Here is a 279,875-nt window from a genome sequence, read left to right as displayed (position 1 = left end):
AATCATAAGTTAGAGTCCTAAACTCCTTTTTCATATCGCAAATCTAAATCTATAGCAAGGATGCTGAAGGGACTTGACTAACGGGACCAAACGACATAACGTCAATAAAAAGTACAACTTCCCTACCGGAATGACAACAAATAATTCTAACTAAATCGGCTTCATATTGAAATATGAAGCAACAAAGCAAAGCAGTAAAATTCAAAAGGCGTATGCCGGCCAGCACTGAATGAATGGTGATCGATTTTCGTGCCGTTGTTTTTGTATACCCCTCGGTTAGGTGAGATTGATAATTACGTTGCGCAGCTGTAAAGCTATAAAGCTTTGTATTGCGCTTGTCAACGCCTTGAATCCCAAAGAAAACTTTCTGGGTCGGAGCAGCCTTTCATTCACATAACAGACGGTATGCTGATGAGCTGTATGAGCTTGCTAGGTCATGTTATGTGACCAGCCATGACATGACCTAACCAGCTTATCAGCAAACTACATTCGGCACTCGACGTTGACGTCAGGGGAATAATCGTCCTTCGTCTTTGGATTTTAGTCTTTCGCACAAGTACTACATATAACCTTATATGCGATACCAATTAGACACTGTAGTTGTCTAGCTTTGCGGTATTGTCTTTAAGATTTGCAAACCACACTTAAGTTCCAATGTGCAGGACTACGCTTGTCTGACCATATTGGAAAAAGGGTTTATACTTGCCGATTATTAACTCTGTGACTCAGTGTTTGAACAGGTCGCCTGATAGTCCGTTGTTTTCCAGAGACTTGTGAGGTTTTATGCAATCTCACTTTGCCTGTAGGATTTTTTTTTTAGCTTCCTGGAACCTTATGATATCCACAGTCCATAGCGTAGGTATGCAGTCTGTGAGTGCTGCCCTTGATCATTATCGTCAAAGATGATGGTTAGTGGCGAGATGTAACATCCGAGTCAAAACGGCTCCGACATTCGAGGTACATGCCTTTTTTTTATTTTTTATTTTTTTTTATTTTTTTATGTAGTTATTAAAACGTTTTGGCGCGGTACTCATCATAAAAAGAAGATCCATATGTGAAGTTTTTTGTTACGTTGAAATCATTGTCATATATTCATCCCCAACGTTTGCTGGGGTTCTGCATAAATGAAATAATGCAAAATATCCTACGCACTCGGCTGCATTTGATATTCATGCAGTTTTAGTGCTAAACGCATAAATAAATTCAGATTTACATTTTAATGTTATTTCTTTCACATTTTCCATTATGTCCTTCAGGCATATAAATGCATCCCATCAGTTACAGTCACATTAAATACAATAAACTGCGTTAATGTCGCCAACAAAAACAAAGTGAGATGAATGAGAAGACCAGAGGATACAACTCATATTAAATGAAAATGGCGGGTAATGGTATTCGATGAAAATGTTCCGCTGATTACATTATTATTATTACAAGGAGCAAATTCGATAATACAATCTCTGGGCCTCAATATGAACCTTTCGAAAAGCGCCATCAATACCTTCATCAGAAGAAGGGTCCAACGCGGCTAAAATCAATAACATTAGATGGTGTGACTTTGGAATTTGCAACAGATGTAAAACACTTAGGGGTGTATTCGACAACAAGTTCTAGTCTGAAAGCAACACATCGATGTCCTGTCAACTAGGGCCACTAAGTCCATAATCGTGTGTAAATGTGTTCCCACAGTGACGCAATCATCAATAAAACGCCAACGCCTGGCGTTTGTCTGTATAACAGGGGCCATGCGCATATGCGTGATAGCATGTTATGATGTAATCCTCGGTCTGGCTCCACTACTCGACAGAAAAGAAGTACACACACAGTACAACACTGCTCACTGCTAAAGAGAACCCTTGTCACATGAATGAGTTGGAACAAAAGCAGATAGTCTTTGTGAAAAGGTACAAGTGGAACTGGGAGGCAGATTAGGCTAGGTTGAACTGAACCATAATGTTACCAGAATTTTTTTGATGGAAACCCCCTAATTAGTTACCGGGACTTATGTTATAAAATAACTCCGTCCCTTTGGCAAATACAAGAAATTGTCTAGGACGCAGCTAATTGTAGCCTTGAAATCCGACAAAACAGCTGCTCCCAGTAGATGGACACCGCGGGCGTAGGCTACGAACGCAGAACTTGACCAAATGTTTCCACCTGCAGCCCGCACTTCCTACATGTGCTGCTATTGACGAGGCCTTATTTATAAGCATGTACCCTCAAAAGTCAAAAGACCCATTATAAGCCTTAAGTATTTTCTTTTTAGAGATATGAGCTCCTTTTTAAGTCTTATATCGTATGATTTGTAAATGAACTTAGACATTTTGCAGCTCCACGCCTTTCTGCTTGACGAGTCAATTGCAACTCCTTTGATTTATTCCAAGCGGATTAGGACGTCTACCGTAGATTCATCCTCCTTTGCCAACTCACCGGCCTTTTAGTTATATTCTATTTCTATATGGAGCGGGAACCCAGTATAGGTATATGGTCCAGCCTGAGTAAAGTGTATCCAATGCTTGTTTACATTCTAGAACACTCCTTGATGAACTAATATGTGATATTATTGCCTAAATGGCCATCTGACTATGAATTTATATGTTAACGCTTCTGCAACTTTAGCACGCTTCCTCCAGAATTTCAGTTGCTTTAGAGTTGGGTCGTTTCGTTCTGAACTTGTTCAATTACCGGGTCTCTCAACTGAACAAGTGAACTAGATCTTCGATTTCGGTTCTATTTGTTCCTTTAGTTCGTTTTATCTAATGTTATTCTTTCTCACTTCTCGTTCGCGAACATTGTAAATTCATACATACATACCCAGAAATTCTGAGCACGAATGTCGATGATGCCACTTACACTAAAGATATGTGTGGTCATCTTTGTGTGTGGCACTGCTACAAAAATATATGTATGGACTAATTATGAAAAACATCTTTTGTAAGAAACTAATTACATTTATTAAACTTGAAAAGATCATATTTACAATTTGTGTCTGTACTCTTTCAATTTCCTGGATCTTCCGAAATTTGTAACTTTTTTTGAAGTTAATTAAACATATATGTATATATTAACTTATTTATTCATAACACATTTAAATATACCTACACAAAGCATTGCTGCATACACACCCTCATCTATACTTGCAAAAATTTTGGAATATAAAGATGTTGCATGCGCGAACTTCGGTGGAAAGCAGCGGAGCGTAACAAAATTCTAGTAGGTCACTTTCACCACACCAAAAACTTTAACACAATTTTTAACATAATTTAAGCACAGAAATACACTGATTGGAGTTTTAGAGAGTAAAAATGTGAATTCTGAACACATTAGATGAATAAAAAGTGTACAAATAATTGTTAAATAACAAATACAGACAGTGGTAGTTTAACAAATTCTGCTGTGGTAAGTGGTGAATGTGACCTACTAGAATTTTGTGAAGCTTGCCTCACACGATTTTTCGTCCATGCAATGTCTATATTATACCGTTTCTGATACTTGTTGGCTTTTTTCGCGGGTGCAAGCAGCAGTGAACAAATTTGCTTGAAAACAAAAAAGAACAGATGAACAAAAAGAACAACTTGTTCGTTCATCAGAAAAATAACTAAAGAATCGAATCTCTGAAATGAACGAAAAAAGCACAACTCTAAGTTGCTTTATTCACGGTTACAATTTCTGCCTGAAAGACACTACAGTGGTCCTGTAGCATGTTGGATCCAATTATTTCTGGATTGTATAGTAAACAGCAGACCGGACCGATTTCGTTAATTTGGAGCCATTGGTAAACACGTGTATAATACGTTCTGAATTTTGCACCTTTGCACCGATCCTCCGACTCTATTGTAGCTGCAAGATATCTTTCGAAGCTCAGTCTTTTCGCCCTATATTAGATGGTGCTACACTGCTATGGCCCTATGACGTTCATTCAAGCCGCCCGAGCACTCAAGCCTTGTTGGAGTTGTTAACGCTATAATCTGGGCTCTTAGCTATGCAGGCGGAATGTTAAAAATGGCATGTAATGCTGCTGTTGGCGTAGTTGGCTCACGTTATGCTAATCATTGATAACTGGGAGACAAGTCAACATGGAATGCCATAACAATGGATATCATCCACCACATTCAAAATCGTATGGTATACGGGCCAAGGCAATCTTGTCATATGGAATAAAATATCTAGTCCTGTAGTGTGAAGATAGGCTGAACTACATGGGACAGCTCTAAAAACCCGCCAATGTGCTAAGTACGCCCCACTCAGTACGATCTTGTCATGTAATAAAATCATCACTTGTCCTGGAGTGTGGAGAGAGGAGCCCACTTTGTTAATAAGCCAAATATTCACCCCTATTCTGCATTTCGATTACGTTCCCGTTCTGCGCTTCGCTTTAATCGAAGTTGGGTATTCTGCATTACGACGGAATCGTAACGAGAACAGGAAGAGCAAATGATTTTTCGAAATCAGCTGTTTGTACGGAATGTGTGAACATTGGAACAAAATAAATTAAAGAAAATTTGTAAAAAAACACTGAAAAACGTTTATATTTTATTATCCACGCCATTTTATACAAAAAAAAAGCAATAGAATATATTGCCTTTTTGAGTAAAATACTTTCATAATTGTAAGGGTGTTTTTGTCGTTCCTTTGGCCAATTCCCTGCCGTGGCCACCAAGTGTTGTTAAAACGGATTCCTGCACGAATATAGTTGACATTTTCTAAATTTTATGGATGCTAATTTCATTGCACTGGCCAAAAATACTTTATGAAGATTTATTTATTCTTTCCGCAAGGATTGTTTGCGTTTTCGCTTCACCTTCCTCTACTCCGGCAGCTTGCTTTGGCATATAAGTGGACCCAACGAATAAAGCTGTCTATTATAATGGAATCAATAGCCGCGGCATTATTTGTGGAGTTGGAAAGCAACGCATACCAAAATGGCCAGGCGAGAATGGAAAGGCAAATATTGCAAGTTTTGTGTAATCCATTTGAGATGAGTGACGAATTGTAAGAAATTGAACTCAAAAGTGGTAAAGTTTAATGACTTATTTTCTTATTTAGGTGCAAAAAAAACTTTCGATTTAATAAGGATGCTTTCAAGTATGTGTTAAATACTTTTGCGGGGCAAATACGTCCAAGGACTCCGACATCGACATGTTGTTTTTGACCTGGAAACATATAAAAAACAATCATCATCAAGCCTTCTACGTTTCTTAACAAGGTTTACTTACATTTTTGTTAAAATTCTGTTGTAAATTGATAAAAAAAATAAAAAAAAATATTTTTCCGCCAACTAATTTGCAACTTAGAAAAACGGAACTACGATCGAAATGCAGAATACGCAAAATCGAACGATTCGAAGTTGGATCGAAAGAGATTGGAACACAGAATACCAAAATTGCCAAATCGAAAAAATTCAAATCCAAGTCGAAATGCAGAATAGGGCTGATTTATTTTATTTTTAAAAATTTATTTTTGTTTATTTTTGAGTTTAAATATTTTAATACTAATAAGAATTTTCTTTTTTTGAACTTATTCAAAAATTTTTAAGTTAACACGAAAACTCAATTAAAATTTATTTTAAAAATTAAAGTAAAGAGTACAAAGTAGTTAACACTATACTCACCAATGCATGTATAAGATAATGAGAAATAAATAGTTGCTTTTACAAAAATCACTACAGATCGGTTTATAGGCCACTCAAAATAATCGAAGAATTCTTACAGTGCATTGCAGACTTAACGGCCACATTCATAAACTTAGAAATTAATCGGAGTACGTATGCCGATATCGTAACATATCAGCGGAGACTTCCGAGTGCGTTCTCCTGAGATGCAACAAAATCTTCAGGTGAAGAAAACTAATTATGGGCTTACTTTGGCCAGATCATTCACAGAAACCCTCAAGCGAAAGGAAACTCTAAATTTTATGCGCGAAGTTGGCTTGGGCAGGGCACACTGCAATCCTCAACATATCTGTCTAAATAAAATCATTCGCACGTCCAGTGTGTTTCTACCTGAATTTGGAAGTATCCGAGCAAACCGGATTATTTTACATCATAGGACTGTCTGTGCAGCTGAACTCGTGGGGTGTTTTTTCTGTTATAAAAACAAGAGTAATATTTAGCGTCTGATAAGCACTCAAACCAACGAAAATAACTCGAATTGAGAGACATTGAGTAAAGTCCCGAGTAGTGCATTGTACTCGAAAAGCTTCCAAAGGAGGGCTAAATCATGTCACATTGCATTATCTCAGTTAGGAAGCTTTTATGCAAATATATTTACATTTATTATGTATACATATACATACTTTGAAACATTGTTATATAATGACTTTTGTTTGTTTCGTCTACCATCATGTGCTTGCCTTTTTGCTGCCTGTAGCAACAGCAAAAAAGTTGCCATGGTTTTGACCGATTATCTTCTGTTTGGATGGCTGTCAGACAAAAGTTGCAGGTTTTAACTATGTAAGTTTGCGTATAAAATAAATGAATATATGCATATAGCTACCCTTATATCCTTAGTTATGCACATAAGACACATACATATATGCAGATAGTAATGGTTTATGGCTACTTCAAGACATAACAACCCAAAGCTGAGAGCTATTTGTACGTAAATATTTATCCATTTAACGACTAATTTTTAAGTGAATTATTTTTGGGCAAAAATGGGTGTGATAGTTAGACCTTCAAGGATATGCACAAAACAGATAAGTAAGTTTCTTCTTATTAGATATATTTAGCGCTGATACGTTAGGGTTCATGGTAATGGACTCTCTGATAGCCTGGATCTGGATAACGGATGGGCTGCTTGTTGCTGTTGTAGCAGAGCTTCGACGCATCCAATAGGTGCGACCACTCACAAATTGTCATCAGTATCCTCTTGCAGTTTCAACAGGGGAGGACTAGAGTGAGAGGGTTGTTATAGGCGTTGGTTCCACATTGCAATTAAAGAGATGGTTGGTGTAATGTGGGGACAAGTTGCAAGCAGGACATACATTATGTATGTTGGAGTTGATTCTGGATAGGTAAGAGTTTAACCTGTTAAGTTCAGCCAGAATGACGCGCGTCTCCCTAGGGGAATGCTCTCCTCTTTTGTGAGTTCAGGATATTTATCTTTAAGCACGCGGCTCGCCAGGCAATTCCTGGCATAGGGGTCCAAAACCTCTGTGTTGATATCACTGAGGACCTGTTTGTGTTTTTCTTCTACATACGGCTGTGTTCCCAGGTGCCGTATTTCTTTATAATGCTTGCGGAGATGTCTTATTAAGCCCCAGGAAGGTGGAGCCTCTTCAACCAGATGTCTGTTGGAATGCCCAGGTTTCTGGGTATTCAACAGAAACTGTTTGTTAAGCATTTAATTTCTCTTCCTAATGGAGAGTACTCTCGCCTCACTGTGTATGTGGTGTTCTGGGGACATTATCAGACAGCACATAGCGATTCTGAGAGCAGTGTTTGGCAGGCCTGTATTTTCTTCCAGAGAGTAACCTCTGGGCTTGGCGACCACGCATAGCTTACAACCGACCAGCCAAATTCTTTGTAAGTGGTAATGAGCATCTCTTTGCCTTTACGCCAAGTGTTGCCGGCAAGAGATTTGAGGATTTTATTACGGCTGTGGGTTTTAGGTACGATTGCGGTTGCATGCTCGCCAAATTGTAGATCGTGATCGAACGTTACACCCAGTATATCTGGGTGTAAGACAGTCGGCAGCGTAATGCCATCGACGTGATTGTCCAACATGGTCAACATTTGCCATATCCATATTTTATATAAGGTGGCCGATGATCTGGTCGGTGACAATGTCCGATTTCGTCAGGCGAAAAAACTGGAGAGATAAGGGAGATAGCTGTTTATTTTATAACATATCCCATCAATGGGTGGGCCGGGATCTGTAGTCATTATCGTGCAGCCATCGGCGTAGGCCACAGTTGTGACTCCTTCTGGTGGAGAAGGGAGCTTCGTGATGTAGAAGTAAAACAAAAGCGGGGATAGGACACCACCCTGGCGTACCCCTTGTTTAATTCTTCTTGGCTTAGATGTTAGATGGGCTCCTTCTACGCTTCCCAAGGCAGCCGGTTCTATGTACCGGAGCGACTCGGGATTTTTCCCGACCAAGGGCTATCATTTCAGTGTGACACCATTTAATTTGATGGGCTCCTTCTACCAACACTTAAGAGTGTCACAATATATAATGCATCCTACGGTCGACAAAGATAGACGGAGAGCCAATAGACACGCACATAAACACAAACTCAGCGCGTCACCAATTACCATCACCGCTAGAGAGGTTGAGGACGCCATTGGTCGCGCTAAACCATCCAAAGCAGTGGGCCCAGACGGCATAGCCATGCCGATGCTTAAAAACCTAGGGAAAGAGGGTTTCAAATACTTAGCGCATGTCTTCAACCTGTCTCTTTCCACCTTTGTCATACCCGAGAAATGGAAAATGGCCAAGGTGGTCCCGCTACTAAAGCCTGGGAAACCAGCTAACGTAGGTGAGTCATATCGTCCGATATCTCTCCTATCGCCAGTGGCAAAGACGCTTGAAGCCATTTTGCTCCCTTATTTCCAAGCACATTTGCAGCTAGCCCCTCATCAGCATGGCTTCAGAAAACTCCATAGCACTACCTCCGCGCTAAATGTCATTAGCACCCAGATAAATTGCGGTTTGAATCAATATCCCCACCATAGAACAGTACTCGTAGCGTTAGACCTATCAAAAGCTTTTGATACGGTCAACCATGGCTCGTTACTGCAAGACCTGGAAGGGTCCACCCTTCCCCCATGTCTTAAAAGGTGGACCGCAAATTATCTGGGTGGTCGGCAGGCATCGGTGCAATTCAGAAACGAAACATCAAAACAAAGGAGAATTAAACAAGGGGTGCCACAGGGTGGTGTCCTATCCCCGCTTTTGTTTAATTTCTACATATCTAAGCTACCTTCACCACCGGAAGGAGTCACAATCGTTTCCTACGCCGATGACTGCACAATAATGGCCACAGGCCCAGGCCCAAAGATCGATGAGCTATGCAATAAAATAAACGGCTATCTCCCTGATCTCTCCAGTTTTTTCGCCTCGCGAAACCTGGCATTGTCACCGACTAAATCTTCCGCGACCTTATTTACAACATGGACGCCCCAAATGTCGACCATATTGAACATCCACGTCGATGGCACTACGCTACCGACTGTCCTACACCCCAAAATCTTGGGTGTGACGTTTGATCAGGATCTACATTTTGGTGCGCACGCAACCGCAATTGTTCCAAGAATTCAGAGCCGTAATAAAATCCTCAAATCCCTTGCTGGCAGTACCTGGGGAAAAGATAAAGAAACGCTCTTGACCACATACAAAGCAATTAGCCAGCCGATTACGTGCTTCGCGTCACCCATATGGTCGCCAAGCCTAAAAACCACCCACTGGAAGAAACTACAGGCCTGCCAAAATACTGCTCTCAGAATCGCCACGGGCTGTCTTCTTATGTCCCCAGAACACCATCTGCATAATGAGGCGAGAATACTCCCCATCAGGGAGAGAAATGAGATGCTGACTAAACAGTTTCTGTTGAATACCCAGAAACCTGGGCATCCCAACAGACATCTGATTGACGAACCAGTACCGCCTAGGGGCCTAAGGAGTCATCTCCGTAAGCATTTTGAGGAAATACGGCACCTGAGAACCCAGCCGTATGAAGCGGAAAAACACAAGCAGGTCCTTGGTGAACTCCATAGACAGGCGTCGGACCTTTATGTCGGGAATTGCCCGGTGAATCCAGTACTTGAAGAAAAATATCCAGAACTCGCAGAAGAGGAACGCATACTCCCCAGGGAAACGCGTGTCACTCTTGCTCAGCTTCGTTCTGGATACTGTAACAGGTTAAACTCTTACCTTTCCAGAATCAACCCCGACATACAAAATGTATGCCCTGCTTGCAATGTGTCCCCACATGACACCAACCATCTCTTTAATTGTAATGTGGAACCAACGCCTCTAACACCCCTTTCCTTATGGTCCACCCCTGTTGAAACGGCAAGTTTCCTTGGACTCCCGTTAGAGGATATTGATGACAATTTGTGATCGGTCGCGCCTATTGGGTGGGGCGAGCATTGCTACAACAACAACAACAACAGTGTCACAATTGCCTTCCGCAGTCAAACACCTTCGAATACTACCGCGGATGTCTTAAGTTTGACATTTGTTTGGTAAAATGTGGGATCTGTCACCTCGTGCGATCTTATGAATCTACAACTCTTTGATCAGAGCAATCATAGAATCAGTTTTCAGTTCAGTCAGGGTTTTTAAATTTAGCCGTTAAGAAAACTTCTGGTAAGTCTATGGAGTCATTCAGGCTTTTTAAGATTCTCACGGACCGGTCAGTTCAACTTAACCTTACCTCTCTCGGTGAACAAAAATCACGGTCTAAAAATCGCTCATCATACCCAGGGCCAAAGAGAGCCGAGCCGGGCCCCTGAGACAGTTCGCGTTTACGGGCCCCTAAAAAATAAACTCAATCCAGTAAAAAAAATAACATAATATACATATATTTTTCAATTTACATTGTCAGTTTTACTTCATATAAAACAAGGCGAATTCAGTACCAGGTGGTGTTATCCCATCAGCTGATTGCTTCTTCTTGATAATTTTCCATACAAAGCCTTGTACAACAAAATGTCAGTTAATCGAAATCTATGAAAATTTTCTTTTGACTTGATATTCATCTGCACGGCGAATTGATTGAATTCGCTTTGCCACCACCTGGTATACATTCGCGTTGATATAAAATAAGATTTACTGGACCACTTACATAAATGAAATGTTAGATTTCATTGTTTGATTTACTTACATTAACTTTTTTCTAAATATGTACATTTTAAGAGCTTGAATCAGCCAAGGAAAACCTTCCGTGCTTTGGTCTGCGAATATGGAAATTACCGATTCAAAACTAATGCTGCGAGCAAGGCTGGACTCCAACGCCAATGTTCCAAGGCTTGTCAAGCGATTTTGGCTCAGTAGAACGTAAAAAATTTGTCACGCGGGACAATAGACTAAAAGGACGCTCCTTTTTAGCCACACTGACTGGAAGTGTGCAAAATATTTTTAATGCTATGCAGATGTTCGGAAATAATACTTCCATCTTCAAGTCAAGAAATTTGTTCAGAAGTTGATATGGTAGCAGCGAATCACATCCCAAATTTGCTAAGTGGATGGCTTTGATATGAATGATTTCATCTGTTAGATCCGTAGAAATATCGATACCATAAATCGTGCAGAATGCCGCTGCTTTTCCTCTGAGCTCTTCTTCCGTCAGATCCTCATAATTCCGCAAAAACCTAAATTTAATCGGAATGTCATTTACGGCTTCGAAACGTCTTGTCATGTTACCAATCAAGCAGTCCAAAAGAATGTAAAAAACTTGCTGTTTGAATTGAGTTTCGGAATCACACTCAGGAGATTCGCCAGGTAATTCATCGAACTGGCGCTTTCTTATCTTCCTTCTTTTCTCTGCGAAGGTATTCACAACTCCTATACTCCCTGCCAGAACCTTGCATTCTTAAAGTATGATCGACCATTGATCCCTGAACTTCTTCAACTCATCAATCAGGCTACGTATATTTTCTGTTTCCACGTCCAGTGTGGCATTTCTAGCTTGTAGTACCAGATTTCGATGGTTGATTACCATCAACACTTTGAGCCAAATGTAGGCTAAGAGGATACACTCAAATTTTCCCATATATGCTTCAATACCTTTCAAATCCGTTACTGTTTCTGAACTCAGATTCAAAAGCTTGATTTCATCAATAGCTTTCAATATTTGGGGAATGTGAGTTGCGAAAGGTTTCACACTATCCGCACGAGCAGACCATCGTGTTTGTGACATGCTTGAGAATTTCCCATCTCTGAGGGCTTGCGCTAAAGATATTATAAAATGTCTGCATAATACCGAAAATTGTGATGACTTCTGCACAACATTCAGCAGCTTGCACTCCACATAAATTTAAACTATGACAAGCACAAGGTGCAAATATTGCCAGGGAGTTATCTCTCAGGAGTTACTGCCATTATCATACCCTTCCCCACGGCAGTCATCCAGTGGAATATTGTGCTTTTTTAGAGTGCTGCGAATCAGCTCAGCGATAGCTCCTCCTGTTTTTGCGTTACAATCGACAAACTATGTAGCTTTCTTGGATTTTCATTTTCCGGAGTCGTGTCTAATAAAACATAACGCAATATAAAAAACAGTCTGCTCAATATGCGCGGAATCAGGGGTTGCATCCACTATTACTGTGTAATACTTGGCGGAATTTCTCTCCCTACAAATTTCATTTCAACATGTAAGCTATTTGATTAAATAAAATAAAAGGTGCATATTTTTGATGTGTAAATATCCCTACGGTAGATCCCTACTATATGCATAAGGTGTAAACGTAAGTGTAAGCGTAAGCATAGTCTTTGTAAGTGGTACGCTATGTGAGTCGATATGCAGGCGTTATATGGTATAATGGTGTACTATACGGAGGACTAGAGATTGTTATCGTAAGTGTAGTCATTATACTGTGGCGTAATGTGAAAAGGTATGTAGTAGAGTGGATATGGGCACAATCACGCAGTAACTCAGTCAAATACGTCACCTACATATAAGTTAAAGTTTCTGAGCTCATACGCAATTTTATGCATGCAAGTGCACGAAGAGGTATATAAATTGTTGAAAATAAAGAGCCAGAGTTTCAGTGGCAGACATGAGGAAATGTGTGAGTTTTATTACTAACACACAAAGTGTTTACAAAAACAAATCACGTGCTTAGGTATTCAGGTTAAAATTGAAATTTTTTTCTTTTTATGGCTAAGTTGATTGTAACAAAGCAAAAAATACTAAAATTAAATTAAATAAATAAAAACAAGTAAGAAAGGCTAAGTTCGGGTGTAACCGAACATTACATACTCAGCTGAGACCTTTGGAGACAAAATAAGGGAAAATCACCATGTAGGAAAATGAACCTAGGGTAACCCTGGAATGTGTTTGTATGACATGGGTATCAAATGAAAGGCATTAAAGAGTATTTTAAAAGGGAGTGGGCCATAGTTCTACAGGTGGACGCCTTTTCGAGATATCGCCATAAAGGTGCACCAGGGGTGACTCTAGAATTCGTTTGTACGATATGGGTATCAAATGAAAGGTGTTAATGATTATTTAAAAGGGAGTGGGCCTTAGTTCTATAGGTTGAAGCCTTTACGAGATATCGGCATAAAGGTGGAACAAGGGTGACTCTAGAATGTGTTTGTACGATATGGGAATCAAATGAACGGTGTTAATGAGTATTTTAAAAGGGAGTGGGCCTTAGTTCTATAGGTGGACGCCTTTTCGAAATATCGCCATAAAGGTGGCCCAAGGGTGACTCTATAATGTGTTTGTACGATATGGTTATCAAATTAAAGTTATTATTGGGAGTTTTAAAAGGGAGTGGCCCTTAGTTGTATATGTGAAGGTGTTTTCGAGATATCGACCAAAATGTGGACCAGGGTGACCCAGAACATCTGTCGGGTACCGCTAATTTATTTATATATGTAATACCACGAACAGTATTCCTGCCAAGATTCCAAAAGCTTTTAATTTCGCCCTGCAGAACCTTTTCATTTTCTTCAACTTTTTTCTAAAGTTATATTTTGCGTCAATAAACCAATCCAATTACCATGTTTCATCCCTTTGTTCGTATTTGGTATAGAATTATGGCATTTTTTTCATTTTTCGTAATTTTCGATATCAAAAAAGTGGGCGTGGTCGTAGTCAGATTTCGCCATTTTTTATACCAAGATAAAGTCAGTTCAGATAAGTACATGAACTAAGTTTTGTAAGGATATATCGATTTTTGCTCAAGTTATCGTGTTATCGGCCGAGCGGAAGGACAGACGGTCGATTTTGTATAAAAACCGGGCGTGGCTTCAACCGATTTCGCCCATTTTCACAGAAAACATTTGTCGTCATAGAATCTATGCCCTACCACATTTCACAAGGATTTGTAAATTTTTGTTCCACTTATGGCATTAAAAGTATTCTAGACAAATTAAATGAAAAAGGGTGGAGCCACGCCCATTTTGAAATTTTCTTTTATTTTTGGATTTTGTTGCACCATATCATTACTAGAGTTCAATCTTGACATAATTTACTTATCTAATATATAAAATTCTTCTGTCACGGTGTTAGAGGCTTAACTCCTCCGAAACGGAACGGCTGAACCGATTTTCATGAAATTTTTTGAGCATATTCCGTAGGTCTGCCTAGGGTCTTGAGATCAAAACGTGGACCCGGGTACCCCTAGAATGTGTTTATACAATATGGATATCAAATGAAAGCTGTTGATGAGTGCTATAGTACAGGATAATTTTCATACAACTGGGAGGCTGGGGTCTCGAGATATAGCCCAAAACGTGGACCCGGGTACCCCTAGAATGTGTTTATACAATATGGATATCAAATGAAAGCTGTTGATGAGTGCTATAGTACAGGATAATTTTCATGCAACTGGGAGGCTAGGATCTGGAGATATAGCCCAAAACGTAAACCCGGGAACCCCTAGAATGTGTTTATACAATATGGACATCAAATGAAAGCTGCTAATGAATGCTATAGTACAGGATAATTTTCATACAACTGGGAGGCTAGGGTCTCGAGATATAGCCCAAAGCGTGGACCCGTGTACCCCTAGAATGTGTTTGTACAATAGGATATCAAATGGAAGCTGTTGATGAGTGCTATAGTACAGGATAATTTTCATACAACTGGGAGGCGAGGGTCTCGAGATATAGCCCAAAGCGTGGACCCGTGTACCCCTAGAATGTGTTTGTACAATAGGATATCGAATGAAAGCTGTTGATGAGTGCTATAGTACCTACAGGATAATTTTCATACAACTGGGAGGCTAGGGTCTCGAGATATAGCCCAAAACGTGGACCCGGATACACCTAGAATGTGTTTTTACATTATGGGTATCAAAATGAAGCTGTTGATGTATGCTTAAGTACAGAGTAAGTTTTACACCGCTGGGTGACCTACGGTCTCGAGATATAGGCCAAAACATGGACCCGGATACACCTAGATTGTGTGTTTATATTATGGGTATCAAATTGAAGCTGTTGATGTATGCTTTAGTACAGAGTAAGTTTTACACCGCTGGGAGACTACGGTCTCGAGATATAGGCCAAAACATGGACCCGGATACACCTAGAATGTATTTTTACATTATGGGTATCAAAATGAAGCTGCTGATGTATGCTTTAGTACATAGTAAGTTTTACACCGCTGGGTGACTACGGTCTCGAAATATAGGCCAAAACATGGACCCGGATACACCTAGAATGTGTTTTTACATTATGGGTATCAAAATGAAGCTGTTGATGTGTGCTATAATACAGAGTAAGTTTTACACCGCTGAGTGACTAGGGTCTCGAGATGTAGGCCAAAACGGGGACCCGGATACCCCTAGCTGAAAGCTGTTGCTGAGAGCTCTAAAGTTCATTGTGATATTCCATTTAGTCGCATCAACCTGGCAAAACTTATAAATATGCATGCGAAGCCGAAATAAAGACAAGAATTAATAATACCCACATACCTATTTGCATACGTCCTATTCGATTTGCCTGAAATTTCGTATATAAATTTGCCTATATTAGTATTTACGATGCTTTTTTCCGGGAAGTATACCAGAGACGAACTGGGACTGGGATTAGGACTAGGACTGGGACTGAGACTGAGACTCGGAATGGGACTGGGACTGAGACTCGGAATGGGAATGGAACAAAATACATACCACCCTCTGGGACTGGCAATAAGAGATGAAGAAGAAGGAGAAAAACTTGACAGAAGAGAAAAGCGAGAAGGAGATTGAGAAAGAGATAGAATGAGACGAAGATGGAGATGAAGCGAAAAAGACGGAGGGGGGAGTGAATAAAAGGATTAGGAAAAAGTGAAGAGGGGGAGAGCAGAGTCAGACGGAAAAAGCTTATTAAAATGTATGCAGATAGGCCAAATTTAGGGCAGAACAACGTCTGCCGAGTCTGATAGTATACTGTAAAGATATCCAATTTTTTGTTAAAATTGACTTTTAAAAATTTAGTTTTTGTGTTCTTCATCCGATTTTGCTAATTTTCATTTAGCACATATATAGTAATAGTAGTAACGTTCCTGCCAATTTCATCATGATATCTTCAACGACTGCCAAATTACAGCTTGCAAAACTTTTAAATTAAAAAAATAAAATAAATGTAAGGCGCGATAACCTCCGAAGAGATCTAAGGCCAAGCTTCTCTTCCAATTTGCGTCGTGCTCCTCTTGATTTTCCCTACAAATTGGTAGGACGGGACCTACATGTTTTATGCCGACTCCGATCGGCATCTGTAAGGCAGATGAGTTTTCACTGAGAGCTTTTCATGGCAGAAATACACCCGGAGCGCTTGCCAAACACTGCCGAGGGGCGACCACGCTTATACAAATTTTCTTCTAATTGAAAAACCTTATTTCTAAAATTCTGATGTTGCTTTGCCCGGGGTGTGATTGCGCATTGTCCAAAATTTTACTAATTTTCTATTCTGCGTCATAAGGTCAACCCACCTACCAAGTTTCATCGCTTTATCCGTCTTTGCTAATGAATTATCGCATTTTTCGGTTTTCCGAAATTTTCGATATCGTAAAAGTGGGCGTGGTGGTTTATTTTAAATAGCGATCTGAGATGAGTGCCCAGGAACCTACATACCAAATTTTATCAAGATAGCTCAAAATTTACTCAAGTTATCGTGTTAACGGACGGACGGACGGACGGACATGGCTCAATCAAATTTTTTTTCAATACTGATGATTTTGATATATGGAAGTCTATATCTATCTCGATTCCTTTATACCTGTACAACCAACCGTTATTCAATCAAAGCTAATATACTCTGTGTGCAAAGCACGCTGAGTATAAAAAAAAAAATAAAAAAAAAATAAAGTCAAGTAAAATAGAATGAAGTAAAATTAAATAACATTAAACAAAATCAACTAAACTTAAATAAAATAAAATAATATACAATAATTTGAAGCAAAATAAAGTAAAATAAAATAAATAACACAAAATAAAATAAAATTAAATTAAATAAAAGAAAATAAAATCTTATTATAGATGAAATAAAATAAATAAAAATATAAAAAAATATAATAAAAAAATAATAAAATAAAATCAAATAAAGGAAAGTGAAATGCAATAAAATTAAATTTATCTAAAAACAAGTAAGGAAGGCTAAGTTCGGGTGTAACCGAACATTACATACTCAGCTGAGAGCTATGGAGACAAAACAAGGGAAAATCACAATGTAGGAAAATGAACCTAGGGAATGTGATTGAATGACATGGGTATCAAATGAAAGGTATTAAAGAGTATTTTAGAAGGGAGTGGGCCATAATTCTACAGTTGGATGCCTTTTCGAGATATCGCCATAAAGGTGGACCAGGCGTGACTCTAGAATTCGTTTGTACGATATGGGTATCAAATGAAAGATGTTAATGAGTATTTTAAAAGGGCGTAGGCCTTAGTTCTATAAGTGGACGCCTTTGTTTGTAAGATATGGGTATCAAATGAAAAGTGTTAATGAGTATTTTAAAAGGGAGTGGGCCCTAGTTCTATAGGTGGACACCTTTTGGAGATATCGCCATAAAGGTGGACCAGGGGTGACTCTAGAATTTGTTTGTACGATATGGGTATCAAAGTATTTTAAAAGGGAGTGGGCCTTAGTTCTATAGGTGGACGCCCTTTCGAGATATCGCCATAAAGGTGGACCAGGGGCGACTCTAGAATGCGTTTGTACAATATGGGTATCAAACGGAAGGTGTTAATGAGTATTTTAAAAGGGTTTGGGGCGTAGTTCTATAGGTGGACGCCTTTTCGAGATATCGCCATAAAGGTGGGCCAGGGGTGACTCTAGAATGCTTTTGTAAAATATGGGTATCAAACGAAAGGTGTTAATGAGTATTTTAAAAGGAAGTGGGCATTAGTTCTATAGGTGGACGCCTTCGAGATATCGCCGTAAGGGTGGACCACGGGTGACTCTAGAATTTGTTTGTAAGATATGGGTATCAAATGAAAGGTGTTAATGAGTATTTTAAAAGGGCGTGGGCCTTAGTTCTAGAGGTGGACGCCTTTTCGCCAGGGGCGACTCTAGAATTTGTGTGTACAATATGGGTATCAAATGAAAGGTGTTAATGGGTATTTTAAAAGGGAGTGGGCCTTAGTTCGAGATATCGCCCTAAAGGTGGACCAGGGTGACTCTAGAATTTGTTTGTACAATATGGATATCAAATGAAAAGTGTTAATAAGTATTTTAAAAGGGAGTGGGCCTTAGTTCTATAGGTGGATGCCGTTTCGAGATATCGCCATAAAGGTGGACCAGCGTGACTTTAGAATTTGTTTGTACAATATGGATATCAAATGAAAGGTGGTAATGAGTATTTTAAAAGGGAGTGGTGGTAATTGTATATGTGAAGGAGTTTTCGAGATATTGACCAAAATGTGGACCAGGGTGACCCAGAAGATCATCTGTCGGGTACCGCTAATTTATTTATATATGTAGTACCACGAACAGTATTCCTGCCAAGATTCGAAGAGCTTTTGATTTCGCCCTGCAGAAACTTTTCATTTTCTTCTACTTAATATGGTAGGTGTCACACCCATTTTGCAAAGTTTTTTTCTAAATTTATATTTTGCGTCAATAAACCAATCCAGTTACCACGTTTCGTCCCTTTTTCGTATTTCGTATAGAATTATGGCATTTTTTTCATTTTTTGTAATTTTCGATATCGAAAAAGTGGGCGTGGTCATAGTGGGATTTCGGCCACTTTTTACGCCAATACAAAGTGAGTTCATATAAGTACGTGAACTGAGTTTAGTAAAGATATATCCATTTTTGCTCAAGTTATCGTGTTAACGGCCGAGCGGAAGGACAGACGATCGACTGTGTATAAAAACTGGGCGTGGCTTCAACCGATTTCGCCCTTTTTCACAGAAAAGAGTTATCGTCCTAGAATCTAAGCCCCTACCAAATTTCACAAGGATTGGTAAATTGTTGTTCGACTTATGACATTAAAAGTATCCTAGACAAATTAAATGAAAAAGGTCGGAGCCACGCCCTTTTTCAAATTTTCTTTTATTTTTGTATTTTATTGCACCATATCATTACTGGAGTCGGATGTTGACATAATTTACTTTTATACTGTAAAGATATTAAATTTTTTGTTAAAATTTGACTTTAAAAATGTTTTTTTTTTTTAAATGGGCGTGGTCGGTCTCCGATTTTCCTAATTTTTATTAAGCATACATATAGTAATAGGAGTAACGTTCCTGCCAAATTTCATCATGATATCTTCATCGACTGCCAAATTACAGCTTGCAATACTTTAAAATTACCTTCTTTTAAAAGTGGGCGGTGCCACGCCCATTGTCCAAAATTTTACTAATTTTCTATTCTGCGTCATAAGTTCAACTCACTTACCAAGTTTCATCGCTTTACTCGTCTTTGGTAATGAATTATCGCACTTTTTCGGTTTTTCGAAATTTTCGATATAGAAAAAGTGGGCGTGGTTATAATCCGATATCGTTCATTTTAAATAGCGATCTGAGATGAATGCCCAGGAACCTACATACCAAATTTCATCAAGATACCTCAAAATTTACTCAAGTTATCGTGTTAACGGACAGACGGACGAACGGACGGACGGACATGGCTCAATCAAATTTATTTTTAATACTGATGATTTTGATTTGATGATTTTGATGATCGATTCCTTTATACCCGTACAACCAACCGTTATCCCATCAAAGTTAATATACTCTGTGAGCTCTGCTCAACTGAGTATAAAAAAATATTAAATAAAATTAAATGGAATGAAATAAAATAAAATAAAATCATTTTATCGTTATAAAGAATGATAAAATAATTATTGTTAGGCCTGGAGCTCGAACCCGCAATCTTACAAATCAGTAGGACGATATAACAACAAAAATTATTAAATGAAATCGATTTTTAATCGACGGGTTATCCTTTTGTCATCAAAGAGTTTTGGACTTATTATCGAAAAATTATCGATAGAAATCAATATGCTGTTATCGCATTGTTATCGATTTCTCATCGGAGTGTTGTAAAAAAGTAACCGATTACTCACCGAAAAGTTATGGATATACTATTAAAATGATATAAATTATAAAACATAGATTTGTTATTGGTGTGTTACCAATTTATTTTGCTATCAAAAATGCATCGAATCGCTGTCGAAATGTTATCGATTTCTTATCGGGTTGTTACCAATTTGTTATCGGCATCTTATCGATTTGTTAACGACGATAAATTGTTTTGTGGTAAAACAGATACCGATAATATATCTGTAACCCTTTGATAACAAGCTGATAAGAGACCAACAAGAAGACGATGACAAGCTGATAACAAATCTATAGCAAGATAATAGCAAATCGAAAATATTACAATAATTATTGGGTATCAATAATAAACCGATAATAAATCACTGATAAAAACCCAATGAAGCTCATCTCAAAAAGACCGAAAGTACTTGTTTCTGTTAAATTTACTACTGTAGTGTTTCAACCCCTGGATGAGTACTTACACCTTTTTTGGTGGGTTTACTCCCTATTAATATTTTCACACTTTCCCTTGCTTGGTCATGCAGAAATCCTCTCTCGCCTTGTTGGTGCTAGTTTCATTTTGTATTCCTACATTCATAAAATCGGTACCAACTGTGCGCATACCTATTGGAAAAGCTTCTTATGCATCCTCGTAGGTATTTTAAAAGTTAATTAGAAGATTACGTCATAATCAAGCTTTTTTGCACCAACTTACCATTTCAATTTCAATTTATTTAAAGAACAACATATTAGTGCATTAAGATCGAAAAAATGATCTTTTATAGCACAACAGTTGGGTATAGACAGAGTTGTATTAGTTTCATTAAGAGCTTCAAACTAAGTATTAACATTTGTTAATGTTGAGTTATACCAGCTGTACATTACTTCAAGCAGGCAAGTACCAATAAAAAGTTAGTAGGAATAATGGGAGAGTTGCCCTTAGCTGCCGTAATCAACACTATATGTATCGATTATTTCGGTTCCAGGTCATTGAGGTAACAAAGGAACTGAGATGACTGGGGCGCGTAAGGGATGAGAATACAAAGGACTGCATAATACCAAGAGCCGCATGACCAAACTAAAAATGAGAAAGGGACAAAACATCTACTGAGAAGATCAAATGCAGACACTCTCACTGAGATGCTGGCCACGGGTCGAGCCACTTAATTTTGTTTTGGAAGCCCCTTTTTGGAATAATAAACCCATGTTATGTCTTTAGGATTTTTTATAAGCCTGTTGCAAATTGAAAGCGCATGCAAGGCTATCAAAAGGAATTAGACAAAAATTCACTAGACAAAAAAAGACTTACGCAGGGAGGGAGCGAGAAAGGAAACCGAAAATTGAGATTGAGGGAGAGGGCGAAAGAAAAGGTGGACAGCAAGACAAAGGGGAAGAGAAAATGAGAATGAAAAGGGAGAAGGAAGTGAAAAATATTTGAGTAAAGTAGGGCGATAGAGAAAGGGCGAAATAGAGAGTGTGGAAGGCTAGAAAGAAGAGAACAAAATTACAAATCCACAAGTAAAATATTTATTTCCAGGGCAATTGGATCTGTGATGGAGCCGCTTTTTTTATGAACGCCATAGTCAATGTGGCCACTATTTCTCGCGAGCTCCCCAGGCCATACTAACGATTTATTATTGCTAAAATTGAATAAGCTTGGCTATGTTCTTCTATCAACTGATGCAAACGTAGACGTGGCAGGATTCTCAATGAATATTTTTTAAAGAGTCGTTTCCTGGCCACATGCTCCAGCTACTAGGGCGGCAGAGTAGTAAGATATAGAGGCAGCTATTAAGCTAGTATTTGCCAAGATGACAACTTAAGTCCTGGTACCTAATTTTTGTTTTTTTTTCTGTTTGGTCGTCAAATTCTGGCAACACAATGGACACATTCAGTGTATGTGAGGTCTTTATTGATCGGCGGGTTCAACCTAACCCTTTTCCTTTTGGTATAGTGAAAATATTCCGCTTTTTATTTTTATGTTTAGATGTCTTGAACAATGTTTCCACTATATTAAAAGGAAATATAAACATTTTTTTTCCCACCCTACTGTTCACACACATTTACTAAATCTTAACGCAACTCTTTTGCTTTCGTTAAGGCTTTACGACAGCATTCAATTTCACTATCTACTCCTTCTGCCTTCACAGTATTCAAATTTATCATTCTTATATTACATTGGAAGCAGTTTATCTCTAACACCACCCACACATTGCACATAAGTACATGGCGTATGAGTAACTAAATACTGGATCATTAAAAATTGGCTATACAAAACGATCACAGTGTAAAAATAAAATCTAATCTAATCTAATATATATTATAAATGGGAAAGTTTGGATGTTAAGATGTTTGGATGTTTGGATGTTTAGATGTTTGGATGTTTGGATGTTTGGATGTTTGGATGTTTGGATGTTTGTCCAGACGTTTGTCTTTGTGACTCAATAACGCAAGAACGGCTGGACCGATTTGGATGAAATTTTGCACACATATAGCCAATAGTCTAGAAGGATCTACTAAATATATATTTTACAAAGGGGCGTGGTCCCCGCCCCCTAGGAACAGTTATAATTTAATTATTATATTTTTTCGTCTTTGCGACTGAATCACGCCAGAATGGCTACACGGATTTTGATGAAATTTGGGACACAGACAGTAGTCTACTAGCGAAATTTTTTTCGAACATGGAAAGAGGGGTGGGGGTCCCACGACCCTTCGAGAAATTATTTTTCATAATTTTTACACATTATAACTTTACGTATACTGGCCTTCACCAATATCACAAACTCAAGGGGTCAAATAAGTCGAGGGCTTACAAAGTAAGCAGTGACACCCTCCGCCCGCCCCCCTTTATCTCCACCTCTGGTGTAAAATCCATAAATTGTTATAACTCAATCTAAATTTTCTCCTAAATCAATAGTTTTTGGTATCTGGTACATACAGAACGAGATCTAGACAATTTTGGAGGAACGATCAGTGGTCCTCTCCTCTACTCCCGCCATCCGCCCTCCATCAATTGTTTTTATTAGCACGCTTTTATTAGCTTTACCTGTATGTTTCTATCTAACTTTTTATTCGCTCCAATGCGCCTGCTGCCTTATTAACATGGTTTTATAATTAGCTTCACCTTATTTGTAATCCCGTAAGAGTCATATCGAGACCCTTCCGGGATCATTTCTGGATGGTTTTCGGGATCGGTCCGGGATTACGCCGGGGCAATTTCGGGACATTTTCGGGACTATTTCGTTATCATTTTGGGACCCTTCCGGGATAATTTCTGTATAGTTTACGGGATCCGACCGGGATCCCGTCGGGGTTATTTTGGAATATTTTCGGGACTATTCCGGAATCATTTCGGGACTATTTCGTGATCATTTGGGGACCCTTCCGGCATCATTTCTGGATGGTTTTCGGGATCCGTGCGGGATCTCGTCGGGGTCATATGGGGACTTTTTCGGGATCATTTGAGGGCTCTTCCGGCATCATTTCTGGATGGTTTTCGGGATCCGTCCAGGATATCGTCGGGGTCATTTGGGGACTTTTTCGGGATCATTTGGGGGCTCTTCCGGCATCATTTCTGGATGGTTTTCGGGATCCGTCCGGGATCTCGTCGGGGTCATTTGGGGACTTTTTCGGGATTATTTTGGGGCTCATCCGGCATCATTTCTGGATGGTTTTCGGGATCCGTCCGGGATCCCGTCGGGGTCATTTCGGGACTTTTTCGCGACTAATACGGGATCATTTGGGAACCGTTTCGGCATCATTTCTGGATGGTTTTCGGGATCCGTCCGGGATCCCGTCGGGGTCATTTCGGTACTTTTTCGCGACTAATACGGGATCATTTGGGAACCCTTTCGGCATCATTTCTGGATGGTTTTCGGGATCCGTCCGGGATCCCATTAGGGTGATTTCGGGACTATTAGGGGATCATTTGGGAACCTTTCCGGCATCATTTCTGGATAATTTTCGGGATCCGTCCGGGATGCCGACGAGGTCATTTCGGGAGGGGCTCTTCCGGCATCATTTCTGGATGGTTTTCGGGATCCGTCCGGGATCCCATCAGGGTAATTTCGGGACTATGAGGGGATCATTTGTGGACCTTTCCGGCATCATTTCTGGATAATTTTCGGTATCCTTCCGGGGGGGGGGGGGGGGTTTGGGGATTATTTCGGGATCATTTGGGATACCTACCGGCATCATTTCTGGATGGTTTTTGGGATTCGTCCGGGATCCCGTCGGGGTCATTTCGGGACTTTTTCTCGACTAATACGGGATCATTTGCGGACCCTTTCGGCATAATTTCTGGATAGTTGTCGGGATCCGTTCGGGATCCCGTCACGGTCATTTCGGAACTATTAGGGGATCATTTGGGGACCTTTCCGGCATCATTTCTGGATAGTTTTTGGAATCCTTTCGGGATCCCGTCAGGGTCATTTCGGGGCTTTTTCGGGATCATTTAAGGATGGCTTTCAGGATTCGTCCGGGAACCCGTCAGGGTAATTTCTGGACTTTTCCGAGACTATTTCGGGATCATTTTGGGACCTTCCCAAGATCATTTCTGGATGGATTTCGGGATTTGTCCGGGATGCCCTCAGGGTCATTTTGGGACTATTAGGTGAACATTTGAGGACCGTTCCGGCATCACTTCTGGATGGTTTTCGGTATCCGTTCAGATTCCCGTCGGAATAATTGCGGGACTTTTTCGGGATCATTGGGGTCCCTTCCAAAATCATTTCTGGATGGTTTTTGGGATTCGTCCGGCATCCCGTCGGGGTCATTTCGGGACTTTTTCTCGACTAATACGGGATCATTTGCGGGCCCTTTCGGTATCATTTCTGGATAGTTGTCGGGATCCGTTCGGGATCCCGTCAGGGTCTTTTCGGAACTATTGGGAGATCATTTGAGGACCTTTCCGGCATCATTTCTGGTTAGTTTTCGGGATCCTTTCCGGGTCCCATCAGGGTCATTTCGGGACTTTTTCGGCATCAGTTAAAATTGGTTTTCAGGATTCGTCCGGTATCCGTCAGGGTAATTTCTGGACTTTTCCCAGACTATTTCGGGATAATTTTGGGACCCTCCCAAGATCATTTCTGGATGGATTTCGGGATCTGTCCGGGATGCCGTCAGGGTCATTTTGGGACTATTAGGTGATCATTTGAGGACCTTTTCGGCATCACTTCTGGATGGTTTTCGGTATCCGCTCAGGATCCCGTCGGAATTATTGCGGGACTTTTTCGGGATCATTTGGTGTCAGTTCCGGCATCATTTCTGGCTGGTTTTTGGGATTCGTCCGGCATCCCGTCGGGTTCATTTCGGGACTTTTTCTCGACTAATACGGGATCATTTGCGGGCCCTTTCGGCATCATTTCTAGATAGTTGTCGGGATCCGTTCGGGATCCCGTCAGGGTCTTTTCGGAACTATTAGGTGATCATTTGAGGACATTTCCGGCATCATTTCTGGATAGTTTTCGGGATCCTTTCGGGGTCCAGTCAGGGTCATTTCGGGACTTTTTCGGGATCATTTAGAGATGGCTTTCAGGATTCGTCCGGGAACCCGTCAGGGTAATTTCTGAACTTTTCCGAGACTATTTCGGGATAATTTTGGGATCTTCCCAAGATCATTTCTGGATGGATTTTGGGATCAGTCCGGGATGCCGTCAGGGTCATTTTGGTATTAGGTGATCATTTGAGGACCTTTCCGGCATCACTTCTGGATGGTTTTCGGTATCCGCTCAGGATCCCCTCGAAATCATTGCGGGACTTTTTCGGGATCATTTGGGGTCCCTCCCAAGATCATTTCTGGATGGATTTCGGGATCTGTCCGGGATCCCGTCAGGGTCATTTAGGGGTGCGTTCGAGATCCCGTCAGGGTCATTTCGGGACTTCTTCGGGAATATATCGGGATCATTTCTGGATGGTTTATGGGATCCATCCATGACCCCTTAAGGGTCATTTCGGGACTATTAGGTGATCATTTGAGGACCTTTCCGGCATCACTTCTGGATGATTTTCGGTATCCGTTCGGGATCCCGTCGGAATCAATGCGGGACTTTTACGGAATCATTTGGGATTCCTTCCGGCATCATTTCTGGATGGTTTTCGGGATTTGTCCGGGATCCCGTCGGGGTTATTTCGGGACCTTTTCGGGGCTAATACGGGATCATTTGGGGATCCTCTAGGGGTCGTTTCGTGACTTTTTCTGTATTATTTCGGGATCATTTTGGGACCCTTTCGGCATAATTTCTTGATGGTTTGCCGGATCCATCAGGGTCATTTCGGGACCATTTTGGGATCATTTGGGGACCCTTCCGAGATCATTTCTGGATCCGTCCGGGATGCCGTAGGAGCCATTTCGGGATTTTTTGTTACTTTTCCGGGATAGTTTTTGCACCCTTCCGGGATCATTTCTGGATCTGTGCGGGATCCCATCTGGGTCAATTCCGGACTATTTCGGGATCATATATATATGTAGTACCACGAACAGTATTCCTGCCAAGATTCGAAGAGCTTTTGATTTCGCCCTGCAGAAACTTTTCATTTTCTTCTACTTAATATGGTAGGTGTCACACCCATTTTGCAAAGTTTTTTTCTAAATTTATATTTTGCGTCAATAAACCAATCCAGTTACCACGTTTCGTCCCTTTTTCGTATTTCGTATAGAATTATGGCATTTTTTTCATTTTTTGTAATTTTCGATATCGAAAAAGTGGGCGTGGTCATAGTGGGATTTCGGCCACTTTTTACGCCAATACAAAGTGAGTTCATATAAGTACGTGAACTGAGTTTAGTAAAGATATATCCATTTTTGCTCAAGTTATCGTGTTAACGGCCGAGCGGAAGGACAGACGATCGACTGTGTATAAAAACTGGGCGTGGCTTCAACCGATTTCGCCCTTTTTCACAGAAAAGAGTTATCGTCCTAGAATCTAAGCCCCTACCAAATTTCACAAGGATTGGTAAATTGTTGTTCGACTTATGACATTAAAAGTATCCTAGACAAATTAAATGAAAAAGGTCGGAGCCACGCCCTTTTTCAAATTTTCTTTTATTTTTGTATTTTATTGCACCATATCATTACTGGAGTCGGATGTTGACATAATTTACTTTTATACTGTAAAGATATTAAATTTTTTGTTAAAATTTGACTTTAAAAATGTTTTTTTTTTTTAAATGGGCGTGGTCGGTCTCCGATTTTCCTAATTTTTATTAAGCATACATATAGTAATAGGAGTAACGTTCCTGCCAAATTTCATCATGATATCTTCATCGACTGCCAAATTACAGCTTGCAATACTTTAAAATTACCTTCTTTTAAAAGTGGGCGGTGCCACGCCCATTGTCCAAAATTTTACTAATTTTCTATTCTGCGTCATAAGTTCAACTCACTTACCAAGTTTCATCGCTTTACTCGTCTTTGGTAATGAATTATCGCACTTTTTCGGTTTTTCGAAATTTTCGATATAGAAAAAGTGGGCGTGGTTATAATCCGATATCGTTCATTTTAAATAGCGATCTGAGATGAATGCCCAGGAACCTACATACCAAATTTCATCAAGATACCTCAAAATTTACTCAAGTTATCGTGTTAACGGACAGACGGACGAACGGACGGACGGACATGGCTCAATCAAATTTATTTTTAATACTGATGATTTTGATTTGATGATTTTGATGATCGATTCCTTTATACCCGTACAACCAACCGTTATCCCATCAAAGTTAATATACTCTGTGAGCTCTGCTCAACTGAGTATAAAAAAATATTAAATAAAATTAAATGGAATGAAATAAAATAAAATAAAATCATTTTATCGTTATAAAGAATGATAAAATAATTATTGTTAGGCCTGGAGCTCGAACCCGCAATCTTACAAATCAGTAGGACGATATAACAACAAAAATTATTAAATGAAATCGATTTTTAATCGACGGGTTATCCTTTTGTCATCAAAGAGTTTTGGACTTATTATCGAAAAATTATCGATAGAAATCAATATGCTGTTATCGCATTGTTATCGATTTCTCATCGGAGTGTTGTAAAAAAGTAACCGATTACTCACCGAAAAGTTATGGATATACTATTAAAATGATATAAATTATAAAACATAGATTTGTTATTGGTGTGTTACCAATTTATTTTGCTATCAAAAATGCATCGAATCGCTGTCGAAATGTTATCGATTTCTTATCGGGTTGTTACCAATTTGTTATCGGCATCTTATCGATTTGTTAACGACGATAAATTGTTTTGTGGTAAAACAGATACCGATAATATATCTGTAACCCTTTGATAACAAGCTGATAAGAGACCAACAAGAAGACGATGACAAGCTGATAACAAATCTATAGCAAGATAATAGCAAATCGAAAATATTACAATAATTATTGGGTATCAATAATAAACCGATAATAAATCACTGATAAAAACCCAATGAAGCTCATCTCAAAAAGACCGAAAGTACTTGTTTCTGTTAAATTTACTACTGTAGTGTTTCAACCCCTGGATGAGTACTTACACCTTTTTTGGTGGGTTTACTCCCTATTAATATTTTCACACTTTCCCTTGCTTGGTCATGCAGAAATCCTCTCTCGCCTTGTTGGTGCTAGTTTCATTTTGTATTCCTACATTCATAAAATCGGTACCAACTGTGCGCATACCTATTGGAAAAGCTTCTTATGCATCCTCGTAGGTATTTTAAAAGTTAATTAGAAGATTACGTCATAATCAAGCTTTTTTGCACCAACTTACCATTTCAATTTCAATTTATTTAAAGAACAACATATTAGTGCATTAAGATCGAAAAAATGATCTTTTATAGCACAACAGTTGGGTATAGACAGAGTTGTATTAGTTTCATTAAGAGCTTCAAACTAAGTATTAACATTTGTTAATGTTGAGTTATACCAGCTGTACATTACTTCAAGCAGGCAAGTACCAATAAAAAGTTAGTAGGAATAATGGGAGAGTTGCCCTTAGCTGCCGTAATCAACACTATATGTATCGATTATTTCGGTTCCAGGTCATTGAGGTAACAAAGGAACTGAGATGACTGGGGCGCGTAAGGGATGAGAATACAAAGGACTGCATAATACCAAGAGCCGCATGACCAAACTAAAAATGAGAAAGGGACAAAACATCTACTGAGAAGATCAAATGCAGACACTCTCACTGAGATGCTGGCCACGGGTCGAGCCACTTAATTTTGTTTTGGAAGCCCCTTTTTGGAATAATAAACCCATGTTATGTCTTTAGGATTTTTTATAAGCCTGTTGCAAATTGAAAGCGCATGCAAGGCTATCAAAAGGAATTAGACAAAAATTCACTAGACAAAAAAAGACTTACGCAGGGAGGGAGCGAGAAAGGAAACCGAAAATTGAGATTGAGGGAGAGGGCGAAAGAAAAGGTGGACAGCAAGACAAAGGGGAAGAGAAAATGAGAATGAAAAGGGAGAAGGAAGTGAAAAATATTTGAGTAAAGTAGGGCGATAGAGAAAGGGCGAAATAGAGAGTGTGGAAGGCTAGAAAGAAGAGAACAAAATTACAAATCCACAAGTAAAATATTTATTTCCAGGGCAATTGGATCTGTGATGGAGCCGCTTTTTTTATGAACGCCATAGTCAATGTGGCCACTATTTCTCGCGAGCTCCCCAGGCCATACTAACGATTTATTATTGCTAAAATTGAATAAGCTTGGCTATGTTCTTCTATCAACTGATGCAAACGTAGACGTGGCAGGATTCTCAATGAATATTTTTTAAAGAGTCGTTTCCTGGCCACATGCTCCAGCTACTAGGGCGGCAGAGTAGTAAGATATAGAGGCAGCTATTAAGCTAGTATTTGCCAAGATGACAACTTAAGTCCTGGTACCTAATTTTTGTTTTTTTTTCTGTTTGGTCGTCAAATTCTGGCAACACAATGGACACATTCAGTGTATGTGAGGTCTTTATTGATCGGCGGGTTCAACCTAACCCTTTTCCTTTTGGTATAGTGAAAATATTCCGCTTTTTATTTTTATGTTTAGATGTCTTGAACAATGTTTCCACTATATTAAAAGGAAATATAAACATTTTTTTTCCCACCCTACTGTTCACACACATTTACTAAATCTTAACGCAACTCTTTTGCTTTCGTTAAGGCTTTACGACAGCATTCAATTTCACTATCTACTCCTTCTGCCTTCACAGTATTCAAATTTATCATTCTTATATTACATTGGAAGCAGTTTATCTCTAACACCACCCACACATTGCACATAAGTACATGGCGTATGAGTAACTAAATACTGGATCATTAAAAATTGGCTATACAAAACGATCACAGTGTAAAAATAAAATCTAATCTAATCTAATATCTAATATATATTATAAATGGGAAAGTTTGGATGTTAAGATGTTTGGATGTTTAGATGTTTGGATGTTTGGATGTTTGGATGTTTGGATGTTTGGATGTTTGGATGTTTGGATGTTTGGATGTTTGTCCAGACGTTTGTCTTTGTGACTCAATAACGCAAGAACGGCTGGACCGATTTGGATGAAATTTTGCACACATATAGCCAATAGTCTAGAAGGATCTACTAGCTATATATTTTTCAAAAGGGGCGTGGTCCCCGCCCCCTAGGAACAGTTATAATTTAATTATTATATTTTTTCGTATTTGCGTCTGAATCACGCGAGAATGGCTACACGGATTTTGATGAAATTTGGGACACAGACAGTAGTCTACTAGCGAAATTTTTTTCGAACATGGAAAGAGGGGTGGGGGTCCCACGACCCTTCGAGAAATTATTTTTCATAATTTTTACACATTATAACTTTACGTATACTGGCCTTCACCAATATCACAGACTCAAGGGGTCAAATAAGTCGAGGGCTTACAAAGTAAGCAGTGATACCTTCCGCCCGCCTCCCCCCCTTTATCTCCCCCTCTGGTGTAAAATCTATAAATTGTTATAACTCAATATAAATTTTCTCCTAAATCAATAGTTTTTGGTATCTGGTACATACAGAACGAGATCTAGATAATTTTGGAGGAACGATCAGTGGTCCTCTCCTCTACTCCCGCCATCCGCCCTCCTTCAATTGTTTTTATTAGCACGCTTTTATTAGCTTTACCTGTATGTTTCTATGTAACTTTTTATTCGCTCCAATGCGCCTGCTGCCTTATTAACATGGTTTTATAATTAGCTTCACCTTATTTGTAATCCCGTAAGGGTCATATCGAGGCCCTTCCGGGATCATTTCTGGATGGTTTTCGGGATCGGTCCGGGATCCCGCCGGGGTAATTTCGGGACTTTTTCGGGATCATTTTGGGACCCTTCCGGGATCATTTCTGTATAGTTTTCGGGATCCGTCCGGGATCCCGTCGGGGTTATTTTGAGACATTTTCAGGACTATTCCGGAATCATTTCGGGACTATTTCGCGATCATTTGGGGACCCTTCCGGCATCATTTCTGAATGGTTTTCGGGATCCGTGCGGGATCTCGTCGGGGTCATATGGGGACTTTTTCGGGATCATTTGAGGGCTCTTCTGGCATCATTTCTGGATGGTTTTCGGGATCCGTCCGGGATATCGTCGGGGTCATTTGGGGACTTTTTCGGGATCATTTGGGGGCTCTTCCGGCATCATTTCTGGATGGTTTTCGGGATCATTTTGGGGCTCATCCGGCATCATTTCTGGATGGTTTTCGGGATCCGTGCGGGATCTCGTCGGGGTCATATGGGGACTTTTTCGGGATCATTTGAGGGCTCTTCCGGCATCATTTCTGGATGGTTTTCGGGATCCGTCCGGGATATCGTCGGGGTCATTTGGGGACTTTTTCGGGATCATTTGGGGGCTCTTCCGGCATCATTTCTGGATGGTTTTCGGGATCATTTTGGGGCTCATCCGGCATCATTTCTGGATGGTTTTCGGGATCCGTCCGGGATCCCGTCGGGGTCATTTCGGGACTTTTTCGCGACTAATACGGGATCATTTGGGAACCCTTTCGGCATAATTTCTGGATAGTTGTCGGGATCCGTTCGGGATCCCGTCACGGTCATTTCGGAACTATTAGGGGATCATTTGAGGACCTTTCCGGCATCATTTCTGGATAGTTTTTGGAATCCTTTCGGGATCCCGTCAGGGTCATTTCGGGGCTTTTTCGGGATCATTTAAGGATGGCTTTCAGGATTCGTCCGGGAACCCGTCAGGGTAATTTCTGGACTTTTCCGAGACTATTTTGGGATCATTTTGGGACCTTCCCAAGATCATTTCTGGATGGATTTCGGGATTTGTCCGGGATGCCCTCAGGGTCATTTTGGGACTATTAGGTGAGCATTTGAGGACCGTTCCGGCATCACTTCTGGATGGCTTTCGGTATCCGTTCAGATTCCCGTCGGAATAATTGCGGGACTTTTTCGGGATCATTGGGGTCCCTTCCAAAATCATTTCTGGATGGTTTTTGGGATTCGTCCGGCATCCCGTCGGTTTCATTTCGGGACTTTTTCTCGACTAATACGGGATCATTTGCGGGCCCTTTCGGTATCATTTCTGGATAGTTGTCGGGATCCGTTCGGGATCCCGTCAGGGTCTTTTCGGAACTATTGGGAGATCATTTGAGGACCTTTCCTGCATCATTTCTGGTTAGTTTTCGGGATCCTTTCCGGGTCCCATCAGGGTCATTTCGGGACTTTTTCGGCATCATTTAAGATTGGTTTTCAGGATTCGTCCGGTATCCGTCAGGGTAATTTCTGGACTTTTCCCAGACTATTTCGGGATAATTTTGGGACCCTCCCAAGATCATTTCTGTATGGTTTTCGCGATCCATCGTGGATCCCCTCGGAGCCATTTCGGAACTTTTTCTGGAGTTAGTCGGGATAATTTAGGGACCCTTCCTGGACCTTTTCTGGATGGTTTCTGAGATTCGTCCGGGAGCCCGTCAGGGTAATTTCGGAACTTTTTCGGGACTATTTCGGGATCAATTTGGTACCCTTCAGGCATCATTTCTGTGCGGTTATCTGGATAAGTCTAGAATCGTGTCGTTGTCATTTCGGGTTTTTTTGGGACTACTTCGGGAACTTTTGGAAACACTTCCCGGGCGTTTCTGGATGGTTTTCGGGATCCGTCCGCGATATCGTCGGGGTCATTTCGTGGCTTTTTCTGGATAATTTCGTTATCATTTTGGGATCCTATCAGGTTATCAGCTCATAAAGCTCTTTTTTTTACTCAATTACAAAAATAAAATGCATTAGACAGAAAAAAAATTTTAAACAGATAACTTTATAAGCAGGCTAACGTGAATAGCCCACATATTTCATTTCCTCCTTGCGGACGGGGCCGCGGGTAAAGGCTAGTATATTATAAATGGGAAAGTTTGGATGTTAAGATGTTTGGATGTTTGGATGTTTGGATGTTTGTCCAGACGTTTGTCTTTGTGACTCAATAACGCAAGAACGGCTGGACCGATTTGGATGAAATTTTGCACACATATAGCCAATAGTCTAGAAGGATCTACTAGCTATATATTTTTCAAAAGGGCGTGGTCCCCGCCCCCTAGGAACAGTTATAATTTAATTATTATATTTTTTCGTCTTTGCGACTGAATCACGCCAGAATGGCTACACGGATTTTGATGAAATTTGGGACACAGACAGTAGTCTACTAGCGAAATTTTTTTCGAACGTGGAAAGAGGGGTGGGGGTCCCACGACCCCTTCGAGAAATTATTTTTCATAATTTTTACACATTATAACTTTACGTATACTGGCCTTCACCAATATCACAGACTCAAGGGGTCAAATAAGTCGAGGGCTTACAAAGTAAGCAGTGACACCCTCCGCCCGCCCCCTTTATCTCCCCCTCTGGTGTAAAATCCATAAATTGTTATAACTCAATATAAATTTTCTCCTAAATCAATATTTTTTGGTATCTGGTACATACAGAACGAGATCTAGACAATTTTGGAGGAACGATCAGTGGTCCTCTCCTCTACTCCCGCCATCCGCCCTCCATCAATTGTTTTTATTAGCACGCTTTTATTAGCTTTACCTGTATGTTTCTATCTAACTTTTTATTCGCTCCAATGCGCCTGCTGCCTTATTAACATGGTTTTATAATTAGCTTCACCTTATTTGTAATCCCGTAAGGGTCATATCGAGACCCTTCCGAGATCATTTCTGGATGGTTTTCGGGATCGGTCCGGGATTACGCCGGGGTAATTTCGGGACTTTTTCGGGACTATTTCGGGATCATTTTGGGACCCTTCCGGGATCATTTCTGTATAGTTTACGGGATCCGTCCGGGATCCCGTCGGGGTTATTTTGGAACATTTTCGGGACTATTCCGGAATCATTTCGGGACTATTTCGCGATCATTTGGGGACCCTTCCGGCATCATTTCTGGATGGTTTTCGGGATCCGTGCGGGATCTCGTCGGGGTCATATGGGGACTTTTTCGGGATCATTTGTGGGCTCTTCCGGCATCATTTCTGGATGGTTTTCGGGATCCGTCCGGGATATCGTCGGGGTCATTTGGGGACTTTTTCGGGATCATTTGGGGGCTCTTCCGGCATCATTTCTGGATGGTTTTCGGGATCCGTCCGGGATCTCGTCGGGGTCATTTGGGGACTTTTTCGGGATCATTTTGGGGCTCATCCGGCATCATTTCTGGATGGTTTTCGGGATCCGTCCGGGATCCCGTCGGGGTCATTTCGGGACTTTTTCGCGACTAATACGGGATCATTTGGGAATCCTTTCGGCATCATTTCTGGATGGATTTCGGGATCCGTCCGGGATCCCATTAGGGTAATTTCGGGACTATTAGGGGATCATTTGGAAACCTTTCCGGCATCATTTCTGGATAATTTTCGGGATCCGTCCGGGATGCCGACGAGGTCACTTCGGGACTATTTCGGGATCATTTGGGATACCTACCGGCATCATTTCTGGATGGTTTTTGGGATTCGTCCGGGATCCCGTCGTGGTCCTTTCGGGACTTTTTTTCGACTAATACGGGATCATTTGCGGACCCTTTCGGCATCATTTCTGGATAGTTGTCGGGATCCCGCCACGGTCATTTCGGAACTATTGGGGGATCATTTGAGAACCTTTCCGGCATCATTTCTGGATAGTTTTTGGAATCCTTTCGGGATCCCGTCAGGGTCATTTCGTGGCTTTTTCGGGATCATTTAAGGATGGCTTTCAGGATTCGTCCGGGAACCCGTCAGGGTAATTTCTGGACTTTTCCGAGACTATTTCGGGATCATTTTGGGACCCTCAGGGTCATTTTGGCACTATTAGGTGAGCATTTGAGGACCGTTCCGGCATCACTTCTGGATGGTTTTCGGTATCCGTTCAGATTCCCGTCGGAATAATTGCGGGACTTTTTCGGGATCGTTGGGGTCCCTTCCAAAATCATTTCTGGATGGTTTTTGGGATTCGTCCGGCATCCCGTCGGGGTCATTTCGGGACTTTTTCTCGACTAATACGGGATCATTTGCGGGCCCTTTCGGTATTATTTCTGGATAGTTGTCGGGATCCGTTCGGGATCCCGTCAGGGTCTTTTCGGAACTATTGGGAGATCATTTGAGGACCTTTCCGGCATCATTTCTGGTTAGTTTTCGGGATCCTTTCCGGGTCCCATCAGGGTCATTTCGGGACTTTTTCGGCATCATTTAAGATTGGTTTTCAGGATTCGTCCGGTATCCGTCAGGGTAATTTCTGGACTTTTCCCAGACTATTTCGGGATAATTTTGGGACCCTCCCAAGATCATTTCTGGATGGATTTCGGGATCTGTCCGGGATGCCGTCAGGGTCATTTTGGGACTATTAGGTGATCATTTGAGGACCTTTTCGGCATCACTTCTGGATGGTTTTCGGTATCCGCTCAGGATCCCGTCGGAATTATTGCGGGACTTTTTCGGGATCATTTGGTGTCCCTTCCGGCATCATTTCTGGCTGGTTTTTGGGATTCGTCCGGCATCCCGTCGGGTTCATTTCGGGACTTTTTCTTGACTAATACGGGATCATTTGCGGGCCCTTTCGGCATCATTTCTAGATAGTTGTCAGGATCCGTTCGGGATCCCGTCAGGGTCTTTTCGGAACTATTAGGTGATCATTTGAGGACATTTCCGGCATCATTTCTGGATAGTTTTCGGGATCCTTTCGGGGTCCAGTCAGGGTCATTTCGGGACTTTTTCGGGATCATTTAGAGATGGCTTTCAGGATTCGTCCGGGAACCCGTCAGGGTAATTTCTGAACTTTTCCGAGACTATTTCGGGATAATTTTGGGACCTTCCCAAGATCATTTCTGGATGGATTTTGGGATCAGTCCGGGATGCCGTCAGGGTCATTTTGGTATTAGGTGATCATTTGAGGACCTTTCCGGCATCACTTCTGGATGGTTATCGGTATCCGATCAGGATCCCCTCGGAATCATTGCGGGACTTTTTCGGGATCATTTGGGGTCCCTCCCAAGATCATTTCTGGATGGATTTCGGGATCTGTCCGGGATCCCGTCAGGGTCATTTAGGGGTGCGTTCGAGATCCCGTCAGGGTCATTTCGGGACTTCTTCGGGAATATATCGGGATCATTTCTGGATGGTTTATGGGATCCGTCCATGACCCATTAAGGGTCATTTCGGGACTATTAGGTGATCATTTGAGGACCTTTCCGGCGTCACTTCTGGATGATTTTCGGTATCCGTTCGGGATCCCGTCGGAATCAATGCGGGACTTTTACGGAATCATTTGGGATTCCTTCCGGCATCATTTCTGGATGGTTTTCGGGATTTGTCCGGGATCCCGTCGGGGTTATTTCGGGACCTTTTCGGGGCTAATACGGGATCATTTGGGGATCCTCTAGGGGTCGTTTCGTGACTTTTTCTGTATTATTTCGGGATCATTTTGGGACCCTTTCGGCATAATTTCTTGATGGTTTGCCGGATCCATCAGGGTCATTTCGGGACCATTTTGGGATCATTTGGGGACCCTTCCGAGATCATTTCTGGATCCGTCCGGGATGCCGTAGTAGCCATTTCGGGATTTTTTGTTACTTTTCCGGGATAGTTTTTGCACCCTTCCGGGATCATTTCTGGATCTGTGCGGGATCCCATCTGGGTCAATTCCGGACTATTTCGGGATCATTTTGGAATCCTTCCGGAATCATTTCTGTATGGTTTTCGCGATCCATCGTGGATCCCCTCGGAGCCATTTCGGAACTTTTTCTGGAGTTAGTCGGGATAATTTAGGGACCCTTCCTGGATATTTTTTGGATGGTATTTGAGATCCGTCCGCGAGCCCGTCAGGGTAATTTCGGAACTTTTTCGGCACTATTTCGGGATCAATTTGGTACCCTTCAGGCATCATTTCTGTGTGGTTATCTGGATAAGTCTAGAATCGTGTCGTTGTCATTTCGGGTTTTTTTGGGACTACTTCGGGAACTTTTGGAAACACTTCCGGGGCGTTTCTGGATGGTTTTCGGGATCCGTCCGCGATAGCGTCGGGGTCATTTCGTGGCTTTTTCTGGATAATTTCGTTATCATTTTGGGATCCTATCAGGTTATCAGCTCATAAAGTTCTTTTTTTTACTCAATTACAAAAATAAAATGCATTAGACAGAAAAAAAATTTTAAACAGATAACTTTATAAGCAGGCTAACGTGAATAGCCCACATATTTCATTTTCTCCTTGCGGACGGGGCCGCGGGTAAAGGCTAGTATATTATAAATGGGAAAGTTTGGATGTTAAGATGTTTGGATGTTTGGATGTTTAGATGTTTGGATGTTTGGATGTTTGGATGTTTGGATGTTTGGATGTTTGTCCAGACGTTTGTCTTTGTGACTCAATAACGCAAGAACGGCTGGACCGATTTGGATGAAATTTTGCACACATATAGCCAATAGTCTAGAAGGATCTACTAAATATATATTTTACAAAGGGGCGTGGTCCCCGCCCCCCTTGGAACAGTTATAATTTAATTATTATATTTTTTCGTCTTTGCGACTGAATCACGCCAGAATGGCTACACGGATTTTGATGAAATTTGGGACACAGACAGTAGTCTACTAGCGAAATTTTTTTCGAACATGGAAAGAGGGGTGGGGGTCCCACGACCCTTCGAGAAATTATTTTTCATAATTTTTACACATTATAACTTTACGTATACTGGCCTTCACCAATATCACAGACTCAAGGGGTCAAATAAGTCGAGGGCTTACAAAGTAAGCAGTGACACCCTCCGCCCGCCCCCCTTTATCTCCACCTCTGGTGTAAAATCCATAAATTGTTATAACTCAATCTAAATTTTCTCCTAAATCAATAGTTTTTGGTATCTGGTACATACAGAACGAGATCTAGACAATTTTGGAGGAACGATCAGTGGTCCTCTCCTCTACTCCCGCCATCCGCCCTCCATCAATTGTTTTTATTAGCACGCTTTTATTAGCTTTACCTGTATGTTTCTATCTAACTTTTTATTCGCTCCAATGCGCCTGCTGCCTTATTAACATGGTTTTATAATTAGCTTCACCTTATTTGTAATCCCGTAAGAGTCATATCGAGACCCTTCCGGGATCATTTCTGGATGGTTTTCGGGATCGGTCCGGGATTACGCCGGGGCAATTTCGGGACATTTTCGGGACTATTTCGTTATCATTTTGGGACCCTTCCGGGATCATTTCTGTATAGTTTACGGGATCCGACCGGGATCCCGTCGGGGTTATTTTGGAATATTTTCGGGACTATTCCGGAATCATTTCGGGACTATTTCGTGATCATTTGGGGACCCTTCCGGCATCATTTCTGGATGGTTTTCGGGATCCGTGCGGGATCTCGTCGGGGTCATATGGGGACTTTTTCGGGATCATTTGAGGGCTCTTCCGGCATCATTTCTGGATGGTTTTCGGGATCCGTCCAGGATATCGTCGGGGTCATTTGGGGACTTTTTCGGGATCATTTGGGGGCTCTTCCGGCATCATTTCTGGATGGTTTTCGGGATCCGTCCGGGATCTCGTCGGGGTCATTTGGGGACTTTTTCGGGATTATTTTGGGGCTCATCCGGCATCATTTCTGGATGGTTTTCGGGATCCGTCCGGGATCCCGTCGGGGTCATTTCGGGACTTTTTCGCGACTAATACGGGATCATTTGGGAACCGTTTCGGCATCATTTCTGGATGGTTTTCGGGATCCGTCCGGGATCCCGTCGGGGTCATTTCGGGACTTTTTCGCGACTAATACGGGATCATTTGGGAACCCTTTCGGCATCATTTCTGGATGGTTTTCGGGATCCGTCCGGGATCCCATTAGGGTAATTTCGGGACTATTAGGGGATTATTTGGGAACCTTTCCGGCATCATTTCTGGATAATTTTCGGGATCCGTCCGGGATGCCGACGAGGTCATTTCGGGAGGGGCTCTTCCGGCATCATTTCTGGATGGTTTTCGGGATCCGTCCGGGATCCCATCAGGGTAATTTCGGGACTATGAGGGGATCATTTGTGGACCTTTCCGGCATCATTTCTGGATAATTTTCGGTATCCTTCCGGGGGGGGGGGTTTGGGGATTATTTCGGGATCATTTGGGATACCTACCGGCATCATTTCTGGATGGTTTTTGGGATTCGTCCGGGATCCCGTCGGGGTCATTTCGGGACTTTTTCTCGACTAATACGGGATCATTTGCGGACCCTTTCGGCATAATTTCTGGATAGTTGTCGGGATCCGTTCGGGATCCCGTCACGGTCATTTCGGAACTATTAGGGGATCATTTGAGGACCTTTCCGGCATCATTTCTGGATAGTTTTTGGAATCCTTTCGGGATCCCGTCAGGGTCATTTCGGGGCTTTTTCGGGATCATTTAAGGATGGCTTTCAGGATTCGTCCGGGAACCCGTCAGGGTAATTTCTGGACTTTTCCGAGACTATTTCGGGATCATTTTGGGACCTTCCCAAGATCATTTCTGGATGGATTTCGGGATTTGTCCGGGATGCCCTCAGGGTCATTTTGGGACTATTAGGTGAACATTTGAGGACCGTTCCGGCATCACTTCTGGATGGTTTTCGGTATCCGTTCAGATTCCCGTCGGAATAATTGCGGGACTTTTTCGGGATCATTGGGGTCCCTTCCAAAATCATTTCTGGATGGTTTTTGGGATTCGTCCGGCATCCCGTCGGGGTCATTTCGGGACTTTTTCTCGACTAATACGGGATCATTTGCGGGCCCTTTCGGTATCATTTCTGGATAGTTGTCGGGATCCGTTCGGGATCCCGTCAGGGTCTTTTCGGAACTATTGGGAGATCATTTGAGGACCTTTCCGGCATCATTTCTGGTTAGTTTTCGGGATCCTTTCCGGGTCCCATCAGGGTCATTTCGGGACTTTTTCGGCATCATTTAAGATTGGTTTTCAGGATTCGTCCGGTATCCGTCAGGGTAATTTCTGGACTTTTCCCAGACTATTTCGGGATAATTTTGGGACCCTCCCAAGATCATTTCTGGATGGATTTCGGGATCTGTCCGGGATGCCGTCAGGGTCATTTTGGGACTATTAGGTGATCATTTGAGGACCTTTTCGGCATCACTTCTGGATGGTTTTCGGTATCCGCTCAGGATCCCGCCGGAATTATTGCGGGACTTTTTCGGGATCATTTGGTGTCAGTTCCGGCATCATTTCTGGCTGGTTTTTGGGATTCGTCCGGCATCCCGTCGGGTTCATTTCGGGACTTTTTCTCGACTAATACGGGATCATTTGCGGGCCCTTTCGGCATCATTTCTAGATAGTTGTCGGGATCCGTTCGGGATCCCGTCAGGGTCTTTTCGGAACTATTAGGTGATCATTTGAGGACATTTCCGGCATCATTTCTGGATAGTTTTCGGGATCCTTTCGGGGTCCAGTCAGGGTCATTTCGGGACTTTTTCGGGATCATTTAGAGATGGCTTTCAGGATTCGTCCGGGAACCCGTCAGGGTAATTTCTGAACTTTTCCGAGACTATTTCGGGATAATTTTGGGATCTTCCCAAGATCATTTCTGGATGGATTTTGGGATCAGTCCGGGATGCCGTCAGGGTCATTTTGGTATTAGGTGATCATTTGAGGACCTTTCCGGCATCACTTCTGGATGGTTTTCGGTATCCGCTCAGGATCCCCTCGGAATCATTGCGGGACTTTTTCGGGATCATTTGGGGTCCCTCCCAAGATCATTTCTGGATGGATTTCGGGATCTGTCCGGGATCCCGTCAGGGTCATTTAGGGGTGCGTTCGAGATCCCGTCAGGGTCATTTCGGGACTTCTTCGGGAATATATCGGGATCATTTCTGGATGGTTTATGGGATCCATCCATGACCCCTTAAGGGTCATTTCGGGACTATTAGGTGATCATTTGAGGACCTTTCCGGCATCACTTCTGGATGATTTTCGGTATCCGTTCGGGATCCCGTCGGAATCAATGCGGGACTTTTACGGAATCATTTGGGATTCCTTCCGGCATCATTTCTGGATGGTTTTCGGGATTTGTCCGGGATCCCGTCGGGGTTATTTCGGGACCTTTTCGGTGCTAATACGGGATCATTTGGGGATCCTCTAGGGGTCGTTTCGTGACTTTTTCTGTATTATTTCGGGATCATTTTGGGACCCTTTCGGCATAATTTCTTGATGGTTTGCCGGATCCATCAGGGTCATTTCGGGACCATTTTGGGATCATTTGGGGACCCTTCCGAGATCATTTCTGGATCCGTCCGGGATGCCGTAGGAGCCATTTCGGGATTTTTTGTTACTTTTCCGGGATAGTTTTTGCACCCTTCCGGGATCATTTCTGGATCTGCGCGGGATCCCATCTGGGTCAATTCCGGACTATTTCGGGATCATTTTGGAATCCTTCCGGAATCATTTCTGTATGGTTTTCGCGATCCATCGTGGATCCCCTCGGAACCATTTCGGAACTTTTTCTGGAGTTAGTCGGGATAATTTAGGGACCCTTCCTGGATATTTTCTGGATGGTTGCTGAGATCCGTCCGGGAGCCCGTCAGGGTAATTTCGGAACTTTTTCGGGATCAATTTGGTACCCTTCAGGCATCATTTCTGTGTGGTTCTCTGGATAAGTCTAGAATCGTGTCGTTGTCATTTCGGGTTTTTTTGGGACTACTTCGGGAACTTTTGGAAACATTTCCGGGGCGTTTCTGGATGGTTTTCGGGATCCGTCCGCGATAGCGTCGGGGTCATTTCGTGGCTTTTTCTGGAAAATTTCGTTATCATTTTGGGATCCTATCAGGTTATCAGCTCATAAAGTTCTTTTTGTTACTCAATTACAAGAATAAAATGCATTAGGCAGAAACAAAATTTTAAACAGATAACTTTATAAGCAGGCTAACGTGAATAGCCCACATATTTCATTTTCTCCTTGCGGACGGGGCCGCGGGTAAAGGCTAGTATATTATAAATGGGAAAGTTTGGATGTTAAGATGTTTGGATGTTTAGATGTTTGGATGTTTGGATGTTTGGATGTTTGTCCAGACGTTTGTCTTTGTGACTCAATAACGCAAGAACGGCTGGACCGATTTGGATGAAATTTTGCACACATATAGCCAATAGTCTAGAAGGATCTACTAGCTATATATTTTTCAAAAGGGGCGTGGTCCCCGCCCCCTAGGAACAGTTATAATTTAATTATTATATTTTTTCGTCTTTGCGACTGAATCACGCCAAAATGGCTACACGGATTTTGATGAAATTTGGGACACAGACAGTAGTCTACTAGCGAAATTTTTTTCGAACATGGAAAGAGGGGTGGGGGTCCCACGACCCTTCGAGAAATTATTTTTCATAATTTTTACACATTATAACTTTACGTATACTGGCCTTCACCAATATCACAGACTCAAGGGGTCAAATAATTCGAGGGCTTACAAAGTAAGCAGTGACACCCTCCGCCCGCCCCCCTTTATCTCCACCAATGGTGTAAAATCCATAAATTGTTATAACTCAATCTAAATTTTCTCCTAAATCAATAGTTTTTGGTATCTGGTACATACAGAACGAGATCTAGACAATTTTGGAGGAACGATCAGTGGCCCTCTCCTCTACTCCCGCCATCGGCCCTCCATCAATTGTTTTTATTAGCACGCTTTTATTAGCTTTACCTGTATGTTTCTATCTAACTTTTTATTCGCTCCAATGCGCCTGCTGCCTTATTAACATGGTTTTATAATTAGCTTCACCTTATTTGTAATCCCGTTAGGGTCATATCGAAAGCCTTCCGGGATCATTTCTGGATGGTTTTCGGGATCCGTCCGGGATCCCGCCGCGGTCATTTCGGGACTTTTTCGGGGTCATTTTGGGTCCCTTAAGTAATCATTTCTGGATGGTTTTCGGGATCCCGTCGGGGCCATTTCGGGATCATTTGGGGTCCCTTCCACCATCATTTCTAGATGGTTTTCGGGATCCGTCCGGGATCCCTTCGGGGTCATTTCGGGACTTTTTCTCGACTAATACGGGATCATTTGGGGACCCTTTCGGCATCATTTCTGGATGGTTTTCGGGATCCGTCCGGGATCCCGTCAGGGTCATTTCGGGAATATTAGGAGATCATTTGAGGGCATTTCCGGCATCATTTCTGGATAGTTTTCTAGATCCGTCCGGGACCCCGACGGGGTCATTTCGGGATTATTTCGGGAGCGTTTGGGGTACCTTCCGGCATCATTTCTGGATGGTTTTCGGTATCCGTCCGGGATACCTTCGGGGTCATTTCTCGACTAATACGGGATCATTTGGGGACCCTTTCGGCATCATTTCTGGATGGTTTTCGGGATCCGTCCGGGATCCCGTTAGGGTCATTTCGGGAATATTAGGAGATCATTTGAGGACATTTCCGGCATCATTTCTGTATAGTTTTCTGGATCCGTCCGGGATCCAGTCGGGGTCATTTCGGGACTTTTTCTCGACTAATACGGGATCATTTGGGGACCATTTCGGCATCATTTCTGGATAGTTTTCGGGATCCGTCCGGGATCCCGTCAGGGTCATTTCGGGAATATTAGGAGATAATTTGAGGACATTTCCGGCATCATTTCTGGATAGCTTTCTGGATCCGTCCGGGATCCAGTCGGGGTCATTTCGGGACTTTTTCTCGACTAATACGGGATCATTTGGGGACCCTTTCGGCATTATTTCTGAATGGATTTCGGGATCCGTCCGGGATCCCGTCAGGGTCATTTCGGGAATATTAGGAGATCATGTAAGGACTTTTCCGACATCATTTCTGGATAGTTTTCTAGATCCGTCCGGGAACCCGACGGGGTCACTTCGGGATTATTTCGGGATCGTTTGGGGTACCTTCCGGCATCATTTCTGGATGGTTTTCGGGATCCGTCCGGAACCCCGTCAGGGTCATTTCGGGAATATTAGGAGATCATTTGAGGACATTTCCGTCATCATTTCTGGATCCTTCCGGGATCCAGTCGGGGTCATTTCGGGAATTTTTCTCGACTAATGCGGGATCATTTGGGGACCCTTTCGGCATCATTTCTGGATGGTTTTCGGGATCCGTCCGGGATCCCGTCAGGGTCATTTCGGGAATATTAGGAGATCATTTGAGGACATTTCCGGCATAATTTCTGGATAGTTTTCTGGATCTGTCCGGGATCCAGTCGGGGTCATTTCGGGACTTTTCGGGGTCCTTTTGGGTCCCTTCCGTAATCCTTTCTGGATGGTGTTCGGGATCCGTCCGGGATCCCGTCGGGGCCATTTCGGGATCATTTGGGGTCCCTTCCACCATCATTTCTGGATGGTTTTCGGGATCCGTCCGGGATCCCTTCGGGGTCATTTCGGGACTTTTTCTCAACTAATACAGGATCATTTGGGGACCCTTTCGGTATCATTTCTGGATGGTTTTCGGGATCCGTCCGGGATCCCGTCAGGGTCATTTCGGGAATATTAGGAGATCATTTGAGGACATTTCCGGCATCATTTCTGGATAGTTTTCTGGATCCGTCCGGGATCCCCACGGGGTCATTTCGGGACTGTTTCGGGATCGTTTGGGGTACCTACCGGCATCATTTCTGGATGGTTTTCGGTATCCGTCCGGGATCCCGTCGGGATCATTTTCTGGATGGTTTTCGGGATCCGTACGGGATCCCGTCAGGGTCATTTCGGGATTGTTAGGGGGATTATTTGAGGACCTTTCCGGTATCATTTCTGGATAGTTTTCGGGATCTATACGGGAACCCATCGGAGCAATTTCGGAACTTTTTCGGGACTATTTCGGGATCATTTGGGAACCTTTTAGGGGCCATTTCATGACTTTTTCTGTATTATTTCGGGATAATTTGGGGACCCTTCCGGTATCATTTCTTGATGGTTTGCCGGGTCCATCAGGGTCATTTCGGGACCATTTTGGGATCATTTGGGGACCCTTCCGAGGTCATTTCTGTAGGAGTCAGTTCGAGATATTTTTGTAACTTTTTCGGCATAGTTTTGGGACCCTTCCGGGATCATTTGTGTATGGTTTTCGCGATCCGTCGTGGATCCCCTCGGGGTCATTTCGGAAATTTTTCTGGACTATGTCAGGATAATTTGGGAACCCTTCCTGGATATTTTCTGGATGGTTTTTGAGATCCGTACGGGAGCCCGTCAGGGTAATTTCGGAACTTTTCCGGGACTACTTCGAGACCATTTTTGTACCCTTCAGGGATCATTTCTGTGTGGTTCTCTGGATAAGTCTAGAATTGTGTCGTCGTCATTCCGGGTTTTTTGGGACTATTCCGGGAACTTTTGGAGACCCTTCCGGGGCATTTCTGGACGGTTTTCGGGATCCGTCCGCGATATCGTCGGGGTCATTTCGTGGCTTTTTCTGGATAACTTCGGGATCATTCGGGGATCCTATCAGGTTATCAGCACATTATTTTATTTGCAAATAAAATGCATTAGACAGACAAATTTTTTTAAACAGATAACTTGATAAGCAGGCTAACGTGAATAGCCCATATATTTCATTTTCTCCTTGCGGACGGGGCCGCGGGTAAAGGCTAGTAAATAAATAAAAGTGGTTTAGGATTTGGTGATGGTAAATGTGTTAATGTGCTTGGATGCTAGTTACGGCAGTAGTTCTACACCATTTTCAGTTGTAAATGAGAAACTGTCAGATGTAAATGCGTTATATGAAAATAAGAGTAGTCCATTTTAAATGTACTTTACAATACATTGAGAGCAGTCACTTGTAAATGAGAAAGCGTCGAAGGAAAATTCAAAAGCGTCAATTGTAATTGAGAATAGTCAGTTGTAAATAAGAATAATCTGTTGAAAATGGGAGTGTGACGTCAATTGCAAATGCGACTTCGATATCGGAATAGTCAGTTGTATATGGGAGATCATCAAATGAAAATGCGAAGACGTTATTTGTAACTGAGATCAGTTAGTTGTAAATAAGAATTGTCGGTTGAAAATGGGAAAGCGTAACTTTTATGTGATAATAGTCAATTTTAAACAAGAAAGCGTCCAGTGAAAATGCGAAGGCATCATATGTAATTGAGAATTTCACTTTTCCAATTGCAATTAACTTTTCTTTGCATTCACATCCGCCGCTCTCTCACTTCCTTGAAAGCGCGTTCGTACTATCATTTGTATCTCCCTTACACAATTGTCTATACTCATATTAAAGTGACGCATTCGCATTTGAAATTGACTGTACTCGTTTCAGTATGACTGTACTCGTTTCAGTATGAAACTTTCTCATTTCGAGCTAACTATTCTTAAATTCAAACGATGTTCTCTTATTTTCCTTTGACGCCCTCTCATTTACAAATGATTCTTCATATCGAAGTGACGCTTTCGCATATGCAATCGGCCATTCTTATTTTCAAGTGAAGCTTTCTCATTTATAAAATAAGATTTTTGGTTGTCAGAGGGCTTAGGTGTTCGTTTTCTCACACGTCTAACCCAAAAGCCCCATACTTGATCTTAGTAAATATGGAGGAGATGCACAGACAATTCTCAGCCCCTACATCCTTCTCAACGCAAGGAGGTCAGGTTTGGTTGCCGTGGATTCTGACCACAATCATTTCCTATTTATTTTTGCCCTCCAACAGCTTCTGCACTCCTCCCAGTCTTGAAAAGCTAGTTGCGAGCACAGGAATGCCCACTGCGGTAGAGTGGTGAGTGATATCAATCCCAGCAGCATTATTTTATATAATTTCATTCATATTATAATTTCATTCATATTATAATTTCATTCAGCTTAGAGACGTCTTAAGCGTGGCAATATACATATACTCCTGCCTTTCTACCTATTCTCCACCACATAGTTCATGGCTTTAAGGATTGCGTACACCTCAGCAAAGAGAAAATAAAAGTTCGTCGCCATTGTCATCAACTAACACCTTATCGTCTAGCCCAGTTCAGTTTTTGGACAAGAAAAGATTCTGAAATGTGTTCTGACTCTCAACATTAAAGAGTCTCCCCAATGAAGGTAATTGTGGCATGAAATCTTTTTGCATTGGAGAGAAAATGGTGTTCATATCGCAGCCCCCAGCGGTATCAATCTCGCCCCAGTCCGTGTTGCATTACCATCTCTTCCTTTTAATCCTGCCGGAGGCTGTGTTGTAGAGGAGTCCTTCGGGCAGCAAATGACATCGTGCTATGAAATTTGGCAAGCTGATTTCCCACGCTATTGACTGACGCTACACCAAACCACAGATGCATAGCTGGTCTGATCGTAGAGAGAGTAGAACAATAAGACCGCTCCAGCTAAATTTTGTCTATTATCCCTTTCTACTTACACATCAAGTGTCAAGCTTAGTTAGAGTAACGTGCGCTTTCCTACAAACTTCTGCAAGGCAACATCATCTGCATAAGCTTGAGCATTGACATTTGATTCAGTAAGAGTCGGAAGAAGTGAGTCAACAATCAAACACCAAAGTATTAATCGAGTTGACCAGCACATCATATACCAGGTTCTTCCACACGTTTGGCATATTGATGCGAAGATAAATGGTGTAATAGCAACGTCTCCTCTAGAATACGATGCCCAACCAGTCTCTTCACATATTATAGCAAGAATCATGTCATTTATCAGAAATAAATAACATTCGGGCTGAGGACCAACCGATAACGACAAGCTATTGTTTTATTAACGGCTTATTATCGATAGCTAATTATTGTCTTCGAGTTATCGGCATCTTTTCGCGATTATCGGCTTTTTATGGGTTTCCTGTCGGTTTGTTAAAGGACGGGTTACAGATGTGTCTTCGATTTTATATTGAAGTTTTATCGATATCTGCTTCATAACAAACCAATAATTCAAAGGTAACGGTAGCAGATCGACAACAAATTGGCAATACTTCGATTAAAACTCGATAAACTTTCGATATCAAATCGATAGTTGAATCTCTAACTTTTCGAAAGCAAATCGATAACAAAACAATAAATTTGTGACAATGTATCGTTAAATTCGATAACTTTTCGATAGTAAATCGATATATAATTGATATTTTCTATAATAACCCGATCACTCGTCGATAAAAAAGTCAGTGATTCATTTATCATTTTTGTTATCGATAGCAATTGTATAACACTTCGATAACTTACATAAATATCAAATACAGCTTATGAGATATGCCAATATAAGGTTGCCATCTGACCAGTCATACTTACTCCTTGGCTCGAAAACGACTTAACGAATTTATTTAGATACATTTTGGATATGGATTACATTATTAGTACCTTACCTAAGTGTCGCTTAACTGAACTGCTTTACATCTCGTATAAACAATTTTCAGGACAAAGAAAGCTCACAAATCGTGAAATCGAAATCAATATGCCTAAGCATAAACAACTGTGCAGACAATGCTCTGTACACATACACGCAAAGGTTTACTGTTTTCTATTCATTTATCAACATACATATGTATGTCTCACCACCCCGTGGCTTTTCTTGATGTGACCTTAACGAACGTCATACCGCAAGCACAGCTGAAAACTTATTTAACGTCACTGCTAACTTTTCTTACCCACGTCTACATACATAATTATTTGCGTACTACATTTATACCTACAAAACAAATTTACCTACGTTAACTTCGTATATTGTATACATACATTATGTTGTATAAAATACGGCTAGACTGTTGCGGACGTCATGTTGTTACTGTGTGAGTAGGATGTGTGGTATTTAGGGGAGAGTGCCGTTTAATGAGACAGGATTCCAATGCTCTGCGCATTTCTAACTCAAAGCTCAGTTCTCAATGCGTGAATAGTTAGCTTTTAAGTGTTTTATATACATATATGCATGTATGTGCATATCCTTTAAAGAGTATATGGAATCAAGCGGTGGCGGGTCGGGATTGCCTAGAAGGTTCAATGTGGTCATATTAAATCGTTCCCGGGATGGTCGGGCTAGTACCCAAATGGTGCTTGTTACCGGAACGTACCAGATCTTTATCCGGCAAAGGACCATCAACATCGATAACTCCCCCCAAAACCTTCGGGGTGTGTCTTTATCGCTACAACAACAACAGCACAGGATAGCAGTTTTTTTTAGCTAAGTATTGGTATGCTTTGGATTTGGAAGCACTCAACAATACAGACATGAGTATATAAACTAATAATTTTTAAGATCTTGCAAACTTTTAATGTTAGCTATTTTACTTACTATCGTTTTTAACAGCTAATGGTGGTAAGTGTGTCAGTAACGGTGTTAGAATGAATGCAGTACAAAGTCATAGACGAAATTATTAACAAAATAAATGGCAAAATTTTACTATTTGTTAGACATTAACTATGAGACTGTCTCTATTCGTCCGGAGAATTTAGTATGAAAGTTTTGTGATTTTTTAAATTTCCTAATTTTTATTTTTCTCCATTATAAGTCAAACTGGACGATACAAATTTTTTTTGGACTAATATGTAAAAGTTAATGTTTAACTAATTTTTTGTATACAAACATATAAATTATACTATTTTTTTCCTTTACAATAAATTTCAAAATTTTACTTTCCGGAACAAATGTCAGTTTTACTACCTTTTTACTTTTTATAATAAATGACAAAATTCTACCTGTTTTCAGAACTGTACAAGAAATGTTAATGTTTGGTTTACTGTTACAATAAATTTCAAAATTTTACTATTTTTTACTTTCTATAATAAATGTCAAAATTTTACTGACTTTTATAAGAAATGTCTACTTATTTTATTTTTACTGGCAATGTCAAAATTTTACTATCTGTTTACTTTTTATAGCCAAAAATTTTCTTTTTTTTTTCTTACATATACAGTAAAATTAGAAATTTTACTATTTTTACTTTGTCAAAGTTTTCTGAATTTTGCAAGAAATGTTAAAATTTTACTATTTTTTACTCTTTAAATAAATGTTAATATTTAAGTTTTCTATTTTACCGACTTTTACAATAAATTTTGCTAGTTTTTTATTCCCAAACTTTTACTAGTTTTCGGACTTTTTCAATAAATGTCAAAATTTAATGACTTTTAAAATTTTGCTCTCTTTTACAATAGATGTAAAAATTTTGGGAATCAAATTTTGAACGACTTTTTGACTTGATCATAAATTTTAAAATTTTTTTATTACTTTTACAATAAATGTTTTGCTAGTTTCTTGACTTTTGCATATTTTTAGATTTTTAAAATAAATTTAAAACTCTTATAAAATTTTATCATCTTTTTGACTTTTACAATAAATTTCTAAGTACATATTACTAGTTTTTAACACTTAATATATCAAAGTTTAACTACTTTTTTAATTTTACATTAAATGTTAAAGTTTTACTAGTTTTTTACTTTAACAAGGAACTTTCAGAATTTTACAGTTTATTTTGATTTTTCCTATAAATTTAAAAATGTTATTTTGCCTTTATACATTGAAAATGTAACAAATCTACTTCTATCGTAGTAAAGTTCTTATACCGTTTTCACACAGAAACTTAATCGATTCACAATTCTATTTAATGAAATAATTAAGTTTCCCTTTTAATACAGGGCCTTTTGCTTCATTAAGCGAACATCTGCCAGCAGCCCCAAACAAATATTTCGTTTTTACAAAAAATAGTTAAAATGGAAAGCAGCAGTTTCCTTCTTAACTATAAAAATACCCATGGATGTTGCACCTAACCAAATATGTGCCTATTTTCGAAAAAGCCATATTATCTTTTGCAGCAAATGCAGCGAAAATAAAATTTTGATTTTTTCGTGTTTTTTTATTTTTCGTAAATTATTGAAAATAATTTATTTTTAATTGTGATTTGTTACATTGAAAATAAAATTCGAAGCACCAAGTAGAGCCGACTGGATTTTTCACTCGATTAGGCATTCAATTACGCAATAATGAGATAATTAAGCATTTTGTATGGAAGATTGAGTTCAATTAGGGCTTTAATGTAGAACACTTGACTAATTATTTCATTAAGCCTCTGTGTGAAATTGGCATTACGCTGATAGGCACCCAAAATTACAAGCGTTATTTATCATTGTTTTTGTTATCTTATTTGTTGCTAATTATCAGCAGACTCTAGTACTTTATTATTATTATTATTAATTATTTGTTTATTGTCAATGAGTATAGTGATGTAATTAATTTTGGTGTCGTTAGATGACAATGCAAAAATATGGGTAGAAAAAACAATTATATCTGAATTACCAAAATAATCTATACATCTTTCACTAGCCCCATTCAGAGAGTGAAATCACAACCGCACGAGTGTTTTGAGCACAATTAAAAAAGCCTTTTCTATTTACATTGTCTTTACAATACATATTTATGTTTTGAGCTAAACTCAAATGTGTATCGAATCTGAAGTTATTCGGTTGGTGCATTCCATGAGATAGCCAAAGACAATTGTTGTCAGTTAGTGTTGTACATTTCGGAGTGTTGGTTGTAAATTTAGTTGTTCGCATAAAACGTTAAAGTCTTCTATTTGCACGCTATATCTACTTGCATATGTAGACCAATTGTAGTGACATATTGGTAATAGAAAATTTTGTGCTTTACCAAGAAAACCATACCACACTTAAGTGTTTAAAGCGGATAATTGCAAGCAAAGAAAAACAAAGTAAATAATTACGCGGTAAAACGTGATAGAAACATGCAATTGTAGTATAACGCTTAACTCAATTTAACTGTATTTAATTACAAAGGAATTACAATTTTGATTATTGGTATAAACTTCACCTCATTAAAATAGAGTATTGTCGTAAAACAATAAAATTTATCACTACGGAAAATTTGCTGTAAAGGGCAACTAATACTATAACTGCCATACATTCAAATTTAAGTAAGTTAATATATTATTTAGTAAGGTACCTACGCATGTATAATATAAAAGTACATTTTACATGCAAATAAGGGCGGTTAAGGGTACCACAAACACATACATTTACATCTCATACATACATATGTACATATCTATACACACCTAAAAACGAATGTACATGTACATAAGTAAGTAGCTATCTAAGTAGGTGAAAACATCGGTTCAAGTTCATTCCAATTTCTATAAATAAACTTTTAGTGAGAAGAAAGTAAAAGAATTGCCGATGGCAGCCCCGCTTCCAATAACTTTTTGCGAAGCATTTTCATGTTTGCAGGAGTTTAAATATTCTGAAGAAAAAATACTGCTAATATTAGTCAAAAATGTACTATATTTTTGGCTTTTACAAAACAAGGCAAATGTTAATTCCTTTTTTGACTTAACAATAAACTCACAATTTTATTACATTGTGTACTGCGTAGAATATCGCTCTATCTCGGTCACCGTTTCGAAAACGTCCTATCTCAAAAAATGTTTGAAAATGCTCTGCCTGGGCTCAAATTCAGCACATTTTGATATTAGCTGGGGAATTATTGAAAAAAATTTTAAGATAGTGCGTTCTGCAACCAAGTTCTGGGGTAAGGCATTTTCAAAACATTTTAATTTTTCAAAAATTTTTTCGACATATGTATGGTAATATTCCACTCAGCAGTTGAAAGAAAAAATTTTTAATTTTTTTTACTTTTTATACTTTAAAGCTTAACTTTTTATATTAAAACTAAAGTAAATGACAAAATTGAGGTCAATATATGTATTCCTATTTTTTTAATTTGGTCAAATTGTCGGAAAATATAAATATATAAATTTAGTTACATATAAATTATATGTTCACTTTGTTTTTAATAAATGCCAAATTCAATTTTTTTATTTAAAAAAACAACAGTCGAAACTTGAGTTTCTTTTCGTATTTATGCTAATTTCACAATTTAACTGTTCATGACTTAAGAAAATTTAGTACAAAAATTTCGGATATGTTTTTATAGGCCTATTGATAAATGATTCAAGGTTCGATTCGAGCTCAAGGCCAGAATAATAATTTTTTTTTTCTAATGATAATTATTGTTATTTTTAAATTTTTCTAAATTGAAAAATTGTATTTTCCTTTTGGAATATTTGCAACAGATGACGCAACACTGAATAAATATAGCTGATAAGAAGGAATAGAAGTAGCAATTTGTCAGTCAAACAAACCACCGCTGTATAGCTAAATGGTTAGCGCAGCGTGCCTAAAGCGTACTGATGATGAAGGCTTAGCACCCTTCGAAATGGATCTATCTGCGCAGCTATGGCAGGTTTTCTGAAAAAAAAATTCTACTTACTATTCCAAAAAGAAAATACAATTTTTCAATTTAGAAAAATTATAAAATAACAATAATTATCATTAGAAAAAAAAATTTTTTTCTTCTGGCCTTGAGCTCGAATCGAAATTTGAATCATTAAAATTTTACTTCTATTTTTTCAATTTTACAATGAAAGTGAGCAATTTACTGTTTTTTATGAGTATCATAACGAAATTTAAAGTTTAGCTAATTTTACTTTTTCACTTTTACAATAAATTGGTAACTTAACTATTTTAAAACTAAAGTAAAAGTCAAAATTGTCGTGTTTTATACATATATATATATATATATATATATAATTTTCTATGTTTCGGGAGCCATAACTCGAAGAAAAATTAACGGATCGTAATAAAATTGGGTACACAAATTTTCCCTATAGCAGGAAATATTTCTAGAAAAAATGGGCGAGATCGGTTAAAGACCACGCCCACCTTTATATAAAAGTTTTTTAAAAGGGTCGTAGACGAAAATAATAAGCTATATCTTAGCGAAAAAGAGCTTTATATCAATAGAATTTTACTTTCTAAATAGAGTTATAACATTAAATTGGAAAACACTAAAAATTTTGAAAATGGGTGTTGCACCGCCCCTTTTATGACTAAGCAATATTCTATATTTCGGGAGCCATAACTCGAAGAAAAATAAACATATCGTAATGAAATTGTGTACACATATTTTCCTCATAGCAGAACATATTTATAGTTAAAATGGACGGGATCGGTTAAAGACCACGCCCACTTTTATATAAAAAAATTTTAAAAGGGTCGTAGACTAGAATAATAAGCTATAACTTAGCAAAAAATAGTTTCATTTATCAAGTTTTATTGTAAGAGGAAATGAGGAGACATTTTTTTTTTAAACGGGCGGTGCCTTGTGTTATGTAGAAAAGTAATTTATCTGAAATGAAAAGTTCAACTGAAGCTCACGCGTCAGTATATAATGTTCGGTTACACCTGAACTTAGCCTTCCTTACTTGTTCTTATTGGTTTCTTATCGGCGAATTAGCGATGGGCCACACATGTGTCATCGATTACATATTGAAGCTTTATCGGTATCTGTTTCATAACAAACCGATGAGTCGTCGTTGATAAATGGACGAAATTACAATAAACAAGTAAGGAAGGCTAAGTTCGAGTGTAACCGAACATTACATACTCAGTTGAGAGCTGTGGAGACAAAGTAAGGGAAATCACCATGTTGTAAAAGGAACCTAGGGTAACCCTGGAATGTGTTTGTATGACATGTGTATCAAATGGAAGGTATTAAAGAGTATTTTAAGAGGAAGTGGGCCATAGATCTATAGATGGACGCCATTTAGGGATACCGCCATAAAGGTGGAGCAGGCCTGACTCGAGAATTTGTTTGTACGATATGGGTATCAAATGAAATGTGTTAATGATAATTTTAAAAGGGAGTGGGCCTAAGTTCTATAGGTGGACGTCTTTTCGAGATATCGCCATAAAGGTGGATCAGGGGTGACTCTAGAATTTGTTTGTACTATATGGGTATCAAATGAAAGGTGTTAATGAGTATTTTAAAAGGGAGTGGGCCTAATATCTATAGGTGGGAGCATTTCGGAATATCGTTATAAAAGTGGACCTGGGTAGACTCTAGAATGCGTTTGTACAATATGGGTGTCAAACGAAAACTGTAATAAGTGTTTTAAAAGGGAGTAGGCCTTTGTTCTATGGGTGGACGCCTTTTCGGGATATCGCCATAAACGTGGACCAGGGGTGACTCTAGAATGCGTTTGTACAATATGGGTATCAAATGAAAGGTGCTAATGAGTATTTTAAAAGGGTGTGGGCCTTAGTTCTATAGGTGGACGCCTTTTCGAGATATCGCCATAAAGGTGGACCAGGGGTGACTCTAGAATTTGTTTGTACGATATGTGTATCAAATGAAATGTGTTAATGATAATTTTAAAAGGGAGTGGGCGTAAGTTCTATAGGTGGACGTCTTTTCGAGATATCGCCATAAACATGGACCAGGGGTGACTCTAGAATTTGTTTGTACTATATGGGTATCAAATGAAAGGTGTTAATGAGTATTTTAAAAGGGAGTGGGCCTTTGTTCTATGGGTGGACGCCTTTTCGGGATATCGCCATAAACGTGGACCAGGGGTGACTCTAGAATGCGTTTGTACAATATGGGTATCAAATGAAAGGTGCTAATGAGTATTTTAAAAGGGTGTGGGCCTTAGTTCTATAGGTGGACGCCTTTTCGAGATATCGCCATAAAGGTGGACCAGGGGTGACTCTAGAATTTGTTTGTACGATATGTGTATCAAATGAAAGGTGTTAATGAGTATTTTAAAAGGGTGTGGGCCTTAGTTCTATAGGTGGACGCCTTTTCGAGATATCGCCATAAAGGTAGACCAGGGGTGACTCTAGAATTTGTTTGTACGATATGGGTATCAAATGAAAGGTGTTAATGAGTATTTTAAAAGGGAGTGGGCCTTAGTTCTATAGGTGGATGCCCTTTCGAGATATCGCCATAAAGGTGGGCCAGGGGTGACTCTAGAATTTTTTTGTACGATATGGGTATCAAATGAAAGGTGCTAATGAGTATTTTAAAAGGGTGTCGGCCTTAGTTCTATAGGAGGACGCCTTTTCGAGATATCGCCATAAAGGTGGGCCAGGGGTGACTCTAGAATTTTTTTGTACGATATGGGTATCAATTGAAAGGTGCTAATGAGTATTTTAAAAGGGTGTGGGCCTTAGTTCTATAGGTGGACGCCTTTTCGAGATATCGCCATAAAGGTGGACCAGGGGTGACTCTAGAATTTGTTTGTACGATATGGGTATCAAATGAAAGGTGTTAATGAGTATTTTAAAAGGGCGTGGGCCTTAGTTCTATAGGTGGACGCCTTTTCGAGATATCGACATAAAGGTGGACCAGGGGTGACTCTAGAATTTGTTTGTACGATATGGGTATCAAATGAAAGGTGTTAATGAGGGTTTTAAAAGGGAGTGGCCCTTAGTTGTATATGTGAAGGCATTTTCGAAATATCTACCAAAATGTGGACCAGGGTGATCCAGAACATCATCTGTCGGGTACCGCTAATTTATTTATATATGTAATACCACGTAGAGTATTCCTTCCAAGATTCCAAGGGCGTTTGATTTCGCCCTGCAAAACTTTTTCATTTTCTTCTACTTAATATGGTAGGTGTCACACCCATTTTACAAAGTTTTTTTCTAAAGTTATATTTTGCGTCAATAGACCAATACAATTACCATGTTTCATTCCTTTTTTCGTATTTGGTATATAATTATGGCATTTTTTTCATTTTTCGTAATTTTAGATATCGAAAAAGTGGGCGTGGTCATAGTCAGATTTCGGCCATTTTTTACACCAATACAAAGTGAGTTCAGATAAGTACGTGAACTGAGTTTAGTAAAGATATATCGATTTTTGCTCAAGTTATCGTGTTAACGGCCGAGCGGAAGGACAGACGGTCGACTGTGTATAAAAACTGGGCGTGGCTTCAACCTATTTCGCCCTTTTTCACAGAAAACAGTTATCGTCCTAGGAGCTAAGCCTCTACCAAATTTCACAAGGATTGGTTAATTTTTGTTCGACTTATGGCATTAAAAGCATCCTAGACAAATTAAATGAAAAAGGGCGGAGCCACGCCCATTTTGAAATTTTCTTTTATTTTTGTATTTTGTTGCACCATATCATTACTGGAGTTGAATGTTGGCATAATTTACTCATATGATGTAAAGATATTAACTTTTCTTTTAAAATTTGAATTAAAAAATTTGTTTTTTAAAAAGTGGGCGTGGTCGTTCTCCGATTTGGCTAATTTTTATTAAGCAGACATAAAGTAATAAGAGTAACGTTCCTGCCAAATTTCATCATGATATCTTCAACGACTGCCAAATTACAGCTTGCAAAACTTCTAAATTACCTTCATTTGAAAGTGGGCAGTGCCACGCCCATTGTCCAAAATTTTACTAGTTTTCTATTCTGCGTCATAAGCTCAACTCACCTACCAAGTTTCATCGCTTAATGCGTATTTGGTAATGAATTATCGCACTCTTTCGATTTTTCGAAATTTTCGATATCGAAAAAGTGGGCGTGGTTATTTTTCGATATCGTTCATTTTAAATAGCGATCTGAGATGAGTGCCCAGGAACCTACGTACCAAATTTCATCAAGATACCTCAAAATTTACTCAAGTTATCGTGTTAACGGACAGACGGACGGACGGACGGACATGGCTCAATCGAATTTTTTTTCGATACTGATGATTTTGATATATGGAAGTCTATATCTATCTCGATTCCTTTATACCTGTACAACCAACCGTTATGCAATCAAAGTTAATATACTCTGTGAGCTCTGCTCAACTGAGTATACATAAAAATGGGATCACTCCGATTGAAAAACGATTGCTCTGCTCTTCGAAAACACGATGATAACAAATTGGTAACAATCCTATAATAAATCTATAAGTTTAAGAAAACCGATTGATATCTTTTCGATTACATATCGATAACTTTTCCGTAAGTTATCGATAACACTTCGATAAAAAAATTGGCAACCATCTGATAACAATTTCCATAACAAACCGATAGTTCGTGGATTAAAAATTGATGCTATTAATTTAATTAAGTTTTATATTTATATTGTATATTAAACTAGAAGACCCGGCAGACGTTGTGTCCTGCCCTAAATTTGGCCTATCTGCATACATTTTAATAAGCTTTTTCCGTCTGACTCTGCTCTCCCCCTCTTCACTTTTTCCTAATCCTTTTATTCACTCCTCCCTCCGTCTTTTTCGCTTCATATATCTCCAACTTCGTCTCATTCTATCTCTTTCTCAATCTCCTTCTCTCTTTTCTCTTCTCTCAATTCTTTCTCATTCTTCTGCATCCCTTATTGCCTCTCCCAGAGGGTGGTATGTATTTTATTTCAGCCCCAGTCTCAGTTCCAGTCCCACTCCGAGCCTCAGTCCCAGTCCTAGTCCTAATCCCAGTCCCAGTTCCTCTCTGGATAATATATTACTCTGTACTAAAGCACTCATCAACAGCTTTCATTTGATATCCATATTGTATAAACACTATCTAGGCATTCACTGGCCCACGTTTTGGCCTATATCTCGGATCTAGTCACCCAGGGGTATGAAAATTACCCTATACTAAAGCACTCATGATTGACTTTTGAAGTGTTACCACTATTGTTATCTTTTCACCAGTCTGTATTTAACATAAACAAGTAATTAAAACGCACATTCATATGAACATAAATACACATGTACATGCATATATGTATGTTTGTATGGAAACATTTTTAATATTGATTTTTCTAGTAGGAATTCGATTGCGAGTGCTCGGTTTTTTGGCGGTCCATTTGCAATTTAGTTGTAGGTTTGTATAAGATTTTCGATTACACACACTGTGCAACATGAGTTTTGTTGTGGTTTATGTGGTTATGACACTTTTCTGAAGGTGAGCATCGTGCCGCGAATTTATTCGAAACATACACGCAAAAAAATTTCGGTGCTAAGACATGGTGCTGTTTAAAAATAGAATTTAAATAATAATAATAAAAAAATTTTATTTTAGTGTTGCTTCTGGCTTGAACCCAGGATGTTCGGTGCGAAAGACGGATCACGCTACCACCACACTTCAGAGCCTTGCTGTTCACATCTGCCATTGCTCAATACAACGAGGAGCAGCGTAGACTCCAAAATTAGTTTTGATATCACTCCAAACTTTTCACATTGCACTATTTCGGTGCTAAATTTGAAGGAACACCAAAATTAATTTTCACATTGGGTGTTACTTTTAGAAAAAAATATGAATTATAACTTATTTTGGCAGCATAGATTAAACATTTATTTATACAAAATAATAACTTTCGTTGTTTTTACAAGATACCGATTATTTTTTTTCACATTTTCTAATTTTTTTCTAAATTAAAAAAAATTGCAAGGGTAAAAAAATCGTAATATTTTGACGTATATTCTAAAAGCCAAAAACTGCAATATTTTGACATTTTGGTAAAAGTAATGTATTTTTTTTTTTTTTTTTTGTATTCAACAAAAAGTTTTTCTAATTTTTTTTATATTATTTTGTTAACTGTTTTTCCTATTTATTCACAATAAAAAAATTTTTTTTTCGGACGTAAAAACTTCCCTCCAAAAAAATCCTATAGTCTTTAACTATGTCAATAAAAGTATATATTTTTTCACTGCTATTATAATGTCAAAATTCTACTTTTTTTTTTTTAATAAATGCCTAAACTTTGCAACTTTTTTTACTTTTACCAAAATGTCAAAATATTGCAGTTTTTGTCTTTTAGAATATACGTCAAAATATTACGATTTTTTTACTTTTGCAATTTTTCTTAATTTAGAAAAAAAAATTAGAAAATTTGAAAAAAAAATTTGGTGTCCTGTAAAAACAACGAAATTTAAAAAAAAAGTTAATATCTTTACAATATATAAGTAAATTATGTCAACATTCAACTCCAGTAACGATATGGTGCAACAAAATACAAAAATAAAAGAAAATTTCAAAATGGGCGTGGCTCCGCCCTTTTTCATTTAATTTGTCTAGGATACTTTTCGTGCCATAAGTCGAGCAAAAATTTACCAATCCTGGTGAAATTTGGTAGGGGCTTAGATTCTAGGACGATAACTGTTTTCTGTGAAAAAGGGCGAAATCGGTTGAAGCCACGCCCAGTTTTTATACACAGTCGACCGTCTGTCCTTCCGCTCGGCCGTTAACACTATAACTTGAGCAAAAATCGATATATCTTTACTAAATTCAGTTCACGTACTTATCTGAACTCACTTTGTATTGGTATAAAAAATGGCTGAAATCCGGCTATGACCACGCCCACTTTTTCGACATCGAAAATTACGAACAATAAAAAAAAAATGCCATAATTCTATACGAAATACGAAAAAAGGGACGAAACATGGTAATTGGATTAGTTTATTGACGCAAAATATAACTTTAGAAAAAAACTTTGTAAATGAAAAAGTTCTGCATGGCGAAATCAAAAGCCCTTGGAATCTTGGCAGGAATACTGTTCGTGGTATTACATATATAAATAAATTAGCGGTACCCGGCAGATGATGGTGTGGGTCACCCTGGTCCACATTTTGGTCGATATTTCGAAAACGCCTTCAGATATGCAACTACCACAACTCCCTTTTAAACCCCTTATTAATACCTTTAATTTGATACCTATATCGTACAAACACATTATAGAGTCACCCCAGGTCCACCTTTATGGCGATATCTCGAAAAGGCGTCCACCTATAGAACTAAGGCCCACTCCCTTTTAAAATACTCATTAACACCTTTCATTTGATACCCGTATCGTACAAACAAATTCTAGAGTCACCCCTGGTCCACCTTTATGGCGATATCTCGAAAAGGCGTCCACCTATAGAACTAAGGCCCACTCCCTTTTAAAATACTCATTAACACCTTTCATTTGATACCCATATCGTACAAACAAATTCTAGAGTCGCCCCAGGTCCACCTTTATGGCGATATCTCGAAAGGGAGTCCACCTATAGAACTAAGGCCCACTCCCTTTTAAAATACTTTGATACCCATATCGTACAAACGCATTCTAGAGTCACCCTTAGTCCATCTTTATGGCGATATCTCGAAAAGGCGTCCACCTATAGAACTAAGGCCCACGCCCTTTTAAAATACTCATTAACACCTTTCATTTGATACACATGTCATACAAACACATTCCAGGGTTACCCAAGGTTCATTTTCCTACATAGTGATTTTCCCTTATTTTGTCTCCATAGCTCTCAACTGAGTAAGTAATGTTCGGTTACACCCGAACTTAGCCTTCCTTACTTGTTTATTGTAATTTCGTCGATTAATCAACGACGACTCATCGGTTTGTTATGAAACAGCTTCAATATGTAATCGATGACACATGTGTGGCCCATCGCTAATTATCAGATAAGAAACCAATAAGAACAAGTAAGGAAGGCTAAGTTCAGGTGTAACCGAACATTATATACTCAGCGTGAGCTTCAATTGTACTTTTCATTTCAGATAAATTACTTTTCTACATAACACAAGGCACCGCCCGTTTAAAAAATATGTCTCCCCATTTCCTCTTATAATAAAACTTGATAAGTGAAATATCATTGATTCAAAACTATTTTTTGCTAAGTTATAGCTTATTATTCTAGTCTAAGACCCTTTTAAACTTTTTTTATATAAAAGTGGGCGTGGTCTTCAACCGATTCCGTCCATTTTAACTAGAAATATTTTCTGCTATAAGGAAAATATGTGTACACAATTTCATTACGATATGTTTATTTTTCTTCGAGTTATGGCTCCCGAAATATAGAATATTGCTTAGTCATAAAAGGGGCTGTTCCACACCCATTTTAAAAATTTTAGTGTTTTCCAATTTAATGTTATAATTCAATTTATAAAGTAAAATTCTATTGATATAAAGCTTTCTTTCGCCAAGATATAGCTTATTATTTTCGTCTACGACCGTTTTAAAAATCTTTTATATAAAGGTGGGCGTGGTCTTTAACAGATCTCGCCCATTTTTCTAGAAATATTTCCTGCTATAGGGAAAATTTATGTACCCAATTTTATTACGATCGGTTAATTTTTCTTCGAGTTACGGCACCCGAAGCATAGAAAATTGCTTAGTCATAAAAGGGGCGGTGCCTCGGCCATTTTAAAAATTTGAATTTTTTCCTATTTATTGTTATAAATCAACTTGGGAAATGAATTACCATTGATATAGCGCTCTTTTTTGCAAAGATGAGGCTTATTTTATTCGTCCACGACCCTTTTAAAAATCTTTAATATAGAAGTGGGCGTGGTCCTTAGCCGATTTCGTAAATTTTTCTTCAAGGCATTCCTTATAGTAAAGGCAACCTCTCTGCCGAATTTTGTTACGATAGGTTTAACGATTTTTGATTTATGATTAATAATATTTGTAAAAATGATTTTATCACAAGTGGGCGGTGCCACGCCCATTTAAAAAATTATTTCAAATTTTTATCAAGAGTCCTAATATCAGTCCACATGTCAAATTTCAACATTCTCGGTGTATTATTTACTAAATAATCAGGTTTTTGTGTTTTCCAAAATTTTATATATCTGTGCTTTTTTGCAATAACCGCTTAAGTCTTATATTTTAGTTTGCCGCAAATTGATATTTAAGGTTTAAATGTATATTTGAAAACATTTAAAACAGGTACCTACTCAATTAAAAGTTCGAGAATCAGATGGCTTAAAGTAAGGTTAATAAGGGCCACCAAATCCTTTTTAAAAATGTATGTGTATTACAAGAAATGTTTGCACTTAAATAACTTAGTAGGTTGTTGCAAATTTTAAAATATGTACACTTACATCTTACATCGACTTAAGCCTTTATTGCAAATTTTGATTTAAATATTAGCCTAACTTATATCGGCACAGGTTTTTATTGCAAACAGTAAACCAAACAAACCTTACGACTTAACTCAAAACGGAAATATATAGTCTCGAGTTAAATATTTCATTTGTTAGTTTTATTTAACAATAAATAAAATTTTTAACAAAAAAACTCATTCCATAAATTAGAAAAAGTAAAAGAAAAATTTGGGGTCATTGCACTCATATCTACGTTTACATTTAATATAGTGAGCTAAGTTTCATTATAACCCTTTCATTAAGCAATGCATTTTTTTTTAAATAAATTGTATTTGAACCTCTATTTAGAATATGTACAACTTTGAAAGGCTCACTCAGAGTCATTAAGACTGGTTTTATAGTAAATTTTGGCGAAATTCCTTTTTTATATCGTAACCATTTAACATTTTTCAAAAGAAATCTTTCGCTATCTTCATTACTAAGTCTTCAATTATATTTTGATTTAAGTATATTGGAAAATGTATAGAAATTAACTGTATCCATTTATATAACATTAAAAAAGTTTCTTGTACCTCCACACCCAACAAAATAATACCAAAAATGGGGATGGTGTATTTTAGCATTTGTGATTTTCTTCTTTCTTTCAATAAGCGCGTGATCTACCCGCACTCCATGTGGGTGTGACCTGGTTCCATAAACTTGTGGTCGATAATATAAATAGGATTGGGAATGTGGTTTGATGTGAACATTGCGAACACAAATGAGCGCAATTATCACTGTGGAACACAACATGGCTCACTCCCTGAAGGTTCTTAAGATGTTCGAATGAACAAGAAGCGATCTGATTTTCACCGCGCCCTGATATTCCTTCGTGCCACATGTAGCAATATGGATATATTGTTGTGAAATCTTTAAATTAAAAGTCCACAATTACCTTTTATAAAAGCTTAAGGAGATGTGCAGGAAAGGAGCAAATATTTTTGTAGGTCGAAGGTAAAATTTCTTATGCCAGTAGTTCCTTTATCTACCCATTTGGAGTTACAAGCCAACTCCGCTGTTTCTTAGTGCACTGACCACTTATTCAGCAATTATTGAACTAGATCTTGATTGTTGCCTTGATTAGGAACAACTATTTTTGCTTCCAATTCATCTCCAATTTATCACATGTTTGACAAGTATCTAGTTTAATTTTCTTTGCTAAAAATGAACGTACCGAGTTAAAAATATATATAATAAATTCTGTACATTTAAAAATCTTCCAATATGAAAAAGAAGCAGTGGCTTGGGATGGATATTTGCCTCAAAATAGTGCATACATTTTCGAAAGCGATAACTCGGCGTGAAAGTATTTGCAGCGTAGGCCACTCCTTGTGTAGAGCCTCTCATAGCTTGGAAAGCTGTTAATGTGATCTTTAATTTTGCTTATTTTATCTTTAGAGAGCATGTTTCATCCAGCTGCGGAGCCACGCCTATCAAAAGAAAACTTCAGTTTGGACTACAGATTTTTTTTACAACGCTTTTAAAAAACTTTTTGACATACTTGAATATTTGTTCTTCATTCACATTATACATAATGGTATGGTCACGTTGACGGTGCTTTTAAGCGTGGTAATATAATTTAGCCGATCATCCATCAATAAATAAAACTCCTTCATTGTGAGAACCAAGTGCGCAAAAGCTATCAAATACTTTATTGGGGGGAGAAGGTGATATTATAGTATTTCATTTTCTGCGGCATTCGTAATTTATAAGGTGGAAAACTCTTTCTGCTACTACTCCTTTTGAGTTTACGTAAGTTTTACCACTATTCCGTTTAATTTGGAGTTTTAGCGCGAGAAGGAATCTTTTTCAGTGCTTCAAATAGTTTCATCGATTTCTTGGTGATCCACTTCTCACTCAATGATACTAATTTTATTATTTTCATGGTTATCAATTTCAGATTCAAAGTCAGTAACTTGATAATCAGGATGGATTCGCGATCCTCATTATCAAACGCAAACACTTCGAATTCGGCGAATCGAATTTTTTTTATTTTCGTATTGAAAAATACACAACTGTTTAGATCTCTTCGGAAATTTAAGGATCTCGCCAAATTAAAAACAGTTAACACTGCACTTTTCACTCAAATAGAACACTTAAATGTAATTTACCAATGCGTTCATACTTAGTGCGTAACTTTTACATTAAAGAAATGAAATTGCCGCATATTTAAATATTTCATGTTTGAATACCGACACATTTAAAGCTGAGAGAACAGCCTGTGACGGACGAGTAAAGTGACTAGCTTGCGATCGGAAGGTTGTGAGATCAAATCCAGAGATAGAAGCCGATTTTTTTATTCATTTTTATTTCTTTTAACGAAATATCTGCTATGAAAGTTTGTGATAAGTACACTGGATGTGTGCTATTTGTTTGTTCTACAAAAACTTAAGTAGACTTAAGAACTCAAGCGTGTTATACAATAGGTGCAATAACCGGTTATCTCGATAGAGGTCCGTTATTCGCGGCATAACAAATTTACAATAAAAACTTTATTCTAGTTATCACTCCACTTTGTAAGTTTTCCATTTTGCAATAATCGCTTACTACGACTTAAGCTCTTTCTACTTTATACTAAAATGTGCCGCTTTGTTAAGAAAATATGTTTGCAATAACCGTTTATCTCGAGATAGACGTATTATGCAACACAAATAAATGTTTACATTTGTTCTTAAGAACACATAAGATACTTATGCAAATGTAAATTAGTACAGTTTCGAGTTCGGCGATTATGCACTTGCCAATAACTTCTCTATTGGTTTACCTAGAAGGATACCGGTTGGACACAAATATGTAGCTTTAATTCGCGAACACCATACCACTAATAACTCAAATTCTTCTTAAGTCGACTTAAGCGGTTATTGCATGAGGCCACAGATATATAAAAAGTGGTTATCATCCGATTTCGCTCATTTGCAATACCAATCTATTCTGCGTCCAGATAAGCTCGTGTGCCAAAGTTTGTGAAGATATCTCAAAGTTTACTCAAGTTATCGTGGCTCAATCAAATTTTTTTCGATACTGATGAAGTCTATATCTATCTCGATTCCTTTATACCTGTACAACCAACCGTTATCCAATCAAAGTTAATATACTCTGTGTGCAAAGCACGCTGAGTATAAAAAGATAACAATAAATCGATAGGAAGCTGATTTCAAATCGAAACCTCTATGATAGTAGTAATACATTAACTTGTCGGTATCGTTTCTTCCCGGTAAGAAGCCGACAAAGCTCTACTCGAAAACCCCGAAACTATTGGTTTTTGGCAAAGTTACCACAATCGAGGCTTTAACACAAACCCTGAGCGAGCTTTAGCAAACTAAAAACTTTAAGTTTCTAGATGTACACCTCTATGTTTACACATCGAGCTTCACTAGTACTTTGAGCTCAACCCTTTTTTTTATATTTTTGGAAAAAAATTTTAATTTTTTAAAATACTACATCACAAATTCTTTTTTATTTTAAAAATAAGACATGTATTCTAAGATTCCTTGTATGCTCAAAATACTATTTCTGACCAACCAATATTTTAAGCCTAATCTCATACTAGGATAATGAAGGATGACCTATCTACCGATTGGCTTGAAGGACAAATTCAAAAATACTTCGAGGAGCACAAATTTCATTCGGTGGGACTAAGTTGACATAAATAAATGTGTCTATATTTGTTTTTATGTGTGAGCGTTTCGTGACTACTGGAAAAAGTTGCTAAAAGCAAAACATTGTATATCATATATTTGGTATTTAAGGTACTTCCAGCACTCAAGGATGCTCTTCGTAAGCTTCGTAAGCCGAGAGGCTTAACACTTCAAAGTATTGGCCAAAATATAAAACATTTTAAGTAGTTTAGTTATATTATGTAGATTTGATGGTGTAGGTCCTTTCAATGCAATTAAATAAAGAGTAGCAAAATTATTTATTAGTTGCCCTAGTTTTATCTACATACATATGAATGTGTGTTAATAAATAAATCAGCACGTATGTATGTAGATATGTTTAGTCAATAACTGTAATCGTACAGTTTTTAATTGAATTAGTATATTTCATCGTTATTACACACAAGCATAACATCCTATGTGCAATTAATCAGAGGTAATTATACCAAAATTGTACCTACTTATTTCGCTTTCGAATTCAGTTAATGACATAATGATAATGTTTAATTACACACAAAATCTGTGCGCAGTGAGTTTACGAAATATTTACAACTCTTGTATTAACGAATGCCAGGTTACTAAATAATACTGAGTGAACAATATAAACCAGCTGACAGCCAGGCATATATTCATACGAGAATGCAGTAAATACAATTTTTTGGCAAATGTTTCTGTACGTTCTTTATATCAAAGTGCAATGTATTCCTTAGAAAACTAACTTAAAGTTTGAGATCGTTATAACTTCTAATACCGTTATCACTATCACTATCGCTATCCCTATCCCTATTCCTATATATGTTCCTTTCCCTTTCCATACCCCTATCCCTTTATATATATCAAATTAAAGAAACAATAAGCCAATATATTTTTGGACAAATTTTAGACCCAATTTTATGATTTGTTGCAATGCAAACTCTGAGGAAATCACACATTTATCTACTAACAATCTCAGTGTACGTATGTATACATGTGTACACTCCTAAAATCTCATTGTGAGGCTCACTATCTTGCTTTGTATTTGTAAACAAACACGGTAGGCCTTTATTGCTGCAGTTTTTAAAAAATTTAACCTTGAACTTTAATACGCACATATAGTCAAAGCTACGAGGTTGGCGCGATAAACCCTTAGAAAATGCAGCATAAAAATTTGGTATGTATTGACATTGACAAAGGTTTTTGTGGACAACTTAGCAGATGCTGTTCGAAGTCATCAATTTAAAGGAAATATTAAAAAGTAGTACAATCCAGCTTTAAAGAAACTGGGCCAAATCACCACGAATGTACATCGCTTTTATCGTTATTATTACTTTTTTAAGATCGTGATTCCCACTACCAAGTTCAGTTCTTGTTTTTGCAGAATTTTCTAAAAATTTTTATTTTTTATGATTTTTATGAACGTGGTTTGGTGTAATATTGGAGGTATAAAAAAATAAGGCAGAAAAGTATATTTGTAATTGTTTATAGATACAATATTTAAGAACTTTACTATTTTAAATTATCCTAAATTAAACGAGAAAGGATCTTTATAATAGCAAAAATAAATCATATCCGACCACTTTAATATTTTTATAAATTTTTTTTATTTACCCTTAACTTTCTCATTCGTTAGGGGCAATTCGCGTTCTATGAAGTGATAAAATGAAAAAGAAAAACGTCAAGCAAAAATTTTCTCAAACGTATGAAAACTTATATCCCTTTTATCACTTCACAGAACGTGAATTGCCACCTTTTCTGCTGATTTGCTTTCTACTTATTTCTTTTTCGTTTGCTATCGCTTTCCATTAGTATTATTAGATTTTTTTACTTTATTCTATTTCTGTTCCTTTCTATATATTTTTTTTGCTTTCTTTGCTTTTTTATTATTTTTTGCACACATTTTTTGTAATTAAATTTTGAAGAGCTCCTCATATTGGAAATGGGTGAAAGAAACTCTCTATCTCATAATTTCTTCCAAAATCGGCATTTCCCAGAAGATATGAACGAACTCTTCCAGAAAACACTTTTACTGCAAATTTTACTTTCTATGTCGTTTTTTAAGTAGAGCTTACGATTTCTCGAAATTGTTCGAGAAGAAATTTCTCGCAAGTATCAACTTCTCGCGAGATTTCGGAATCTCGAAGTACTTGAAAACTCACGATCTCTCGATATTCAATAAAGCTTACGACTTCTTCTCTAACACAAGCGAGGATATCCCATTAACCACAATTATAAAATATAATGGTGCATATAATACGCTTAATGCAGCGTCTAAATTGAATGTCGAGAATCTCGCGAGCTTTATGGTATTTCGAAATACGAGAATCTTACGAGAAGCTGAGATCTCGATTCCTCGAGTCTCGAAATTCTACCTGGTGTGCGAGAAGTAATCGATAAGCTCTAATTGTAAGTAAAAAGTTCTTAACAATATGTATTTAAAGCTAAAGTGAGGACAACCTTAAACAGCTGGCAAAGTAAAATTTGAATAATTTTTGCTTGGATTTATTGGAGCGTAATAGTCATCCCCTCGTAGTACGCAAATCTTCAAAGTGCGAATCATTTAAGCATCTATGTAAAATATACATACATACTTACATATGAACATGTTGCATATATGAAGCTTATTTTCACTCCTGGTTAATAGAATAATTTGCTTTCAACGAGGCGGAGAACAAAAAGCTGCTGTTAATAAACAACAAAAGAAAATAGCTTTTTATTCATTGCCATATTTTCTGTACGTATATAAATATTCCTTACACTCAGAGAAAAAACTGTTCTAAAACTAACGAAACAAGTGCAAAGCTTATTTGCAGACGAAATGTGTTTGTTAACTCATGAGAGGTGTTTTGTTTTGAGAACATACATGTGGATGTTTCTGAAAGAACGTCTATCCAGGATAATGGGTTAAGGTGTTTAGAATATACCTGTAGTAAGGCATACCTCTTGTACGAGATGACTAAAGAATTTACGTACCCAGGTTGTGCACTAGGCTTGGGATCTACCACGTAAGAACCTCTACTAATGAAAAAAAAACGTGATAGCGAGCGTGGGATGAGATCGCCTTATCAGATGACGATCACGGTAAGCGTTCAGGGACTGCGATTTCAGGATATGTACCCATCCCTGCAAAAATCGTTGGATCATGTGGTCCACTGGAGTACATACCATTATACTCCACTGTAATGCAGCAATGGACCAACTCATGTTCCTACACGAACATATTGTAAGCCGATCATTGCTCGTTTTTAACGATTGTAATCACTACACGATGTTTATTGGACTGTGGGTACTCCATGGATTACTCTGATGTAATGCGGAACTGGAGTATGTGGTCCAGCCTAGGACATCGCAATGTTATTTGGTCCATATTTTTTGTATGAATTGTGGTTAATTTTGGAGCACTCGCTTGGTCCATAGCGAGTACTCCATACATGCATGCATGGAGTACTCGCGATTTTTGCAGGGCATAATGTCCGAGTCCTTTCTAGAGGTTTACGCCGATCACTTTATCGGCGGCGGCGGTGTAGGCTCTATTATATCAAAGATTATCGAAAATAAAGATGTTGCAGGCGCAAACTTCGGTGGAAAGCAGCGGAGCGTAACAAAATTCTAGTAGGTCACTTTCACCACACCAAAAACTTTAACACAATTTTTAACATAATTTAAGCACAGAAATACACTGATTGGAGTTTTAGAGAGTAAAAGTTAAAATTCTGAACACATTAGCTGAATAAAAAGTGTACAAATAATTGTTAAATAACAAATACAGACAGTGGTAATTTAACAAATTCTGCTGTGGTAAGTGGTGAGTGTGACCTACTAGAATTTTGTGAAGCTTGCTTCACACGATTTTTCGTCCCTGCAACATCTTTATTTTCGATAATCTTTGATTATATACCGGCGGCGGGAGCGGCGCGCCGACAAAGTGATCGGCGTAAACCTCTAAATTGAATTGATGGACTTCAGAGTATCACATTGACCACAACTAATGAATATGGAAATATATTGCTGACGTCAGTGCTATGTTTGACGATCTGGAACAATATCATAAAGTTGCGGATGAGTATCTGGGAGGCTTGTAACACGAAAATTTAAAAAATAATATTTGGAAAGGTTTTGTTTATATGTATTTAAGGAAATATATGTTTTGACCATTTCGTAAGATCCGGGGTCAAAGGGCGCCTTCAGTTTTATCGGTTGTTTTTAAGAGCTACAATTCCCGACGTGCGAACAGTAGCAATCCCGACCACCAGTCGCTACCACGCATCCTGGCCCTTATATCATATGCCAGCATAGAAGCTATAGGACTGCGACTTCGAACTCATACCTTCGTCAACTTTCCTATAAGCTCTAGCTGTAGCTTCGAAGACTTGCTGACGGATGTTTTTGGCGCGCTTTGCTGCCGAGCTACACCAGAGAAACACCTTGAAACATTAGGGAATAACTATTCGGCCAAGGATGCCACCTTTATACATCTACATATGTATACGAAGGTTGTACACTAACACAATATTTAGCATTCCATTGATCAATTTGCTGTCATACGCAATATTCAGCTCTATCCACCCACAACCTGCCACCAATTTGATTAAACTTTGTGCTACATAACTGTCACAAATTTCCATTGTATGCGCTTGCAACAGATACATGCGACACACTCCTTATATGTAGTTACGCCTTATAGTTCCGCCATGTGTATTTGTAAAGCGGGAGTCATTGGTGCCGTATGTCGTATCGCTGTAGTCGTATCCCTAACGTAATCAGCTGTTTATCGTTACGACGGTAAACCAAAAACCAATTGGTTGGCTACGATACGGTTCCCACCTTAAGCGCCAAATACACGACACGAACATTTCCGCGAACATTCCGCAATCTTGTTCGCAGCTTTGGCCATACACCATACGAACTTTTGGTCGAACATTAGTTCTTTTTCAGACAGCAATGAATGCGGACAACAATTGTGCTGCAGCAATATTGCTCGCTGTGGCAATTAAGCGTAAAAAAAAGAGAGAAGATTCAATAAATTCACTCAGAAATTTTTTATTGTCCATTTTACTTTTCCGCGCATGTCTGTTCCGTTCAGAAATTACTACGATTATGAGCTATTTCGCCATACACGCACGAACAGTTCGCGGAAATCTTCGCCAAAAATTAAAATATTTTGATTTTTGGCGAACATTTGCGCGAACTGGCAAACACCACCATACACGACAGAAAAGGTCGCAGAAACATGACATAACGGGAATGTTCGTGTCGTGTATTTGGCGCTTTAGCGGCACCAATAATCGATTGCATTGATTCCCATAAGGTTGGTCGAATCAGCTGTTATGAGGTTACCGATACGGTTACCGATAAAGCACCAATGTCTGCAGCTTAATGTTGTTTATTGTCATAAACATCAGCGTAAATCCATAAACACGAAACCGCACATTCGACCTCGAGTCGTGGCGTGAAAGGCGAAAGGCGCATAGGATACACCAGGGTTTGAATTGCTTACTGAAAAATAGTAAAATTTACAAATTTTGGCTGTACCAGCAATGAGTTTTTTGTCGGTTTGGAATTTTTGTATACAGCTTACATTTGTATTTGAAAAATATTTCAGCAACAGAAAAAAGCAAAGCAAACAAAATTTTTTTTTTCATTTTACTTCAGATATTACTTGAATGAATGCGAGCTGTCGTCGTCAGCAGAAAAAAAACTTGAATATTTTACTGTGCTTTGAAGCTATAAGTATTTCATGATCAACTATTTTTAAGTAAACTTTTTTCAGTTTTTTAACAGCCGAAATTCTGGTTTCGAATTACTTGCTGAAAATAAGCAAAAGTAATTTTTTTTACTATTTCAGCAGAAGTATTTGATTTTCAAAGGGACATACAAACAATTGTACGATGTATTGATCGTAATAGCCTTCATCTACGAGTAGGTAAACCCCCCACACACATATATTCGCATTCTTCTACTGAAAAAAAGACAAATACGTACGTAAAAATCTGCACCTCCACCGGTAGTTTGGTATATGTACTGGAGTCACTCGGGGTTTTTCCGGGACCAAAGCATGGCATTTCAATGTAGCATGGCTCAATTTCTCTCGGATCGTTCAAAAGTTGTCACACAATGAGTAGCTCCTTGTGGAGAGATTGTTCTTCGTTCGATCCTAGAGACTAGCACTGCCCCACATATTTATAAAACGGGCACATATATGTCACATGTATGGCTCATTTCTGTTCACAACCAAGAGCGATTCACGCCACGTTTAAGCGCACCTCTGTTCCTTCCTCATCTATTAGCACCAAAGCTGGTCTGATAGCCAGACAAAATTCTCGTTTGTTGTAGCGCTAAAAGGCGCCTGAAGTTAAGAGATGCAATTTCACAAGCTCGAAATGCCCGACCACCAACATTCACGTTAGACAAGATCATAAGATTATTCACACCGTGTGGACCGTATGTCAACGATAAAGACGTTGATGGTCCTTTGCCGGATATAGATCCGTTACGTTCCGGTAGCAAAGCACCATTAAGGTACTAGCCAGACCATCTCGGGGACGATTAATATGACCACATTTGTAGTGGACTCATGTCTATTCAAACGCATATGTCGAGTTCTATTTCACAACTAACTTTATTTCAAGGTTCAGCCAAGTATACATAATTTGCAGTATGAAGATCAAAGGTAGAAGAGTGTATAATAACTCCCTTTTGCATATGCAGATGTACATGTGTACATACATATGTATACCGAACAACATTAAACCTTCTGGGCAATTCCGCCCTCCCCACCCCCTTGGTTCCATGAGGAACTTGGGGTAGCCAGAGCCTCGCCTGTTAAACATGTGTATTATACACTCATATTTGTAACAGGATTACCCTCGCGTAGGTGAGTTTGACAATTGGGTTGCGGAAGCGTTGAATCTATAAAACTTTGCTTATCAACCCCTTGAATCCCACTTCAGCGCAATGCTACCGAGCTACGTAGGTTACAAGAGATTAAGCGAATAACCGTAGAAACACCTTAATACCTTAGAGAATAACTATTTCAAAACCATAAGCTGGTAAGTGGATATCATTGCGTAACTCACGGGTGAAAATAGTTAATCCTTAGGTGGCCGCTGCACTTATTTACGTGCATGGGTCCCTGGAAAAATTTTTTTTAATGAAGGACAAGTTTGCAGACGTTTGTGTTCGAAACATTTATTTTAATGGTATTAGTTAAACTAAAACAATATTTAACAACCCAGCCAACATTTTTTGAAAATTTGTATCAAAAAATATTCAAATATCATATCTCCAGATGATTGAAAACGTTCAAATTTAAAAGTATTTTTATTCGAATATCAATGTTTCGTCGGGAGAAAAATGTACTTTAAATGTGATTATTCTTCAATAATCATTTATGATTCATATTTCTAAACACTTTTTATTCATCTTTTTATCATACTTGATATCATTGGAAGATTGTACTTTACTTCTTTTGGAATAACATTTGATTACTTTTCACAGTCATTTTTTGATCACATTTAAGAATATTTTTCAATCATATTAAATGATGGTTTGGAATCATTTGGGAATACTATTGTGACGCATTTTTCCATCGTATTTAATACATAACTAAATACTATATAAAGGTCATATTTCATCAGTGGGTGAGAGCATCCGGAAGCTCGGAAGTAAGCTTTTTGAACCGCAGGTAGTAATTAACTTTACCGTTGTATACACACACGGCTACAACATCCAACATCATCTATGGTCATCATCTTAGATTAGGGTAACGATGTCACTTTAAAAATCACGATTTTACTATGTCTCATATCATTCTTTAAATATAACTTGATGTTTTTGGCAATCATAGCTCATTGGGGATGTTGAAGCCGGGTCCAGGCGTGTCGATCAAGCTTAACTTACCAGCGGTTCAAACAGCTTACAACTTCCGTACATCGGTTCTATCCAGTATGTCCTTTCTGGGAAGCCGCATCTAGAGAAATGCTAGAAGACATCTTAAGTTAGGAGCAGCATTCGTATTACTTTTAGTCTTGAATATGTTTTGTATATTTGTAATTTTTTGGATTTTATGATTGAAAAAATGTGAGCTAATGAAGATAAATCAGATTTTCAATGAGAAGTATAGTTTTAACAAGTATAAAGTCATCATTTATTCAGGAAAGGTAGTCTGAAAAGATTAAAAAAGTTGATTGAAAAATGATTTTAAATTTTTGATCACCGAAGGTAAAGAAATTAAATTCAAAAATAATTCCAAATTGTGATTGAAAAATTGTTCTCAGTTATTGATCATCAAAAGCAAACAAGTTTTATTATTCTCTATGTTCATTTTTATAAAATCTTAAAATTTATTCATCAAAGTTATTCGAAAATGATTTCAAAAACTGATCGAAAAATGATTTTCAGTTTTTGATCATTAAAAGAAATTTTATTTTATTATTTATTTTGTTCAACTGTATGAAAACTCAGTATTTAGTCGCAAGGGGTAATCAAATTGTGTTGATATGAAGGAAAGTTCAAAAATGTATCATTTAAATGCTGTGTGGGAAGTAAATGTGTCTAAGTTCGGGTGTAACTGAACATTATATACTCAGCGTGAGTTTCAATTGTACATTTCATTTCAGTTAAATTACTTTTCTACATAACACGTGGCACCGCCCGTTTAAAAAAAATGTCTCAACATTTCCTCTTACAATAAAACTTGATAAGTGAAATATCATTGATCCAAAACTATTTTTTGCTAAGTTATAACCTATTATTCTAGTCCACGACCCTTTTAAAGTTGTTTTATATCTACCCTTTTAAAGTTGTTTTATATCTAAGTTGCCGTGGTCTTTAACCGATCCCGTCCATTTTTACTTGAAATATTTTCTGCTATAAGGAAAATATGTGTACAAAATTTCATTACGATATGTTAATTTTTCTTCGAGTTATGGCTCCCGAAACATAGAAAATTGCTTAGTCGTAAAAGGGGCGGTGCCACACCCATTTTAAAAAATTTTATTGTTTTCCAATTTAATGTTATAATTCTATTTAGAAAGTAAAATTCTATTGATACAAAGATCTTTTCCGCTAAGATATAGCTTACTATTTTCGTCTACGACCCTTTTAAAAATCTTTTATTTAAAAGTGGGCGTGGTCCTTAACCGATCTCGTCCATTTTTTTAGAAATATTTCCTGCTATAGGAAAATTTGTGTGCCCAATTTTATTAAGATCCGTTAATTTTTCTTCGAGTTATGGCTCCCGAAACATAGAAAATTGCTTAGTCGTAAAAGGGGCGGTGCCACACCCATTTTTTTAAATTTGAATTTTTTCCTATTTATTGTTATAAATCCACTTGGGAAATGAAATACCATTGATATAACGCTCTTTTTTGCAAAGATATAGCTTATTTTATTCGTCCACGACCCTTTTAAAAATCTTTTATATAAAAGTGGGCGTGGTCCTTAACCGATTACGTTAATTTTTCTTCAAAGCAATCTCTCTGCCGAATTTTGTTACGATAGGTTTAACGGTTTTTGATTTATGATTAATAATATTTGTAAAATTGATTTTATCACAAGTGGGCGATGCCACGCCCATTTTAAAAAATGTTTCCAAATTTTTATCAACAGTCTCAATATCAGTCCACATGTCAAATTTCAACATTCTAGGTGTATTATTTACTAAATAATCAGGTTTTTTGTGTTTTCCAAAATTTTATATATATAAAAAGTGGGCGTGGTAATCATCCGATATCGCTCATTTCCAACACTAATCTATTCTGGGTCCAGATAAGATAGTGTACCAAATTTGGTGAAGATATCTCAATATTTACTTAAGTTATCGTGCAAACTGATATATGGAAGTTTATATCTATCTCGATTCCTTTATACCTGTACAACCAACCGTTATCCAATCAAAGTTAATATACTCTGTGTTCAAAGCACACTGATTATAAAAATGATGATAGTAAAAAACTTGGAGTTACTTCACCGCAGTGGGGTGACATACTCCCAAGTAAAAAACTCTGGGCTAAGCCACTTGGACTATAACATGGTACTTGCTAACTTAAAAACTGTTCCAAATTTTTTTATAATAAGCAGCTCATGCATTCTTGCTATTACTTTTCTCGGTCGTTCGCATGTTATTTTAAATCAGTTCTTTCGATTCATTCAGTGAATTAATTCGGTGGTGTGACGGTAGCGCGCTCAGGATCCTGGGTTCACGCCCCGGGCAAAGCAACATCAAAATTTTAGAAACAATGTTTTTCAACTAGAAGAAATTTTTTCTTACCGGGGTCGCCCCTCGGCAATGTTTGGCAAGTACTCCGACTGTATTTCTACCATGAAAAGCACTCAGAGAAAACTCATCTGCCTTGCAGATGCCGTTCGGGGTCGGCATAAAACAAGTAGGTCCCGTCCCGCCAATTTGTAGAAAAAATTAAAAGGAGCACGACGCAAATTGCTTCTCGGCCTAAAATCCCCTCGGAGGTTATCGCGTCACATTTATTTATTTTTTAAATTATATATACTTCATTTTATTTTCGTGAAAATCTTACATTTGAGTCTAGTTAGAGAACCACAAGTTGTTAATTAAATTTTTTTCAACTTAAGTAATAGCATTTTTTTTATCGCCCCTCAGCAATGGGCTCGCAAATACTCAGAGTGTATTTCCCCTATGAAAAGCTTTTCAGCGAAAATGCACCTTCCTCGCAGATGCCATGCGGAATGGGTTTAAGCAACGCAGATTGAAAGAGAAGCTCGGCCTAAATAACCTCGATTGTATATCGTGCCTTATGTTAGGTTAGGTTGAACTGGCCGGTCCATGAGGACCTCACATAGACTGATTGAGTCCGTAGTGTTACCAAAAGTTTGTTTTAACGACCAAACTGAAAAACCCTATCAAAAGCCAGGACCTATGTTATAAATGTTATAAAATAACTCCGTCCTCTTGGCAAATACTAGAAGCTTCCTAGGACTTAAGCTACTTGCTGCTTCTAGATCTGACAGCTGTATCACTCCTAATAGCTGGAGTCTTAGCCTGGCAAGTGCAGGGCATGAGCACAGAACGTGCTCAATCGTTTCGTCCTCGAACCAGCACTTCCTACATATGCTATCACTGACAAAGCCTTATGTTGATTTTTTTAATTGTGTTAAGGGACAACCCCGACGGCTGCACTGTATGCCATTCTGCACATTCCACCTGTAGACCTGGTAGCAAAGAACAAAGCATTAACAACCGCAACCAGGTTCGGTGCCTCGGGGCAGCTTGAGCGCCGACCATACTTCCATAGTAGTATAGCGTCATCAATCACAGGACCAACAGACTACCTGATTCCCTCTCTGCACTTCGAGGGAGATCTTAAGGCCACAATAGAGAGGTGGATGGTTGGCGCAAGGGTGCTCAAATGGAGGACGAGGCGATACATGTGTACACAGATGGTTCCAAAGTAGTGGAAGAGTAGTGTCTGCGGTATACTGAGCTGACCCGGATATAAACAGATCCTGAACCTTTTTCCAATCGCAAATTGTTTTCATTGGAGGTCCTGCGGCATTTAATTCTTCTTCTGCCTGTTGCCAAAAGCGAGCAACATCTTCCTTGCCACCTTTGTTGCAATTTCGGGCTATGTCCGGCCTACCCTCCATTAATGCAACCAGCAATTTTAATTGCTGTTTATTTGTGGATTTCTTGGACCTTGAATGCACAAAAAGGCTTTTTATTTAAGGAAATTAAAAATTTAAACAAACAACTTATATCTTTTAATTTTCGTTAATTTGCTGCTATTACGATTCTCTTTCGAGTGAATTTTCAAGTCTCTTATTTTAAATTATTACTTGAAAAGTAAATGCACACAGCTATTATTATTATTAATTTGTTAATAAACAAATGTCTTTCTCCCTTCAAAATCTTTAGGGAATTAACTCTCAAAACGAATAAATCAATTAAAAGTGTTTATTGTTTTCGTGATGCCTACTTTTCTCCCAAAACACTTTTCCCCTTTTTCGAAGTTCGTTTGTGATAGTGGGAATGGGAAATGGGAAAAAAACTCCCAAGAAATTTGTGTTCGTGATTGCGGGAATGGGAAAAGGGAAAAATATCCCAAAAAATAAATGTTCAGAATTGGGCTGTATATCTACATATATGGGAAGCACAGCATATTTTTGGTGTTGCACTGTGTAATTTTCGATTTTGCATACCCAGCTTAAACAAATATGCAAACTATGTACGTCGTGGTAGATAATAAAGAAGGAAATTGATTTCCTGGAACTCATCAAATCTATTAAATGAAGTTATATATGTATATGTTAATATGTTAATATGCTGTACGAGCTATACGGAGACACCAACATAGTCCAGCGAATTAAAACGCAGCGGCTGCGCTGGCTAGGCCATGTTATGCGAATGAAAGATGATGCGCCGGCCAAGAAAGTGTTTCTATCGGAACCCGAGCAGAGATAGAGGGCGGGCCACACTCCGTTGGAAGAACCAGGTGGAAAACGATTTAAACTCTCTTGGTGTGACCAATTGGCGCCGGTTGGCGGAGCGAAGGAGCGACTGGCGCGCCTTGTTGGACGGCCATAACCGTTTAGACGGTTAAGCGTCCATTAAGTAAGTAAGTATATATATGTTAAAGAGAGGACTGTAGCCTCATGATGGGTATTCTGACTGGACACTGCCTTCTGGCGTCACATGCCGGAAGTGCGGGTTGGAGGAGGAAACGATCGAGCACGTTCTGTGCCCTGCGCTTGCCAGGTTAAGACTACAGCTATTAGCAGTGATAAAGCTGTCAGATCTAGAAGCAGAAGTAGCTTAAGTCCAAGAAAGCTTCTAGTATTTGCCAAGAGTATGGGGTTATTTTATAACATAGGGTTTTTCTATATGGTTTATCAGTTTGGTCGTTAAAACAAACTTCTGGTAACACTACGGACTCCTTCAGTCTATGTGAGGTCCTCATGGACCGGCCAGTTCAACCTAACCTATGTTTAGGATTAGCAGTACATATTTTTCAAGTAAAATTAATACCAGATTTAAATTATAAAGCAAAGCGTTAGCAAGTAGTAGGATTGGTTGGCTATGACTAACAGTGGATTGATGATGGAATACTAGTAGGAACAAAAGCTGATCATGGAAGACGCGCAATGCGAAAACTAAAAGTTACTTATATTTAAAGTTTTCCATGGATTTACATATGTAAAATTATTAGATATACGTACAACTTATGCTGAAACTTTTGTATACCCAATTGCACTTATTTACTTAATTTACTTCCTTGTGAACAGTTTTACCCGTTTTTTGCGGCTCTGAGAAGCTGGCAACACGATATACGAATTTTTTAATAAAAACTATGTGGTTCGTTTCCCCAAGGTAAACCCAGGGGAGCCCACATTTTTTTTCGTTGGCCCACCCTTGGAATAAAAATTATCATAATAAAATTTTTAAGTTGAAAAACCCCCAATAACAAAATAATGCAAATAAACTGTGGCTCATTTTCACAAATTTAACACAGAATGGCCCATCCTGTTTTTCGTTATCCTGGCTTAACCTTGGGCAAACGAAAACAAAATTGTTTATTTTTGTTTTTGGAACTTTTTCAACTTGAAACTATTTTACGATAGTTATTTTTCCATTTCTGAGCTATTTTGGGCTAAACTTGGGTAAACTAAACACATAGTTTTTAATAAAAAAATTCACATTTCGTGGTGGCAGATTTACACTGCCGTTTTTTTGCATGTATAGTATTTTGAATGCACTTAAAATCAAGTGGGAGCATAAAACCTATTCTCTCATGGATTAAAACATATATTGGCCCCAAAATGACTGGACTTTGCAAAAGAATACGCCATTATTATAACTTACTTACTTTATTGGTGCTTAACCGCCTAAACGGCGCCACTGGCGCCAATTCTTAACCCAAAGGGAATTTAAATCGTATTCCACTTGCTTCTTTCAGTGAAGTGAATGCTGCTTTTTTGGCCGGAGCTCCATCTTTCATCGCGTAACATGACCTAGCCAGCATAGCCTCTGTATTTTAGTTCGCTGAACCATATTGGTGTCCGCATAAATATTGTACAGCTCGTCATTAAATCTCCATCGGTACCCGCTGTCGCCGACGCGTAGAGTACTCCGAAGAACTTTTCTCTCGAACACTCCCAGAGGGGAAAGTGGACCAGGGACCGAATTATTATTAAAAAAATAGTAGGTGGTGCGAATTGCTTGACATTTTTCTTTCCGGGAAGTACACCTGTGGCCGACCTCTTCTTATTTACTCTTATTTATGGTTCGATTTACTCAAAATTTAGTACAGGGATCCTTTTCGGCAAGCTTAATATTTGGGACCTTTTCTTTCTGGCAAGTGGACCAGCGTCCTAGCATCTTGTTCCCGATTCGTTTGAAAATTATTTTTGCATGCTTTCGAATAGGTTAATCTTATATATAAAAACTAATATAAAATCTCGTGGTAACTTTATAACTCAGAATCGTAAATGATCTTAAGTGGAGGTAAGTTCCATATGATAACCCATTTCTCAGATTTAAACTAAAATTTGGGCCATCTTGACTTTAAAATGGTTTTTTTCACAATATGGGTATCAAATGTGTTAGTTTTATTTTAAGCAAGAGGTCGTTAAGAGGAAGAGCGAGAGGGAAAGGGAGATTTATACGAAAGGCCGTAGGTAGGAAAAGGGAAAAGATAAGATAAGAGATAGGAGTGGGAATTCGAGAGCCGGAGAACGAGAAAATGGAGAAGAAGAAAAATGGAGAGAGTGTGCAGGAGAGGAAATAAACTTGGGAGTAGGAAATGGAGATAAGAATATAATAAGATAAGAGAAATAACGAGGTGAAAATAGGAAGGAGAGGCATCAAGAAAGAAAAGGGAATGAGATGACGAAAAATAAGGTTGAGAAAAGAAAGTCGGGGTATAGGAGAAAATAATCAAGAAAGTGAAAGAGATGAAATACGAAGAAACAGCAGGGATCACGCACAGAGAGCAGGATGGAAAAGCAAGAAAAAACAAAATTTTTTTTTTGTGCAGGAGCTACAATATGACAAATGCTTCTGTTTACTGAGATACATCATAGGGAGGAATAAAAGACGACAGGAGAAATGAATGCAATTTTTACATTTACATATTTACATATATTATTTGCTTCTATTTCCAGAATATCATCTGCATTTGGCGTATAGCTGCTTAACCACATCATGTCTTTTTTGAGTGGAAACAGTCAATCTATTTCCGAGGAAGAGCTCGATGAGTAAGTTGATAACTGCATTAAAATATTTTTTTAGCAATAAAATTCATCCACTGCGCTACGTAAAGTCTTTTTTTTTCAATTGGCATACCATGATTATAGATGATATACTAGACTCAAAATTGTATAAGTTTTTATTTAAAAAAATGCAAATTTCCACTCATTACTCTAACATATTTTTTATATCATACATTCATTAAATTACAAAAAAAAAAAAAAGCTGGAAAACAGGTCATCACTGCATGGTTCATTAATCGAAATAATTGATATTAGTTAAAATTTGTTTAATTTTGTTAACCATTTTTTGTTGAACTAACTAAACTTAATTTCCAAACTGAAAATAACCATAAAAATAATTATTTTTACATCTAAAGCTTCTCCCCTTTCCAAAGTTGGTACCGTTTTTATAATTCTTAGAAATTTGTTGAAGTATTTAAACAATACTCCTTATTTTCCAAGGCTATTTCTATGTTTATAGCCTCCATATGCAGTGCAGTGTCTACCGACCTGCCTTTTGTGTACACAGGTTTTATCCATGTTGGAGTTTATATATGCATACTAGAAGACCCGGCAGACGTTGGCCAATCTGCATACATTTTAATAAGCTTTTTCCGTCTGACTCTGCCCTCTCCCCCTCTTCACTTTATCCTAATCCTTTTATTCACTCCTCCCTCCGTCTTTTTCGCTTCATCTATCTCCATCTTCGTCTCATTCTATCTCTGTCTCAATCTCCTTATTTCTTCTCTCTTTTCTGTTTTCTTTTCTCTCAATTTCTTCTAATTCTTCTGCATCCCTTATTGCCTGTCCCAGAAGGTGGTATGTATTTTATTCCAGTCCCAGTCCCAGTCCCATTCCGAGTCTCAGTCCCAGTCCTAGTCCTAATCCCAGGCCCAGTCCGTCTCTGGATAATATATTACTCTGTACTAAAGCACTCATCAACAGCTTTCATTTGATATCCACATTCTTTAAACACATTCTAGGGGTACCCGGGTCCACGCTTTGGCCTATATCTCGAGACCCTAGTCACCCAGAGGTATGGAAACTACCCTCTAATAAAGCACTTATCAACAGCTTTCATTTGATATCCACATTCTTTAACACATTCTAGGGGTACCCGGGTCCACGTTTTGGCCTATATCTCGAGACCCTAGTCACCCAGTCACCTATCCTATATTTCAAGTTAGATCAAACTACACACGGGGTGCAAAACAAATTCAAAATCGGTTCAGTAGTTTAGGAGTCCATTGGCCTCAATTGTGTGACACGTGTTTTTTATATATTAAGACATCAGCCTATCAAATGACTGAAAAGATTAAACGCGTCCTTTAATATCAACTTTGATGGCGTCGGATCATTTTTTACTACCTTTATATTTTACTATCTTTATATTAAGTCCCTTTCATGTTTGTCCCCTCAATTCCATACGAATTTTTGACCCACGGAAAAGTCTTTTTCAGTAACTTCCCATTGAGCTAGACACTTGATACTTAGAATGTAGTTCAGATCTGGGGGACATTACAATACAAGTGAAAAAGTCCGCTAGGTGGCGCACGGATCGAGATATACAGAAAATTAATTTTAAAATGGAAATTTTGCGATCGACTTTTAACCAACTTCTCGGTGATCCAGAGACTTGAAACTTAGCACATAGTTTGCGAGTCGATGGCATTACAATTCGTGGAAAACAAAATGCCGCCAGGTGGCAGACGAATCGAGATAAACGAAAATCCCTGAAAATCTGTAAAAAAACGCAGGGAATCTTGCGATTGATTTTTAAGTAACTTCGCGGTGAGCTAGAGACTTGAAACTTGGGCCGTGAGGCAGAACCCGGTGGCAATGCAATATTTTATCAAAAAAATTTCGCTAGGTGGTGCATTAGTTTTGATTTGGTTGAAAGATTCCCATTTGTTTAACTAACTTCCCGGTGACCTAGAGACTTGAAACTTGGCACACAGTTCGAGGCTTGGTGACAATACAATTTACAGAAAATTAATTGAAGGACCCTCGGAAGCAATTTTATAATAAAATAGGAAAGTACATGTTTTCAAATGAACATTTTCAAGATTGGAGAGGAAAACTAAAAAATTTCTTAAGCCTTATCTTGTGATCTGGATAACGCCCTTTAAAGCTGATCCCATATTCTCGAATCCACTTTAGAGTTTATATTTCAACTTTTGTGAAATTCAAAATTCCGCTAGGTGGCGCTCTAAGTGAGATAACAACAAATCCTTGAAAAACGAGGGGAATCTTGCAATCGATGTTTGAGTAACTTCCCGGTGAGCTGGAGATATGAAACTTGAGCCGTAAGTCTGAACCCGGCGACAATGCAATATTTTATCCAAAAAAATTGAGCTACGTAACGCACAAGTCGAACTATTTAGAAGATTAGGCCATACCTTCATGGCTAGCCTCCTGAGTGTTGCAGGCGTTGTAGAATTCCACCTCGTTGAAGGCCCAACTCAATGCACGTCCTTGCATACTTTTAGGCGTACGCGACTTTCACCACGATTCTTTTAGACTTTTAGGCGTATGCGAATTTCACCACGATTTTCAGCTGTGCAAATTAAGTAGCTGACAAACGAGGTGGAATTCTCTTGTTATGATGCACGGTGGAATTCTGTTGTTTTCGCCAGTGTTGTCAGCGAAAATTCCACTAATTCTCTTCAATCTTGGGAATTAGCTATGAGGATTATCTTGAAGTTAATTCCAATCAAGGCAGTTAATTTCGGACTTTCGTTCGTCTATCAGCCGCTTAACCCACTATTCGTTATCATGAAGCTTCTTATACTTTGATTTTCTTTGGTAAATTTTTGGAGCAATGACCTAACAAGTGGTGAATCACGGGTTCTGGTGAATGAACTATTAGTGGTGATAATGCACCACAGCCAAGAGGTAATTTTCTAAACCAATTATGTTGTTATTAGACTAAAATTTTCTAAAATCTGCCGGCTCAGAATTGCTATGCTTATTGAATTAAGCAAGAACTCCATGGATAACCATGGGCGTTCCAAGCGTTCTAGAATTCCCCCTCGTTTGTTAGCTATTCAATCTACACAGCTAAAAATCGTGGTGAAAGTCGCATACGCCTGAAAGTTTAAGTTTGAAAGGACGCGCATGAAGTTGGGCCTCAAAGGCCTTTAAGGTCCAAGTCCTTTCAGGTGTTCGCAACTTTCACCACACGGAGGGAAATCTATGGCTCGATCACCCACAAGTATTGATACTACATTAAATAAAAATTGTTAATCCTGTCCCATCAATAAATATGGATATGCTATCACTGTACGAATGATGAATCAGTATTGAACAATCAATTAACTATTGATAAATTCGGCATTCTTAAAAAAAAATTAAATTTAACATTTCGCTTCAGCATGATTCGAACCTTGGTCATCTGGGCTATGAGTCCAGTGCTCTACCATTAGGCTACGGCATGTCATAAAAATTTCAGAGAAATATTCAAATATATGAAATATAAAAAAAAGTTAAATCCAAAAAGCATTTCAACAAGTTGTAATATTGCTCTCACGCCAATATGAAATAGTACAGGGCCGTCCATAAATATTTTTCTTATACAAATAAAAAGGAAAGTCCCATCAAAAAAATTTTTTTAAATTGCTTTATGACTTTTTATTAGATGCAAATAAGATTTGATAGTGGATCCATTCCAAATAGATATCGCACGAAATACGGCGCTATCAATAGCAAAAATTATATAGCAGCCCAAGCATTTCCCTCAGTGCACGATTTTTAGATGTGTAAATTGAATAACTGAAAGCTGTGAAACTATACGAGTGGGGATGTCTCCGTTTATTGTGCAGAATGTCGTTTCTTCAGTTTGATCCGCCAACATCTCACCCCTGCTGTTCGCCTGCCAGTTTGAATGCCATATATCGTGATGAGCATTGAATCGCTTATTCATCACTGCCACGACTCTTCAATAATTTCCGCTAGATTGATCTTTTAAACATTATCTAAGTGATGATAAGCGTATTTTTACCCTAGAATGTAGTTATATACGTAGCAAATAACGAGAAAAAGAATTTAATTTAATTTGATTAAAAAAATTGCAACTGCTATTTTTCTGTTCGTCGCTTTATATAAGTCCACATCTATTACGATTCGCTTATGGCATAAATTACCGTTAGCCGAACTAAGCTAATAAGGTCTGTGCTTTAACAAATCTGCGTATAAAAATGTTGGTACCTGTCGTTCAACTTTTAAGCGCGGATCCATATCAAAATAAAAGTGAAAAGTCCATATAGGTATTATAAAGCGGTCAAGAAAAAATCCGTTTGTCAAATGATATCCACTTTTCAAGAAAACTCTTTCACTTTCCGCTACCTTTTTCTAAAGGTTTTATAGCAAACATGCATAGGGCAGCCCTGTTTTGGCCAAGAAATTTATGTGCGTCTCATTTTTTAGCAACGACCCTGTAAGAACCAGTCGGTTAAATACCAGGGATAACAGTAACTGGGTCTATGAGTTTTTTGAATGGAATGCTTAACTCTATTTCTTGCGTGTTTTCTTATGATGTTGATACCGCGCTTTAAAGATGTTAAGAGAAAAGGAAGTTGCCAACAGCTGTTTGAAAAGTTGCTAAAAATAATTAAATTAACATTCTGTTTTTCCGATCACACTTATTTGACGAACTGCGATGCTCATATTACATTAGGCAAAGACTGATCGAAGAGTAAAGATGTTGCAGGCGCAAACTTCGTTGGAAAGCAGCGGAGCGTAACAAAATTCTAGTAGGTCACTTCCACCACACCACGAACTTTAACACAAGTTTTAACATAATTTAAGCACACAAAATACACTGATTGTACTTTTTGAGCGTAAAAATGTAAATTCTGAACAGATTAGCTGAATAAAAAGTGTACAAATAATTGTTAAATAACAAATACAGACACTGGTAGTTTAACAAATTCTGCTATGGTAAGTGGTGAATGTGACCTACTAGAATTTTGTGAAGCTTGCTTCACACAATTTTTCGTCGCTGCAACATCTTTACTCTTCGATCAATCTTTGCATTAAGCTTATCAGTCAAAGTCAAAGCTGTGCTATATAAAAAATATTTTTGTATACATAAATCATGTGTTTACACAAAAGCATACATACATAATTGGTACACACATTCATATGTACATATCGCACACTTGTATCAAAGAGATCTAACTCAAAAATCCTAACTTTTATAATTAAGAACTCTATCGGGTTCCTGAATCTATTATCGACCGATGTACATACATATATATTCGATTCAATAATATGTAGCTGCAGTACTCACTAAGTAAAGGCTTGTTAAAAAGGCGATCAAGTCCAGTTGCAGCTTTTTGACCTTCAGACCCTTGGTATTTATGGCTTCGTCAGAATAGATTTTCTCATGTTCATGCGTTTTAATGCAGAACCGAGCCTTTTCACAATCGCACAAGACGTTGCGTTTGTAAATAATAACAGAACTTCAGACTTAGCAGTACCTGCCCATTCACATACAAAAAAAAAGTCAACAAAGTCAGATTTTTTCTTGGATTTCGTTTATTCACAATAGATCTTTCCTATTTGTTCTATGTTGGCGAAAACGAAAATGTCAAATGAAGCTATTTGCAGCATTGATATCCTTTCCCTATCAGTGCAACGGTGGCATGCATGCATTACATCAAAATTTGTGATTTTTAAGTTAGCACTTTTTAGATAGAGGTGTTTAACATACTGAGAATAGTACGCTAACAGCAAACGAAAAACTCATATATGGCGTGGAATAACTGAGTTGAAAGAAACAGTTAAAAACGAAACAGGGTTCGAACTATAGCATCGAATCCCGAAGATATTTCGCAATCCCGGTATATCGGGATTTGAAAATGACAGTCCCGGCATCGCGACATTTTTTGGGATTATCCAGAGACTGTTATTATTGAATTTTTATTAAAAAATAATGATACCAAGTAAATTCATACCAGTAGTTAAACATAAATATTGTAAAGATGTTTACTTGCAAATCCTCTTATTTGCAATCCTCTTCTAAGTTCGAATCACTAAACTGTTGAATAAATAACTCCAATTTGTAATAATGCAAAATGGCCTTTATTAAAGTACTTCACAATAACACTCAAACAGTGCAACGAATAGCTTCTCTACTATTCAAAATAATACTGCTATTGCTAGCTAGATATCGTCTTAATCGAAACTGCTTGACAACTCAAATCAAACTGAATTACAGCGCCTCTACATCTGTCGCCTTTAATACTCTTTGGTTTTCTCGTTAGCATCTTCTAGAATCTACTAGCATTGTCCATGAGCTCTCAAACTTCTCAGCTGTAACTACAATTGCACAATTTTATAGTTTTTCTCATTGCATACTTATAGGAGTATCTCAGATATATGCATGTATTTGTGCATTGACTCTCCGCTGCTCGTATACGTACATGGTACATATATGTAGGCGCAGTTATTGTTTCGTTTATGTAGATACATGATGATTGAATTATTGATGTGCATTCACGTCACTGCTTAGCATCGGCTTAGAGCTGGCAGCACTCCTTAGTTTTGCTAATATTCGTAACACTGCCCTCCACCTAAGTCTGATCGCCCCGATCAGACAAATCTCTCGATCTAAACGCTGCTAGCATCGCCAAATATACCACTCTTCTACTCCGTGGTTTCTCAATGCTTTGTATGCGGTAGATGGTATCACTGATCTTTTTCACAACCTTGTACGGGCCTTCCCAACTGCACCGAAATTTGGATGGAACACCTTTCCGCCGGTGAGGGTTGTATAACAGTACCAAATCTCCCGCCAAGAAACCTTTCGAATTATTGTTCTCATGGTACCTGTGTTTCATCGTACCACTCAATATCCTGGTTCGTTCCTTCACACTCTGTTGTTTGGCCGATGAACTACTTCGTAGAGCTTGCGCTGGATGGATTTGCTTTGCATAATCAGTATCGTTCCCACGTTTCCCCACAGTAGTGCGCTCTGGCTTGAAACTACCCTCGCATTTTTTCTCGGAAATTCGTTGCTTCGTTTTTCTGCGTCTTTTAGGTTTTGTCAATGCCAGTGTTTCTCTCGCAGGTACTTTTGATATTGATTTATTTGGCCCATTCGATCTATCAACCTTTGCCTTTGACTTTCGTGGTCTTTGTCGAGTCTTTTCCACCAGTACCCGATTATTGCTGAACCCTTTTTCCAAACTAAAGTTAAGTGGTATGTCCTGGTTCTTATAGCGCCTAACAACGAATTTGTGTAGAACCATAACTTTTCCAATTAATACCTCACATACCACTTCGCCTTGGACTTGATTATACTCGCCTGTGACCGTACGCAACCTTGCTCCAGGTAATGACTTTACTCTCCTGTAGACCAATTCAGATCGAATCAAGGAATGAGATGCCCCCGTATCTACAGTCAGTACACGCTCTTTACCATCCACATTCCCTATGATGGTAAGACTGCTTGATTTCCTTCCAATCTGCGACACAGATATCACAGGACATTCAATAGCCCGGGAAAGTTTTCGTTCTTTACATCCGACACGCTCTTGCTCATTTCCGCCAGCTTTGCGTTTACGGCCACCCACATTGTTGGAACTATTAGGACCAAGATCGCAATGACGTGCAATGTGACCTGGGTTGCCGCACTTGAAACATTTAACAACTCCGGCATTCCTCTGTTGAGATCCCTTCCGTGCTTCCAAAATTGTGTCTACCCACTCTGGCCTTTCTACTTCCACACGGCGTGCTTTGAAAACTGGCTTACACAGAAGCGACGCTGTTTCCTGAATCAGAGCATGCGATACCGTTTCAGCAAATGTTAGTTTTGGATTCGCATATGTAGCCCGCTTCGTTTCCACATCTCGTATGCCATTTATGAAGCTCTGGATTTTTACCCTTTCAGTGTATTCCACGGACGCGTCCGCATTTGCAAGATGAGCCAATCTTTCAATATCTGAAGCAAACTCCTGCAATGTCTCATTTGCTTTTTGGTAGCGGTTTTGCAACTCAATTTGGAATATCTGTTTCCTATGCTCGCTTCCGTAACGTCTCTCTAAAGCGCTCATCAATGTTTCGTAGTTGTTCCGCTCGTACTCTGGGATGGTCTGTAAGATTTCCGCAGCTGGTCCTTTTAAAGCTACGAACAATGCAGCAACTTTATCTTCAGCATTCCAGTTGTTCACTGTTGCTGTCTTCTCAAATTGTAGCTTAAAGACCTGGAAAGGAACAGAACCGTCAAAGGATGGTGTTTTTACCTTTGGATTAGTCGTTGAAACTGCTGGGCGATTTAGTTGCAACTGTTCGATACGTCCTCTAAAGCATCCACCTCGGCCTCGATTTTTTCTTCAAACTGTAAATTTTTTGTATCTTGCGCCTCCAACTTCGAGGAAATACGTTCTTCTTGCTCTTGCAGTTGAGCAGAGATCTGCGATGATATCTGTGCTGAAATTTGCGCCGACATTTCGGATATCCGTGCCTCTTGTGCTTCAATCTTCGCTGTTATACGGTTCTCCTGCGATTCCAGCTGAGATGACATCTTTGATGTAATACGTGTCTCTTGGGATTCCATCTGTGATGACAGTTGAGATGTTATTTCTATCTTTTGCGATTCCAGTTGTGATGCCAATTGTGACGACATGTTGGTAGATATTTGTGATGACATTTCGGACATTTGTGCCGATATTGCAGCCAACATCATGTTCAGGTCTATGTTCGCCATTGTCTGCGGTGTTTCATTTTTCTCTTCAATTTTTGCTGTTGTCTCGTCCTCATCAGGATAAATGACATACTCGTCCACATCAATTCCTTCTGCTCCATTGCCTCTCGTAGCCGTGCCTGAAGTTCGAGTTTGACGCCGCTTTTATTCAATCCACGGCTCTCCAACTCCTTCTTTAGTTACTGGATCTTCAATTCACTGAACTTTGCCATGTCCTTGTTGTCCTCTGGAATTTATTCAACAATTCCTCTTCTGACACCAATTGTAACGACTTTTACTTGCAAATCCTCTTATTTGCAATCCTATGCTAAGTTCGAATCACTAAACTGTTGAATAAATAACTCCAATTTGTAATAATGCAAAATGGCCTTTATTAAAATACTTCACAATAACACTCAAACTGTGCAACGAATAGCTTGCTTAATAACCACACTGATTGATAGCTCAATGAAACTCTCCCTACTATTCAAAATAATACTTGCTCGCTAGATATCGTCTTAATCGAAACTGCTTGACAACTCAAATCAAACTGAATTACAGCGCCTCTACATCTGTCGCCTTTTATACTCTTTGGTTTCCTCGTTCGCATCTTCTAGAATCTACTAGCATTGTCCATGAGCTCTCAAACTTCTCAGCTGTAACTACAATTGCACAATTTTATAGTTTTACTCATTGCATACTTATAGGAGTATCTCAGATATATGCATGTATTTGTGCATTGACTCTCTGCTGCTCGTATACGTACATGGTACATATATGTAGACGCAGTTATTGTTTCGTTTATGTAGATACATGATGATTGAATTATTGATGTGCATTCACGTCACTGCTTAGCATCGGCTTAGAGCTGGCAGCACTCCTTAGTTTTGCTAATATACGTAACAATATTTGTTCAGTCCAATGTTGTAAAGGTTATCCAAGACAAATTTTATAAACAAATAAAAAATTTCTTTCGCTTTTAGCAAAAATAAACAATATTTCTTCTACATTTTAACATAAGTGTTACATACGAATGTTCAGCCATTTCAAAACACTTCTTCATTTTAAAAAATACCCTCATCATAATAAAGGAAATGAAGTTTAATCTGTAAGACTAGATCTTAACTTGTTACGCATATAACCGGAAGTTGAGAAACATCTTTCAGGCTTCACACTAGAAAGGAAATTGTTGGCAGCATGTTATACATCAGATCTTAATATTCACCACAAGATTCACTGAATGGAAACAGTCGATTTCATTTGAAATCAGATTATTGAGTGTTGTAACGTCTAAAAAAAAGCTGTACTTTACGCGAAAAAGATTATATTCTTTGATATAAAACTAGGTCTTGCATAGATAAAAATTAGGGACGTCATTCATTAGGATTCGGGATCGCGATTCTCGAGACTCGATGCCTTAGTTCGAACTATTTTGTAATTAACTTTGAAAATCGGAGTAAAAATCTAGCCTTTGCAGGTATCTGATGATAATTTTTTGTTTTTAATATACTATAATCTTACCAAATACTTTAATATACTTTTATCTTACCAAATACTGAGAGTATTATGATGACAGTCAGTTCGTATAGGTGATTTTGCCATAGAACTAATGAGGGAGTAATTCTTTAGAAAAGCATGTCGTTTAAATATTTTTTTTTTTAAACGGAGTAAATCTTTTCCCATCGTAGTAAAGTACAAACCATTGTAAACTTTACCAAGTAGCGCAACTAACAGCTGATCGCTGAAAATTTGCACACACACACAAACATCACTAATGGCCATATTACGGAAATCTTAGGAAAATTGAAGTTAAATTTTTAAACAGACATAAAATGTTATAATTTTGGAATATATAGCATCTAGTACACCTTAATTGCAGTAATTGAAAGAAAATGTTTGCTTATACTCAAGTATTTAATTATTTTTTCTAAATTTATTATTAATATTGATGCAATGATTGATCCAATGCAACTTTGGTCTCCTACTGTTCTTCATTCCACCCCATTCGAGTACCTATTTTCACGGCCTGCGAGTGCCTTCCACTCTATTCGCAACATAACCTCGAATTAAGCTGCCAAACTATATAGTAAACAATGGTTCAAACTCTGATTTTTGAATTATTCTTTTGTATCGAAAAATTGGCGGCCAAGAATTTTTGACGTTTGACGAAGCACAATACTCTTGAAATATTTAGTTTTAATTTATTTAAAGCGTAATCATTTATTTTTTAGCAAACCGAATTCGCCGTTTGAGCTTGTCCCTAAAGATCTTTATAATAACGAAAAATAAATTTTTCGATTACTAACAATTCGATAGACGAAATTTTTTATGAGCATTTCTTGAGATGTGCATACGGGACTATATCACTATGTTATGTATGGTATCGACATTGGTAAATTGTGCATGCTAATAAGTATGTTTATGTATATTTTATGTATATATTAGGGTGGTTCACTGCATAGCTTCGAAACTTGGATGATAAATTGAAATTCAAATTCGTTTTAAAACGCGGTATCCACATCGTAAGAGAACGCTCAAGATATTTTTTTTATTTCTCCCTGTAAGTCAAAGGTGAAGTTGTTTTAATTGAAAATATGTATTTTCCCTTATCAATATTCACATTAGGTATTTACAAAATTTCGTTCAAGATGCGGCCGGCATGTATCAATTGAAACGTAGAACGTTCTTTGAGCATTTCTTCAAGAGTTCAAGATATGCTCAAGAAGTATTAGCAGACTTAAATTTATAATTGAAGGACCCTCGGAAGCAATTTTATAATAAAATAGGAAAGTGCATGTTTTCAAATAAACATTTTCAAGATTGGAGAGGAAAACTAAAAAATTTCTTAAGCCTTTTCTTGTGATCTGGATAACGCTCTTAAAAGCTGATCCCATATTCTCGAATCCACTTTAGAGTTTATATTTCAACTTTTGTGAATTTCGGAAATGCCTGCATGCATATGTATAAGATAGTTCAATTTTCAAGAAGCAAAAACATCGATCCTAACAGGTTTGAATTCTAGATCAAACTATATTATAAAACTAAATTCATTGAAATAAAGCTTCAGAAGGTAAATCGCTTGGTAGCACCTTTCTTTGAAATAAATAAATAAACAAAAATCATGTAAGGGAACATAACCTTCAAAGAGATTTTAGACCGAGCTTCTCTTCGAATTTGAATCGTGCTCCTTTTTAATTTTTTCCTACAAATTGGTGGGACGAGGCTTACTTGTTTTATGCCGGCTTCGAACGGCATCTGCAAGGCAGATGAGTTTCCACTAAGAGCTTTTCATGGCAGAACTATATTCGTAGTGCTTGCCAAATACTGACAGGTGGTGACCCCGTTTAGAAACACTTTCTTCTAACTAAAAAAACTTGTTTCTAAAATTTTGATGTTGCTTTCCCCGTAGCGTAAACCCAGGATCTTCGGTGTAGTAGGCGGAGCACACACCATCACACCACGGTGGCCACCAATATATGTACTGCATATTAATTTCAGAAACAATTCCTGCTGTTGCATTGAAGCATATATTGTTTATTCTTCAATTTTATAATTTCCGATTCAAGTTTATTAAACTAATCTGCCTAGAGAAGATAAGGGAAACGTTTTCTTAAAGAAGAAAGATATGGTATATAATTTTAGTTACAGACATACACATATTTCAAATAACAAACTTTTATATCCATCATCTACACATACTAAATTTAAAGGGTTTCATAAGGAACGAGAATCAAGCTTAGCAGCGTCAATCCTTACTTACATGCTTAATTGGCGCTTAACCGTTTAAACGGTTATGGCCGTCCAACAAGGCGCGTCAGTAGTTATTTGCTCTGAAAGCTGGGGCCAATTGGTAACACCAAGGAAATTTATTTATCGTTTCCAACCTAGTCCTTTCAGCAGCCCTTCTCCCCTGCTTTCATAGGCGGGTTCAGAAAAAATACTTTCTTAGCTGGAGCATCCATTCGCATGACATGGCCTAGCCAGCACAGATTCTGCATTTTAATTCGCCGGTCTATGTTGATGTGTGTGTAAAGCTCGGACAGATCATCATTAAATCTTCTTCGATACTCGCCGCCGAAGAGCTTTTCTCTAGAACATTCCCAGAGCTGCCTCATCTAATGTTGTCATGGTCCATTCTGCGGGACCATATCGCAGCGGCAGTCCCCTAAAACATTATTCAGTCAGCTAACTCAGTCTCACGCACATGCTACTAGCCACTTCAGGCGTGATTTAAAGCTTCATATTGGTTTTCATACGTAATGGAAGTGCAATACAATATTTTTTCCAAAATTTTATTTACAATTTGACCCACATTAATATATGTACATATACTTTTATATATATCTACATATGAATGACATGAGTATTTTGTATGAGGCGTTCTCTATCAATAATCTATCATAAAAAACTTTTGAAGCGACGAATATTAAATCAGTCTAGTTGAGCGTTTGAAGCGTTTAAGTCGTGTTTAGTGCTGTTTTTATATTCCGAGGTCTCTATATAAATTATAGATAAAGCCTAGGTACATTTATAAAAATAGTTCGAAAGGAGACAAAACCCGCAATTACATAAAAACATTTAATAGACTCTAGTAAAAAAGAATTATTAAAGAGAAAAATAAAAATAAAAAAACATAAAAAAGTAAGAAATCAATAAGTCGCGAATAATGAAAACAATGTCACCAACCGGCCTTATTGTTGTAGATAAAGGAGATTGTGAACGTTGCAATGAAGATTACGAAGATTCTGGCTATGAATTTCATGCGTCTGTATGCATGTGGACCAGGTATTAAATATTTTTATTAATATTTAGATTTATCTCTGCTTTGGGTAAAAAAATAAATCATAATTTGAGCAAAGATTATACTTAGTTTGTATATATACATATACAGCAGCGAACAACAAAATAGCAGTGGCAGTTTTTATCAAATTTCGTCAATTTTATTCTTTTATTCTCGATATTCTATGAAAACATTTCTATGAATTTCGTAACTGAAACTATGCAAATCAATATTAAAATCTTTTTTAATAATTTGGAATAAATGATTTCATACATTTAAAGCGATACGGGCAATCCCCGGCAAACTCATATAAGCAATATTAAAATCGTTTTCGAAAAAATTCAAAAATTCGATAAAATTTTACGAAAATTTGAACTTTTTATTTGGTGTCCTCTGAATTTTTTTGGAGTATGCATGTCACACGTAAAAAAAATGTTCACCTTTTGTTTGGAGGGAAATCTAAAAAATCCTCAGGAAAAAAGATCTCCGGAAAAACAAGTTTCAGCTCTCAAAATTCGCACTAATTTTTGGCAAATTTTTTCTGAAGGATTTTTTAGATTTCCCTACAAACAAAAGTGAAAAATTATTTTTATGTAAATAAGTACATAGATGTATGGAAGAAAATTTAAAACACCCTTCGGAAAACAAACGTCAAAAATCAATGCAAATAGTTTGTATGTTGAATATTCAAAATAAAACAAAAACATGACTAACATAAACCCAGAACAATACAATTGACGAAATCTGATTAAAAAAATTACCGCTGCTATTTTTCTGTTCGCGGCTGTATGTAGACTGTGTGTACCATGGTATAAATATGACCAGGTAAAACCATTTACTCTTTTTGGCGGCCAATGGTCAAAGTCTGCCGCCGTGGTGTAGAGCTAGTTTGTTGGGCTATCCATCAAAAATATTTAAGAAAATTTGTATAAATGGTATTGATTGTCCCTCGGCATTACCTTGGCACCAAAAGTTCGTCCTTTTGAGGGAAACCACAATACAATTCTTGAATTGAAAAGTCTGGAATGCGGTTGACCGTTAAGATTTCTTTCCCACCAAGAAAGTTATTTCCGCCAATAAAAAATTCGGTTTTGTATAAAATATCATAATATTAATGTTAGAACGCAAAAATATATGGTAATTCTATACGACAGCATGACACTGGTAATACGCGTCCAAAAATACCGATCGAGGTGTCGTAAGACTCGTACTGACCTCGACAACAATAGTCCAAAGGCGGAAAATCAAAATTTTATATCGTTCAAAAGATATTAACGAAAAATCGAAAAATGACCCCGGAGTGCTCCGTAACCGAGGGTGGGATCCGTAGTATTTTTGCGCAGAACACCATTCTGCATTAGCGGCCTTTGGCCGCGTTTATAAAAAATTACCTTGGGTGGGTCCAACACCTGTTTGGACCCCAAAAATATATCCGCGGAAAACACATGTTCACAATTTTTTTTTGTGGGTACAACAAAATCATTAAAATTACAACAACCACATGAAAATTTTCAAAATTTCTTTTGCAAATATCTCTTGACAGACCAAAATGTTTGACCTTCGCTTTCGGATTCACGATCCTGGATCCAAAACGCGTCTTTTGATATGCATCTTGATATTTGTGGACGTGTATTAATAGTGTCATGCTGTTGTATAGAATTACCAAATATATTACAGTTTGTTATATTTTTGTTATGAAAACAAAACCAAAATAAAAAAAAATAAAAATGTGAGAGCAGTGAAAATTTTAAATTTTTTTTAATCGTCATTTCGGCTCTCACCGGTTTTACCTTGTAATATTTAAACCCTGGTGTGTACAATACAAGAGCAACTCAAATATGACAACAAGTTCTAATTACATTTTTTCAAAATTTTGTGTATAGTTGGAAAGATTGTTTTGAATGATGTTCACTACAGCGATATTTGTAATTAGAATCCGATATGACAGACACTTATGCTTAGAACTTGTATTCATATTTACATACATAGTTGGTATTGAATAGCACATCAATCTGCATACATACTAGAGGTGCGCATGAACGTGATTGAATCCCACGTTTTGGCGCTTTAACACCTAGGCCTCTTTGGCCGCGATTTAACCAAGTCATGCATATCTCAGTTTCGTGGTAGCTAACGCCAATTGGGAGCAACAAGCGAGTTTAAGTCTTTCTCTCCTGTCCCTCCCAACTCAGTGGAAGCCTCGCGTTTACACCCTAAGTATGTATAAAATTTCCACAGTTGGCGAAGCCTTAGTAGTAGGCATGCAGAGAGGCTAAGAGCGCCTTATCGTCGTTGCCGTATGAGTCGTAAAGATGACGAAGAGAAGGAAACGGCGGATCACCTCATCTGCAACTGTTCAGCGTGCGTTAAGTGGCACCAGAAGCCCAGAATATGAGCTCCTTTTCTTGATAGTGAAGACAGGTAAAGGACCTGTTCGAAGAGGAGCAGTAATTCTAGATATGCTATTAGAACTATCCTCTTCAGCATTTGGTTTCGAATAACTGGAAGATGACCATCCCAGGCGATTAATTTTCTATGGTAGATTTTTCAACAGTGTAGATAACTGATTTATATTGGAATGATTCGTAGTCATCCCATGTTGAATGTAGATAGGGAGCAAACAATGCTTGGCGTTGCGTCTTCTTCAGTGTAATTTTTTCGAGAACGATGTGATGGCAACACAAAGAGTACTCGTATGTACTGTATATTATTGATGCCCTTGTATAAGCGCAATAACGCAGCACTACGCAGAGTTATACAGGACTTATGAAAATGTTTCGTTAGATAAGGTGAAACGGCATGTTTGCTGAAAAAAAAAGATAGGAAAATAATTGCAATTCCATTGGCGCGTCCAGTTGGCGACAGTTCGATGCTAATTATCAAGTTCATAAAGATAAATTTTATCATTCCGGTAAATAATTGAATAGATAATTTAAATTAATCAAAGCTCAGAAAAAATAGTTCTACGGAGGACTAGCCAAATTTTATAGAGCGAAACTTAAAGTGCGTACCTACTTTTATCTGATGCATTTGAAATTTTATATGTTAGACTAATCACAGGGCATTTACGTAGCATCAGCAGCATTAAAAAAATAATTAAAATATCTGAGTTGCCGTGGTCTTTAACCGATCCCGTCCATTTTTACTAGAAATATTTTCTGCTATAGGGAAAATTTGTGTACCCAATTTTATTACGATCCCTTCATTTTTCTTCGAGTTATGGCTCCCGAAACATAGAAAATTGCTTAGTCATAAAAGGGGCGCACAGTGTTTCGTGTAGAACAAGCTAGCTGGACAAAATTTTTTTATGAGATTTTCCGTTTTTACTTCAAATGCATACATTTGCTTATTTCATATACAGTAACTCATGTGAATAAGTGACATAGGTCCAAAAAAATTTAAAGGACTTAAGAATATTACTTTATTGTACTTAAATTAAATGGACTACAAATCTCAATACTCTAAAAAAATTTAAAAATTCCGAAAAAAAATTAAAATTTTTTATGAAAATTCGTCGAATTTTTCAAACATTTTTTAAATATAATTTAGTTTTTGTTATAGATCGTGACACATTTTCTTATGGGAAATTAGTTAAAATAAATTTACGAAAGCGAAAATTGTAAGAATTGTCCAAAAAGGGGTGTCTACTTATTTATGTGAGTGACTGGACATATGTATGTACATACATATTTTTTATTTATTTGAGTATTTATCCTGGCACTACAATTTTACAAAATTATTTTATAGTACCAGTCAGGAATGTAAAAGTGAATTACAATAATAATAATAACAATGTAAATAATTAAATTAATTATGTGAAAATTACTTATTACAAAACAGAAAAAATTTAAATGTCTGACTTCAGAAGTCTTAAATTTACTGTCCCCCGATAATGTTGAGGAGTCAAAAAATACCCCAATAGCTTTCACAGTAGTGTTGCTGATGCTCATGACTATTCCACAAGTGACTCATCGAATGAAAGTGATGATAGCGAATAATAACATAATTATAAAAGATAACCTACCCTATATGGCGGCCACCGTGGTGTGATGGTAGCGTGCTCCGCCTATCACACCGTATGCGCTGGGTTCAACTCCCGGGCAAAGCAACATCAAAATTTAAGAAATTCATTTTAGAATTCAGTGAAAACTCATCTGCCTTGCAGATGCCGTTCGGAGTCGGCATAAAACATGTAGGTCCCGTCCGGCCAATTTGTAGGGAAAATCAAGAGGAGCACGACGCAAATTGGAAGAGAAGCTCGGCCTTAGATCTCTTCGGAGGTTATTGCGCCTTACATTTATTTATTTACTTATTACAAAAACTTAAAAGTAAAGTATCATACAAAGTAGAAAAGACAATAGATTTAAATTAAATAAAACCTGATCCAACAAAAACTTATAGGGTAGGTTAAAAATAAATAAATGTAAGGCGCGATAACCTCCTAAGAGATCTAAGGCCGAGCTTCTCTTCCAATTTGCGTCGTGCTCCTCTTGATTTTTCCCTACAAATTGGCCGGACGGGACCTACATGTTTTATGCCGACTCCGAACGGCATCTGCAAGGCAGATGAGTTTTCACTGAGAGCTTTTCATGGCAGAAATACAATCGGAGCGCTTGCCAGACACTGCCGAGGGGCGACCCCGCTTAGAAAAATGTTCTTCTAATTGAAAAATCTTATTTCTAAAATTTTGATGTTGCTTTACCCGGGAGTTGAACCCAGGGCATACGGTGTGATACGGCGGAGCACGCTACCATCACACCACGGTGGCCGCCATATAGGGTAGGTTATCTTTTATAATTATGTTATTATTCGCTATCATCACTTTCATTCGATGAGTCACTTGTGGAATAGTCATGAGCATCAGCAACACTACTGTGAAAGCTATTGGGGTATTTTTTGACTCCTCAACATTATCGGGGGACAGTAAATTTAAGACTTCTGAAGTCAGACATTTAAATTTTTTCTTAGATATCTCCCAAAAAATGTTAACTAAAGGATCCGATATTATAAGCAACATATTCATAAGATCTCTATTCGTGGCTTCACGCGACTGCTTTTGTGTGTTATCGTCCCTGAATCCTCTCAAATCTTTGTTACGGGCTTCCTCAGAAAGTTGACCAATAGGTAAAATTGCTGATTGTATATCAGTACTATGCACTAAGATTTTGTGAACTGTAACAGGCATATTAAACCATGGATAGAGATCTATATATAGTTTTTTAGTCTCGACCGCAAATTTTTCAAATCTATGGATATTTATATTGTACGCAGATGCTAATGCGTGAAGGAGAGTGTCGAATCTTTTGATGAGCGTTACATCCAATCCCGTATTCTCAGCACTAGCCTCAGAATTTTCGAACAACCTACGAGCAGTGTTGCCGTCATCGGTATTGCCGAAACCTGGTTTTGGTTTATCTACTATCAATACAAGTACACTTTTAAATTTATTCTGGATTTCGTTGGAACGTAGCTTTACACTCTCTTTATCTGCCTCATTCCTAAGCTGCTATTTTTTTACTTCAAGGCGATAACTTATGTGAAGGAAGCATTCAAAACATCTTATCCATGCATGGAGAGTGGACAAACCAAAACCAAGATTATCTAGGTTAGGCGTAAAGTCCCGTAACTCATTATTCATATCTTTTGCGGAAGAAGTTTCAGTCAAAGCATTGCAAACTTTTCTGTCAATCATTGTAAGAAGCATATTGTGATTTACGGAAACTTTGTATTCTTCGAGCATGTGGCAACAACGCACTTATCTCCTCTAAAACTTTGTTCGTTTCAAAAAGAATAAATCTTTTGTTTCTTTAGAAATAATAAATTTAATTGGTAGAAGAAGGTGAGGATTCTGCCAAACAATATTACCTTTTTTATCCTGTAATTGAAGAGGAACGAAAGAAAATATAAACAAAAACTCATCAGTGTCAGAACTGCATGTAAACTTTTGCTTAAATGTGCTATGGCCAGAACTTCCATCGCAACCCCACTTGCTGATTAAAGTATACGTCAAGTTTGTAGGTAATAAACTAACAAAAACTTCTTGATTTGGTAAAACTAAACGCTCAACAGTTTTATCTAATACGGACTGGACTTTAATTTCCGCACGTGTTTTACCCACATCAATTTCATTTGGATAGCATTCTGCCTAAGCTTTTCTTAGACTATAAAATTATGTATAAACCTTATGGCCTGCCTTGATGCTCCACTTCCAAGTCGTTTTGTACCCATGAGTCGTCGACTTGCTATCTACTTAGTATGCTAAAGCTTCTACATTGCTCAATTATCTTGCATCTGGCTCACATGTCATCTTTTTGCCGGATATTTGAGTGGTTTCCTGTGATTTTTTTTATAATGTAAGCAACATTTCTGTTGCCGAACATACTCGTTGATACTTCTGCCGCATAAAGTAACTCACCAGGACTTCTAGATTGCAAGAGGTCATCCACTCGAAGCCGTTTGGTTTTTTTACTGCAGCTAACAAAGTCCTTCTTTCGTTTTCCGGGGTCGGTGTTACCTGAAGAAGTGGTGGATTGGTCTGGTGGCAACTTTGAATCCACCGTTATTGTAAATGTGAAGTCTGCACTCGAAAGCCACTCCGAGTTTTTATTCAAAAATCACTCCTTATGTCTTCCAGAAGTGTTCCACTTTTGATCCAGCTTCGACGAATATGCCGATATTTGTAAGCTTAAACTTTTTATGGAATACTCGGCTGCTTCGCTTAAATCGTACTTAAGTACAACAAAACTCAATAATTCTTTATATCTGGTTTCCTTCGAATGTTGAACCCGAATGTCAAAAAACTCCGTTCTTGGTACGGTTATAACTAAACTGCTTTGTGTTGTTGATTTTCCGACAGGGTGAATAGCTGATGATTGTTGTGCTGCCATCTTAATGCCCCTATTACCGTTTACAACTCAACTCTGGTTGGGTTGAAATTTCGCAATTTGGTATTACAGATTACAACTCAACCTGTCAAAAAAAATGTCGGTTGAGTGAACAACTTTGTGTGGCATTACCGTTTACAACCTTGTGTTGGTGTAGTTGTCAAAGACGTCAAAATCTTACAACTGATTACTAGCAGTTCTCTCATACAATTTTGCAGTTGGTTTGAAAAAAAACGTTTTACAAGACGGTTCACCACCTAATTTTTAACAAAAAATTTCAAGGTTGGTATCAAAAGAGAATTTTCGACCTCCGATTTAAGAATCCGAAAATAAAAATTTAATATCTGTCATATCATTTCGGTTCAAATTTTCAAATGGTTGTATTTTGCCAGATTTTTTGTACACACTAATGCAGAAAGGCGTTAGACCCACCCAGGGTTATTTTTACAAATCGCGGCCAAAGACCGCCAACGCAGAAAGATATTCTGTGCAAAAAAAACTGTGGATCGGGCCTCATATTTCGGACCCTCTCGGGGCCATTTTGTGGGTTTTTGTAAATATTTTTCGACAGAAATAAAATTTTTAATTTCCAGATCGCGGGTTCGAATCGAGCTCAAGGCCTAACAATAATTTTTTATCATTATTATTGTTATGATAAATTTTTTCTTAATTGAAAAAACTTTTAAATTAGAATAGAAGAAAGAAAAAATTTTAGACAACTGCCAAAGCTACTTGTATAGATCCATTTCGGGAACTGCTAAATTCCTTCATCGGCAACGTTTAGGCGCCGCTGCTATAACCATTCAGCCACCACAGCGGTTTTTTGTTTGTCTTCATTAATCCTATAATCCTATAATCCTAATAATTCTGGTTCGTGCCAATTGATATTCACACCACTGCGACATCTGTTGCAGAATAGCTGTGAAACTTGGACTTGTTTGTTGGCAATGCTGCCAAAGTGTCATATTTTATTGACACTTGTTTTTCCCCGTGCTCTGGGATGTATTAACAATTTTTGTTGTTATATCGGCCTACTGATTTTAAGATCGCGGGTTCGAATCGAGCTCAAGGCCTAACAATAATTTTTTATCATTATTATTGTTATGATAAATTTTTTCTTAATTGAAAAAATTTTTAAATTAGAATAGAAGAAAGAAAAAATTTTAGACAACTGCCAAAGCTCGTTGTATAGATCCATTTCGGGAGCTGCTAAATTCCTTCATCGGCAACGTTTAGGCGCCGCTGCTATAACCATTCAGCCACCACAGCGGTTTTTTGTTTGTCTTCATTAATCCTACTTCTATTCTGGTTCGTGCCAATTGATATTCACACCACTGCGACATCTGTTGCAGAATAGCTGTGAAACTTGGACTTGTTTGTTGGCAATGCTGCCAAAGTGTCATATTTTATTGACACTTGTTTTTCCCCGTGCTCTGGGATGTATTAACAATTTTTGTTGTTATATCGGCCTACTGATTTTAAGATCGCGGGTTCGAATCGAGCTCAAGGCCTAACAATAATTTTTTATCATTATTATTGTTATGATAAATTTTTTCTTAATTGAAAAAATTTTTAAATTAGAATAGAAGAAAGAAAAAATTTTAGACAACTGCCAATTCAATTAAGAAAAAATTTATCATAACAATAATAATGATAAAAAATTATTGTTAGGCCTTGAGCTCGATTCGAACCCGCGATCTTAAAATCAGTAGGCCGATATAACAACAAAAATTGTTAATACATCCCAGAGCACGGGGAAAAGCAAGTGTCAATAAAATATGACACTTTGGCAGCATTGCCAACAAACAAGTCCAAGTTTCACAGCTATTCTGCAACAGATGTCGCAGTGGTGTGAATATCAATTGGCACGAACCAGAATAGAAGTAGGATTAATGAAGACAAACAAAAAACCGCTGTGGTGGCTGAATGGTTATAGCAGCGGCGCCTAAACGTTGCCGATGAAGGAATTTAGCAGTTCCCGAAATGGATCTATACAACGAGCTTTGGCAGTTGTCTAAAATTTTTTCTTTCTTCTATTCTAATTTAAAAATTTTTTCAATTAAGAAAAAATTTATCATAACAATAATAATGATAAAAAATTATTGTTAGGCCTTGAGCTCGATTCGAACCCGCGATCTTAAAATCAGTAGGCCGATATAACAACAAAAATTATTTTTAATTTCCTCTTTCGAATCCTAAAAACGGAGATCGAAAGGCGTCTTTTGATACCAACTTTGAAAAAAAGTTAGATGGTACACGGGCTCATAAAACGTTACCAAAAAAAAACAACTAAAAAATTTAAAGCCGGTAGTTAAACCTTTTTTAATCAAAAAATAATCAACAATTTTGTACACATTTATATAAAAAGCAACGTTTAAACGAAAGATTACATTGAATAAATTTTTGACTTTATGGAGCGACATTCCGAAGTTGGACGAGGCTGGCCGCAGTTCGGATACCACCAAAATAGGTGAAATTATACGAACGTGAGTGCCATTGGTACTAATCACTACACCTAGGAATCCTGTTTTAGAGTAAAACACAATTTTTGCTGTTTGGGTTTTAATCCACTTCGCACAAATATGCTCCTCAATAATATCTAAAACCAGTCCAACACCAAAATCATTTCGACAGCATTTTTGATAGCTGCCATCAGCAAGGAATCTGTGTGGCGCATAATTTTAAAATAGGGGTACAGCTTTCCCTCGAAAGTGTTTGCGGAAATGGTTCTTAATTGTGTTTAGTAATGAGCAAAATGCTTCCTTTCAAATCTGCAAAATAACTTCATTAGAAGCTCATCATTTGTCACTTTAACATTTTCTTACTTGGTGCTAGGTAGTTCCAAGGAATTGGAATGATCACGCGAATGTTTTCCGTATTCGCGACATGTCACTCACCAACATTTTCGCCATTATAAAATAGATTTCATTTCATATCATATAATTCTTGTAATAACAAAATCACTTTTGCAAAAGCTTAAATTTCAGCCACAAATTGAGCAGCTGTTCATTTATCTGTCAAATCATCACTTCCCAAGGTTGGCAACGCCAATTCAACTTCAACTGAAATAAGTTGTAATTCGTAATACCAAACAGGAGTTGAGTTGTCTGAAAGTTGAGTTGTTTTAATTACAACCCAACTAAGTTGAGTTGTATACCGTAATAGGGGCATAAGTGTCGTTGATCATTCTGATTTGTTATCAGTTGTGCAGTATTTATATTACATTCAGGTATTGGCGTAGGTGCTACCAAATGGGATTGTTTTGTGTAGCGTTCCTGTGTGGTTATACCTGCATTAGGATTGTTTTGTATGTACCTGATTTTATGCCTTGGTGACTGGTGCGGTAGGTTGTAGCAGGTTGAAGTCAGTGATATTCGCTTTTTTGCTTTTGGTGTGTTCTGGTTGACCTTGCGCTTTTATTTTTGTGTGTTTTATGGCTACGTGTTTGTTCCCTGTACCTGGGAATTGGTTTTGCCGTTTGTAGATCAGTTTTAAAGGTTCAAATATCTCGTCGGAGCTGGTACGTACATACATCCTATTTTATATGTGGAGATAACAAAATCTACAAAAAAAAAAATTTAAAATAGATGTGCAAAGAATTCGCAATGTTTTTTTCTTTCTACTATTAGAGAATACTTCCGACTATAACATATGTAAAATTTAGCCCGGATGTCCGCAGATGTATGTAACTTTTTTGTCCCTAAATTTAAAAATATAGAGAAAAAATACCTTTTCTTATTAATAACGGAATGTTAAATATATTGAAAATACTCTAATTGGAAAAGAATTACTATTAAAAATTTTTACTTACCTTCGGGCTTAGAATGCATCAAAAAAATTATATAAAAGTGTTCACTTAAAAGAAATATGAAGCTTAATATTCAACAAGAATTTTGCAAATTAATCAATGCATTTTACGGTCACTCCTGCCTTCTTACTTCAATTACTCAATATATATGAGCAAAAATATCAAAAAAAAGCAGAAATCCCGTTATTTTGTTTGTTTTCTTTCATTTCTCATTACACTTTTCTTGGAATAAGAACTTTGTTTTTGTCCAGCTAGCTTGTTCTACACGAAACACTGTGGGACGGTGCCACGCCCATTTTTTTAAATTTGAAGTTTTTCCTATTTATTGTTTGTTATAAATCCACTTGGGAAATAAAATACCATTGATATAACGCTCTTTTTTTGCAAAGATATTGCTTATTTTATTCGTACACGACCCTTTTAAAAATCTTTTATATAAAAGTGGGCGTTGTCCTTAACCGATTTCCTTAATTTTTCTTCAAAGCATTCTTTATAGTAAATACAACCTCTCTGCCGAATTTTGTTACGATGGGTTTAGCGATTTTTGATTTATGATTAATAATATTTGTAAAATTGATTTTATCACAAGTGGGCGGTGCCACGCCTATTTTAAAAAATGTTTATCAAGAGTCTCAATATCAGTCCACACGTCAAATTTCAACATTCTGGGTGTATTATTTACTAAATTATCAGATTTTTTGTGTTTTCCAAAATTTTATATATATAAAAAGTGGGCCTGGTTATCATCCGATTTCGCTCATTTTCAATACCAATATATTCTGGGTCCGCATAAGCTCGTGTACCAAATTTGGTGAAGATATCTCAATATTTACTCAAGTTATCGTGTTAACGGGCGGACGGACGGACATGGCTCAATCAATTTTTTTTCGATACTGATAATTTTGATATATGGAAGTCTATATCTATCTCGATTCCTTTATACCTGTACAACTATTATTCAATCACAAGAGGTTTGCTCGGCTGACAAATTTTTTTGATAATTGCAGCCATTTTGCTCCCAAATCGAATTGACGTCCGTTAACTGTGTTGATTCTATGCGATTGTTCGAAAAATATTAGTAGTAGGAACAGGAAGCTATTTGTTTACAAATACACGATAAGTAGGTACTGAACTGCATAATTCCTTAGATTTTTTTTTTTAATTTTATGATGGTAGCCTAAGGCCCTCGCTGCTATGGCTTTATAGCTATATTATAATTTCATATCATAATTTTAGCTTTTGAATAAATAAATAAAATTAAAAAAATGTATGATGAATTTATTAACCATGCCATGATCTATTAGTGTGGCTGAACACAGGTAATTTTATGAAAAGTGAGGATACCAAGAAATCATGCACTTTCGTAAACGTATGGACATACGAAACCTAAACCAATTTAAAATTCATCATTCACTTCGAAAAATCGACTAGCAAATCGATTAACGTAAAAATATAATTAGTAAATAATGGAGATGCCATAACGAAATGTACTCATTGAGCATGTTATCTTATTCATTCCGTATGTTCGGAGCATTCATCTCCATTTAAGAATTTGTGGAATCGTTTTATATTTGGAATATTATGTATATACTTATTTGGAATATTCGGACCTCTTGAGGTAGTATCAAACTGACGTGTTCCGAATACTCTAAATTAACGGTTTATCCGGAACACTTCAATGAATACTTAAACGGAAAAGAGCTTTCCGAAATTTCAGAATAAAACGGGAAATACTCTCTGTGTAGCAGGACCGCACAAAAGCTTAACTCTTCTGTCAAAATCAAGGACGGAATATAAATTTCTAATACAATAAGCCATTTTCATTTATTTGTCAGTTAATTGCGACTGCTGAGTAGAGTATCACCCCATGCCGGCTGCATTCGAAATCATCCTATCTCAAAATACTTTTCAAAAATTTCTCAAAAAACCAAAAAGCCCTATATCAGAATTTGGTTGAAGTACGCTGATCTCAGAATGACTTTCCTTAACTCCCTCTTATGTCAAAATGCATTGAACTTATGCTCAGATAGGGAGTTTTTGAAACAAATTTTTAGAGCGTATTTTTGAATAAAATTCTGACGTACGGCATTCTTCAAACAAATTCTGAAAGAATTACCAAACCAACATATCTCTAAATCAATTCACGAAATATTTAGTGGAAAATGAATTATCTCCTCAAAAACCTGTTGGCATTAACAAATTTATTATCACTACTAATATACTGCTAAAGGTACTTTTCTACTACAATTTTCGCTAAGGGGGATTGAATTATTCCCCTTTTTCCTTACTTCGTAAAAGCAACTCAGAATTTAAGAGCCATATTAAAGAAAAAATTGCTAAAACACATTCAAGAATTAATACAAGCTTTACGTTTATGACAAACGATATGGAGTAGGCAATATCCATTTCTTTGTCAGTAAATTCATTCGTTTATAAAGAAATTAACAAAGTTTTGAGTGAAAACATAATAAGGCCTAGTAAAAGTTCATATAACTCACCGACTTGGGTTGTACCCAAAAAAGGAACAAATGACGATGGCTCACCCAAACTTAGAATGGTCATCGATTATAAAAAGATCAATGAACATACCATTTCCGATCGTTATCCGATTCCGGATACTAACATAATTTTATCTAATTTAGGTAGATCAAAATATTTTTCAAGCATTGATCTAGAATCAGGTTTTCATAAAATTTTAATGTCGGAAAATGACATTGAAAAAACCGCTTTCTCCGTAAATAACGGAAAATATGAATTTTTGCGAATGCTATTCGGTCTGAAAAATGCACCTAGAATTTTGATAGAATGGATGATACATGTATTGCGGGAACATATAGGAAAGATTTGCCATATTTACATGGATGACATAATTATTTTTTCAGAAAATACAACACAACATTTTCGAGATTAGGAAATAATAACAGAAGTATTGAGAAAAGCAAACAGGGAAATTTCACTTGAAAAATCGAAGGTTTTGAAAAGGAAATAGGGTTTTTAGGATATACCATAACACATAGTGGTATTAAAACGGACCCCAACAAAGTAAGATTGATTTTAAATTACCCAATTCCTGAAAATTTACGAGAACTAAGTGGATTTTTGGGAATTGCAGGATATTATCGTAAGTTTGTCAAAGATTTTGCAACAATAGCAAAACCACTGAGTAGGGGCCTATCCGGAGAGAATGGAAGAATTTTCAGAAATATGTCAAAAAAATTAAAAATAGATTTGGATCAAAATAGAATTCAGGCATTTAATAAATTAAAAAACATTTGGCGTCAGAGATGGAATTGACGCAACCAGATTATTCAAAGGTTTTTGTTCTTACTACCGATGCTTCTAACTTATTTCAAAAAGTCTTAATAAAACAGAAAGAAATTATGTAACAAATGAAAAATATTTATTTGCCATTGTGCATTGAATACTCTTAGAAATTATTTATATGGTGTCACTAATCTAGAAATTCATACTGATCATCAACCATTGACATTTGCTTTGTCACCTCGTAACCCTAATCCAAAAATGAAAAGATGGCACGCATGTATAGAGGAGTTTGCTCCCAAATTTATTTATAGGCCTGGTAGAAACAATGTTGTGGCAGACGCATTATCCCGTCTTGAGTTAAACAATATGTCCTATGATCCAGAGGATTCGCAGAGTAACGAATCACAAAATTCCGCACAAAGTAGTGAGAGTATTAGAATACAAGACACGAAAAAACCTGTAAACCAATTTAAACAACAGATAATTCTGTGTAGAAACAGATTTACAATTCACGAATTAATTGAAAATTTTGGAAATAAAAGGCATTTAATAGAATATGATACAGTGGAAAATTTGCTAACCATTTTGAAGGAATTTATTCAATCAAAATTGGTGACCGCAATTCACTGTACAATAGAGGATTTATATGAAATCCAAGGACCCCTAAAACAGACTTCAAAACAAATTTGTTTATACAAGTTTTTTATTTCCAATATTATTAAATATTATTAATAGAGAGAATCAGTTTAGAATAATTGAACAAACTCATAATAGAGCTCATCGTAGCTTTAATGAAAATATAAAACAAATAGAAAATTTGTAATACTGGCCATAAATGAGAAAAAGAATGAAAGAATACATTCGTAATTGCAGAATATGCAATAAAAATAAATATGATCTTCATCCAAAAAGAATACCAATCAGCAAAGCTCCAATTGCAGAAGCAGAAGGAGAACAGCTTCATTTAGATATTTTTTACGCGCAGAAGTTGAAATTCGTCACATGTGTAGATGCGTATTCAAAATTTTTATTAACAAAACATATAGAAGGTAATTCTAATATTGAAGAAATGGTTTTAGAATTACTGCAAACTTTTACAGATGTTAAACGAATAACTTTGGATAATGAACCAAGTTTCACAACGCCAACATTTAAATCTTTGATGCAACGACTAAATATCGAAATTTATTTTTGTGATCCGCGACACAGTACAACAAATGGGCAAATAGAAAGAGTCCATTCGACAATAATAGAAATAGCTAGATGTATAAAAGAGGAGTACAATATAGTTAGTGATTTAGAAACAATTCATAGAGCGGCACAAAAGTATAATATAACGATACATTCAGCAATGAATTTTAAACCAAACGGGGTTCCCTATAACAAGGTGAATCATGAAAATTTACCAATAAAACTTAAGCAGGCACAGGATAAAATGCTAACAACTCATAATAAAAATAGAGTTGAAAAACAATATTGCTCAGGGCAAATTATTTATGAAAAAATTATAGGAGAAAGAAACAAGCTAAAACCTAGATATAACAAGTAAGAACGGGACTGTCTTCGGCTGTGCCAAAGACTTCATACCTTTCATGAATGGGGCTGAACAATAATCTTATCCCGTTCGTAATCTCCGAATAATTGGATGTATAAGATAAGAAATATATAGTGAACAGATCTACATACCTTAACGATTTTTAAGATAAATATAAAATAAAAAACAGGTAGGTAATTTGTGTGAGGATGCAAAGTTTCAGGTTTTTTGTGGTCTGCGTGTAAAAACTATGACTACGAATCACGTATTTCAACAATATATGACGTAAACGTAACTATTTGATGAAATTTGATGAATTTTGAAGCTTCTAGCCGTAAAAAGGGGGCAAAAATTAGAGTTTATATGGGGTATATAATATATATACCACCGATCTCTATGATTTTTTCAGACAACAATATATGCTATATACGTAAGCATATGGTGAAATTTGAAGCGTCTAGCTGTTAAAAAGGAGCAGAAATTGCGCAATGTTTCTTAACTGAACAATCGGTTGTATGAGATATATATTATATATACCACCGATCTCAACGATTTTTTCAGACAACAATATATGCTATACACGTAAGCATTTGGTGAAATTTGAATCTTCTAGCTGTTAAAATGGGGAAGAAATTGCGCAAAGTTTCTTATCTGAACAATCGGTTGTATGGGATATATACTACATATATCACCGGTATCTATGATTTTCTCAGACAACAATATATGCTATACACGTAAGGATTTGGTGAAATTTGAACATATCTGAACGATTTTTAAGATAAATATAAAATAAAAAATAGGTAGGTAATCTGTGTGAGGATGCAAAGCTTCACGTTTTTTGTGGTCTGCATGTAAAAACTATGACTACGAATCACGTATTTCAAAAATATATGACGTAAACGTAACTATTTGATGAAATTTGATGAATTTTGAAGCTTCTAGCCGTAAAAAAGGGGTCAAAATGACAGTTTATATGAAGTATATAATATATATACCACCGATCTCTATGATTTTTTCAGACAAAAATATATGCTATATACGTAAGCATTTTGTGAAATTTGAAGCTACTAGCTGTTAAAAAGGGGCAGAAATTGCGCAAAGTTTCTTATCTGAACAATCGGTTGTATGAGATATATACTATGTATACCACCGATCTCAATGATTTTTTCAGACATCAATATATGCTATACACGTAAGCATTTGGTGAAATTTGAAGCTTATAGCTGTTAAAATGGGGTAGAAATTGCGAAAAGTTTCTTATCTGAACAATCGGTTGTATGAGATATATACTATATATACAACCGATGTCTATGATCTTTTCAGACAACAATATATGCTATATACGTAAGCAATCAGTGAAATTTGAAGCTTATAGCTGTTAAAATGGGGTAGAAATTGCGAAAAGTTTCTTATCTGAACAATCGGTTGTATGAGATATATACTATATATACAACCGATGTCTATGATTTTTTCAGACAACAATATATGCTATATACGTAAGTATTCGGTGAAATTTGAAGCTTCTAGCTGTTAAAATGGGGCTAAAATTTGCGAAAATATATATATATATATATACTATATATATATACTATATATACCACCATATATATACTATATATACCACCGATCTTTATGATTTTTTCAGACAACAATATATGCTATATATGTAAGCATTCGTTGAAATTTGAAGCCTCTAGCTCTTAAAATAGGGCAGTAATTAAGAAAAGTTCCTTATCTGAACAATCGGTTGTGGGGGATATATACTATATATACCACCGATCTCATCAATTTTTTCAGGCAACAATATGTGCAATATACGAAAATATATGGTGAAGTTTGAAGCTTCAATCTGTTAAATTGGGTAAGATATTACAAAAATCCTCTTTTTCTGAAAAATCGGTTGTATGGAGGATATATGCTATAGTGGTCCGATCCGGTCGGTTCCGACAAATGTCTAATCGGACACCCAAATACACCCGCTCACGAAATTTTATCAAGATATCTCAAAAATTGAGGGACTAGTTTGCATACAAACAGACAGACGGACAGACGGACATGGCTAAATCAACTCAGCTCTTCAACCTGATTATTTCGGTATACTTAATGGTGGGTCTATCTATTTTCCTTTAAGGACTTACAATTTTCGGTTTCGTGACGAAATTAATATACCATTTCATTTTCATGAAAGGTATAAAAATAGGTAGGTAATCTGTGTGAGGATGCAAAGCTTCACGTTTTTTGTGGTCTGCATGTAAAAACTATGACTACGAATCACGTATTTCAAAAATATATGACGTAAACGTAACTATTTGATGAAATTTGATGAATTTTGAAGCTTCTAGCCGTAAAAAAGGGGTCAAAATGACAGTTTATATGAAGTATATAATATATATACCACCGATTTCTATGATTTTTTCAGACAACAATATATGCTATATACGTAAGCATTTTGTGGAATTTGAAGCTTCTAGCTGTTAAAACGGGGCAGAAATTGCGCAAAGTTTCTTGTCTGAACAATCGGTTGTATGAGATATATACTATGTATACCACCGATCTCAATGATTTTTTCAGACATCAATATATGCTATACACGTAAGCATTTGGTGAAATTTGAAGCTTATAGCTGTTAAAATGGGGCCGAAATCGTAAAAAAAATATATATATACTATATATATATACTATATATATATACTATATATACCATCATATATATATTATATATATCACCGATCTCTATAATTTTTTGACAAAACAATACATACTATATACGTAAGCAATCGGTGAAATTTGAAGCTTATAGCTGTTAAAATGAGGTAGAAATTGCGAAAAGTTTCTTATCTGAACAATCGGTTGTATGAGATATATACTATATATACAACCGATGTCTATGATTTTTTCAGACAACAATATATGCTATATACGTAAGCAATCAGTGAAATTTGAAGCTTATAGCTGTTAAAATGGGGTAGAAATTGCGAAAAGTTTCTTATCTGAACAATCGGTTGTATGAGATATATACTATATATACAACCGATGTCTATGATTTTTTCAGACAACAATATATGCTATATACGTAAGCAATCGGTGAAATTTGAAGCTTATAGCTGTTAAAATGGGGTAGAAATTGCGAAAAGTTTCTTATCTGAACAATCGGTTGTATGAGATATATACTATATATACAACCGATCTCTATGATTTTTTCAGATAACAATATATGCTATATGCGTAAGTATTCGGTGAAATTTGAAGCTTCTAGCTGTTAAAATGGGGCTAAAATTTGCGAAAATATATATATATGTACTATATATATATACTATATATACCACCATATATATACTACTAGCCTTTACCCGCGGCCCCGTCCGCAAGGAGAAAATAAAATATATGTGCTATTCACGTTAGCCTGCTTATCAAGTTGTCTGTTTAAACATTTTTTCTGTCAATGTATTTTATTTTTTAATACAGTAAAAAAAAAGAACTAACTGAGCTGATTGGCACGCTTATATGAATAGTATAATACACTTTTTTCGAATTAAAAAAAATAAATTTTGTTTCTAAGTTAAATTAATTGATATGACAGGGGTGAAAGAATTACTACTCATAGAACAAAGGAGTGAAACTACAATTAGCTAAAACCAAAAAGAAGTTTTTAAATGAAAGCAGTGTTGCTTTTTCGGGTATTTAGTTGGTTAAAATATTACAAAAATTTTAATTATAGTTGTAATAGTTCGTTACAGGATTCATTTAAAAATAGAACGAAAAAGCTGTGATATATTAAAGATAAAACATACCGAATTTTAATTACGAATAATTTGCCGTAAATCCACGGCCATGTGTGCTGAATTACCGGTTTCGAAGAGACCTAAAATGATCCCGGAAGTGTCCCTAAATGACACCAAATAGTCACGAAATGATGCCGACGGGATCCTGGACAAATCTCGAAAACTATCCAGAAATGATGCCGGAAGGGTCCCAAAATAATCCCGAAGTAGTCACGAAAAGTCCCGAAATGACCCTGACGGGATCCCGGACGGATCCCGAAAACCATCCAGATTTGATTCCTGAACTGTCCGCAAATGATCCCGATATAGTCCGAAAAAACTCTGACGGGATCCCGGACAAATCCCGAAAATCGCCCAGAAATTATCCCGGAGGAGTCCCAAAATGATTCCGAAATAGTAGTCACGAAAAAGGCCCGAAATGACCCTGACGGGATCCCGAAAACCATCCAGAAATGACTCTGGAGGGATCCCCAAATGATCCCGGAAAAGTCCACAAACCATCCAGAATTGATCTCTGAAGGTTCCGCAAATGATCCCGAAATAGTCCCGAAAGTCACGAAAAACTCAGACCCATCCCGAAAATCATGAAGAAATTATCCTGGAAGGGTCCCAAAATTACCCCGAAATAACTCCGACGGGATCCCGGACAGATCCCGAAAATCATCCAGAACTGAGCTCTGAAACGTCCGAAAATAATCCAGAAATAGTCCGGAAAAAGTCCCGAAAAAACTCCGTCGGGATCCCGGACAGATCCCGAAAATCACCCAGAAATTATGCCGGAGGGGTCCCAAAATGATTCCGAAATAGTCCCGAAAAAGTCCCGAAATGACCTTGAGGGGATCCCAGACCGATACCGAAAACCATCCAGAATTGATCTCTAAAGGGTCCGCAATTTATCCCAGATAAATTCGCGAAAAAACTACGAAGGGATCCCGAACAGATCCCGAAAATCATAGAGAAATTATCCCGGAAGGGTCCCAAAATGATCCCGAAATAGTCCCGAAAAGGCGCGAAATAACCCTGACGGGATCCCGGACGGATCCCGAAAACCACCCAGAAATGATCTTTAAGGGCAACTGACCCCGAAATAGTCGTGAAAAAGTCCCGAAATTACCCCGACGGGATCCCGAAAACCATCCAGAAATTATCCCTGAAGGATCCCCAAATGATCCAAGAACAGTCTCGAAATTCCCTGACATTTTCCCGAAAAAGTAAAAAAAATAAACCCGACGGGATCTCGGACGGATCCCGAAAACGATCCAGAAATGATGCCGGAAGGGACCCCAAATGATCCCGAAAAATTCCCGAAATTCCCCCGATGGGATCCCGGACGGATCCCGGACCGTCCAGAAATGATGCCGGTTGGTACCCCAAAATGATCCCGAAATAGGCCAGAAATGACCCCGTCGGGATCCCGGACGGATCCCCAAAAGTATACAGAAATTATGCTGGAAGGTGAAATGATTCCCTTAAAGAAAGATGAAAAATGAAATGATCCCCTTATAGTTCCGAAATGATCCTGACGGGATTCCCGACGGATCCCGGAAACTATCCAGAAATGATGCCGGAAAGGTTCCCAAGTTATCCCCAAATAGTCCCGAAATTACCCTGACGGTATCCCGGACAGATCACGAAAACCATCCGGAAATGATGGCGAAAGGGTCCCCAAATGATCCAGCATTAGTCGCGGGTTCCGAAATGACCCCGTCGGGATCCCGAACGGATCCCGGAAACTATCCAGAAATGATGCCGGAAAGGTTCCCAAGTTATCCCCAAATAGTCCCGAAATTACCCTGACGGTATCCCGGACGGATACCGAAAACCATCTAGAAAAGTGGCCGGAAGATACCCCAAATGATCCCGAAAAAGTCCTGAAATGATCCAGACGGGATCCCGGACGAATCCCGAAAACTATCCATCTAGGTACACCAAATGATCCCGAAATAGTCCCGAAATGACCCCGCCGGGATCACGGGCGGATCCCGAAAAAGTCCTGAAATGACCCCGACGGGATCCCGTACGGATCCCGAAAATCATCCAGAAATGATGAAGGTAGGTACCCAAATGATCCCGAAATAGTCCAGAAATGACCCCGACGGGATCCCGTACGGATCCCGAAAATCATCCAGAAATGATGAAGGTAGGTACCCAAATGATCCCCAAATGGTCCCGATATGACCCCGTCGGGATCCCGCACGGATCCCTAAAACTATCCAGAAATGATGCCGGAAAGGTCCCCAAATAACCCCCTAATAGTCCCGAAATTACGTCGACGGAATCCCGGACGGATCCGGAAACCATCCAGAAATGATGCCGGAGGAGACCCCAAATGATCCCGCTAAAGTCCCAAAATGACCCCGACAGGGTCCCGGACGGATCCCGTAAACCATCCAGAAATGATGCCGGAAGAGACCCCAAATGATCCCGCAAAAGTCCCAAAATGACCCCGACAGGATCCCGGACGGATCCCGTAAACCATCCAGAAATGATGCCGGAAGAGACCCCAAATGATCCCGCAAAAGTCCCAAAATGACCCCGACAGGATCCCGGACGAATCCCGTAAACCATCCAGAAATGATGCCGGAGGAGACCCCAAATGATCCCGCAAAAGTCACAAAATGACGGCGACAGGATCCCGGACGGATCCCGTAAACCATCCAGAAATGATGCCGGAAGAGACCCCAAATGATCCCGCAAAAGTACCAAAATGACCCCGACAGGATCCCGGACGGATCCCGTAAACCATCCAGAAATGATGCCGGAGGAGACCCCAAATGATCCCGCAAAAGTCTCAAAATGACCCCGACAGGATCCCGGACGGATCCTGAAAACCATCCAGAAATGATGCTGGAAGAGACCCCAAATGATCCCGCAAAAGTCCCAAAATGACCCCGACAGGATCCCGGACGGATCCCGTAAACCATCCAGAAATGATGCCGGAAGAGACCCCAAATGATCCCGCAAAAGTCCCAAAATGACGCCGACGGGATCCCGGACGGATCCCGTAAACCATCCAGAAATGATGCCGGAGGAGACCCCAAATGATCCCGCAAAAGTCTCAAAATGACCCCGACAGGATCCCGGACGGATCCCGAAAACCATCCAGAAATGATGCTGGAAGAGACCCCAAATGATCCCGCAAAAGTCCCAAAATGACCCCGACAGTATCCCGGACGGATCCCGTAAACCATCCAGAAATGATGCCGGAAGAGACCCCAAATGATCCCGCAAAAGTCCCAAAATGACCGCGACAGGATCCCGGACGGATCCCGTAAAGCATCCAGAAATGATGCCGGAAGAGACCCCAAATGATCCCGCAAAAGTCCCAAAATGACCCCGACAGGATCCCGGACGGATCCCGTAAACCATCCAGAAATGATGCCGGAGGAGACCCCAAATGATCCCGCTAAAGTCCCAAAATGACCCCGACAGGGTCCCGGACGGATCCCGTAAACCATCCAGAAATGATGCCGGAAGAGACCCCAAATGATCCCGCAAAAGTCCCAAAATGACCCCGACAGGATCCCGGACGGATCCCGTAAACCATCCAGAAATGATGCCGGAAGAGACCCCAAATGATCCCGCAAAAGTCCCAAAATGACCGCGACAGGATCCCGGACGGATCCCGTAAACCATCCAGAAATGATGCCGGAAGAGACCCCAAATGATCCCGCAAAAGTCCCAAAATGACCCCGACAGGATCCCGGACGGATCCCGTAAACCATCCAGAAATGATGCCGGAGGAGACCCCAAATGATCCCGCAAAAGTCTCAAAATGACCCCGACAGGATCCCGGACGGATCCCGAAAACCGTCCAGAAATGATGCTGGAAGAGACCCCAAATGATCCCGCAAAAGTCCCAAAATGACCCCGACAGGATCCCGGACGGATCACGTAAACCATCCAGAAATGATGCCGGAGGAGACCCCAAATGATCCCGCTAAAGTCCCAAAATGACCCCGACAGGGTCCCGGACGGAGCCCGTAAACCATCCAGAAATGATGCCGGGAGAGACCCCAAATGATCCCGCAAAAGTCCCAAAATGACTCCGACAGGATCCCGGACGGATCCCGTAAACCATCCAGAAATGATGCCGGAAGAGACCCCAAATGATCCCGCAAAAGTCCCAAAATGACGCCGACGGGATCCCGGACGGATCCCGTAAACCATCCAGAAATGATGCCGGAAGAGACCCCAAATGATCCCGCAAAAGTCCCAAAATGACCCCGACAGGATCCCGGACGGATCCCGTAAACCATACAGAAATGATGCCGGAAGAGACCCCAAATGATCCCGCAAAAGTCCCAAAATGACCCCGACAGGATCCCGGACGGATCCCGTAAACCATCCAGAAATGATGCCGGAAGAGACCCCAAATGATCCCGCAAAAGTCCCAAAATGACCGCGACAGGATCCCGGACGGATCCCGTAAACCATCCAGAAATGATGCCGGAAGAGACCCCAAATGATCCCGTAAAAGTCCCAAAATGACGCCGACGGGATCCCGGACGGATCCCTAAAACCATCCAGGAATGATTACGGAAAGGACCCAAACTGACCCCGAAAAAGTCCCGTAATGATCCCGGAAACCATCAAGAATTTATCTCTCGAAGGTACGCAAATGATCCCGAAAGTACCCCGACGGGATCCCGGACGGATCCCGAAAACCATCCAGAAATGATGCCGGAAGGGTCCCCAAATGATCGCGAAATAGTCCCGAAATGATTCCGGAATAGTCCCGAAAATGTCCCAAAATAACCCCGACGGGATCCCGGACGGATCCCGAAAACTATACAGAAATGATCCCGGAAGAGTCCCAAAATGATCCCGAAATAGTCCCGAAAAAGTCCCGAAATTACCCCGGCGTAATCCCGGACCGATCCCGAAAACCATCCAGAAATGATCCCGGAGGGTCTCGATATGACCCTTACGGGATTACAAATAAGGTGAAGCTAATTATAAAACCATGGTAATAAGGCAGCAGGCGCATTGGAGCGAATAAAAAGTTACATAGAAACATACAGGTAAAGCTAATAAAAGCGTGCTAATAAAAACAATTGATGGAGGGCGGATGGCGGGAGTAGAGGAGAGGACCCCTGATCGTTCCTCCAAAATTGTCTAGATCTCGTTCTGTATGTACCAGATACCAAAAACTATTGATTTAGGAGAAAATTTATATTGAGTTATAACAATTTATAGATTTTACACCAGAGGGGGAGATAAAGGGGGGGTGGGCGGGCGGAGGGTGTCACTGCTTACTTTGTAAGCCCTCGACTTATTTGACCCCTTGAGTCTGTGATATTGGTGAAGGCCAGTATACGTAAAGTTATAATGTGTAAAAATTATTGAAAAATAATTTCTCGAAGGGGTCGTGGGACCCCCACCCCTCTTTCCATGTTCGAAAAAAATTTCGCTAGTAGACTATTGTCTGTGTCCCAAATTTCATCAAAATCCGTGTAGCCATTCTGGCGTGATTCAGTCGCAAAGACAAAAAAATATAATAATTAAATTATAACTGTTCCTAGTGGGCGGGGACCACGCCCCTTTTCAAAAATATATAGTTAGTAGATCCTTCTAGACTATTGGCTATATGTGTGCAAAATTTCATCCAAATCGGTCCAGCCGTTCTTGCGTGATTGAGTCACAAAGACAAACGTCTGGACAAACATCCAAACATCCAAACATCAAAACATCTAAACATCCAAACATCCAAATATCCCAGGCATGCTTAACCAACGAAACGATATCATTTCGTTACGATAATCAACGTTAATAAACGAAACGAACTCATTTCGTTTCGTTTATTAACGTTAAGATCGTCAAATTAACGAAATGATTTCGTTTCGTTTTCTGCCATATCAAAACGAAATCAAATCGTTTATGTTGATTATTAATTTCAAACTATGCTGGCAAAGCTGATTGATGGCGGAGTCATTAAAGGTGAAAGCATTAGCCAAGCTGATTGCAACTTTTCTCTTGAATTTTGACAGTACGAACATTTCTCAGAGTATTTTTGACATAACCACCAACGAATTACACAAACAAATTACATAGAGTTTGTGTGTGTATGTGCGCTCGTTGTTGCCACCTTACAGCTTCACCATGGCTGTAGCATTGCCAGCACAATTCAAACATAAAGTATCACGTTTTTGTTAACGTTTTTAACGTTAACGAAAGCTTTTCGTTTCGGTTAAAAACGAGATACAATTTATTTTGATAATTTCTTTATCGATAATATTTCGAAGTGTTTCAACGGAAACGGTGGAAATTTTTTGATAAACGATTAGCTTAACGTTAAGGTGCATCCCTGAAATATCCAAACATCTTCACATCCAAACTTTGCCATTTATAATATACTAGCCTTTACCCGCGGCCCCGTCCGCAAGGAGAAAATAAAATATATGTGCTATTCACGTTAGCCTGCTTATCAAGTTGTCTGTTTAAAAATTTTTTCTGTCAATGTATTTTATTTTTTAATACAGTAAAAAAAAAGAACTAACTGAGCTGATTGGCACGCTTACATGAATAGTATAATACACTTTTTTCGAATTAAAAAAAATACATTTTGTTTCTAAGTTAAATTAATTGATATGACAGGGGTGAAAGAATTACTACTCATAGAACAAAGGAGTGAAACTACAATTAGCTAAAACCAAAAAGAAGTTTTTAAATGAAAGCAGTGTTGCTTTTTCGGGTATTTAGTTGGTTAAAATATTACAAAAATTTTAATTATAGTTGTAATAGTTCGTTACAGGATTCATTTAAAAATAGAACGAAAAAGCTGTGATATATTAAAGATAAAACATACCGAATTTTAATTACGAATAATTTGCCGTAAATCCACGGCCATGTGTGCTGAATTACCGGTTTCGAAGAGACCTAAAATGATCCCGGAAGTGTCCCTAAATGACACCAAATAGTCACGAAATGATGCCGACGGGATCCTGGACAAATCTCGAAAACTATCCAGAAATGATGCCGGAAGGGTCCCAAAATAATCCCGAAGTAGTCACGAAAAGTCCCGAAATGACCCTGACGGGATCCCGGACGGATCCCGAAAACCATCCAGATTTGATTCCTGAACTGTCCGCAAATGATCCCGATATAGTCCGAAAAAACTCTGACGGGATCCCGGACAAATCCCGAAAATCGCCCAGAAATTATCCCGGAGGAGTCCCAAAATGATTCCGAAATAGTAGTCACGAAAAAGGCCCGAAATGACCCTGACGGGATCCCGAAAACCATCCAGAAATGACTCTGGAGGGATCCCCAAATGATCCCGGAAAAGCCCACAAACCATCCAGAATTGATCTCTGAAGGTTCCGCAAATGATCCCGAAATAGTCCCGAAAGTCACGAAAAACTCAGACCCATCCCGAAAATCATGAAGAAATTATCCTGGAAGGGTCCCAAAATTACCCCGAAATAACTCCGACGGGATCCCGGACAGATCCCGAAAATCATCCAGAACTGAGCTCTGAAACGTCCGAAAATAATCCAGAAATAGTCCGGAAAAAGTCCCGAAAAAACTCCGTCGGGATCCCGGACAGATCCCGAAAATCACCCAGAAATTATGCCGGAGGGGTCCCAAAATGATTCCGAAATAGTCCCGAAAAAGTCCCGAAATGACCTTGAGGGGATCCCAGACCGATACCGAAAACCATCCAGAATTGATCTCTAAAGGGTCCGCAATTTATCCCAGATAAATTCGCGAAAAAACTACGAAGGGATCCCGAACAGATCCCGAAAATCATAGAGAAATTATTCCGGAAGGGTCCCAAAATGATCCCGAAATAGTCCCGAAAAGGCGCGAAATAACCCTGACGGGATCCCGGACGGATCCCGAAAACCACCCAGAAATGATCTTTAAGGGCAACTGACCCCGAAATAGTCGTGAAAAAGTCCCGAAATTACCCCGACGGGATCCCGAAAACCATCCAGAAATTATCCCTGAAGGATCCCCAAATGATCCAAGAACAGTCTCGAAATTCCCTGACATTTTCCCGAAAAAGTAAAAAAAATAAACCCGACGGGATCTCGGACGGATCCCGAAAACGATCCAGAAATGATGCCGGAAGGGACCCCAAATGATCCCGAAAAATTCCCGAAATTCCCCCGATGGGATCCCGGACGGATCCCGGACCGTCCAGAAATGATGCCGGTTGGTACCCCAAAATGATCCCGAAATAGGCCAGAAATGACCCCGTCGGGATCCCGGACGGATCCCCAAAAGTATACAGAAATTATGCTGGAAGGTGAAATGATTCCCTTAAAGAAAGATGAAAAATGAAATGATCCCCTTATAGTTCCGAAATGATCCTGACGGGATTCCCGACGGATCCCGGAAACTATCCAGAAATGATGCCGGAAAGGTTCCCAAGTTATCCCCAAATAGTCCCGAAATTACCCTGACGGTATCCCGGACGGATCACGAAAACCATCCGGAAATGATGGCGAAAGGGTCCCCAAATGATCCAGCATTAGTCGCGGGTTCCGAAATGACCCCGTCGGGATCCCGAACGGATCCCGGAAACTATCCAGAAATGATGCCGGAAAGGTTCCCAAGTTATCCCCAAATAGTCCCGAAATTACCCTTCGGTATCCCGGACGGATACCGAAAACCATCTAGAAAAGTGGCCGGAAGATACCCCAAATGATCCCGAAAAAGTCCTGAAATGATCCAGACGGGATCCCGGACGAATCCCGAAAACTATCCATCTAGGTACACCAAATGATCCCGAAATAGTCCCGAAATGACCCCGCCGGGATCACGGGCGGATCCCGAAAAAGTCCTGAAATCACCCCGACGGGATCCCGTACGGATCCCGAAAATCATCCAGAAATGATGAAGGTAGGTACCCAAATGATCCCGAAATAGTCCCGAAATGACCCCGACGGGATCCCGTACGGATCCCGAAAATCATCCAGAAATGATGAAGGTAGGTACCCAAATGATCCCCAAATGGTCCCGATATGACCCCGTCGGGATCCCGCACGGATCCCTAAAACTATCGAGAAATGATGCCGGAAAGGTCCCCCAAATAACCCCCTAATAGTCCCGAAATTACGTCGACGGAATCCCGGACGGATCCGGAAACCATCCAGAAATGATGCCGGAGGAGACCCCAAATGATCCCGCTAAAGTCCCAAAATGACCCCGACAGGGTCCCGGACGGATCCCGTAAACCATCCAGAAATGATGCCGGAAGAGACCCCAAATTATCCCGCAAAAGTCCCAAAATGACCCCGACAGGATCCCGGACGGATCCCGTAAACCATCCAGAAATGATGCCGGAAGAGACCCCAAATGATCCCGCAAAAGTCCCAAAATGACCCCGACAGGATCCCGGACGAATCCCGTAAACCATCCAGAAATGATGCCGGAGGAGACCCCAAATGATCCCGCAAAAGTCACAAAATGACCGCGACAGGATCCCGGACGGATCCCGTAAACCATCCAGAAATGATGCCGGAAGAGACCCCAAATGATCCCGCAAAAGTACCAAAATGACCCCGACAGGATCCCGGACTGATCCCGTAAACCATCCAGAAATGATGCAGGAGGAGACCCCAAATGATCCCGCAAAAGTCTCAAAATGACCCCGACAGGATCCCGGACGGATCCCGAAAACCATCCAGAAATGATGCTGGAAGAGACCCCAAATGATCCCGCAAAAGTCCCAAAATGACCCCGACAGTATCCCGGACGGATCCCGTAAACCATCCAGAAATGTTGCCGGAAGAGACCCCAAATGATCCCGCAAAAGTCCCAAAATGACCGCGACAGGATCCCGGACGGATCCCGTAAAGCATCCAGAAATGATGCCGGAAGAGACCCCTAATGATCCCGCAAAAGTCCCAAAATGACCCCGACAGGATCCCGGACGGATCCCGTAAACCATCCAGAAATGATGCCGGAAGAGACCCCAAATGATCCCGCAAAAGTCCCAAAATGACGCCGACGGGATCCCGGACGGATCCCGTAAACCATCCAGAAATGATGCCGGAGGAGACCCCAAATGATCCCGCAAAAGTCTCAAAATGACCCCGACAGGATCCCGGACGGATCCCGAAAACCATCCAGAAATGATGCTGGAAGAGACCCCAAATGATCCCGCAAAAGTCCCAAAATGACCCCGACAGTATCCCGGACGGATCCCGTAAACCATCCAGAAATGTTGCCGGAAGAGACCCCAAATGATCCCGCAAAAGTCCCAAAATGACCGCGACAGGATCCCGGACGGATCCCGTAAAGCATCCAGAAATGATGCCGGAAGAGACCCCTAATGATCCCGCAAAAGTCCCAAAATGACCCCGACAGGATCCCGGACGGATCCCGTAAACCATCCAGAAATGATGCCGGAGGAGACCCCAAATGATCCCGCTAAAGTCCCAAAATGACCCCGACAGGGTCCCGGACGGATCCCGTAAACCATCCAGAAATGATGCCGGAAGAGACCCCAAATGATCCCGCAAAAGTCCCAAAATGACCCCGACAGGATCCCGGACGGATCCCGTAAACCATCCAGAAATGATGCCGGAAGAGACCCCAAATGATCCCGCAAAAGTCCCAAAATGACCGCGACAGGATCCCGGACGGATCCCGTAAACCATCCAGAAATGATGCCGGAAGAGACCCCAAATGATCCCGCAAAAGTCCCAAAATGACCCCGACAGGATCCCGGACGGATCCCGTAAACCATCCAGAAATGATGCCGGAGGAGACCCCAAATGATCCCGCAAAAGTCTCAAAATGACCCCGACAGGATCCCGGACGGATCCCGAAAACCGTCCAGAAATGATGCTGGAAGAGACCCCAAATGATCCCGCAAAAGTCCCAAAATGACCCCGACAGGATCCCGGACGGATCACGTAAACCATCCAGAAATGATGCCGGAGGAGACCCCAAATGATCCCGCTAAAGTCCCAAAATGACCCCGACAGGGTCCCGGACGGAGCCCGTAAACCATCCAGAAATGATGCCGGGAGAGACCCCAAATGATCCCGCAAAAGTCCCAAAATGACCCCGACAGGATCCCGGACGGATCCCGTAAACCATCCAGAAATGATGCCGGAAGAGACCCCAAATGATCCCGCAAAAGTCCCAAAATGACGCCGACGGGATCCCGGACGGATCCCGTAAACCATCCAGAAATGATGCCGGAAGAGACCCCAAATGATCCCGCAAAAGTCCCAAAATGACCCCGACAGGATCCCGGACGGATCCCGTAAACCATACAGAAATGATGCCGGAAGAGACCCCAAATGATCCCGCAAAAGTCCCAAAATGACCCCGACAGGATCCCGGACGGATCCCGTAAACCATCCAGAAATGATGCCGGAAGAGACCCCAAATGATCCCGCAAAAGTCCCAAAATGACCGCGACAGGATCCCGGACGGATCCCGTAAACCATCCAGAAATGATGCCGGAAGAGACCCCAAATGATCCCGTAAAAGTCCCAAAATGACGCCGACGGGATCCCGGACGGATCCCTAAAACCATCCAGGAATGATTACGGAAAGGACCCAAACTGACCCCGAAAAAGTCCCGTAATGATCCCGGAAACCATCAAGAATTTATCTCTCGAAGGTACGCAAATGATCCCGAAAGTACCCCGACGGGATCCCGGACGGATCCCGAAAACCATCCAGAAATGATGCCGGAAGGGTCCCCAAATGATCGCGAAATAGTCCCGAAATGATTCCGGAATAGTCCCGAAAATGTCCCAAAATAACCCCGACGGGATCCCGGACGGATCCCGAAAACTATACAGAAATGATGCCGGAAGGAATCCCAAATGATTCCGTAAAAGTCCCGCACTGATTCCGACGGGTTCCCGAACGGATACCGAAAATCATCCAGAAGTGATGCCGGAAGAGTCCTCAAATTATCCCGAAAAAGTCCCCAAATGACCCCGACGATATCCCGGACGGATCCCGAAAACCATCCAGAAATGATGCCGGAAGAGCCCCCAAATGATCCCGAAAAAGTCCCCATATGACCCCGACGAGATCCCGCACGGATCCCGAAAACCATCCAGAAATGATGCCGGAAGGGTCCCCAAATGATCCCGAAATAGTCCCGAAATGATTCCGGAATAGTCCCGAAAATGTTCCAAAATAACCCCGACGGGATCCCGGACGGATCCCGTAAACTATACAGAAATGATCCCGGAAGGGTCCCAAAACGATCCCGAAATAGTCCCGAAAAAGTCCCGAAATTACCCCGGCGTAATCCCGGACCGATCCCGAAAACCATCCAGAAATGATGCCGGAAGGAATCCCAAATGATTCCGTAAAAGTCCCGCATTGATTCCGACGGGTTCCCGAACGGATACCGAAAATCATCCAGAAGTGATGCCGGAAGAGTCCTCAAATGATCACCTAATAGTCCCGAAATGACCCTTAAGGGGTAATGGACGGATCCCATAAACCATCCAGAAATGATCCCGATATAGTCCCGAAGAAGTCCCGAAATGACCCTGACGGGATCTCGAACGCACACCTAAATGACCCTGACGGGATCCCGGACAGATCCCGAAATCCATCCAGAAATGATATTGGGAGGGACCCCAAATGATCCCGAAAAAGTCCCGCAATGATTCCGAGGGGATCCTGATCGGATACCGAAAACCATCCAGAAGTGATGCCGGAAAGGTTCTCAAATGATCACCTAATACCAAAATGACCCTGACGGCATCCCGGACTGATCCCAAAATCCATCCAGAAATGATCTTGGGAAGGTCCCAAAATTATCCCGAAATAGTCTCGGAAAAGTTCAGAAATTACCCTGACGGGTTCCCGGACGAATCCTGAAAGCCACCTCTAAATGATCCCGAAAAAGTCCCGAAATGACCCTGACTGGACCCCGAAAGGATCCCGAAAACTATCCAGAAATGATGCCGGAAATGTCCTCAAATGATCACCTAATAGTTCCGAAAAGACCCTGACGGGATCCCGAACGGATCCCGACAACTATCTAGAAATGATGCCGAAAGGGCCCGCAAATGATCCCGTATTAGTCGAGAAAAAGTCCCGAAATGAACCCGACGGGATGCCGGACGAATCCCAAAAACCATCCAGAAATGATGCCGGAAGGGACACCAAATGATCCCGAAAAAGTCCCGCAATAATTCCGACGGGATCCTGAGCGGATACCGAAAACCATCCAGAAGTGATGCCGAAAAGGTCCTCAAATGATCACCTATAAAAAATAAAAAAAAAAAACCCCGACAGGATCCCGGACGGATCCCGTAAACCATCCAGAAATGATGCCGGAGGAGACCCCAAATGATCCCGCAAAAGTCTCAAAATGACCCCGACAGGATCCCGGACGGATCCCGAAAACCGTCCAGAAATGATGCTGGAAGAGACCCCAAATGATCCCGCAAAAGTCCCAAAATGACCCCGACAGGATCCCGGACGGATCACGTAAACCATCCAGAAATGATGCCGGAGGAGACCCCAAATGATCCCGCTAAAGTCCCAAAATGACCCCGACAGGGTCCCGGACGGAGCCCGTAAACCATCCAGAAATGATGCCGGGAGAGACCCCAAATGATCACGCAAAAGTCCCAAAATGACCCCGACAGGATCCCGGACGGATCCCGTAAACCATCCAGAAATGATGCCGGAAGAGACCCCAAATGATCCCGCAAAAGTCCCAAAATGACGCCGACGGGATCCCGGACGGATCCCGTAAACCATCCAGAAATGATGCCGGAAGAGACCCCAAATGATCCCGCAAAAGTCCCAAAATGACCCCGACAGGATCCCGGACGGATCCCGTAAACCATACAGAAATGATGCCGGAAGAGACCCCAAATGATCCCGCAAAAGTCCCAAAATGACCCCGACAGGATCCCGGACGGATCCCGTAAACCATCCAGAAATGATGCCGGAAGAGACCCCAAATGATCCCGCAAAAGTCCCAAAATGACCGCGACAGGATCCCGGACGGATCCCGTAAACCATCCAGAAATGATGCCGGAAGAGACCCCAAATGATCCCGTAAAAGTCCCAAAATGACGCCGACGGGATCCCGGACGGATCCCTAAAACCATCCAGGAATGATTACGGAAAGGACCCAAACTGACCCCGAAAAAGTCCCGTAATGATCCCGGAAACCATCAAGAATTTATCTCTCGAAGGTACGCAAATGATCCCGAAAGTACCCCGACGGGATCCCGGACGGATCCCGAAAACCATCCAGAAATGATGCCGGAAGGGTCCCCAAATGATCGCGAAATAGTCCCGAAATGATTCCGGAATAGTCCCGAAAATGTCCCAAAATAACCCCGACGGGATCCCGGACGGATCCCGAAAACTATACAGAAATGATGCCGGAAGGAATCCCAAATGATTCCGTAAAAGTCCCGCATTGATTCCGACGGGTTCCCGAACGGATACCGAAAATCATCCAGAAGTGATGCCGGAAGAGTCCTCAAATTATCCCGAAAAAGTCCCCAAATGACCCCGACGATCTCCCGGACGGATCCCGAAAACCATCCAGAAATGATGCCGGAAGAGCCCCCAAATGATCCCGAAAAAGTCCCCATATGACCCCGACGAGATCCCGCACGGATCCCGAAAACCATCCAGAAATGATGCCGGAAGGGTCCCCAAATGATCCCGAAATAGTCTCGAAATGATTCCGGAATAGTCCCGAAAATGTTCCAAAATAACCCCGACGGGATCCCGGACGGATCCCGTAAACTATACAGAAATGATCCCGGAAGGGTCCCAAAACGATCCCGAAATAGTCCCGAAAAAGTCCCGAAATTACCCCGGCGTAATCCCGGACCGATCCCGAAAACCATCCAGAAATGATGCCGGAAGGAATCCCAAATGATTCCGTAAAAGTCCCGCATTGATTCCGACGGGTTCCCGAACGGATACCGAAAATCATCCAGAAGTGATGCCGGAAGAGTCCTAATAGTCCCGAAATGACCCTTAAGGGGTAATGGACGGATCCCATAAACCATCCAGAAATGATCCCGATATAGTCCCGAAGAAGTCCCGAAATGACCCTGACGGGATCTCGAACGCACACCTAAATGACCCTGACGGGATCCCGGACAGATCCCGAAATCCATCCAGAAATGATATTGGGAGGGACCCCAAATGATCCCGAAAAAGTCCCGCAATGATTCCGAGGGGATCCTGATCGGATACCGAAAACCATCCAGAAGTGATGCCGGAAAGGTCCTCAAATGATCACCTAATACCAAAATGACCCTGACGGCATCCCGGACTGATCCCAAAATCCATCCAGAAATGATCTTGGGAAGGTCCCAAAATTATCCCGAAATAGTCTCGGAAAAGTTCAGAAATTACCCTGACGGGTTCCCGGACGAATCCTGAAAGCCATCTCTAAATGATCCCGAAAAAGTCCCGAAATGACCCTGACTGGACCCCGAAAGGATCCCGAAAACTATCCAGAAATGATGCCGGAAATGTCCTCAAATGATCACCTAATAGTTCCGAAAAGACCCTGACGGGATCCCGAACGGATCCCGACAACTATCTAGAAATGATGCCGAAAGGGCCCGCAAATGATCCCGTATTAGTCGAGAAAAAGTCCCGAAATGAACCCGACGGGATGCCGGACGAATCCCAAAAACCATCCAGAAATGATGCCGGAAGGGACACCAAATGATCCCGAAAAAGTCCCGCAATAATTCCGACGGGATCCTGAGCGGATACCGAAAACCATCCAGAAGTGATGCCGAAAAGGTCCTCAAATGATCACCTAATAGTCCCAAAATGACCCTGACGGCATCCCGGACAGATCCCGAAATCCATCTAGACATGATCTTGGGAGGGTCCCAAAATTATCCCGAAATAGTCTGAGAAAAGTCCAGAAATTACCCTGACGGATCCCGGACGAATCCTGAAAACCAATCTTAAATGATGCCGAAAAAGTCCCGAAATGACCCTGATGGGACCCGGAAAGGATCCCGAAAACTAACCAGAAATGATGCCGGAAAGGTCCTCAAATGATCTCCCAATAGTTCCGAAAAGACCCTGACGGGATCCCGAACGGATCCCGACAACTATCCAGAAATGATACCGAAAGGGCCCGCAAATGATCCCGTATTAGTCGAGAAAAAGTCCCGAAATGAACCCGACGGGATGCCGGACGAATCCCAAAAACCATCCAGAAATGATGCCGGAAGGGACACCAAATGATCCCGGAAAAGTCCCGCAATAATTCCGACGGGATCCTGAGCGGATACCGAAAACCATCCAGAAATGATGCCGGAAGAGCCCCCAAATTATCCCGAAAAAGTCCCCAAATGACCCCGACGATATCCCGGACGGATCCCGAAAACCATCCAGAAATGATGCCGGAAGAGCCCTCAAATGATTCCGAAAAAGTCCCCATATGACCCCGACGAGATACCGCACGGATCCCGAAAACCATCCAGAAATGCCCCGAAAGGGTCTCCAAAAGTTCCCCGAATAGTCCCAAAAAAACCGAAATGAGAGCGACACGATTCTAGACGTATCCAGAGAACCACACAGAAATGATCCCTGAAGGTGTTCCAAAAACCATCCAGAAAATATCCAGGAAGGGTCCCTAAATTATCCCGACTAACTCCAGAAAAAGTTCCGAAATGGCTCCGAGGGGATCCACGATGGATCGCGAAAACCATACAGAAATGATTCCGGAAGGATTCCAAAATGATCCCGAAATAGTCCGGAATTGATCCAGATGGGATCCCGCACAGATCCAGAAATGATCCCGGAAGGGTGCAAAAACTATCCCGGAAAAGTAACAAAAAATCCCGAAATGGCTCCTACGGCATCCCGGACGGATCCAGATATGATCTCGGAAGGGTCCCCAAATGATCCCAAAATGGTTCCGAAATGACCCTGATGGATCCGGCAAACCATCAAGAAATTATGCCGAAAGGGTCCCAAAATGATCCCGAAATAATACAGAAAAAGTCACGAAACGACCCCTAGAATATCCCCAAATGATCCCGAAAAAGTCCCGCAATAATTCCGACGGGATCCTGAGCGGATACCGAAAACCATCCAGAAGTGATGCCGAAAAGGTCCTCAAATGATCACCTAATAGTCCCAAAATGACCCTGACGGCATCCCGGACAGATCCCGAAATCCATCTAGAAATGATCTTGGGAGGGTCCCAAAATTATCCCGAAATAGTCTGAGAAAAGTCCAGAAATTACCCTGACGGATCCCGGACGAATCCTGAAAACCAATCTTAAATGATGCCGAAAAAGTCCCGAAATGACCCTGATGGGACCCGGAAAGGATCCCGAAAACTAACCAGAAATGATGCCGGAAAGGTCCTCAAATGATCTCCCAATAGTTCCGAAAAGACCCTGACGGGATCCCGAACGGATCCCGACAACTATCTAGAAATGATGCCGAAAGGGCCCGCAAATGATCCCGTATTAGTCGAAAAAAAGTCCCGAAAGGACCACGACGGGATCCCGGACGAATCCCAAAAACCATCCAGAAATGATGCCGGTAGGTATCCCAAATGATCCCGAAATAGTCCCGAAATGACCTCGTCGGCATCCCGGACGGATCCCGAAAATTATCCAGAAATGATGCCGGAAAGGTTCCCAAATGATCCCCTAATAGTTCCGAAATTACCCTAATGGGATCCCGGACGGATCCCGAAAACCATCCAGAAATGATGCCGAAAGGGTTCCCAAATGATCCCGTATTAGCGGCGAAAAAGTCCCGAAATGACCCCGACGGGATCCCGGACGGATCCCGAAAACCATCCAGAAATGATGCCGAAAGGGTTCCCAAATGATCCCGTATTAGTCGCGAAAAAGTCCCGAAATGACCCCGACAGGATCCCGGACGGATCCCGAAAACCATCCAGAAATGATGCCGGATGAGCCCCAAAATGATCCCGAAAAAGTCCCCAAATGACCCCGACGAGATCCCGGACGGATCCCGAAAACCATCCAGAAATGATGCCGGAAGAGCCCCAAATGATCCCGAAAAAGTCCCCAAATGACCCCGACGATATCCCGGACGGATCCCGAAAACCATCCATAAATGATGCCGGAAGAGCCCTCAAATGATTCCGAAAAAGTCCCCATATGACCCCGACGAGATACCGCACGGATCCCGAAAACCATCCAGAAATGATGCCGGAAGGGTCCCCAAATGATCCCGAAATAGTCCCGAAAAAGTCCCGAAATTACCCCGGCGTAATCCCGGACCGATCCCGAAAACCATCCAGAAATGATCCCGGAAAGGTCTCGATATGACCCTTACGGGATTACAAATAAGGTGAAGGTAATTATAAAACCATGTTAATAAGGCAGCAGGCGCATTGGAGCGAATAAAAAGTTAGATAGAAACATACAGGTAAAGCTAATAAAAGCGTGCTAATAAAAACAATTGATGGAGGGCGGATGGCGGGAGTAGAGGAGAGGACCACTGATCGTTCCTCCAAAATTGTCTAGATTTCGTTCTGTATGTACCAGATACGAAAAACTATTGATTTAGGAGAAAATTTAGATTGAGTTATAACAATTTATGGATTTTACACCAGAGAGGGAGATAAAGGGGGGCGGGCGGAGGGTGTCACTGCTTACTTTGTAAGCCCTCGACTTATTTGACCCCTTGAGTCTGTGATATTGGTGAAGGCCAGTATACGTAAAGTTATAATGTGTAAAAATTATGAAAAATAATTTCTCGAAGGGTCGTGGGACCCCCACCCCTCTTTCCATGTTCGAAAAAAATTTCGCTAGTAGACTACTGTCTGTGTCCCAAATTTCATCAAAATCCGTGTAGCCATTCTGGCGTGATTCAGTCGCAAAGACGAAAAAATATAATAATTAAATTATAACTGTTCCTAGGGGGCGGGGACCACGCCCCTTTTGAAAAATATATAGCTAGTAGATCCTTCTAGACTATTGGCTATATGTGTGCAAAATTTCATCCAAATCGGTCCAGCCGTTCTTGCGTTATTGAGTCACAAAGACAAACGTCTGGACAAACATCCAAACATCCAAACATCCAAACATCCAAACATCCAAACATCCAAACATCCAAACATCTAAACATCCAAACATCCAAACATCTTAACATCCAAACTTTCCCATTTATAATATATATTAGATATTAGATTCGTTGAAATTTGAAGCCTCTAGCTCTTAAAATAGGGCAGTAATTACGAAAAGTTCCTTATCTGAACAATCGGTTGTGGGGGATATATACTATATATACGACCGATCTCATAAATTTTTTCAGGCAACAATATGTGCAATATGCGAAAGTATATGGTGAAGTTTGAAGCTTCAATCTGTTAAATTGGGTAAGATATTACAAAAATCCTCTTTTTCTGAAAAATCGGTTGTATGGAGGATATATGCTATAGTGGTCCGATCCGGTCGGTTCCGACAAATGTCTAATCGGACACCCAAATACACCCGCTCACCAAATTTTATCAAGATATCTCAAAAATTGAGGGAGTAGTTTGCATACAAACAGACAGACGGACAGACGGACAGACGGACGTGGCTAAATCAACTCAGCTCTTCAACCTGATTATTTCGGTATACTTAATGGTGGGTCTATCTATTTTCCTTTAAGGACTTACAATTTTCGGTTTCGTGACGAAATTAATATACCATTTCATTTTCATGAAAGGTATAAAAACCAGCAGGTTGAGGAAGATTTAGAAAATAAAATATTAATTAACAATAGAGATAGAATCATACATAAGGATAATATAAAATCACAATTCTTCGTAGATATTCAACATGATATTATTCATAATTGCATCCCTACTCGGCTCAATAATCGCCGACATCGTTGATTATACCCGACAAAATTATGTACTGATTGAGAATGGAGATGTATCTATATATGAAGATTGCGGAGATATTTTTCACATTACAAATTTAACTTATCATAAGAAAACACATTTATGCATTTAAGCATTAAAAATTAAAAGATATCAATACATTAAACAAGAACTTCAAAATTTAATAAATACTATCACTTTCGGAAAAATAGGAATTTTGAACCCAGTAATCCTTCACTTAAATGAATTGAAAAACATAACAAACCATCAACATGGTTTAATGTCAGTTACAGATTTAATGGATATATCAGAATTCAAAATAGTTCAAAAAACAGATATAATTGTACTATATATAAAATATCCAAAAATAAAATTTACTTGTAAATATTATGAACCTAGACCTATAGCACAGATAGATGGTAAGCTTATAATAGATAAAAATATAATAAATTGTAATAATGAATTTTTTAATATACAAGTGACAACTTTTGACAACTTTTAAATAAAAAACAAAAAAAAAATAAAATTAAAAACAAGTAAGAAAGGCTAAGTTCGGGTGTAACCGAACATTACATACTCAGTTGAGAACTGTGGAAACAAAGTAAGGGAAAATCACCATGTTGTAAAAAGAACCTAGGGTAACCCTGGAATGTGTTTGTATGACATGTGTATCAAATGGAATTTATTAAAGAGTATTTTAAGAGGAAGTGGGCCATAGTTCTATAGATGGACGCCATTTAGGGATATCGTTATAAAAGTGGACCAGGTTTGACTCTAGAATGCGTTTGTACAATATGGGTATCAAACGAAAGGTGTTAATAAGTGTTTTAAAAGGGAGTGGGCCTTAGTTCTATAGGTGGACGCCTTTTCGAGATATCGCCATAAAGGTGGACCAGGGGTGACTCTAGAATTTGTTTGTACAATATGGGTATCAAATAAAAGGTGTTAATGAGTATTTTAAAAGGGCGTGGGCCTTAGTTCTATATGTGGACGCCTTTGCAAGATATCGCCATAAAGGTGGACCAGGGGTGACTCTAGAATTTGTTTGTACGATATGGGTATCAAATGAAAGGTGTTAATGAGTATTTTAAAAGGGAGTGGGCCTTAGTTCTATAGGTGGATGCCTTTTCGAGATATCGCTATAAAGATGGACCAGGGGTGACTCTAGAATTTGTTTGTACGATATGAGTATCAATTGAAAGGTGTTAATGAGTATTTTAAGAGGGCGTTGGCCTTAGTTCTATATGTGGACGCCTTTTCGAGATATCGCCATAAAGGTGGACCAGGGTTGACTCTAGAATTTGTTTGTACTATATGGGTATCAAATGAAAGGTGTTAATGAGTATTTTAAAAGGGAGTGGGCCTTAGTTCTATAGGTGGACGCCTTTTCGGTATATCGTTATAAAAGTGGACCAGGTTTGACTCCAGAATGCGTTTGTACAATATGGGTATCAAACGAAAGGTGTTAATAAGTGTTTTAAAAGGGAGTGGACCTTAGTTCTATGGGTGGACGCCTTTTCGGGATATCGCCATAAACGTGGACCAGGGGTGACTCTAGAATTTTTTTGTACAATATGGGTATCAAATGAAAAGTGTCAATGATAATTTTAAAAGGGAGTGGGCCTAAGTTCTATAGGTGGACGCCTTTTCGAGATATCACCATAAAGGTGGACCAGGGGTGACTCTAGAATTTATTTTGTACAATATGGGTATCAAATGAAAGGTATTAATGAGTATTTTAAAAGGGCGTGGGCCTAAGTTCTATAGATGGACGCCTTTTCGAGATATCGCTATAAAGATGGACCAGGGGTGACTCTAGAATTTGTTTGTACGATATGAGTATCAATTGAAAGGTGTTAATGAGTATTTTAAGAGGGCGTTGGCCTTAGTTCTACATGTGGACGCCTTTTCGAGATATCGCCATAAAGGTGGACCAAGGGTGACTCTAGAATTTGTTTGTACTATATGGGTATCAAATGAAAGGTGTTAATGAGTATTTTAAAAGGGAGTGGGCCTTAGTTCTATAGGTGGACGCCTTTTCGGTATATGGTTATAAAAGTGGACCAGGTTTGACTCTAGAATGCGTTTGTACAATATGAGTATCAAATGAAAGGTGTTAATGAGTATTTTAAAAGGGCGTGGGCCTTAGTTCTATAGGTGGATGCCTTTTCGAGATATCGCCATAAAGGTGGTCCAGGGGTGACTCTAGAATTTTTTTGTACGATATGGGTATCAAATGAAAGGTGTTAATGAGTATTTGAAAAAAAAAGTGGGCCTTAGTTCTATATGTGGACGCCTTTTCGAGATATCGCCATAAACGTTGACCAGGGGTGACTCTAGAATGTGTTTGTACGATATGGGTATCAAATTAAAGGTATTAATGAGGGTTTTAAAAGGGAGTGGCCCTTAGTTGTATATGTGAAGGCGTTTTCGAGATATTGACCAAAATGTGGACCAGGGTGAACCAGAACATCATCTGTCGGGTACCGCTAATTTATTTATATATGTAATACCACGAACAGTATTCCTTCCAAGATTCCAAGGGCTTTTGATTTCGCCCTGCAAAAATTTTTCATTTTCTTCTACTTAATATGGTAGGTGTCACACCCATTTTACCAAGTTTTTTTCTAAAGATATATTTTGCGTCAATAGACCAATACAATTACCATGTTTCATCCCTTTTTTCGTATTTGGTATATAATTATGGCATTTTTTTCATTTTTCGTAATTTTCGATATCGAAAAAGTGGGCGTGGTCATAGTCGGATTTCGGCCATTTTTTACACCAATACAAAGTGAGTTTAGGTAATTGCGTGAACTGAGTTTAGTAAAGATATATCGATTTTTGCTCAAGTTATCGTGTTAACGGCCGAGCGGAAGGACAAACGGTCGACTGTGTATAAAAACTGGGCGTGGCTTCAACCGATTTCGCCCTTTTTCACAGAAAACAATTATCGTCCTAGAAGCTAAGCCTCTACCAAATTTCACAAGGATTGGTAAATTTTTGTTCGACTTATGGCATTAAAAGTATCCTAGACAAATTAAATGAAAAAGGGCGGAGCCACGCCCATTTTGAAATTTTTTTTATTTTTGTATTTTGTTGCAACATATCATTACTGGAGTTGAATGTTGACATAATTTACTTATATACTGTAAAGATATTAACTTTTCTTTTAAAATTTGAATTAAAAAAAAAATGTTTGTAAAAAGTGGGCGCGGTCGTTCTCCGATTTTGCTAATTTTTATTAAGCAGTCATATAGTAATAAGAGTAACGTTCCTGCCAAATTTCATCATGATATCTTCAACGACTGCGAAATTACAGCTTGCAAAACTTCTAAATTACCTTCTTTTAAAAGTGGGCGGTGCCACGCCCATTGTCCAAAATTTTACCAATCTTCTATTCTGCGTCATAAGTTCAACTCACCTACCAAGTTTCATCGCTTAATCCGTTTTTGGTAACGAATTATCGCACTTTTTCTATTTTTGAAATTTTCGATATCGAAAAAGTAGGCGTGGTTATTGTCCGATATCGTTCATTTTAAATAGCGATCTGAGATGAGTACCCAGGAACCTACATACCAAATTTCATCAAGATAACTCAAAATTTACTCAAGTTATCGTGTTAACGGACAGACGGACGGACATGGCTCAATCGAATTTTTTTTCGATACTGATGATTTTGATATATGGAAGCCTATATCTATCTCGATTCCTTTATACCTGTACAACCAATAAACAGGGAGTTATTTTAGTTTCAGTAGAAAATTATGTGCAGAATCAAAATTTAACAGGAACATACTTAATTGCTTTCGAAAATCAAACAATAATTAATAACAAAACTTATGTTAATGTTGAACAAAAAATATGGAATTATTTAAAACATAATAATGTAAATAATTTTGAAATTTTGGTATATATTGAATCAACTAATGAACATCTAAAATTTGTAAATATAAATCTTTTAAATAAGCGAAATGAAGATATCAAAAGACATTCATTTTTTTTTTTTTTTGTATATTTTTATGGCTTTTTGCATAATTTTGATAATTTACTTATGCGGAAAGTTACGGAAATCAGATAAAATTAGAAAGCAAAGCCTGAATTCAGAATTGCAACAAAGAACTTATAATGTCATTTTGGACGAAATCAATAATTTAACTGAATCCGGGACGATTCATCTTAGAGAGGAGGACTTACCGGCAGCCTCCACACACAAGCCTTACCATAACTGTAAACAAAATTGATCTTTCCAATCATTTCATGCTGCGAACTGAAATCGCATCTTAAGTAAACACAAGCTCGGCTCTTTGTTATTGCAGCTACAAATGGTAAAGAATTTAATCTTGAATCAATGATCAAGAATAGTTTTATGATTCATATTTGTTATTTTAAGAATACAAAGTATCCTGCGTTGTTTACTTGATCAAATACTGGCGCATCTATTCAGATGTAGCTTAATAAAGTCCTGATGGAATTTTCCATCAAAAATAAATTGATATCTTTGTTTCAAGGCCAATGTATTTCACAACGTAATGAAACTAGAATGCAAGCAATTATTGTAATCTTATAAATAATAGTCAATTGCAAATAAAGTTCAGTTTTTGAGTAACCACCTACCTACTTGCACAAACTCGGCCTCAAGGCCTAAAATAAATAAGTATTCTTTTAAAAGGTTGAGCCACAGGGCACAACCTTAATTTGTATGCGCAACTATTCATAGATGTTGCATATAACCAAATATGTGCCCATTTTTTAGAAAGCTATATTACTTACTATTTAAGTGACTTAAACTATAAAAATTTTTCTTTCGTTTGATTCATTAACCATTGAGTGCGCTTGTAATTCTCAACTAGTTAGTGAAATATTCTAAAGACATAGATTAAACATTTTATCCCAAATCGGGGTTTTACCTACCAAAATAAGATGGCTCAAACGCAGCCAATACTTTAGAGCCCAAGTGCTCGCCCCCAATAAATACATAAAAAGGTGTAACAGGTGCTTAGCATCCTCTGTTGTTCTACAAGAACAAATAAATAAAATAAACATAAAAAATAACATAGAGTACACTAAAATAACAAATAATACAATTATAAAAAAAATTATTCGCCCTCCGAATCACCAAAACTTAGATACCTACATATCTGAAATAATATTTTACATTATTTTGGTATTTTTCTGTTTTTTATAAAGTATTGAAGATGGCTTATTTCTGATTGCCAATTGTTACGTTGACAATAAATACCGATACACCAAGCAATATTGACTAAATTTTTGATAATTAAGAACTTGAAATTTGTATGTTAAATTGCTCTAATTTAGCACTTGAACGTAGAGCAATTGACTAAGTGGACAGACGTTGTCCAGTTAAAAATTGGTTAACCTACATTTCGAAAATTGTTGTTGCTACCCTCTTGTCACACTATTTCCCTTCCACTTTTAATAATAATAAATAACTACGGCTTCAAACAGTTACGGATATTTGAAATGAAGCCTTTTCTAGTAGGGGGGCTGGCACCAACCTGTTTTCTAAAATGCCATACAGACTCATATGTAAGGTACATATACCCAAATGTCATTAATTTGAGCCAAATAGACTCGGATTTATAAAAATTTTAAATTTACTTTGTCTATTCAAAAATCGTATTCAGCCCATCTCGCGTATCGAGGGATCACATAACCCCAAAATTGATCCCAATAAACATCGGAAAAATATTTCTTCAGTTGATATCCAACATCATATTCAAATTATTATCCAATCTTAGAGAAGTTTATAATTCTGAAATCTATATCCAGCTCATTACTCCAGTTGATATTCTACATTGGATATCGAGTTCATTCTTACTATATAGTTTGGCAGCTTAAATTGAGGTTATTAGCGAATTGAGGTTGGTAGGCAGTAGATGATGGCAGTCAAATGTGGTGGAATGAAGAACAGCACGAAGAGCAGAGTTTCATTGCATCAAAATACCTTCAATACTTGAATCAATATTACAGATAGATGTAAAAAATAACTCTTTATTATTGCAAATAAGGTGTTATAAATGCTATATGTTTCAAAATAGGCAAAGTTTATGTCTGTGTAACATTTAATTTGAAAATTTTAAACGAATTTTGTAACATGGAGTTGAATAATGTTTGTGCTAATTTTCAACGATCAGCCGGGAGTTGCGCTACTTGTTAGGGCTCAAAGATGTGAGGTGAAGTTGAAAATAAAAATGTACTTCAAGGTGGCACCACCGAAGCCAACAGCTGTTTATTCTGAAGAAATAAACAAGTGATTGGCAGCATTGATGAAGCGTTATACATTAAAAATAATGCATACAACTTTTTTTTTTATTTTCATGAAAAAACTGCTATCTTTTTTCAACTTGATTAGCATCATATTTATCCATATAAAAAATAACACATTTTGGTTAAGAACTCTATAATAATCCAAGTTAAGCCAGTATTGCGAAACCACGTTTGATATTTGAGAAGTTGGCTAGTTATCAACTTAAGTTTTAATGTGCCCCAAGTCCAAATGTTTATTGGGATATTATACATATTTTATTTGTAAGTTCATTATCATTTACGTTTATATTGCGCAATCAATACTCATTAAGGTTAAAGTTCAATCTAATCAGCTCTAATCAGCTGATTTTGATTATATATTATTGTTTTTTTGGATTATTGTTAGTTTCCTTTATTTATAAATATGTTTTTTCGTTCTGTTGTCATTAAACAACTGTTATCTGTCATTATCAATTAGCAAGATAAATGTGTTTAGGGACCGAGCGTGTTCCTAAATCAAGTAATTCAATATTTTCTTATATATGTATGCTAATGTTTATTTTTACTTAAATATATTAAACAAAATATTTTCAAGTAAACTTTCACAGCTTATTCGGTCTATGGCAAAAAACAGATTTTGCCGAAGAATCACGTTCGACATAAATTTGCGGCAACACCGGCAATAGTTTAAGGTTCCAGCTGTTACTTTCTTGATTATTTTTTGCTCGATTTAAAAACGCACTTTAGTTGTAAAATGTTTATAGTATGTATGCATAAATAGGTTGCAAAGTGTATATGCAGAGCATTTACTACAACGTTTTTATTTTAATTAGATGCTTGGCTAAGACAAACCCTTGCTTAATTAATACCTATTAGACGCTCAATAACGTTAATTGACCGTAGCCAGGTTCAAATTCATAATTTTTCGCCCAAGGTATTAGTAGTTATTATGGCCTCCAATTTTTTCAAATTTGTTAAAAGAATGCAAAAATATTCATATGAGGAATGTTTTAAAATGCTTATTACAAGTTTATAATTTTAAAAATTTTATATACTAACACTGATCCAATTGAAAGAAATTTGTCATAATTTATCCATCACAATAAAAACTCTTAAAATAATAGGTTTTCGACAACATTAGAATAACAGTGATGCTGTTAATTTGGCACAGATTTCCGTTTCTTTGAGATAAGCCGACTATTTTTCATACTATTGGCAGTTATTCGAATTCAGTACTTTTAACAATAAAATCCGTTAAATTGATTCAGAATCTGTCCTTTTAAGGAATATTGCTAGTTTGAGACTAACACTTGCTTTTCTGTTGACGATCTTAAGAAATTAGTTCTCTTGACAAAAAAACTCTGTTGAGCTAGATATTATGGGACAAAATGTATAAAGTGGATAACTAAAACAGTTGCCTTGTTTCATAAAGGATCAAATACTATCATTTTTCCTACGGTACGGAAGATCTTAAGAAATTAGTTCTCTTGACAAAAAAAACTCTGTTGAGCTAGATATTATGGGACAAAATGTATAAAGTGGATAACTAAAACAGTTGTCTTGTTTCATAAAGGATCAAATACTATCATTTTTCCTACGGTTTATTTAAAAAAAAAGTTGCATATTTTGCAAAAAATTGCGAATTTAAACTGAGATTATCGTTTATTCTATTGGTCGTAAATTCTGAACGGGTAAATATATTTTAACCAGTTTTGTTGTGAATAAATCTTAGAAGTCTATACTTTGAGTTCAAGCTTTTCTGTATGAAAATATAATCATTAACATATTTTGGTCCTTTAGGTCTAGTGTGTAGTGTGCCCCACATGAGTTTTGCTTGGAGCGTAGTCGTCTGAGCCCAATATTACTGATAAGAAAACCTGAGAAGTCAACACACTATCGAATACACAATCCATTGATCCGCATTTTGTTTGTCCAGAGGTTAATTTAATTTGTGTTTTTTAAAATGAACGAAAAAGTGGATTTTTGTTTTTCATAACTCATATTTTTGAATTTAGATTGGAAAGTATGGAGAAAAAAATATTATTATTTTTTTTCATTTGAACCGCTTTACCGACATTTTCCAGTGATTTAAGTTTTTTCTCGTTTTAGGTAGCAGCTTAGACAAACTCGGATCCAGCCTAAATAAATTGTAAAAATTTGGCGAATTTTGAGGGAGTTACATATGTATGAATTCAATACTTTAGGCAAACAGAATACAGTAGATTTAAAAAGTCTATTTTATTTACAATATACTTAGGTCCATGAGTGATTAAAACATGAGTGGTTAAACTCATAAATTTTTTAAAACTTTTTTAAATTAACTCTTAGCTATTTTATAGCATTATAAAACTATGTTACTTTTATTCTACGAACTTGAGGAATAGTTCCATAATGTATCTGAATCAGTTGGGTAAGGGGTTTCGAAGGTATATAATTTTTGTCCCTCAAATTGAAAAATTGTATATTCCAAACCCATCTCAAATATGGTCATAACTTTTAAGCTTAAGTCTCAAGTGAATAATAACAGTTCCCAACATTTTTGAAATTTTTGTATGTACAAAATTATATATACACTGAAACTTTTTTAAATTGAAAAGAAAAAGAAAACTTATTTTAAAGGTTTAAAGAATTTTGGTAGTCCCCTTAATGAATAAATTTTGAATTAAAACTTTTCTCAGTGCTACAATATTTTTGAAGAATATTTTGTTGTCAATTTGTTAGTGTAAATTTGAATATCATACTGAAGCGCCATGGCTTCAAATGGAAGTGCTTTTTCTTTTAACTTTCATATGAAGTTCAGACACTTCCATATGAATCGAATTTATATGTGAGGGCACGTGGGAATGTTATGAAATTTTTTCTATGTTCAATGTGTGAATTTTTATTTGTGTCTATTCTTCAGGGCAAAACAAAAATAAGGCGCTACAAGTGTAAAGGGGTTAAGCAGCTCTGGGATTTACGATCACGCATCGAAAAGCATTTTCACTCAAATGATAAATATGAGAATGTGAAAAGATTCGTAAAAATGATAGCATGTTTTGGATCTAATAAGTACTGGTAGCCATATATTTACCTAATGCAGTTAAACATTTCAGAGCTATTGCGATTGAAAACTGATTTCGATCACGGATCGTATAACACGATACGGCGCCTGAGTAGCTTCACTCAAATTCCATACCCAGGTGACCCTTAAGTAAATCCAGACATGGACTGTAACGATTGAAAAATTAACAATGCTGGATATCTAATAGTTTTTGATTAATAAACCATATTGTAAGCGTTTTATTAATTCGTTTTCAGTTTTTGCCATAGATCTAATAGATATTATCTTTTGTTCATACATAAGTATTTATCTGAAAAATTGCAAGAAATTTTGTTTTTCTTAGTGGTTTTGATATTTACATTTCGTTATTACTTAGTCATAACAAAGACTGTATCCTTATTTAATTGATTCATATTTATTAATCAAATACTACCGAAGTTTCATAAAAGTTTAATCATTTTACAAATGACGGTATATCGCTAATAATGTTGGATATGCAAAAATATACATAGTATATACATTAAGCTGGGTTGATTTGCATGGACGAAAGTTAACCCATATCGCACCATCGATTTTTCGATAGGTTTTGGGCTGAGGAAAAAAAATTTCCACTAAGCATACCCAAAAAAACAATTTTCGACCCTGCAAAATTTGAGTTTTTTGACTTTTTTTCTCTTTGATTTTTAAAGTTTTTTCATGACCTACTTAAAAAATTTTCACTTGATTTTAAAATTTTCATATATACCCTGTCCGACTCAAATTGTCCGCTAAAAACTTTGGCGATAACAGTTTTTTGAAAAAAAAAATATTTTTTCGGTTTTGAGGAGTATTTTTGTGAAATTTTTTTTTTTTTTTAAGGGTTTCTTCAGAAACGTGCAAAAGTGTTGCCGATGAAAACGAATTTGTCTTATAGTTCCTATCCCACTTAAAATTATGCGATAAAAAAGTTGGCATTACCAGTTCTAAAAAAAAAATTTTTTTTTTTTTTTGACTTGTTTTGGTCGAAATCAATTTTTTTCATTTTCAAGGCTCCAAATCATTTTTTACGTATATGTTTCCGTTAGACCCACCAATAAGTATACTAAAATGATCAGGGGACGAGCTGAGTTGATTTAGCCATGTCCGTCTGTTCGTCCGTCTGTCCGTTTGTTTGAACGCAAACTAGTCCCTCAATTTTTGAGATATATTGATGAAATTTGGTAAGCAGGCATATTTTGATGCGGGATTTGACATTTGTCGGAACAGACCAGATCGGACCACTATAGCATATACCTCCCATACAACCGATTGTTCAATAAGAGGGTTTTCGCCATTTCTGCCTCGTTTTAACAGCTAGCAACATCAAATTTTACCAGAAGCTTACGTATTGGGCATAGATGGTTGTCTGAAAAAATCGTCAAGATCGGACAAAAATTTTTTTTTTTTTAAACTGCACTTACTAGAGGTTTACGCCGATCACCTTATCGGCGGCGGCGGCGTAGGCTCTATTATATACCGGCGGCGGCGGCATGGGCGGCGCGCCGGCCTACGCCGGTGTTCTTACTTTAAAAAGCTTAATTTTTCTATTTAAAAAAATAATATTTAGGAAAGGTTTTGTTTGTATGTATTTAAGGAAATCAAAGTGTTGGCCATTTCGGAAAGATCCGGGGTTTTTGCCTCAAGATCTCGCAGACCGTTCAAAAATTTTCAGGAGTAGCTCCCTGCTGAGGGATTGTCCCTCGTTCGCTTACTCCAGAGAGGCTTCGAACCTAACCCCGGTCTTTGGAAATGGTACTGCTGCGTCTGCTGAAAAGAAATAGAGATACATAAAATAGTCAAACTTTTGTCCTAATAATAGTCGCGAACACAATTCCTTTAAATCATTTGTGGCTCCTTGGCGGCCACTCACAAAGGCGACTTATTGTTGCTATTAATGGTCTTATAATGCTCATGACTCTCGTGGTACAGGGCGCCTCCAGTTGTTTCGGCTGTTTTTAAGAGCTATTCCCGATGTGCGAACAGTAGCAATCCCGGCCACCAGTCTCTACCACGCCTCCTGACCCTCACACCATATACCAGAAGAGAAGCTATAGGACTGCGACTTCGAACTCATACCTTCGTTGACGTCACTTTCCTAGAAGCTTTAGGTGTAGCTCCAAAGACTTTCCAACGGATGCTTTTGTCGCGCTATGCTGCCGAGCTACACCAGAGAAACACCTTGAAACGTTAGTGAGTGACTATTCAGCCAAAAATGCCGCCCTCGAAATCATAAGCAGTCTAAGTGGATATCATTGCGTAATGGGTGAAAATCGTATAATCTTCGGCGCATCTACATAATTAAAATTTTACAGGGACCCTGGATAAAATTTTTAAAATATAGACCAAAGTTTGTAGACGTTTGTGTTCAAAAAAATTGATTTCAGTAGTCTTCGTTAAATCAAAACGATATTTTAGAATGAAAGTCGACCGATTTTAAGTTGAAAGATGTTAACTTCTGTTTTCCGGCGTTATGATATAAGAGCTCATTATGGATGACCGCGTAGCTTCAGTTTTCAGACTAGTTCGACTGTCCACTACGTTAGGGTAGTAGAACACACGCGAAGGACAAAGCCTCACCTGGTAAATATATGTGCCTACATATTCACATTTGTAAAAGGAGCCGTAACGTGTAGGTGATATTTAAACTTGGTTGATAGGCTATAATCAATGTGTTTCACTCCAAGGGACTAGTTTTGGATAGGGCCGCCAACTTTAGGAAATCTCAAGCCGGGAGACTTGGGCGTTGAAGGATTAGGTGTGAAAATCAAAATTAACATTTCAGACCCTATTGTATAGTTTAGCAAATAGACAACAGATGTTTGAATGTAAGCCCAAGTGATTTTTCAAACCCTTATACGTACATATATCCTGAACTTAAGTATGAGGTAAGAATCATTTCAAAGGAGTGTGTATGCCCCTAGAACCTACTAAAGGATTTTGCGTCACTAATTTCGCTTATTCTTTCAGCCAATCGCAATATAAATTTTTTTTTAAATCGGCAACTTTTTTGGTTAATTTGCTTTTTTTAACAACTTGAGGACAATTTGAAAAAATGTTCGCCTTGGGTCATTTTATTTGAATTCATTATTCATTATTAATTTTTTGAAAAAAATATGCAAAGTGAGCATATAAATTTATTAAATATATAACTTTTCTATTAGTGTTTTGTTTTAATAACTTGGATAATTGGATGTTGCAAAGTCCGTGTTAAGCTGACATCGAAAGCGCCTGTTTTTTTAAATAACTTTTGAACAGTTAGAAAGAGTTAAATTCCGCAATTAGTTTCTTATAACTGGCAGTGATGCGCATCCGCTGACACCACTTTCGACCATATCCGACCAATTTTCGGCATGAACCATAAATGGCCTAAACAGTCTTAAACGAGTAGAAAATATAGTAACGCGCCGGACGCCGCCGCCGCCGCCGCCGCGCCGATATTTTTGAGTGCGAAAACGACCCTAATCGGCGGCGGCGGCGGCGTTTATCGGCGGCGTATATCTCTAGCACTTACCACCGTCTTTAGCGCATGAATTCACTTGGGACTGAAAATCGATTTCGACAAAAATATGTCCGATCTTGACGATTTTTTCAGACAACCATCTATGCCCAATACGTAAGCTTGTGGTGAAATTTGATGTTGCTAGCTGTTAAGATGAGGCAGAAATGGCGAAAACCCTCTTATTGAACAATCGGTTGTATGGGAGGTATATGCTATAGTGGTCCGATCCGGTCGATTCAAACAAATGTCAAATCCCCATCAAAGTATGCCTGCTTACAAAATTTCATCAAGATATCTCAAAAAAACAAACGGACAGACGGACGGACGGGCAGACGGACATAGTTAAATCAATTCAGCTCATCCCCTGATCATTTTGGTATACTTATTGGTGGGTCTAACGGAAACATATACATAAAAATGATTTGGAGCCTTGAAAATGAAACAAATCGGTTCCGAACAAAACAAGTCCCAAAAACCAAAAAAAAAAAATTTTTTAAACTGGTAATGCCACTGTTTTTATCGCATAATTTTAAGTGGGATAGGAACTATGACACAAATTCGTTTTCATTGGCAACACTTTTGCACGTTTCTGAAGAAACCCTTAAAAAATGGCGAAAAAATAAATTTTTTCATCAAAACACTCCTCAAAACCCATAAAATATATATATTTTTTTTTTTCAAAAAACTGTTATCGCCAAAGTTTTTATCGGACAATTTTGAGTCGGACAGGTTATACATGAAAATTTTAAAATCAAATGAAAATTGTTTAAGTAGGTCATGAAAAAAATCTTAAAAATCAAAGAAAAAAAGTGAAAAAACCCAAATTTTGCAGGCTCGAAAGTTACTTTTTTTGGGTATGCTTAGTGGAACTTTTTTTCCTGAGCCCAAAACCTATCGAAAAATCGATGGCGCGATATAGGTTAATAAATCGATACATACATATATGGGGTAGAATTTGGCAAGTGTTCTATATCTCCGATGCTTTCGTTCCATATTGGAAAGCTAAAAGAGTAAGCTTTCCATTCATTTTATAAAACATATTAAAACTGGATTCTTCGCCACAAATAAAAAAATATTCGATGATACTTTATTTTTTTGCCATCAGATCGCTATTTAAAATGAACGATATCGGACTATAACCACGCCCACTTTTTCGATATCGAAAATTTCGAAAAACCGAAAAAGTGCAATAATTCATCACCAAAGACAGATAAAGCGATGAAACTTGGTAGGTGCATTGAACCTATGACGCAGAATAGAAAATTAGTAAAATTTTGGACAATGGGCCTGGCACCGCCCACTTTTAAAAGAAGGTAATTTAAAACTTTTGCAAGTTGTAATTTGGCAGTCGTTGAAGATATTATGATGAAATTTGGCAGAAACGTTACTCCTATTACTATATATACGCTTAATAAAAATTAGCAAAATCGGAAAAGGACCACGCCCCTTTAAAAAAAAATTTTTTTTAAAGTAAAATTTTAACAAAGAATTTAATATCTTTACAGTATATAAGTAAATTATGTCAACATTCAACTCCAGTAACGATATGGTGCAACAAAATACAAAAATAAAAGAAAATTTCAAAATGGGCGTGGCTCCACCCTTTTTCATTTAATTTGTCTAGGATACTTTTAATGCCATAAGTCGAACAAAAATTTACCAATCCTTTTGAAATTTGGTAGTGGCATAGATTTTATGATGCTAGCTGTTTTCTGTGAAAATGGGCAAAATCGGTTTGAAGCCACGCCCAGTTTTTATACACAGTCGTCCGTCTGTCCTTCCGCTCGGCCGCTAACACGATAACCTGAGGAAAAATCGATATGTCTTTAATAAACTTAGTTCACGTACTTATCTGAACTCACTTTATATTGGTATTCACTTGGGGATTCGATATCGAAAATTTAGAAAAATTAAAAAAATTCCATAATTCTATACCAAATACGAAAAAAGGGATGAAACATGGTAATTGGATTGGTTTATTGACGCGAAATATAACTTCAGAAAAAACTCTGTAAAATGGTTGTGACACCTACCATATTAAGTAGAAGAAAATGAAAAAGTTCTGCAGTGCGAAATAAAAAACCCTTGAAATCTTGGCAGGTATTACATACATAAATAAATTAGCGGTATCCAACAGATGATGTCCTGGGTCACCCTGGTCCACATTTTGGTCGATATCTGGAAAACGCCTTCACATATACAACTACCACCACTTCCTTTTAAAACTCTCATTAATACCTTTAATTTGATACTAATATCGTACAAACAGGTTCTAGAGTCACCCCTGGTCCACCTTTATGGCGATATATCCAAAAGGCGTCCACCTATAGAACTAAGCCCTACGCTCTTTTAAAATACTCATTAACACCTTTCTTTTGATACCCATATCGTACAAACAAAGTCTAGAGTCACCCCTGGTCCACCTTTATTGCGATACCTCGAAAAGGCGTCCACCTATACAACTACCACCTCTCCCTTTTAAAACCCTCATTACTACGTTTAATTTGATACCCATATCGTACAAACACATTCTAGAGTCACCCCTGGTCTACTTTTGTGGCGAAACGGCGTCCACCTATAGAACTAAGGCCCACTCCCTTTTAAAATACTCATTAACACCTTTCGTTTGATACCCATATTGTACAAACGCATTCTAGAGTCACCCCTGGTCCACCTTTATGGCGATATCTCGTAAAGGCGACCACCTATACAACTACCACCACTCCCTTTTAAAACCCTCATTAATACCTTTAATTTGATACCCATATCGTACAAACAAATTCTAGGGTCACCCCTGGTCCACCTTTATGGCGATATCTCGAAACGGCGTCCACCTATGGAACTAAGGATCACTCCCTTTTAAAATACTCATTAACACTTTTCTTTTGATACCCATATTGTACAAACAAATTCTATGGTCACCCCTGGTCCACCTTTATGGAAATATCCCGAAACGGCGTCCACCTATGGAACTAAGGATTACTCCCTTTTAAAATACTCATAAACACCTTTCGTTTGATACCCATATTGTACAAACGTATTCTAGAGTCACGCCTGGTCCACCTTTATGGCGATATCTCGAAAAGGCGACCACCTATACAACTACCACCTCTCCCTTTTAAAACCCCCATTAATACCTTTAATTTGATACCCATATCGTACAAACAAATTCTAGAGTCAACCCTGATCCACCTTTATGGCGATATCCCTAAATGGCGTCCACCTATAGAACTATGGCCCACTCCCTCATAAAATACTCTTTAATACTTTTCATTTGATACACATGTCATACAAACACATTCAAGGGTTTCCCTCGGTTCATTTTCCTACATGGTTATTTTCCCTTATGTTGTCACCATCGCTCTCAACTGAGTATGTAATGTTCGGTTACACCCGAACTTAACCTTCCTTACTGTTTATGTATATGTTTCCGTTAGACCCACCAATAAGTATACCAAAATGATCAGGGGATGAGCTGAGTTGATTTAGCCATGTCCGTCTGTCCGTCTGTCCGTCCGTCTGTCCGTTTGTTTTTTTGAGATATCTTGATGAAATTTTGTAAGCAGGCATATTTTGATGGGGGATTTTGACATTTGTCTGAATCGACCGGATCGGACCACTATAGCATATACCTCCCATACAACCGATTGTTCAATAAGAGGGTTTTCGCCATTTCTGCCCCATTTCTGCCTCATTTTAACAGCTAGCAACATCAAATTTCACCACAAGCTTACGTATTGGGCATAGATGGTTGTCTGAAAAAAAGGTCAAGATCGGACATATTTTTGTCGAAATCGATTTTCAGTCACAAGTGAATTCATGCGCTAAAGACGGTGGTAAGTGCTAGAGATATACGCCGCCGCCGCCGCCGATTAGGGTCGTTTTTCGCACTCAAAAATATCGACGCGGCGGCGGCGGCGTCCGGCGCGTTACTATATTTTCTACTCGTTTAAGACTGTTTAGGACATTTATTGTTCATGCCGAAAATTGGTCGGATATGGTCGAAAGTGGTGTCAGCGGATGCGCATCACTGCCAGTTATAAGAAACTAATTGCGAAATTTAACTCTTTCTAACTGTTCAAAAGTTATTTAAAAAAAAAAAAGGCGCTTTCGATGTCAGCTTAACACGGACTTTGCAACATCCAATTAACCAAGTTATTAAAACAAAACACTAATAGAAAAGTTATATATTTAATAAATTTATATGCTCACTTTGCATATTTTTTTCAAAAAATTAATAATGAATAATGAATTCAAATAAAATGACCCAAGGCGAACATTTTTTCAAATTGTCCTCAAGTTGTTAAAAAAGCAAATTAACCAAAAAAGTTGCCGATTTAAAAAAAAATTTATATTGCGATTGGCTGAAAGAATAAGCGAAATTAGTGACGCAAAATCTTTTAGTAGGTTCTAGGGGCATACACACTCCTTTGAAATGATTCTTACCTCATACTTAAGTTCAGGATATATGTACGTATAAGGGTTTGAAAAATCACTTGGGCTTACATTCAAACATCTGTTGTCTATTTGCGAAACTATACAATAGGGTCTGAAATGTTAATTTTGATTTTCACACTTAATCCTTCAACGCCCAAGTCTCCCGGTTTGAGATTTCCTAAAGTTGGCGGCCCTATCCAAAACTAGTCCCTTGGAGTGAATCACATTGATTATAGCCTATCAACCAAGTTTAAATATCACTTACACGTTACGGCTCCTTTTACAAATGTGAATATGTAGGCACATATATTTACCAGGTGAGGCTTTGTCCTTCGCAAGAACATTCAAAGTGGTGTAGGAAAATCTTTCCCAAGACAGTCGAACTAAGGACCGTGTGTTCTACTACCCTAACGTAGTGGACAGTCGAACTAGTCTGAAAACTGAAGCTACGCGGTCATCCATAATGAGCTGTTATATCATAAGGCCGGAAAACAGAAGTTAACATCTTTCAACTTAAAATCGGTCGACTTTAATTCTAAAAAATCGTTTTGATTTAACGAAGACTATTGAAATCAATGTTGTGAACACAAACGTCTACAAACTTTGGTCTACATTTTAAACATTTTATCCAGGGTCCTTGTAAAATTTTAATTATGTAGATGCGCCGAAGATTATACGATTTTCACCCATTACGCAGTGACATCCACTTAGACTGCTTATGATTTCGAGGGCGGCATCTTTGGCTGAATAGTCACTCCCTAACGTTTCAAGGTGTTTCTCTGGTGTAGCTCGGCAGCATAGCGCGACAAAAGCATCCATTGGAAAGTCTTTGGAGCTACACCTAAAGCTTCTAGGAAAGTGACGTCAACGAAGGTATGAGTTCGAAGTCGCAGTCCTATAGCTTCTCTGCTGGTATATGGTGTGAGGGTCAGGAGGCGTGGTAGAGACTGGTGGTCAGGATTGCTACTGTTCGCACATCGGGAATAGCTCTTAAAAACAGCCGAAACAACTGGAGGCGCCCTGTACCACGAGAGTCATGAGCATTATAAGACCATTAATAGCAACCGTAAGTCGCCTTTGTGCGTGGTCGCCAAGGAGCCACAAATGATTTAAAGGAATTGTGTTCGCGACGATTATTAGGACAAAAGTGTGACTATTTTATGTATCTCTATTTCTTTTCAGCAGACGCAGCAGTACCAATTCCAAAGACCGGGGTTAGGTTCGAAGCCTCTCTGGAGTAAGTGAACGAGGAACAATCCCTCAGCAGGGAGCTACTCCTGAAAATTTTTGAACGGTCTGCGAGATCTTGAGGCAAAAACCCCGGATCTTTCCGAAATGGCCAACACGTTGATTTCCTTAAATACATACAAACAAAACCTTTCCTAAATATTATTTTTTTAAATAGAAAAATCAAGCTTTTTAAAGTAAGAACACCGGCGTAGGCCGGCGCGCCGCCGGTATATAATAGAGCCTACTCCGCCGCCACCGATAAGGTGATCGGCGTAAACCTCTAGTAAGTGCAGTTTTAAAAAAAAATTTTTTTGTCCGATCTTGACGATTTTTTCAGACAACCATCTATGCCCAATACGTAAGCTTCTGGTAAAATTTGATGTTGCTAGCTGTTAAAACGAGGCAGAAATGTCGAAAACCCTCTTATTGAACAATCGGTTGTATAGGAGGTATATGCTATAGTGGTCCGATCTGGTCTGTTCCGACAAATGTCAAATCCCGCATCAAAATATGCCTGCTTACCAAATTTCATCAATATATCTCAAAAATTGAGGGACTAGTTTGCGTTCAAACAAACGGACAGATGGACGAACAGACGGACATGGCTAAATCAACTCAGCTCGTCCCCTGATCATTTTAGTATACTTATTGGTGGGTCTAACGGAAACATATACGTAAAAAATGATTTGGAGCCTTGAAAATGAAAAAAATTGATTTCGACCAAAACAAGTCCAAAAAAAATATAATAATTTTTTTTTTAAAACTGGTAATTCCAACGTTTTTATCGCATAATTTTAAGTGGGATAGGAACTATGAGACAAATTCGTTTTCATCGGCAACACTTTTGCACGTTTCTGAAGAAACCCTTAAAAAAAATAAATTTTTTCACAAAAATACTCCTCAAAACCGAAAAAATATTTTTTTTCTTTCAAAAAACTGTTATCGCCAAAGTTTTTAGCGGACAATTTGAGTCGGACAGGGTATACATGAAAATTTTAAAATCAAGTGAAAATTTTTTAAGCAGGTGATGAAAAAAAACTTTAAAAATCAAAGAAAAAAAAAGTCAAAAAACTCAAATTTTGCAGGCTCGAAAATTATTGTTTTGGGTATGCTTAGTGGAAATTTTTTTTCCTCAGCCCAAAACCTATCGAAAAATCGATGGCGCGATATGGGTTAACTTTCGTCCATGCAAATCAACCCAGCTTAATGTATATACTATGTATAGTTTTGCATATCCAAATTTAGTATCAGCGATATACCGTCATTTGTAAAATGATTAAACTTTTATGAAACTTCGGTAGTATTTGATTAATAAATATGAATCAATTAAATAAGGATACAGTCTTTGTTATGACTAAGTAATAACGAAATGTAAATATCAAAACCACTAAGAAAAACAAAATTTCTTGCAATTTTTCAGATAAATACTTATGTATGAACAAAAGATAATATCTATTAGATCTATGGCAAAAACTAAAAACGAATTAATAAAACGCTGACAATATGGTTTATTAATCAAAAACTATTAGATATCCAGCATTGTTAATTTTTCAATCGTTACAGTCCATGTCTGGATTTACTTAAGTGTCACCTGGGTATGGAATTTGAGTGAAGCTACTCAGGCGCCGTATCGTGTTATACGATCCGTGATCGAAATCAGTTTTCAATCGCAATAGCTCTGAAATGGTTAACTGCATTAGGTAAATATATGGTTACCAGTACTTATTAGATCCAAAACATGCTATCATTTTTACGAATCTTTTCACAGTCTCATATTTATCATTTGAGTGAAAATGCTTTTCGATGCGTGATCGTAAATCCCAGAGTTGCTTAACCCCTTTACACTTGTAGCGCCTTATTTTTGTTTTGCCCTGAAGAATAGACACAGATAAAAATTCACACATTGAATATAAAAAAAATTTCATAACATTCCATGTGCCCTCACATATAAATTCGATTCATATGGAAGTGTCTGAACTTATATGAAAGTGAAAAGAAAAAGCACTTCCATTTGAAGCCAAGGCGCTTCAGTATGATATTCAAATTTACACTAACAAATTGACAACAAAATATTCTTCAAAAATATTGTAGCACTGAGAAAAGTTTTAAATCAAAATTTATTCATTAAGGGGACTACCAAAATTCTTTAAACTTTTAAAATAAGTTTTCTTTTTCTTTTCAATTTAAAAAAGTTTCAGTGTACATATAATTTTGTACATACAAAAATTTCAAAAATGTTGGAAAATGTTATTATTCACTTGAGACTTAAGCTTAAAAGTTATGGCCATGTTTGAGATGGGTTTGGAGTATACAATTTTTCAATTTGAGGGACAAAAATTATATACCTTCGAAACCCCTTACCCAACTGTTTCAGATACATTATGGAACTATTCCTCAAGGCCGTAGAATGAAAGTAACATAGTTTTATAATGCTATAAAATAGCTAAGAGTTAATTTAAAAAAGTTTTAAAAAATTTATGAGTTTAACCACTCATGTTTTAATCACTCATGGACCTAAGTATATTGTAAATAAAATAGACTTTTTAAATCTACTGTATTCTGTTTGCCTAAAGTATTGAATTCATACATATGTAACTCCCTCAAAATTCGCCAAATTTTTACAATTTATTTAGGCTGGATCTGAGTTTGTCTAAGCTGCTACCTAAAACGGGAAAAAACTTAAATCACTCGAAAATGTCGGTAAAGCGGTTCAAATGAAAAAAATAATAATATTTTTTTCTCCATACTTTCCAATCTAAATTCAAAAATGTAAATTATGAAAATCAAAAATCCACTTTTTCGTTCATTTTAAAAAACACAAATTAAATTAACCTTTGGACAAATAAAATGCGGATCAATGGATTGTGTATTCGATAGTGTGTTGACTTCTCAGGTTTTCTTATCAGTAATAGTGGGCTCAGACGACTACGCTCCAAGCAAAACTCATGTGGGGCACACTACACACTAGACCTAAAGGACCAAAATATGTTAATGATTATATTTTCATATAGAAAAGCTTGTACTCAAAGTATAGACTTCTAAGATTTATTCACAAAAAAACTGGTTAAAATATCTTTACCCGTTCAGAATTTACGACCAATAGAATAAACGATAATTTCAGTTTAAATTCGCAATTTTTTGCAAAATATGCAACTTTTTTTAAAATAAACTGTAGGAAAAAGTATAGTATTTGATCCTTTATGAAACAAGGCAACTGTTTTAGTTATCCACTTTATACATTTTGTCCCATAATATCTAGCTCAACAGAGTTTTTTTTGTCAAGAGAACTAATTTCTTAAGATCTTCCGTACCGTAGGAAAAATGATAGTATTTGATCCTTTATGAAACAAGGCAACTGTTTTAGTTATCCACTTTATACATTTTGTCCCATAATATCTAGCTCAACAGAGTTTTTTTGTCAAGAGAACTAATTTCTTAAGATCGTCAACAGAAAAGCAAGTGTTAGTCTCAAACTAGCAATATTCCTTAAAAGGACAGATTCTGAATCAATTTAACGGATTTTATTGTTAAAAGTACTGAATTCGAATAACTGCCAATAGTATGAAAAATAGTCGGCTTATCTCAAAGAAACGGAAATCTGTGTCAAATTAACAGCATCACTGTTATTCTAATGTTGTCGAAAACCTATTATTTTAAGAGTTTTTATTGTGATGGATAAATTATGACAAATTTTTTTCAATTGGATCAGTGTTAGTATATAAAATTTTTAAAATTATAAACTTGTAATAAGCATTTTAAAACATTCCTCATATGAATATTTTTGCATTCTTTTAACAAATTTGAAAAAATTGGAGGCCCTAATAACTACTAATACCTTGGGCGAAAAATTATGAATTTGAACCTGGCTACGGTCAATTAACGTTATTGAGCGTCTAATAGGTATTAATTAAGCAAGGGTTTGTCTTAGCCAAGCATCTAATTAAAATAAAAACGTTGTAGTAAATGCTCTGCATATACACTTTGCAACCTATTTATGCATACATACTATAAACATTTTACAACTAAAGTGCGTTTTTAAATCGAGCAAAAAATAATCAAGAAAGTAACAGCTGGAACCTTAAACTATTGCCGGTGTTTCCGCAAATTTATGTCGAACGTGATTCTTCGGCAAAATCTGTTTTTTGCCATAGACCGAATAAGCTGTGAAAGTTTACTTGAAAATATTTTGTTTAATATATTTAAGTAAAAATAAATATTAGCATACATATATAAGAAAATATCGAATTACTTGATTTAGGAACACGCTCGGTCCCTAAACACACTTATCTTGCTAATTGATAATGACAGATAACAGTTGTTTAATGACAAGAGAACAAAAAAACATATTTATAAATAAAGGAAACTAACAATAATCAAAAAAAAACAAAAATATGTATAATCAAAATCAGCTGATTAGAGCTGATTAGTTTGAACTTAAACCTTGATTCCGCTTTAATGAGTATTGATTGCGCAATATAAACGTAAATGATAATGAACTTACAAATAAAATATCTATAATATCCCAATAAACATTTGGGCTTGGGGCACATTAAAACTTAAGTTGATAACTAGCCAACTTCTCAAATCTCAAACGTGGTTTCGCAATACTGGCTTAACTTGGATTATTATAGATTTCTCAACCAAAATGTGTAATTTTTTATATGGATAAATATGCTGCTAATCAAGTTGAAAAAAGATAGCAATTTTTTCATGAAAATAAAAAAAAAGTTGTATGCATTATTTTTAATGTATAACGCTTCATCAATGCTGCCAATCACTTGTTTATTTCTTCAGAATAAACAGCTGTTGCCACCTCAACTCCATCTTTGAGCCCTAACAAGTAGCGCAACTCCCGGCTGATCGTTGAAAATTAGCACAAACATTATTCAACTACATGTTACAAAATTCGTTTAAAATTTTCAAGTTAAATGTTACACAGACATAAACTTTGCCTATTTTGAAACATATAGCATTTATAACACCTTATTTGCAATAATAAAGAGTTATTTTTACATCTATCTGTAATATTGATTCAAGTATTGAAGGTATTTTGATGCAATGAAACTCTGGTCTTCGTGCTGTTCTTCATTCCACCACATTCGACTGCCATCATCTACTGCCTACCAACCTCAATTCGCTAATAACCTCAATTTAAGCTGCCAAACTATATAGTAAGAATGAACTCGATATCCAATGTAGAATATCAACTGGAGTAATGAGGGTAAAGGGTAAATTTTTCGACCAAAACCCAAAAAATATATATTTTTTTTTCAAAAAACTGTTGTAAAAACATTGTCGATAATCATCATTAAATTTATCAGAAATGAATTAAAATGTTACCAAATAACTAGAAAGGATTATTTGAAATAATATGTGGCTGTTAAAAGAGAAAATTCTATTTCCACGTTACAATAAAACAGTATAAATAGTAAATATTCTGTGTTAATTTTATTTTCAGCTCTTAGTCCAAAAATCATTTAGATGATGTTGCAAAAATTTTTTTTGATGTAATCCATTAATAATGATTCATGAATGAGTCGTCGTTAATTCAAATGAATCAAATGCATGAGTAGATTTTTTTTGGGGCCCGTAAATTGTTTAGTAACATCAAAATTTTAGAAATAAGGTTTTTCAATTAGAAGAAAATTTTTCTAAGCGGGGTCGCCCCTCGGCAGTGTTTGGCAAGCGCTCCGGGTGTATTTCTACCATGAAAAGCTCTCAGTGAAAACTCATCTGCCTTGCAGATGCCGTTCGGGGTCGGCATAAAACATGTAGGTCCCGTTCGGCCAATTTCTAGGGAAAATCAAGAGGAGCACGACGCAAATTGGAAGAGAAGCTCGGCCTTAGATCTCTTCGGAGGTTATCGCGCCTTACATTTATTTTTTATTTTTTATTATTCGTTATATAGCAACCATTTTTGAATTTAAGTTTTTTAAACTATGAGGATATTCAGACGCGGATCGTTGTCATCCCTCATTATTTCTAAACAAACGGATGCCGAGTTGATTTTGAATAAAAATTAAAAATCTTTACGATAGTAACGATTTGCAACCTCAATCCTCCAAAAATTTTATATTAATTTAATAATTTGCTGTATTTTTTCTTTTTATACCAACAGATATTCCGATGGTACGGTCAAACTGCGAAATTCCAATATCGAATTAATGGATCAAGATATACTCTATCATCTCGCTTTGGGCAGTGGTAGTCATGATTTACAAGAGATGTTCGGTGATGTTAAAGTAAGTGACTTAGTAAAAAATTCTCTCAAATAAAGTCTAAAACTATATTCAAACTATAGTATAAATTACTTAGTTACATATTACAGTGCATTCATATTACAAATTTAAAAAAAATAGTCTTTCGAACCATTCAATTTATTTCTTTTATTTCAAATTGCAGTTCGTTTGCATGGGCGGAACACCAAAGCGCATGGAAAACTTTGCACATTTCATAATGTCAGAAATAGGTTACAAATTACCCGCCGGTACAAAATTAGAAGATATCAGCGCCTATTCATATCGATACTCAATGTACAAAGTAGGTCCGGTGCTTTGTGTTAGTCACGGCATGGGAACACCCTCTGTTAGCATATTGCTACATGAATTAATCAAACTCATGTACCATTCCAAGTGTCAAGATCCAATATTTATACGTATTGGCACATGTGGTGGTATAGGAGTTGAAGGGGGTACAGTTATCATCACCGATGAAGCGCTCGACAGTCATATGCGTAATGCACATGAATTTGTAAGTAATGTAAACTAAATCTAATATCATGTACATAAATCATTGGACTAACAATTTATCTATCTCTATGATTAGACAATTTTGGGTAAAACTGTATTACGACCTGCCAAATTAGACAAAAAATTGGCGCGCGAGTTGAAGGCATTGCACAGTGAGGATGATCCTTATGATGTGATCATCGGTAAAACACTTTGTACAAATGACTTCTATGAAGGTATTTTAAAAAACCTGAATCGTATTAAAATGTGTGTATTGCGTTAAACTTGTTTTGTGTATTTAAAGGTCAAGGTCGTTTGGATGGTGCATTCTGCGAATTTACCGAAGCTGATAAAATGGAATATTTAGAAATGTTAAGCAGTAAAGGCGTTGTCAATATTGAAATGGAGAGTACAATATTTGCTGCGCTTACATATCATGCTGGCATCAAAGCGGCGGTGGTATGCGTTGCGCTTTTAAATCGTTTGAATGGCGATCAGGTGAGTTGTAAGGGGAATTTACAATTTTTTGTACCGGCTCAAGCAGTTTGGAGTCAATGAAATAGGCAGTTATAAAAATATTCGACCAAAATTGTTATATGGACTCCCTGTTTCCCAAAGAGATTTCTCCACAATGGATACCTCGAAATTCTGTAAGGTTTTGAGCGAAGGGGCCATTGCATCATGTTGTTGTTGTTGTAGCGATAACGACACTCCCCGAAGGCCCTGGGCCCCTTGAATCAATTTGGTATTTTAGTAGCCTCTTATGACAAGCATACCTGCCGCGGGTATATTCTAAGCCCCCTAACCCGCTGGAGTTTTGTAGTTGCAATACGGGATTTCCAATGAATTTGTTTATTACTTTTATATGCCTGTGTAGCCTCTTTCTCTATTAGGATAGGTGAGATAGGTATTTCCACTACGGCACTAAGTGCATCAGCAGAGGAGGTTCCCATCGCATCTGTTATGCCATTACAATGCAGTTTGCCTAACTTTGTTTTTGCTGTTCTTTGCGCGTGCTTCGGCTACCAAACTTAAGAAATATAGGTGACTCTTGGCTTCACAGCGGTATTAAATATTCAATATACCAATTCGGGAGATAACCGTGTTTTGCCATACATTCACTAATCTATTAAATTCTCTTGATAAAAAATTATTTTCCGCAACTCTAACTGCAAATCTGACACTAAACTTTTTTTTCAATTTGTTATTTTTTTCAGGTTAACGCACCCAAAGAAGTTATGAATGAATGGCAAAATCGACCGCAAACGCTCATATCGCGTTATATTTGTAGGACGCTGGCACAGAAAGGGCAATTAAAATCATTCGCTCGCGGTTCAATCAAATCTCCTAGGCGTTTCAAATTGGTACAACAGGAATCTCAGGCGACAGAATAAATGCAGCAGCAGCAATCGTTTCATTTTATAGATAGTAACATACATATATAATATATATATTATATATGTATATTGAAACTAGTTTATATAAACATACATATTGACGAAGATTATGTGCATTTGATATTGAGGAAGTCTAGAATTCTATATACATAATTTTACTTTCCAATCAAAGTGGCTACACGAAATTTAGAAAAACACATTGGATATACAAAGATACATATGTACCAATACATCGTATTCATTTGAATATATATTAAATATATTTATATTATAGAAAAATAAGTAATTTGCATATATGTATATGTACATATGCTTATATATAAATATCAAAGTTAGCAAATATGTTTTAAGAATGCAGATATTCTTAAATGTTGCTCCATACAAGACATTCCAAACAAAAAAGTGTTAAAAGAACAAACAGATTGATTGTTAAATGACGTCAAATAAATATTCAAGTTGCTGAAAAGTTAAGCATACATACATACATATATACTTATGTATGCGTGTGTATTGTAAATGTATGCATTATTATGCGAAAAAGCCCCCAATAATTGACATTTAACGAAATGTAAGCAAGTTAAGAATTTTTTATAGATTTTTTTCAAGTTATTTAGTTTTTAGTAGTTGAAAATAACGATAAATTAACAAATGTGACAGATCAACGAAATTTTTTTTGTAATTGATGAATTTTGTATTTGATTGAAGCAGAGATTCTATTGGGTTGGTTGCCGTCAGTCGGTCACCGAGGGGATTGCCAACTGCGAGGTATGCAACAGAGCGAAAGGGCCCAAAACACGAAGTCATGGCCAGATGAAGCAATATAACTCAGGTGCACCATTTGAAAGGATCGCCATGGATGTCGCAGGTCCATTTCCTACTAGCAACCACGGAAACAAATACGTACTGGTGGTTATGGATTATTTCAGTAAATGGCCAGATATATACCCAATCCCAAACCAAGAAGCAGAAACAGTAGCAGAAGTGGTTACAAACGAATGGGTTGCAAGGTATGGTGTACCAATGGAGTTACATTCTGACCAAGGCAGGAATTTTGAATCAGCTGTGTTCCAAGAAATGTGCAAAAGTTGGGCATTCGGAAAACACGGACAACTGCATTGCATCCTCAGTCCGATGGTATAGTGGAACGTTTCAATAGAACGTTGGAGGAGCATTTAAGGAAAGTAGTAGACAAGTACCATAAGGACTGGGATACACACATATCATTATTCTTGATGGCCTACCGATCGGCAGTACATGGGACAACGGGCCAAACTCCCGCAAAGGTAATTTTTGGCAATGACCTTCGACTGCCAGCGATTTGAAGTATGGGATAGATGCCGATGCGGAGAGGAATGTCAAGAAATCCACTGGTGTCTTGGAAGATGAGCTGAGAGAGTTACACGATCTGGTAAGGCAACGAGCAAAGATTATGAGTGACAAGATGAAAACGAGGTACGATAAAGCAATTAATTCGGAAGGGTTTCTGAAATGAGATTTGGTACTGCTATACAACCCACAACGGAAAAAAGGTTTGTCCCAGAAATTGCAGTGTAACTGGGAAGGCCCATACAAAGTTGTAAAACGGATCACGATGTAGTGTACCGCATACAAACCATTGGCAAACCACGAACCAAAATGAAAGTGGTTCATTTGGAGAGGCTAGCAGCGTTTAGATCGAGAGATTTGTCTGATCGGGACGATCAGACTTAGGTGGAGAGCAGTGTTATGAATATTAGCAAAACTAAAGGGTGCTGCTATGTCTAAGCCGATGCTAAACAGTGATATAATGCACATCCATAGATCAATCATTATGTATCTACATACATAAAAGAAACAATAATTGCGTCTACACATATGTACCATGTACGTATACGAGCAGCGGAGAATCAATGCACAAACACATGCATATATCTGAGATACTCCTGAAAGTATGCAATGAGAGAAGCTATAAAATCGTGCGATTGTAGTTACAGCTGAGAAATTTGATAGCTGATGGCAACTAGTAGATTCTGGAAATGGAAACGCCTAGAAGATGCGAACGTTGAAATCAGAGAGTATAAAAGGCAGCAAATGTAGAGGCGCTGGAATTCAGTTTGAGTTAAGCACTCAATCAGTTATTGATTAAGCACGCGATCTGGCGGCCAATAGTAGAGTTTAATTTGAGTTATCAATCAGTTTGGTTATTAAGCCAGCGAGTAGCAAAGTATAAGTGTTATTGTGAAGTACTTTAATAAAGGCCATTTTTCCATTATTCAATATTGGAGTTATTTATTCAACAGTTTAGTGATACGAACCTAGCAAAAGGGCAAATAAGAGGATTTGCAGCAAATTCGTTACAGTATTATATTGTGAAAAATAGTAGCAGTCAAGTTTTCAGTTTTCAAATTTCCTTTATCTCTCTGCGGCGTCACTTCCCTGCAAGACACGAAAGTCGGATTCAGAATGCATTTGAATGAAATATATTAAAACTAATATACTCGAATTGAAGATGCACTATATACTAAACAAGAGAAAAAAAAGAACACTAGTGCTCAAATAGAACTGCAAATTCCATTCAAAAAATAAATAGATGCAGGCACTGTAATCCTCGGTATTTAAACGAATGTGTTCATGCAGGGTCTTTGCTCAAGAAAAAATTAGATGCAGTGTTAGTTTTCTTGAGAAAACGATACTACTGACAAACGAATTTTTTCTGTAGCATTAGCATTTCTTGAGTGTGTTTTTTTTTTTTTTTTTTTTTTGTATGGCATTTTTTATTCAAACTTATACCCAGTGATTTTTTAAGATTTATTATTATTATTTTTTCATTTACAGAGGCATTTAAAACAATAAAAAAATATATTTTGTTAGTTTAAAAAAAATATATATATAAATATTCTAAATATATAACACTAATAAGCTGCATTTTTCGTAAGCATGTAAAGAAATTTAATCAAACTCATGCACATAATTCTAAAAATAGTTATATTTATAATAAAATAATAAATAGCAAATTAAATGAACGAATTATTAAAAGAAAACAGCACATTCAAACTACAGAATAAAATAATTGAACAAGAAAAAAAATTAGGTTTTTAAGAAAGCTTAATGCTTTTTAATCTTACACATAATTGTCACTGTTATTAAAAAAGTGTATTTGTTAGTTGTAATATTTAATTGTGAATTTAAGCGTTGCTAAATTTTATTCAAAGAAATCTCTGTATCTATCGTTCATATTCCAAATAGTGAAGATTGGCACTGTTGTCCGTATATAAATGCTTAAATTTGTGTATCAAACACTGCTATAAAAATAAAGTAAACAATTCCAAAAATGGATAAACTAAAAAATTAAGAGATTGGCGCATAGTCATAGTCAAAATAAAATAGGTTTAAATTTACATGCAGCATTTTGACTTAATTTTCTATGAGCTATTAAAAAGCTCCAAGTAAATTTAAAACCTTTTTTATTTTGACATGACTATGCGCCATCGAATTTATTTTATGCTTGTAATCACCAGTGGAATGATTTTATGATTTAACAGGTATAGTACGTTTGTTTATAAATTATGACAAACTAGCTTTATCTAATAAAACATTTTGTAGCACCATGTAAAAGGAGCGAAGGGGGTTTTTTCTCCATAACTTATCTACTTGATTTCAATAAGTGATAGTTTATTATAGAAGAGTTTACTGAAGAAACAATTCGTTCAAAGAAGTCTTTAGCCTATCTGGCCACGTTCAGATTTTATCGACGTTTCCCTAAAAGCAGCACCGCTTACTTGAAACAAATTTCAGAAAAAATTAAGGATGAAGCAGGAAAAGAGTTAGATATCATTCGCATCTCAGTTGTTCTAGGAGTGGCAATATACTCTATTCGACAAGCACTTTCTCATAAGCATGGGTGGACATGATCTTAGCACCTGCTAAGCGGCCATGTACGTGTACGACGAGCAAAAAAAAATGACTACTTCGTCAAAATCAACGGCCAAACACATTTAGTTTGATTTCTACGTCCGTACAATAGGAAGTGTCGCACGCACTATTACCACACAGAACGGTCGAAAAATACGTACATATGAATGAAAAATTTTCAGGTTGGGTTGAAGTTATCATGGTGGAATAACCAGGTGAAGTAAGCCGTCAATTGTCTCGCTCTAAATTCTTTTTTGTTCTGTCATTCGGCCATTTGAAAATTTTCACCAATGTTGTCCCCGAAAAAGTGTTGTTTTTTTGCATTTTTCAGGAGTAAAATACGGTAGTTTTAGTATTTTTTGTTTCACATTTACCAGTAGGTTAATTCAGATGGAATTTAATTGCTTATCAGAGTTTAAGTTTTTATTTTTATTCGATGCCAAAGGTAATATATATATAGTGCGAGCACTGATCCTGTGTATGCCCTTTTGAATTTGCGTTAGGTTTCACTGATATAGTGAAAAAACCAGTTTCTCTATTTATTTTTATAACTATTTCTATTTTTCAAAGAGGGTAAAAATTTTACCCTCTCTGACCGTTGAAAATACATCGCAGCGTACATCTTCTGTTTCTTTTTTATTTACATCACCTGGTGATTCCACCATGGAAGTTATTTTTGTTTAAAATAGCAAAAATTGGGAGACAATGCTTTATAAAATAATATTGAATAACAAAATTATAAAAACGTTAATTAAAGCTCAACTCCATTTTATAACATAAAATAGAAAAACTACGGAGAAATGTATTTAATTAAATCATCGTAATTTAAAACGACATTTGAAACTTCTGAGCAGATCTTCCAAATGCTCATCAGTGAGTTTGCTTATGTACTAGTTTTTAATAAAAGCCATATGTAGGTGAAAATACTGATTCACAGGGGTAAGAGTATTTACGCTCCTGTGGAGTAAAATGAAATGTCGACTTAAGCTTTGCTTGCATAATTTTTCAGCAAATTAAGCATTGTGGCCTATTGGCGCTATTTAAAACAAAAAAAACTCTACTTTCCATTCAACCTGAAGCATTTTGAATTCATATGTACATGTCCGCATTGTACGACCAAACACTGTACCAAGAGTTCGTGTGATAGGTGCTTAAAGTACAAGCGCTGAAATTAGACTAAATAAATATTAGATTTTGCATTCGTGCTCGCCACACTTTCGTGAGAAGGGTGGTTCATTTGGAGAGGCTAGCAGCGGTTAGGTCGAGCGATTTGTCTGATCGGGACGATCAGACTTAGGTGGAGGGCAGTGTGACGAATATTCACATCACTAAGTGATACTATCATCCCTAATCTGATACTAAGCAGCCACTTGTATGTACGTAAACAAATCAATCATCATTTACACATATACATACAACGCAGCAGAGGGATACTCACCATCAGCCGAAGTAGTACTCACATATACACACGCATATGGCTTTAAAACTACAAATATACATGTACATATATGGCTGGTAATCAGGCATGAAGTTCGCGCAGTTACTAGACCTTAGCAGAAATGGGTGGACGAGGCAACAGAGAGTATAAAAGCAGCGAAAGGTGAGTAGTCAGTAATAAGATTTGATTTAAGCACGCTATTGGTTGTGAAGTTTAAGTGTTATTGTGAAGTACTTTCGAAGTAGTCCATAATAAAGACCATTTTGCATTATTGAATATTGGAGTGATTTATTCCACAATTTAGCGATTCGAACGTTAGCAGAAGGTTTGGAATAAGTGGAATTTCCCAAAATTTGTTACAGTATGTACTCTGTTTCGGTCGAAAACTTATTGTTATTTCTTTGCTCTAGGGGATTTCATGCTAGAATTAGGATTTAAATCCATAATAGGGTCTAAATAAATTAAATAGACTTCTTTAGAATGGTCCACAAAGCATTTTCCGCACATGAATTTCTTTTGATCCACTCTAAAATACATGTTCTTAAAAAAGAAAAATATAAATATATTGTTTTATAAACGACTTTTTAGTTTCTTGACCTTTCGAAGTCTGGCTGTTGGCTCTCTATCGGGTGACTGTGCAAAATCTGCTTATCTCAGAAAAATATTTCAGAATTTTGTTTAAAAACGTCTTATTTAGGAACTAGGTTAGGTTAGGCTAGAGTGGGATATCCCAGAGATTTCTTCCTCTTGTGCCAAAGCGCGGGACAATCGCACAGAAAATGTTTGACTGTTTCTGTCTCCTCTTCGTCTTTGCAGCTCCTGCACTAATCATTATAGAAGCACCCAGCCGTTGTGCGTGCCTCCCGATTGCTATGTGGCCGGTTATAAGTCCAACCACCAGAGATATGCCCCCTTCCAAGAAGAAGGAGACTTTTTGTGCGTCTCGCGGCCTTCCCCAGGTGATCAGCGGCCTCCTTTATAACAGCCACCTCCGCCTGAAAGACGCTGCAATGATCGGGTAGGCCAAATGATAGATTCCACCCTAGTTGAGGTGCAAAGGCAGCGCTACTCATCTTATTATCCAGTTTGGAGCAGTCAGTATATATCTGCAGCCTGTCGCTCCTTAAACCAATAATCCCTATCCGGGATAATAACTTCGTACTTCATATTGAAAAATACAGTCGGAGCGCAATATTCCGACGAAGGTGAATCCAGATACTTAAGGATGGCTGCATGGCCATCCACATTGTCTCTCCATCCGGATAACTCTCGCAGCCGCAGAGCAGAAAAGGCCGCACATTGCTTGACCATTAAATCTATTGACAACACATTAAAAATGGTGTCCAGCGCCTCCGCAGGGGTGGTGCGCAGAGCACCCCCCCACCACGCAGATTAGAGCACTTCTTTGTACCTTCTGGAATACCCGTAGGTTTGATTTAGTATCTAAGCTAGTCCACCAGACCACTGCCCCGTATAAAAGAATTGGTCTAACCACAGCGGTGTACAGCCACAGGGTAATATCCGGTGCTAATCCCGATCTTCGCGGAATAGCTCCCCTAGGTATTTGGCAGAGTCCCTCAGCGTCAGGGTCATACCCGCTAGCACCGGCAGCTGAACGCAGGTATCTTATATTTCCTGGTGAACAGAACCAGTTCAGCTTTGTTTCTTCCCGCTAACTAACAGCGCAAGGTAACCGCATATGCAGATGAACTTGCGTCCGTCCTTCTCAAGAAGAGCGAACAGCTCATTAAGTGTGTCAACCCATAGAAGTGGAGCAGTACCCCCCTGCGGGGTGCCTTTCCGTATGTATTTGACCACCGTTGAATCAGCCAGGTCAGCATGAACCTTTCTTCGCAACAGTAACTGCTGAACAAGTTTCACTAGCCCTGAATCGGCCCAAAGCCGATTAGTGCATCAGTTATCGCAGAGGGCGTAACGTTTTTGAAAGCTCCCTCAATGTCGAGGAAAGCTTGAACGCCAAGGATTTCTCGATCTGGGGGACAACTGCATGCAAGGCCGTCTCCATCGACTTCCTTTCATATACGCATGCTGGGATGTCGATAACTTGCCCTCCAAGGACTCCCTTAATTCGGAGTCCATTAACCTCTCGAGTGTCTTCAGCTGAACAGATGTCAGACATATCGGTCTGAAGTCTTTAGAGGCGCGTGGCCAGTCCTTCCAGCTTTTGGTATAAAGGTAACCCTTCAATCGTTCCAACCCCGTGGATTATAGTTAAGAGCACAAACTCCTTTGAAGATGTTATACAACCACAAAGAACTCAGTTCGATTGCTTGCTGCTTGAGGGGCCAATCCATCCGGCCCTGATGCTTTGAAGGGCTTGAACGGCAATATAGCCCATTTAATTTTACCCATAGTAATGAACTTCTCCTCATACGGCTCATCAGTGTGAGTCTCCCTCCAGTTCATTATTTCATCACTAGCGCCCGGAAAGTGCGTACTCAGCGGTGTTCTCTGCCGAATCTATCCATGTCCCATCAGATCCTTGCAGGCATCCCGGGACACATTTTGGAGCACCAGAGAGCACCTTTCTGAGCCTAGATCCCTCAGACACCATCTCCATTTCGCTACAAAACTTCCGCCTCTTCGACGACCTTAGCAGTTTCTTTCTGGGGTATATGAACACTAAATTCTGAGAACCTCTTTTGAAGCTCCTCATTGTAGATAAGCCAGTTGGCGTTTTTAAGGTTCCTATTCGAGACAGTTTTGAGCGCCACCCCACCGAGGTCGAAGCGGACAAATCTATTATCCGAAAAAGAGTGGTCATAAAGCACCATCCAATTTTTTATCATAGATTCCCCGCTGCCCGAGATCAGGGTGACGTCCAAAACTTCCTGTCTGCTCTTAATGACAAACGTGGGTACCGAACCCCTATTACAAATCTTAAAGTTATAATAAACAAGTAAGGAAGGCTAAGTTCAGGTGTAACCGAACATTACATACTCAGCTGAGAGCTATGGAGACAATATAAGGGAAAATCACCACGTAGAAAAATGAACCTAGGGTAACCCTGGATGTGTTTGTATGACATGTGTATCAAATGGAAGGTATTAAAGAGTATTTTAAAAGGGAGTGGGCCATAGTTCTATAGGTGGACGCCTTTTCGAGATATCGCCATAAAGGTGGACCAGGGGTGACTCTATAATGTGTTTGTACGATATGGGTATCAAATTAAAGGTATTAATGAGGGCTTTAAAAGGGAGTGGTGGTAGTTTTATATGTGAAGGCGTTTTCGAGATATCGACCAAAATGTGGGCCAGGGTGACCCAGAACATCATCTGTCGGGTACCGCTAATTTATTTATATATGAGCCGTTTATTTTGAAAGTGGCATAAGTCATTTCCAACTTAAATGCATTGTTATTTTTGAACGAATGCATATATAGATGGTTCTACAATTATAAAATAATAATAAGAATTGCATCTTTTGGATAGTGGACTCTAACAAACTGGAGGCGAGGAGAGATACAAACAAATTATCACTGAACCTAAACGACATTAAATGACTTATGCCACTTTCAAAATAAACGGCTCATATGTAATACCACGAACAGTATTCCTGCCAAGATTCCAAGGGCTTTTGATTTCGCCCGCAGAACTTTTACATTTTCTTCTACTTAATATGGTAGGTGTCACACTAATTTTACAAAGTTTTTTTCTAAAGTTATATTTTGCGTCAATAAGCGAATCCAATTAGCATGTTTCATCCCGTTTTTCGTATTTGGTATAGAATTATGGCATTTTTTCATTTTTCGTAATTTTCGATATCGAAAAAGTGGGCGTGGTCATAGTCGGATTTCGGCCATTTTTTATACCAATACAAAAGGAGTTCAGGTAAGTACGTGAACTTAGTTTAGTAAAGTTATATCGATTTTTGCTCAAGTTATCATGTTAACGGCCGAGCGGAAGGACAGACGGTCGACTGTGTATAAAAACTGGGCGTGGCTTCAACCGATTTTCACAGAAAAGAATTGCCGTCCTAGAATCTGAGCCCCTACCAAATTTCACAAGGATTGGTAAATTTTTGTTCGACTTATGGCATTAAGTATCGTAGACAAATTAAATGAAAAAGGGCGGAGCCATGCCCATTTTGAAATTTTCTTTTATTTTTGTATTTTGTTGCAACATATCATTAATGGAGTTGAGTGTTCACATAATTTACTTATATACTGTAAAGATATTAAATTTTTTGTTAAAATTCGACTTTAAAAAAATTTTCGATATCGAAAAAGTGGGCGTGGTTATAGTCCGATATCGTTCGTTTTAAATAGCGATCTGAGATGAGTGTCCAGGAACCTATATACCAAATTTCATCAAGATACCTCAAAATTTACTCAAGTTATCGTGTTAACGGACGGATGGACGGACATAAAATCACGAACATCAATCAAATTTTTTTTCGATACCGATGATTTTGATATATGGAAGTCTATATCTATCTCGATTCCTTTATACCTGTACAACCAACCGTTATCCAATCAATGTTAATATACTCTGTGAGCTCTGCTCAACTGAGTATAATAACAATATCAAAGAGTGACTTACCCCTCTCGTTCGTGTCTCCACTGCCCCACGCCTCGTGGTGCGCATTTGCATCTCCCGCTAGTAGCAGTGGCCCCTTTGCATCCCGAGCTATCTTACAGACTAGCTCCGTCGAAACTGACCCCTCATGAGGAAAGTAAAAGGACGTCAGTGTAATATTCGTACCACCGACCGTCAACGTAATAGTTGTAGCATCCTCGTGGCTAAACTGTGGGAGAAAAAGAAAATTTAGTTCAGATCTTACCAAGATGCAAGCTCTCGGTTTCCCATGTGTTGCACCACTCACCAGCATTAATCCTGCAGCTTTCAGCCCGCAAATCTTATGCCCTACTACCCAACGCTCTTGGATAAGGGCAATATCAGCTGCTCCACTGGAAAACTAGAGCAGCAGCGCAGCAGAAGCTGCTTTACAATGGTGGAGGTTGATTTGTAGACCCGCACTAGGCTGAGCACCGACCACCTCCACCACTGTCAAGTCGCCGTCTTCATCAGACATTGGCCCCTTTCCAGTGTAACAACTAAGCCTGTCCAGCGTTAGCGAGGAGATCGAAGATGCGTCTCCGCCAAATGTGTCATCCACCGGACTAACCGTGTTTGGTTCTGCGTCCTCCTCCTCCTCGCTCTCAGCTTTCTCTGGCTCTATTTCCAGCGCCGGATCATAGGCCGCCTTCAGGTCGTTCGCGTAAACCTCAATCCTCACGCTGTCGAAACCGAATTTAATAGCGCCATCCGCGCGCTCCAAGAAAGGCAGTGACTCCTTGTTGAGCAACAGTTTCGCCTGACGCGTCGCCCTGGTGCTATGCTCCAGCTTCAGGACTCTCCAACTAGAGCAAGGAAGCTCTGGGTTGAAGGTCCTTATGACCTCAAGAACTCTCTCTGGATCATCCGGCTTGGATGGAATCCAGACTCTAGCTCTCGCCCTATATGGGATATCCTTGAAGTCGATAGCCCTGAGCATCGCACCAGGGTAGAACTCACCCAACCTAGCCACTGCCTTTTTGTACAAGTCAACTGACGTCTGGTCGTCACAGGCCACCAACTTGACTTGCCCCTAATACCAACCCACCTCTTTGCAAGCAGATGGAGGTCCAGTGTTCTCTCTTACCAAGGCAACTGAAAAACTGGCCATTTCGGTCCTTATCCAGTCCCATTTTTCCTTGAACATCTGCTTCTTTTCAGGATTAGATTCAAAGACCCCCCACAAGGATGCTACCTTTAGCAACCTCTGCGAAGGAGGGGTCTTTGTCTCTAAACCTTTTAGCAGCATTCTGCACAACCTCCATCGAACGGTTGCACTTACCGGAGCCCTGTTCCTTCACCGGAGCAGACCTCTTAAAATCAGGACGAAGGTTTTCGCCCACTCAATTTCAGCCCCTAACGCTGAGGAGCCCCAGGCAACGCGATGGAGAGCAAGTTAGGGACGTTCGCCATCCTTTTCAGGATGCTTATAGCCACCTGCCTGTGGCTACTGCGCATCTGTGAGGGAGGTCGCCTATCGTTCCTTTGGGTGAACGCCGTTGGCGTAGCCGGAGGCAAGCGGGCGGGCTGCTCCCCCGGTAGCAAACTGCCTACCGAGAGGGTTACTAGCAGAGGCAGCAGGACCAGTCGTCAGTTGCGGGCGATGCACGAGGCTCCGGCGCCGCCTGAAGCCTTTGCGCACCACCCGCAATAGCCGCGCCGCGGCTTGTAGAGGGGCCCTGCATCGCACGAGCTCCCAGATTGATGGGTGTTACCCCTTTCGGCTTTTTACGAGTTCCGGCCTCGTTACAATTATTTTTTTTTTTTTAATTCCATTATTTGAAATCATGATTTGCGGAGAACGGGGTCGTTCACCCCAGGCAGAGATCCGCTATACCTGGGGTAAGGCCAAGATTAGAACTGGGTGTGGCCTGGTTCCCAGAGGGCTCCGTTAGCGATTGGGCTATTTGAGGGGGCCGCCAGCCAGGCTGACCATAGGTACGGCAACGCATAACACCACCGGTCCGGCCCCCACCTTGAGACCACGTTCAAGAGCCACTTCCATATGCCAGAGCTATTAAGGAGCTAAGGCCCTAATGGCACTGATTCCGGAACTTAGCTAGCACTCCCCTAGCAGGGTTTCTGTAGTGAATATTACCAGCCGGCACCCTCTAGGAGGGTTCAGCCCAAGGATTTCGCCAGCCATTTAGGAACTAAGCCGATTATGCCCTTTTTCAGAATAAAACAAACGATTGTTATCTTTAGATTTTGTATAACGCTATGACACTTTGTGCCGTAGTCACTCACATTCATATTCACGACTATACTATATCCAAAATTTCACAAAGGCATTCAGGTTTATCTTCACTGAGTAAAGTTAGTGAATGCTCTTCATCATCATCATCATCATCCTCCTCAACTCCTATTGGAGAATAGGGCCTCGACCACCGACTTAAATCTTATTCTGTTAGGTGCAGTTCTTATGATGTCATTCCACGTATATCCTGCGTCTTCGAGTTCTTTATCCACAGTTCTGCGCCAAGTTTTCGCAGGTGCACCAGGTCGTCGGCTTCCTTGTGGATTCCATCGCAATGCTTATCTGGCTATATTTACTGGAGGTCTTCTGAGAGTGTGACCAATCCACGACCATTAACGCTTGGTTATTTCTGTGGCAGCCTTAGGTTGATTTGTTCTAGACCATAAGTCGTCATTTGAAATTCTTTCCGGCCATTGAATTTTCAGGATTCGGCGCAGACATTTATTAATAAAAACTTTTAGACGTTTCTGAATTGAAGTTGAGCTTTTCCACGTCTCGCAAGCATAAAACAGTACTGCTCTTATATCACCCGGATTTTGGATAACGCCTCTTAACTGAAAAGCAAGCTTATCTGGCAAACAAATTTATACTACGAATGTATCTGTTGTATTAAAAATGCATATTATGGGTTTCCATTGCAAATTGCCCAACTCTGTGCCTTTTACAGGTTTATTTGTACTTTCCTGATCCAAGTAACACGTTTTTTTCTTTAATTTGTCATGAAACAAGCTGCACTGCCAACCATGATACAATAAATGGAGGTAGTTCCATATAGTGTGACGTTAGCCACTTGACTTTTGCGGGAACAATGACAATTTCACCAGAAACAAGCTACCAAATTGAAAAATGTTACGAATTTTGATGGATTTCATATTAACAGATACGACTGATTTACTTTCATAGTTATTTTAAATAAAAAAGAAAAAAATGAGCCGCATGCGTTGGAAATAGTTTAGTACGAAATATCAGCCTAGAAAAGAAGGTTTTAATAAGTTTTTCGAGCTCCCGAAAATTGCTTTGGGGAAAGAAACATAGATGGAAGTATACAAAGCAAGGGAATATAGCCTTCTTAAGTGTCCGTACGTTTGCTCAGAACATGTTGACAAAACATACACGTGTGTCAATTGATTGCCCAAAGGAGGTCCTTATAAACCGACACCGCAATCTCCAAAGAGTTTAGCATGCTTAAACGAAATTTTTATGAAATTGAATGGTGATAAATTGGCTACAAGTCCACATTTTTTATTTATTGTATAATTAAATCGTAGCGCTTGTGGAGGAAATTGTAGCTCTGCAGGTTAGCCACTAGTTATGAGAGTTATTTTGCCCATTGTACCGGGGGTCACCTTGAGGCAAGCCCGCATATACACATTCTTTACCCTTTTAGCATTGACATGGATGTGGCGTCCCACGAACGTAACAAATTAAACACCTACCACTCACTTTGAAGGTACACTTTTTCTAAACATGCCTTGAGAAATATTCACTGTAGATGCATGATGAACAACAGGATTTTTAGTGTTTTTTCTGTCTAGGGGTCAAAGTGCCATAAAGATATGAGTCATTAACCAATATATGAGTCATTATCCACTATTTTTCAATAAAATTGCATGTTTTACTGTATTCTCAATCGATATGTATGCTTATAAATCGTGCTAAGGCATATTTTTATGACCATTGCGTTTTCATCCTGAAGGAAATTTCCATCCCCAAAAAGCACAATTTCGCCTTAAACAGTAACGGTATAGCAACGCTTCTAGCAAAACAACAAACATGAAACTTCAAAAATCTCCAAATACGTAAAAAAATTTTGAGTGGAACTACCTTCTTTGTTATACCTTGCTGCCAACAAATGATTGAAAAAAAAATTTTTTATTTTTCTAGTTTCACTTCAATAAAAAAAAAATTCAAAAATCAATGTCTATTTTGAAAGACATACATATGTATAACTTGTAATTTTCAAAAATTTCCTAGTTTTTTAGAAAAAGTTTTGAGATTGCTTTGCAACTTTTCAGCTACGAAATTCATACAAGTATAAAAAAAGACCAAAGGCCAGGTACGAAACGCACTTTAGAATTGACACATGCTGTTTTAGAAACTCTTCATGATTGGTGTATCACAAATTAAGAGATATACTCCAAAACCATTTGGGAAGTATTTCGGTTTAAAATGAATTGGCATAATGGCAGAATAATATCAATATATTCGAGAAATATTTACATATATTTCCCAGCTAAACAGCAACATTTCTTAACTGGCGTTTTAATTGACCATAGCAAATTTAATAATTATCCAGATGTCAATAACTATATTATCACTTCACTTCAGATTTAATTAAAATCACTTACAATACTTAATGTTAACATTGTATCCAATATACTATAAATGTACCGAAGTTAGCTTGTTCTTACAAGGGATATTTGATATTTCGGTAACTTTTCATAAAAGATATTTCTTTCGGTAATTTTTGTCTTCCTTAAACGCGATATCGTTTACTCTGGTGCCGGTTATATTAGTCCCGTCAACAAATTTAACAGGCAATCAATCCTTCGATTAGCATCTGATTGCCACGAGGCATATTTTCATTTTCTGCCTCACGGTACTACATCAAACTTTATATTCCTCGACAATAAACTTTTTGACTTTTATTCAAATTTTGAAAATTCACACAGTTTTTGGCAAATGCAAAGAAAATTAGCGCGGATTTCGTTTTACTGACATTCTGCTGTGCTAAATTTTGCTAGGAAAATCCAAGGCGAATCCATACCAGGTGGTGGCAAAGTGAATTCAACAAATTTGCCGTGCAGAAGAATGTCAAGTCAAAAGAAAATTTTAATTGATTTCGCTTAACTGACATATTAAAGTACAAGGCACTGCATGCAAAATAATCAAGAAGAAGCAATCAGATGTGGAGATAACAATACCTGGTACTAAATTCGTCTTGGCAAAATCGTAATAACAAGCAACAGCTGATGGAATAACAGCATTTCGTACTGATTTCGTCTTAGTTTTAACACAATTTTTGTTTTGTTTACAACTGCGCCCCTCGTGCCGGTCGGACGGGCTTTGGTGGGTAAACCTTTATGTATTTTTATTATTATTAAAAAAAAATATCTTTCACAAGTTGAATTAAGCACAAGATGGTGTGACCCCATCAGTGTTTTGGATTAAGTTCGGGTAAGATGCACACGAAGCGTAGCTACATAGACGCGTACAAGATATTACATGTAGCTACGATTCTTTTACGACTGCACACGAGCTCGTTTCAAGCGCCGCTACAAAAACCGAACAATTATTGAAAAAATAATAAACTATTTCAGGTGTGTGCGTCCCCGGAACCAAAAGAAAATAGGTCGGAAAAGTTGTGTGCATCCCCGTGTCTTTTATAAATTATAAAATACAGCTTTACACCACCGCGGGCTAGCGAAATAAAGCGATTTATAGTTTCAAACACTTTTTAGCCTCTTAATCGCCTTAACAATGTCTAACCAAACTTTGTTGGTTTTAGATACTCTTCCTCACTTTGGTAATATACATTTACAGATTTCTTATGTTGTGTCTAATACGCGTCTATGAAGCTACGCCTCGTGTGCATCTCCCCTCTCTTTTGTATCACCTTGTATATAATCAAAGTATCTTAAAGACAAATTTAAATGCCAGGTTCGAAACTTCCACATACGGAATTTTTGGAATTTTTTAGTCCTTGCAAATAATAGTCTCGAAGGCTCTATAATATGCGCCTGTTTAACTGATGTCCTTTTCATCTGAGCCGAATGTACTAACCCTTTTAAACCATTTTTCAGGATTGCGTAGAGGAAATAGCAGTAACCCCTTCTGGATCATGTAATGAATTTTTGCTATGGTAATTGTGCACGTAAAGGGACGGGCATAATTAATTGCACAACATATTTTCTTCGCTTAATGCGCTCGTTTCTGCTTCAAACAATATCAGTTCCATCGTTTTTTCTTCTTCAATTGAGGTGAATTACCCTCGTGCATCCCGAAACTAAGGTGGCAGCCTTGTTGGGCGATAAATTCGTATTTGGGAAAACTCTTAATTTCGGTCTAAGGTAACAAAACGACGCCAAGACTTTTCCAGATTGCGGCTTGACATCGCCAAGCACTCATTTCAAATTATCGCCAAACATTCGCGGGTGGCTTTCAGATCCATATATTAATGTCAAATGTGATAAACCTGTAGTCTAAGCCAACCCAGCAAACTTCATTCATACAGTATCGATCAACAGATTACTTTGACGATTTATGGCGGGATGACTTCTTTTAGGTAAGCTAAACGTATTATGTTAATTGCGCTGGTACAACCACAACAGAACTAAGTGAACCACTTCTTAGCCATAAAAATTAATGGTGCATATTTTCCATAGCATTTATGAAGCATTTCCTTAGTTTCGGTGATAATTTTTTAGGCGGTTTCCCACTTTTCTTTAAAGTCATGACTCATGAGCCTGGCTGCCATTACATGACTTTCAAATACAAAATAAATGACCCAGTTTACTCAAACATCTACAAGGCGGCAGGTGATGTGATAAGTGTGGACGTCAACGAAATATCGAACAACCCTCGTATGTTAGAAAACGCATATTAAGGATGTAGCGAATATTCGCGTCTGCGTTCGCAATAAAGCGCGGTACTGAGATCATAAGAAAGCGCACAAGAAATTATTTTAATTCCACCTTGTAAACTGAACTTCAAGTCATAGCGGATTCATATATATAGGTGGCAGTCGGAAATGAGCTGACTGATACTTTTTTATTATGATTAGACACTTCAACTTCCGACGCAGTACGATTTTGGCATGAGTTCATCGAATTGCAAGAATAAAGTTCATGGAATTTTTATTAAGGTTTGTATTTATTTCACCGTGCTGCCACTTTGTATGGTTCCGCCATGCTTGAAGTGTTTTTATTGGAAATTTGTATTTTCCTTTTTTTATGCATTTTCTTTATGAATTTCCTTTGATGGTTCAAAAAAAATTGCTTTGAACAGGGATAGAGTGAATTTTCACCCTAGAGATTTTTCTTTTAATAATTAGGGGACTTTTGGGACTACGACTATATGCAGTTATCTCTTCGACTAATAGTGTTTTCTTTTTCACGCGAATATGTTACCCTGAAATATAACGAAATAACAAAAGTGTGTTTATGCACACTTTAAAAATTTTGGATTTTTCATGGCATTTGCGGTTCTGTCATGAAAAGCTTCTCAGTGAAAACTCATCTGCCTTGCAGATGCCGTTCGAAGGAGTATTCATGGTGGCCGCATTTTGCAAAGGGGTTTTTTTTTCAAAGCTCGATTAATATGTTTTTTCTTTACCAACATTTTTGATAAATTCGCTTTATTTCAACAATAAAAATATTGTACATTGACAAAAAAATATAAAATAAACTTAATACACACGGCACCCACTAACGGGCGATTGGTTGGACAAGGATTGCCAGCACTGTAAGTAGCAGTATCTGATTGCAATTTACATATATGTACATATAACGATCTATCCAAATAGAAAGGTCGTAGCCTAAAAGTTTTGGTTAAAAGGACGTATCTCATACATTCTGTTAATAAGGCCGTGTCTCAGCGAAGTCGTTAATAAAGTCGTATCTCAGGAGGCCGGTTAAAAAGATTGTAATATTATATAATAATATACAAAAGAACATTTAGTTCTGATCAAGTCAAATTATTTTCATTGTCTACTGAGGTCGCCAAAATCACCTCAAACCTAATTGCCTTAAACAAAATGAGAGGAATATGGGACGTAAAAGGGATATTACTATGCAAATACAAATGTTCGTCAATTAATATTCGCACATTTGTAATCTTGATATTTGCCTTCCGAATATCCCTAATACACCGACACTTATCACAGTCGAACAACATTCTAGTATTTTTCCATTTTCCATGTCTTGCAATAATTAAAGTAAAAACGTTTGAACACAAATTCATACTCTTCAGTCGTTATTTAACTGCCGACTTTTAAAAATAAAGAAACTCAATCGAAATGTTAACACAAGTTTTATTATTGATTTGTGCGGTAATTTGTTTATATATTTCTTATCGTTATGCAGTGGGACGTCCTGATGGTTTTCCACCAGGTTTGTGTGTTTTTCTGAAAACTTTTATAAAATTTTTGATAATTAAAATGTGCCTTCTCTGTTATCCTGAAGGACCTCCACGCATACCAATATTTGGCAGTTATTTATTCATGATGATGCTTAATGCTAAATATTTACATAAAAGTGTATTAAAATTTAGCAAATGGTATAAATCGGATATTTTGGGTTTTCATGTTGGAAGCTTTCCTGTAGTTGCTGTCCATAATGCCGAAGGAGTTAAAGAGCTTTTAAATCGACAAGAATTTGATGGACGTCCGCAAGTTTTTGTAGGGAAAATGCGTACATCAAATATTGATGAAATGTATGGTGAGTAGATAATTAAGTAATAGTGTATGGTGAATGGAACAAATGGGAAACAACGACCATCCCGACGTAGTTTTCAAGGAATACGTTCAAAGTTGGAAGATCCTTTTAGCTCCTTTATTTTAGGCAATAAAGTAAAAAAACTCCTCTTAAATTGGAATTTTTCCCAAAGAAACTACACCACAGTTTTTAGTGGATCTAAGGATTCCTTAAATCTTCGCTTAGATACGGACTATTAGGCTGATTGGCTTAGGCGCACGCCGACGTGCTGTTCTTCTTCTGCCTATTGAATTATATGAAACAAGGAAATATAATGAGCTGAATTTGGACTGAATCCTCCCGACACCGGGCCGTATCGGCTAAACGGTGCCCACATCGGGACCTAGAGAGACTTTGTAAATGATACTGGGAATAATAACTAGACGGAAAAAACGAGCGATATTATTGGAAAGTCGGGTTAGAAAAACAACGATAGCTTATCGTTAATTAGCTCGGAGCGGAAGAGGAGGCTGCTGTCTTGCCCAAGAAAGGGGATTGAGCGAGGAGCGGGCTGCAGGAGATCGTTATCGCAGTACCGAGTAGCGCTCCGGCAAGGAAAGCAGGTCGAATCAGCTTTGCAGCGGATAACTCTCAAAACTGCGAGATATTCGAGGAAATAGAGCACACGTGCCGGAAAAAGAGGTAGCGATCATCGGAGGGCGAAAGGTCTGAGATCAAAGGGGCGGTAAGGAAATAGAAGAAAGCGCAGTTCAAGGGACGTGAGTCAGGTAAGTTGTGAGATCAGGTCGCGCACCAGTAGAACTGTAAGGCAGAGGCTAACAAGAAGTCGCAATAGCGATGAAACTTGCTCATTGAAAACCGTTGGAAAAAGAGGGAGTTGAGGGCTGAGAAGCCAGTGTGTGGTAGCAAAGAGAAGGAAATACTTCGCGCGATTTATAGTGTTTGAGGATCGACTTTCGTTGCAGACTTGTAGAAGTTCTGCTTGACTTGTAATCTAAGACATATGCCAAAGTGGTTCCTCTTTATCTCGTAGAAGACAGAGCAGTCGGTTACTAGTGACACACTTACTCTATTTTTCGATATCTGGAGAAGGTAAGTGGAGTCGATTGTTCTATCCTACTGATCGATATATTGGAAAGTAAGTTGAATAAGTAGAAATATCAAATAAGTGCGGACGTGTTCCATCCTCTCAACCGACGCCGAACTAGGCATAACTGCAAAGTACATTCTTCGATAAGAATAACAAAACTCTAGATCGTTGATCTCAACTCGCAATTTATGTTCACAAACAAATATAAGCCATATTGTTATTTTTCTCCATTAGGCATCTTCTTCCGAGAGGGCCCCGTTTGGAAGGAGCAAAGACGATTTATATTACGTTATCTACGCGATTATGGTTTTGGTCGTCGATTTGCTGATTTTGAATCGGTTATGCAGGAGCAGATCAATGATCTTTTGGATTTGATACGTAAAGGCCCACGCTATCAACATGAACAACAACTTTCTAAAACGGATGGTTATAGAGTTTGTGTGCCAAATACATTAAGTGTAATTGTTGTAAATTCTTTCCTTCACATTCTCACCAATGAGCACTGCCCTCGCGCCGAACAAGCAGAGTTGCTGCAGTTGGTAAAAATGGCTATGCAATTTCAACGTCGCACCGATGATTACGGTACAATTTTAAGCATAATACCATGGATAAGACATATTTTCCCAAAGGCAAGCTCCTACGAGGCACTAATGGAATCAAATGTCTTTCTTTATAAATATTATGAAAAGGTGTTTGATTCCCACTTAACGAGTTATGATGACTGTAGCGAACGAAATTTTATTGATTTGTATATAAAGCAAATGAAGTTGGAGCATGCAGAAGGACGTACAGATTGTTATAATCGTGAACAGTTCATTATCAGTTTGGTCGATTTTACGATACCTCCATCATCGGCTGTTGGCGCACAAATGGGTTTTTTGTTACAATATTTCCTATTGTATCCGGAGGTGTTGAAACGTGTACAAGCGGAAATCGATGCAGTAGTGGGACGTGGACGTTTGCCAACGTTAGATGATCGTCGGTATATGCCATATACCGAGGCAACGTTGCGTGAGGGTATGCGTATCGAGACTTTAGTGCCTTCGGATTTTCCGCATAAAGCAATGACGGATACCGAGCTGATGGGTTTTAAAATACCAAAAGTATGTATACATGCATGTCAAGACCTGAGTGGAATATCAGCCTATTCGGCTGCTAGTTCGAAAAAGCCTTTGTTTGAAAACCTATCTTTGAAATTGTTTGAAACAGGGATCTTGGCAATTGTTAATAGTTTTTTAATAATTTTTTTTTTTTAGTTTTTAATTATAGTAATTAATAATAGTTATTTTTTTTATAGTTTTTTATTTCGCTATGTAGATAATAGTTTTTTTTTAGTTTTTTATTATGTATGTATAGTAATTAGTACTAAACTACTTGAGATTTTTTTTTTCGAAAAAGAATAGTAGTTTTTTCAATTTTCTTATTGAGCTCGGAAAATAATAGTTATTTTTCAGCTTTTTGATTTTGGTCAGAAAATAACAGTTATTTTTTGAATTTTTTATTTCTTTTGAAAATAATAGTTTTTTATTTCGTTCGGACAATAACAGTTTTTCCCCCGTTTTTAAATTCGCTCAGAGCTTAATCCGAATTTTTTGAGGTTTTTATTTTGCTAGGAAAATAACAGTTATTTTTTGATTTCATTATTTCGATCAGAGGTTTATAAAAACTTTTTGATATTTTTATTTTGCGGGGAATATTGTATTTTTTTAGTTTTGTTTTGTTGGAATAATAACTGTAATTTTTCGAGTTTGCAATTTCGCTCAGAAATTTATACAAATATTTAGAGATTTTTATTTTGCTTGGAAAATAACAGTTATTTTTCGTGTTTTTAATTTCACTCAGAAGTTTATGAAAATTTTTTGATATTTTTATTTTGCTAGTAAAATTATTTTTCGGGATTTTAATTTATTGAGAAATTTATAAAAATGTTTGATATTTGTTTCATGTAATATTTTAAGATTTTTGTTGTTTTCAAGGCTTCCAATATAAAATTTTAGTAAAGCATACCACATACGGCAAACGGGAGACCTTGTGATTTTTTTATTTCGCTAGAAAAAGTTATTATCCGAGTTTTTTATTTAGCTCGCAAACTAACAGTTTTTTTTTCAAGTTTTTCATTTCGCACTGAGAAAGAGAAATTTGCGAACTGGCAGCTAATCAGCAGTCGATATGCTACTTTTGAATAACCTTTTTTTTTTTAAGTTAAATCCTTAAATGTTTGAATTTCTAATTTCAGGATACAATTATGATACCCGCTCTATATGCATTCCATATGGATTCACGTACTTGGGGTGATCCAGAGAATTTCCGACCGGAACGTTTCTTAGATGAGAACGGAAAATTATGTTTAAGCAATGATATAACGCTACCATTTGGTGCTGGTTAGTAAATTTTGGCTTATATTATTGAAAGTACTTATTTTTTATTCTTAAGTGTGACTAACCTCAAATTGTCTATCCTGTTTGTAGGCAAACGTCTCTGTGCGGGTGAAACTTTTACGCGTAATATTATGTTCTTAATGACAGCAGCACTGTGTCAGAATTTCAATTTTATTTTGGCGCCGGGTGATAAACTTCCTGATTTGACAAAAAACCTAAATGGGCTTTCACTAACGCCGCTTGATTTTTGGATACAGTTAGAGGAAAGACAGTAGTTAGTTATTTTTGAATAGTTGCTGCGCTTTTCAAATATAAGATATTGTAATCTGAATAAAATATCACTTATCTCGACTGCCGATTCGATAAAACCCAACCTCAGCAAACTATTGAAAGATGCCCCATCGCAAAATTGTTTCATTCTGCGTTCTTCTGTAAAATTTTGGTAGGGTTAATTTTTGGAAGAATTTTTTAGACCCGGCTTCAGGCATATAGTGATCTTCTGTTCAACCGTCGATATTAAAAATTGGTAGTGTTAAGGATGTGATTGGTTAAATGAGTAAAGGCACAAATTAAGTTTCAACGGATACAAAATGTTTAATTTATACTAACTAGAATACCCGAAAAGCGTTATCCTGTCTGATAATTGGCTTACTTATATATAAAAAAGTATCTATCTTTCCTACTTATAATATTATTCGCGATTACCCTTCATATACCGACTCGATTAATGAGGTTCATTGTTTGATTATTAAGATGATGATCTTCCCAGTCAATATCATTGCTTCCAGTACGTTTGCGGTAAGTTTTCTAATCACTAATTTTTATTTGTTTTTTTTTTTTCATATGAAGTTGGTGTGTTGTTGGCCAGCCCTAGATATTCAGAGAATTGACAGATTAAATTTGAAAATTGGGAGCACCGTTTTTATCAAGAATGGCATCGGTTGACGTTATAGTTTACCATTGTTGTTTAGGTTTGAAATAAAAATATTCTAATAAATGCAGTTTACTCCTGAGGAGGCCAAAATGCTTAGCGAAACGTCATGTTGAAACAGTGGTGTCATTTGGTTTGCACAAGTGAAGCACACATTTTTAGCCATGAAAAAGTCTATTGTATATTTTATATATTGTATATTGTACTTATATATGAATAATTAGCAGACCGCACCAAGTCAATAAGTTTTGTATTTTGGAATAAATCAATTTTGTATGTTGATGATAAATGTAAAAATTGCCATGATTAGATGCACACATGAATGCATATATACACTGAAAGAAAAAGACTGATAAAATCAACCGAAATACGGGTCAATTCAACCGAAATTTCTGTAAATTTTTATCCTTCGCAACAAGAAGTTGAATCAACTGCGCACAAATCGTTGATTCGTAATTGACCGTTTTAGTAGTCAAATGAACAAAAAAAGTTGTTGCGACAGCTTTGTATGCAAGTACCTATGTTGCCATAAATAAATTTACGGCGCGATAACCTCCGAAGAGATTTTAGGCCGAACTTCTCTTCCAATTTGCGTCGTGCTCCTTTTTTATTTTTCTTACAAATTGGCGGGATACGACCTACTTGTTTTATGCCGACTCCGATCGGCATCTGCAAGGCATATGAGTTTTCACTGAGAGCATTTCATGGCAGAAATACACTCGGAGTGCTTGCCGAAAACCGAGGGGCGACTCCGCTTAGAAAATTTTTCTTCTAATTGAAAAAGCTTGTTTCTAAAATTTTGATGTTGCTTTTCCCGGGGTGTGAACCCAGGGTCTTCGGTGCGTAAATACGTAAATATGTGAATACATAAATACGCATGCGTGCTACATATACATACATATGAATACAGAAATGAAAATAGTAGTCACAAAACTGATTCTCAATTCTTTCAGTTGCAGCTCAGCTCATTCTCAATTTCTTCTCTCGCATGTAGTTGCCACACTTGATTGTTTCTAACAAAACTTGTAGTATAAATGTTTGACGTAACATTTTTAAAAGAGAACTTGTAAGTTATAGAAAAGTAAAGAATCAAATTGTAGGAAGGTAATTCACCACTGGAATAACTTTACATGTAATTCGGCAAGTTAAATTTTCGTAACACTTTAAGTTGAAACGATTCCAAAACAACTCAACCTTTTATTTTGTCGGAAACATCAACATTAAAAAAGGATGTTTTTTTATTATCTTATTAGATTCGTTCGCGTGAGTGAAAATTCATAAAAACTTGAACAAAATGTTACTAATTTTGGAAAAATCCTATTCGTTCAAGCAACTTTGCTTGGACGAGAAGTTGCAAAATTGTACCCGATAAATAGGTGTCCCGGTATCTCATAATTTTTGCACAGTAAATTCAAAAAATGGTTTTTTCGTTTTGTATTGATAACTGAAAAAATTGCTTTTATTGTTTTCCCATTTTGTGTGTTTTTCCGATTTGATGGTTTTCTTATTTTGGCGTTTTTTTTTAACAAGTGGCACCATCGTCATAAGTACAAAGTAGAGAGCGCAGTGATCGTAAAATTCCCTTTGAAATTTACTCATGTCATGACAGCTGATCGCCGTTGGAATGACCTGTAAGATCAGTTGTGTTAACAGAAAAATCAGTTAGATTGATTAGCAATCTGTCAATTTTACAAAATTTTGTTAACTCAAGAGCGACAATTTCTCTTCTGTTGAAATGACTAAACTAATTTGTTCGCTTGATAAAGAACTCGGTGGAATTAACCATAATTCGTTCAATTTCACCAAATCTCCGTTAAGTCAAGAACAACAGAACCGATTTGTTGATTTTACTAGCACCATTTCTTTCAGTGTGTGTATATACAATACTTTTTTTATATTGCAACAAACCATGTGGCCTATGAAGCTAAATTCTGTTCATTTCCCACAATAGGTAATTTTAATTATTGTCACGAATATTAGCAACACTAAGTGATACTCACATCACTAGTCTGATGCTAAGTAAATGAAGTCACAACAACAATAAAGCAGACAGTCACTTGTATCTACATAAACGAATCAATCATTATGTCTACACATATGTACGTACACGCAGCGGGAAGCAACGCACAACCACATGCATATATCTTATCTGAGGTACTCACAAGAGAGGGCAATAATTTGTGCAAGTATTACTCACGCGCATATGAGAAGCTATAAACGTAGTTGTGGCTGGTGATTTTGTAGCTGATAACTAACTAGTAGAAGTATGCAACGAGGAAACCAGACAGTATAAAAGGCGACAACAGTAGAGGCGCGAGAATCAGTTTTTATTAAGCACGCTATCTGTCGAGCAATAGAAGTGTTATTTTGAAAGTAGTCTAATAAAGACCATTTTGCATTATCGAATATTGGAGTTATTTATTCAACAGTTTAGTGATTCGAACCTTAGTAAAAGAGGAGTAAGCGGAATTGCAGTAAATTCGTTACATTATTATAGAATTCTCCGTCAGTACCTTAATCTGAATGAAAAATATCATATGCATGCTACAAACCAAATTTGATAAAGAAGTACGAAAAGTCGGTTCAATATATGGACGATTCTTTGCGAGCTCTCAGTTTTACTAACCCAAAATTTTGAAAAAAAAAATATTCGATTATCAAATATTTTCAATCATTTTCTATGAGTTTTTATAGCTCAAAAACATTCGCAAAATGGACGAGCTACAGCTTTTAATTTCTGTTCCTGATACTGAAACCTGCCACGGTTGTGACATTTTGACAATAAATTGCTCATTGAAAAAAGCTAGTTGACTCGCAAGATTTTCGATAATATTTTAAGGTTATGTCAGCAAACTTTAAAGAAAAATGGTACAATATACGGTACTTAACTTAGAACTACAAAGATACAAGTGCCACCGTTGTGACACGATTTTGTGATACGTACCGTTTTTCCAGTTCTTCAGTGTTTAAAAGTGGATATTAGTTATTTTAAGACTGAAAACATTAACATGAAAATATGCGGGGACACTTTCTGATCGAAATTCAACACTCACATGTCACAAACCAGTGTGCAATAATGCAGTACCAACCAACCTAACGATTTGAATAACATTTTTTACTCAAAAGCTCATGGACACTTTTCAAAATAAAATTACAAAGCGAAAACAGAAATGTTATCTTTAAAACAACATTTAATATTGCAGACTAAGTCAAGTATTTAATATAATGACAGTTTATTACTCATGTAATAAAAGATTAAAAAAGTTACCACCTAAAATGTTATGAAAAATGTGGTTGTGACATTTGTAGGGTATTATGAACAGTAAGTTCATAAAACTGATGACGAGTCAATAAAATTCAACATGAAACTTTAAAATAAACATAATTTTAACTCAATTACATAATTTAATTCATAGAAAATGCCTTAATATATTTCAAATTTCGAAAAGACGCAAAACTGTAAGCTCGCGGAGAATCACCCATATCTCAAAAAAGCTTCCTCGGTACCCAATTTCAAATATATCGCATCATGTATAATTTTGTCTCGAATAGATCAGTCCGGGTGCACTTACCCAGCTAGGAAATGCGACACTTGGCCAGATTTTCCCTTTAAATATTATGAATCTTCCAAAGACAGGAAAGCAAGGCCATTGAAAGTTCGTTATAGCTAGCTCAAAGTCTAACCGGACCCTGACAGTCTGTTAGTATCTTCTAAACAGTGTACGGTTTGCAGGAGGAAATGAAGAAGCACGTTAAGTGCTCGTGTCCTGCGCTCGGCATTACGGAATTACGTAGATATCAGATCTAGAAGTGGAATAGGTCCTAGAAAGTTTCGAGTATTTTCTAAAAGCCCGGAGTTATTTCATAACATAAGACCTGTCTTTTGAAAGTGTATTTTTTAGTTTGGTCGTCAAACAATGTTCTGGTAACATTATGGACACCTAAAAGATCGACCATTTCAGCCTAACCTCAGCACTGTCTGGTTTTATTCTGGGCTAATCCCGGTCAGAAAAGTCCTTTATAGTTTATTAATGACTTGTTGTTTGTTACTTATAGAACAATATTAGCGATACGTTTGAAGGTTCTGTACGTTAGAAAATTATAGACTGCCTACCCTAAATGAATGTAGAACTAGACCGCCCCTTCCAGCATCTAGATATAATTGTTTATCCAACCAGAATATGAAATGGCGTAGGAAAAACTATACAAGACCCATAAGTCACCTATACTAAAATTGCTATTCGGGCTACACATAGAATGATCTAGCTAGAACATACGAAATATTGCCCATATATATGCGAACGTTTTCCATACTGGAGCTGCTTTAGCCATCGACAGCGTTCGAGAGGGCTCTTTTTGTGTACATATAGCTTATCTCAGATTATTTTCAATTGTTATCAATAGCACCGCAATCGCCACTGCAAGAAGAGATAAAGATAAACAGGCACGCAACCAAAGCATCTAAATATGAGCCGTTTATTTTGAAAGTGGCATAAGTCATTTCATGTAGTTTAGGTTCAGTGGTAATTTGTTTGTATCTCTCCTCGCCTCCAGTTTTTTAGAGTCCAATATCCAAAAGATGCAATTCTTATTATTATTTTATAATTGTAGAACCATCTATATATGCATTCGTTCAAAAATAACAATGCATTTAAGACCATGAGTTGGAAATGACTTATGCCACTTTCAAAATAAACGGCTCATATCAGATTACTAAAAAACTCCTCGGAGGTTAATCGCGTCAAGTATTAATTATTTTTTTTTTTTTTTGTAGATTTCTTCCTTTTGCGGAGAAAATAATTGTTTTTCGAGTTTTATATTGCGCTCGCAAAGCAATACCTATTTTCCAGTTTTTTATGATCGATCAAAAAATAAAAGCAATTTTTTGAAAGTTTTAATTTCGCTCGCAGTTATTTTTTGATTTCTTTTTTCACGAACTAAATAATAACCTCTAAAAATAAAAATTATTTGTGGGTTTAAAAGTAAAACTCCCAAAATAAAAATTAGTGGGTGTGGGAGGCAGAGATGGAGTCTGAGTGGGGGGTGGAAGTGGAAATGGGAGTAAGAGCGGGCTGAGGATTAGAGTGAGAGTGGGAGTGAGAGGGGTGGTAGGACTGAGAGTGGGAGTGGGATGGTAGTGGGAGTGGGGATCGGCGTGGAAGTCTGGGTGGGAATGGGAGTGGGAGTGGGAGTCATAGCTAGGGAGCGGGAGGAGGTGTGCGAGTGGGAGTGATAGTGAGAGTGGGGGTTGGAGTGGGAATGAGAGGGGGAGAGGTAAAGGTAGTGGGAGTGCGAGTTAGAGTGGAATTGGAAGTGAAGGTGGGAATATTAGTGGGAGAGAGATAAATGTAACAATGGATGGACAAGAATAGGAAGAACAAGGAAGAAAGTCTAAGATCGGGTGAAACCGAAAATTGAATACCCATCTGTGCATTTAAAACGCTGTTGTTGTTTAGTGTGTGTGGTTAATAGTCCTATACTTACTTACTTACTTAATTGGCGCTTAACCGTCTAAACGGTTATGGCCGTCCAACAAGTCGCGCCAGTCGGTCCTTCCAACGGAGTGGGGGCCGCCCTCTACCTCTGCTTCCATAGGCGGGTTCCGATAGAAACACTTTCTAAACTAATAGTCCTATAAGGCTGCGAAATAATACATCCATATATGGTTCTATTCTGAACTCATTTTTGTTCAAAAGCAGCAAAAAAGATACAAAGGCTACTACTAATGAACTTCAGCGAATAAAAATTCAGTGTTCCTTAAGATATGGGGATTTCTCCACAAAAACTGTTTATTTTAAAATAAAGATATAACAGAACAATAAGCATAAAAACACAAGTTCCATTGTCCGTTAAGGGTTGCGTAACATAGTAGGAGGTAGTAAGTTATTTAGGCTTTTGTTAACCAATTTTGATTATCTTCACTCAGTATATATAATTTGGAAAGGATAGTGTCTCTGCCAAATTTCATTGTAATATCTTTAACGGCTTTTGATTTACGGCTTGTTAAACTACCAAATTTTCTTCTTCTAAATTGGGTAGTGCCCCGCCCATATTCCAAAGATTTTTGGAATTTATGTTTTGCGTCATAAAACCAATCCACCTACCCAGTTGCATTAGCTTAGCGGTATTCGTTGTCGAATTATCTAATTTTTTTAAATTTTCGATATCGAAAAAGTGGTCGGGGTTATTGCCCGATTTCGCTCATTTTCAATACCAGCATATTTAGGGTTCAGGTAAACCCGTGTACAGAATTTGGCGAAGATATCTTAATATTTCGTCAAGTTATAGTGTAAACGAATGGACAGACGGACGAACTGACAGGCTTTATCACATTATTTGATTTTCGATACTCATAATTTTGATACATGGAAGTCTATATTGTAGCGAATTTTGAGAAATTCCGCTTATTTGGAACCTTCTGCTAACGTTCGAAGCGCTAAACTGTTGAATAAATCACTCCAATATTCAGTATTGCAAACTGACTTTATTTAGATTGCTTTAGGAGTAGTACTTCACAATTATACTTCACTTCACAACCAATAGCGTGCTTAAATCAAAACTGATTAGTTATTACTCAGCTTGCGCTGCTTTTATACTCTCGGTTTCCTCGTTCATCCATTTCTCCTAAGGTCTAGTAATTTCGCGAACAGTTGTAGTTCATGCTTGGTTAGTTACTAGCTATATACATGTATATCTGTAGTCCACGCCTTTCCCATAGCCATATGCGTGTATATGTGTGAGTAACAACTTCGGCGATGAATACATATTTGTGTGTGTGAGATATCTCTTCGTTGCCAGGTACATAAGTGTTGCTAGCTTTAATGTGTACATGTTCATAAGATTGGTTGCTTCATGTTTTTGTTGTTGTGTGCTTATTTACTAACAGCCTGGTGATGTCAACATTCGCCACAATATCTATCGCGATTCCTTTATACCTGTACAACCAACTGTTAAAATGAGCGAATAAAGTAGAGCAGAATGGTATAGAGAAAAAGAGGGGAAGCATGGCTCAATTTTTGAATGTAGGCTAACCCATTTTTGGGGCAGAACAAGGTTGACCCAGCACACTTGTTTTCAATAAAAGAATCTTAAAAACCTTTTTCGAAGAGTACATAAAATGTCAAAATTTCATATTCGGTGATGCAAACAGTGTTTGCCTGGAAAGCCCCATGTATGTTTACTTTTGAACAGTATCAGAAGAAAAATATTCTTAACCTTATTTTTAGAGAATATATAATAGCTTGTTGTACATTTGTTTATATGCATTTCGTAATAATAAAGACAGTTAACGATTGGACTATATATTTTCTCATTATCTGCGTATGCTAAAATAGACAATGCGCACTAAAATACAGTGCATGTGTTATATAAAAATTTTATATTTTAGTTCTTTCACAACTTTCTTATAATAAGGCAGCAAAAATTTCGGCATAGAACTAAATTAAAAGAAAAAAATATGTTAACGGGAATAATTTTATGCATTTGTGTTTTGAATTTTCTTTACTTTTGCTATCGCTATGGAGTTAGCCGTCCCGATGGATTTCCGCCTGGTTAGACTTTTTCCACTTTCGTATATTAATTAAATTTTTTTGTAAGTGATTTATAAAATTGATTTTATTTTTACTTGTTCCATTTTAAAAGGACCACCACGCATACCAATCTTTGGTAGCTATTTATTCATGATGATGGCTAATAAAAAATATTTACATAAAGGTGTTTTAAAATTTACCAAATGGTATAAATCGGATGTTTTGGGTTTTCATGTTGGCAATTTTCGTATTGTTGCTGTGCATAATCCTGAAGGAATTAGAGAGGTTTTAAATCGAAGAGAATTCGATGGAAGACCAGCAATATATTTGGCAGCGACACGCGCACCTCACGATGAATTATTAGGTAAATAAGAAAAATGGTAATGGAAAACGAGTGAATGAAACATTTAACATATCGATTCGATTCAAAGTATATTTTTCCTACGAGTTTTTAACAAGCTGGTAGGTACTTTAAACGAAAACAAATATTATGAAAATAAGTTATTTTGTGGGAATTTGCCTTTGAAAAGTTGTGTGGCTATTGGATAAGGCTTTTGTTTACGATCAATTATTCGACTAGTCGAATAGGAACTTTAACAGTCACCTAGTTGGTACACGATTTTAACTTAGCATGTCAAAAAATTTTTAAAAAGTTAAATGTTTGCTGTAAAGTTTAAAATATGTGAGGTGCAAATGGCTAAGAATGGCTCCACAACGTCTTTACGAATAGCATAACTCATTGAAAAATTACAACAACAAACAAATATTCGAATAGTCCAATATGTCACTAGTCGAATGAAAAGAACTAGTCGATCAGTGATATTCGAATATTTTGCTAAACCACTTTTACTAGCAAGTATTCGGATGGTCGATTATCAAGAGCTCTACAAACTGGTGAGTTTCGGCGACCCTATATTTCACCTTCAAAAGAAGAGATAATACTTAAAATAGATGTGCAGAGCTTCTGTGCAGCGCAAAACACATATTTTGCTCCATGCCTTGCAAAGCCCTGCATGACCAATTCATTATAAATATTGCTAAGCACAACCAGTGTTGGGTAACTGAGTTTAGAACATATTAAAAAATGTACTCAAGCCTCGCATGGAGCTGTCAGATATATTTAACTGCTCATGTATCTACAAAACAAAATAGTAAAAAGAAAACTAGCAGCGCTGCATGCAGAACTTCTGTACATCTATGTATTTTCTGTTAAGTTTGCCCGAAAAATATCTATCCAAAGCTGCAGCTTGCCACGGCTACACCTTTTTTCGAAGTTCTTAGTTACAAGGAACAATGGCGCGTGTGCTCAGGTTCCAGTTGTTGTTGTTGATGTAGCGAAAAGGATACTCCCAAAGGCCTTGGAAAGTGTAACAAACACCATTAAGGTACTAACTAGCCCGACCATCTCGGGAACGATTTAGTATGACCACATGAAACCTTCAAGGCCATCCCGCCCTCCCACCCCCTAGATCCATGAGGGACTTGGAGTCGCCAAAGCATCGGCTGTTAAAGAAACAATAATCGCCACGGATAGGTCTGGTTGGCAATTGGGTTTGAGAAGCTATATATAACGCTGGCACCCCCTTGAAAGGGTGGCGCTACACAACTTCTTGAATTTAGTATTTTAGTCGCCTCTTACGACAGGTATATATTCCGCGGCTATATTCTAAGCCCCCTAACCCGCGCGGTTCCTCTGGCTCCTCTCAGACAGCTGTGGTCCCGGTATGTTGTGCTGCGTGCATTATTCCTGGCATAGCTGAACGAAATGCATTTGAAACTCCGGCTCGCGCACGGTGAAAGTCGTATTGGCAGCTCAATCACTACCAAATGAGTAGATAAACACATTCATGGAGACAGCAACTCTGGTGCAGCTTCGAAATGCATAATGTGATAGATCTTCAGATGGCATATGAAACCATGACTTCTGGCGTCTTATAGTACCGGATTCAACACAACTGTCGATATGCATGCCCAAATGTGATTTTTGATCAAATTATAGACAGTTTGGCGGCCACCGTGGTGTGATGGTAGCGTGCTCCCCCTACCACACCGTATGCCCTGGGTTCGCACCCCGGGCAAAGCAACATCAAAATTTTAGAAATAAGGTTTTTAAATTAGAAGAAAAATTTTCTAAGCGTGGTCGCCCCTCGGCAGTGTTTGGCAAGCGCTCCGGGTGTATTTCTGCCATGAAAAGCTCTCAGTGAAAACTCATCTGCCTTGCAGATGCCGTTCCGAGACGGCATAAAACATGCAGGTCCCGTCCGGCCAATTTGTAGGGAAAATCAAGAGGAGCACGACGCAAATTGGAAGAGAAGCTCGGCCTTAGATCTCTTCGGAGGTTATCGCGCCTTACATTTATTAATTTTTTTTATAGACAGTTTGTCCCCTCTGAACTCCGCAATCAGTGCAACGAGTAAGGGGCCACGAAAGTATGAAACAAATGGGATCGGTGAATGGAGGCATCAATCTCGGAATAACCCGTTTGGTGTAAAAAGCAGACAATGCAGATCTAATCTCTTGGTCCGTAGTTAGGTTCGATATTTAATTAATTGGAATATTTTAGAGTAGGACGCGGCGAATTAAACAGCGTTATTTCATAGTACATATTCCCACCTCTTCGTCAGAAACAGAGCCAGCTGTCGCGGGAGTCAACGAATTACAATTAACACCTCTTTATGGCAACCTATTTGTCTTGGTAGAAGTGCTGTTGATACAGTAAGTTAAAGTGGATCCCGGCGCTCCTTGCTTGGAGCTTATTTACAATGAAACATTTTTGTTGTTGCTGTAGCTTTAACCGCAAAAATCTGCTTCTGGGAGTAGCAGTATGTAGGTTGAGGATATGGTCAGTTGTTTTACGGATATGTATCCGGTTCGCTCCGGTACTGGCATTTTTGGTACTACGTCGACTGCGTGGAAAGCTATTTTCTTTGTCACGAGCATACCTTTGGCACTGGAATATTCTTAGCCTTCCAAGCCGTCGGGATCACAATGAATCCTCCCGCCCCGATCTCAAGAGCTCGGGGAAACAAACAGGATATGATCAGTACCTTAATCCTTCTCAATTTAGGAAGGACAGAAAAGAGACAGAACTTCCTGTGAGCACACGTTTACTAAAAATGCCTAAGGAGTCGATTCAAAAATTGTTCTGGAACAATCCGTGAAGAGCCAGAGCCTGCCAAATATGTGTACGATACATTCATATTTGTTACAAGATATCTTAGGGTGGGCTAGGTTGATAATTGGGTTGCGAAAGCTATGAATCTGTAAAGGTAAATATTGCGCTTGTCAACCCCTAGGAAGTATTCGTTTCTGTTTTATTTATTTTATTTTTTCCCTCTTGCAGGAATCTTTTTCCGTGAAGGTCCGGTCTGGAAAGAGCAACGGAGGTTTATCTTACGTTATCTACGAGATTTTGGATTCGGACGTCGGTTTACGGAACTCGAATCAGCCATTAAAGAGGAAATCACCGATCTCTTAGATCTCATACGCAATGGACCATGTTATCCACATGAATATGAATTGTCAAAGCCTGGTGGCTATAGAGTTTTTCCATTGCATATTTTTGGTCCATTTATATATAACGCACTAACTTTCATAATGATAAATGATCGACAATCACGTGCAGAACAAGCAGAGGTATTGCAATTGATTAAAATGGGATTACAATTCCAACGTAACGGCGATGATTACGGCAAAATGCTATCAATTATACCTTGGATACGTCATATATTTCCTAAATGGAGTTCCTATGATGTATTAAGCGAAGCTAATAAACATCTTTTTGAGCATTTCGAAAAGATTATCGACTATCACATTGACACCTATGATGAGTGTAGTGGTGAACGCAATTTTCTCGACGTATACATTAAACAAATGAAATTAGAGCATAATCAGGGCCATACAGATGTTTATAATCGTAAACAATTTATAATGGGTATGCTGGACTTTGCCTTTCCCGCATTCACAGCGATTGGTGCACAAATAGCATTTCTTATACAGTATTTATTGTTATATCCTGATGTGATGAAACGTATGCAATTGGAAATAGATGAAGTGGTGGGTAGAGGCCGTCTGCCAACGTTGGAAGATCGTAAAAGTTTGCATTATACAGAGGCTGCTATACGCGAGTGTTTGAGAATTGAAACTCTGGTGCCATCGGATGTGCCTCATAAGACATTAGAGGACACGGAATTGTTGGGTTACAAAATTCCAAAGGTAATTGTTTTACATAAACACCAATATTATTTTTTGAGATTTGTAAAAAAAATTAGTTTTAGGATACGGTTGTTATAGCTAGTTTATATGCTTATCATGGCGATGTACGTGTCTGGGGTGATCCTGAAAGCTTCCGACCGGAACGTTTTTTGGACGATAATGGACATTTGTCGCTGAAAAAGGATGTATCTTTTCCCTTCGGCGCAGGTAGATATGATTATTTTTCATACTGTAATATCATCATCACAGCTATACCTGTTTTGCTATTACTGACTCCAATTTGGAAGACCAAAGGATATTCAGTCTTCTCCACCACATCCTTCTGACTCAGTGTAGGTCTCCTTCCGAGTGTGATTTTCATTCGCGGAGAGCTGGCTGAACTTTTCAATAACACCCACGCAGAAGCACTTTTTGGCAAAAGTGCTTATAGGATATAAATGCTAGATGAAGTCCTTCAAAGTTTCGAACTTTCATCTGTCATCAGCAATGTAACTTCCAAGATGCTATTTTGGCAATCCATACTTTGATGGCAGCAATTTCTTCGTCTTGTTCTTGTTCACCGCAAAACCCACTTTTTCAACTCTTTATACAAGCCAGAGGTCGGTTTCAAATTGTTCAGCAGACCCAAAAGCCGCTCATGAAATCATCCAAGTTCAAAGTAAATTCAAAACCGCAATAAAATGGTATAGTGAAAACGAGGGATTAATGGAGTTGTTAAGCGCCATACAAAGCTTTATAGCTTCAAAGCTTCCGCAACCCGATTGTCAACCTCACCTATGCGAGGGAATCCTGTTAAAAATATGAATGTATCATACACATATATAGCAGGCGAGGCTCTGGCGATCCCAAGTTCCTCATGGAAGCAGGGGGTGGGGAGGGCGGGATGGCCTAGAAGGCTTAATGTGGTCACATTAATCGTTCCTGAGATGGTCGGGCTAGTACCTTAATCGTGCTTTGTTACCGGAACGTACCGGATCTATACCCGGAAAAGGAACATCAACATCGGTAACCCTCCCCAAACCTTCGGGGAGTGGCTTTATCGTTATTACAACAACAACAACATAGCGAAAACGTGTATATGTGGCATTCCAACAATAGATAGGTATTGATGCATACATTGCAACCGAAATGTAATTTTTTTCTCAAAGGTGGCTATTTGCTCTTTAATAATAAACGACTTGACTCTAGATTTTGCCATCGCCGCTTTCATTTGCTGCTAGAACAAAAAAGTTAACAAACTAGCCGAGGGAGTTGTCTTCTGCGAATCATCGTTTGCTTTCGAATTGCCCGCGAAGGTCTTCCCAATCCTCGAGGGGCTGTTAATATAACTCAATGTTATCAATGCAGGAAACTTCAATATATACGTACTAGAGGTTTACGTCGGTCACTTAATCGGCGTCGGCGGCGTGGCTGGCGCGCCGACAAAGTGATCGGCGTAAACCTCTGAATTGAATGGCTGGACTTCAGAGTATCAAATTGTCCACAACTAATGAATATGGAAACATACTGCTGACGTCAATGGTATGTTTGACGATGTGAAACAATATCATTAGCTTGCGGATGAGTATCTGGGAGTCTTGTAAAGCGAAAATTAAAAAAAAAATAATATTTGGAGAGGTTTTGTTTATAAGTATTTAAGGAATTTGAAGATGTTCTGGGCGAACTCTAATGCCCGTCGTCGCCACGATATCTCTAAATCAATTGTGGCTACATGCTGGTCACGCCAAAAGGCGACTTACGGTCGCTATCAATTATCTACTTATAGTCATGACTCGTTGCACAGTTTTAACGATTAGCATCAATGATGGCTTATTGCTGACCGCGCCAAAGGACGCCTTCAATTTTTTCGGCTGTGTTTAAGAGCTACAATTCCCGACGTGCGAACAGTAGCAATGCCGACCACCAGTCGCTACCACGCATCCTGGCCCTTATACCATATGCCAGCACAGAAGTCATAAGACTGCGACTTCGAACTCATACCTTCGTCGACGTCACTTTCCTAGAAGCTCTAAGTGTAGCTCCAAAGACTTTCTGACGGATGTTTTTGGCGCGCTATGCCTCCGAGTTACACCAAAAAAAAAAACACCCTGAAACGTGAGGGAGTTACTATTCGGTCAGGGATGCCGCCCTCGAAATCATAAGCAGTCTAAGTAGATATTATTACGTAACTCATGGGTGAAAATCGTATAATCCTTGGCGCATCTATATAATTTAAACTTTACAAGGACCGTGGATAAAAGTTTAAAAACGTAGACCAAAATTTGCAGACGTTTGTGTTCGATACATTGAACTCAATAGTCTTCGTTTCCGGCCTTATGATATAAGAGCTCATTATGGATGACCGCCTTCAGTTTTCAGACAAGTTCGACTATCCCCTACGTTAGGGTAGTAGAACACTCGGTAATTTGTTCGACTGTCTTGAGAAAGCTTGCTTCACCACTTTGAGTGTTCTTGCGAAGGACAAAGCCTAACCTGGTTAAAAAATGTGTCTACGTATTCACATTTCTAACAGGAGCCGTCACATGTAAACATGATTGATAGGCTATATCCAATGTGATTTACTCCAAGGGACTAGTTGGGGATAGGGTAACTTCCTTTCTTATATAAATTTATTTAAATTTCTTATACTCTATTAACTTTTTGAAAAAATTATGCGAAGTGAGCATTTAAATTTATTATAAAACTTTTCTTTAAGTGTTTTGTTTTAATAACTTGATGAATTCGGTGATACAAAATCCGCGTTAAGCTGGCATTGAAATCGCTTGTTTTCTCAAATAACTTTTGAACCGTTAGAAAGTGTTAAATTTCACAATTGAATTTTTATAACTGGTAGTGATGCGCATTCCCTTGATTCCCCCTTTCGACCATATCGGACCAATTTTCGAGATGAACAATAAATGGCCTAGATTTAAAAGAGTAGAAAATATAGTAACGCGCCGAACGCCGTCGCCGCCGCGCCGATATTTTTGACATTCAGCGGCGGCGTTCGAAAAACTTCGCAAATCGGCGGCAGCGTTTATCGGCGGCGTATATCTCTAATACGTACGTCCCTAACCCCATTAACACATTGGATGAACTACTTTCCATTATTAAAAAAAAGAAGATATTTCAATGTTTTTTTTTTTTTCAGAGGTTAGTGCCCTAATTGGCTGATAAGCAGACACACATACATACATAAGTTCATAACATACATACCTTTATTAATTTATAGCTACCATAAAATAGAGACTGACCATAGTTTATTAATTCATTCCATTTTTAATTTATCAACAGGAAAACGTGTGTGCGCTGGAGAAACTTTTGCACGAAATATGCTTTTTTTATTAGTCACTTCACTTTGCCAAAATTTTAATTTTGTGCTTGGACCGGAAGACGTATTGCCAGATTTGTCAAAAAATTTTAACGGTATTATAATCACACCATACGATTTTTGGCTGCAGTTGCAAGAAAGAAAGTAGTTTTATAAGAAAAAGCCCAATCAATTTAGTCCTAATGCACGTGAATTTAATATACCTGTGTATATATTTTTTTCAAATAATAACCCGATTTTCAAGATTTCAAAAATTTTTAAATGAGATAATAATTTATGTTATTAGAGATGGAAGAGCAATTATACCGATAGATATCGTGGTCAATGTGGTCGACGAATTAAGACTCTAAAGGCTGAGTTACAAAACGCTCTCATCGCGTAGCTTCGCTTTGACGTTTTGACATCGGCATAAGCTGGCAATGAAACGCCTTGCTACGTTTAAAGCGACCAAAGCGTTTATATGTGTCCGCCTTTTAGATAGAAGTAAATGAGAGATGAGGTCATTGTGATCCATTAACACGATCTAGTCCCGATTTTACACCATACAACGCTTGAATTCAACTCTGTTGGCATTCACTTTTGTACTTTCTACTCTGTCACTTCTGTCAATTTTTCTTGAAAACAAGTGTGAAACAAAAAATGGCATACATGCAGAGAGAGGAAGAGATAGCAAGAAAAAACCGAAAAACCCACGTAAGGCAGAGTTTACATAAACCTTTTTCGCGTTGCTTCGCTATAAGTTAACAAGCTTTATAAATTACCGATAACCCAGCTTTTACTTAGCTTCACATATCACAAAGTTTGTATAGCAAGCCATACGTATGTTTTTAAATGTACTGGATTCATCTGTCAGACGAAGCAACGCAACGAAGCGTTCTACTTACATCCGGAAAATGCCACGCCAAGACCTAGTTTTCAGTGCGAGTTTAAATTTCAGTTAAAGTTGACTTACCTTGCCATTTTGGATGGTAATATAAATATTTAATGCGCATTTCGGCAAAGTGGTAAGGTTGAACTCTACTTAAATCCAAAGACGAATATTCTCTTCCATATTGTCTAATGAGGTGAACCGGCAAATTAACTGAGTCGCAGGAGGGTACTTGGTCAATTCGGGATTGAGACATCTAAAACAAAGTATTAAAGTGAGGGTACGACAGGGTGGTGACATTTCGCTATTTGAGTTTAATATCCACTTACAAAAGCTTTCATGCAATCCAGGAGGACCCACCGTAGTTTCCTACACAGACACAAGTAACTTTTATTGTTGCGGAGCTGGCAACACTATTCGCCACCTTCATATGTTTTTGTTTGCATTGTGGATAAAGGGCCCATTACTGATACTTAGCATAGACTTGACTTGACTTGGCGTAAACTTGGCAACTTAGTCACGATTATACTCCACTTAGCGCATACAATCTGGCATCATAAATAATAAATGTCAATTTGTATGACAAAATGTCGAAATGAAATGGAAACAAACAAATGGCATCTCAAAATGTAAACGGCGCTTAGAACTTAAATAGAAAATCAAAATTCAACAGACTTCTAAGTCAAGTTAAGTGTTGCTAAGTTTTGAATAATCAGTAACAGAACTGTAAGTGACAGTTCGCAAGTCAAGTCAAGTCTATGCTAAGTATCAGTAATGGGCCCTTAAGTATTGTACACAATGTTATAAAATTTAAAATTTTCGCTTTCGGATTCGTCGTCCTGAGTTCAAAACGCATCTTTTTACACCTCTCCCGATATTTTTGGTCGAGTTTTTGCAGTTGTGAGCTAAAGTAAAGAATTACACCGGAAGATCAAGGAAGAGTAAAAATTGGGAAAAAGCTTGTATCGTTCAGCTTCCCTAGAATGGCTTAATTTGCTCGCTCCATTTTCAGGCCTGCGACCTTATTGTGATAGCGCGTAAATTTGATGCCCAACTCCACTCCATCGCTATATTTACCGTCTTTGATGTAAATATTCCGTTTCCCGAATGTTGTTAGATAAAAAATGAAATATAATTTTATGTATGACTTAGCAGTGCTAATCAAGAGTTTGTAAAAAACGAAAGTTGTCTCATTGTCCCCAACCGTCATTCCTACAGTTATCTACCAAAATTTCCGACACTACTTTCGCCGCTACAACATGAACCTTTCATCTCTAACATGAAGGAAAAGTGAGATATATGCAAGTTATTTGATAAAGTCCCTTCTACAGGTTTTTTTTGTTTAAGTGACACCGTTGGAGCGAAAGGCTAATACTTGGCACGGAACAGCTGCAGCACACAAACGGATATGCATGATGTACCACGAATAAGCCATGAAACTCAGACGCAGTAAGTTCCCCTAGTTCAGGGCCACCATTAGTTTACAAAGAACGAAAATATGCTATACAAGTATACGCAAAAAGGCCCTTATCAGGGCCACCACTAGTCAACATAGGGAAAAATTTGCTAAACAATTATACCTACGAAAAATGACCCTTATCAGGGCCACAAACAGTTTACGAAGAGAAAAATTTGCTAGACAATTATGTTTTACATATTATAGATTTACTTTCGGATTATTTATATCATCCATATTATGACAGGAAAAAACTGGAGTATAACCGATACTGGAGCTGAAAACGAAAATATTCCAAACCGAACTTTTGCCATAGCAGGTACCGATACCAGATCCAGCCTAAAACCGAAATTGTTACAAAAGCCTGCTGGCTAGAGCCAGAAGGAAAACCCGGAACCCTAATTGAAGTGAGTACGACAACCGAACTAGTATCCAAAAATTAAACCGTAAGCAAAATCGGTTCCGAAGAGAGGAGCCAAAAGCAAAATTGGATCAAAACAACCGTGCAATGGTGCTGAACCCGAAAATGAAGTTTGGTTATGTGGTATAGCGACTCGATTTCAAATTTTCAACACACCCGTGCCTTTTTTAATTAAAAAAGATTACATCTCAAGCCATGGAGTACATATCCTTCAAAGAAATCTGCACCTAAAATACCGACATGACGAGTTTCTAACGTTAAACGTTATTGTGTATATATGTATCTTCGATATTTATTAGGTTACTAAATTTATTAATTCTTACCTTATAAAATACATGAAATTTTAAAATAAATAGGTACTTATTCATGAACATACTATTAACTCAGCATTTTATATACAATCTCATCCTAAATTTTCAAAATCTCTTGAAGACAGTGACGTTAGCACTCATACATATATGTATTGAAAGTAAGGTCCACTACAAAAAACATTTAGCAATAGCGATAGCATTTCCAAATATCATTTTAATACTACAAAATAACGACTTTAAGCAGATAAAGTAAGAACTATATACTTCCTAAAATGTTGTATCTCACTTTACATTTAACTGCTTTGGAATATAAATACATTAAAAGATGCATACAATACAAAACGATCCCTTATTTATATATCATAAACAAAATTAATGTTGCGACCATTGGATATTTTTCAAATCAATTGGTTCTTGCACCATCTCCCATAATGGAGACATTTCGCGTAAACGTTCGGCAATATAATCAACCACTTCAATAGTGGTAAAACGACCAATACCAAACCTATAAAAATTTAACAATAAATTACTTTAAAATTAACTACACAATTCATTACGGTAAGCTCGTATACCTTATTGAACTATGTACCAAATCCTCATCAGTTCCAATCGCGCTTAATACGTACAAAGGTTCCAATGATGCTGAAGGACAGGCTGAGGCAGTAGAAAACGTCACATCCTTTAAGGCCATCAGTAATGGTAAATTTAATAATCCACTATACGTTTGCTCTGGATCACCATTACATATACCATGTGATAATCTTGAAGTGATGCGATCATATAAACGTTTCAAAAGAAAATCTATAAATTTCTTATAATATTCCATTTCTTTGAGTGCAAGATCACATGCAGCACCAAATGCAATAACAATAATCGAAGGTGGAAACGAAAAATTTTAGCTCGTTCAAAATATATTCCCAAAAAACCAAAAAATGCCCCGGAGTGCTTCGAAACCGGGGTGGGATCCATATTATTTTTGCGCATAACACCTTTCGGTATTATTAAAAATTAACCTGGGTGGGTCCAACACCGGTTTGGAGACCAAAACTATATCCGCGCAAAACACTTATGTTTAAAACTTTTTTTGTTGGTACCACAAAATCATCAAAATTACAATAACCACATGAAAATTTTCAATTGAAATTGTCAATTTCTTTCGCAAATATCTCTTAATAGACACAAAATATTTAACCTCCGCCTTCGGATTATTGTTGTCGAGGTCAATACGCGTAACACCTCTCTCCATATTTTTGGATGCGTATTATCAGTGTCAACTTCGTATAGAATTACTAAGAGTTGATACGCTGGAATCGTTGAAGAAATGATTCAGCTGCTATATGTAAATAAATAGTAACAGTAAATTAAATACCGTGGTGTGATGGTAGCGTGCTCCGCCTATCACACCGTATGCCCTGGGTTCAACTCCCGGGCAAAGCAACATCAAAATTTTAGAAATAAGATTTTTCAATTAGAAGAAATTTTTCTAAACGAGGTCGCTCCTCGGCAGTGTCTGGCAAGCGCTCCGATTGTATTTCTGCCATGAAAAGCTCTCAGTGAAAACTCATCTGCCTTGCAGATGCCGTTCGGAGTCGGCATAAAACATGTAGGTCCCGTCCGGCCAATTTGTAGGGAAAAATCAAGAAGAGCACGACGCAAATTGGAAGAGAAGCTCGGCCTTAGATCTCTTCGGAGGTTATCGCGCCTTACATTTATTTTTTTTTTTTAAACTAAATATATATCATTTAAAAATCAGCTAATTACCTTTCTTTTCCGTTACAAATGCGTTTTTCCTCCAGCTTCATCAGCAAACCATTTTTTTTTTTCGTTTTGGCTTTGTTGACGAAAATTATATGTGATATTTTTCTTCTTCCATCACTTTTAAAAGAAGAAATTAAAAGACCGATTGGCAGTTTATGGACGATCGGCAACCAAGGCGAATCCACACCCAGCTGTTGGGATAACAGCAAGGCGAATTCATTACAGGTGGTGTTATCCCATCAGCTGATTGCTTCTTCTTGATAATTTTCCATACAAAGCCTTGTACTACAACATGTCAGTTAATCGAAATCAATGAAAATTTTCTTTTGACTTGACATTCTTCCGTACGGCGAATTGGTTGAATTCGCTTTGCCACCACCTAGTATAGATTCGCCTTGGGATAACAGCACCTGGTGCTGAATTCGCCTTGACCGGCAACCACAACATACACAGGAGGATTGTATTTTCATTTCTGCTTCTATCTAGTAATTATACCATGGGACCCCTCTACCCATACAAATCAACAAAAGTTTGAAACTCGTGGCACCTTATACAAAATCCAACCCTAATTTTCCATGAGATATCTGTCAAAAAAGCTGCAACTTATTTTATTTTGACCATGACTATGCGCCATATAATTTTGGTTGTTCGGAATGAGGTGGCAGCACTACTCTGACAATTTCTTTAACTCAATACAACCCTGATAAGTTTGAAAGATAACTGTTTACTACCACTGTGAATGGTAACAAAAAGAAGAGCTCACACAACCGTATTTTCTACAAGTAGGATATGTAGCAGCACGCACATACACAGCCACGCTCACATGCTAAAATGCTTGTTCTTGTTCGTTTGGTTTTTGTGGATGCTATTTGGCACTGTTAGGTCCAAGAAAAGTGTAGTAGCTGCTAACGAAAACTGCGAAAAATTTTTATTGTAAAATTACAAAGAAATGTCCTTATTTACTTTCAAACGAGCACTTAATTACATCTCTCTTTAAAATCCATATGTTTTGGACAATTTTGGTTAACAAATTGTGATACTTTATTACCGCGGACGTTTGCTAAAACACGGCCAAAACAGTCGGGGGAGGTATTAAAAGACGCGTTTTTGCCTGGCTTCCAATAATTCGAATAATTTTTCGCCTTTGGACTATTGATAATAGGACAAAACGCGTTTTTTCATTTCTCTTTCCACATTTTTGGACGGGTTATTGCACCTTGTTTTCAAACTGTTTTTCGCGGAGAACTTTTGAACGGGTAGAAAAATTTAGCACCCGTGTTTGTATTCTCAATGATGGAATAAATACGCTTCCTTAGATACCCCAATTTAAGACTTTTGTATAATTTTCTGTAGGACCCATATAGGTGCACTACATTTTCATACTAAATTTTTTCAAAAAAATTTACAATCACAGCCACCCATATCTGATATTCTGCTCCTTTTTTTTGTTTCCCTGCGTCGCTTTCCAAAATAGCAACCCCGGTAATTTTGACACTTCGTTTCATTGTAACCCTGCAAAAACGCTTTAGTCATTCCACGGGATCATTTGGGATACCTACCGGCATCATTTCTGGATGGTTTTTGGGATTCGTCCGGGATCCCGTCGTGGTCCTTTCGGGACTTTTCTTCGACTAATACGGGATCATTTGCGGACCCTTTCGGCATCATTTCTGGATAGTTGTCGGGATCCCGTCACGGTCATTTCGGGACTATTAGGGGATCATTTGAGGACCTTTCCGGCATCATTTCTGTATTGTTTTCGGAATCCTTTCGGGATCCCGTCAGGGTCATTTTGGGACTTTTTTGGGGCTAATACGGGATCATTTGGGGATCCTCTAGGGGTCGTTTCGTGACTTTTTCTGTTTTATTTCGGGATCATTTGGCGACCCTTCCGGCATAATTTCTTGATGGTTTGCCGGATCCGTCAGGGTCATTTCGGGACCATTTTGGGATCATTTGGGGACCCTTCCGAGATCATTTCTGGATCCGTCCGGGATGCCGTAGGAGCCATTTCGGGATTTTTTTTTACTTTTCCGGGATAGTTTTTGGACCCTTCCGGGATCATTTCTGGATCTGTGCGGGATCCCATCTGGGTCATTTCCGGACTATTTCGGGATCATTTTGGGATCCTTCCGGAATCATTTCTGTATGGTTTTCGCGATCCGTCGTTGATTCCCTCGGAGCCATTTCGGAACCTTTTCTGGAGTATGTCGGGGTCATTTGGGGACTTTTTCGGGATCATTTGGGGCTCTTCCGGTATCATTTCTGGATGGTTTTCGGGATCCGTGCGGGATCTCGTCGGGGTCATTTGGGGACTTTTTCGGGATCATTTGGGGGCTCTTCCGGCATCATTTCTGGATGGTTTTCGGGATCCGTCCGGGATATCGTCGGGGTTATTTGGGGACTTTTTCGGGATCATTTGGGGGCTCTTCCGGCATCATTTCTGGATGGTTTTCGGGATCCGTCCGGGATCCCATCAGGGTAATTTCGGGACTATTAGGGGATCATTTGTGGACCTTTCCGGCATCATTTCTGGATAATTTTCGGTATCCGTCCGGGATGCCGACGAGGTCATTTCGGGATTATTTCGGGATCATTTGGGATACCTACCGGCATCATTTCTGGATGGTTTTTGGGATTCGTCCGGGATCCCGTCGGGGTCATTTCGGGACTTTTTCTCGACTAATACGGGATCATTTGCGGACCCTTTCGGCATAATTTCTGGATAGTTGTCGGGATCCGTTCGGGATCCCGTCACGGTCATTTCGGAACTATTAGGGGATCATTTGAGGACCTTTCCTGCATCATTTCTGGATAGTTTTTGGAATCCTTTCGGGATCCCGTCAGGGTCATTTCGGGGCTTTTTCGGGATCATTTAAGGATGGCTGTCAGGATTCGTCCGGGAACCCGTCAGGGTAATTTCTGGACTTTTCCGAGACTATTTCGGGATCATTTTGGGACCTTCCCAAGATCATTTCTGGATGGATTTCGGGATTTGTCCGGGATGCCCTCAGGGCCATTTTGGGACTATTAGGTGAGTATTTGAGGACCGTTCCGGCATCACTTCTGGATGGTTTTCGGTATCCGTTCAGATTCCCGTCGGAATAATTGCGGGACTTTTTCGGGATCATTGGGGTCCCTTCCAAAATCATTTCTGGATGGTTTTTGGGATTCGTCCGGCATCCCGGCGGGGTCATTTCGGGACTTTTTCTCGACTAATACGGGATCATTTGCGGGCCCTTTCGGTATCATTTGTGGATAGTTGTCGGGATCCGTTCGGGATCCCGTCAGGGTCTTTTCGGAACTATTGGGAGATCATTTGAGGACCTTTCCGGCATCATTTCTGGTTAGTTTTCGGGATCCTTTCCGGGTCCCATCAGGGTCATTTCGGGACTTTTTCGGCATCATTTAAGATTGGTTTTCAGGATTCGTCCGGTATCCGTCAGGGTAATTTCTGGACTTTTCCCAGACTATTTCGGGATAATTTTGGGACCCTCCCAAGATCATTTCTGGATGGATTTCTGGATCTGTCCGGGATGCCGTCAGGGTCATTTTGGGACTATTAGGTGATCATTTGAGGACCTTTTCGGCATCACTTCTGGATGGTTTTCGGTATCCGCTCAGGATCCCGTCGGAATTATTGCGGGACTTTTTCGGGATCATTTGGTGTCCCTTCCGGCATCATTTCTGGCTGGTTTTTGAGATTCGTCCGGCATCCCGTCGGGTTCATTTCGGGACTTTTTCTCGACTAATACGGGATCATTTGCGGGCCCTTTCGGCATCATTTCTAGATAGTTGTCGGGATCCGTTCGGGATCCCGTCAGGGTCTTTTCGGAACTATTAGGTGATCATTTGAGGACATTTCCGGCATCATTTCTGGATAGTTTTCGGGATCCTTTCGGGGTCCAGTCAGGGTCATTTCGGGACTTTTTCGGGATCATTTAGAGATGGCTTTCAGGATTCGTCCGGGAACCCGTCAGGGTAATTTCTGAACTTTTCCGAGACTATTTCGGGATAATTTTGGGACCTTCCCAAGATCATTTCTGGATGGATTTTGGGATCAGTCCGGGATGCCGTCAGGGTCATTTTGGTATTAGGTGATCATTTGAGGACCTTTCCGGCATCACTTCTGGATGGTTATCGGTATCCGATCAGGATCCCCTCGGAATCATTGCGGGATTTTTTCGGGATCATTTGGGGTCCCTCCCAAGATCATTTCTGGATGGATTTCGGGATCTGTCCGGGATCCCGTCAGGGTCATTTAGGGGTGCGTTCGAGATCCCGTCAGGGTCATTTCGGGACTTCTTCAGGAATATATCGGGATCATTTCTGGATGGTTTATGGGATCCGTCCATGACCCCTTAAGGGTCATTTCGGGTCTATTAGGTGATCATTTGAGGACCTTTCCGGCGTCACTTCTGGATGATTTTCGGTATCCGTTCGGGATCCCGTCAGAATCAATGCGGGACTTTTACGGAATCATTTGGGATTCCTTCCGGCATCATTTCTGGATGGTTTTCGGGATTTGTCCGGGATCCCGTCGGGGTTATTTCGGGACCTTTTCGGGGCTAATACGGGATCATTTGGGGATCCTCTAGAGGTCGTTTCGTGACTTTTTCTGTATTATTTCGGGATCATTTTGGGACCCTTTCGGCATAATTTCTTGATGGTTTGCCGGATCCATCAGGGTCATTTCGGGACCATTTTGGGATCATTTGGGGACCCTTCCGAGATCATTTCTGGATCCGTCCGGGATGCCGTAGGAGCCATTTCGGGATTTTTTTTTACTTTTCCGGGATAGTTTTTGCACCCTTCCGGGATCATTTCTGGATCTGTGCGGGATCCCATCTGGGTCAATTCCGGACTATTTCGGGATCATTTTGGAATCCTTCCGGAATCATTTCTGTATGGTTTTCGCGATCCATCGTGGATCCCCTCGGAGCCATTTCGGAACTTTTTCTGGAGTTAGTCGGGATAATTTAGGGACCCTTCCTGGATATTTTCTGGATGGTTTCTGAGATCCGTCCGGGAGCCAGTCAGGGTAATTTCGGAACTTTTTCGGGACTATTTCGGGATCAATTTGGTACCCTTCAGGCATCATTTCTGTGTGGTTATCTGGATAAGTCTAGAATCGTGTCGTTGTCATTTCGGGTTTTTTTGGGACTACTTCGGGAACTTTTGGAAACACTTCCGGGGCGTTTCTGGATGGTTTTCGGGATCCGTCCGCGATAGCGTCGGGGTCATTTCGTGGCTTTTTCTGGATAATTTCGTTATCATTTTGGGATACTATCAGGTTATCAGCTCATAAAGTTCTTTTTTTTACTCAATTACAAAAATAAAATGCATTAGACAGAAAAAAAATTTTAAACAGATAACTTTATAAGCAGGCTAACGTGAATAGCCCACATATTTCATTTTCTCCTTGCGGACGGGGCCGCGGGTAAAGGCTATATATTATAAATGGCAAAGTTTGGATGTTTGGATGTTTAGATGTTTGGATGTTTGTATGTCCAGACGTTTGTCTTTGTGCCTCAATCACGTAAGAACGGCTGGACGGATTTGGCTGAAATTTGGCACAAATATAGCCAATAGTCTAGAAGTATCTACTAGCTATATATTTTTAAAAAGAGGGAGGTCCCCGCCACCTAGGTGCAGTTAAATTTTAATTATTATATTTTTTCATCTTTGTGACTGAATTACGCCAGAACGACTACACGGATTTTGATGAAATTTGGCACACAGACAACAGTCTACTAGCGAAATTTTTTTCGAACATGGAAATTGGGTGGGGGTCCCACGACCCCTTCGAAAAATTACTTTTTAATAATTTTTACACATTATGACTTTACCTTTACTGACCATCAATATTACAAACTCAATAGGTCAAATAAGTCGAGGGCTTATAAAGTGAGCAGTGACACCCTCCATCTTCTCACCCCCTTTCCCCTCACCCCCTCTGGAGCAAAATCTATAAATTGTTATAACTCAATATAAATGTTCTAAATCAATAGTTTTTGGTATCTGGCTCATACAGATCAGAACTAAACAATTTTGGAAAAACGATCGGTGGTGTTCTCCGTCTCCTTCCGCCATCCACCCTCCTTCAATTGTTTTTATTAGCACACTTTTTTAACTTTAGCTTTACCTGTATGTTTCTTTGTAACTTTTCATCGCTCCAATGCGCCTGCTGCCTTATTAACATGGTTTTATAATTAGCTTCACCTTATTTGTAATTCCGTTAGGGTCAGAGATCCTTCCGGGATCATTTCTGGATGGTTTTCGGAATCCGTGCGGGATCCCGTCAAGGTCATTTTGGGACTATTACGGGATCATTTGAGGACCTATCCGGTATCATTTCTGGATAGTTTTCGGGATCCGTCCGGGATAATTTCGGTACTATTTCGCGATCATTTGGGGACCCTTCCAGCATCATTTCTGGATGGTTTTCGGAATCCGTGCGGGATCCCGTCAAGGCCATTTTGGGACTATTACGGGATCATTTGAGGACCTATCCGGTATCATTTCTGGATAGTTTTCGGGATCCGTCCGGGATCCCGTCGGGGTCATTTCGCGACTTTTTTTGGATCATTTAGGGTCCTTTCCGACCTCATTTGTGAATGGTTTTCGGGATCCCGTCGTAGTAATTTCAGGACCTTTTCTGGAACATTTGATGTCCCTTCCGGCATCATTTCTGGAGGGGTTTCCGGATTCGACCGGGATCTCGTCGGGGTCATTTCACGACTTTTTCTCGACTAATACGGGATAATTTGGGGACCCTTTCGAGGTCATTTCTGGATCCGTACAGGATGCCATAGGAGTCATTTTAAGAGATCCGTCCGCGATAGCGTCGGGATCATTTCGTGGCTTTTTCTGGATAATTTCGGGATCATTTTGGGATCCTATCAGGTTATCAGCTCATTTAGTTCTTTTTTTGCTAAATTACAAAAATAAAATGCATTAGACAGAAAAAAATTTTTAAGCAGATAACTTGATAAGCAGGCTAACGTGAATAGCCCATATATCTCATTTTCTCCTTGCGGACGGGGCCGCGGGTAAAGGCTAGTTATGGAATAAAGCAAAGAAAAACTTAATTTAAATTGTATTTATTGACATGGTATATTTATATATTACAACTAAATTTTAATTATTGTACACTGTGCCAAACCATGCTTCAAGTACAGTAAAGCAGAATAATCAATTTAGATGCACACTACTAAAAAAAAGAAGAATATATATATATTGCGGTTTGAAAGAGCTTTTGCCATCGTGGAAGCATCCAAAAACTTCTCTAATTATATTTTCAGTAGCAAACTAATATGAAAAATTTTATATGTACATAGTTAAAGTTCATACAGTGTTAAATAAAAAGGTAAACGCGCAAATAGTATATACTAGTCGGATTGGCCGTTCCGATTTAGCTGCTCCATTTGCAAATTTATCAAAATATTATGCATATCTTTTCTAGCTGATAGCTGAAGATCAACAGCGAGTTTAGATATTTCATCAGCAATGTATGTGGCAAAACTGTTTGCTTTTTCATTTTTGGATGCAGCACAATAAGCATTAGTTAAATTTTGGGATGCTGCGATTAAAGCAGAAGCGTTGTCATTTGCATCATTTTCTTTTTTATTATTTGCTTATTTGATTGTTTTTATATAAATTGAACACTATCTTCATTGGTACCTAATGGTGAAAGGACTACATCGGAAACTATTTTAGAACTATTTGCATCGGTAGCGCCGATGGCTTCTAATGGCTGGCTAGCAGAGTTGAACTGTTCCGCGTCGATATCTTCATCTAAGAATTCAATGCAGTCGTCGAGATCATCTTTGTTTTCTTGTCTGAGAACCTAAAAAATATTTAAAGTTATTTATATGCAAGACGCGATATGATAGTTAAAGTTATAAATCATCATCTGCTCTATTGTTGTTGTAGCAGAGCTTCGCCCCACCCAATAGGTGCGACCAATCACAAATTGTCATCAATGTCCTCTAACGGGGGTCGAAAGAAACTTGCTGTGTCAACAGAGGACCATAATGAGAGGGGTTTTAAAGGCGTTGGTTTCTCATTGTAATTGAAAAGAAGGTTGGTGTGATGTGTCGCCTTACTGTGTGGATGATGTTACAGTAATATAAGATATCCCATGACAGTTCTGAGAGCGGCGTTTCGACAGACCTGCAGTTTCCTCTGGTGTATTTTTCTTCTAAGCTCGGTAACCATATCGGAGACGCGAAGCAAACAAGAAGGGGGTTAGAGGGCTAAGAATATAGGCGCGGTAGGTATGCCTGTTTTAATAGGCGACTAAACACCCAAATGGCGACATTATATGATTCCCGAGAACATTTTTGTTCATTTCACGGCCGAGCTCATCACGATAAGGGCCAGGACCCTCATATATGGAATCTCAACCGAGGTTAAGGAAGGCATTAAAAAGGCCAAGCCACCAAGTCAATAATCCCAGATGGTATAGCCATGACGACACCTTGGCGATGAGGGAGTAAACTGCACGTTTTCAATTTGTCACTGAAGTCCTACCCCATTCCAATAGGCAACGATAATTCCGCTACCAAAGCGCGTAAAACCAGCTAGCGAAGGTGGTTTCGACCGATATCACTCCGGAAACCGGAGCGAATATTTGGTTAGCCAACCATCAGCATCGCCCTGGGTTCAGGCATCGGGCAAATGAACATCAAAATGTAAGAAACAAGTTCTTCCAGATCGAAGAAAGTTTTTCTAAGAGGGGTCGTCCCGGTAGTGATTTAGGCGCAGACTACGGGACGCCCTTGGATGTGAACAGTAAGGAGCCACAAAAGATTTATAAAAGTTACAAGGACGTCGGGTTTTGGGGTCCAGCCCAGAACAACATGTCCGATGCAACCATCCCTTGCACGTGACACACTGAAACACTGACAAGAGTGTGACCGTCCTAAAAAGATTATTTTCCCGCAACAAATTAAATGGGGTTACACTAAAATGATAGCCCCTGGTCGGGAAAAATCCCGAGTTGCTCCGGTGCATAGAACCGGCTGCCTTGGGAAGCTCCGCTCTGAAATATGGCTCTGGTGGATTTGAAGATATGGGCGATTGTAGATTTACCAGAGGACATTACTATTATTTTGTATGCTCCATTGTGCTTTTTGAATGCCTTCATGAGGATATCAAAAAGCCGAACAGCGGTTACTTACTCCCATGTACGAGATTTAGTCGTCTCTTGTGACAGGCTCTACCGCGGGGAGTAAACTCATATGGATTGGATCTACATTGGGCTCTACTCTACTCTACTCAAACTTCTATACAACAATAGAGAAAAGAAAAATGCATTACCTCCAAACTTCTTTTATTGAAATTATTCACCGAAGGTGTATGCTGGCTCACGACGACCAGGAATTTCAAGGAGCCATACAATTTCCATGGACTCTTCTCATCAACGCTTGCTCCACTTCGTCTTGCATTCTCTATCCGCTGCTTCTCTGTACTAAAGTACGATTTTAAATTGCACCACTTATGCGTAACTTCATCTGAATATTGGGGAAGTAAATACAATATACAGTGGACTAAACCATATCTTATCAAATATTAATCTTATGTATTCCTCGATATTAAAATTGATCTTGAAACCTCACCGTATTGGAATGGTACATTGGGAGTGAATATTGAATTCATTTCCTTCACCAGCTCAATCCAAAATTGTTGCTTTTTGTATTTCAGTTTATATGCAGGAAGCGTGTGGTTCCAAATAAATTCCGCGTTTTGAACTTTATTAATAATATGGTAGACGTAATTGTCTTCCCACCTTAATTCCATTTTTCCTGTTTTTAAATTGTATTTAAAATTATTTTTCCTTTTTGTAATAATTATTTTTTCAATTTGAGTTTCGTTCAGTTTACAATTAAACGTCAACCCAGTTAATTTTGAGCGCATATTTGTCCCTCTTCAGCTTACTGCCGAATTGTTTTTGTATTTTGACTTTCGATAGGTTAAAGTTAGTTTTTCAAACAAAAAATACAAGAAAACAAAGTAGTGTCATATATGCTTTACCAATTGATGTATATATAGAATATATAAGACGTTTTTGTTGTTATTAAAAGAATCTTTTTATTTATATTAAAGTTTTTATCATTTTTTTTTTCAACTTTATTTTAACAATTTCATGCATTTTCGTGCATATAAATACAACCATGTGCAATACACATTCCCTTCAAAAAACGCGAGTACTCCATAAATAGTGTAAGGAATACTCCTTTAGGAGTATAGGAGTGTTCCAAAACTAATCTGTATTCATACAAAAAATTTGCTCCAATTAACATTGCGATGTCCTAGGAGAGGAGTAGGTGATCCCTCTCTCGCTTTCTTTGTGAGTATTCCATAGAGTACATACGTGGGAGTACTTTCCAAAGTACTTTCACTGTAGTACTCCATGGAACACACACAGAGGATCATATGCCAAAGTACTAAAGAGGAATTGCGTCGGAAAGAATTATCGGAGTGAATTTAATTTAAAATGAAAGTAAATGAAGAGGGGCAATACAACTTTTATATATTTTACTACGAATATTCTTTTGTTATTTAGCATTTGCGTGAATAAAGAAACTAATATTTCTCTATACTATAGTATGTATGCATAAAACCAGTGCGCATTTTATCAGAGTTGCCACAGTAAAATTTTATTATCAGTTATTTGTATGCAATATTTTACTTTTGGCAACTCTGTTCGATCGTCATCGTGTTGTGATCACGGTCGTTAAAAAACAAGCAATGATCGGCTGATGGTGGTCCGCAAACGCATTGCAAAGGAGTATTGTTAGAGTACTCCAACATGAAGAAAATGGAACACGTAATCCAACAATTTTTGCAGGGATGTATACATAAAACCAGTGCGCGGTTGCATTTTATCAGAGTTGCCATAGTAAAATTTTATTATCAGTTATTTGTATGCAATATTTTACTTTTGGCAACTCTGTTCGATCGTCATCGTGTCGTGATCACGGTCATGGCGGAACGATACAAGGTGGCAGCATGGGACAGCTGATTATGAACTTTTTTTATTTGATTTGATACATCAACTTCAGTGCCGTACGATTTTGACATTTGTCCATCGAATTTACAAAAACAAAGCACAAGGAACTTTTATTTATGTTTGTAGGTATGTCACCATGCTGCCACCTTGTATCGTTCCGCCATGATCACGGTCGTTAAAAACCGAGCAATGATCGGCTGATGGTGGTCCGCAAACGCATTGCAAAGGATTATTGTTAGAGTACTCCAACGTGAAGAAAATGGACCACATAATCCAACAATTTTTGCAGGGTTACATTTCATACACTTTCGTATTTGCCATTCTCATTGTTTCTAAATTCGTAAACAATGACTGCAGATATTCTGTGTGATATTTCGAAAAAACTTATTATTTTTGTGAAATTTTATACTTAACCTGTGGTATTGTGGTAGTCTAGATGCTTTTATGCATCAATACTTTGCCTCACAGCGCGACAATGTATTTCGTAGTGTCGAAGTACTTATATGTACATGAATTTGATGTGGAAGCTTGCATTTGAGAACACGGTTGCCACTTCAGTCCATTTGGACCAAACATGTTCCCTTCCACCCTATATGGTCCGCTGGTTCGTTTTTCTCAATTTTGTTTTTTTCGGCACGGTTTTGGTACTTTTATTTCTTTTCCACTGAAACAAAAATTCAAAAAAAGCTAAAAAAAATTTGCCGCAAATCTATTACCCACATATAATTTTCAATTTACTACAATGGAATTCTTACCACGAAAATTCCTCTGTCAATAAAATGTAGCAGAACAATGACATTTCGCCTGGGAGACAAATTAGGCGAGGCATTAAATGTTCGGCCACCGTGGTGTGATGGTAGCGTGCTCCGCCTATCACACCGTATGCCCTGGGTTCAACTCCCGGGCAAAGCAACATCAAAATTTTAGAAATAAGATTTTTCAATTAGAAGAAAATTTTTCTAAGCGGAGTCGCCCCTCGGCAGTGTCTGGCAAGCGCTCCGATTGTATTTCTGCCATGAAAAGCTCTCAGTGAAAACTCATCTGCAGATGCCGTTCGGAGTCGGCATAAAACATGTAGGTCCCGTCCGGCCAATTTGTAGGGAAAAATCAAGAGGAGCACGACGCAAATTGGAAGAGAAGCTCGGCCTTAGATCTCTTCGGAGGTTATCGCGCCTTACATTTATTTTTATTTATTAAATGTTCGGGCAAACACATTGTCATTAATTTTCGATGAAACAACGGACTTATCAGAATAAGACTTTGTTTAGTGGTTTAATATTTTGAATCTAGGCTCTGGTATGAAGTTTAAACTGTTAGGGAAAATGTAAGCATCTATAAAAATAGCATTAACACAATTGCTTAGTTTCATTTACGATTTATTGAGTTTGCCACAAGGCAAATTTTTTAACCGTTCCTTACTAAAACCTAACTAAAGCCAAGTGTCTCCTTTATTTAAATTTTATATAGGAAACCACTGAAACATTCTACAATTTTTGCTTTTTACAGCAAATACGATACTCTAGTAACTTGCCGAATTGTTTGTATACCATAATGTTCGCAGTGCAATTCTCAATAAATTTTCGATCTGTGACAGGGAAAATTTTGACGTGCTTTATTTCAAAGTAACACTTTATTTCACAAATCACTGAACGATTTCATTCAAATAAATTGCTTGTTAGCGTTAACCGAAGATGGTGAAAACTGCCCCTGGAATTGTTACCTTATATAGCGAGAAAGTTGAGATATACGCACCGATTCTAGTGTGGTAACAACATTCTTCACCTCGGTAACGAAATCATGTGGAAACTTTTACACACTTTTGGTATTCTACCCGCGAAAGTAGCCGGTTAATTTTTTACCCACAAAAGTAGGTGGTTACATCGAAATAACCACACAACAGCTGTTGTTTAGAAAAAGGCAAAAATAAAGAATTGTAAGCGCAAATAAGTAAAGATAATAGTAACAAGTAAGGAAGGTTAAGTTCGTGTGTAACCGAACATTACATACTCAGTTGAGAGCTATGGTGACAACATAAGGGAAAATAACCATGTAGGAAAATGAACCGAGGGAAACCCTGGAATGTGTTTGTATGACATCCCTACAAGACAGGTACCCGTTCCCTAATCGATTACTTAATCGTCATCAATAACTTGTTCACCAATTATCGTCTTAATGACTTTTACATTGCTGTCGTGAAAAAGGTAACGCATGTGCTCTCTCAAAATAGTGTACGTGTGACTCTCTTTCTCGCTCTTACCTATTGTGTTTTCGACATTCCTTCTCGCTCGATGTTATTTACATTTTTAAGTTACTTCATCAGTTATGTTTTCGTTATCGCTAACCAAAACATATGCAACAACAACAATACGGGTAACTGGTCTATCGGTTACCCGTATCGGTTACCTTCTGTCAAATCGCTTTTTCTATGAATGAAACGCGTCCTTTATGTTCAGATAATATTTAATTATAAATTATTCATATATACAATGTTTTTTTAGAATTTAAATTATTGCCTTATTAATCTAGCGAACTTTACATATGTGAATTTTTATATTTATAAACTATATAAATACATTAACGTCTATTCATAGTCGTGCCCTTTCCGAAACCTTGTTTTGAAGTTCTTATTTTTCCTGCGCTGGTAGTGTTGCTCATCAGTTTGCAGTCATATTAGTTTGGTAGGTATAGTAACATCAGACGTAGGGAAATTAGGAAGCATGTCAGGAGTATCACCAGAATCCAAAGAAGCATGGTGATTCGTCACCTCCGTTTTCTTCCATATCCGGATTCATTCCATACTAGTAATTATAAATATCTTGTAGATGCCACATAGGTGTAACCATACCCTCAAGATATTTCCGTTCAAATCTTGTGGTGTACACGTAAATTTGTATTTGTTCTAAATTATTCACCACATTCTAAACATAGAAAAGATGTATTAAGTGTTTGCGTAAATACCATTGTGATTACAATATGGACAAACATTCAATTCTAAACTTTTCGTTGTTACATCAATTGTTTCAGCGTGTTGTACACGTAAATAAAAATTCATACTTGAATGTATTTTCGTCTTCCAATCGCATAATTTACATTTTAAATAATGACTATTAGGCATATGAGAAATCTCATGGTCCAATAATTTGTTGAAGCTTGGTGTAGCTGCTTGAATAACACAAAATTTACATTTTGCACCACGTTCGTTATATTTAAATTGTAAATGTTCTGGTTTCTCTACACGATGCATAAAGTTTAGATGCTTTTTCCAACAATGTGCTGAATTTAATTGAAATACATACATTGGGCATTGTCTCATGATAAATTTTCCATAAATATACTGAGCCTCTTTATGTAGGCTCTTTTCTTAACATCTAATTCTGGCCGTACAGGATATGACAGTTTTGCTTCAGGTTATAATCCACACTCATACTATTTTCAGATTCTGTTTCATAATTTTCATCATTTTCAACATTGGACTTTGCATCAACATCATTATCATCATCGTCATTTTTTGATAACTCTGTTTTAAGCTTCATATTTATCAAAGGTTCATCTTCCTTAGTATTAGAATTAGAAACATTGTCATCTTCGGTTAAGTTTTTATCAAGTTTACCTTTTTTCCTAGGTTTAAATTCTTTACTATCCGTACTAGAATTAATACCATCATCAACATTTTTCGTGGTCTGTTTGAGTTTTTAAATTTGCCAATGGTTCGCCTTTATCAGTATTAGAATCAGAATGGCCTTGGCCATCTTCACCGTGTTGCAAAGTAGGCGACACATGTTGGTGTTGATGTTTGCGCATATTGCGGATATGTTGGTGGTTCACTAGTCATTAATTGTTTAGAAGTTTCAACTTGTTGCGTTTGTTGTTGTTGTTGCTGGCTGATGATGTGGTGTTAACGTTTGTTGTACAATTTATTCGGGTGATTGCACATATTGTTGGTGTGTTATAGTGCTGGAAATCCTTCCGATATTGAAAGTCCTTGATTAGTGTAATCCCCACGTAGTGAACTACTCCTGTGACCGCATCCGCGGTAACTATTACATCTGAAGGCGCTTAAGTTACAGGCATAGCTGACATCGCTTATATAACAGGTTGACTCTAAAGTAAAAACCAAAACAAAATATTAGAATCAGTGTTTATGAATAACATATTTAAAATAAGCTCTTACAACAACGTGATCGGTGGCTACATCCCCGTGAAAGTAGTGTGGTGTTCCTCCTTGTATAAACGTAGATACTGGATGTGCTCAACCGTGCAGTTTTCTTCTAATTTGAGCAAGTGTATGTTCTTACAGCCACAGCTGGAATATTTGGGATATTTCTATCCTCACATCGTCAAAATCAAATTACCTAGAATGAAAAAGAAACTCATATCAGTAAGAATAGATTAAAAGTTTTTAATATAAGCCGAAAAGTGTTCCATAAATAGGGCTCCACACATAGCTCTTTTCCAAAGGCACAAGAGAAATTTCAGATAACTAGAATCAGGACCTGGTAAAGTAACTTCAAAGGCGATTTAGTCGCCACTACTTCGTATGCGCATTTCTCTACGCTCCCTTTCGGCATGCATCATCAATTTCGTCATTACTATAAAGGCCATCTTGCTCACAGCAATCCAACAATCTATTTGTACGCAAATTCGTGGAACTAAATTCCTAATTTCTCTCCAAAAACTCTGTTTACAGACAGTCTTTCGCCGTGAAAACGAGGGCAGTGAAATATTACATGTTCTGCGCCTTCCAATTCGGACGGACAGCTTGGACAGAAAGGATCCTCCTCTATCCCACGCTTATGTAGATATTCCTTCAAGCCACCGTGCCCGCTCAATATCTGTGTGAGATGGTAATTTAGTTTGCCGTGTTTTCGCTCGTACCATTCCGCTATATTCCGGACTAGCATGAAGGTTCAGCGCTCTTTTCTCGAATCTTCCCGCCGTTCTTGCCACCTAACTATTGTTCGTGACCTTGCGGTTTTCTTAGCATCTTCAGATGGTCGGCTGAATCCAATGCCATACAGATCGGCCATTTCACCTGAGAGTAGATCTACTGGGATTTTCCTGGATAAAACATGGATCACGTCGTCGGAACAGCACATGCTATTCGTATAGCAGTAATGCGGTAGGCTGCTAGTATATCTTTTTGGTGGACCATTTTAGATCTGTGCCATACTGGTGCTGCATATAATATTATAGAGCTGGTTACGTTGGATAATCGCTGACGGGTAGTTTCGCTTGGGCCGCCGATGTTGGGCATTATTCGCGTTAGGGTTCCACTAACTCTAGAAACTTTGTCCCCCACCGCCCTGAAGTGGTCCCTAAAAGTTAGTTTTGAGTCAATGATTACTCCTAGATATTTCAAGGAGGGCTTTGAATTTATTTGAAAATCTCCTATGGTTAGGACCAACTCATCCACAGTCCGCTTTGAGCTCATCAGAACCACTTCTGTCTTATTGCTAGCCATCTCCAGCCCCGTGTTCGTCAACCATTCCTCTATTCTTCCCATGGCGTCATTACATAATGCTTGGAGCAGATCAAGTTTCTTGGCCACTGCTACTACGACAATATCATCTATATAGCCGACAATTTCCGTGCCTCCGGGAAGGTGGTTTTGTAGCACCCCGCCATACACCGCATTCCAAAGAGTTGGACCTAGAACAGATCCCTATCTAATCTATCTATCTATCAAATTATTCGGAGCAGGTACGGAACTTGTCTTGGGACACCCAAAGTGCACCCACGCTTCTCATGGCTCCAGCGGGTTAGCGGCTTCCTAGAACTTAAGCCACTTGCTGCTTCTAGATCTGACATATGTCAGCTGGAGTCTTAGCCCGGCAAGCGCAGGGCACGAGCACAGAATGAAATCGATCGTTTCCTCCTCCAACTCGCACTTCCTACATCTGCTATCACTGACCAAGCCTAATTTAAAGGCATGTGACGCCAGAAGGCAGTATCCAGTAAGAATACCCGTCATGAGTCTAGTCTACAGTTTAATGATAATAAAAATATAAGAATCAGTGTTTATGAATAACATATTTTAATTAATCTCTTACAACAACCTGATCGGTGGCTACATCGCCATGTAGGTAGTGTGGTGTTCCACCTTGTATAAACGTAGGTACTGTATGTGCTCAACCGTGCAAATTGACATTAGCAGTAACATTATTTACATAAACATAGCTTGGTATTTGTGAAGGCCTCAATATAGCATACATTGGTCCAGTTCGGTGTGCACCAGCCACTGGTACAAACACTTTTGAATGCATAGCTTTCATATAGGATGGATGTCCAGCAGTGCTCCGGTTGTGCCAATATGTAATGGGCTGCTCCGTCTCTTGGTACGGCTGTATAGGTATAGGCGGGTGCAATGTATTACTAGGCTCAAGATCGGAAGGTACATAGATGGCTCGAAGACGCCAGAGGGGATTGGAGCCAGAGTTTTCGGACCCAGAACCAAAATATCAGTAACTCTAAAAGCACATCCGAGCATTTTCGAGCGGAAGTATTCGCCATAAGTTAGTGCGCTAAGCTGAACCTTCAGCGCTGATACCCCAAAGAAACAATTGCCATACTCAGTCAGGCAGTCAGGTTCCACTAAAGGCACTTGCGGCGTTCGAAATAAAGTCAGCACTTGTCCTTCAGTGCGTAGAAAAGCTGAATCAATTAGGAGCACACAACGTAGTACAGTTGGCCTGGGTCCTAGGCCACAGGGGAGTGGAGGGCAATGAGCAGGCGGACTCCATGTTTAATTTGTTGCGTCTCTCCCACAAATTGTCAACCCCCCAGCAGATCCTTGCAGCGGGTCTGCGCCATACTCTCCTCTTCCGGGAAGGTATCGACCCCAATCCGGGTCCTTCTCCTGACCCCAGTACTGAGAAATGGGTTTGCTGCGTTTGCCGGAAAAGAATCTTTTTAGGACGGTCATATATACAAGGGCCTGAAATATTTCAATGAACTTCCTAATCACATAAAAAGTAGTAATAACTTCAATACTTTTAAAAAAAAGTTTATTGGAGCATTGTAAAACCATTCCAATAAGATAGTTTTTTTTTCTTTTATTTTTTTACATGATATACCGATACTGGAGCGCGAAAAGGGAATGGTCATAATGGTAGCAGCAAAATACAATGCATCTGGCCCTAAGGAAAAGAAAATCGGTCGCCACCTGTATCTCCAGACAGTTCCAACAACTAATTTCGCTGGAATTCGGTATTTCCAGCTGGTATTTACTGTTGCTGATCGGAATCATTCGCATTCCGACAGCATAAATATAACAATAAAATTATATAATGTGTAACAAAAATAACGAAAATAAGGCCAAATAAAAGTTGGAGCAAGGGGGATTGGAAACACGTCCTTTTCAACCTCCCATTATATGTTGAGCTGTGCTAATCGGAATCTTCATGCATTCCGACAGCGTCTTTACTAAACAAAGTTGAGGGGTGATTGGATACACTTATTTTCAATTTCCAACATCCAAAGACATGTTTAGCTTCATTGATCGGAGACTAATACATTCCGAAAGCTTAAAATACACATAATTGAAAAATATAAGTTCCAAATTTTGTTGCCTTAAGCTGGGAGCACTGGAGGATTGGAAACGCGTCCTTTCCAACCTTCCTTTAATGAGTGGCTCCCAGACTCGTCCCTGTCACGCTAGTAAATATGCTGATCGGAATCACATGGCATTCCAACAGCATATTCAATAGAAATAAGTGATTATAACAATGAATTGTACTTAGTAGTTTTGGGCCTAAACAGCCGTAATAATAAATAAATTAAATTAAAAAAATAAATACTCTTGTCAGTGTTTCACGTGCAAGGGATGGTTGCATCGGACAGGTTGCTCTGGGCTAGATTCCCAAATCCAGCGTCCTCGTAACTTTTATAAATCTTTTGTGGCTCTTGTTGTTCACGGCCTCATTACATTATGAGGAAATACGGCACCTGAGAACACAGCCGTTTGAAGCTAAAAAACACAAGCATGTCTTCAGTGAACTCCACAAACAGGCGTCGGACCTCTATGCCGGTGATTCCTGTACTCAAAGAACAAAACTAGCAGAGGAGGAACGCACTCTCCCTAGGGAAACGAGAGTAGTCACTCTAGCCCAACTTCGAGCTGGATAACGTAACAGGTTAAACTCTTACCTATCCACAATCAACCCCGACATACAAAACATTGTCCTGCTTGTAATGTGTCCCCACATGTCACCAACCATCTCTTTAACTGTATTGTGCAACCAACGCCTCTAACACTCCTCTCATTATGGCCCACCCCTGTTGAAACAGAAAGTTTCTTTGGATTCCCGTTAGAGGACATTGATGACAATTTGTGATCGGTCGCACCTATTGGATGGGGCGAAGCACTGCTACTACAACAACAACAGGGGACAACACGGTAAGAGAGGCAGCAACTGCATGACCCATCGATCCCGAGCCGTTCCTGCCAGTTGGCCCACAGGGGCATCTATTAGTAGAAGAAAGGGAAATAGGGAAGAACACTGGCGCAATATGCCAGGCCTGAGTCAATCTAAGTTACTGTTAGGGGGTTACAGGACAACTCAATATAGGGCATTAATAGGCCTCTCAAAAAGATAACCTAAGAACCCCAACGGCTATTCTTACAAGACACTGTAGACTGAACAGTCACATGCAAAAGCTGGGTATAGTATCGAACAACACATACCGATTTTGTGATGGATCAGCAGACGGTGGACCATATCCTTCTAGATTGCGGCGCAATTTCAAGACGTAGGGCTAAGTTTATGGGCTCACCATGGCCAGAGCATTCCCACATTTAATCCCTCAAGCAAAGAACACTGCTGGGGTTCATCAAGGAAGTCGGCTAGGATGAGGTGCTGTGAAGGAGATGTGCAAGTCACTGTGCAATCCTCAATAAATGATCTATCTATCTACGTTCGGGTAACAAGCACCATTGTGGTACTAGCCCCACCATCTCGGGAACTATTGATATGACTACATTAAACCTTCTAGGGATTGAATATTAATAATGCCGGCAATGCGATAGTCTGCTAAAATGCACCATTCTCCATGGAATGCTAATTTTAACTGGCTGTGGGTAGTAAGGTGTTGATGTCCTCTCTTAACGCAATGTAATGACAACTGCGATGCAGGGGAAATGACAAAAATCTTGCAAATCTACTGATAATAATTCATTTTTCCTACCCTTCTATGCAGTTCTATGCATACATACATATGTATTTTTCTCTTCAAATGCTAATTAAAAAAATTAATTGGTTTTCACATGAACTTCGAACTCTGTCGTATTTGCATTCTTCAGTTGATTATCAACAAAAGCATGACAAATTATAACTAAAAAATTCATACATGTTGCTTATATATTTAATATGGTAGCCAATTTACTTACCCTTTCTGGTGCGATGATTCCTGGACAATCGGGCCTGACTAGATGCGATTTTTTTTGCCTTAAGAGAGCGTGCTTAACGCGAACCCTATCATGTTATGGCACAACTTTGGTGATGCAAAAAATCAAAGACATTTCTGCTTCTAGGATAGCAGCAACAGCTCCCGGTGGCACCACATAAATAACAGTTGCAGGCCGATCAGTTGCCTTTTTTGCTCCGGCTACCTATTCAATTTTAATTCACATTACATTATCTACTATTGCAATTTTTAATCACTACAAATCAATATAAATTACCGAAGCAAATACTGGCAAACCAAGATGCGTAGTTCCAGCCTTTTTTAGGGAAATACATCCAACCAGTTTGGTACCGTATTCCAAAGCATGTTGCTTGTAAAGTACCTTGTTTTTGTAGATTTCCTTTGATTTTGGCATATTCTGAGCTGAATCGCAACCCGGCGGAGACGCTATCTATTAGAATAATATAACATTTTTTTTATTATTTAAAAATGCACATACGTATGAATGAAAATCAGAAAGTAAATAATGTTGTTGTTGTTGTAGCGATAAGGACACTCCCCGTTATGAACTTTGGTGGTCCTTTGCCGGATGCAGATCGGGTACGTTCCGGGAACCATTAAGGTACTAGCCTGACCATATCGGGAGCGATTTAGTTGACATAAAACCTTGTAGGCCATCCCGTCGATTCTATACAACTTAATATGGTAACGATTTAAAATGCGGTGCACCACCCAATTTTTATCAAAAATTATCAAACGTGGAATCAAAAGGCGCGCTTCGAGCTCCGTTTTTATTATTATTTGATATTTTTAAATTAGGTGGTGTACCGTCTTGTAAAACTTTACCCTTAATATTATTTTGGGCGAAGGCCGCCAACGCAAAAAGATGGTCTCTGCAGCAATATTCTTAATTTCCGTCACATGTCACAACTCAAATTAACTTAATGTTATTTTGGGCGAAGGGCGCCAACGCAAAAAGGTGTTCTCTGCAACAAAATTTTTAATTTCCGTCACATGTCACAACTAAAAGCACAAGATATTTTTCGTTGTAAACAATTTATATTTTTTTTGCGTTTCAATTTTTCCGGAATAATTAATGAACTGTCATTTCGATGACAGCATGAAACGTCGATGTGTTAGTGGAGAGCGAAAAAAGCTTTGAATGTGTGGGTGAACTGGTTACCTCCGTCTTGTAGGGATGTGTATCAAATGAAAGGCATTAAAGAGTATTTTATGAGGGAGTGGGTCATAGTTCTATAGGTGGACGGCATTTAGGGATATCGCCATAAAGGTGGATCAGGGTTGACTCTAGAATTTGTTTGTACGATATGGGTATCAAATGAAAGGTGTTAATGAGTATTTTAAAAGGGAGTAATCCTTAGTTCCATAGTGGACGCCGTTTCGAGATATCTCCATAAAGGTGGACCAGGGGTGACCCTAGAATTTGTTTGTACAATATGGATATCAAAAGAAAGGTGTTAATGAGTGTTTTAAAAGGGAGTGACCCTTAGTTCCATAGGTGGACGCCGTTTCGAGATATCGCCATAAAGGTGGACCAGGGGTGACCCCAGAATTTGTTTGTACGATATGGGTATCAAATTAAAGGTATTAATGAGGGTTTTAAAAGGGAGTGGTGGTAATTGTATTGGTGGTCGCCTTTTCGAGATATCGCCATAAAGGTGGACCAGGGGTGACTCTAGAATGCGTTTGTGCAATATGGGTATCAAATGAAAGGTGTTAATGAGTATTTTAAAAAGGCGTGGGGCTTATTTCTATAGGTGGACGCCTTTTCGAGATATCGCCATAAAGGTGGACCAGGGGTGACTCTAGAATGTGTTTGTACGATATTGGTATCAAATTAAAAGTATTAATGAGAGGTTTAAAAGGGAGTGGTGGTAGTTGTATATGTGAAGTCGTTTTCCAGATATCGACCAAAATGTGGACCAGGGTGACCCAGAACATCATCTGTTGGATACCGCTAATTTATTTATATATGTAATACCTGCCAAGATTTCAAGGGTGTTTTATTTCGCCCTGCAGAACTTTTTCATTTTCTTCTACTTAATATGGTAGGTGTCACAACCATTTTACAGTTTTTTCTAAAGTTATATTTCGCGTCAATAAACCAATCCAATTACCATGTTTCATCCCTTTTTTCGTATTTGGTATAGAATTATGGCATTTTTTTCATTTTTCGTAATTTTCGATATCGAAAAAGTGGGCGTGGTCATAGTCGGACTTCGTTCATTTTTTATATCAAGATAAAGTGAGTTCCGATAAGTACGTAAACTAAGTTCTGTAAAGATATGCCGATTTTTGCTCAAGTTATCGTGTTAACTGCCATGCGGAAGGACAGACGGACGACTGTGTATAAAAACTGGGCGTGGCTTCAACCGATTTCGCCCATTTTCACAGAAAACAGTAAACGTAATAAAATCTATGCCCCTACCAAATTTCAAAAGGATTGGGAAATTTTTGCCCGACTTATGGCATTAAAAGTATCCTAGACAAACTAAATGAAAAAGGGCGGAGCCACGCCCATTTTGAAATTTTCTTTATTTTATGTATTTTGTTGCACCATATCATTACTAGAGTTGAATGTTGACATAATTTACTTATATACTGTAAAGATATTAAATTTTTTGTTAAAATTTTACTTAAAAAAAAAAATTTTTTAAAGTGGGCGTGGTCCTTCTCCGATTTTGCAAATTTTTATTAAGCATACATATAGTAATAGGAGTAACATTCCTGCCAAATTTCATCATGATATCTTCAACGACTGTCAAATTACAGCTTGCAAAAGTTTTAAATTACCTTCTTTTAAAAGTGGGTGGTGCCACGCCCATTGTCCAAAATTTTACAAATTTCCTTTTCTTCGTCATAAGTTCAGCTCACCTACCAAGTTTCATCGCTTTATCTTTCTTTGGTAATGAATTGTTACACTTTTTCGGTTTTTCGAAATTTTCGATATCGAAAAAGTAGGCGTGGTTATAGTCCGACATCGTTCATTTTAAATAGCCATCTGAGATGTGTGCTCAGGAACCTACATAACAAATTTCATCAAGATACCACAAAATTTACTCAAGTTATCGTGTTAACGGACGGACGGGCGGACGGACGGACATGGCTTAATCAATTTTTTTTCGATCCTGATGATTTTGATATATGGAAGTCTATATCTATCTCTATTGCTTTATACCTGTACAACCAACCGTTATCCAATCAAAATATACTCTGTGAGCTCTGCTCAACTGAGCATAAAAAAGCGTTGCCTCCTGCTATACATTATATATTTGTTTAAATTATGTATTTTCACAGAATAAACTACTATATAGCTAGAGCTGATAGCCATAGCAGCTAGTGCTCTCTTTTGTTAGTCTTAAAATTCATTTTAAGCCTAAATACATAATAATAATAAAGCCCCCATTACTGATACTTAGCATAGACTTGACTTGACTTGGCGTAAACTTGGCAACTTAGCCACGATTATACTCCACTTGGCGCATACAACCTGACATCATAATCAGCGTTGAAATTTATTTTTAAATAAATGTCAATTTGTATGACAAAATGTCAAAATGAAATGGAAACAAACAAATGGCATCTCAAAATGTAAACGTCACTTAGAACTTACATAGAAAATCAAAATTCAACAGACTTCTAAGTCAAGTTAGGTGTTGCTAAGTTTTGAGTAATCAGTAACATGCAATGTTCATTTAACAGAACTGTAAGTGACAGTTCTCAAGCCAAGTCAAGTCTATGCTAAGTATCAGTAATGGGCCCTTAATACTATATAGCTATGTCAAAACTTATGCATGTATGTATAGATATATATACACATCGTCTCGTTTATTCGTTAACCTCGTATCTACGAGTGACACATTTTCGGTAAAGCCATGGCGGAACAATACAAGGTGGCAGCATGGTGACATACCTACAAATATAAATACAAATTCCATGTACTTTGTTTTTGTAAACTCGATGGACAAATGTCAAAATCGTACTGCGCCTGAAGTTGATGTACCAAATCAAATAAAAACATTTTATATTCAGCTGTCGCATGCTGCCACTTTGTATCGTTCCGCCATGGGTAAAGCGAAGAAAACCAACTTTTAAACTTCACCACAGACATTGATGAGTTTTTCGGTGATGACAGCGTTACCACTTTGGCCAGAATCGCGAATAAAAGAACTGGTAACGATTTTCGGTTACATAATGCTCTGGGTACTATATTACCGGTAACGCTCAGAATCGTGCCGATAATGAATAGGCATAAAATGCTTACATGCATAAAATCATTTTTATTATATAAAAGTAGTATGACATTGAGTTTTTAGTTCTGCTATTTTTAAGACAGAGTTATTTTTTAACATAAATTAAGATGTAAATAAAATAATAAAAAACAGTTTTTTACGTTAAACGGTTTTATTGAAAACAATACTTATATGAAGTAATAATAATACTAAAAGGTATAAAATAATTTGGTAGGTCCTAGGTACTAGCCATCACACTCCTCATCAATCTAGGGCGTTGATCAGACAATTAAATAAAAGCGTTGGGCGCGTGAAATTTCTAAAAATGTGAGGCATAGCAAAACCTGATTAGGGTTCAGTTGGACTTATATATGATTATCAATAGAAATTTTACGCGTCCAACGCTTTTATTTAATTGTCTGATCAACGCCCTAGATTGATGAGGAGTGTGATGACTAGTACCTAGGACCTACCTAATTATTTTCTAGCTTTTAGTATTATTATTATGTCATATAAATATTGTTTTCAATAAAACCGTTTAACTCAAAAGTTTTGTTTTTATTATTTTATTTTCAAGTTTTTAGTCTTTATTTAATTGCCTATTATTTCTCATTCTATTTAGCTCATTTTAGTGACTTATTATTACAAGGACTCTTTCCTGACAATTTGTTACAATCTAAGTCCTCAATACATAATCCTTCCAAAGACTTTTTTTGACTCTGCGCCACGTATGCTCCCTCCTCCAACTCCAAAATATTTTGATGTCACTTCTACCGGACTGCATGTAATATTTGTTCCAAATATGAGCCAAATTGGACATCATAGGTCGCTTTCTATTCATGTATGTGTTCCTAATACGACTTTTTAGAATATCTCGAACTTTGCGCCACCTATCTTGTATGCATTATGTGTTCCAAATATGGACCAAATCGGAGCACAAATACGATTTTTTTGAATATCTCGAACTTTGCGCCACCTAGCGCCGATTTTTTCATACGTCGCTTTCTATTCTTATATGTATTATGTGTCCCTTTCTACTCTTGTATTTATTATGTGTTCCAAATATGAGCCAAATCGGACCACAAATACGACTTTTGTGAATATCTCGATCCTTCCGCCACCTAGCGGCGATTTTTTTTCATAGCTATTCTTGTATGTATTATGTGTTCCAAATATGAGGCAAATCGGATTATAAGTACGATTTTTATGAATATCTCGATACTTGCGCCACCTACCGGCGATTTTTTTCATAGGTCGATTTCTATTCTTGTATGTATTAAAAACTAAAAATAAATAAATGTAAGGCGCGATAACTTCCGAAGAGATTTTAGGCCGAGCTTCTCTTCCAATTTGCGTCGTGCTTATTTTTTTTAATTTTTCCTACAAATTGGCGTGACGGGACCTACGTGTTTTATGCGGACTCCGAACGGCATCTGCGAGACAGATGAGTTTTCACTGAGAGTTTTTCATGGCAGAAATACACTCGGAGTGCTTGCCAAACACTGTCGAGGGGCGACCCCGCTTAGAAAAATTGTCTTCTAATGAAAAATCTTATTTCTAAAATTTTGATGTTGCTTTGCCCGGGACGGGAACCCAGGGCATTCGGTATGGTAGGCTTAGCACGCTACCATCACACCACGTTGGCCGCCATGTATTATGTGTTCCAAATATGAGCAAAATCGGACCACAAATACGATTTTTGTGAATATTCCGATCCTTGCGCCACCTAGCGGCATTTTTTTCTTATTATTGAATTGTCATCGGGTTCTGAACTATATTCCAAGTTTCAGGCTTGTAACTTACGGGAAGTTACTTAAATTTCAATAACAAAATTCGTGCTAGCCATCCAACCAGCCAAACTGTCAAGTTAACCTAAATAAAACCGTTTAAACCGTGTTTCATTTATTTTCATTGAGGAATAAACCGTAAAAATAAAATTCATGTTATTATAAAGTATATGTGAAGCCCCATAGATAAAATGAGTAATATAATGAACATTGCTTTATATACTACATTTTTAAAATGAAAATCTTCTGCTACAAAAGTAATAGAGTGAACATTGGTTTGTATATTACATTTTTAAACTGAAAATCTTTGTTAAAAAGGAACAAAACCTAACTACTTATTTTCATTTTCGTACTTAAGTACACTCCCTTTTGTGATTCAGCATTTTGGGCAAATTTTGAAAAAAATCCGAACATCATTCCTTCATTAAGCCGGGGTCATTGGTGCCGTATGTCGTATCGCTGTAGTCGTATCCCTAATGTAATCAGCTGTTTATCGTTACGACGGTAAAGCTGGAGACATTGGTGCTTTATCGGTAACCTTATAACAGCTGATTCGACCAACCTTATGAGAATCAATGCAATCGATTATTGGTGCCGCTAAGGTCGTAACCGTATCGTAGCCAACCAATTGGGTTTTGGTTTACCGTCGTAACGATAAACAGCTGATTACGTTAGGGATACGGATACAGCGATACGACAACCAATGACTCCAGCTTAAACCAAAAACCAATTGGTTGGCTACGATACGGTTACGACCTTAAGCGGCAATTACCCACCGACGTGTGCCTTACGTACGGACGTTGGTCGTACGAAACAAGCTTGACCGAACCCTCAAGCCCGTACGAATCAATGTGTGCGTCTCTGTACATGTACATAACATATTTGTGTGTGTATTGTTTACAGATAAGCACTGTTGCCATTGCCCATTTTGCATGCATGCTTATGAAAACATCAACTTTTTCCAATTTAATTGTACTACGCAGAAGGACATCGCCGTGGCGGTAGCCACGGTTATACCACACATCCGGACTTGGCATGGCGTAGCCCAGGGTTATTTTATATAAGCGCGGCCGAAGGCCGCCTAAGCGGAAGGGTGTTTCAACTTCTCAAAATGAGTAGTAAAAATATATATTTTCTTTATTAACTGAAAGGTGGTAAGGTAATATTTATATTTGTTTTTTTTTTGTTTATGTGGCAGCACAGCTTTGTAATGTCATCAATAAAATATATATATATATATATATATATGTACATGTTCCTACAAAAGCGCGATTGATTTAAAAAAAACATTTATAATAAGTAAAAACAATGCAAAAATGAAATGTGAAATATACAAAAATGCAATTTAAGTTTATCGTTGCCAATTTATATAGATATGTATGTGGATTAAGGTTTTGAAAGATATGTAAATTGTAATTTAAAGTGGTATAGAAATTTGCTAAATTTGCAAACTTTAACAACAAATAATTTTTAAATTATAAGTTTGCTCACTTTAAAATATGTATATTTGTGATCGGGAGAACTCCCTCTTTCATTTGATACCAAGTTTTACCCCAAACTAGGGGGGTGCTATTCTAAAATTTTCCCTAAATTTGTAAGGATTATCTCACTTTAAAATTTGAATTAAATAATCTAAAGTTTTTATTTGTGCGTGTGAATGTGCGAATTTTCACCGATCAGCTGTTAGTTGCGGTACTTGGTAAAATTTACAATGCATATCATACTTGTAAACCTGTAATATGGACCGGTAGGCCGGCAGAAAATAAATACAAATCGTTTTGATCAATATTTTTAAAATCTTATCACCTAAAATGAGTAAAAAAGTTACCACAGCAAAATCATTAGCCAATAAACTATCGGGAAAAACAAGACTGGGTAAGATAGCAGAAGTTCAGGTGAGATCTATCGAATTATATCATTGCAAACATTCTGTAACGGTAATTTATTCGGCTCATCCAGGACATAGAAGACTCTGTTAAATTCTTCTCACCGGTGCAAACTCGTCACCAGAGAAAGATTAACTACAAGCAAATAAAAAAAATTGAACCAGGCACAGATATCAGTGAGAATTCGCTATCAGCAAAGTCTGGCACTGAAAAGAAACAAAATCCGACGGTCAGCCAAAAACTTGCAACAAATCCACCAATACAGGTTAAAGATGAGAAAATCAAAGACGGAATGAAAGTTACATCACATATTAAAGCCGAAGATGAAACCATCAAAAAGGAAGCCAACGGCTGGCAGCCAAAAGATTGGCGTGTGGTACTTGATAACATAAGGACAATGCGCGCTGGCAGTGATGCACCTGTAGACACAATGGGCTGTCACAAATGTGCCGATAACGACTCGGATGAAAAGGTTAATTTCTGTTCTGCTAACAAATGATGTTATTTAGCTTGACTTTCCTTTTCTTTAATAATTTTTTACACCAGACCCAACGTTTCCAAAAACTTGTTTCCCTAATGCTCTCAAGCCAAACGAAAGATGAAATAACTTTTGAGGCTATGCAACGCTTGAGAAGCATAAAAATGACACCGCAAGTTATTGCAGACATGGAGAGGAACAAACTGGAGGATATGCTGAAGCCCGTGTCGTTTTATAAAGTAAATTGCGGCTATATAGGTACTCAAGCCAAAAAACTATTTACTAAGATACTATAATTTTTCCTTAGAACAAAGCCAAATATATGCAACTTGCCGCACGTATCCTAATAGATAAATACCAATCTGATATTCCTAGTACCGTTAAAGAGTTAGAATCATTACCTGGTGTCGGCCCAAAAATGGCGCATATTTGTATGGCAACAGCATGGAATGAAGTAACTGGCATAGGCGTAGATGTGCATGTACATCGTATAACAAATCGTTTGAAATGGCTGCCTAAACCAACAAAGGAACCTGAACAAACACGTATAGCCTTAGAAGCATGGTTACCACGCGATATGTGGCGAGAAGTTAATCATTTATTGGTTGGTTTTGGACAAACAACTTGTAAGGCTCTGCGTCCACAATGCATGGAGTGTTTAAATCGCTACATTTGTCCAGCATCGGAATATAAAGGCAGTGTTAAGAATAAAAATTTAGCTATTAGTAAAGATGTTACAATAACTAAAAAGCTAAAGTCAACTTAATAAATCTACACCACATGAATATCGGGCCAAGCCGTAAGTAACTATTTCTATTTCACATAATTAAAACGCTTTTTTCGTTGTCAGAAAGTACATCATTAATTTATTGTAAGTTTTTAATATCAAAAAATACATAATATATATAATATATAATAACATAAACATCTATTTTTCCCGCCATCTATTTCTGCTTAGTCTCTTGATCAGTTACATAACGCACATAAATTACCGGATTAGGTACGTTTGCTGGTGGTTCTTCAAACTCATCCATATATGAACACCCAATAGCTAAAGTACTACCATCATGACTGAAGTTCAATGATGATATTGATGTATCATATTGATGAAATTGACAAAGACGTTTTTTATTGAAACCATCCCAAATATTGACTAAGCAATCTGAACCACCTGTAGCAAATGTATTATACACATTATGGAAACTAATTGCATTAACTGGATAAATATGTTCAATGCAATCTTCTTTGTTGCGATGACATTTGAATGCAAATTTACGCTTTTGTACTTCCGGATCAGGATCCAAATATTCTACGGCAACACGTCCTTCAATTGAAGACATAACATAACCCTCTTTGTTGGGAAATAAACGTATACAACGAGTTTGATATTTCAATGATGATTCACGTTTCATCATATACTCTTCCATTTTACGCAAATCCCAAATGAGAACTTTTCTATCAGAGGTTGCTACAACAATTTTCTCATCATTTACAGACATTGAATACACTTTGCCATTGCTTTGTTCGTATGTACCAACGCAACGTTTTTCTCGCATATCCCATAGTTTAATAGTTTTATCCCAGCTCCCTGTTAATATACCATTAACTGACTCTGCATGTTCAACACAACGTACGGCTTCATCATGCTGGCCAACAATGGTTTCGGTGTGTGTATTTACATCGTAGAGTCGTAATTGCTTGTCAAGTGAGCCGCTCACAACGTGTACAATGTCCTAGAAAATATTACAAAAAATATTTGTAGATTTATTCAATTAATTGATGTTTTAAATGTTTACCATAAATGCTACATCCATTACGGGCATGTCCTCCGAAAATTTTTGGCGCATTGCATTGTTGACGACATCGTAAAAACGCACAGTTCCATCCCAGGCAGATGCTATTAAATATTGGTTGGTTTTCGGTCCAAATTTTACTGCTGATATAGCCTCTTCAGGTGGATTATTTAATTTCACTTCAGTTGGTCGCATAATTGATTTAATTTTTAAATGTTCTTTGTTAAAGCAAAAGTGTAAATTTACAATGGTCAAAATGGTTGTGTGTGCTCTTCTTTTTGAAACCATTCACAGTATGGATGCAAACGATACATCGATGTTTTTAAAACATCGATAGTATCGGATGAAAATCCGATGTTTAACATCGATGTTTCAAAATTACTCAATATCGAAAAATTGCCGATACATCGATGTCAACTTTGACGATGTTTCGAAAATCCACATCTCTGTAGTTGCATTTATTGACGCCTATTTTTCTTTTGTTAAGTTGCTGCAAACTGATGTAAAAAGGGTAAGTTATTAACAATAATTGTTTTAAATTATGATGTGACTTCTAATATTTTATACTAAATAAATTGGTGAACATCTTAAAGGAAAGTACAGTATTGCCAGTGCAAAGGTGTGAGGTAAATTTGTAGATCGTGAAGTATTATCCCGGGTTTTTGGAATAATGTTTTTATGTGGATAATGCTTAATTTTTACATCGCCTTTGATTACCTTTGATAACAGCGTAATATTTTTTATATTAACTGCATGCATATATAATAAAACCTGTGCAGATTGTTAAGGGGCCTTTAGAATAAATTTCTGGTCGAATTTTCTTAAAAATTCCTCAATTTCGGGGTGTGTGAGCTAATGTCACAAACCAGTCGACTATAAATATCACCCCACCAACTAGAGCCGCGTAGTTTTTCCAAAATTTAATTCTACTGAAAAAACACCGGAGAACATCGATGTATCGATGTTTTTTATCATCGATGTTTATTATGTCGATACATCGAAACATCGATGTTGCTCCTCGAAATTTGCATCCCTAATTCACAGTGGTAGTAAACAGTATGACAGTTGCCGTCTTTCAGTGAGTTTTACAGCTCCGGCTCACGCTCAATTCTCACAGGAATGCTCTGGATCATTGAGAGACTTGAGCATAGTACAGATTTACAAGTGTGATATGTATAAGAAGGAAGCAATTCCTTTCCTTTTCTAACACATTGCAGTTTAACACTGCTACATATCCTACTTGTAACCTGTACTATGGACTTGAGAAGCAATGCCGTGAAATTTTCGCACACGTGAAATGTTATAGGCAGATGTCGCCCCTGTTTTTCATTTAACTCATACGGCGAAAGGCTAAGCAGGGACATCTATTTTTGAAAAAGTAGGTATATTAAAGAACGCGTTGCCAACCTAAAAAGAAGTAATTAACAAATTATCTGGCTCACAAATTGAACCAGACTTCCATCTGGATTTATCTGGCTCAAATCGTTGTTGTTGCATTTACATGCAAAATTATTTATCTGGCTCAGGATTTTGACACGGGATGATAGCTACCCTGCAAAAATTATTGGATTACGTGTCTGTGTTGACACAATTGTGTTATAACTGATTATCGAAAGTCGATATGAGTGTAGGCACAATATCAGAGCACAGTACTGTGTTACTTACCTCTAACGCCACGTTAGACGCCATTTAGAAGAGTATAGCTGGAGACATTGGTGCTTTATCGGTAACCGTATCGGTAACCTTATAACAGCTGATTTGACCAACCTTATGAGAATCAATGCAATCGATTATTGGTGCCGCTAAGGTCGTAATCGTATCGTAGCCAACCAATTTGTTATGGAATCGCATTTACCGTGGAAGCAGTAAGGAGGGCGGTCGGCATGATGTGTTGGTGCACAGTGGCTAGTCATTGTCGGCTGGGGCGGGTCCTTGCCAACCTTACTGTTCCTGCGCCATAAACAGAAAAAAGTTCCTATCATGCCTATCAAAACTCAACTGTCAAAAAGCGCAGAGACGACTCAAAACGCTTATAATTCAAAATAAAACAACATCCGGCCGAACCAGATGTCACGGACAGACCGTTAACATTCAAAAAAATTCAAATTAAAAAAAAAACTCAAAAAAATCTAACGCAAAAAAAATTTACCGAACCGGACATGGCCGGTTACTAACTCTGAAAATCAAAAAAAATACTGAAAATAAATACAAAAGGGCATAAACAAAAACGCCCGAATATAACTTGGGGGCGCCGCGGGTGTTGTTGCGACGCCCGGTGCATATACCCACCCTCAAAAACCATGGCCACCGACGCACCTATATTTCGGTGGCCCCTTACCTGGTAACCCTACGTGCCTTCTAAATAAATGTGGACGCCAGCATTCCCATTCTAATTACAATTTTATTTATAATTCATTTCTAAAAAACAACTGAAATATATCTATGTGCATATGCATGTACTTATTTTCAATACGAGCAAATGAAAGTAGTCCGGACCCGTCTAAATAATATATTCCGTTTTACATTTCAGCTAGGGTTATGCAATATACAAATTTGCACGTCCAGTCACTAAAGCTAATTAAGCACCTATAGTTAATGCATTTTTCATACCTACGCATGTGATATCAAATATTTAATTTTTATTCATTTTAAATTTAATAATTCGAAATTTACAAATTTGGTATGCCGTACATATTAGCTCTCGATAATCATGAACCTAGCGTAAAAGGTTCAACGCTTATTTGCCGTCAGCGGCACTATTTCACACCCTTCAAAAGTGTTCTTCCTTACAATCTAATTATATTCGAACGAATACGCCCTAGGCGTAATATATGTGCATAACATAAAAAAAATACATTTCAGGCCTGAAAAAAAAGATTGCAATTTGCACTCCGATGGATTAGAGTTGAGTTTTTCGTTCATTTCAGAGATTCGATTCCTTAGTTCTTTCTGATGAACGAAAAAGTTATTCCTTTTGTTCATCGGTTCCCTTTTCTTTTCAAGCAAATATGTCCGCTGCTGCTTGCACCCGCAAAAAAAAAAACAAAAAAGAAAAACCCCACCTAGTATAGGTGGGGGTGGGTATGCTGCAAGGCTTTGCGTATATATGTTTAAATGGGTTATGAGTAACTATGGTAGTATATGCATATGGGTTTAATTAACTTCAAAAGAAAGTTATGAATTTCGGATAATCCAGGAAATTTAAAGAGCATAGACGTGAATTGTAAATAAGATCCTCCCGAGTTTAAGAAACGTTATTAGTTTTCTTACAAAAGAGGTTTTCCATTACTGGTACATACATACACTGCTGCAGCAATGCCACCCACAAGGAATACCACGCATATTTGGGGCAAGTGGCCTCACAGACATTCGTGCCCAGAATTTCTGCGTAGGCATATAGGAATTAACAATGCTCGCGAACGAGAAGGGAGAAGGATAACCTAAGATAAAACGAACTAAAGGGAACAAATGAACCAAAAGAACAATTAGAATGGCGATCGAAGATCTAGTCTACCTGTTCAGTTGAGAAATCCGGTCAATTGAACAAGTTCAGAATGAAACGACCCAACTCTAATATAGATATAAAGTAATTACCCTCATTTTTACCACTCAGGTATATGCATATTTTTAAGCGTATTTTAAATTAGATTATTTTATATTTCATGAGTCTAACATAAATTAATTAAATTTAAAAGCCCCCTTCACAGCTTATTAAATGCATAATCGTAAGCATATGTTAAATTAGATTATTTCATGAATCTAGCATAAATTGATTAAATTTAGAAGCCCGGTTACAGCTTATGTATAGGCGAATTTTGAAATTGTATTAGGTCATGAATTTAACATAAATTGAGTAAATTTAAAAGCCCCTTTTACAGCTTATGTAAATGCATATTTTTAAGCGTATTTTAGATTGGATTATTTCATAAATCTAACCTAAACTGATTAAATTTAAAAGCTTCCTTACAGCTTATGCATATACATGATTGTAAGTATATATTTAAAGTGTATTATTTCACGAATCTAACCTAAACTGATTAAATTTAAAAGCATCCTTTACAACTCATGTATACGCACAATTTTAAGTGTATATTTAAGTGCGTTATTTCATAAATTGATTAAGTTTAAAGGTATAAAAAAAAAAGAATTTGGGGTCCGAATACGGAACGAACTCACCGCTTGTTGCTGGTAAATTGGTACTATTCGTTGCCGGTAAGTTGTCACAGCTGGGTGGTTGCAGCAGACCTATATATGGCGGCCCTGCTGGTTGTTGTTACTAGTGCTGGAAGTGGTAAGTCTGGTGGTGATGGTGCGCTTGGTTGGCGCTGCCGATGGGATTGCGGTTGTGGTGGCCGGCGTTTGTTATGCCGGACTTAGGTCGGTGGGCCTATATGAAGCGGCCTGGTGGATGTTACGCGCTTGGTTGGCGCTGCCGATGGGATTGTGGTTGTGGTAGCCGGCGTTTGTTATGCCGGACTTAGGTCGGTGGGCCTATATGAAGCGGCCTGGTGGACACTACGCGCTCGGTTGGCGCTGCCGATGGGATTGCGGTTGTGGTGGCTTTGGAGGTGGAGATAGCTATGGTGGAGGTGGCAATAGCTACAGCGGTGGAAATGCAGGCGGGTATGGTGTCGGTGCTTCTCGTAATGGTGGCACGCAATATACATATAACGCTTAACTCTGTTGATTTTTCAACTGTTGAGCCTGTTGAGAGAAAAAAATTTTATTTTTCCAAGAACACCCAATTGTTGCAAATCGTTCAGCCGAAGAAGTGCAACGGTTCCATGACGAACATCAGATGTCCATTGGTGGGGATGCACCAAATCCCACACAAGTCGGTGGTACAAAATCGGTATCGAGATCTTATACGTACAGATCTAACACTGCCCCATCAGCCCTGGCAGTTTGGTTTTGCCCAGCAATTATTCAATCAAATTTCTTTTTTTTCCGTATTATCACTTTTTGGACTGTGGTTACATATCATAAGTACACCTGGGTGACGTATCATGTACTTTTTCCCAAATAGCAGCCACAGCGCATTAACCATGGACTTCTTTTTTTTTTCCACACCACCTTCTCTTTGTTCACAATCACTTTTTTTTTTTTTTTTTTACCTTTCAGTGCGACGTCCAACTCCTACGCTAGCCGAATCGAAAAAAGAAAAGACCCGCCTTTTGACCACGCGTGCCGTCCCCTTAATTCCTTGTAAACAAAACTCTGCTGTCATTCACAATAGTACATCTATCGGGCGTGTGGAAATCGCAATATGAAAGCTGATTTTTTACGATACGCTAGGAAGCGTTTATCGTCTATCGTATGAAAATTCATAATAGGGGTGTTAATTTCCTTTTTTTTTTTTGTTCTTCTCCTTTCTCGGCCGGCAAAACGTGGTTATCTTGCTGCTAGTGATCGCAGATCTTGCCTTTCTTGTCACTAGGTGTGTTCGCACGAAAACGCTCCCAAGTGGACCGTAACCGTAGACCATAACAGCAGACCGTAACAAACCTGCTTCGCTTTGAAGACTTGACGATGAAGCGAACAGGAAACCGGATCCGCTGTGGGAAGCCACTGCCAGGGGCCTCCGATGCCAATCAACGTGGGGCACGACTCACCCCTGAGATAAGAGTCTCAAAGTCCTACTACGAAGCTAGCCGGGCAACATGGGTCCATCAAAAAAAAAGGTTAAGTCAAGTTGGGAATTACTTCTGTTTCCTAGTTTAAAAGGGCTTTGCGGCAATTAGACATTTGTTATGGAGAACTCGTCAAAACTCCGAAAGATGATTTCTAGTGGTTATCGCCCCCACAGAAAGGCCAAAAAAAAGGTGTAGACATTTTGATATGGAGAACCCGTCCAAACTCCGGAAGGCTAGTCCGACCTAAGCGTGGACTGCCAGGGTGTTCACGGTCCTCGGTGAGTACGCGTGTGGACACCCTATGAGGTCAGTGCTCGGGGAGAATACTGGGCGAGATGTCCCCGACCGCCAAAACGCCCAGACAAAAAAAAGGTCCGATTGGTAGGTAAAAAAAAATCATTTCGTAATTTAGCAAAAAAAAAATGTTCTTGTTGTTCATTGTGGACGAATATCCGAAGCGTGGAAGCGACCTATCAATTTCCCGTTTAGGTCTTCGAGATTATACAGTGCATTGCCTATTTTTCGGAGCACGCGACACTTAAGGTATTTCGGCAGGAATTTGGCGTTAATACCCTGTTTGAAGTTACTTAAGGCAAAGTTTTTCCGAAAAACTTCCTGACCTTCCTTATAGTTGACTTTCCTAGAGCGCTTGTTATAGGTGGTTACTCCCCTATCCTTGGCCTGATCTAAATTTCTATGGATCTGCTCACGAATATTAGTCAATTTGTCAGTTCTGCTTACTAACGTAATCTGGTCTTCCCGAAGGCTGCCGAGTTTCTCTAAAATTTTGTACGTTAAGGCATGTTGAACCATATTTTGGCCATATAATGCAAAGTATGGAGAGCACTGAATCGCCGTATGGAAATCACTTCTCAAAACAGATAAAATCTCGGGTATATGCTTATCCCAATCGGTATGGTCAGGTTTATCTTTCAAGAAAATCCTAATCTTCGAGACAAAATCTCTATTAACGCGCTCGGATGCATTTGCTTGGGGAGAATATAACCCCGTCCTCACGTGCGTCACCCCGTAATTTGTAAAGAATTGGTTCATTTCCTTCGAGATAAACTACTTACCATTGTCGCTGTGAATAAACTCAGGGACCCCTACAGCCGGAAAAATTTCTGAAGCGAAGTAATTTATGACGTTAACAGTGGTGGCTCTCTGCATGGGCTTTAGCCAAACGTATTTTGAAAAATGGTCTAGTACTATGAAAAGAAATTGATTTCGCCGCTTAGATCTCGGATACGGCCCTAGGAAATCGCAATATAATCGCTGAAATGGCCTCTCGGATGCAAAGGTATTTTCTATAGGCGGTCTCGAATGCTGATTAGTAGGTTTTACTGATTTGCAGGTATCACAACTCTGGACGTAGTCCCTGACGTCCTTAGCCTGCTGCGGCCAGAAGTACTTCTGCCTAACACGTTCTAAGGTTTTCTGCCACACGCCATGGTAACTCCGGTTAGCGTCATGTGCTAGTCTCACTGCTTCCTCAGTCAACCTTTTCGGCAACCATAATCGCCACAGCGAGTCTTCTTCCCCTTCCAATCCCTTACGATATTTAACCCGTTTGAAAATTACCCCGTCCAGCACTCGTAAATCCGGAAGCGATTCCTCATTTTCGGTGACGGTCCCAATCAAGTCGAAATATTCGTTACTGCTGAATTCGGGAGAGACTAAATCTATTTCCCCGGGTGTGGTAGTGAAAGTTAACTCATCCGCATCAAACCGCGAAAGGGCATCGGGTACTACATTCAGGGTGCCCTTACGATGTTCCATTTTAAAATCGTATCTTTGCAGTAAGAGCGACCACCTCGCCAACCTCCCGCTCAAGTCCTTTTAAGTCATTAACCACTTGAGACTGGAGTGGTCCGTGATAATCCGAAACGGTAATCCCTCAACATAGGGTCGGAAGCGCTCCACGCTGATTATGGCGGCGAGACATTCCAGCTCTGTTACCGTATAATTGCGCTGAGCATTATTCAGCTTTTTCGACACGAACGCGATTGGATGTTCAGCGCCCTCATCATCGACCTGGAATAACACTCCGCCAACACCTATTTTGGAAGCGTCGCATTGTATTACGAATTCCTTGGAAAAGTCGGGTTGGGCCAAGACAGGAGCGGAACTCAAGGCTACTTTTAGTTTTTCGAAGGCCTCTATAGCTTCAGGGGTAAGCTTGAACGCGCCTGATGACTTACGGAAACAGTCGGTCAAGGGACCTGCCAAGTCAGCAAAATTGGTAATAAACGCCCTGTACCAATTCGCCATGCCCACAAACCTACGCACTTGCCGAGGGGATTTAGGGATCGGGAAGTTTTGCATTGCTTCTATTTTACCCGGATCCACTTTCAAACACCCGCTGCCTATCAAGTACCCTAAGTAGCGTATTTCCTTCTGACAATATTTACTTTTTTTCACGTTTATTGTCATCCCTGCGTCTCTCAAACATTGGGCCACTTCCGCTAGCAATTTCAGGTGGTCTTCAAAATTAGTGCTGCATACCATTAGGTCGTCCAGGTAGACAAAGACGTTCTCTCGCAGACGCGAAGGGATTGCCTTGTCCATCAGCCTACTCATAGTCTGCGGTCCATTGCACAGACCAAATGGCATTACTTTGAAGTGGTACAGAGGCCTCCCCGGAACTGCGAATTCTGTTTTTTCCTTGGAGGACTCTGTCAATTTGATCTGGAAGAACGCGTCCTTCAGATCAATGCCACTAATAAAATGCGTATCTTTCAGTCTGCTCAATAAGCCGTTGATATGAGGCAGGGGGTACGAGTCTTTCTTAGTCACCGCGTTGACCTTCCTGAAATCTATGCACAGCCTAACTTTACCTGGTTTCCGGACCCGTACTACAGGACTACACCACGGGGAGTTTGATTCTTCTATAACTCCTAATTCGAGTAACCTGTCTAGTTCGCTAAAAGCTTCGGCTTGCCTCGGTGGCGAAAGAGGGAAATGTTTGCTTTTTATGGGAACGGCATCACCGGTGTCAATGTGATGCTCCACTAATTTAGTTTGCCCTAGGCCTAACTTTTCGTACGACGGAAACGTCTCGATGACCTTTTGCAATTCTAATTTCTGGTCTTGCGACAATTCATGGAGGTTAAGTTCCTCTTCCTTTTCAATTCTAATCTCTATGCACTCTACGCTTGCGAATATTGCGGGAGCTAACGCAAATGCTCTCCAAAAATCTACCCCGAAATACGCTTCTTGGAGCAATGAGGGAACAAGGTAAAAACGAATAACCTTTGTGATATTTTTGAAGGTGACTGGTAGGGATACTGAGCCTAAAATTGTTTGCTTGTTGCCGCCCGCGGTATATACGAACGCATGTAAGGGCTGATAATCGAAGCCGTTATCTCTAGGAATTCTAATCCATTTTTTCCTAAGATTGAGACGTTGGCTCCCGAGTCCAACAGCCCTACAAGAAAGCTATCTCTAATTTTAGCCTTTACTGGCTTGCAGCAGTCTACGCTCCTGTACTCTCCTGTGGTATCTCTTCCTACACTTCAAAATATTGTCCGACACCGGGTATTGTTCAAAAATGGAATGTCTTATTTGTTCGTACCTATGTTCCCTTTCTTCTAGGTTTGGTGGAAATTGCGTTTGGCCAGCGACATCCCTATGCTGGCGTTGCAGAATTCTGGTCGGTTCGCCCATCGCGGATGAGGGTTTCTGACTCTCGGATGCAGAACTATTCGAATTGTCCGTACTGTCAGGGTAAGTTATTATCACATTTGAGGGTTCTTCTGCCAGGGTACTACTGCACCTCGGAAGCTCACCCCCTCCATGCAGAGATTCACCCTCTGGTTCAGTGCACGGGACGACGCCTCGAGCACTGGCTGGTGTGGGAGCTATGAAGCCGAACGAGGTTCCCCCGCCTTCTCGCTGGGGTACTGGTTTCCCTGCCTGCGATGGTCCCTAGGGCATTTAGGAGTGAATACACCCTTATACCCACATTTAAAACAAAAAGGGTTTTTAATGGGTTCCTCGCAGTATATGTATGAGTGGCCCATTGCCTGGCAATTCCAGCATTGGATTCCCGAATGGGTCTGGTCTCCTGTTGCGTCGATATTCCAGCGCCTCTATTTGTGGATCCATTTCGCCGTCCTCGCCTTCCATCCTTATGTCCGGGGCTGTCACGCGTGCTTCGTTTACATGCCGTCCTGGGTAAGTGGCTCCCAACAGCTTGCTTTCTTTCAGCACTTGTTCACCTCTGCGTGCTACATCACGTAGATCATGAAGGGCCCTTACATCTGCGTTAAAAAGCATCAGCTTAAGGCTACTGTTGACGTTTCTTTTTATTATGTCAATCAGTAGAAGCTCCGACATGGGTTCTCTTAAGCGCGCGTTCAAGGAAATCATGTTCGTGTGGAACACGTCATAGCACTCGCTTGCTTTCTGCTTGCGCATGGAGATCTCCATCATGATCTCGTGGTCAGTTTTCAAGGTGCCAAACTCTCTTTTCAATGAGTAGCACAAAAAGGCATAAGTCGCGTTTGGGTTTTGTTTCGTGAAAAGCCAGTACCATTCTTCGGCCCGCCCGGAAAGAAACAGGTGGAAACTAGCCATTATTTGTTCGTCCGTGCATTGTGTGCGCTCACACAAGGTGTTCAGTTTAAAAAGGAAATCGGCTACGCTCCCAGTGCCGTCGAACGCGATTTTCCACTCCTGCGGTTTCACTACTATGCTGCTCGGTGCAGGGTACATTGGTGGTACTACTGTTTGGATCGGGTTACGGTCCATCCTATTTGTGTTCCGGTTCTGCTGGTTTGATTGCTGCGCGGATTCGAGAGCGGCGTTGAGCTGGTCCATATTGGTTCTAATTGACCCCATCTCTCTCCGCATTTCCTCCTGCGAAGCCTGGAACAGCTGGTGTAGCACGTCCACCCACGAGCCTCCATGAGTAGCTTCGTTCTGGATCCCTGGAGTATTCGTCCGGTCACTTGCAGCTTCTCTTATATTTCCCATTCCATAATTAGGTGGTAAAGCACCAGCTCCATCTGGAGCGTAGGTCGACTCATTGGTCATTAGCCCCGAGATATCATGCGCGTTTAATAGGGGCGCGTTCAATTGACTGTTGCTTCCCGGTCTGTCCAATTTATTGCGAGGGTCATTCAGGTCCGAGCCCATATTCGGCCCCGCGGGATCTACATATGGTCCACCTACTGGGGTGTGCACCACCAAGGGACGCCTGGCCTTGGGGAAAACCCCCCTATTACTACCGCCCGGTTCTGGCTCCCCCGAAAGCTTCCCGCACTCCCAAACGGAGTATTTCGGCCCGGTTGGCCGTACGACTGCTCGCGTGACATAATAATAAAAAAAATTTTTATTTGTTAGGTCGTAGTTTGCTAAATCCTAGTATTCGGAAAAAAGACTTTTATTCCGATGGATTAGAGTTGAGTTTTTCGTTCATTTCAGAGATTCGATTCCTTAGTTCTTTCTGATGAACGAAAAAGTTATTCCTTTTGTTCATCGGTTCCCTTTTCTTTTGAAGCAAATATGTTCGCTGCTGCTTGCACCCGCAAAAAAAACAAAAAAGAAAAACCCCACCTAGTATAGGTGGGGGTGGGTATGCTGCAAGGCTTTGGGTATATATGTTTAAATGGGTTACTGTGGTAGTATATGCATATGGGTTTAATTAACTTCAAAAGAAAGTTATGAATTTCGGATAATCCAGGAAATTTATAGAGCATAGACGTGAATTGTAAATAAGATCCTCCCGAGTTTAAGAAACGTTATTAGTTTTCTTACAAAAGAGGTTTTCCATTACTGGTATATACATACACTGCTGCAGCAATGCCACCCACAAGGAATACCACGCATATTTGGTGCAAGTGGCCTCACAGACATTCGTGCCCAGAATTTCTGCGTAGGCATATAGGAATTAACAATGCTCGCGAACGAGAAGGGAGAAAGGATAGCCTAAGATAAAACGAACTGAAGGGAACAAATGAACCAAAAGAACAATTAGAATCGCGACCGAAGATCTAGTCTACCTGTTCAGTTGAGAAATCCGGTCAATTGAACAAGTTCAGAATGAAACGACCCAACTCTAATATAGATATAAAGTAATTACCCTCCTTTTTACGACTCAGGTATATGCATATTTTTAAGCGTATTTTAAATTAGATTATTTTATATTTCATGAGTCTAACATAAATTAATTAAATTTAAAAGCCCCCTTTACAGCTTATGTAAATGCATAATCGTAAGCATATGTTAAATTAGATTATTTCATGAATCTAGCATAAATTGATTAAATTTAGAAGCCCGGTTACAGCTTATGTATAGGCGAATTTTGAAATTGTATTAGGTCATGAATTTAACATAAATTGAGTAAATTTAAAAGCCCCTTTTACAGCTTATGTAAATGCATATTTTTAAGCGTATTTTAGATTGGATTATTTCATAAATCTAACCTAAACTGATTAAATTTAAAAGCTTCCTTACAGCTTATGCATATACATGATTGTAAGTGTATATTTAAAGTGTATTATTTCACGAATCTAACCTAAACTGATTAAATTTAAAAGCATCCTTTACAACTCATGTATATGCACAATTGTAAGTGTATATTTAAGTGCGTTATTTCATAAATTGATTAAGTTTAAAGGTATAAAAAAAAGAATTTGGTTTCCGAATACGGAACGAACTCACCGCTTGTTGCTGGTAAATTGGTACTATTCGTTGCCGGTAAGTTGTCACAGCTGGGTGGTTGCAGCAGACCTATATACGGCGGCCCTGCTGGTTGTTGTTACTAGTGCTGGAAGTGGTAAGTCTGGTGGTTATGGTGCGCTTGGTTGGCGCTGCCGATGGGATTGCGGTTGTGGTGGCCGGCGTTTGTTATGCCGGACTTAGGTCGGTGGGCCTATATGAAGCGGCCTGGTGGACACTACGCGCTCGGTTGGCGCTGCCGATGGGATTGCGGTTGTGGTGGCTATGGAGGTGGAGATAGCTATGGTGGAGGTGGCAATAGCTACAGCGGTGGAAATGCAGGCGGGTATGGTGTCGGTGCTTCTCGTAATGGTGGCACGCAATATATAACGCTTAACTCTGTTGATTTTTCAACTGTTGAGCCTGTTGAGAGAAAAAAAATTTTGTTTTTCCAAGAACACCCAATTGTTGCAAATCGTTCAGCCGAAGAAGTGCAACGGTTCCGTGACGAACATCAGATGTCCATTGGTGGGGATGCACCAAATCCCCGACAAGTCGGTGGTACAAAATCGGTATCGAGATCTTATACGTACAGATCTAACACTGCCCCATCAGCCCTGGCAGTTTCGTTTTGCCCAGCAATTATTCAATCAAATTTCTTTTTTTTCCGTATTATCACTTTTTGGACTGTGGTTACATATCATAAGTACACCTGGGTGACGTATCATGTACTTTTTCCCAAATAGCAGCCACAGCGCATTAACCATGGACTTCTTTTGTTTTTTCCACACCACATTCTCTTTGTTCACAATCACTTTTTTTTTTTTGTTTTTTTTTTACCTTTCAGTGCGACGTCCAACTCCTACGGTAGCCGAATCGAAAAAAGAAAAGACCCGCCTTTTGACACCGCGTGCCGTCCCCTTAATTCCTTTTTTTTTCTTCCTTTCTTCCCTTTTTCCTCAAAATGGCCGCGCAGTTATAATCTCGGCGAAACAAATTTTTCGTCTTTCGTTTTAATTTCCTTTTTTTTTTTTTGTTCTCCTTTCTCGGCCGGCAAAACGTGGTTATCTTGCTGCTAGTGATCGCAGATCTTGCCTTTCTTGTTTCTCGATACTTTTGTATCGCAACTTTCGCCCCATCCCCAGTCACTAGGTGTGTTCGCACGAAAACGCTCCCAAGTGGACCGTAACCGTAGACCGTAACAAATTGGGTTTTGGTTTAACGTCGTAACGATAAACAGCTGATTACGCTAGGGATACGGATACAGCGATACGACATACGGCACCAATGACTCCGGCTTAAATCATGGCAACATTTATCTCATTGTTTACTATATAGTTTGGCAGCTTAAGTAGAGGTTATGTTGCGAATAGAGTGGAAGGCAGTGGACTAGGCAGTCGAATGTCATATAATGAAGGAATGGTGTTCGGAGTTTTTTCAAAGTTAAAAAAAAAATGATAAAAGATTTAATATAAATAAAACTATTGTTATTATAACAACAAAAACGCCATATATATTCTGTATACATAAATTTGTAAGGATTATCTCACTTTAAAATTTAAATTAAATAATCTAAAGTTTTTTTTGAAACTGAGTCGAGAACTGTGCGTGGTAATGTGCGAATTTTCACCGATCAGCTGTTAGTTGCGCTACTTGGTAAAATTTACAATGATTTATCTTCTTTCATACTCCAATTTTTCAAAGTCATATCATCTAATCAAGAGGATAGTAAGTGCCCCTGAGGACACCATTTTTTTATGACAAAATCAAAATCACACATTACTGAGTGTTAACACAATAACACAGCACAGTGCTGTGTTACTCAGCCTTATGTCGCGTTGTGAGGCAAAGAACTGTTGCGTAAAACCTTTTTGACCACCACACCACCACAATACCACAGATTAAGTATAAAATTTCAGAAAAAATAAATTTTTTGAAAAATCACACCGAATGACTGCAGTCATTGTTTACGAATTTAGAAACAATGATAGAGTTGGGTCGTTTCGTTCTGAACTTGTTCAATTGACCGGGTCTCTCAACTGAACAAGTGTACTAGATCTTCGATTTCGGTTCTATTTGTTATTTTAGTGCATTTGTTCTTTTAGTTCGTTTTATATAATGTTATTCTTTCTCTCTTCTCGTTCGCGAACATTGTAAATTCATACATACATACGCAGAAATTCACAGTGACCACGAATGTCGATGATGCCAGATATGTGTGGTCATCTTTGTGTGTGGCACTGCTACAACAATATATGTATGGACTATTTATGAAAAACATGTTTTGTAAGAAACTAATTATTACATTTATTAAACTTGAAAAGTTCACAATTTGTGTCTGTACTCTTTCAATTTCCTGGATCTTCCGAAATTTGTAACTTTTTTGAAGTTAATTATACATATATATACCCTGCTAACCATGGCTAACCACATTTTGCTATTTTCACCTCAAAAACCAACACTATCTCAATTTCTTTTTGGACACAACTAACACCAACTCACATTTGTGGGACATTTTTCATAATTGTGGTAAATTTCTAATATGTGCGAATGAAACAGTAGTATGATGTAGGAATGAAACAATAAGATACTACAGATTTCGCCACCATTTATGTAAATTTTTTAAGCAAAACGCGTCTCATTGCGAAAGAATTTAATAAAAATGAATTTTACAAGTGTTCAAGTGAGTAAGAACATAAAAAAAAAAAATATAACAGAAAACTGTGCGACATTATTTTCGCGCAGTAATTCGGGATTCGCTAAAGAAAAACGGGCGAACGTTCAAAAAAAAAAATCTCCAGCTTTCATCAGCCACAAAAGGGCTTCTCCAAGACGCCACTTCCACGTTGGATTATCCGAGGTAAGTAAATGTTTAGGTATTTTAGTATAACTAACTTTTTTGTTGTTGTAGCAGTGCAAGTTTGGAAATATATTGCAGAACTTACCCTTATTATGAAGATACCAAATCAGTGTTACATATTATGGACCTGACAGAGATCAGGAATATTGTTTGGTGTCGTCATAATATGAATGGTTCTGAGTAAATGCGGGTATTATGGTGATAGCCAAATTAGTTGAAGTTTTGTCCGTCCAACGCAGGACTGACTTTGTTTTTGATCACCATAATGTGGGTATGTAGTTATATACATACATATGTTTGATGGCACAATTTTTGCTGGTAATTCTTTTCTTTAGCACACAACTGCTAAAACTAGTCAAAATATATCGGGAGAGGTGTCAATAGAAGCGCTTTGAACTCAGAACAACGAATCTGAAAGCGGAAATTGAAAATTGTATATCTGTGCAGAGATGTTTGCAGTTACCCAAAATGTATTAACGAAAACCCCTGGTCCCTCCGAAACCGGCGGTGTGATCCATAGAATTTTGGCCTTCGGCCGCGCTTATAAAAAATGACCACCAAGGAGGTGGAATCAAAATTAAATCAGTGCAAATTCCTTTCGTACATAAAATGTTTTCCTGTGAACAACAACAATACAATAATCACATGAAAAATGCCAACTTTAACTAAAAATATCTCTGCACAGATATAAAATTTTCAATTTCCGCTTTCAGATTCGTTGTTCTGAGTTCCTCTTGACACCTCTCCCGATATTTTTTGACTAGTTTTAGCAGTTGTGAGCTAAAGAAAATTGTTTTTTTTATAAAAATGTGAAATAAATAGCTATTATGTTCCGCTTATTTAATACGGGAGGAAACGCTCGCCTTTTTATACCACCCTCGAAAGTGTTAGTCTGCTTGGGGTAACAAGCAGATACTATGGTGTTATTTGTTTATGATCTTGTTGGCAAAGAAAAAGAATGTGGACATATTTAAAGATATGTATGTTAATTAATTTAGGTAATTCTATACAATCTAAATAAATCAGTGCTACAACAACAACCAAACACTAAATAAACGTCCAAAAATATCGGGAGATGTATCAAAATATGCGTTTTGGACCCAGAAACGCGAATATAAAAACACAAATTTTGAGTCTGTGAAGAGATACTTGCAAAAGAAATTGCAACTTTTTGTGTGGTTGTTGTAATGTTGGTGTACACAGGAAATAATTTTGTGTAAAAAGAGTTTTTTTGCACGGATTAAATTTTGATTGCACCCCATTGGGGGACCGGCCAGCGTTTTTGACACCCTTCCCGATATTTTTGGACATGAATTAAGAGTGTTATGCTTTCGTATAGAATTGCCATCATTTCAACGACTCAAAATTTTTGTATTCCGTTTTCGGATTCGCATTCTGGGTCCAAGACGCATCTTTTGGTAATTCTGTACGACAGAATGACACAGGTAATACGCGTCCAAAAATATAGAGAGACGTGTCAAAAGACGCGTATTGACCTCGACAATATCCGAAGGCGGAAAAGAAAAATTTTATCTCTGTCCGGAGATATTTGCAATTGAAGATGGTGATTTTCATGTGGGTGTTGTGTAATGTTGTTGTACCCACAAAAAAAAAATTGTGAACATGTGATTTGCGCGTTTTAGTTTTGGTCTCCAAACCGGTGTAGCAAAATATGCGTACTGGACCCAGAAACGCGAATATAAAAACACAAATTTTCAGTCTGTGAAGAGATACTTGCAAAAGAAATTGCAACTTTTCGTGTGGTCGTTGTAATGTTGGTGTACACAGGAAATAATTTTATGTACAAAGGGATTTTGCACGGATTAAATTTTGATTGCACTCCTTTGGGGGATCGGCCAGCGTTTTTTGACACCCTTTCCGATATTATTGGACGTGTATTAAGAGTGTCATGCTTCCGTATAGAATTACCATCTTTTGAACAACTCACAATTTTGTTTTCCGTTTTTGGATTCCCATTCTGGGTCCAAGACGCATCTTTGATACATCTTCCGATATTTTTGGACTTGTATTTATAGGTTCATGCTGTTGTATAGAATTACCTAAATTCACAAACAGTATCTTCTGGCCACATTCTTTGTTTGCCAACAGGATCAAATAAATGACATCACAGTATTTTCTTGGGGTAACATAATTAACGCCAACACTTTCGAGGGTAATAGGCGAGCTTTTGCCTCCCTATTAAATAAACGTAACATAATATTATTTCTTTAACATTTTTATACAAAATAAACAACTTGGATTCTCTTGAAGTTGAATTGTTTGCTGCTTGCAGATGATCGCTTGTAAATTACCATCCTCAAAAATATTGCGGGTACCCCAATAAGCCCGAAGTATGTTTCGTGAATTATCAGGGGATTATGCGCACTTAGGCAAGGTGCACATAAGGCTACGCGTCATCCACGCGTACACGATATTTCATGTAGGTACAATTCTTCTACGCTTCAAGATATGCGTCGCTACAAAAAAAAATATTTCCAAAAAAAATAAACAAATTAATTTATACTGTATAATTGCAATTATACAAAAGTTGATTGTATATAAAATTAAAAAGGAAAGTTTTCACTATATCTTTATAGCAACAGAAGCACAGCACAAAAGTTTGCAAAAATGTGAAGCGTAGCATAATCTGATTAAGGCAAGGTGCACACGAGGCTACGCTTCATAGACGCGTACAAGATATTTCATATAGCTACAATTTCTCTACGCCTCAAGATTTGCCCACGAAGCTACTTTCGAGCGTCGCTACAAAAAGCAAACAATTATTGAAAAAAAAAATTAAATTTCTTCAGCTATATCCGTCCCCGAAACCAAAGGAAAATAGGTATTAAACGTTGTTTCCATCCCCGTGCATTTGTAAATTATGAAAGGCAATTTTAAACCACCGCGGACTAGAGAAAAGGGTGATTTCTAGTTTCCAACACTTTTTAGCCTTTTAAACGCTTCAACAATGTCTAACCAAACTGTTGTGGTGTTTAATACTCTTTTTCGCTTTGGTAATATACCTTTCACGCACTTTTATTAACTAATGTAACATTTTTTAACTAATTACACAAATATGCATACAAAAAAATGTTAACAAACATCTTGTTCTTCCTTTTTTTCAAGCGTACGTACGCTCAGCGACCAACATAGCTGTACGCTTAGCTCCACGAAAATGTCATGCTTTATCGCTTTCATGCAGCTGACACCTCGTATGCAGCTCTCCATTCAAATACATGTGTTCGGCATCAAAGCGTACAGATTTCCCCTGTAGCGTCTATGACGCGTAGCCTCGTGTGCACCTTGCCTAAGGGTGATTTTTTTAAGCGGCCTTCAGGCGACCGCCAACGCAGAACCACTATGGATACTTCTAGGATCATGTTATAGTTATGTTAACTATACTTCGCCCATTCAATGAGCACGGCCATTCACTAATTGTCATCAAAGTCCTATAACGGGAGACAAAGGAAAATGGTAGTCTCAACAGGTGTGGACCATGGGAGAATAGTGTTAGATGCGTAGTTTTCACATTACAATTGAAAAGATGGTGGGTGTCATGTGGGGACACATCGCATGCAGGACATTCAGTACACTTAAACGCCAGCTTTATAACCCAAATTTTAACTTCAATGTGATCACAAGTTCCACCTAAAAGATTTCCTCAAATTATTGTAATGCAATGAAATTTTTCTGTATTAATATCGACCTGATTATCAAGTTATTTTGCTACTTGTTCGATGTGAATAAACTTATAGTGGAACTTTTGATGCAAAAGTCATGATTTGGCTGATCAAGTGTTTTTAATGACCTTAATTTTAATGTCCTTAATTTCTTACAGGCAAGTTCAAGAATGCCCTGGAGAAGAACGGAGCATCGACCCATGTTAAATGCAGTGAGTGACAGAGTGGTTTGGAGACTGTTTCACTTAAGGAAAGTTATTTAAATTATCGGATAAGTTGTCAGGGTAAATAATGTAAAGTTGTAGGGAAAGTAATTTTTTTTTAGATGGAAAGTAATTTTTTTTAGATTATCCTTAAGGAACTGTAAATGTTAACATGCATCAAAAGAAATGTAATTCAATTACTAATGCTTACTTAGGCTCTTTTGACCATTAGCGTTTGGTGCAAATAAAAACAAACTTATTTCACCATTCAAACCCGACGTTTCGCTAGTCTCTCTAGCTTTTTCAAGGGCGATCTGTGTATTTTAATAACAAAAAGCAATACATTAATATAAAAACAGAAAAGGCATAAGTGCGTAACATTTCAATATTAGTAATCACAGTATTACATACAAACAAATATCACAAAACAAGAGGCAAAAACACTTCGAATAATATAACACGATTTATATAGAAAACTCACAGAATTGGACTATTTAAACAAATTTGTTAGAACTAAAAATATTTTCGGTACCATTCCATAGTGGTATCATTGTCATACTAAAACGAATTAATGTTAGAGACAGAGGGTGTAGGCAGCAGCAACGTCATCTGTATCTTCCTTTTTGTTTATTGTCTTGTCTCTTCTTTGCAACGCCTACACCCTCTGTCTCTAACATTAATTCGTTTTAGTATGACAATGATACCACTATGGAATGGTACCGAAAATATTTTTAGTTCTAACAAATTTGTTTAAATAGTCCAATTATGTGAGTTTTCTATATAAATCGTGTTATATTATTCGAAGTGTTTTTGCCTCTTGTTTTGTGATATTTGTTTGTATGTAATACTGTGATTACTAATATTGAAATGTTACGCACTTATGCCTTTTCTGTTTTTATATTAATGTATTGCTTTTTGTTATTAAAATACACAGATCGCCCTTGAAAAAGCTAGAGAGACTAGCGAAACGTCGGGTTGGAATGGTGAAATAAGTTTGTTTTTATTTGCACCAAACGCTAATGGTCAAAAGAGCCTAAGTAAGCATTAGTAAACGTAATTCAATTACTTTTCTTTTGATGGAAAAATCCTTATAGCCAATTAAATATTTTTTGGAAAATATTGCGAATTTCGCAAACATTAATTTGTAGTGAGAGCAAATAATGTAAAGTTGCAAGAAAAGTAATTTTTTTTAATGATCCTTAAGGAATTTTAAATGTTAAAATGCATCAAAAGAATGGCAATTCAATTACTTTTCTTTTGATGGAAAATTCCTTATAGCCAATTAAATATTGCGAAATTCAGAAACATTAATATGTAGTCAGAGTAAATAATGTAAAGTTGCAAGGAAAGTTATTTTTTTTGATGATCCTTAAGGAATTTTAAATGTTAACATGCATCAAAAGAAAAGTAATCCAATTGCTTTCATAGAGCCAATTAAATATTATTTCGAAAATTTTGCGAATTTCAGATCAAATAATGTAATGTTGTAAGGAACGTGACTTTTTCACTTAAATTCCTTATTTTTTATAGTATTGCTACTAAAATTAATGAAGTTTAACAAAATTTTTTTATTACTGAATAGGTAACAATTCAAAAAAGGTGGTTTAAACTGTGACAAATATGCCGAAAGTGGAAGAACAAGGACGTTGGGGATTTTGTGGATGACACCATTATGTTAACCTGCGGCGCTTAAATCTGTATTTTTATTTTTAATCCATAAAAAACTTTTCTTAAATTATTATAACTAAATTTTGAAAGTAAGAGTATATGTTAAATTCAATTGAAAGTTTAGTTTTTAAGCCAATGATAACTAAGTAAATTAAATCTATATTATAAGTAAGAAAAAATATTTATTTTAATTTTAAATCAAAATCAAAACTGAAACGTAACACTAACCAAAAGAAAAATGAAATGTATTAATATATAGATGAATGAATTAAAACGAATTTTTGTTAATATTTTTTATTGTAAATATCTAAAATATGCATACATCCAAATTATTCATATTCCCTTAAAATTAATTTGTTGTGTTTTTAAATTGAAAACCATAATTTCTTAATAAAAACATAGAATGAAAAATTTTGGACATTTTGTGGGCGGTTTTTGGTTATTTTGTGGGGTTTTTGCAATTTTTTTAGGTATTTTCAATTCGCATTGTAGGTTATTTGATCGTCGGGCTGGCAACTCTGGAGCGCCTAAAAGTATGCAGCCTCTTTAAAATGACATTTTGAGAGCAGTTCAGCTATTCATTTTTGATATGGCGGTTCTAAATGAGTGCGACAGAGATGGAAGATCACACGTACACGAAATATCCCATTTCACCATGGATAATATCGGCGCCTCGCCGAACAAAATTATCCAACTTATTATCCAATTTTTTGGATAGCGTCAGTATACGATTATCCGAATTTTTATCCACTCATGGTTAGCAGGGTATTAACTTATTTATTCATAACACATTTCAATATATGTACCTACACAAAGCATTGCTGCATACACACCCACATCTATACTTGTTAGCTTTTTTCGCGGGTGAGAGCAGCAGCGAACAAATTTGCTTGAAAAAAAGGAAAGAACAGATGAACAAAAAGAACAACTTGTTCGTTCATCAGAAAAAGAACGAAAGATTCGAATGTCTGAAAAGAATGAAAAAGCACAACTCTAAACAATGAGAATGGCAAATACGAACGTGTATGAAATGTAATGTCAAAACGTATATGCACATGGTTGTATTTATATGCACGAAAATGCTTTAAAAACGCATGATATTCTTAAAATAAAGTTGGAAAAAGTGATAAAAACTTTAATATAAATAAAAAGATTCTTTTAATAACAACAAAAACGCCTTATATATTCTATATATGTATACATCAATTGGCAAGGATTATCTTACTTTAAAATTTAAGCTAAATAAAGTTTTTTTTTGAAACTGAGTTGAGAACTGTGCGTGTGAATATGCGAATTGTGAGCGATCAGCTGTTGGTTGCGCTACTTGGTAAGATTTACAATGCCAGAAACTGATATAAAATCACAAATCACTTACCCTGATTGCGCATTCACGAGTTCAAAATTAATTTTAACATATCTAAACAACGCCGAAACTTCGCTCACAATTGACAACATTATATATGTGATAGATCCTGGTTTTGCCAATCAAAATAATTTTAATTCTCGTAATGGTATGCAATCATTAATGGTTGTACCGATTTCTAAAGCATCAGCAAATCAGTGTGCAGGACGTGCTGGACGCACTGCGCAGGCAAATGTTTTCGCCTCTATACTGCTTGGGCTTACAAACATGAATCAGAAGATAATACTGTACCAGAGATACGGCACATAAATATTGGGAGTGCTGTGCTGATGTTGTTGTTGTTGTTGTAGCGATACGGTTGCTCCCCGAAGGTTTAGGGAGTGATCGATGTGATGGTCCTTTGCCGTTTACAGATCCGGTACGCTCCGGTAACACAGCATCATTAAGGTGCTGGCCCGACCATCTCGGTAACGATTTATATGGCCACATTAAACCTTCAGGCCAATCCGGTATTTTAGTCGCCTCTTACGACAGGCATACCTACCGCGGGTATATTCTAACCTCCTGACCCGCTGTGCTGATGCTTAAAGCACTTGGCATAAATGATCTAATTCACTATGACTTTTTAGATCCACCGCCACATGATATGCTTGTCTTAGCTTTAGAACAATTATACGCTTTGGGTGCTCTCAACCATCATGGTGAACTAACGAAATTGAGTAGACGTATGGCCGAATTTCCAGTTGATCCAATGATGGGTAAAATGCTGTTTGCTGGTGAGAAGTAGGTAGTAGAAGTTTGGAAAAATTGCATTCCGAGTTTGAAATGTAACTAACCAATGCGTATAATTTAGTTTGATTTCATACTCGTAATTCCATACTTTGTAAACAAGATTATTAAATTTGAATTCCGTAATTTTAGGTACAAATGTTCCGAAGAATTGGTATCAATTGCTGCGATGCTTTCTGTGAATAACGCAATATTCTATCGTCCAAAAGATAAAATCATATGCCGATACAGCTCGCAAGAACTTCAATCATACTCGTTTGCATTTGAGTTTGTTGCAAGTCTAAAGTCTATAATCAATGGCTTGATACAGATTATAGCACGCAGTGGTGCTAAATTATATTCAATATCGTTTATCCATTTAAAGAGGATCTAATAGCTGCAGTAAAAGAGCATCAGGTAAAATACAGCACAATTTAAAAAATTAAAAACTTAACATCTCATCTTTTCAGAGTTTAATAGTTGTGGTTGGTTTTATAAATATGTTTTACACAACCTAGACGTGTAGCTGCCATGTGGGTTGCAGCGCCTATAGCTCAGAAATGGGCGAGGAATTGGGAAATGAATTTGGCCTGAGTACGATCACAAAATCGGTATGTGTTGTTCGATATTACACCCAGCTTTTGCATCTGACTGTTAAGTCTACAGTGTCCAGTAAGAATAGCTGTTAGGATCCTTAGTTTATCTTTCGAGAGGCCTATTAATACCCTATAAACTTTTAATAACCACTTTAATATTTGCAGAACGAAGAATTGAAGGAAACCATCCGAATACACCGGATCAATTTCATTTGGAATTGGTGGAGGCAATAAAGGACGAGATCAACCGAAAATCGGTCAATAAAGTAAGACCAATCTATGTGTATGTGTATGTGAAATTACTAAACTTGTATTTTATTGTAACAGGTTTTATTAAATTTGGGTCTCTGCATTGCACTCAAAGATATCGTATCACTTAATGATTCAACAATCCTTGGATTCCTTGATGATATATTAATACGACCATCTGCATTACAACATCCTTCCCGTTTCGAGGAAGGTGAACAAGCTTGGGTATGGGAATATCCACTAGAAGATGGTGCTAAGCATGATTTATTCATGGATATAGGAGAACCAATGAAATTTCGTGTTTTACGTGAAAATTTACCAATTGAACCAACAAAAAACAAACACAACAATCAGGTTCAGCAGCGGGTGCATCCGCCGGACAACCAGCATCTACACAACAAACAGAAATAAAGACTCCATACCGGATAGTGGTGTTTATAAAAAGATATAGATATATTAATAATCATATCATGTATCAAATTTATTTTAGGCTGCTATTAATAATTATATTATATAATTATAAAATATTAATTCATATCACATATTTCTTTCGAAATCTTCGGGAGTGAAATGCTCTTCACATATGCATGCTGTTTTGAGATTCACTACGTCCTTTCGGCGGAAAAAATGAAGCAATTTCTTAGCCACTGCTGAATCCTTTGGAAAATGGAAAAATCTCCATTTGTTTTCACTGGTTTTCTTGTTGTTGTTATCACACCCAAACACAGAACAATGCATTATTAATATAATTATTTAAGTACCTGGGCGACCGAGCTTTGCTCGGCAATCTTTGAGTATGCCGCATAACATACTTTGTTCTACATATCATCATTAATCAAACTCTACTTTTTTATGTACATATATTATATATTTTTACTTACCAATATTTGATTTCTTTAAAAATAAATTTTAAAAACATATCAAACACTAACCGGAAAATGCAATGAAAAATTTGAAATGGGTAATTCCAGCCTATAGCATAAGGGATTGTTATAACAATTAGTGAAATCGAGAACTAAGTTATTTAGGTCGAGTATCTTCATGCGCCGCATTATTAATTAAAAAAATTTTTTTAGTTATACACTATGAAAGTCTCACAATTTTATTACATTCCAAAAACTTGTAAATTTCACGAATGACAACTATCAGTTAGTTTAATTAAATGTCAACTTACTTCCCTAAGCACCATCTGTTGGTAAGTAGTTAAATGGTTAGATGTCGTTTTCAAATTGAACATATGCCTTTAGTGTTCAACGGTAGCAAATTACATATATTAATTTGTGCTTATTGGAGCTTTTTGGCCGATAATTTCAAGACAGAACACAAGTTTTTCTTTTTGTCCTAACAACAAAAATTGTGTACATTTGTTATGGATACGCATTTACGGTGGAAGCAGTAAGGAAGGCGGTCGGCATGATGTGGTGGGCACAGTGGCTAGTCATTGTCGGCTGGGGCGGGTCCTTTCCAACCTTACTGTTCCTGCGCCATAAACAGAAAAAAGTTCCTATCATGCCTATCAAAACGAGCAGCTGTCAAATTCAAAACAAACTGACAGAAGCGCAGAGACCGACTCAAAACGCTTATAATTCAAATCAAAACGACATCCGGTCGAACCGGATGCCACGGACAACCCGTTAACATTCCAAAATTTAAAAATTCAAAAATTCAAAAAAAAATGACCGCAAAAAAAATTTACCGAACCGGACATGGCCGGTTACCAACGCTGAAAATCAAAAATAAAAAAAAGCTGAAAATTAAAATACAACAAAAGGTGGAAAAACAAAAAGGGCCGAATATATCTTGGGGGCGCCGCGGGTGTTGTTGCGACGCCCGGTGCTAGACCCACCCTCAAAATCCATGGCCACCGACGCACCTATTTTTCGGTGGCCCCTTACCTGTATGCCCTAAGTGCCTTCTAAACAAATAAGGAAGTCAGCATTCCCATTTTAAATACAATTTATTTATAATTCATGGCAATTACTGCTTATTCCTTATGATTACGATTAAGTTTACATAAGTTTAAAGGTAGGTACGTTAAAAGTGAATGAAATGATGCCGTACAAAACAAAAGAGATTCACCAGGAGTGATTAGTAAAATAAACACATATATTTATATTTCTTTCTGTTGGCGTAAAACTTGTTTTAAATCAAGGTAATATTTACTTGTGTACTAAATTCAAGAATAATTAGACCATCACAACTTAAATGTATGCATGTATATAAATGGAAGCTTCCTTATACTTGCTCACTTCGTTGTGGGCATATGTAGAATATTATTGTTTTTATTTTTAAATTCCCTCCTTAATAAAATTTCGTAATGGAGGCAGAAAAAAAATTTCATTCGACAACTAAACTAGTAAGGTCATTGTTAACTTTTGTTTCATTTAAGGATATGTGCAAGACTTATTATTAATACAAAATTAGATGTTAAAATTTACAGTGATGCTCACTAAACTAGCACTGTTGTTCTGTACATTCAAATTTATAGTAGTGATCACCGAAGCTACACTTTTTTTATATTCTTTACAACAGTCAAAACTTTTTATCCAACTGGTATATTACTTTAATATAATAATGCCGAGCTGATAGCCATAGCGGCTAGTGCTCTTTTTGCGTTATTCTTAAAATTTATTTTAGACCTAAATATATAGAGATAATAATCGTAAAATAGCTAATGAAAAGTCCCAAATCTAGTTAACCGTATAAAGCTCGTAAACATACGTTGAAACCCATCTAATTTACGAGATTTCCAAGGTTAATGATTAACTATCATATATATAATTTCGTTCCATACAACAATGAGAATTTTGCTTTGAAAATGATAAAAATTGCGTATCATTTTTGCTGCAATTTTATTGCTCGCAGGTGTATGTACGACATCCTACATTCTACGAGCCTTTACATATTACAATCTAACCCACGGTTCAAAACAATTTATCTAACCTTTTAACTCGGTAAAATATGTCGAATACAAAATCAAAACATTTACAAGCGAATTATCTAAATGTTGTACATAGTTTTGCTTGCTTTAGCTATATGACCATTTCATATAGGGTGGTGTGTATGCTTTGGTTATTCCTCATCGACCTGGTGCCGGTGGTTTCGTAAAAAAAACTTGTAGAGCTATTCATAAATTCACTCAAACGTAGGCATAATATAAAGGAACGGACTCACCGCTTTACCCGCTGATATTCACTGTCGCAGTTGGCCTGGCCGCAGGCCTAGGTTCGCTGCCCGGTGGTTGTCACGGTAGCCCATATATTGTAGCCCGTATGGTCGTAGCTGATAAAGATTCGGCTATATTGTTGTAGCCGTTACAGTCGTAGCTGATAGGATTGCGCTAGTATTATTATAGCCGTTATAGTCGTAGCTGATAGGATTGCGCTTGTATTATTATAGCCGATATGGACGTAGATGATGAAGGTGCGGCTAGTATTGCTGTCGGTGGTACCGCCTGTTGTAGGTGTTACATTAGTGGCCGCAGGCCTATGCTCGCGGCTCCGCTGTGTGCGTTGCAGCTGGCGGTGGCGGTACGTCTGGTGGTTGTGCGCTCGTTGTTGGCGCTAATGGATGGGTTGGGGGAGATACTACTGATGGTGACGCCCGTGATAATAGTAGGCGCCGTTGGTGGTGGTGGGCGCTTTTCCGCAGGTGATAGTAGTAAACGTAGAGGAAGAGGTTTATCTCGCTAAGTATGACTGCGAACGCCGACGTACTTCAACTGGACCTTGTATCCACACAACATAACCTGTACAGCGTTTATTATCACCCAAAATAGCCGCGTAAAGCGAGATTTATCGCAAAGAACTGTTTCGGTGCTTTGCGCTATTGACTCTTTCCTCGGTTTTAGACAGTTCCTTGGGTAAGTGCACAGCCGGCGAGGATGTTTTTCGATTCTTAAAATTTTTACGTACCTCCACACACTTATCTTGCCGGAAACTCAATTCAATCTTTTTCTAGTGACGGCCGGTCTGTTTTTTCCTTCTTTTTCGATACTTTTTATCGCAACTTTCGCCACATCACTAGGTGTGTTCGCGTGAACACGCTCCCAAGTGGATCGTAGCCGTAGACCGTAGCAGCAGACCGTAACACATTGTTTTGCTGAATGAGCGCTGAATGTAAAGTCTTATGTCAGTGAGAAAATATTCATCAAACGCCATGAAAACAAAAAAGTCATTCTGCAACAGTGCGTATGAGTTTTGAATGTCAGAATAGTGTACACTGGCTGCCAAGAAAACTCACGAAGTTTTTATCAGTGAGTTCTTTTGTTCAATGTTTTGCTTTACAGAATCAGAATTTCAAAGTTTACACAATTTCTTGTGTACACTTTAAAACTCACAGTTAGCGAATAGGGCCCCTATAATGAATTCGCCTTGATTGTAGCCATTTTGCTCCCAAATCGAATTGACGCCCGTTAATTGTGTTGTTTCTTTGCGAATTTTCGAAAAATATTAGCAGTAGAAATAGGAAGCAATCAGTTTACAAATACCCGATAAGTTCTTAACTGCATAATTCCTTAGAACATTTATTTGAATTTTATGATGAATTTATTAACTATGACATGACCTATTAGTGTGGCTGAACATAGGTTTTATGAAAAGTACGGACACCAAGGAATCGTGCACTTTCGTAAACCTATGAAGATACGAAACCTAAACCAATTCAAAATGCATCGTTCAGCGTCAAAACCTCGACTATTAAATCGATTCACGTAAAAATGTCATTAGTAAATAATGGAGATGCCATAACGAAATGTACTTATTGGGCATGTTAACTTATTCAGGTAAAAGTTTAGAACAGGAGTCTACTGCTAATACGCGTCCAAAAATATCGAGATAGGTAACCTCGACAACAATAATCCTAAGGCGAAAAGAAAAATTGTATCTCTGTCCGGAGATATGTGCAGTTGAAGTTGGCAATTTTAATGTGTTTGTTGTAATGTTTATGTGCACTGAAAAAGATTTTGTGTACAAAGGGATTTTTCACGCATTTGATTTTGATCCGACCTCATTGGTGGACCGGCCTGGGTAATTTTTTATAAGCTCGGCTGAAGGCCGTCAACGAAACCCGGGGTAATTTTCGGTTTTTCGTCAATATCTTTTGAACGAGCTAGAATTTTTATTTCCGCACTCGAATTATTGTTATCGAGGTCAATACGCGTCCTTTGACACTTCTCTCGATATTTTTGGGCGCGTATTAAAAGTCGACATTCTGTTCTATTAATTCCGTATGTTCGGAACATTCGTCTCCATTTAAGAATTTGGAGAATCGGTTTATATTTGGAATATTATGTATATTCGGACCTCGTGAGGTAGTATCAAATGAACATATTCCGAATATTCTAAATTAACGGTTTATCCGGAACGCTTCCATGACTACTTAACGGAAAAGGGCTTTCCGAAATTTCAGAATAAAAAGGTGAATACTCCCTGTGTAGCGACAGGACCGCACAAAAGCTTAACTCTCCTGTCAAAGTCAAGGTAGGATTATAAAGTTCTAAGACAATAAGCCATTTTCTTTTATTTTTGTTTTTGTCAGTTCATTGCGGCTGTTGATTAGCGTATCACCCCATGTCGGCTGCCTGTTCAGAATCATGCTATCTCAAAATATTTTTCAAAAATTTCAATTTCAAAATTTCAGGATGTGTCACAAAACCGCCATATATTAGAGTTAAATTGAAGAACGCTTCATCTCAGAATGCTTTTCATTAACTCCCTCTTATGACAAAATACATTGAACTTATGCTCATGTAGGGAGTTTTGAAAACAAATTTTGAGATAGTGCATTTTTGAAAAAAATTCTAACGTACGGCATTCTTCAAACAATTTCTGAAAGAATGACCAAACCACCATAGCATTACCAATTCACGAAATATTTAGTAGAAAATGAATTATTTTCCCAAAAACTTTTGGCATTTACAAATTTATTATCACTACTATTATCTACCAAAGATACTTGTCTACTACAATTTCACTGAAGGGGATTGAATTATTCCCTGTTTTCCTGAGGGAGGTATTAATAGACGCGATTTTGCCTCGCTCCAATTAATTCGAATACTTTTTCGCCTTTGAACTATTGATAACAGGACAAAACGCGTCTTTTGATTTCTCTTTCCACATTTTTGGACGGGTTATTGCAGTCGACCTTGGTTTCAAACTGTTTTTCGCGGAAAACTTTTGAACGGGTACAAAAACTTAGCACTCGTGTTTGTATTTTTAATGCTGGAATAACTACGCGTCCTCAGATACCCCAATTCAAGACTTTTGTATAATTTTTTGTAGGACGCATATAGGTGCAATACATTTTCATACTAAATTCGTTCAAAAAAATTTACCATCACGGCAACCCATATCTGATATTCCCTGCGTCGCTTTTCACGACAGCAACCATGGTAATTTTGACACTTCGTTCAGTGTCAAACGCATGTTCCACTGAGTTCCACACTAGTTTGACCAAAGAGGATAAATACAATAAGAGCCGTCACTCGTTATTTTGTGGCGAGTATCTCGCTGGAAATTGAAAAAATTGATACCGAATGTTTTCTGAGAGGGACATTTTTAATTGTCTCGCATTTATCCATGCCGTGTAGGCCCCTTGTGCAACTGTGATTTTTGGAAAGAGAATTAAATAAATTAAGTAAATACAGTCGAAAAATAAACACAAATACCCCACGAAAATGTATAGAAGACATTTATAAACATCTCGCCAAAAAAAAAAGTAGCGACTACCTCTCAGTATACATCGAGTAAATGCCAAAAAAATAACGAGTGACGGCTCTTATTGTATTTATCCTCTTTGGCGAGACCTTGTGAATTGCCTAATAAGGACGCTTTAAAAATTATATTTGAATTGGCGTTTCATGGCATTTTTAAAAATATATTAGCTTCTGAAGTTAAACCTTCAACAATGTCAAAAATGAATACGAACGAAGGGCTATGTACATACGTAAAAATGTATGTACATTTCGACGAATAAGACCAATGTTACTTACAAAAATCTGGCGATACCCACAAGCACGGTTGCCACTTTTGGTCCAATTGGACCAAAAATGGTCCCTTCCACTCCCATTTGGTCCGCTGCCCTACAAGAACACTGACTATCATCTGATTGTCAGCAATGTCAACCTAACGATCAGCGCCTCATACAAACTTTCTATCACAAACTTAAGGGGACTTGCGCAAATGTGATGTAAACAACTGTGTACGTGTGAGTTTTTGTCTCCTTATACACTAACATGGCCTACTGATTAAGTATATAGCCGTACTGCTCACTCTCATGCCTTTTCCTGGATCAGTGCTGACACTCTAACTATCAAAAAGTGTCATAAATGATAGTTTACTGTAGATATCAGGTTTGACTGTTATACTATCATAAATGACCATTGTTATATTCCGCCAAAAATGAAACAATGCTTTTTGCTTTTTATTTACTTTATTTCATTACGTTTTTAATTTTGTACGTGATAAAAGCATACGTGTTTCTTATTTGTTTAAAATAAATATTTTTATAAGAATTCGAGTTCAAAATGTTCAATTTAAATTCAGAAAATAACAAAACAACAGAAGAGCGCTTTCCTCATTCGGAAACACATTTAAAAATGAATCACCACTAACCACTATTATTTTTCGCGTATCAATTTTTTGAGTGCGCCCCATACATTCCGACAGCTTTTGGTATTTTTTAATATTATTTTAGATTTTTTTTCTTTTAGCATGGAGCTTTGAAATGCTCTCTTTTTCATTTTTTAGACTTATTTTTTATATGGTTTTCGTCGGTTGAAAATGGCGGAATTTAAAAAATAACAAAACAACCGTGATAATCATTTGATTGTCATATGACAGTCAGTAGTGACAACATGATTAAATCGGATAAACTGTTCTCGCATACATAAAATTCCGTTGAGAATTATGTATCTGTCTAACATGCATAATGGTATCTGCTGTACGTTCTTTTGTTCTGTACCAGGTGTCCGAAGCTTTCCCAGTTTGAGTCCTTTTTCATGATTATAGGCTGTCGTTGGGAACATGCGGACATGCGTGAGCGAACAAAGGAACATACATAAATTTGAGTATCAATGTTTACGTCATCGCAGGATCAGCATTGTCAATTACAAGTGTGAGTGTATTAGTAAAACTATCAGCGTTTCTTGTAGGGTTCGATGGTATTTTCACTAGTCGAGGTAAACAATTTTTTTTCAAATGCACATGTGCCGCTAAGACAGACGCTTGACAGGGTTTGCCACTGACGGAGCTAGCCGTCGAGTTAAATAAATTGAAAACTAAGTAGAAGAATTAAACTAATTTGTTTTATTTTTGGTGTACTTGCCAAACAAAAGGTAACACCTTCAACATTTTTTACAAAAACGTTCTATGTAAAAATTGCACGTCGATATTTAAATCATTCTCACGCAGCTTCAAGTAGGTTAATGAGTTCAAAGAATTCCAGGATTATTGAGAATTAAGTAGCTTGATATAAGAAATATTTTAACTGGAAGTGGGGCAGAAATACTTCTCGAAAGTAACAACTTTATAAATGTACAAGTAATTGCGATTAAAACCAATTTATTTGTATATCCAGTTTTGAAGCAAATGCAAAAGAGATTTGATTTCGGAAGAATTGTTTTGTGACAATTTATTCCCGTAGGTATAATAAACTTCAATAAAAACATTGTTAACTAAATTCAGTAAATGTGAGTTTTTCAAAAATTACACTTACTGAATCTAGGCTCTGGTATGAAATTTTAACGTTAAGGGGGAAAATTGAGCATCTACATATAATAATAGCATTAACAAAACTGCCTCGAAGAATTGCTCGGTTTCATTTATGATTTACTGAGTTTGCCACATAGTTCGGCAAAACCAGAAAGCAAATTTTTGAACCGTTTCTTACTAAAACCTAACTGCGCTATACATTTTATTTCATTGCAATGGCCAACGTAATGCTGGAACTAAAAGCTTTGTCAACAACATTACATTCAACATTTTTGGTTGGTAAAAGACAGGGATGCACCTTAACGTTAAGCTAATCGTTTATCAAAAAATGTTCACCGTTTCCGTTGAAACACTTCGAAACATTATCGATAAAGAAATTATCAAGATAAATTGTATCTCGTTTTTAACCGAAACGAAAAGCTTTCGTTAACGTTAAAAACGTTAACAAAAACGTGATACTTTGTGTTTAAATTGTGCTGGCAATGCTATAGCCATGGTGAAGCCGCAAGGTGGTAACAGCGAGCGGACATACACACACAAACTCCATGTAATTTGTTTGTGTAATTCGTTGGTGGTAATGTCAAAAATACCCTGAGAAATGTTCGTACTGTCAAAATGCATGAGAAAAGTTGCAATCAGCTTGGCTAATGCTTTCACCTTTAATCAGCTTTGCAAGCATAGTTTGAAATTAATAATCAACATAAACGATTTGATATGGCAGAAAACGAAACAAAATCATTTCGTTAATTTGACGTTCTTAACGTTAATAAACGAAAAGAAATGACTTTGTTTCATTTATAAACGTTAATTATCGTAACGAAATGATATCGGTTCGTTGGTTAAGCATGCCTGGTAAAAGACATAGACACATAGAAATGTAAAAATGTAATACATAAAAGTACACTTTATTTTTGTTTGTGCAGTATGAATTAAAGCAAAGTCTTCGATTCGCTATTTTAAGTACAATTTTGTATAGGAAACCATTGATTAATCCTAAAATTTTATATTTTACAACGAATACGTCACTCTTGTGAATTCCCGAACTGATTGTGTCTCAATAAAATAAAACACAAAATTTGGTCCTTTTTCTTGAGATTTGGTCCTTTTTTTCGATGAATTTTGGTCCTAAATGAAAACATGGTGTGGCAACCGTGCCCACAAGGTCATCCTATGAAATTGCCCGAAGATCAGTTTTGCGCTTCAAGGAAGGTGGCTTAGACGGCCCATACATGAAACAAAAACCATGCGCAAATATAAAACGACGAAATGTGTGCAAATGAATATTTGGCACATACACGGCTCAAAAACACTGCGCAATATTCATTTTTAAAGTAGCGCAACAAATGAAACATGTGATTTAATTGTATAAAAAAGGCACTAATTGTATAAAAAATCACTATTTATTTTCCACAGTGCTAGTAATTCACGGTATAAGTCGAAAAACTCGCACCAGATGCGTTTATTTTCCATTGTATTTACAAAATATATATTTTAATTGCAAGACCAGCTCAACTCATTGCAGCACTGCGCAATATTCATTTTTCAACTAGCGCAACAAATGAAACATGTGTTCTAATTGAATCAAAAATTATTATGTATTATTGAATTTGTGTCAATTCCTGTTAAAAGCTAGAGATGGTCTTTACGTCTTCGATATTAACATTTTTAAGCAATAATTACTGATGTTATATTATCAGGAATCACAGGTAAACTGTGTAAGATTCACCACACATGAAGAAAAAAGCATGTGCAATATTTGCAGACATGCGTAAATATCAAAATCGTTTTGATTTTAGCGCAGTTCTCTGTGCAAATAGCGCAACCAGTGCACACACTGGGCAAATCCTTGTGCAAATTGGTAATTGGCGCAAGGATACTTGAGCCGTGTAATTGACGTATTAGTGAAGGACAAGCCAAGATGTGCCCGCTCAAAGGATTCATGTCAACGAAAGACGTTGCCAAATGCTATTAAAATGTACAAAAATAAAAAAGATCTAAAACGAAGTGAGAAACACGCCAAAAAGCATTTCCCTTGCACGTGAGCTCTATGAGACGAAATTGGCAAACAAAAATGAAACTTTGAAAATAGCTTCGGGCTTTATGACGTTGTAATATTTAGGATAAACAAGTTTTCTAAATTGGACAGGGATCGAGATGTTAAGATATATTTAGAAAGTCCATTTATAACATGTGGAATCTTGTGACTGCTATTTGAGTAACTTCCCCTAGAGCTTGATTCTGAAATATTAAGAATATAGCTCAGAACCCCATGACTATGCAACATTAGGTAAAAACAAATTTCGCTAAGTGTTCCAGGGATTGTGGAAATTCAAAAAACCTTCCGGACTTGGAAATTTTGCTTTCGAGTTTTGAGGAACTTCGCGTAAACCCAGAGACCTGTGCCCTTGCGAACGCATCACATTTGAGAAAGATGTGCTCCGCAGTCTCATCCTCGCAGTCGCAGAACCAACAGAGGTTTTAAACCCATATGCGTAGTTTGTGCATGTGGCAATTTAGTCTGCAGTGACCTGAGTATGCTTGTTAATATCGCTTTAGGTTATATCCTCCTATAAGTGCCTTTGCTTGCCGGAGTCCTGGAATTTTACGCCAGTGTCGTTATCAGAAGCATGCCTCGTTCTGTCTGAACTCTTTCATTATTGTGTAAGAATCTTTTGCCATGAGAGCTCGTCCCCCATGGATCTTCCGCCGCTGCCTTCCTCGCCATCCCGTCCGATTCCTCGTTATTATACACCCTGTGTGGTCCGGTATCCAAGCTACAACTAATAGTGTTATTAGCCCCTAATCCCCTATCCGATGCGCTCTTGTGTCTTCGAGCCATCGGTCTATCATATGAAAGTGTGTGCTCCGGTCTAGCGTTTCTAGTTTGGAAGTGTCCCACATAACTTTGTTTCCCAGCTCTTTCGTAAAACGCTTTTCAAACCTAACCTGCTTCCTAACGTTATTTCTGGGTAGCTGTATTAGTGGGATTAGTTCTTTTTATTATCTCTTTATTCCGGGACTTTGCCTCTGCCAGAGTCCTGCTAATCAATGTATACCAGCGTACGTTTGGCTCCTGCTCAATCACTATAAGTAGCAGTGTTAGCTCGAGCAGCACCTCCATTGGCGCTGTTGGGTTCCTGTTTGTAATATCCCTTATCACGACTTGTGCCCCATCTAGTAAATGTGTTTTTATCACACAATTTATCCCCTTATAACATATACCCACATATGAGTATGCTGAATGTGAATCCGTTGTCAGAATATTTAAATTGGTTCCGGTTAACAATACTTGAAAGTGCTAAAAACACATTCTTCTGCTATATTCAATACGCTTTTTCGTCACGAAAACTTCTTTTTATTACAAAACAACATGCAAAAGTTGAAAGTCAGTCTGACCTAGGACTGGACTGTTTGCCTGAAAATGTATATACATTTTTTGGAAGGCGATTGCAGTTATTGTTCTTTTAACTGTAAATTTTTTAAGGAGGTGAGACACTATAACCTATTAAATGCAGCTAAAAAGTATTGTAAAGAATTTAGGGATTTCTGATATTTATGCACCTTCTGCTAATGTTCGAATCGCTAAACTGTTGAATAAATTACTCCAATATTCAGTATTGCAAACTGGTCTTTATTTAGATTACTTTGGGAGTAGTACTTCACAATTATACTTCAATATCACGTACTTTACAACAGCGTGTTTAAATCAAAACTGAATTAGTTATAACTCAGTTTGCGCTGCTTTTATACTCTCGGTTTCCTCGTTCACCCATTTCTCCTAAGGTCTAGTAATTTCGCCTTCTATAACTTTTGTATCTCCTGCTTGGTTAAAAAAAATAAATGTAAGGCCCGATAACCTCCGAAGAGATCTAAGGCCGAGCTTCTCTTCCAATCTGCGTCGTGCTCCTCTTGATTTTCCCTACAAATTGGCCGGACGGGACCTAAATGTTTTACGCCGACTCCGAACGGCATCTGCAAGGCAGATGAGTTTTCGCCGAGAGCTTTTCATGGCAGAAATACACCCGGAGCGCTTGCCAAACACTGCCGAGGGGCGACCCCGCTTAGAAAAATTTTCTTCTAATTGAAAAACCTTATTTCTAAAATTTTGATGTTGCTTCGCCCGGGGTCTGAACCCAGGGCATACGGTGTGGCAGGCGGAGCACGCTACCATCACACCACGGTGGCCACCGATCTGGCTTGGTTACCATCTACATATATACATATATATTTATAGTTTCCCAGCGGATTACAAAGCATCAGGGTTGCTTTTTGCGATATAATTCGTATCGCAAGGATACAGAAACGGGCTACAGGTTTGATTAATTTGCGAGGCTTTCGCAAAATGCTCAGAAGTGACCTCATATGTGAACAATAGAAGATAGAAACTTTATTTTTATCGCAAAAAACCTGTAAACAAGCTCCTACGCGGACAAAGAGCGATAGAAAATTTATATACCGCATATCACTCGCTTAATGTTTGCAGGAATTCTCGCAAGTGAGCAAAGAACGATGCTAATTTTTGTGGCGCCAAACACTTTCTTATGAGGTTTGCAACATGTGTTTTGTGACAAAAACCAAAATGCAGACAAAAAATGGTTCATAACTTCGTATATAGCGTTATTTCTTCTATCGATGCGCAGCGCAAATAAGAAATAAAACAATTTTTTAGTTCTATGATATCTGCATGGTTCAATTATGTACAGGTTGGCTCATCTCATCAGCTGATTTTATTTATGTCATTGCATGGTCGAAGGGATTGTCAAAAGGAGATGGCAAACTCAAAATGAAACCAACACATTGGCAACATTTTACTTAACATACAAAAACTGCTAAGTTTTATGTTTCCATTCCATACCATTCGTACCAACACTAATACACAGATTTTGCAATTGAACAGACATATTTTGTTGCTTTACAGATGAGCCACCCTGTATATAGTTGAACCATGGATATCTGTGAAAGTGAATACTTGAGTGCTATGTTTGGCATCCACATATCCTCCAATGGTAAGACTGCTCGATTTTCTTCCGATTTGTGATACAGAGATAACGGGACATTCAACAGCTGGAGCTAGCTCTCTCTTGCTCATCTCCTCCAGCTTTGTACTTAAAACCTTTCATGCTGTTGGAACCACTAGGGTCGAGACCGCAATGACGTGCAACGTGACCTGGATTCCCGCATTTGAACCATTTGATAACTATCACTCCGCCTTTGCGATGTTTTCAGTGCCTCCAATATTGCGTTCACCCAGTCTGGCCTTTCTACTTCCACACGGCGTGCTTTGAAAGCTGGCTTACACAGAAGCGATGCTGTTTCCTGAATCAAAGTATGTAATACCGTTTCTGCGAATGTAGGTTTTGGGTTTGCGTATGTCGCTCGCTTCGTTTCGAGATCCCGTATTCCATTAATAAAGCTCTGAATTTTTACCCTTTCGGTGCGTCCGCATTCGCTAAATGTTCCAGCCAACAACATCCGACGCAAACTCCTTGGTATATCTGTATCCTATGCTCGGTTGCGTATCGCCTCTCTAGAGCGCCCATCAATATTTCATAACAGTTTCGTTCGCCCTCTGGAGCACCTTTATCTTCCGCATTCCAGTTGTTCACTGCTGACGTCTTCCAAAATTGAAGCTTAAATACCTTGAAAGGAACAGAGCCATCAAAAGATGGAGTTTTTACCTTCGGATTGCTCGCTGGAACAGCTGGGCGATTTAGTTGTAACTGCTCCATACGACCTTTTAAATCATCGACTTCTGCCTGAAATTGAGCCATTTTCGCATCCTTCGCTTCCAGTTTTGATGATACCCTTGCTTCATGTGCTTCTAACTGCGAAAACATTTGTGCCACCTGCAATGATAAGCGCTCCTACTGTGCTTCCAATTTGGATGCCATATATGTCTTTTGGTCTTCCAGTTGAGATGACATTTGAAACGACATTTCTGAAATACGTTCCTCTTGTCGTGTCTCCTGTGATTCCAGTTATGATGCCACATATATATTTTGTTCCTCCAGTTGCGATGACACTGTCGATGTTTGTGCAGATATTGCAGCCAATATCATGTTCAAGCCTGTGCTCGTAACTGTCTGCGATATTTCATTTTTCTCTTCCATCTTCGTTGTTGCCTCTTACCCATCAGGCTGAAAGACACACTCTTCTACATTGATTCCTTCCGACTCCATAAACTCTCGTAGTCGTACCTGAAGTTCGGATTTATTGCCAGTTGTATTCAATCCACGGCTCTCCAACTCCTTGTCACGTACACGTATTGTTTGGCTCCTTGGGGTACCCGGACTAGCTCAGTATAAGAGGGGCAGTGGTCCTCAACCCTAACACCAAGGAGTCGTACGGACGCATATTTATTCCCTTCATCATCCATCCTATCAGCCTCACACACATCTCACCTCAGGAAGCCCGCCCTACCTTGGACCGCTCGTTTCATGCACCCTAACTTTAGCGGTCTCCCTCTAGCCATGCTCCGTCCCCTCCACTTACCTCTCTATCACGCCATCTTCACCTCCCGCCCAAAAAGTGCTTAACTCCGCATTTTAACTCTCAACAACAAACTCAAAATATATTGAAATTATAAAAAGAATTACAATGAATCATAATAAAAAACTAATCTTATTATTTAGGCTAACAAAAAATGTTTCACTATGATGAAACGTCCTGCCGATCATTCAATACAATAAAAAAAAAAAAACGAGAACAAAAAAAAATTTAATTTTAAAATTTTACTCGGTTAAGGGTAATGGATCCTACCTAATCGAGCTCTCTTAGTTGGTTTTACCCCTACCTATGTATGTAGATATGTATGAGATTTTAAGAATTTCTCAAAAAAAAAGTGCGATATTAATGTTACTTATGGGCAGAATCGCTTACCATATATAGGACAACGATACAATACACCTAACCTAATCACAATAATTTTCTTAACAATTAATTTCAGCTTGGCAAAAACAATAAGAAATTTGGTCACTCCAATGCGACTGCTTTACTCGCTTGCAGACACGCAGATAGCTAAACTATAATTGGCAAGTCCAACAACCTGCACACTATAAAACAGATATAAAAAGCTTTTGGTTCGTTACCATACCCTCAATAGGGTGTGCATAAAAATGTACAAAAAAAAATCTTGATTGTACCAAAAATATGTATATCACGAAAATTTCGAAAAATTTAATAATTTTTTTTTTTGATATATGCGTGTGTGCATGCGTGTACGCAACAAAAAAAAAACGTAAAAACACAAAAAAAAACTAAAACTACAAAAATTATATATGCATATAAGGAGTAAATATACGTAAAATCCGAAACCACTTCTTGGGTGATTTTGTGCTGCTTCTTACTGGCCTTTGTGCCTTGTATTGGAGTCTTACGGGAAACTGGATATGCACGAAATTATTAGTTTTCGATTTTGGTGATTGGCTACTACAGCAAAATGGTATATGTAGAAAATTTCAAATTTTGATCTCTGTGTCGAGTGTACACCACATAACAAAATAGGTGCTCCGAAAGATTGTTAAAACCAAAGATCGCTTTGGTTTTCTGGCATAATCACGAAGCACACCATTAACGGTATTCTCCTACCTTAGCGCATTAAACAAAAATGTGTATGTAACCACGCATATGTATATAAACGGGACGTCTTCCCCAGTTTCCCTATTTTGTTGTTGTTCTCATCGGGTGCATCAAAATTAGATAACTGGACATACGTATATATATAAAAAAAGATAATTTGGAACTAAAGACTTACGGCGAGTTGTGCCTAATCCCTCCACTTTTCCTAAATCGCCACTAATCCTCTTTCCTATGACACACAGGATTTAGTTAAAACTTCAGGATTTCGTAAATTACAGTAACTAACTTCCTACGTGCGTATATATGTACGTACCGATATGTGCGCATATCAAAATTTTAACCCAATTATTCCCAACGTCCTATCTACAGTATCCCTGTTTATTTAATTTAACTAATCCACCAGAGCTTTTAATTTAGCTAATAAATAAATTACTAATAATTACAATAAATTTTCAGGAGATTAAAGATTCAAATAAGAAAAAATCTATCACACGCAGGACGATTTGAATCTACAGGCTACAGGCATAAAACTTTTCTTGGATAAAAATTATTTTAACTTTTTACGCAAAAATTTCGCTTAAAACCGCGACAAAACTATAAACAAAATTTATGCACAAAAAAATTTACCAATTACCCCCATTTAAGCAAAAGAAATTATTATAAAATTACTATTAGCCCTACATTCACCTATATGTACTCATATATGTATCCACATATATACGCACATACTCCTACTTCTCTAAGCTACCTAACTCGGCTCACCTTTAATCCGCTGCCCTGGAACTCCGATCCTCGTCTCCTTGCCGGAACCTCCTTGTTTTCCGGAACCACAAAAAATTTATATTTTAAATTAGTTATTTAAAAACAAGGCACAACACAGGTTTCACAATTAAAGAAAAACTTTATAGCACAGTGGCGCGGAGGCAGTCGTATGCCAGAACTTAAACACTTCAAAACTGTCTTAGTTTTAACCTGTGTCACCCCCTTTTATATCTTCTTTCTTCGCCCTACTCGCCTAACGTTAATCACTCTATTCCTTATCCGCTAATCGTTTGCCGTTCCAGTGTAGCAATTTTTTTTGTTGCTGCAATCTGTCTCTACACCATTCTTTATGCTACGTCCGGCAACCCTATCAAAAGCTCCATCTTTCGTTAAGTTCTGTTTGTTTTGTTGTCCGCCATCATTTTGACATTTGAGCACACAATCAAAACAAACTAAGTGAAAAAAAAGATAATACCATAATTTAGCCAATGTTTTGCAAAATATAAATTAACAATTAAAATACAAAAAATGTTATTGCTCGAGCAATACGAACAACAATATGCTGTACTAATTGCGGAAACTACTTCTGAAAGTGTGCCAGTGACGCAGATGAGAGCAAAGAAAAGTGAGCTTGCAATTAAATAGCCGGATTATTTTATTTGTTTTTTGTCGATTATATTATTTGCTTTTGCAGATTAAACTACACATTAAATCAATTTGCAAAACCGCTCAGAGCAATTAATAGTAACCAACAAAAGCAATTGTATTAATACAGAACTGATCCCTTTCGCAGGTGAACGCCTCGGTCGTGGTGCAAAAACCGTATGTCATCCTGAAGAAAGAAAAACAAGACCCAAATTTGACTTTTTGTTACTACGTTTTGAATAGAAGATATACTCTGATAGAAAATACGGCGCCTAACGTTATTTGGAGACTAAGCAAGTGAAATAACGAATTAGATTGCATAAATAAAGAATTTTTCAACGTCCGGATCTAAAACAACTATATCAACACGAAGAGAATCTTATCGATATTGACCAATGTTTTGTGGAGTCATTGAAGATGTTTTTAAATCGCCAAAAGTTTCCATGATCGATAACACTCCTACCGAGGCAAGCATGGATTCATTTACTGAAAAACTCGATACTCTCCTGGGCCAAAAATGGGAACCCTCAACCCACCTGCTTTACATCCTGCACTTGGTTATATACCAGTGTCAGATGATGTCCGTGATGAATACGTCTTCGATCTCATGCGTCGTAACCTGGGCTATTAAAAATTTATTATGGCAGCAACTTATGCCACAAATTTTATGCGAATTTAGGTGTACTATAGATTTTTAACAAACAATAAAATTATGTATGCAAAATTTTTAATGCCTACAACATACACTGCAAAACATCATGTAACTAAGCAAAATTTACGTCGTTGCAAAAAATATCTTAGCAATATACAACAGCTTCATTAAAACAACAACCAGAGTATAACGCAAAGTTAGACGATGAAAGGCTTGTCAGCCCAACGCGGGGAACACCCAACCCTGACACAGTCTCCTGCTTCATGAGTTACGCCGGGCAAAATTTATCAACTAAATCCGATGGAAAATATGATAAATCAGTGAGTTTACGGTTAGTATAATTATGTCATATCCATATGAGAATTTTACTTTTTGGTTTCTTCTATTTGTTTTTACAGGTTCGCTGACAACGAGGCATACGTGCATCTCCGGACGACTTGACCCTCATCGCCGGAGACACATCAACGTGTATGGTAAATTATTGCTTGAGGTCTTTTGCATGCCAAGCACCCAAACTACGCCCAGAAAGAGTTTCTAGCAGGTACATATTATTACCCAACGCTTTCGTTACCCTACACTTAGTAAATTTTTTGCAAAACTTCGCGTTGATATTATTTTTGAAATCGCTTAGCACAAAATTACGTTTGTAAATTTCCTGTCCGGGTACGAATCGCACTTCGCGGATCCTTTTGTTGTAACGTGTTGCATTCGTTTTATACGCGTTATGTAAATTCTCCTTAATCCTTTCCCTCATAACCAAGGCGCTTAGTTTTCTGGCCAAAGCATAGTCAGCGCCACTGGTAAACATGTTCATCCCAAATAGGGCGAAGTAGGGCGATACACCTGTGGCAGAATGTACGGCGTTTCGCAACGCGCATTCGATTTCCGGCAAGTACAAATCCCAATCCCGGTGGTCGGTTCTTAAATACGAGCGGATGGCAGACAAAACCGATTGATTTACCCTCTCCGCTGCATTTGACTGAGGAGAATAAAAGGCGGTTTTTAGGTGTTTAATGCGGTACGTTTGCATCATATGGGCAAATTGTTTTGACGTGAACTGCTTCCCATTGTCGGAATGTATTATTTCCGGTACGCCAAACTTCAAAAAGATTTCTTCTATTAGAAATTTCACGACATTGGTTGCAGTTGCTTCACGCATTGCTTTTAAGAAGGTAAATTTTGAAAAATGATCCACCACCACAAATATAACCGTATTCCCTTTCTTAGACCTGGGATACTTGCCTAAAAAATCTATATAAATTTTTTGAAAAGGTCTTTCAGTGATAACTTCTGATCCTATACCCGGTTTCAAAATGGCATTACTTGGCTTATTTTCCTTGCACACTTGGTAATCACGAACGAAGTTTCGGACTTGTACAACCATATTAGGCCAATAATACATCCGCCGTAACCGATGCAATGTTTTCGTCATTCCCCCATGTGCAGCTGTCTCAGAACAATACGCATTTTCAATTAACGTTGATGTCAATGCCGCCGGTACCCATAACTTCCATTCAGACTCTTCTAACTCGACATCCCTTGCCAACATTTTCTTATATACAAAACCATCCTCTACCTTTAAATCCGGCAATCGTTCCCCATTTGACTCGATTGTACCTATCAACCCTAAGTATTCCTCAGATTCGAACTCTAGAGTATCTATGCCCGGTATTAAAGATTGTGTTATGTCGTCGATACAACGAGATAACGTATCGGCAACTATATTTTCGGACCCTTTTCGATGTTCGATTTGGAAATTGAATGCTTGAAGATGCAGCGACCATCTCGCTAGTCTCCCGCTTAAATCTTTAAGTGACATAAGCCATTTTAGACTTGCATGATCAGTCACTACGGTAAATGGCATAAGTTCAATATATGGACGAAATCTTTGCACTGCCATCACCGCCGCGAGACACTCCTTTTCGGTTGTGGTATATTTGCGTTGGCAATCATTCAGTTTCTGAGAGAAGTACGCGATGGGGTTTTCCGCATTATCATCCGTCTTTTGATATAGCACCGCGCCAACACCATAATCAGAGGCGTCACATTGGACCCAAAAACGCTTGGAAAAATCTGGGTGCTTTAATACAGGTGCGCTTGTAAGCGCTTTTTTCAAATTATTAAAGGCTTCAATAGCTTGAGGTGTCATTTCAAACTTGCTTGATTTTTTTAAGGTGTCTGTAAGTGGTGCAGACAACGTTGCAAAATCATTTATGAATCGCCGGTACCACCCAGCTGTTCCAAGAAAACTCCTTACTTGTTTCATTGTTTTTGGTAAGGGGATATTTAGAATAGCCTTCACCTTTTCGGGATCCGTCTTTAACATCCCACCGCTGCCACCAGGCCTGATTGGAAAAATTGTGGAACGGTGGAGGGCGCGGGAAAGATAACGAGGGTGGCCGTAAGAGCACGGACTGCGTTACCTGTGCACCTGTGTTCTGCTTGGGCAACGTCCCTGTTTTCCCGCCTGCCGTAGGTGTCGCGCTACTGGCACCATCTTTCTCCATGTTTTCTTCCGCTTTGTCCCCACTACTCTTTGTCCCTCCAAACCGCTCCGATAAATCAATGAACGAGGCATCCTGTTCAACAGATGCGTTCACGTTTGGATCATTAGATGCCATGGCTACAATCTTCTTTTTGGCTCTGGTGTTCAATGCAGGTGGTGTATTATTCATAAAAAAAATTAGTTTCCGTGTATCACCAAAAAAAAATAATCAAAAACGCTATGTCTTTCGGAACCCTTGTATTTTACACAAAAACTCGTATAAAACCTAAAATACCTAGTATCTTTGCATATATTTGCATATATGTTAAGCGCCAAATTATTTTCAAAAAAAAAAATCCAAATAAAAAAAATACTCTTATTGTAATTTCAAAACTCTAACAATGTTCTACTTTGCGGGAGTTCAGATGGCATGACTCCTGAAGAGGTTTTTCCACACAGAGGGTTTGGAGCATAGTTTATCGTTCCTGTATGAGTTCGTGTGTGGACTGATTATTTAATAATAAAATAAATATAAATATGTATATCCAGAAAAAAGTTATGCTCCACAACCTTTGTATCTAAACGAGTGTTGCGGCCACTAACTACTCTATGTAAATATGTATGTATGTACGTATGCGTGGAACATCAAAATTTAAACTTTCAATTTCGGTCTCCATACATAGAA

The 279,875-nt window shown here is 38.3% G+C and overlaps 6 protein-coding genes and 2 long non-coding RNA genes across 13 annotated transcripts; 5 read left to right on the top strand and 3 right to left on the bottom strand.

Moving 5' to 3' along the window:
* The first annotated feature begins 51,973 nt into the window (after positions 1 to 51,973).
* Positions 51,974 to 164,521, top strand: LOC137237185 (uridine phosphorylase 1-like). Of its 3 annotated transcripts, none has more exons than XM_067760519.1 (7): positions 51,974 to 52,381; positions 81,941 to 82,033; positions 159,188 to 159,311; positions 159,472 to 159,819; positions 159,895 to 160,033; positions 160,102 to 160,295; positions 161,015 to 164,521. In XM_067760519.1, exons 2-7 carry the CDS (start codon positions 81,981 to 81,983, stop codon positions 161,189 to 161,191), a joined length of 1,035 nt encoding a protein of 344 aa, XP_067616620.1. In that variant the 5' UTR covers positions 51,974 to 52,381; positions 81,941 to 81,980; the 3' UTR covers positions 161,192 to 164,521. The 3 variants fall into 3 exon arrangements, with proteins under 3 accessions (XP_067616620.1, XP_067616621.1, XP_067616619.1); XM_067760520.1 differs by lacking the exons at positions 51,974 to 52,381; positions 81,941 to 82,033 and adding exons at positions 95,141 to 95,354; positions 95,417 to 95,498; XM_067760518.1 differs by lacking the exons at positions 51,974 to 52,381; positions 81,941 to 82,033 and adding an exon at positions 95,141 to 95,498.
* A 14,488-nt stretch (positions 164,522 to 179,009) lies between these two features.
* Positions 179,010 to 183,611, top strand: LOC137237180 (probable cytochrome P450 304a1). The gene is made up of 5 exons (XM_067760509.1): positions 179,010 to 179,467; positions 179,540 to 179,794; positions 181,116 to 181,984; positions 183,118 to 183,262; positions 183,350 to 183,611. Exons 1-5 carry the CDS (start codon positions 179,374 to 179,376, stop codon positions 183,532 to 183,534), a joined length of 1,548 nt encoding a protein of 515 aa, XP_067616610.1. The 5' UTR covers positions 179,010 to 179,373; the 3' UTR covers positions 183,535 to 183,611.
* Positions 183,612 to 191,591: 7,980 nt separating this feature from the next.
* Positions 191,592 to 199,489, top strand: LOC137242352 (probable cytochrome P450 304a1). Its single transcript, XM_067769672.1, has 5 exons — positions 191,592 to 191,740; positions 191,832 to 192,083; positions 195,063 to 195,934; positions 195,997 to 196,141; positions 199,208 to 199,489. The coding sequence occupies exons 1-5, from the start codon at positions 191,647 to 191,649 to the stop codon at positions 199,390 to 199,392; spliced, it is 1,548 nt and encodes a 515-aa protein (XP_067625773.1). The 5' UTR covers positions 191,592 to 191,646; the 3' UTR covers positions 199,393 to 199,489.
* An 11,960-nt stretch (positions 199,490 to 211,449) lies between these two features.
* Positions 211,450 to 213,862, bottom strand: LOC137240405 (uncharacterized). Its single transcript, XM_067766638.1, has 4 exons — positions 213,682 to 213,862; positions 213,383 to 213,576; positions 211,742 to 211,907; positions 211,450 to 211,694 (listed from the first exon to the last, which is right to left on the bottom strand). The coding sequence occupies exons 1-4, from the start codon at positions 213,860 to 213,862 to the stop codon at positions 211,450 to 211,452; spliced, it is 786 nt and encodes a 261-aa protein (XP_067622739.1).
* Positions 213,863 to 218,116: 4,254 nt separating this feature from the next.
* Positions 218,117 to 225,657, bottom strand: LOC137237179 (uncharacterized). 3 transcript variants are annotated; one of them, XR_010948857.1, is made up of 5 exons: positions 225,324 to 225,657; positions 224,755 to 224,928; positions 224,461 to 224,682; positions 219,247 to 219,427; positions 218,117 to 219,176 (listed from the first exon to the last, which is right to left on the bottom strand). It is a non-coding gene; the product is annotated as an uncharacterized lncRNA (long non-coding RNA). The 3 variants fall into 3 exon arrangements; XR_010948858.1 differs by having other exon boundaries at positions 219,247 to 219,398; XR_010948859.1 differs by lacking the exon at positions 225,324 to 225,657 and adding an exon at positions 224,977 to 225,056 and having other exon boundaries at positions 224,755 to 224,900.
* A 6,115-nt stretch (positions 225,658 to 231,772) lies between these two features.
* Positions 231,773 to 233,806, top strand: Nthl1 (Nth-like DNA glycosylase 1). 2 transcript variants are annotated; one of them, XM_067760517.1, is made up of 5 exons: positions 231,773 to 231,894; positions 232,198 to 232,412; positions 232,477 to 232,875; positions 232,950 to 233,120; positions 233,189 to 233,806. In XM_067760517.1, the coding sequence occupies exons 2-5, from the start codon at positions 232,329 to 232,331 to the stop codon at positions 233,645 to 233,647; spliced, it is 1,113 nt and encodes a 370-aa protein (XP_067616618.1). In that variant the 5' UTR covers positions 231,773 to 231,894; positions 232,198 to 232,328; the 3' UTR covers positions 233,648 to 233,806. The 2 variants fall into 2 exon arrangements, with proteins under 2 accessions (XP_067616618.1, XP_067616617.1); XM_067760516.1 differs by having other exon boundaries at positions 231,796 to 232,412.
* Bub3 (mitotic checkpoint protein Bub3) lies at positions 233,717 to 234,974 on the bottom strand. Its single transcript, XM_067760522.1, has 2 exons — positions 234,678 to 234,974; positions 233,717 to 234,614 (listed from the first exon to the last, which is right to left on the bottom strand). Exons 1-2 carry the CDS (start codon positions 234,960 to 234,962, stop codon positions 233,826 to 233,828), a joined length of 1,074 nt encoding a protein of 357 aa, XP_067616623.1. The 5' UTR covers positions 234,963 to 234,974; the 3' UTR covers positions 233,717 to 233,825.
* A 22,709-nt stretch (positions 234,975 to 257,683) lies between these two features.
* On the top strand, positions 257,684 to 258,690 carry LOC137242348 (uncharacterized). Its single transcript, XR_010950198.1, has 4 exons — positions 257,684 to 257,929; positions 257,983 to 258,123; positions 258,274 to 258,374; positions 258,436 to 258,690. It is a non-coding gene; the product is annotated as an uncharacterized lncRNA (long non-coding RNA).
* Positions 258,691 to 279,875: the final 21,185 nt, after the last annotated feature.

Source organism: Eurosta solidaginis, chromosome 1 (genome assembly GCF_040869045.1).
Source record: "Eurosta solidaginis isolate ZX-2024a chromosome 1, ASM4086904v1, whole genome shotgun sequence".
In the NCBI taxonomy this organism is placed as follows: Eukaryota; Metazoa; Arthropoda; class Insecta; order Diptera; family Tephritidae; genus Eurosta; species Eurosta solidaginis.
This window is presented reverse-complemented; position numbering and strand designations above follow the sequence as displayed.

What these genes read in the sequence shown, in the direction of transcription:
- LOC137237185 (XM_067760518.1), top strand. Translation starts at nt 95,380, where the DNA reads ATGAAAACAATGTCACCAACCGGCCTTATTGTTGTAGATAAAGGAGAT. An exon ending in TACAAATGACTTCTATGAAG is followed by an intron (nt 160,034 to 160,101) that starts GTATTTTAAAAA and finishes GTGTATTTAAAG; the next exon opens with GTCAAGGTCGTTTGGATGGT. An exon ending in ATCGTTTGAATGGCGATCAG is followed by an intron (nt 160,296 to 161,014) that starts GTGAGTTGTAAG and finishes TATTTTTTTCAG; the next exon opens with GTTAACGCACCCAAAGAAGT.
- LOC137237180 (XM_067760509.1), top strand. Translation starts at nt 179,374, where the DNA reads ATGTTAACACAAGTTTTATTATTGATTTGTGCGGTAATTTGTTTATAT. An exon ending in TCCTGATGGTTTTCCACCAG is followed by an intron (nt 179,468 to 179,539) that starts GTTTGTGTGTTT and finishes GTTATCCTGAAG; the next exon opens with GACCTCCACGCATACCAATA. An exon ending in AACGCTACCATTTGGTGCTG is followed by an intron (nt 183,263 to 183,349) that starts GTTAGTAAATTT and finishes TCCTGTTTGTAG; the next exon opens with GCAAACGTCTCTGTGCGGGT.
- LOC137242352 (XM_067769672.1), top strand. Translation starts at nt 191,647, where the DNA reads ATGTTAACGGGAATAATTTTATGCATTTGTGTTTTGAATTTTCTTTAC. An exon ending in TGGGTTACAAAATTCCAAAG is followed by an intron (nt 195,935 to 195,996) that starts GTAATTGTTTTA and finishes AATTAGTTTTAG; the next exon opens with GATACGGTTGTTATAGCTAG. An exon ending in ATCTTTTCCCTTCGGCGCAG is followed by an intron (nt 196,142 to 199,207) that starts GTAGATATGATT and finishes ATTTATCAACAG; the next exon opens with GAAAACGTGTGTGCGCTGGA.
- LOC137240405 (XM_067766638.1), bottom strand. Translation starts at nt 213,862, where the DNA reads ATGGAATTAAGGTGGGAAGACAATTACGTCTACCATATTATTAATAAA. An exon ending in CAATGTACCATTCCAATACG is followed by an intron (nt 213,577 to 213,681) that starts GTGAGGTTTCAA and finishes CCCAATATTCAG; the next exon opens with ATGAAGTTACGCATAAGTGG. An exon ending in TGTAGTCCTTTCACCATTAG is followed by an intron (nt 211,695 to 211,741) that starts GTACCAATGAAG and finishes CAATCAAATAAG; the next exon opens with CAAATAATAAAAAAGAAAAT.
- Nthl1 (XM_067760517.1), top strand. Translation starts at nt 232,329, where the DNA reads ATGAGTAAAAAAGTTACCACAGCAAAATCATTAGCCAATAAACTATCG. An exon ending in GTAAGATAGCAGAAGTTCAG is followed by an intron (nt 232,413 to 232,476) that starts GTGAGATCTATC and finishes CGGCTCATCCAG; the next exon opens with GACATAGAAGACTCTGTTAA. An exon ending in ATAACGACTCGGATGAAAAG is followed by an intron (nt 232,876 to 232,949) that starts GTTAATTTCTGT and finishes TTTTTACACCAG; the next exon opens with ACCCAACGTTTCCAAAAACT.
- Bub3 (XM_067760522.1), bottom strand. Translation starts at nt 234,962, where the DNA reads ATGGTTTCAAAAAGAAGAGCACACACAACCATTTTGACCATTGTAAAT. An exon ending in TAATGGATGTAGCATTTATG is followed by an intron (nt 234,615 to 234,677) that starts GTAAACATTTAA and finishes AATATTTTCTAG; the next exon opens with GACATTGTACACGTTGTGAG.